We start from the raw sequence: 288,358 nt of genomic DNA, 5'->3' as shown, positions 1-288,358 counted from the left end.
GAGCATGGCGTTTGCAACGCCAGGGTTGTGGGTTTGATTCCCACGAGGGGCCAGTATGAAAAATAAAATAATGTATGCACTAACTGTAAGTTGCTCTGGATAAGAGCGTCTGCTAAATGACTAAAATGTAATGTAATGTAAATGGGTAGCTAGCTATTAACCTGACCTCTCACAGTGAAAGTCCCTGTACTGAAGCTCTACAGTGCTCTTCGCTAACTGCTAAGTGCTAAAGAGCCACATGAGATAACTAATGACCGTGGCGCTAGGCTTATTAGCGTGAAGGCTACAGTGAGTCGATAGGCACACACTAAGGTTAGGCCTCCCTATGGAGAAGGACCTTGCATTGCTAAACTTTGGCTGTGTTTTGTTCCTTCCTTTCTGCTATGGTTCACTCCACATGGCAGATCTGATAGAACTATGGACTGGGTAGGTGAAAGCCAAGGAATATGTCAGAATCTAGGCCTGTTGCTTATACCTACACCTATCAAGTCCTGTATCCCAGAAGAGGAACTAACGGTGGCATCCTGTTGCCTTTAGGCTTAGGCACAGATCTAGGATAAGTTTAACCTCCCCAAATCGTTACTTGAGGTAATACTACACAAAACTGACCTTTGATCAGTGTCTAGGGATAATGTGAGTGTATGCGTCCTAAATGGCATCCTATTCCCTATAAAGGGCCCATAGTGCTCTGCTCAAAAGTAGTGCACAGGGAATATTTGGGTCCCATTTGGGATACACCCTATGAGTGTTAGCATGGCCATGGTCCCGGGTCAAGTTTAAGGCTAACTGGCTTTAGATGGGAAACAGCCATTTTATCCCAATGTGTTTTACACGTACAGAATCTGACTGAAAGCTGTAAGCATCTTACAGAGCAAAGCAGTGGATTAGCTGGCAGACAGGGGCATATGGTGTTGCTGTTTCACCATAATAAAGCTGCATTTACAACTCTCTACTAGCCTGGTCCCAGATCATTGTGTGCTGTTTCTGCCAACTCCTATGACAATGACCAGAGTTGACAAGACAGCACAAACAGATCTGGGACCAGGCTAGCTCTCTATTACCACAACAAGGCTGAAATGTAGCCTACAATAGCACAACGTTTCCCCATCAAAAGATGTTACTTTTATTTAATTATTCAACCAGGTCACTCATAGAGAATAAAAGTAGTCTTGAGTGTGTCAACTGTAGCTTAAACTCTGCAGGTACTTGCAGAGTTGATCAAATGGGCATTGACCCATAAGGGAGATGGCTAGCCTTTCTGTATGTAATGAACAGAACAGGGGAAATAGCTTTTTACTCCCTGCCTAGATTTCATTACATTCCTGGTGGCTTGTTTATAAGTTCACGTTTGGAGGTGTAATTAAATAAAACATTACTGAGTGCCAGGGTCTATAATCTAACTCTACTTCTCCAAATACCTTGGTACATAAACACCCAGTGTGGAGTAAAGTATTGCCTCAAGGCCTTCTTCCTTCTTCTTCCTGCAGCTCCATTCAAACACAGGTTAACAAATAGGCCTCAGTCAACCAGTCAGGACTTGACTTCATTCAAAAATAAACAGTGGAATAAAGAGAGCGATCGACAGAGAAACAATGTGGAGAGGAGATAGACGGAATATCAAGGCATTGACAAGAATTATTGTCTCCTAGCAACAAGCCTCACTGTTTGACTCCAGGGCCTCTGTGCTCTTTAGTTCTATTGGCTTCTTCTGCTGCCTTCCATATTGATTCTGTGTGTGTGTGTGTGTGTGTGTGTGTGTGTGTGTGTGTGTGTGTGTGTGTGTGTGTGTGTGTGTGTGTGTGATCCCTAGAGCTAACGTCACAAAAAAACTAGGCATCATTACCAACACAGACTCAATGATCTTACACATGGAATATTCCATGGAAGGCCCTATAACTGTACCTCATATTTTTGTGGCTTGTATGGTTTCAGTTTATATCTAAATAATAGTGAAAACTGCTTAGAATGATGAAAGTTGATCTAAATCCTAAATGAGCCATTATGAAATCAGAAAAAAATGCATTTAGAAACAAGTTCACTTCCACTGTGATAAATGTCATTTTCAAGACAAGGGTAATCATTAGACTAATACCAGAATGGATGACAGTAGACTTTGGTTTCATAACTGGGCAGAGATGAGGGAAAATACTACAGACATCCTCCGATGTAAATTAGACAAAGACGAGAAAGAGAAAAGGAGAGGGGGAATGAGAAGAAGACAGAAAGAACAAGAGATAGGGAAAATGACCCATTTCTATCAGAAAGGATATATCGATGCTCATTAGTTATTTTCCAAGTCACTGTATCCCTGTAACAGTAACATCTCCCTTTCAGCTCATTTTCAATGAACAGTTCAAATTACACTTTTGTTTTTTTTTTGGGGGGGGGGGGGGGCTGAAATAATGGGTTGGACCAACATTAACAGGCATATTTCAAAGGCTTATGGGGTTACCCTGAGTATCTTTGTAATTCCAAGCCTGTTTTTACTGTCATACTAGAAGAAATCCTTCCTCTTTCTCCAGGTAAGAACTAGATATTGTTAATCACAGTATCCTGTTCAAGTACCAAGTCTCCCCCTCAACGAGTACAGTGTCCTCTCGGAAACAGAGTGTGTGTGTCTTGGGAACATGGGATAAAATAGCAGCACTGGTCCTAAGTTTAATGTGAGAGATGCTGAAAGATGCTAACACACACACACCGTAGAGAGGGCGACGTGGCAACCATTGACATCATGTATGGCGTGTGTACATTGCGAGTGGTGTGATGATTGACAGGGTTGACTTCTTCTCTTTCTCTCTAAATCAGTCATGAGGAATTGCTGGATGTGTCTCTGAAAGACTAAAGTAATTGATTCAAGCACCAACAAATCAGGCTAATCCTCCATTAAGAAAGGTATTTCAAAAGCACACGGTGGAAGGCACTTTCAGTGGAATTGCCATGTTGGACAGAGTTCCGAATGAGAGGAGAGAGCACCTTGACTGACAGGTGAAGAACATTAATGATGACAGACCTGCTCTGTCATTTCCACACCTTACCTGATAATTGCTCAAACTCCACATCTACCTCACATTCCACAGATACTTTCCAAGTTTTTATTTGGAACAGTGCCAATCAAAAACAAAACTGGGCTGCAGCTTAACATATAAGATATCACATTATAATCACTTACAGGGAAGAAATAGTATTTCATATGGGCTGTGTGAATACAATGCACAAACAACAATATACTGAGTAGACTTTGATCGTTTTGAATTGGATTGAATAGTTCATTCATTTTGAGACAGGTAAAGAGAGGTAAACTTATATTCAGATAGATACGCTGGTGTCATAAACCTGAAGCATTAGATGAGAGGCCTGGGCTAATCATTCAAAGAGAGACCTTTGTCCCCTGGCCCTGCCTAACCCTGCAGCCTAACCCTGTGTGTGTGTGTGTGTGTGTGTGTGTGTGTGTGTGTGTGTGTGTGTGTGTGTGTGTGTGTGTGTGTGTGTGTGTGTGTGTGTGTGTGTGTGTGTGTGTGTGTGTGTGTAGCCTAACCCTGTAGCCTAACCTTACCTAGTAACCTTGTTTTATCTAGGGGCTAGCCTGTGAGGTTAGCTTCCCGCTCTGTACCTCCTGTGATAGTGGAGTTAAGAGGCAGGGGGAGGGAGAGGGAGAGGGAGAGGAGGAAATAAAGAGAAATAAAGTTTGGGCTGGTTTCTCCAGTCTCTGCGTGTGTCAGTCCTGGCGTTAGCTAGCCCATGCTCAGGGTCCTGTGGCGCTATAGTGGGGTGATGTGATGCTTCATTCACCCATTCACCACGGTGGGGCTTTGAAGAGCCCCCAACCCCTTTGTCCGCAAAACAATAGTGTCGGACAGATGGGCCGGGCAGACCCAAGCAAGACTCCCCCCGTCCCCCGTCCCCGTAGCTCTGTCTGGGATGATCTAACAGGCTCCTCAATCACAGAAGCCAACGAATGAGGATTAGCTAACAGAACACCGAATCTGTAGACTCTGAATACTAGCATTTCTACATTTCTATTCGAAAACCACACACACACACACACAGCTTTCCGTATAAAAAACTTACACGGTAAACAGGGAGGGTGAAACCGCGGCAGGTAGCCTTGCGGTTAAGAGCCTTGGGCCAGCTACCGAAAGGAAAAATCTGTTGATGTGCCCTTGAGCAAGGGCACTTAACGGCACTTAACCGTAATTGCTCCTGTAAATCTCTCTGGATAAGAGCGTCTGCTAAATGACTAAAATGTAAAATAGCTGCTCTTCAGGTGAGACAGCGAGAAAAGGGGAGGGGCTGATAGAGAAAGAGACTGAAAGATTCCAGGATTTGACAGAGCCGGTGGGATTAAGAGATTGGTCAGATTAAACCAAGAGGCAGGCTCAGGAGGAGAAGCCAATCAGGTTTTTTGTTGTTATTGGCTTTCTTCATATTTCACACCAGACACGTCTGCTCCGTCCGGGGGATTTAAAACCATGGCCTTAGAAAATCTGTAAATTAGCCCCACGGCACTGGGGTTGACCCTAGCAAAACTGTGGTTGGGCCCTAGAAAAACAAGGAGTTGGCCCTAGCAAAACAGGGGTTGACCCTAGCAAAACGGGGGTTGACCCTAGCAAAATGGGGGTTGACCCTAGCAAAACTGGGGTTGACGCTAGCAAAACTGGGGTTGACCCTAGCAAATGGCCACTTCTAGCCTCGTATTTCTGTATTCCTGCCCTGCTATACCTGATTCATGGAGGAATTGGTTATCTCTCTTTCTCACTCTCTCAAAAACACGTCACTGTCTTCCATTAGCCACTAGTGGAATGCTTGGCATCTGATGTGAATCAGAATGACATAAAACAAATCTATAAATAATCCTGTAACAGACAGTCTGTCACATCTAAATGGAGGATTTGACCTTGGTGACTGAATGGTGAGGTTATTCAACTCATTGGCCCTGGTGAGGTTGCTCATCCATCCACATGCTTACATAACAGGCCCTGCTGTCCTGTCTGGCTGCAGTGTTTTGTGGGAAGGCCACTCTGAATCAGCCACACCCTCTGAGGTTAAAAGCCAGCAGCACCCTCTATAGTATGGTCTATACCATTCATACATACGAACTCAAACATACACACATACCTCTCATTCACGCTAGCCCTTACTCTCACCTACTCACTTACCTCCTCTCCCTCCCTCTCTCTCTGTCTCCCTCTCTTGCTCTTTTGTTCTACCGGTCCTCTGGGATCAATCAACCGGCTGATAATCGTTTGTTGCTATAGCGTTCCCACGACTACCACCTCCTGGCCATGAGAGACGAGCCAATCCCAGCCTCCCGCTCCCCTTTGACCCCCTTTTCCTTCCAATGAGGTCACTCTCTCTCTCTCTCTCTCTCCCCATCCCCTGGCCTTGTGGAGAGAGAGAGAGCGAGAGAGAGACAGAGAGAGACAGAGACAGAGACGGAGACAGAGAGAGAGAGAGAGAGAGAGAGAGAGAGAGAGAGAGAGAGAGAGAGAGAGAGAGAGAGAGAGAGAGAGAGAGAGAGAGAGTAAATAGAGTTGGTGAGAAGAAATAGAGAGAGATGGTTGGGAAGAGAGAGGTGGAGAAATTTGGAAGGAGAGAATTGATAGATTGGACAGGAGACCAGGTGAGAGAGAAATAGATTTTGAATGTGGAAAAGAGGTAGAAAAAGAGAGGGATAGGGAAAGAAAGATGAAGAAAACAAAATGTACCCCATGAAATTCTATGCCTCCATATGACTAGCTAGCTAATGAATTCAATCTGAGCAGCCCACATTCTACTGCTAGAGAGCAAACGTGGAAAGTTCCATAGGCGAGCTCTCTAACACACACATCCATGTATTTATTTACTTAACGCTGACTTCATATTTCCTATAGGCCCTCTCCAGTACTGTGGCTGCTCTAATAAAGTTAACTATTTCCTAGCTGCCTCAAACTCTACAGGTGTGTGTTCATGCAACAGAATGCTTGGAGACACTTATCTCCCTCACTAACTTTAAGCATCAGTTGTCAGAGCAGCTTACCGATCACTGCACCTGTACACAGCCCATCTGTAATTAGCCCACCCAACTACCTCATCCCCATATTGTTATTTACATTGTTATTTATTTTGCTCATTTGCACCCCAGTATCTCTATTTGCACATCATCTTCTGCACATCTATCACTCCAGTGTTAATACTAAATTGTAATTATTTTGCACTATGGCCTATTTATTGCCTTACCTCCATAACTTACTACATTTGCACACACTGTATATAGATTTTCTGTTGTGTTATTGACTGTACGTTTTGTTTTTGTTTATTCCATATGTAACTGTTGTTGTTGTTTTTATCGCACTGCTTTGCTTTATCTTGGCCAGATCGCAGTTGTAAATGAGAACTTGTTCTCAACTGGCATACCTGGTTAAATAAAGGTGAAATAAAATAAAATAAATAAAATAAAGAATGTGAGAATATACACTGCTTCCTGTTGTAATGTGACCCTAAGGAGTGCTGTTGAGAAGAGCCCATGTTGTCACAATGTTATTGTTTGGTTTCCTGGGTGTGTCCCTTTCATACAGGGATACCCAGTGAAATCCAACTTCCTCTATTGTCTGTGGAGGAATGTGGTGGATCCTGACAAAGCAGGTTTTTGAACACACACATACAGATCTAAGATCAGGCTAGCACTAAGCCAGTTTCACCAACTTCCTTGTGTTATTACTCTGCTAAGTCTTCTTGTGGCTCTCACAATCAATAAAGCAATGTTTCCTGCCATAGACCAGAATGGTCTTACAATAAAGTTGAAATTGTCCAACCTACCATTAGGAAAACATTGCTATAAATGAGCCATCCTGAAAGTATAGAGCGCGCCTGAGAATTGCGATATTAAAACCAATTGTCAAAATCATATAGTTTCCATCTCGAGAGTCGTGTTTGGATTTAATGGGTTTCAAAATGATAAAAATCAATTTCAATATATTTCTATATGTGATACAGATGGAAATGAGAAGAGATGCGGTTTCCTGAGTTTGACAGCTCTGGAAAAATGCATGACGCGATATTAAAACAATATTGAAGTCATAAAATAAATGATTGTGACTTCTGTCAAGGCTCTGATATGAATCTATTATAAAAGTAATTCAAAACCAAATGTTGTTTAGCTTAGTAAAGGAAGAGTTCCTCTGGAATGGTCTCCAGTGATGCACCCACACAAATGTACGAACACACGCGCACACATGCAGAGACTGTACATACATACACACACACACACACAAGCATGGGCAGATAGAGAGGGAAGTGGGTCAGACCAACTAGTCTACTTTACGAGCTGATCAGGTCCTGTTCTGTCAATAAGACTGTAATTGATGACCACAACTCCAATGAGCCCTTAGCGTTACTGCATCTAATCATGGATCATGGAGAGAGACAGACAGTAGGAGGAGTTTGAGGAAATAGAGACAGGGGGTTCCAGATCCTTTCTGTCATTTGCATGACATTTTCCCAGCCAAGTCGCTTTCTCTGATCCTAGATCAACACTCCTACTCTGAGACTCTTTATGAATACAGATCCTGATGATCTATCACTGTCTCACCCAGCCTGCCTCCCCAGTCACAGTGTCTGGTCTGGGGCTAGAAGATGCCAACTCATGCAAAAAAAAAACAGTAAGCTGCAACCCAAGCCTCCAGCCTCCCTGTTGGCTCTCACTCCATGTCCATCTGTCCAACCCAGACCTTCCATATGCAGACACTGTGGGCTGAGACCAGTGTGTGTGTGTGTGTGTGTGTGTGTGTGTGTGTGTCCAATTACTGGCCAAGGGGAAACCATAGAGTGGCCCTCTACAATCCATTAGTCAATACACACCTTGTTTTCTCCATCTGCACGGTTTAAATAAAATAGGTTACTCTCCCTTCAGACGGTAAACATTCTTACCCTATCTTTCATTGGCTCATACACATCCACAAATGTCTTCCCATGAAGTGTCATTATCACAACAACTGAGACAAGCGCTTTCTCTTCTCTCCCTGGGCTGTAAATCGTTCTAGGCAGGCTGAGCACTAACATGCTAGCAGTACCAATATCACACTCACGCATGCACGCACAGGCCAAGAGGCAGTTCGTTCACATAAACAAGAAGTAGAATCTCGGGAGTAGAACTGAAAGGCTATTCACTGATCCATTCAATGGGACGGGAAATCCAAGCTCCTCCGTCAAGAAATACACAGCCTTCCTCAATGTAAACAAATTACCCCGCTTTGTCTGTGGAATAACAAGCTATAATTGGACCGGACAGCCAAATAACAGCCTTATTATCACACTTCAATTAACAAACTGAAAATAAACTAAATGCAACTACTATTCAGATAATCTTATATAGTAAATATATGTTGACAAATAGACATGTAGAAAAAACTCCCCATCTATGTCGTCTGCCCCCAAAACTGTTATAGCCAGTGTGGCATGAGTCTCCCAATAAAAACCCTGGACATTGTGTCTTTCAATTGTTTACAAAACTCTCCAAGAAAACTCTAGAACCATCTAAGAACTGTATTTCTCCCTCTACAAGTGTTCACAAGGTTGCAATCCACAGCGTGTTGTTAGTGGCTCTGTGTGGCCTGGGTATGGACAGGCCAATTACAGGCTGTTGTAGCAGTCAACCCCAGACCAGCCAGGCTGTGTCTGCGTCCCAAATGGCACCCTATTCCCTTTATATTGCACTACTTTTGACCGGGGCCCATATGACTCTGTTCAAAAGTAGTGCACTATGTAGGGAAGAAAGTGACATTTGGGATGGCCCAGTCTGTATATGTGTGTGAGGGAGTGAAAACATTAGACAGATAAGATTATTGTGTTCTTTATATGGCGAGGTCTGAACAGCAGGGAGTCAGCTAGAACTCTGAGAACCTCAGACTCAGCAAAAAAAAACAAAGTTCTCCTCCACACAACACTGAGGCAAAGCATGGCTACAATAAGACAGGGTTGGTTGACTCCTACTCTTCACTGTGTGTCTCTTCAACTAGAGTTGAGCTTGTGAGTGTCTGCTGGTCTACAGTGTGTTATAATGAAAGAAAGATGATGTTTTTTTCCATCATCTTCTTCACATGCACATAGCAGAAATTATGGATACCTAGGACACACATACTGTACCAGTAGATATAGAACTGTGTACCCACATTGCTACATTCAGGAAAACCAGCTCAAAACATCAGCAGTTCTGATTAATTTATTCCGGAATCAGAATTCTGAAAACAACATCTGCTTTTGGTTTGTTCTGTCGGTTCCAGAACGTTCCATGGATGTTTGGCAGCCGGATTAGCTTTGATCTCCGTCGCAGTTTCATGTTACTGACCCAAAAACGCATGACTAAAGAGGTAGTGACATGGTGTATTATACAACATAGACAGACACAGCAGTGACCTGGGTACAGATGACTCCGCTAGAGCTCATGGGATCTTAAAGGATCCCAACAACCAGGACTGAGCAACATGACCAACAAACACTCTAAGGGCTTAATACTAATTTGAGATCTGTGCTCATACTTTTTGTGTGTAAATAATTCATTGATGTCAATGGGAGATTTGAATGAAAATGTCAGTTACGTGCATGGTTCTTAAATAATGATTCAGCCCGAAGACCCTAACTCCTATACCAGTCAAAAGGCTGAGGATCTAAGCCAAGCTAACAGTTTCCAGATCCTCATCCTCTATAATAGTCATCTAGTTTAATGGCATGTTAGAAAATAGCTTATCTGAGGTCTGGAGATGCTCTTTCTAACCACTCTAAGTGTGCCCTAACCCCTCATAAACAGGGAACAAGTGGTTGGCGGGCTGGGACCTGGACCTCTCTCTACCGCTGCTGGGGAATCCAGGAGATCCCATACATAGGACTGACGGGGCGGCCCTGTCCCGAGGGGCAACCCGACTCTCTCTCTCCCCCTCTCTCTCTCTAGCCATGGGAAGAGGGGGCTGAAACGTTATCTGAAAGTTGAAATAGGACCCAAACCCCAATATGACCCCAAATGGGGTGGCAGATTGAGCACCATCCGTCCGTAGGTTGGCTGGCTGGGAGGTCTGGATGTTCTCATTTCTAGCCGCCTTTTTCTGGAACGTTCTCCTGTTTGAAATGTTCATGCCTTTACAGATGAACAGTGCCTCAGAGCTACTGAGCCGCAGAGCTACAGAGTCAGAGAGCCATAGAGAGTCCATGGCTGCCTGTATCAGCCATAACTATCGTAAAACAATAACAGACACACCTTGGGCCTGAAGTGTGCGCATACACACAAACACACACACACACATCAAAGAGGGCCGCAGCTGTTATAGCATTTTTGACACTAGGGTGGCTGGGTGGATAGTGCGACAGATTTGAAAAGCTTTTAATTTTATTGCTGCATCTGGATGTGTATTGACTTTCCCACTAAGCCTAATCGCTGTGGGCTAAGTGCTAAGGTGGGCTAAGTGAGTCCGGAGAAAAACGTACATTCAAAAATCTATATTTCTGTTCAAAACCAATAATGACATATACAGAAATAAATATGTGTTAGAGCAATCCACACATACTGTATGTATGTTCTGCACACACACACACACACACACACACACACACACACACACACACACACACTATTTAGAGTCTGCCATGTTAATCAGTGTGACCACATTCACCATGTTCTTACAGAGGATCACAATTCAACATCATGATGATTATCATTTGGCTGGACAACAAAATTTGACTTAGGATAAATACTACTACTGTAGGTGAGGCCCATAAATAGACATCCATCCACATGTTTAATATAATTCCAAAGATTGTTTATTCTAAAGGATTAACAGTGCCATGTGGTGCCATCTTTCACAAGAAAACATACAGTAGGATTACAGTATTTACTGTTGATAGTTCAAGCTAGGCCTTGGTCAAATACATTATGTACAAGAAAGGATTTGAAGTGCCATGGATTAAGCCCTCTCCTTCTCCATCCCAGCCAGCCAGAGCGAGACAGTCACCACTCAGGCCTGAGAGGGAGACCACACGTCACATCCAAGCCCCTCTCAGTCAGGCCTTTTATTCCCTCTCTCTCTCTGCCTCTCTCGCTCCCTCTCTCTCTCTGCCTCTCTCGCTCCCTCTCTCTCTCTGCCTCTCTCGCTCCCTCTCTCTCTCTGCCTCTCTCACTCCCTCTCTCTCTCTGCCTCTCTCGCTCCCTCTCTCTCTCTGCCTCTCTCGCTCCCTCTCTATCTCTCTCCAATTCTGCAGCGTCCAGGCTGTGGGAACCAAAGAAAGGATGGGGGAGAAGGGGAGAGGCACTGACTGCAACAGGCAGAGAAAGGGGGTTCAGAGTTTGGACGGAGAGTGAGAACAAGTGCAACAGGAGGAGTGAGGGAAAGTAAAAGAGAAAGAGAGGGGGTGAGAGAGCGGGAGTGAGAGAGCGGGAGTGAGAGCTTGATAGGAAGTGAGAAGAAGTGCAACAGGGGAAGAGAGAAGAGAGAGAGAGAGAGAATAAATGACAGTAACTAAGTGAGTGAGCGAGTGAAAGAAAGAAAGAAAGAGAGACCCATTGATCAAAGTTTGGGGGTGGGGGGTGGTGGAGGAGGAGGAGGCGGGCAGCTGGGAAGCAGGACACAGAAGCTGAACACAACAGAGACGGCTGAACAAAGACCTCCACAGCCCTATACAGCCCCACCCACAGAAATACACACACAGCACCACACACAGCCCCCGAACCTGGCTCTACACTACCTGATTAAACACTGTCATCATCCAGGGAGTGAGCCAAGGCCCAAGACAGGGCAAAACCAAACACACACAGAGCCGTACCACAGAGCACACAGCTTTGCACAGCAAACTATTTAGACTGTCTAATCATCTCAAAGCGGTGTGGAAATGCCTTATAGCATCAATAGAACAAAAAAAGTGAATTAAGTGAAATTCCCATACTGTTGAGGAGGCAACATAAAAAGCAAGACAATGGGAGAAAGAACCCTTTTCAGAGAGAACCATGATCAGTCTCACATGAGAACTACAGTAAGCTTTAAGTCCAGTGATATACTTAAATAAACATAGAAGCTGTGTCCTTGCTGATTGACTAGCACCTTGGTGGTGTACAGTAGGTTGTAAATAATAGGTGGTGAGCCGTAGCAAGCTATCGGCTTTAGTTCTCGAGATGATCGATCTCTGTCGAGGGAGGAGCTGTTTTTTACATATTGTGTATATTTATTTATTCTGAACACATTTCCGTTTGTTGGCAATGTCAATTCTTGCATATTTTTTCAAAATACTTACTTTTATGTTCTCTAGCTGGACATGCAAATGCTGCCGAGTACTATACTGTAAACCAATTAAAACGTGTGTACTACTCATGGTACTATGTCTGCCGATCACGTCTGCCAATCACGTTATCCGTATCTAAGATAGTAGACAGCTGGTGACAGTCTGCTATTAGGTAAAGTATTTTTATTTTATTTATAATCTAACTATTTAGTTATAGAAACATGATACCGTCAATGCAAGCTTTTAAATGACTCCCAACTTAGAACGCAGCAACCTTAGTAATGTAGCTAGCTTACTAGTTAGCTAGCTACTTACAATAAGTTGATCTGTTTCTAGCTAGCAGGAGCAGATAGCTTTATCACTAGCTAGCATTCCGGGACAAGCAGCATTTTAGCTATCAGTTTATTCTAAGTAATAACTTAAGACTTCAAAAATCTATAGTGTAAAGCTAATATTGTCATCAAGGTAGAACCCACTAATTTCATTCATACTGACAAATGCCACATAATCCAGCTCACAAACTACATTCCTTTGCTGTGATGATTTATTTTATTCATTCTTGTCTCTCACTTTTGTCTCACATGATCTATTCAGCTCTCCTGTGTCCTGCTCCCACAGATCAACCTAGTGCTATTCATTAAGCATGGGCTGTTCTATATATTGGAGCTCCGCCCCATACGGGAGCTCTGCTCCTATTGGTTTACCCTGCTGCCTAGGCAGCAAACAGCCTGAGACAAAATTATGCGGGGACGCTTCCCCTCAATCAGCCTCCCATTATCTTCAGCGACTGGACTGAAGAAGCCGATAAGAAGACGAAGACTCAGGACGAAGAAAACGCGGTTGATTTTCCAGATCATCGACGTCGTCCTAAAATGAGCACACCAGGAGATTTTCCACCCCCAAAAGCTCTTTTCAGAGCTCAATGTCGCTGTTCCTCACGACTTATATTTTGTGTGTCTAGGGTCACAGCACGCCAGGGACAGCCTCATAGATCCCCCACTATGCGCCAGCTGCGCCCTCCTTGAATTGAAAGAGAGGAAGCAGCGTTGGGTATTTTTTAGGGAGGATATTCCTCTTGAGGATGTGCTATCAGTGTTAGCCTCAGCTTCTGAAGCATCATCTGAGGGCGCTGACTCAGGAGATGACAGGGATATTGGGGAAGAGATGGATATTCCAGCGGAACAATCCATCCCTCTGACCCATGATTTTAAGACCCCATTTCCATTGGAAAGGGCGAGGTCTTTTTCATCCCTGGGCGATGATGATGCGGGCTCTGAGAATTCAGCAGCCACAGCATACGCCACAGCCTCTCTGCGCTCTGACTTTCCAGGGCTCATCGAGAGGGCTGCTGAGCGCCTGCAGATTAAGCTGCCCCCCATTCCCTCCAACCCGGAAGTGGATATGATGGAGGGCGGTCCTTATTCCAGGCCCAGGAGGGCGGCGGAGCCTCTGGCTAAGGCGTACCTCCCATTCACCAGAGCGGAAGGCAGACAGCAGGGCCTTTTAAGGGGAATCCCCAGGCTCGAGAGCGCCCTTGCTGCGTATCTCGTGCCGGGTTTGAGTCCCTGGCCCTCGTCCAGGAAAGCCGTTCTATCCACACAGAAGGACCGACTCACAGCACAGCTGGTTGAGAAGTCCTTCGTGTTAGGAGCCCAGGCCGTAGCAGCGGCTAATAATATTGCCCTCCTAGCAGCCTCTCTGTCCTGCCTAACAACGGGTAAGTCTGAGCTCACTGGGGAGGAAGTGGAAGAGGCGTCCAGAATTTCTGGCGCTATACTCCACTTAACGCAGGCATCAGCTGTGTGTGGGGGGAGGTCCCTGGCCACTTCGGTGGTGGTGGAATGACACCTTTGGCTGTCTATGACAGCTATGAAAGAGACAGACAGAGCCGCGTTACTGAACGCCCCCATCTCTGACGACGGCCTGTTTGGGGTCGCCGTCAAGGATACGACGGAGCGTTTTATGAGGCTTGACGAGGAGAGGAAGCAGCTGGCCAGACTGTCCACCACCTCAAGTAGACAGGGGTCTACAGCGAGGCGTCGTGCCCGGCGCCATGCAGCGACTTCCGGCAGCAGAGAAGCGGGCCCTGCCCCTCCTGCGGAGCCAGAGGTCCCGACCGTGACGTTGACAAGAGAGGTCGTCAGAGCGTCTTCTTGGAAGCACCCGAGGGGTGGCCAGAAGAGACAGCGCCTATGACATGGCGAGGGGGGCGAGAATGGGAGACGGCGCTGTGGCTGGTCTGACTGTGCCCACTATTCCCCCCCACCCTTCTGTTGAGGGTATGGAGGGAACTGTTTTTTAGTCGATGTGTGTAATAAAGAGTTGGCTCCAATTAACTTTGTCACAAGAGAGCCCCTTTTCCATGATGCATCCGAGAACGTTCAAGCTCCTTCACTCTCTCTCTCTCTCTCTCACACCACTCTGAGTGTAGCTCAGCCCACCAAGGGTGCGTAGTTGAACACACACGAGGCGGGTGTTAAAAAGGTAAAAAGGCGCCGCCTTGCTTTACCTCATAAAGACCTCACATTACAGACTTCTAGGAGTACTGTAGTGAAGGTCTCTCATAGCAGACTGCAGTCACAGCCAGGTAATGGAATGATGACGCAATCGCTATTCGGGGACGGTGCTCTGTCTCAGGCTAACGCCTCAGTCAGTGCAGTTCAGACCCGTGCTGCGTTCAAAGAGGGCCGGGATATCGAAGTTACGAGTTTAACCAACGTATCGGAGCCCCCGTTTCTCTCAGAACGCGCTAATGTTTCCTCTCCCTTTCTTGGGAGGCCCGCCTTGGGCTGTTCCACCACTTCAGTGTTGGGGAACAGCGGCGGCGAGGGCCGTCGAGGAATACAGGTCCTTCCTACTAAGTGTACCACAGCTTCGCGCTCTTCCGCTTTCTCTGCATTGCTGGGAGTGGCGGCGAAGCTATACCGTCTCCCTCTGGCTAGACCGGACGCTGGAGAAGGGTTATACCATCCAATTTCATCGGACCCCTTCCCCATTCAGGGGGGTGGTGGAGACGGTGATGAAAACGCCCGAAAAAGTCGCCGCTCTCGTTGCAGAGATTACGGAACTTTTGGCGAAGGAGGCTGTCACAGTAGTTCCCTGGGAGCAAAGGAACAAAGGGCTATATTCGCCCTATTTCCTTGTGCCGAAAAGGACAGGGGGAATGAGGCTGATATTGGATTTACGCATTCTCAACACGAGCGTAGCCAAACGGCCCTTCCGAATGCTAACGACAAAACGTCTACTGGAATGTGTCTAGAAGGGAGACTTTTGTACGAGCATAGACCTAAAGGACGCGTACTTTCATGTGCCGGTGCAGCCGCGTCACAGGAAGTTTCTGCAGTTCGCCTTTCAAGGGGTAGCGTACAAGTTCACGAGGATGCCATTCGGGTACACCCTGGCACCTCGCACGTTTTCCAAATGTGTGGAGGCGGCATTGGAACCATTGCGTCGTCAGGGAATAAGGCTACTAGCCTACCTAGATGACCTACTGGTTCTCGCCCCGTCAGCAGAGCTGGCGTTCACTCACATGACACAGACAGTGATTCATCTCACGCGTCTGGGGTTCGCTGTGAATTGGAAAAAGAGCGCACCCTGGCCCAGTCATCAGATTGTTTATCTGGGGTTACAGATAGACACTGTGACAATGAGGGCTCGAATTTCGGACCCTCGAAGGGTTGCTATGTTGCTAGCCCTACGACGGTTTCGTCTGAATCACACGGTAACGGTGCTTTCGGTCATATCACTCTTAGGTCTCATTTCGTGGTTCCGCTGGGACTCCTGTGCATTCGCAGGATACAGCGATGGTTCGCCCAACTACGACAAGACCCAGTGCGTCAACGTCGTCGGTTGGTGGTGGTTCCCCTCTTGCTCAGTGCAGATCTGAACAATTGGAGAGACCCGCGTGTTCTCATACACGGAGTCCCAATAGGCAAAGTGTCCTCCTACATTCCAGTGTTTACAGATGCCTCTCTGACTGGATGGGGAGGGACATGTCAGACCCAAGCGAAAGGAGGTGTGTGGCCTCTTTCGAGTCGTCACATCAACCTCTTAGAGTTGGAAACGGTTCTACTGGTTCTGACCCACTTCGCGTCTACCCTTCGGGGTCGCGATGTGCTGGTCTGGTCAGACAACCGAACCACAGTAGCTCACATCAATCGCCAGGGAGGAGTCAGGTCTCCTACACTCCACCGGGCGGCGGAGGAATTGTGGTTGTGGGCTTATGAGCACCTTCGCTCGTTGAGAGCAGCACACATTCCAGGCTACTTGAACGTAGGGGCAGACCTCATGTCTCGAGGGGGTCCTCGGGACGACGAGTGGTGTCTGCACCCAAACATCGTTCTCCAGATTTGGGAACGGTTCGGGAGAGCCGAGGTGGATCTATTCGCAGTTGCCCATAATCGGCCAACCACTGAAGGCTTGGCTCCTGAGAGGGACAGGCTAGAGGTTATCTGATTCCGTGGGTTATCTGATTCTGTAATCAAAACCATACAGGGTTCACCTGCCAGTTCCACTTCCAGGGTTTATGCCAGCAAATGGAACGTGTTTTCACAGTGGTGTGGCACAGAAAATGTGGAGCCTGTGTGCTGTCAGGTTGAGAGTGTTCTTTCGTTCCTACAGTTCTCATTTGATAAGCAACGATCGCCCGCCACCATTAAGGTGTTTGCAGCGGCAATTTCGGCTTGTCATGAGGGGTTTGGCAGAGACACTGTCTTCAGCCACCCTCTGGTGAAATGTTTCCTTTTGGGAACACGGCGGCTTAGGCCAACGCCTAGAGCCACGGTTCCTCAATGGGATTTGGGTCTGGTACTCGAAACGCTCTGTGAGTCGCCGTTCGAACCATTGAATCAAATTCCCCTCAAGATGCTATCTGTGAAGACGGCACTGTTGCTCGCTTTGACTACTGCTAAGCGTGTCAGTGATTTGTGTGCTCTTTCGACGAGACCCGACTGCCTTGCCATTAATGGCGATTTGAGCAGAGCGGTGTTACGTCCTAACCCGGCATTTATGCCGAAGGTTATTAAGAGCTCATATAGATCACAGACCGTGGAGCTGTGGGCTTTTTCTCCCCATGGGGAGAGGAGAGAGGAAAGGCTCCATCGCCAGTGCCCAGTGCGTGCTTTGGCGTGTTACGTTGAGCGCACAGCAGCGATTAGGTCATAGCCTCAGCTGTATGTGTGTCACGGTGCGGCTGCACTAGGTAGACCACTTTCAAAACAGCGTCTGTCTCATTGGCTTTGCGAAGGCATTGAGACAGCTTATGAGGCAGCGGGGCGACAATTGCCTCAGGGTATAAGAGCCCACTCCATTCGTGGAGTAGCGGCATATACTGCCCTTTTCAGAGGAACAGGGGTAGAGGATATCTGTGCAGCGGCGTTGTGGTCATCACCGTCTCCATTTATCCGTTTCTATCTCTTAGATATGTCTTCTAACTCTTTGGCTCGGTCTGTACTCAGCGTGGCTGAGGGGAGGACTTGAGCTAGGAGAAAGGAATACAGGACTAAAAGAGGTAGGTCTCTTTCAGGTCCGCTCCTGTTAGAGGGAGACATATACGACATGACTCCTGACTGACATGTTCAGTACAGTAGAGGGAATGTTATTAATCTGCCCACCAGTGTTACTGGGTTGGGGCGGAATGATGAGGGAAATAGTTTTTGTAACTTTGTTACATTACTATTAGACCCGTCATAAAATATTGACGGAATTGTGACGTCATCTATCTGCTGGTTCAGATTAGTATGACTCATATTCTGGTTATCCGCCCACTAGACATTGGCAATGCCATTGGACTAGGTGGGGCGGATTTGTACCGAGGACACAGTATATTGTGACACAGTGTGTCACAGTACTGTGGGACTTGGTCGCAGCCATTGCTAGGCCCAACCTTTTCATTTAGGTGGGAAGTGTTGGGCTCGGCGGGGAGTACATTTTGGAGCATTGTGCTCCACGATATAGAACGATCGTTACCGGAGTTGTAACTCCAGTTCTATGAGTGGAGCGGAGCCCCCATAGGACTTAAGGCCCTGCCGACCCTCCAGTCTCGCTAAAGATAATTTCTCGGGAGGCTGATTGAGGGGAAGCGTCCCCTCTTATAGGGACACCTGTACTCCTATTGGCTGCAGGTGTGTGCATAATTTTGTCTCAGGCTGTTCGCTGCCTAGGCAGCGGGGTAAACCAATAGGAGCAGAGCTCCCCTATGGGGCTCCGCTCCACTTATAGAACTGGAGTTACAACTCCGGTAACTATCGATTCACTCACCTGTGAGGAGAAGCATCCTACTGCAGTTTGAACTAGCCCTGCCGTCACTATTTAGACATTGAGACCACATATGCATTTGCCTGTTGTCTTTTCTTTGTGGGTTTTGTCTTACACAGTCTAATGCATTTTAGAGTTGAAGAACACCAACTACAGATACACATGCTTGTTTGAGCATGTTGAAGACTAAATTCAATGTAGAATCAGTTTAACAGTTAGCAAAAATATTAATGTACTATTGTAACATGCAGTGGTGAAAATTCTATTGTCCCCGTCAGGAGCCCAGGCTTTTGCAATAGATGGTGAGTTCTCATCTCTGGACCACACAAGCTCTAGATTGCATTCTGCTAAGGCATTTATCTCGCTCTACATCGGTCAGCTACATTGGTGACCAGGTTGGGATCCTTTCGATACGCCTATGGGGCCTGGGCACACAAATGCTCCTAGAGAGAAGGGGGAATACTGAAGCATTCGATGATGACAGTTCTACAGTCTCCATCAGAGGCCCAGGCTTTTGGCATAGATGGTAAAGCACTGATTTCTGGACTGCAACATTGTAAGATTGTGCCCTCCATGGCACTATATTTAGATATTTCAAATACTGCCTGAGACACCTTTGCTATTTGTTTCTATACTCAATAAATGGTGAAACACTATTTGTGATGGTGTTAATCAAATGGCCACCCGGACTATTTAAATTGACCCCCCCCCCACCCCTTTGTTTTTACACTGCTGCTACTACCTGTTTGTTATCTATGCATAGTCACTTTACCCCTACCTACCTCAACTAACCTGTACCCCCGCATATTGACTCAGTACCGGTACCCCCTGTATATAGGCTCGTTATTGTCATTTTATTGTGTTACTTTTATATTGTATTTTTTACTTTAATTTATTTAGTAAATATTTTCAACACTATTTCTTGAACTACATTGTTGGTTAAGGCCTTGTAAGTAAGCATTTCACGGTAAGGTCTACTGTTGTATTCAGCACGTGACAAATACAATTTGATTTGATTTGATTTGTTATTTGTTCACATGTATTTGCATAAAACGTACATTATGGAAAACATGTCTCACACTCACACAGCAAATTGTCCAGTGTTACCTAGTGTTGATTTTTCAGTGTAACAATTCTAATGTTGATTCAGGTGTTAAATTAACTCTGTAAGAGTTAAATTAACATTCATTGGTGTAAAAGAACACCAGTGTTGGTGTTCAACCAAAATCACGCCCATCATTATCATATTTCCCTGCATGCTCTATTTCAGGTAGATTTTTTTTTATTGATTGTTTCAATATCTATGTTTTTGCATGTACATTGATTGATTAATTCATCTTATACTACTGAAGAAAAAAAAAACATTGATTTTTCTAAACTAATTAAATGTGTTACTTATTGCACCCGTTACTGAAATGGTTGTTCCAATTTAGATAGTTTAGGTAGTCTTATGTCTTAGACTTCCCAGCCAGGCAGTCATTCTGAATGCAGGTTGCAGGTGAATAAAAATTCAAAATGCTGGATATCCCCACTCTGGCTGGATTCCAATAGGAATTACACATTACTTTGTAAGCCAGCATAATGTGACTTGCAGGCCTGAAAACCATGTGTTTTAGGCCACTGTATTAGGTAAACCTAGGCCCTCAAAATAAGGCCCTATTAAATAATTAGATTGTGTTGAATAATTAGATTTTAATGATAACATATTTGCTTTGGATCTCACTTGGTGAAGGTCACAGGACAATAAAAAAAAGACTGTCACTAACAAATACAGTCATGAGTGGTGACTCTACAATTCACCAGAAAGGCAAGGCACTCTGGGAAATATGAAAATAAGGCTTTACACTAAGCAGTGTGTTAATTTAACACTGAAAAGTGTGGATCTGTATAGACACTGGACCAGAGTTACATTTTATAAAAATGAATCATTTAAACCACCTAAATATACATACTCACATTCACTGAATATTTAGTATTTGAAACCCAAACATTCATTTCCCAACTGCTTTTTCTATAATCCTACAGGCTCTTTATCATTCTCCATACCTTATATTACAATGCATCCAACATTATGCACACCCACCATAATATTGGGAAGCTGCTATTTGAGAACTCATCTGGTTTAGAAATCTTATTGCAGAGCATATTGTACAACTGTTTTTAAAGAAGATTGTATTGCAAGGAATACTATATGTGTAGACTATGCCATATGTGTCAAGGGGTGCTGAAGGTGGGTGTGGTGCAGGAATCAAGCGCAGGACGCAGAAGCTTAGTCCAAAAGACTTTAGTGAGTTATACACGTAGTACACGAGAACCATAAGCCCGGAGGCGAAATAAAGGCGCACTAACATGTGCGAAAACCTCTCCAAACAACGGAGGGAAGATACGTAGCTCAGAACACCAAACAGAGGAGCAATCACACACAACACCCAACACACACAACGAGAACTAAATAGGACACTAACGAGGACTAACTAGACACAGGTGTACAACATCAAGACAAAACCAAACAAACATGAAACATAGATCGGTGGCAGCTAGTACTCCGGGGACGACGACCGCCGAAACCTGCCCGAACAAGGAGGAGGAGCAGCCTCGGCCGAAACCGTGACAATATGTATTGGCTAATATGCAAATGCAGCTGTCATTTTTAAACCTCCATTCTAGCATACATGACACACATATTTTTATCTACATGCTTTTTTGGGGTGTTCTATGCAAATTATATGATCAAATGTTTCTTTAAGCCTGCAGCTAGTTAATTGAAATGAGACAACCATGCCAAAACATGATTCAAAATTGAATTCATTGACAGAGAGATAGCTAATGAAACACTAGCTTCATGAGCATGCACAATGACGTTTACAGTATTAGCTGGCTGGCTAGGCTAGTCAACTGTAACAGCAATGTACCACATTAATATGGAGTTGGTCCCCTCTTTGCTGCTATAACAGCCTCCAATCTTCTGGGAAGGCTTTCCACTAGATGTTGGAACATTGCTGCTGGGACTTGCTTCCATTCAGCCACAAGAGCATTAGTGAGGTTGGGCACTGATGTTGGGCGATTAGGCCTGGCTCACAGTCGGCGTTCCAATCATCCCAAAGGTGTTCGAAGGGGTTGTGGTCAGGGCTCTGTGCAGGCCAGTCAAGTTCTTCCACACCGATCTCAACAAATTATTTCTGTATGGACCTCGCTTTGTGCACGGGGGCATTGTCATGCTGAAACAGGAAAGGGCCTTCCCCAAACTGTTGACACAAAGTTGGAAACACAGAATAGTCTAGAATGTCATTGTATGCTGTAGCGTTAAGATTTCCCTTCACTGGAACTAAGGGGCCTAGCCCAAACCATGAAAAACACCCCCAGACCATTATTCCTCCTCCACCAAACTTTACAGTTGGCACTTTGCATTGGGGCAGATAGCGTTCTCCTGGCATCTGCGAAACCCAGATTAGTTCATCGGACTGCCAGATGGTGAAGCGTGATTCATCACTCCAGAGAACGCGTTTCCACTGCTCCAGAGTCCAATGGCGGCGAGCTTTACACCATTCCAGCCGACGCTTGGCATTGCGAATGGTGATCTTAGGCTTGTGTGCGGCTGCTCGGCCATGGAAACCATTTCATGAAGCTCCCGACGAACAGTTCTTGTGCTGACATTGCAACCGAGGACACACGATTTTTACGCACTACCCGCTTTAGCACTTGACAGTCCCGTTCTCTGAGCTTGTGTGGCCTACCACTTCGTGGCTGAGCCGTTGTTGCTCCTAGATGTTTCCACTTCACAATAACAGCACTTACAGTTGACTGGGGCAGCTCTAGCATGGCAGAAATTTGTCGAACTGACTTGTTGTGTAACGATCCCGGCAGTCTGAGTCGGGTCCTGTCGGTGTACTAGTTTTTCTGCTCGTGATCTCCAGTTTCCCGAGGGCTCTGGAACGCTCCCTGCCTGGTTGCCGGGCAACGTTGCTAGGCGGGAGCTCTCTTGATTTCCGCACCTGCATCCCATCAGCAATCTGCACACCTGGTCCTGATCATCACCCTTCTTAGGCTCTGGCCTAACATCCATTCCCTGCCGGATCGTTAGCCATGAACATCACTCGTCCGAACCTTCACCCAACCTCTGCCTGATGGTCGGCGACTGCCGAGCCATCATTGGACCAACTACTGCACCCTCAACAACTCATCCACGCCGCCCGCTCTGTTCCCTGGATTATTCAGCAGCACTCGTGGATCAGTTAAATAAACACTCACCTTTGACACCACTTACCTTGTCCTGGTCTGCTTCTGGGTTCTGGCTTAGTAAACCGTGACAGAACGATCCGGCCAGTAATGAACCCAGCGGACCTGGACTCTGTTCGCCATGCCATTACCCATCAGGAGAAGATGTTGGGCCATCATAGCACGGTACTACAGGAGATCGCGTTGTCAGTTCGGAACCTTTCTACCGGTCTGACGGAGGTCCAGAACCAGCGCAAGTTTCCGGTGGAGGATCCACTACCGGTTTCACCCATCTCGCCTGCCGCTTCTGGAGCTGCGTCCTTCCGTGAGCCCAAGGTTCCGACGCCGGATAAATATGAGGGGGAGCTGGGAAGATGCCGTTCCTTCCTTATGCAGTGTGGATTAGTGTTCGATCTACAGCCCTACTCTTATGCCACAGACAAAGCTAGGATAGCCTTTGTGATTGAGTTGCTGCGTGGTCGAGCGCTGGAGTGGGCTTCAGCCGTTTGGGAACGACAGGATCCCTGCATGGCTTCATACCAGGGGTTCACGGCCGAGATGAGGAAGCTCTTCGACCATTCCGTCCGAGGGAGGGACGCAGCTAGGCGCCTGTTTTCGCTTCGCCAAGGAACTCGCAGCGTGGCCGACTTCGTGATCGAGTTCAAGACGTTGGCTGTGGAGAGTGGGTGGAATGAGGAGTCTCTGCAAGCGGCCTTTTACCAGGGTCTGTCGGAGCAGCTCAAGGATGAGTTGATCTCCTATCCGGAGCCTAGTGACCTGGACAGCTTGGTAGCCTTGTCTATTCGGGTGGATAATCGAGTCCGAGAGCGAAGGAGGGAGAAGCAATGGGTCCCGTCCCAACCGATCAGCTTCTCAGGTTCCAGTCGGGTCGGGGATTGGACCAGAATACGTCGATCATCGTCCACCACACAGGATTAGTGGAGAGGTCCTGTCTCCCGATTCTGAACCCATGCAAGTGGGGGCGGCACGGGTTAACCAAGGAGGAGCGCCAACACAGACGTAGGACTAACTGTTGCCTCTACTGTGGTGGTTCGGGACATTACCTCGCCACTGGTTCCCGGCGGTCGTCCAAACTGCGCGGCTCGCTAAAGTTGGGAGGACTTTTAGCGAGCCAGTTTCGACCTCTCAATACCTCTGTCAGACCCCGTTTCCCGGCTACCCTTATGAACAGGAATCAGAGCTTAGCGATTAACGCTTTTATCGATTCAGGTGCCGATGGAAGCTTTCTTGATGCCGAGTTGGTGGAACAGCTGGGGCTTTCCAAGGAGCAATTGCCGGAAGCCATTGAAGCTACCACTCTGGACGGCAGTAGTCTGGCACGTATCACGATGAGGACTGAACCGGTTAAGATGCTGTTGTCGGGGAATCATTCGGAGATGATTTCATTCTTCATTCTGCCGTCTTCCCATGTTCCTCTGGTCCTTGGATACCCCTGGCTGAAGGAACACAATCCCACGTTCGATTGGGTGACGGGCAAGGTAACGAGTTGGAGCCTTGATTGTCATGCTAACTGTCTCAAGACTGCCTGTCCCCATTCGGTTCCCAGTCAGGTGATTGAGGCTAAACCCCCAGATTTGTCCCTGGTTCCCGAGACATATCACGATTTGGGGAAGTGTTCAGTAAGCAGAAGGCTCTGTCACTCCCTCCCCACCGACCATATGATTGTGCCATCAACCTGTTCCCTGGAGCTGTCTACCCCAAGGGAAGGTTATACAGTATCTCCCGACCTGAACGTGAGGCTTTGGAGACCTACATCAAGGAGTCCCTAGCTGCTGGTCTCGTTCGTCCCTCGTCATCACCCCTGGGGGCAGGATTCTTCTTTGTGGGTAAGAAGGATGGCTCTCTTCGACCGTGTATTGATTATCGGGGGGTTGGAATGACATCACGGTCAAGAACAAGTATCCCCTGCCCTTGATGAGTTCTGCCTTCGACTCCTTACAGGGTGCTACGGTGTTCACCAAGCTAGACCTACGCAATGCGTATCACATGGTCCGGATCAGAGAGGGGGACGAGTGGTTGACGGGTTTCAATACACCGATGGGTCACTTCGAGTATCAGGTGATGCCGTTTGGACTGACCAATGCTCCAGCGGTATTCCAGAGTATGGTGAACGACGTCCTGAGAGATATTATCGGTCTCTTTGTGTTTGTTTACCTGGATGACATTCTGATCTTCTCGAAGGAACCTTCCGACCACGTCCAGCATGTCCGGCAGGTTCTGCAGCGATTGTTGGAGAATCGCCTGTTCGTGAAGGCCGAGAAGTGCGAGTTTCACGCCCACACGACATCCTTTCTCGGGTACATCATCTCCAGGGGAGAGATTAGGATGGACCAGGAGAAGGTTAGAGCGGTTCTGGAATGGGCCCAGCCCGGTACGAGATTGCAGCTCCAGAGATTTTTGGGGTTTGCGAATTTCTACCGCAGATTCATCCGGGATTACAGCCGTGTGGCCGCTCCGTTAACTGCCTTGACTTCCAGTATCAGGACCTTCAAGTGGAATCCGGAGGCGGATCGAAGCGTTTCTGGATTTGAAGAGACGATTCACCAACGCACCGATTCTCTCTCAACCGGACACGGCCCGTCAGTTCGCTCGTTGAAGTGGGCCGCGTCTGATGTGGGAGTTGGCGCCATCCTGTCGCAGCGATGCTCCACGGACAGTAAACTCCATCCCTGCGCCTACTACTCTCGTCGCCTTTCGCCTGCGGAGAGGAACTACGATGTGGGCAACCGGGAGCTTCTCGCGGTGAAACTTGCCTTGGAGGAGTGGCGCCACTGGTTGGAGGGGGCGGAGCAACCGTTTATTGTCTGGACTGACCACAAGAATCTTGCTTACGTGCAATCGGCTAGACGTCTCAACTCCCGTCAGGCCAGGTGGGCGTTGTTTTTCGGACGATTCAATTTTTCCCTGACGTTCCGACCTGGATCTAAGAACGGCAAGGCGGACGCCTTGTCCCGGATGTTCTCCAAGACGGAAGAGAGTGGGTCCAAGACCGAGACAATTCTCCCCCGGAACTGCGTCGTGGGAGCAGTTATGTGGAAGATTGAGGAGGAGGTGATGGCGGCCCTTCGGACGCAGCCCGGTCCCGGTAACGGTCCACCCGGTCGGTTGTTTGTGCCTGAGTCGGTTCGTCCTGCTGTCCTCAAATGGTCCCACGCCAGCAAGATGGCTTGTCACCCTGGCGTGGCTCGGACGATGGCGTTTCTTCGCAGACGGTTTTGGTGGCCTGCCATGGCCGAGGATACTCGGGGTTTTGTTGCTGCCTGTCCAGTGTGTGCACAGAATAAGAGTACCAATCGGCCCAGCTCTGGACTACTTCACCCCCTTCCTATTCCCCGGCGACCATGGTCGCATCTGGCCCCTGGACTTTGTCACTGGGTTGCCCGCTTCTGAGGGGAACACGGTCGTTCTGACTATCGTGGACAGATTCAGCAAGTTCGCCCACTTTGTGCCAATTGCCAAGCTTCCCTCTGCCTCGGAGACGTCCGAGATCCTGGTTAGGGGAGGTTTTCAGGGTCCACGGGTTGCCCAGTGATATCGTTTCCGACCGTGGCCCTCAGTTTACCTCTGCTGTCTGGAAGTCCTTCTGTTTGGCCATTGGAGCTACAGTCAGTCTCACATCTGGTTTTCACCCCCAATCTAATGGTCAGGCGGAGAGAGCCAACCAGAAGATGGAATCCACGCTACGCTGCCTGGTCTCTTCCAACCCCACCTCCTGGGTCTCTCAGTTGCCTTGGGTTGAGTATGCCCACAATACTCTCCCTACATCTGCCACTGGGATGTCTCCCTTCCAGTGCCTGTATGGCTACCAACCTCCCTTGTTCCCTTCTCAGGAGAAGGAGCTCTCAGTGCCTTCTGTTCAGGCCCATATTCGTCGTTGCCACCGGACCTGGCATCGGGCCAGAAAGGCACTCCTTAGAGTTCGGACCGGTATCAGCTCCAGGCGAATCGTCGCCGGATCCCCGCTCCCACCTATACCATCGGAGATAGGGTCTGGTTGGCCACACGGGATCTTCCTTTACGGACTGAGTCTAGGAAGTTGTTACCGAAGTTCATTGGTCCGTTTGTGGTGGAGAAGGTGATCAATCCGGTGGCAGTTCGACTCAAACTACCGAGGACGCTCAGAGTCCATCCCACCTTTCATGTCTCCTGCCTCAAGCCTGTTTTCCTCAGTCCTCTGTTGCCTCCTCCGCCTCCTCCTCCTCCTCCTCGGATGATCGGAGGTGGTCCTGCCTACACGGTGCGACGCATCATGGATTCCAGACGGCGGGGCCGGGGTTTCCAGTATCTCGTGGACTGGGAGGGGTATGGTCCTGAAGAGAGGAGTTGGATTCCGCGGCGACAGATCCTAGATGCTGACCTCATTCGTGACTTCTACCGCCTCCATCCTGGCGCTCCGGGGAGTCCGCCCGGTGGCGTTCGTCGGAGGGGGTACTGTAACGATCCCGGCAGTCTGAGTCGGGTCCTGTCGGTGTACTAGTTTTTCTGCTCGTGATCTCCAGTTTCCCGAGGGCTCTGGAACGCTCCCTGCCTGGTTGCCGGGCAACGTTGCTAGGCGGGAGCTCTCTTGATTTCCGCACCTGCATCCCATCAGCAATCTGCACACCTGGTCCTGATCATCACCCTTCTTAGGCTCTGGCCTAACATCCATTCCCTGCCGGATCGTTAGCCATGAACATCACTCGTCCGGAACCTTCACCCAACCTCTGCCTGATGGTCGGCGACTGCCGAGCCATCATTGGACCAACTACTGCACCCTCAACAACTCATCCACGCCGCCCGCTCTGTTCCCTGGATTATTCAGCAGCACTCGTGGATCAGTTAAATAAACACTCACCTTTGACACCACTTACCTTGTCCTGGTCTGCTTCTGGGTTCTGGCTTAGTAAACCGTGACATGTTGGAAAGGTGGCATCCTATGACGGTGCCACGTTGAAAGTCACTGAGATCTTCAGTAAGGCCATTCTACTGCCAATGTTTGTCAATGGAAATTGCATGGCTGTGTGCTCGATTTTATACACCTGTCAGCAAAGGGGTGTCCACATACTTTTGTATATATAGTGTATCTTATTTCAGTCTTTGGGAGCTAACATTAGTTCTTCTTAACACACTGACAGCAGATCAGAGGCTGTTTTTACATGTTAGAAGCAGGCCATTGGCTGCCTTCATCACGAGGAGTATCTACAGGAGTTCTGATTGGTTCCAAGATTAGCAGTTTCCAAATTTGCCTGAGCAGACAGTGTTAAAATATACTTTTCTGAGAAAATGTGCATGAATTAAAGGTGCAACAAATTTTACAGTAAACATAAGAATATTTCATTGTCAAATACAAAAAAATTAACTCCTCCCTCGACCTAGATCGATCAGCTTCACTGTTTTTGGCGTCGGCCCACCACCTATAAGGTGAATTCACACACAGGCACACACACACCAACGGTGTGCAAGATAAGTGGGATGTAGAGTATATCACAGATACAGTGAGACAACTGTAAGAAGGACGGCTGCCACTTTTAAGATGATAATGGTGTATATCATACACACACAGCTGTGAGAAAGCGTCCGCTGCCCTGGCATTTTCCTCTGAGGCAGCACTGGAATTAATCTTGGGAATTTACAGTCAGGACTAATCTCAACAAGTGGGCTCTCTCATCTTACATTTCCCTACGCACACACACACACACACACACACACACACACACACACACACACGCAAATAAGAGAGGCTAAAACTGCAACTGAAACAGCCCTCCCAGTCTAGTAAATAAAAGCAGCAGGTAAAACTGACAGCGACACAATAACACCTCCTTCCCCTCAGCCTGAGCGGCTGATTTAATAGGGCAGAGAGCACAGGGAACCAATAAACAGGCTATAACTTCGATTGACAGCCACAGGCTCTCCCACCAGGACCTCTGCAGCATATATATCAACGCATTGGCGAGGGCACTAGAACAGTCTGCAGCACCCGGCCTCACCCTACTAGAATCTGAAGTCAAATGTCTACTGTTTGCTGATGACCTGGTGCTTCTGTCCCCAACCAAGTAGGGCCTACAGCAGCACCTAGATCTTCTGCACAGATTCTGTCATACCTGGGCCCTGACAGTAAATCTCAGTAAGACAAAAATAATGGTGATCCAAAAAAGGTCCAGTTGCCAGAATCACGAATACAAATTCCATCTAGACACCGTTGCCCTAGAGCACACAAAAAACTATACATACCTCGGCCTAAACATCAGCGCCACAGGTAACTTCCACAAAGCTGTGAACAATCTGAGAGACAAGGCAAGAAGGGCCTTCTATGCCATCAAAAGGAACATAAAATTCGACATACCAATTAGGATCTGGCTAAAAATACTTCAATTAGTTATAGAACCCATTGCCCTTTATGGTAGTGAGGTCTGGGTCCGCTCACCAACCAAGAATGAACTAAATGGGACAAACACCAAATTGAGACTCTGCATGCAGAATTCTGCAAAAATATCCTCTGTGTACAACGTAAAACACTAAATTATGCACGCAGAGCAGAATTAGGCCGATACCCGCTAATTAGCCAAATCCAGAAAAGAGACATTAAATTCTACAACCTCCTAAAAGGAAGCGATTCCCAAACCTTCCATAACAAAGCCATCACCTACAGAGAAATGAACCTGGAGAAGAGCCCCCTAAGCAAGCTGGTCCTGGGGCTCTGTTCACAAACACAAACCGACCGCACAGAGCCCCATGACAGCAACACAATTAGACCCAACCAAATCATGAGAAAACAAAAAGATAATTACTTGACACATTGGAAATCATTTACAAAAAAAACTGTGCAAACTAGAATGCTATTTGGCCCTAAACAGAGAGTACACAGTGGCAGAATACCTGACCCAAAATTAAGGAAATCTTTGACTATGTACAGATTCAGTGAGCATAGCCTTGCTATTGAGAAAGGCAGCCGAAGGCAGACCTGGCGCTCAAGAGAAAACAGGCTATGTGCACACTGCCCACAAAATGAGGTGGAAACTGAGATGCACTTCCTAACTTCCTGCCAAATGTCTGACCATATTAGAGACACATAAAATACCAGTCAAAAGTTTGGACACACCTACTCATTCTGGGGTTTTTCTTTATTTTTACTATTTTCTACATTGTAGAATAATAGTGAAGACATCAAAACTATGAAATAACACATATGGAATCATGTAGAAACCAAACAAGTGTTAAACAAATCAAAACATATTTTATATTTGAGATTCTTCAAATAGCCACCTTTTGCCTTGATGACAGCTTTGCACACTCTTGGTAGGTGTGTCCAAACTTTTGACTGGCACTGTATTTCCCTCAGATTACACAGACCCACAAAGAATTCGAAAACAAATCCAATTTTGATAAACTCCCATATCTATTGTGTGAAATACCACAGTGTGCAATCACAGCAGCAAGATTTGTGACCTATTGCCACAAGAAAAGTACAACCAGTGAAGAACAAACACCATTGTAAATACAAACTATATTTATGTTTATTTATTTCCCCATTTGTACTTTAACTATTTGCACATCATTACAACACTGTATATATACATAATATGACACTTGAAATGTCTTTATTCTTTTGGAACTTTTGTGAGTGTAATGTTTACTGTTAATTTTTGTATTGTTTATTTCACTTTTGTTTATTATCTATTTCACTTGCTTTGGCAATGTAAACATATGTTTCCCTTGCCAATAAAGCCCCTTAAATTGAAATTGAAATTGAATTGAATGCTGGAGGTGAAGCATCAGCCTTGGTGGGGATAGACGGTCAACAGTATATGAGTGAGATGTCCTGACTGACTCCTGACCAGCAGAGAAAGAAAACAATTAGGTTATTACAAGTTATGACATGGTTAATTACCATCTAACCATGTAATAATGCAATAATAACCAGGTAAATAGCTTAGTTTAACATTAAATGTTCATTACTGTCTATACATGTTTGACAGGTAGGATAAGCCAGTGATGAACCATACCAAATAGGTTTGGACTCTGTGACAATGAACCAATCAGAATATAACAGCCAGCCAGGAGCTGAGCAGCTTGTGTCAAAACTAGGCCACGCTATTATTCCCACAACAGTGGCACTACGATCAATACAATTTGTCCATCAAAGTATTCAATAACAAAGGCCCCATGCAGGGCTGTATGCCCACACTAATAATTGCTTTGTCACAGCAACCACCAGCCATTTCACACATTGCATGCGTCCCAAATGGAACCCTATTTCCTATGGGAACAGGTTGCCGTTTGGGACACATTGGGCTCTGGTCAAAAGTAGTGCACTATGTAGGGAATAGGGTGCCATTTGGGACGCAGCCACATTGATTGGCTTTAACCGCATGGACAAAAGAGCCACAAATAAGGGCATACTGTCTCAGTATTGTCTGTACTGTAGCTGTATTGATGTGATGTATTGTCCAGCCAAATGTCCTCACTGTAAGAGTAGCATATGAGTTTATCATCAGGTGAAAAGGGGGGTTTGAGGGAGTAGGAGTATTGGACAGATAGGATAGAGGTAGTTTAGGACGAGGGAGTGGAAGGGGAGCGGATAATGTTAAGTGCATATCTAAGATAAGATAAAGACTTTAGCTGGTTTATAGGAAGGATCTATTAGCAGACTGGGTCATTTCAACTCTTCAACAAAGAGCTAGATTTCTATGAAGTTAAACAGGGCTTGTCTAAAAGTTGAACAGTTTGACTGCTATGAGGCCTGCCTGGGTCCTACTTAAGATGTCAGCATATGGACAGTTTGCAGAGCTCAGTCAGTGGGTTCTGTTTTGATTTGAACAAGGTGACTTACTGAGGCGACTTAGCACCGTGTCGCCCTTGCCCTGCTGGTCGCTGTGAGGAGGGCGTTAGAGTGCATTCCAAATGGCACCCTATTCTCTATCTAGTGCATTACTTTTGATCAGTGCCTTATGGATCCTGGTCAAAAGTAGTGCACTATAAAGGGAATAGGATGCCACTTGGGACGCAAACTTAGTTAAATAATCCTCATTAGGTCTGCCATGCAGCACAGAGTTGAGGTAATTAGAGACGCCATCTGTCCTGGACAAGGAGTGTTACCGTCAACACTTGTACCATCAACACTGTCAACATGACGGCGATAAGTCAGTGACACCATCTGTGACTCCTCTCAGTAACACCATTACGTGACCCCTTAACCACAAAAGTAAATTGACAAAAACAATCAACAAAGTCCATATGGATACACTATGAAGTGTAGCTTCAGTGTAACTACCTGTTTCATTATGAAACTACCTTCTTCAAATATGTATGATATACTGCAGGTATTAGTGTTTCCTGGTACCCTCTCACTACTTAGCTAGCATGCATGTGTTCGAAGTGGGTGTCTCCTGCCTATCTCTCTCTAGCGTGTAGGGCCCTCCAGACTGAAAAAGAGAGACAGCAGTGTGTATCTGGTAACCCACAGAACAAGAGAAGTGCTGTGCTGGCATTTCACACCAAGTGAAACTATGTGTTTAATGGTTTCCCTACAAACCGGAGAGCAAACATCCCCTCGCGCCGTGCAGCGCACACACACACACTCCTGACACACTTCTCTCCATAGAGCTCACACACCGCCTGGGATGCACTGTGTGTGTGTGTGTGTCTTCCTTTGCTTCCTCAATGTAAACATGATGACCGTAGTGTCAGTCTATTCTCAGTCTACTTTCAGCCTTTCTACTGACTCTGAAAAACACCAAAAGAAAGATGCCCAGGGTCCCTGCTCATCTGCGTGAACGTGCCTTAGGCATGCTGCAAGGAGGCATGAGGACTGCAGATGTGGCCAGGGCAATAAATTGCAATGTCCGTACTGTGAGACGCCTAAGACAGCGCTACAGGGAGACAGGATGGACAGCTGATCGTCCTCGCAGTGGCAGACCACGTGTAACAACACCTGCACAGGATCGGTACATCCGAACATCACACCTGCGGGAAAGGTACAGGATGGCAACAACTGCCTGATTTACACCAGGAACGCACAATCCCTTCATCAGTGCTCAGACTGTCCGCAATAGGCTGAGAGAGGCTGGACTGAGGGCTTGTAGGCCTGTTGTAAGGCAGGTCCTCACCAGACATCACAGGCAACAACGTCACCTATGGGCACAAACCCACCATCGCTGGACCAGACAGGACTGGCAAAAAGTGCTCTTCACTGACGAGTCACGGTTTTGTCTGACCAGGGGTGATGGTCGGATTCGCGTTTATCATCGAAGGAATGAGCGTTACACCGAGGCCTGTACTCTGGAGTGGGATCGATTTGGAGGTGGAGGATCCGTCATGGTCTGGGGCACAGCATCATCAGACTGAGCTTGTTGACATTGCAAGCAATCTCAACGCTGTGCGTTACAGGGAAGACATCCTCCTCCCTCATGTGGTACCCTTCCTGCAGGCTCATCCTGACATGACCCTCCAGCATGACAATGCCACCAGCCATACTGCTCGTTCTGTGTGTGATTTCCTGCAAGACAGGAATGTCAGTGTTCTGCCATGGCCAGCGAAGAGCCCGGATCTCAATCCCATTGAGCACATCTGGGACCTGTTGGATCGGAGGGTGAGGGCTAGGGCCATTCCCCACAGAAATGTCCGGGAACTTGCAGGTGCCTTGGTGGAAGAGTGGGGTAACATCTCACAGCAAGAACTGGCAAATCTGGTGCAGTCCATGAGGAGGAGATGCACTGCAGTACTTAATGCAGCTGGTGGCCACACCAGATACTGACTGTTACTTTTGATTTTGACCCCCCCTTTGTTCAGGGACACATTATTCAATTTATGTTAGTCACATGTCTGTGGAACTTGTTCAGTTTATGTCTCAGTTGTTTAATCTTGTTATGTTCATACAAATATTTACACATGTTAAGTTTGCTGAAAATAAACGCAGCTGACAGTGAGAGGACGTTTCTTTTTTTGCTGAGTTTACATATGAGATGAGTAATGCAAGATATGTAAACATTATTAAAGTGACTAGTGTTCCATTTCTTAAAGTGGCCAGTGATTTCAATAGGCAGCAGCAGCCTCTAATGTGCTAGTGATGGCTATTTAACAGTCTGATGGCCTTGAGATAGAAGCTGTTTTTCATTCTCTTGGTCCCAGCTTTGATGCACCTGTACTGACCTCGCCTTCTGGATGATGTCCTTGATGATCTTTCTGGCCTTCCTGTGACATCGGACGCGGCTTACTCACATTAAACTTGTTGTAGGAACAATGCTTTTCCTCCTCCTCTGTGCTCTCTAGGTGGTGCGCTGCTGACTGCGGCTTCGTTGCTGTGAACTTGCCCTGCCCAGTCCTCCCACCCTCTGGCTTGCTCCTAGGACCCCTGCAATCTTTAGCTAAATGAACCTTTTTGTTGCAATTGTGACAGACAGTATCCTTGAACTTAGTTGTTTGCATAATGTGTTCCTCCACATCTGAAACATTCCACTGCTTTTCCCCTTTTTTCTGCCGCCTCTTTTGTCACCTGATGTACTGCACAACTTCCACTGTTGGACTTTTGAATATTTTTTGCTCCAATGCTCTCTTGAAAGTCAGTGTGGCTTCCCCCAGCAAACGGCGCTGTATGCTGTCCTCATTAATGCCACAGACTAATCTGTCATTGGGCATGTCCTCTAACATAGCCCCAAACTCACAATATTCAGAGAGTTCACGTAATTCAGCAACAAAGTTAGCAACAGACTGACCTGTTTTCCGAAAATGGCAGTTAAACTTGAACCTCTGGACAATCACTGAAGGCTTTGGATTGTGGTGTCTGAACGAGAGCAACTAGATCCACAAAATGAATTTCTCCCGGTCTCCGTGGTGTAGCCAAATTCCTCATTAGCTTGTAGGTTTTAGCCCCACACACACTCAAGAGAATAGAGCGCTGGTTAGCCTCCTCTGTAATTCCATTTGCCAAGAAAAAGTGTCCCAACCTTTCACATATTCCATCCTCGTTCTCTTCCACAAACTCAGTGATAGTCCCAAACATTGCCATTATAACGCCAACTTGTCCTTGATCCTCATTAGCAATTTTCACTTTCTGCTGATTGTCTCCGTCGGCGTTCCCTCCAGCGGTGGCTGATCTCCGTCGCTCATTGAGCTAGCTAGCTAACTGACTACCTCCACTGTTTCTTAGCTAGCTAGCACATTGCCCTGTACATGTTGATCAAGTTTTATCCTCGTCGCCAAAAAGATGTAGTAACTTGACAAGGAATGCCCACACTCATTTCAATATTACTTTCCTTTACTTTCAACCTAATAAATAAAAGGTGTACATCCAGGTACAAACGGTACAAATACAGCAAAACGATACAGCCCACTCAACATGTGGTAGAGTCGCCTTGTACAGATCCGACTCTGGGTGATGACATCATCAAAGGGGAAAGGTCAATGCCAATGTCAATGCCAATAATAACCATGCACACATGAATAGTAATCATACTATACTGCAGGTAAGTACAATACATATGCAATGTAATTATGTATATAGTGTCCACACTATAACAGCCTTGATGACAGCTTTGCACACTCTTGCCATTCTCTCAACCAGCTTCACCTGGAATGCTTTTCCAACAGTCTTGTCTTGAAGGAGTTCCCACATATGCTGAGCACTTGTTGGCTGCTTTTCCTTCACTCTGCGGTCCGACTCATCCCAAACCATCTCAATTGGGTTGAGGTCAGGGGATTGTGGAGGCCAGGTCATCTGATGCAGCACTCCATCACTCTCCTTCTTGGTAAAATAGCCCTTACACAGCCTGCAGGTGTGTTGGGTCATTGTCCTGTTGAAATCAAATGATAGTCCCACTAATCCCACACCAGATGGGATGGCGTATCACTGCAGAATGCTGTGGTAGCCATGCTGGTTAAGTGTGCATTGAATTCTAAATAAATCACAGACAGTGTCACCAGCAAAGCATCCCCACACCATAACACCTCCTCCTCCATGCTTTACGGTGGGAAATACACATGCAGATATCATCTGTTCACCCACACCGCGTCTCACAAAGCCACAGCGGTTGGAACCAAAAATCTCCAATTTGGACTCCAGACCAATGGACAAATTTCCACCAGTCTAATATCCATTGCTCAAGTTTCTTGGCCCAAGCAAGTCTCTTCTTATTATTGGTGTCCTTTAATAGTGCTTTCTTTGCAGCAATTCAACCATGAAGGCCTGATTCACACAGTCTCCTCTGAACAGTTGATGTTGAGATGTGTCAGTTACTTGAACTCTGTGAAGTCTATATTTTTGGGGGGTGCAATTCGTATGATATGTTACGAATTCCAATTTATACAATATGTTACGAATTTGTAAGTGCTTAAGATCCCGGAATGCATCTTTAACTTCTGCTAATGAGTAAAATGATATAGGAACCTCAATCGTACAAATTTCATGATCTCTCTCTACTAATCATGACTGCCTTCCATCCAATCCTGTCAAACATATTATTTGAAGTACCTTGGTGGTCAGGGTGTGTGGAAATGGTTGAGGATGGAATTGGAATGGGTGAGGATGGAATTGGAATGGGTGAGGATGGAATTGGAATGGGTGAGGATGGAAATGGAATGGGTGAGGATGGAATTGGAATGGGTGAGGATGGAATTGGAATGGGTGAGGATGGAATTGGAATGGGTGAGGATGGAATTAGAATGGGTGAGGATGGAATTGGAATGGGTGAGGATGGAATTGGAATGGGTGAGGATGGAATTGGAATGGGTGAGGATGGAATTGGAATGGGTGAGGATGGAATTGGAATGGGTGAGGATGGAATTGGAATGGGTGAGGATGGAATTGGAATGGGTGAGGATGGAATTGGAATGGGTGAGGATGGAAATGGAATGGGTGAGGATGGAATTGGAATGGGTGAGGATGGAATTGGAATGGGTGAGGATGGAATTGGAATGGGTGAGGATGGAATTGGAATGGGTGAGGATGGAATTGGAATGGGTGAGGATGGAATTGGAATGGGTGAGGATGGAATTGGAATGGGTGAGGATGGAATTGGAATGGGTGAGGATGGAATTGGAATTACCCACATCCACATACTTTTACATCCCTCTTCCTCCCTTATCTACCACTCATCACTAACAGCACTGTGAAATTCCTCTGGACCCAGTCAGCCCAGTGTTATTACTATGTAACATGGCATGACAGGCAGGCCTAGCTAACTTTCCAAGGATATGTTTATGTATAGCATACTAGCTGACAATGAACAGACAAATAAACATCTTACACATTTTACATTAGGTTCATTTGACATTAGGTTGCACTGTGACAGAGGATACAGTGCAAGATTTGGTTCTTGGTGCCTGCCGAGATTAGATTGAAATGCTGAGCGCAATCAAAGGTGGGGAGGGACATTGTTTTAAAGACTTTTCAGGTTTTGTGGAGATAAATCATTATCTGACTCTCCATGTCTCTGTGTGGACCAATCACAGGCCAGAAGGTCATGGCCTGGGGGTGTCCCGAACTGGCCTGACTCCTTCCTGATAGGACTGTTATTATCATGATGTCACTGGAACACTGACATCAGACAGGTGTGAGTGAAGGGCATCAGTATGACAAGTGGGGTGGTAAAATTATATTCCCTAATCCCTATATAGTGCGCTACAAGGCTCTGGTCAAAAGTAGCCCTAATGTATAGTTTTTGGATAGGGCTTCAATTCACACCTCCAAGTAACTTGTGTTCTTGGCTATAGGCCTATTAAACTCATTCACTTTCTCTACTCACACACCCAGCTAGGGCAGATTCTGAATGGCACATGTCTCATATCTCATATGTGGGCTATAAATTCAACAAATATATCACCCTCAACTATTTATACATGGTAGGCCTATAACAAACTAAAGATGTAGCCTATAAAATGAAGATCCTCACCATCTTCAATAATAAGGAGCACTGCACACATTGGGGATCTTGTGGCACTCTGTAGAGAGAATCACCCACAGATATCCTAGAATTCATAGGACAGTAATTATTCTATGGACTCACCATTCAGTCCATTAGGGATGCGCAGGTGGATGTGTGACGCCAGCGACAGGTCGTCCATAGACCTCCGCAGTGATGCTATTTTCCCCTCGTTCGGCTTGTGTATGTGGTTGTGGTGGTGGTCAGGACTACCGGCGCTGCCGGTGCTGGAGGTACTGCTCCCGTCCCCGACGTCCCTAACGGTTCCCGTGACCCCGTTCAGGTTGGTCAGGCTGGACTGGGAATCTATGGAGCTCCGTGACCCGGCTCCGTTCCTCTCCTCATCCAGCATCAGAATTATCTCCTTCAGTTCCAGGTTCTCCCGCATTACAGAGTCCTGGTTGGCTTCCAGATCCTTCAGCTTCTGATGGTACACCCCGAAATCCTTCCACATCGATCCGGCTGTGTAGCGGCCGAAGCGTTGCCACTCCCGGGACAGCTTCTTGCCCTTCTGTCGGTCGTCGTCTAGGAAACAGCAGAGCTCCCGGAGCTCGTGGTTGTCATCCTGTAGCTTCTGGTTGATCTCTTTGAGGCTGCGGATCTCGTGGAGATGGACCTGTAGTCTCCGGTTCACGTCTTTCATCATGTTCCCGTGCTCCACCATTAAGTTAATTTTCTCGTTATCCGTTTTCCGTAGCCTCCTGATCAGCTCGTCTTTGCCGAACCTGGAGAGCTCCTCGCCGGAGAGCTTGCTCAAGTCATCCCGCAATGGTCCGTCCGGGGCATTTTTGGCCATGTTCCCCTCCTGATCTTGCGCTATATGGGTGGGTTCGATGGTAGTTTACAGTGTCCGAATCTAAAGGATGTCTAACCGAGCCTCAACAGTGACTTTGTAAAAGAAAATCAAATCCATGATAGATGAAATCATTCCAATGCGACATGAAGGGTAAAGATCAATTCAACACTGGCAGGAATGTGGAGCCTAATAAAAGCGCCTTGGAGCTAAGCAGGTGACCCAAATAGGCAGGCAGGCAGGCAGGCAGGCAGCAGAACCGTGGATAATCCCCTTGTAAAAATCAGCAAAATCGCAAAAAGCAGCTTTTCGTTTTTTCCCGGGTAACTCCTCTCTGAGACGCCTTACCCGCTTTTACGCGCCTGACAGACTGGGAGAGAGCGGTCTCCTTGGACACCGGATTCACCAACCACTGAGTGACTAGGAAGGATCTCCCACAAACTCACTGATTCTCAGCCAGTGCTGCGTAAACCAGTGATGTCAGAGCTTGTGTGTGTCCACAGCGCAGGCTTGCTTTCAGCCAGGCAATATTGAAAAGAAAGTCCCAGAAATGTTCCCCATTAAGCAATCCCGTGGACGAGCTAGTATATCAATTCCTCCTTTTCAAGTAAGACAAAAGTGTACTATAGGGTTATAGTATTCTCATTAAATGTTGTCCTCCATCAAGGCAGCCAGGTTGGAATCTGATGGATTGAACTCGCCCGCTCCTCTCCGCATCCTATGGCAGCTTCAAGCTTAACGCCTCGATCACACCGACACTTTTATGCGCAAAATGGTATGCAGCATCATCTGGATATGTGTGCAACAAAAGTTCAACATTCACCTTCTGCTACCATTTCTGTCAAGCCGTTTACGCATACAGGTCGACTCTGCAGCGCAATGCTGTCCGGCAAACCTAGCTTTCCATTGGAAATGAATATACTTCTTGTGTACCAAAATGCAATTACACTGACACTGTTGGTGTGATCTAGGCGTTATGTCTATGGCTTGAACCAACTCCAGAAGATTTGGTGGGCAACCAATCAGGGACTAGTAGAAACATTGCTGAGGAAACTCAACTCAATAAACATCTCAATGGAGTTGAGTTGCTATGTGTTTTGGCTGAGTGTACCTCCGACCAGGGGCGCAACTTTGGTTCTAGAAGTGGGGGGGACATAATTATTTTTTATTTTTTATCCAGTCGGATAAACACTCCAAAAGAGCCTATCCGACCGCTCAGAGGCGTCTGCGTGGTCCTAAAGCATACCGTTGCCTCGTTTTGTATCACATTCCAATGATAAAACTGGAGGAGACAAAAATGCAATTTCAGAATGTGGGGGGAACTTGTCCCCCCGTCCCCGTGAAAGTTGTGCCTCTGCCTCCAACTACATCGAGTTGGTATCAGTCGATAACATTTCCATTCTTTAATGCATACCTTTTACCTATGTTTGTCATATGTAACTGTGTTCTTTTCTTTGGGTGCTGCAATCCATCATTTTTTATAAAAACTTTCATTCTAGGGGAGACCAGGGCTAAAAGTAACACTGGGTCAGTTATAACAGCTAAATAACTCCAATTAGAAACCACTTAGAATAGTTTAGCCTATTCAATGTGCTAGTGCTTGGTTAGTGTCTCTACATACCTCCATTTTCGGAGTAGCCATCAATAAAACAATTTAATTAAAAAAGTATTTTTTTAAATTTGGCCTAACGTGAATATTCTGTCCTCCTCTCTTTTTCAAATTATTGATCTGTGGAACATTCGCCATGTATCTAATCATATATCATTTTTATATCATTTTAAGAAGAGGTCTTTTGATTGGTATAGCCTAGTTGATGACAATAATTATTGTTGTATTTTCTCACAAGACTCTGATTACACTCAAATTAGTGATATAATGATATAACATTTCACTTCTTTACATCAAGTTTCTCAGTACAACTAAGATTATACCTTAGAAAAAGGAAAATTCATACTTTTGAATGTTAATATAAAATATATACATTTTCCAATTACCCAATTTTTACCATTGAAGACAGCGTCACATTTAACCCTTCAGCCTGTTACATTTAACCCCGCCTACGGGTCATGCTAATTTTATCATAAACTACGGATTGCGGCACCTAAAGTAAATAATGCAGTTACACAGGACAAACATAGGTACAAGGTATGCATTAAACAATGGACATTTTTACAAGTAACAACTGATACCGACTTGATGTTGGAGGTACACTCCGCTAAAACTCATCACAACTCAACTCCATTGAGATGTACTGTATATGGAGTTACATTTACTCAGCAAGTAGAAACATAGCCTAGTTGGAGCAGGTAGATAAAAGTAGAGCCTTCCCACTGGGCACACACTGGTTGAATCAACGTTGTTTCCACGTCATTTCAATTACGTTGAACCAACGTGGAATAGACGTTGAATTGATGTCTGTGCCCAGTGGGTTGTGCTTTGGTCCCACTGTTGTGTCTTTTTAAAGGGTCAGCTGGCAGATGCCCCATTTGAAGATTCAGAAAGTAAAGTGATTTGGTCGTAAACAATAAACCTATTTGGAATGCATTAACCAAATGCCAGGCCACAATAGGCTTATTGCCAATAATTTTCTGGATATAAAAAAAACGAATGAAATAAAATGGCCAACTTTTTAGGCTACTGGCTAGTAGACCTAATAATAGATTTATAACAGTAGGCCTAACTTTGATGCTGTGTATGGGAGTATTTTATGGAATGTGACAAATGGGTGTCTAATTAAAAAATAAAACATATTCTAGTATAGCATAATTCATTATTGGCTATGGCTGTAGATACAGATTTTGTGCTTGGTGGAGTCCTCTCATTATTTGCCTGGGAGTTTGATGCATGGTTATTATGCATATAGGCCTATGAACAATATATTTGTTTAAAAAAAAAAAGAGTTGACAGTCAGGCTTTGCAGGGGGTGAGGCCACGGAGAACTATATGATATTGATTCTAAAGCTTAAAAGCTGATTATCAAGATTATGATCAATAATAATATTATGTTAACATTACGTGAAAGTGGTTGATCGTTTACTAAAGTTCAATAAGTTGTGTGGCCATGGGATTGGGACATGATGGGGCGTTGTGCGACAAAACAATATTTCAAGAATATTGTGTGAACAGGTTGCCATCTAGTGGCAAAGGCAACAATGCACCAAAAACTGCAACAATGTTGCAACAAGTTTCAATTCCATCAAGCCACTATGGCTACATTGTTGCAAAACCACTTTGTGCATGCAATGTAGAAACAAAGACATTCCTAAGAATATCTAGACCAAAAACAAATAATTCTAGAACTAAATTGTTCTGTCAAATAATAAAGACTTTTATTTTTTATGTGTGGAATTAGACATATATATTATTTCCATTAATGTGGAACATAATAACACATTACCTCATTTATATATATAAAAAAACAAATTAATAAGAGTGTATTTAATTGACTGACAGATAATAATAGCTAGGGGAAATGACAACAGCCTTTATTAAGTCATATTTAGCTTATCCTCCAGGGACATGCAGACACCAATGAAAGTCCCTCACTAAAGTGTCAAATAAAGTGTTTCTTTGCTTCTTATTGCATTAGGCCTCTTCCCAATGTTATGATGCCTGTCTGAAAACACTGAACTAATGTCTCAGACAGGACTGTTACCATGACTTCCTCTCCTATTATTGTCTGTTTTTGCCGGTTTTAGGGCAGATAGGGGATATGAATAGTGGAGCAAAGATGACTTAGTTAGGTCTGTGGTCAAGCATAACTACAGAACAGATGAAACAGCAAAAGAAGCCATGGTATTTCTCCAGACGGGGATGGGTACACAGGAAATTGGCCAGTGTTACCTAGTGTTGATTTTTCAGTGTAACATTTTTAGTGTTGATTCAGGTGTTAAATTCAATCTGAAAGTGTTAAATTAACACTCATTGGTGTAAAAGAACCCCAGTGTTGGTGATAATATAACCAGTGTTAAACCAAAACCATGCCCATCATTATCATATTTCCCAGCATGCTCTATTGCAGGCTGTTTTTTTTTGTTTGTTTTTTTTTCAATATCTATTTTTTTGCATGTACATTGATTGATTAATTAATCTGATACTACTCAAATATAAATAACATACATTTTTCTAATCCAATCTGTTCCTTGCACTTTGCACCCGTTACTGAAATGGTTGTTCCAGTTAAGATGGTTTAGGTAGTCTCACATATTATTCTTCCCAACACGGCAGTCACTCTGAATGCACAGGTGAATAAAAATTGAATATCCCCACTCTGGCTGGATTCCAACAGGAATTACACATCAATTTGCAAGCCAGCATGCTAAATGTGCAACCAGATGAAAAAAAACTCTAGACCACCTTTACTCCACACACTGAAACGTGTACAAAGCTCTCCCTCGCCCTCCATTTGGCAAATCAGACCATAACTCTATCCTCCTGATTCCTGCTTATAAGCAAAAACTAAAGCAGTAATCACCAGTGACTCGGTTAATAAGGAAGTGGTCAGATGACGCAGATGCTAAGCTACAGGACTGTTTTGCTAGCACAGACTGGAATATGTTCTGGGATTCTTCCGATAGCATTGAGGAGTACACCACATCAGTCACTGGCTTCATCAATAAGTGCATCGATGACGTCGTCCCCACAGTGACCGTACGTACAATCCCCAACCAGAAGCCATTAATTACAGGCAACATCCGCACTGAGCTAAAGGGTAGAGCTGCCACTTTCAAGGAGTGGGACTCTAACCCGGACGCTTGTAAGAAATCCCGCTATGCCCTCCGACAAACCATCAAACATGCAAAGAGTCAATACAGGACTACGATTGAATTCTCATTGACAGGGCTGTAATGGAACAGGTTGAGAGCTTCAAGTTCCTTGGTGTCCACATCACCAACAAACTATCATGGTCCAAACACACCAAGACAGTCGTGAAGAGGGCACAACAAAGCCTATTCCCCCTCAGGAGACTGAAAAGATTTGGCATGGGTCCTCAGATCCTCAAAAAGTTCTACAGCAGCACCATCGAGAGCATCCTGACTGGTTGCATCACCGACTAGTATGGCAACTGCTCGGCCTCTGACTGCAAGGCACTACAGAGGGTAGTGCGTACGGCCCAGTACATCACTGAGGCCAAGCTTCCTGCCATCCAGGACCTCTATACCAGGCGGTGTCAGAGGAAGGCCCTAAAAATTGTCAAAGACTCCTGCCACCCTAGTCATACACTGTTCTCTCTGCTACCGCACGGCAAGCGGTACCGGAGCACCAAGTCTAGGTCCAAAAGGCTTCTTAACAGCTTCTACCCCCAAGCCATAAGACTCCTGAACAGCTAATCATGGCTACCCGGACTATTTGCATCTTTTACGGTGCTGCTACTCTGTTTATTATTTATGCATAGTCACTTTAACTCTACCCACATGTACATATTACCTCAATTACCTCGACTAACCGGTGCCCCCGCACATTGACTCTGTACCCCCTGTATATAGCCTCCCTGCTGTTGTTTTATTTTACTGCTGCTCTTTAATTATTTACTTAACACTTTTTATTTTATTTTATTAAAAACTGCATTGTTGTTTAAGGGCTTGTAAGTAAGCATTTCACTGTAAGGTCTACACCTGTTGTATTCGACGCATGTGGCAAATAACATTTGATTTGATTTGATTTGTAGTGTGACTTTGCAGGCCTGATGTGGCCTGTAAACCATGAGTCTTAGCCCTGTCTAAGCTGGGGGAGGGGTGGTTCTAAGCTAACATATGGAATTGTCTTAAAATGGGTATACCAAGGATAATTTAGCTATTTGATTTCGACCCCTTAAGATATCAAAAAATATATAGAAAAATTATTGGATGAAACATTCAATTTGGCATTACTGCTATTAGCCAATAGAAATGCATTGAATAACAGATTCACTACATGGAACAACAGATAGTCTAGCTCTGCCACCTTTCACAGCAGATGCAGAAGGGCGATATCGGCGAATGCGGTGGATTTAGATGCAGCCCATGCAAAAAACCACATATCTCTAGCTTAAACAGACAGATTTTGATGGGGATTTGTGTACTATGTTAATTAGATTTCCGCAGGGGAGTGACCATTGTAGGCCAATATGAAATACATATTGTATGTGTTAAAGAATTTAATTTAAATGATAACATATTCACTTAGGATCTCACTTGGTGAAGGCCACATGACTGAACATGGATGAATGCAACAACCATATCTCTGTCACTACAAATACAGTCATGGGTGGTAACTCTACACTTCACTCAAAAGGCAAGGCACTCTGGGAAACATGCAAATAAGGCTTTACACTAAGCAGTGTGTTAATTTAACACTGAACAGTGTGGACCCATATTGACACTGGACCAGTGTTAAAAATGTAACACTGTCAGTGTTGATTTAACACTGGATAATTTGCTGTGCAGCATGAGGACAACAAAGTAGCTTTTAAGACAGATACTTTGCTGGTGGAATAACAAATAAAACGGACTGCAACCCATCGAAAGTTGATGATTAAAGCTTTAGAGCAAAGTGCAGTGAACCAACCACACACGAGACAAAGCGTCCACGGGACAGTCGAACCGGAGGAAGTCTCGTTTTTCGCTGGTTTGCATAACTTTCTGATTCATGAAGTTCCAGTGTGGCACCGGGTGACCCGTAACGCCAGAATGTGGTATTATTGTGGTGTCCTCGGCCGTGTCAGGCACTCACCGTTCATTGGGTTATATTTGTTGGGATTTTGGATAGCACCTGTGTCCTTACACCCACAATGCTTGGATTTCAAGCCCCCCTTCAAGCCTCAAGAGGACCTCCAGTTCTGCGCAATGTACAGGAACTTCGGCTGCTGCGACTCCGCGAAGGACCAAGAATTGATGGCAAAATTCTATAAGATCATGGACAATTTCGACTATTATGGATATGCCAACTGTGCTGGGTACGTGCAGGACCTTCTCTGCCAGGTAAGCAAAACGCGGGTAAAGGTCGATACTTGGTTTTGTTTTCAGAATTACATCATCCAGCTGTTCTTGGCGAGCCCCGGCATGTTTGTAGAGACATATAATTGTTATACACTCGCACATTCATCCAAATGAGATAGAATAGTCGATCTGACGTGCATTATTACTGTGCGTAATTGCGTAATAAAATGCGTAATAGCGTAATAACAGATTAACAATATAGCATGTACTGCTGTTTGTCAATCACTGCATGATAAGATGCATGTTGTCATAACAAGCGTATCTCCTCAAATCGAAAGTGTACGTGCTTCACAGAACAAGGCAAATGTCTAACAGGACATGGGGGCTGCACAAATGAAAGAGTTGGGTTGGTCCCTCACTCCTCACATTTCTCTCCTCCTTTTCCACTCCCCTTCTTTCTCCCCTCCTTCAGGAATGCTCTCCATATGCAGCTCACCTCTTTGATGCAGAGGACCCCAGTACCCCCATCAGAACCCTCCCTGGCCTCTGCCCTGACTACTGCTCTCAGTTCTGGCTCAAATGCCGATCCACCATCACCTTGCTCTCTGACGACCCGCAGCTAGCCGAAGCCGAGTCGGACCAGTTCCGCTTCTGCCAGCACCTGGAGCTGGAGGACCCAGACTACTGCTACCCACACCTCCTCAGCAATGAGCAGCTGACGCAGAACTTGGGCCACGTCCGGGCCGACCCCGAGGGCTGCCTGCAGCTCTGCCTGGAGGAAGTAGCCAACGGGCTGCGGAACCCCCTGGCCATGGTCCATGCCAACGACGGCACGCACCGCTTCTTTATAGCCGAACAGGTGTGTGTGTGCTCACTTTCCAGAGTTGTTGTATTGCATTGTGGTATTATAGTTGTTGTATTGCATTGTGGTATTATAGTTGTTGTATTGCATTGTGGTATTATAGTTGTTGTATTGCATTGTGGTATTATAGTGCCGGTTTCCCAGACACAGATTAAGTCTAGTCCTGGACTAAAAAGTCATTTCAATAAAGAATCTCCATTGAGAATGATTTTTAGTCCTGGACTAGTCGTAATCTATGTTTGGTAAAACTGCCCGTAGTCTATTGATTTTGTGTATTTTGTTGTATGTGTATGCTGACCTCACAAAATGTATTTCCATGTAAATGGACAATAAAGTTATTATCATATCGTAGGTGGGCCTGGTGTGGACGTACCTGCCTGACCGCTCCAAGCTGGAGAAGCCCTTCCTGAACATTACCAAGGCTGTTCTGACGTCGCCCTGGGAGGGGGACGAGAGGGGCTTCCTGGGCCTGACCTTTCACCCCGACTATAAGTACAATGGGAAGCTGTACGTGTACTACTCTGTGGAGATCGGCTTCGATGAGAGGATCAGGGTCAGCGAGTTCCGCGTCTCCCCTGGCGACATGAACGTGGTGGACCACGCATCTGAGAGGTACAGTTATCGATGAGTCCCAAATGGCACCCTATTCCCTATATATAGAGCACTACTTTCGACCAAAGGCCGGCTCTGGTCAAAAGTAGTGCACTATATAGGGGAAAAGGTACCATTTGGGGTGCAACCTGTGTTGTGCTCTGGCCCCAAAATGGCTGCTGTGTTGTCCATCACCAAGGTGGTTGGGCTTTGCTGTTGTTATGAAGACTCAAGGGGTGCGGAATGGATTTACAGTACAATAGGTTTTGCATACAGCTGGACATACAAATAGATATATCTACACCAATGTGTAGTAGTAGGCCTAAAATAATTGCTGTTGTGCATAACACATGGTAGATATTACACATTAGTGGTGAATAAGATGAGATCCCCCCACCAACAAAGTGCTTGGATAAGCAGTATTTATTCCATCATTATTGTACCTCAGAGAGATGGGTGCTCCCGCACTGACTTCTCTGTCTCGTATCTGTCTCTGTCTCAAACGCCTTCTCAGGATCATTCTGGAGGTTGATGAGCCTGCTTCCAATCACAACGGAGGAATGGTGATGTTTGCTGATGATGGATACCTGTACATTTTCACTGGAGACGGGGGCATGGCTGGAGACCCCTTTGGGAAATTTGGAAACGCTCAGAACAAGTAAGAGAAGAGAGGAAAACATGTGGAACTCACATTCATGATGTCATTTTATGGCATTGACTCATATCACTTTTTAACAGTTAGTTACAGCTGTTACTATTAACACGGTTGCTAATAATAAGTTACTAGTGTTTACTAAAAAAAACATTGATAAACCGCAAATACAATAATCATACTCACAGAAAGATGTTGAAAAAGTTTATACTCCTCTCTTCTGCAGGTCAGCCCTGTTAGGCAAAGTGCTCCGTATTGATGTTGATGACAATGATAAGGGTCCCCTGTATAGGATCCCTTCTGACAACCCGTTCGTGCATGAGCGCGGGGCGCGCCCTGAGGTCTACGCTTACGGGGTGCGCAACATGTGGAGGTGCCCCTTTTTTCAACATTTCCATTATATGCTTTACTTCATGAAACACTACACTTCCTTACACGTTTATATACCATGACAAAAAAGTGTGGTAAGACTTTACATTACTGCACCGAATAAAGGAGTAATGACTTGGTAATAAAGTGTAATCTAGTTGTAATTACTTAAGTTGTTTTGTTGGTCGACCTGTTCTTGTTTCTCCCATGGAGGTGTTCTGTGGACCGTGGGGACCCTCTGACGAAGGAGGGGAAGGGCCGTATCTTCTGCGGGGACGTGGGCCAGAACAAGTTCGAGGAGATCGACATCATAGAGAAGGGAAGGAACTACGGCTGGAGGGCCAAAGAGGGCTTCTCCTGTTATGACAAGAAGCTGTGCGCCAACAGCTCTCTAGGTGGGAATCCTGTAGCCTGATCCAAGATCAGTTTGTGCGGCATAGCCAACTCCAATGCCCATTGTCATGCCGGCATCCTGTGGGTCACTGGGAGATGAAGGCCTCAGTGTGTTTTGTTCTGTGACTTTCTTCAGTTTAAAATGTTTTCTGTTTTTTATTTTGTACACTGTACTTTATTTATCCTTAGACAGAAATGGAACCAGAGTGGGAAGAGATTGGAAGGGTGGATGTAGGGATTGAACTCCGTTCTCCAGGGTCATAATGTGCTTAGAAGGGAAGTGCTCAGGAGGGAATAAGCAGGGAATCTGTGAATTTAACCAGGAGTTCTGGAAAACCATAGGCTCTGTACAATTTACTTCATTTGAAAAATAAGTCTCATATCTCTTCCTCCTGTTCTCTTCCAGATGATGTACTCCCCATTTATGCCTACCCTCACAAGATGGGCAAGTCTGTGACTGGCGGATATGTGTACAGAGGGTGTGAATACCCCAATCTGAATGGCATGTACATATTTGGAGACTTCATGAGCGGGTAAGGCTCCTTACTGTACGTGTTCATCATTTTAAGTCCAATCCGAATCCTAAAAGTGTTTATGGATGTTTGAGTCCCTATAGCAGGTGTATTTTCTTATGTTTTGAAAGTTGTGTTTTATGTTTTGTATATATAGCCTATAAGGAAAGCATACTGAAAATGAAAGAAATTCTAAATAAAATGAAATGTAGTGTCTCCTCCCTATAGGCGTATGATGAGCCTCCAGGAGAATACGAACACGGGTCAGTGGGACTACCATGAGGTCTGTATGGGCATCGGTTTAACCTGTGCCTTTCCTGGCCTCATCAACAACTACTACCAGTACATTATCTCCTTCGCTGAGGACGAGGCAGGTATGAGGAGTCATATTAAACCTCTTTTTGTTTGCACATGGTCACACAGGCAATGGAAACGTTTTTTTAAGCGTCAGATCTCTAGGCTGCACACATTTAAGGCCAGTTTCCCAAACCAAGATTAAGCTTAGTCCTGGACTAAAAAGCATGCTCAATGGAGAATCGCCAATGAAACTCTGAGTCCAGGAAACCAGCTAGAGTGTCAAATGATGTGAAATGTTCATTTTTCTGTCTGAACAGGAGAACTGTACTTCATGTCGACTGGCGTGCCCAGTGCCACATCTCCCACCGGTGTTGTTTACAAACTGGTGGATCCCTCAAGGTAAGGATTTAAAGCCACAATCTGCTATTTCAACAGCCTAACCCTGTCACTGTGTTTGGTAAGGTGAGGGTTTAACAAAGTGTCGTGGCCTACTGCTCTTCTCTTGAAGATGGCAGAAGCCTAGCATCACCGTCATAGACACACTTTTAAAAAGAGACAAAGACAAAACAAGTCAGTAAAACGTGTTAAGCATCTGTTCATGATTACTGATCTATTTTAAGTCAGAAGAATGTTCCGCATCATAATCGTTCTGCCTGTAGTTCTCAATCTGATTTACATGGTAAATAATTTTTCTCTGTGTGTTCTTTGTTCTTATAGTGTAACTGCTGATTTCTGTTTTGGTGATCGTTGAGGTTTTCTTACCCTCTGTCGGGGTCGGCTCACTCTCCCTTTCTCCATATTTCTGGGTGAAAGAAAAGAAAGAAGGAACAGAAAAGAAAGGGTGTTGGCAGTGGTGTGAAAGCCCTTTCATTTCAATCTCTCTCTCACTGACTTAGGTCCAAACAGTTTTGGCCGCAAGATCGCTTTCCCTTTCTTGCATACCCTCTCTTTTGGCCGCAGCACTATACTGTTGTGTCAAGTTATTTGTTTCTCACTCGCTCATGAAGCTGATTTTAATTACTCTCTACCACAGCAATGTTTGGAAAAAGCCTCATTCTGGGAGGGAGACCACCTGAAAGCTAATCAAATACATCTAAAGAGCCAAAGTCTCAACAGAGGCTGATGAAACTGGGGTGAAACTTTGACTTCTCACCCTCTTATTTAGTTTTCTTCCCTGCTGAGCTGAAGACTTTTGGTATTTTGTCTGTTTTAGACGGGCACCGCCAAGACAATGTCACTATGACCCGCTGCCTGTCAGAGTGAAGAGCAAGCTCATCAAGTTCAGGCCAAAAGAAAGTGAGTTTACTGGCTCTCAACATTATCTCAGTCTGTCTGCTTTTATTTTGTTCATTATATTTAGCCCCCTTTGCTCAATCAAACACGTACAGTATGTCAGTAGATCTCACTGCTAGATCTAGATTGTCACTAGATCTCCCAGATTATGAAGTCATTTGAGAGACATTTTAGGCACAAGGCCTCTGAGATTGCCAGATTCATATTGCACTTTTATTACACTGTGGATAGGCCTACATGCTAATTATAACCTCATCTCCCAGATCTATATATATATTAGGCCAGTCTATGTAGGTATCCTAAATCTGACCTCTTCTTCTATTCCACAGCATTAACAGGAGTTGAACTACCGACAAAGCGTCAAAAGCTCTCCCCGCCAGAAGAACCCATCAGACCCCATCCCACTGAGTCCACAGTAAGCGAGTCCGACAAGGACTGGCTTCAGGAGCTCATGGACATTCTAAAGGAGCAAGAGGCTGCCGCCATCACCACCACACTGCCTCAAACCACAACCACTACCACAACCAAACCGCCCAGGCACACACAACGGAAAAACCGCCGGAAGAAGGGCAAGCACCGGTCGGAGAGCGGGTTGGCGCCGGCAGCCGCGCCTCAGAACGGGGCAGTGAGACTGGCGGGGGACGAGCAGGGGCGGGACGACCGAGGGAGGGTGGAGATCTTTGCCAACAGTGAATGGGGGACGGTGTGTGACGACCTGTGGAATACGAAGAACGCGGCAGTGGTTTGTCGGCAGCTGGGGTTCCGATTCGCCCTGAAGGCATCCAAGCACTCTGAGTTTGGAGAAGGGAAGAGTCTCCGGATTCTTCTGGACGATGTGCAGTGTGAGGGCACAGAGGAGAGCCTGCTGGACTGTCAACACACAGGCATAGGAATGCATAACTGTGCCCATTATGAGGACGCGGGGGTGATATGCGGGAACTCGGACTACGTTGATGCCTAGAAATGAGAGTCGATTGAATTTATTCCTGACTGTGGCCTAAGTGATTGTAACTAAAACCAAGGAATATTGCTGTCTAACTTTTGTCTAATTGTTGTCGATGTTGGCACTTATAGGTCTACCTCTTTTCATGAAGGTAATGTAATGCTGATTTAATTGCTGTGTTAAAGTCTTAAAGGTTTTCTATTTAAATGTAAGACTTTGCTCATGTAAGATGTTGCTTTCTCTAAAGGAAATTCATCTAAAACAGTAATTGAATGAATGTACTGTATAAGGATAAGGAATACCAGGTTATTTAACTCTCTCATGATCACATACTGAAATAAATGCTCCATCCAGACTCACAAGATATGTGCTCATTTGACATGGAAAAAACATACTGAGAGAGAGAGAGAGAGAGAGAGAGAGAGAGAGAGAGAGAGAGAGAGAGAGAGAGAGAGAGAGAGAGAGAGAGAGAGAGAGAGAGAGAGAGAGAGAGAAATGGGATAAAGGGGAAGAGGGAATAGGGTGGAGTGACAGGAGAGGATTAACAGTGAAAGTCACAGGCAAAAGAAAAACTGCCAATTTGTAGCCTGGAATCCAAATGAAATATCACTCCGTTTCTCTATTCAGTGTGGACTGGCTCCACACTCCAGGCTAGCCTATTTGTCCAAGTCACCCTGCTTGGTTCTGGTGTCTGAAACATTGAGGACTGATGTCATGACTAGGCAGGAAATATGTGTCTGAATTAATTAGATGACTGGAATAAAAATATGGTCCTAACAACATTCGTCTAACAACATCATCATAACCTATTGGCAGTGCTTGACTTGGACTGAAATAGGTGCCAGTACTCATTTTGGGTGCAGTAATCTCGGTTACCCAGAAGTAAACGTGAATCTGTCCACAGAAAGTTATGGGTGCAGGGACTGTTTATATTTAGGTGCAAGAACTCCACAATAATTTTGAGCTAATATTCTATAAGAGGTGCAAGAACTCAAGCAGTTGAAAATGTTCGGTGTTCGTACTCAGCTCTGGTGAACTCCTGCCATTGTCAAGCACTGCCTCTTGGCAAAGATAGGGCAGAATCACACTTCATCACACACTTTGCTTTGCAAACCATCAAACCAATTTCTCTTTTTGTTTTCTGGATATTTGGTTTGCCAACTACCATGAGCACTGAGCAGGGTTCATTCAATGACGGGACTCCCTAAAAACACGCCACTTTGATACAGGTTAGGTGAGCATTTCCGTAAAGCCTAACCCTTTATCTAACCTTAACCTAATTCTCCTAACCTACTACGTTAATTCTCCTAACCTGCAACGAAAAAGTTGCAGCTGTATCGAAGTGGTGTGTTTTTAGGGAATCTCTTCAAGGACAGTTTTATCCCCACTTGGAATTCTTTGCAGCCTGAAGAGAGAGTGGGCACGTTCGAGCTGATCACTTTTGTCAAGTCAGTGCCTTTCAAAGTGTGTTGCATTATGGGGATAAAGATTGTCCAACTTGCGCCTACATAAACTTAACTCATAAACATAACTCATGTGATCAAGTTTCTGCAGTTGCTCTTCACCATCTTCATCCTGCAGCCATCGCCTGCATTGTGGGAGGCTCTATTATCAAACAATCATTAAGGTGTTTTTGTTTGACCCATGTGAACATGACCAAAGACATGACTGAAACAGGAACAAACTTTTCTGGGATTCATGTATACAGTGGATATATACAAATCAATGTGATATTTGAGGCTCTCTTTCTCACTCTCTAAATTGATTGTACAATGTACACCAGTCGGTGCCGTTTAAGATGAGGAGGACGATTATTGTTTTTATGACCACGGTCTTATTGCAATTACAGCATATTCCATTCACTCAGCTCAATGTAGGATTGATAGGTTTAGGCTACTACATGATACTAACATTTTGCCTATACCCATTATGAGGTTGCTACAACCTAGCTTATGAATGAAAGTTTACAACGTAGGTGCACAGGTCGAGAGACATTTTAGTAATCAAGGTGACAGACATTGACACATTCAAGACTGCCTTGCACAATCTTGCCTGCATCTAGCTGATCTAGGGTGTAATCATTAGTCCAACAGTTGCAAACAAGAGTTTCTATTGGACAAATTCAGGTATGTTTATCCCCGTTTCGTTCCGTTTGCTTCCGTTTAAGAAACGTTTTTCAACAGAATCGGTGGAATGAATACACCCCTGATCACACCCAAACACAGTTGACTTTCAAAGTAGCCACATACAAACAGCATGAGCCCTTAGATCGTTGGATAATTATTTATTGCATCTACGCGCTCTCCTCCTCTCACATTTTCCCTTCGTTTGTGGACTTCAGTGTACAACACATCAGCTGTCTATGACCTGGCGAAAAAAGCTTTCCAATTCAAATCTTCAAATCATAACCGCTAACCGCTACACACAGCCTACATTGCTGTCACCATATTAGCTGACATCAAGTCAACATAGCTACTAGACCTAACGCGTTGGTAAACCCGCTACAATCATGCAGTACAGTGTACAGTTAGCAAGCAGTTTAGCAGTTACACCGTCAAGCTTACCTTGACTTGGAAGAGATTGGCAGAGTTGGATAGCCTTAGCCAGCTAGGTAACATTGCATCCCTCTCTGTTTGAGCCGGGTGTTTGAGTAGGCTAAACTAGCTATCTGCATTCGCTAGCTAAGTAAGAGAAAGAATATATATATATATATATATATATATATATATATATATATAGCTCTCGCTCTCTCTTGCTTCTCCTTCATTTTTGAAGAATGTTTTATTTTATTTTTTATGTTCAACTTATGTCTTTCTCGCTCTTTGAGTCAATTACTCACCACATTTTATGCACTGCAGAGCTAGCTAGCTGTAGTTTATGTTTCAGTACTAGATTAATTCTCTAATCCTTTGATTGGGTGGACAACATGTGGACAACATGCTGCAAGAGCTCTGATAGGTTGGAGGATGTCCTCCGGAAGTTGTCATAATTACCGTGTAAGTCTATGGAAGGGGGTGAGAACCACGAGCCTCCTAGGTTTTGTATTGAAGTCAATGTACACAGAGGAGGACGGAAACTAGCTGTCCTCCAGCTACCAGCACCATGGTGCTACCCTACAGAGTGCTGTGAGGCTACTGTAGACCTTCATTGCAAAACAGTATGTTTTAATAAATTATTTGGTGAGGTGAATATATTTAGTATAGTTTTATCTAAAAAGGATAACTTTAATGTTTCATTATTTTTATTTTTATGAAATTCACTGAGGATGGTCCTTCCTCCTCTGAGGAGCCTCCACTGATGTACACACACATATGATTTAAGTTTGTGAGTGTGTGATATGGGGGTTGGAGAGATGTTTATTTCGACATTATAAAGAAAAACTTTCGTAAACAATGGCAACACTGCCATGTTGATCTGAGCCTTGCTGTTGAAAAAAAAAAACATTTTAGTGTCTGACTTTCGGCTGTCGCAGCTCCCCTCCGACTTCTCTTCTCATAACAGTCGGTTGCTTTAGCCTTACCACTCAAACACTGCCCTGAAGGTCAACGCGCGGTAAATGTAGGAAAACTAGAGGACTGTCTCTCCAATTACTAATTTGCATAGGATTCTACCACTGAACCATATGGTTGGACACATGGCAAGAAGCTCTAGCTGCTACATGATTTTATAATAAAATATCGAGGGAAATGTTTACAAATTATGTCTTAAAATGAGAGAAGTATTGGACAAGTTTTTTTGTGAAACTTTTGTACTTAATTTTCTAGCTAATACACAACGGTAGTGCCAAAATCGGACTGAACAGCAACATTGGCACGCAGCTTTCGTTTCCACAATTGTATAGCCTTGCTAGCTTAATATGTGCGGTGAAGTTAGAAATAAGAAGTGTTGGTTATTTAAATTGTCACAGCAAAATAAATCGAAATGGCGCTATGACATCACGTGATCAAATGCCAATACATTCTAACATTCTAAGTTCTACAACCGGCTCCATAGCTCAGTGGTAGAGCACTGGTCTTGTAAACCAGGGGTCGCGAGTTCGAACCTCGCTGGGGCCTACTAGGAAATTATAGCTTTTAGGTAAGGGTCAAGAAAGGTTTTCTAGTCAGTGTATCTAGTCATCCACCTGTGTCGCGAAGTTGTTGTTCACACAGTTGCCATATTTTGTCTGCCATTTGCAAGTTTCCAAAATTGCAGTATGGGGAACAGTCCCCTAGATAGCTCAAAGCTGACACCTTGTGGTATGCAGCAGAATAGCACATGGGTGAACGCCAACCTCCGTTTTTACCACTACAACCACACTTTATACAAGTTTTAGGTCTTAGTACTGTAAAATTACACAATAAACACACTTCAATCATAATTTCACCCTCCACAGATTTACAATACTAATACTAAAAATGCTATATACATAGCAAAAGTTGTGGTTATTGTACAGAATTCAATTATGCTAAAGAAAGTGTAAAATAGCCCAAGTGTCCCACTTTTCAAAGTCTTCAGTTGATGACACCCTGCTCATATGAATCAGCCTGTCTTTGTGAGAGGGAGCCTTCATCTGCTTTGACCAGGGTCATTGATATGCCAAGCATTAAATCACATACAGTTGAAGTCGGAAGTATACATACACCTTAGCCAAATACATTTAAATTCAGTTTTTCACAATTCCTGACATTTAATCCTAGTACAAATTCCCTGTCTTAGGTCAGTTAGGATCACCACTTTATTTTAAGAATGTGAAATGTCAGAATAATAGTAGAGAGAATGATTTATTTCAGCTTTTATTTCTTTCATCACATTCCCAGTGGGTCAGAAGTTTACATACACTCAAATTAGTATTTGGTAGCATTGCCTTTAAATTGTTTAACTTGGATCAAACGTTTCAGGTAGCCTTCCACAAGCTTCCCACAATAAGTTGGGTGAATTCTGGCCCATTCCTCCTGACAGAGCTGGTGTAACTGAGTCAGGTTTGTAGGCCTCCTTGCTCGCACACGCATTTTCAGTTCCGCCCACACATTTTCTATAGGATTGAGGACTGGGCTTTGTGATGGCCACTCCAATACCTTGACTGTTGTCCTTAAGCCATTTTGCCACAACTTTGGAAGTATGCTTGGTGTTGGTGAACACATAATAAGGAGAGGGAGTACAAACCATCGACGCTAGACAGAGAGGAATTTGCTTAAGCAAAAGGCAGTTTATTAAACACAGAGATATCTGTTACTGTTAGCTAACATGCATGGGATCCTGCTAATTAACATGCATGGACCTAATCATATAGCACTCTATTAGTGTCAGCTGAGAAGGATGTTTAAACAGAGTTTACAGCATTACTTTATACAATGTAACATAAAGGAAGGGGTCCTTCTTCTAGTCCCTTGATTGGTTCCCGAGGCGTAGGAGGCGGGTCTGCTCTGTCCAGAGCAGATGCCCCATTGGTGCACGGCAGAGTCCTCTGCCCTTGGCACCCGACCAGTAGAAGGGGAGGGGGGTTTGAGAATGAGTGTGCGTCCACAGTGAGATGTCTGTGTGTGTCAAAGGAAACTCGTGAGAAGCAACTGGTGGGGGCCTTGGGCCTGAGGTGTGGGTGTTGTCCAGTTTATCGTACTCCTGTAAGATTAGGCCATCTGGTGTTCTGTTCTTTGTTCGCTACTAAAATGTTATGCACAGACAACTAACACACTGTTAGTATCAGACACATGACACAGAACATTTATTGAAAACAAGCTCCTAACACAATTTGTCTTGCACAACCTCTTGCACAACATATTACTCAGATCAATCTATAACATTTTATATTTACTACGACATTGGGGTCATTGTCCATTTGTATGTGAAATAATCTGTCTGTAAACAATTTTTGGAAAAAATACTTGTGTCATGCACAAAGTAGATGTCCTAACCGACTTGCCAAAACTATAGTTGGTTAACAAGAAATGTGTGGAGTGGTTGAAAAACGAGTTTTAATGACTTCAACCTAAGTGTTTGTAAACTTCCGACTTCAACTGTATTTGCTTGTGTCTGACATACGCTGGTGGCTTTGATTGACGGGTCCTTTTGCGGGGGTGTGTGTGTGAGTTTGCTGATTCTCTCTATATGTCCATTTAGAAAGTTTCCTAAAGTAGCCTGTCTGGACTCTCTCCTTAATAAGAACCAAACGCTCCGGTCATAATTTAATCTTGTAAAAGGCCTATTTTCCTTAAGCCATTTTGTCACAACTTTGGAAGTATGCTTGGGGTCATTGTCCATTTGGAAGACCCATTTGCGACCAAGCTTTAACTTCCTGACTGATGTCTTGAGGTGTTGCTATCCCCACAGCATGATGCTGCCACCTCCGTGCTTCACGGTAGGGATGGTGTTCTTCGGCTTGCAAGCCTTCCCCTTTTTCCTCCAAACATAACGATGGTGATTATGGTCAAACAGTTCTATTTTTGTTTCATCAGACCAGAGGACATTTCTCCAAAAAGTACGATCTTTGTCCCCATGTGCAGTTGCAAACCGTAGTGTGGGTTTTTTATGGCGGTTTTGGAGCAGTGGCTTCTTCCTTGCTGAGCAGCCTTTCAGGTTGTCGATATAGGACTGGTTTTACTGTGGATATGGATACTTTTGTACCCGTTTCCTCCAGCATCTTCACAAGGTCCTTTGCTGTTGTTCTGGGATTGATTTGCACTTTTCACACCAAAGTAGGTAGGTAGGTAGATAGATAGGTAGATAGGTAGATGGATAGAAAAGCGTAATTCAGAGTACACAGACAAGATACTCCAATGCCCCATTGTGACATAGCTACTCGGCTCCACCGTCTGCAGGGGACGCACAGTCCAAATATTAACAAGATAGATTTATTTACAAAGATGCCATTAGTTAGAATCAAAATAAACAATGACAAAATAGCACATTATGGGGGATATTGTAAAGTAACACAACACCCATTTTCTCTGAATGAGACATTTGTCAAACATTTTCAGAACACAATGTTCTTGTCATGTATAAATGACAGATGTCCATTGAAGGATTCTGAAAAGTTTGACTTGGGTTGCATCCCGATTCTCCACCCTTCTCCCAAAGTGTTCACTTACACACTACAATTGTAATCATAGATTTAAAAGCAGTGGATTCATGTAAACATTGGCTGTAGGGAGTTTACCCCCTTGTTAAATCCATGACAGGCAAGTGCACACTTCGGGAAAAGGGTGGAGAATTGGGACTCACGTTGCTCTCAGGTAGTGATGTCATTGATGGAAGTGCTGCTGTTTTGACTCCTCCACTGTAGAACCTGATTGGAGAGTCTTTCCACCTCTGTCACCTGGGCTAGGAGCTGAGCTACGCAATTGTTCTGAGAAAGAGAGAGTACAATGCATAAAATTAACATGAACAATCATAGTACAGTATTAACAATAATATGGGACATTCTGGCTCAGACAATGCTTACTTACTTTACTTACTTATTAACATGAGCTAGTATAAATGTAACAAGGGGTAGGCTTGTAATATGGAGGATAAAAGGGGTCAAGAGGAAGATAAGAGGTTTTCTATTGTAAAAAAATGTAGCTACATGTATTCTACTGAACACAACCCATGGCAGAGTTTAGGACTTGCAATACATCTGGCCTGGGGATTTGATTGAAAGCACTCACCAGATTGCTCATGGAATCATCAATGGTGGGAATAGTACGAACAGTGTTCATCTTTGCCTCCAAGTTCTCAATGAAGTCCACCGCCATCCTCATGACCTCCACCACATATCTATAAAACAGGACCATCATTCCTCAGTTAACTGGGAGAATAACATTTAAAAAAGGTACACTCAGCAATATAACATCATCATACACATCAGGGCGCCATCCTATGTACAGAATTTAAGAATATTGTAAACACACACAGGAAAAATAAAAGGTCCCTCGCCTGTGAAGATCTGCCTCTATGGGCAGGTTAGTCTGACACAGTGGTTTCATCAGTCTTCGGCGCAGGCTTGCCTGTTCTCTCAGCACATCTTGCAGATGGGAGGTGAATTGCTGCAATGATGTAAACCTTTGACCTATAAGAAACAAATGTACTACTTTATTATTTGACTATTTCATATGTCTGGCTGTGTCCCTCCAAATAGTGTATGCATTAAACATGTTTGTATCTGAAAATGTTGCTACATACTACCTTTAGAATCTCAAGACACCACTATGCAAAAGTACAACATCCCCACTTACTCAAGTAAAATTTGTGAGTGACATCTGCGCTTTCTTTTTCCAACTTCAACAACTCCATTTCTAGATTGATCTAAAACAAATAGAACTAAGTTAGGTAAATGCATATCACTGCATCAGACAGGACAGGTGTCTGGCACCAAACCAGGGTTGTAGTCACTAGGCACCAAATGGAAGAAAACGGACTGGAACAGGGAGGGTCTACCTGAACATGTCCAATAAGAAACTTGTTTTCTTGCTAAACGTTTTGCTATCGTGTGCACTAATTAATACAACCCAAGAATACAGTGAGGGAAAAAAGTATTTGATCCCCTGCTGATTTTGTACGTTTGCCCACTGACAAAGAAATGATCAGTCTATAATTTCAATGGTAGGTTTATTTGAACAGTGAGAGACAGAATAACAACAAAAATATCCAGAAAAACGCATGTCAAAAATATTATAAATTGATTTGCATTTTAATGAGGGAAATAAGTATTTGACCCCCTCTCAATCAGAAAGATTTCTGGCTCCCAGGTGTCTTTTATACAGGTAACGAGCTGAGATTAGGAGCACACTCTTAAAGGGAGTGCTCCTAATCTCAGCTTGTTACCTGTATAAAAGACACCTGTCCACAGAAGCAATCAGATTCCAAACTCTCAACCATGGCCAAGATCAAAGAGCTCTCCAAGGATGTCAGGGACAAGATTGTAGACCTACACAAGGCTGGAACGGGCTACAAGACCATCGCCAAGCAGCTTGGTGAGAAGGTGACAACAGTTGGTGCGATTATTCGCAAATGGAAGAAACACAAAATAACTGTCAATCTCCCTCGGCCTGGGGCTCCATGCAAGATCTCACCTCGTGGAGTTGCAATGATCATGAGAACGGTGAGGAATCAGCCCAGAACTACACGGGAGGATCTTGTCAATGATCTCAAAGCAGCTGGGACCATAGTCACCAAGAAAACAATTGGTAACACACTACGTCGTGATGGACTGAAATCCTGCAGCGCACGCAAGGTCCCCCTGCTCAAGAAAGCACCTGTACAGGCCCGTCTGAAGTTTGCCAATGAGCATCTGAATGATTCAGAAGAGAACTGGGTGAAAGTGTTGTGGTCAGATGAGACCAAAATCGAGCTCTTTGGCATCAACTCAACTCGCCGTGTTTGGAGGAGGAGGAATGCTGCCTATGACCCCAAGAACACCATCCCCATCGTCAAACATGGAGGTGGAAACATTATGCTTTGGGGGTGTTTTTCTGCTAAGGGGACAGGACAACTTCACCGCATCAAAGGGATGATGGACAGGGCCATGTACCGTCAAATCTTGGGTGAGAACCTCCTTCCCTCAGCCAGGGCATTGAAAATGGGTCATGGATGGGTATTCCAGCATGACAATGACCCAAAACACACGGCCAAGGCAACAAAGGAGTTGCTCAAGAAGAAGCACATTAAGGTGCTGGAGTGGCCTAGCCAGTCTCCAGACCTTAATCCCATGGAAATTCTGTGGAGGGAGCTGAAGGTTCGAGTTACCAAACGTCAGCCTCGAAACCGAAACCTTAATGAATTGGAGAAGATCTGCAAAGAGGAGTGGGACAAAATCCCTCCTGAGATGTGTGCAAACCTGGTGGCCAACTACAAGAAACGTCTGACCTCTGTGATTGCCAACAAGGGTTTTGCCACCAAGTACTAAGTAATGTTTTCCAGAGGGGTCAAATACTTATTTCCCTCATTAAAATGCAAATCAATTCATAACATTTTTGACATGCGTTTTTCTGGATTTTTTTGTTGTTATTCTGTCTCTCACTGTTCAAATAAACCTACCATTAAAATTATAGACTGATCATGTCTTTGTCAGTGGGCAAACATACAAAATCAGCAGGGGATCAAATACTTTTTTCCCCTCACTGTACCTGTTGATAACTTTACCTTGTCAAGCTCCCGTTCCATAGTGATGTGCTGTTCAGCTTCCAGGAGATTTGGGGAAAATACATGGGGTTCTCTAGGGACAGTATCAACATCCTCCTGTAAGGAAAGAGACTCTGCTTAGTGTGGTGGCCTAGGATATCGGTAGAAAAGTAACTACAGTGCATTCGGAAAGTATTCAGACCCTTTCACCTTTTACAGATTTTGTTACACAATACCCCATAATGACAAAGCATAAACAGGTTTAAGATTTTTATTTACGTAAGTATTCAGACCCTTTACTCAGTATGACGCTACAAGCTTGGCACACCTGTATTTGGGGAGTTTCTCACATTCTTCTCTGCAGATCCTCTCAAGCTCTGTCAGGTTGGATGGGGAATGTCGCTGCACAGCTATTTTCAGGTCTCTCCAGAGATGTTCAATCGAGTTCAAGTCCGGGCTCTGGCTGGGCCACTCAAGGACATTCAGAGACTTGTCCCGAAGCCACTCCTGCGTTGTCTTGGCTGTGTGCTTAGGGTCACTGTCCTGTTGGAAGGTGAACCTTTGCCCCAGTCTGAGGTCCTGAGCGCTCTGGAGCAGGTTTTCATCAAGGATCTCTGTCTGTAATTTGCTACGTTCATCTTTCCCTCGATCCTGACTAATCTCTGTCGCTGCCGCTGAAAAACATCCCCACAACATGATGCTACCACCACCATGCTTCACCTTAGGGATGGTAAAAAAAAAATTGTATGTGGCCAGGTGATGAGCTGTGCCTGGTTTCCTCCAGACGTGACGCTTGGCATTCAGTTGGTAGAGCATAGCGCTCGCAACGCCAGGGTTGTGGTTTCGATTCCCACGGGGGGCCAGTATGAAAATGCATTCACTCACTAACTGTAAGTCGCTCTGGATAAGAGCGTCTGCTACGTGACTAAAATGTAAAGATTTCAATCTTGGTTTCATTAGACCTGAGAATCTTGTTTCTCATGGTCTGAGAGTCCTTTAGGTGCCTTTTGGCAAACTCCAAGCAGGCTGTCATGTGCCTCTTACTGAGGAGTGGCTTCCGTCTGGCAATTCTACCAAAGGCCTTATTGGTGGAGTGCTGCAGAGATGGTTGTCCTTCTAGAAGGTTCTCCCATCTCCACTGAGGAACTCTGGAGCTCTGTCAGAGTGACCATCAGGTTCTTGATCACCTCCATGACTAAAGCCCTTCTCGTCCAATTGCTCAGTTTGGTCGGGCGGCCAACTCTAGGAAGAGTCTTGGTGGTTCCAAACTTCTTCCATTTAAGAATGATGGAGGCCACTGTGTTCTTGGGGACCTTTAATGCTGCAGAAATGTTTTGGTACCCTTCCCCAGATCTGTGCCTCGACAAAATCCTGTCTCGGAGCTCTACGGACAATTAATTCAACCTCATGGCTTGGTTTTTCCTCTGACATGCACTGTCAACTGAAACATCTCAAGGATGATCAATGGAAACAGGATGCACCTGAGCTCAATTTCGAGTCTCATAGCAAAGGGTCTGAATACTTATGTAAATAAGGTACCTGTTCTATAATTTTTTATACATTTGCAGAAAAAATCAAAAAAACTGTTTTCGCTTTGTCATTGTGTGTAGATTGATGAGGAACATTTTAATTTAATCAATTTTAGAATAAGGCTGTAACGTAACAAAATGTAGAAAAAGCGAAGGGGTCTGAATACTTTCGGAATGCACTGTATACACTCTTCTTCAAGGGTACCCAAACAACCCTCCTAGAGATGGCAACCTTCTTGCATACTTTTGCTCCAAAAACACAATCTAATTAAGCAATAAGGATAGAGGAGGTGTTGGTATATGGCCAATATACCACAGCCAAGGGCTGCTCTTATGTACGACACTACGCGGAGTACCTGGATACAGCCCTTAGCCGTGGTATATTGGCAAATATACCACAAAGCCCAGAGTTGACTTATTGCTATTATAAACTGGTTACCAACACAATAAGAACAGTAAACAAGTAATTTTGCATCATACCCGTGGTATATTTAAATGTAAATGACGTAAATGTAATATTTAGGCAATAAGGCCCGAGGAGCTGTGGTATATGGCCAATATACCACGGCTAAGGGCTGTTCTTATGTACAATAACAAGGAATGCCTGGATACAGCCCTTAGCTGTGGTATATTGGCCATATACCACAAACCCCTGAGGTGCCTTATCACTATTATAAACTGGTTACCAACGTAATTAGACCAGTAAATAGTATTTTTTGTCATACACATGGTATATGGTCTGATATACCACGTCTTTCAGCCAATCAGCATTTAGCTCTCGAACCACCTGGTTTATAATCTCTGTTATACCACGGTGTAGGTGTGTTTTGCATCAGGTGAAAGTTGATTGCATTCGTTTTGGAACTGGGCGTGAGCCAAGTGACCTGTTCAAAGACCACAGCGAAGTCAGCTCTAAAACAAAAGTGACGTAGGAGCACGTGGAGTAATGAGTAGGATTCTGTGTTCACATGCAAAAGTGATTGCTTTTGATCAAACGCTTTATCTGCCATCCCAATGAAAACTAGATTTAAATTTGAACATATTTTATGGAAAATAAATGTATGTTTCTGAACGATGCACCGTGGTGCCGCAGCACAGATTACTGTTCGATTTGAGAAGGGCACTCCTCCCTCACCGCCTTTGCCCATTCACGCCATGGGCCATAGACCAGTGTGGCTCAGCATAACCGAATCTGCCCAACGTCTGATATACCACGTCTTTCAGCCAATCAGCATCCAGGACCCTAGCCAATTCTCGAACCATGATGCTCGACAAAGACGTGATTTTGAACGTATGGCTACTCGAGACTAACAGGACCCAAACTACCGGGGTTTATACTCGAAAACATAATTTTACTAGCTAGCTCACCATGACCTTGATTAACTGATTCAGTTGAGTTTCAAAAGGGATGGAGCAAAAAGTATGCATTCTCCAGCTCTCCAGAAATAGGGCTGGCCACTCCTGCTCGGCATGCACTCACCTGGGAAAGAACACCTGAGGCGACACACCTGGTCAAAAGACTTGCAACAGGCGTCACTGAATATGGAGCAATGACCCACGGATTCATTTGTAAGAGTGGTGGGGTCAACCTTGGAAAATGTGTAGCTGTAAAAAAGCAAAGATTCGTAGTCAATATAACAAGCATATCTTAGTTAGCTAATTTTAGCTATATTCTCTAGTGTTGGACGTAGCTTGTTAGCATGTCCAGTCCACACTCGGATTCGTAGAGCCAGGCTAGCTATGTTGTGCTAGCTACTGTACTGTTAGCTAACTGAGAAAGCGACGTTTGTCTACGTTAAGAAAGCAAACCTAATTTTACCACATTCCCACAACTACTAGTTTATTATATAGTTACCCATATACACCAACATATTTTACAGTGCAAGTCAATTTGTCTGACCAATTTTCGACAAATTATTTTTTCAAATTTACCCCGCCGATGTTGTTGTTCCTTTGGTGAAGAAATGACTTCCGGACTTCCGCTCTAAAGTTCCTGTAGTGATGTGCAGTTCGCGAACGATTCGTTCTTTTTGAACGACTCTTTTTACTGACGAGAGTCTTGATTCGTTTTTCTGAGTGACTCGTTCATATTAGTCGTTCGTTTGACCGCGCTCCTCCGGCTCAGTGGATCCAGAGACGTTCTCCGACCACCAACTAATTATCTGTCTGTCATATGCGTGTATGAAAATAGATAATGAGCATAGAGAAGGAAAATACATTATTGATGTATTAATTGATAGGGCATGGTGCAAGAGTGAATGCAATTAATTGATTATTGAACGTTATGATGGACACAGCCTCTGCTCAACAAACTCAAACTCGAGAACAAATCGTTGGAGGCCTGCAGTTCGCGAAAGACATTGCGCTGCTTTTTATTTTACCTTTATTTAACCAGGTAAGCCAGTTGAACAAGTTCTCATTTATCACCCTCACTGCAGTCAAGCAATGCATTCCGCCAAGAGTCGCTCACAATCTAGTCTGGTTGCGGCCACAACTAGACCTCGTTTCAAATGTGTCAAGACAATCTTATTTGTATGCCTAACAATTAACAAATGTACATGATTTACACACGTTTACAAGTCTGTCACAAATGACAGCTCCAATAAGCCACCTATGAAAGACATGTAAACGAGAGGCTTGTAGAATCATGCCTCTTTCGAGTTTTCAGTTCGCCAATAGGGGGTCCTGCGTGCTCTGGGCATAACTGACTCAAATGAACGAAATTAGTCGAAAGATTCGTTCTTTTGACTGAACGAGTCGAAAAGATCCTAACTTCCCATCACATTACTGCCATAACACAGAGCCGGCTCATTTGGCTCTGTTCACGTAAAAGAGCCGGCACATTTGGCTCCCAAAAAGCTATTCGTTCAAAATGCTTATAACAATTAGTGCTGAGCGATTAACCGAAATTTAGTTTTTTGGGGGGGTTATTAAACAACTCATTGACCGACTTCGGTTCAATTACTTGAATTCCATTTAGTTCGTTTTTTGTGTGAGCCCGACGCGACGTTTATCTAGAGAGAAATCAAATCATTCACAAGAGAAATCAAGTAAATAACTATGTGGGACGCTGGGCTGAAGGTAGTTCTAGTTTTCATTAAGCAAATATTAAACTTAGTTTAGCGCAGAAACGTGGTAATTAAGCACTATGACCATAATCCATTGCGCCATTTTTTCCCGGCTCAAGAGACTAAGACGACGCGAAGCGAGAGGTTTCACTTTCGCCAAAATCTATCCAAAATAAACCCCTATGGGTTTATTTTGGACCTGAGCTTGTCGCCTGCCTTCCCACTTTTGGGACAACGACTCCCATTGTTAGGATATAGACATGAGCATCTCGTCATTGTATACAGATCTCTGGACGGATACACTTTCACACCTGCTACATTGGGTTAGATACACACAGACCGCATGAGAGGTGAATTTATCCTACACAACACAACGACAAGACAGTTCGTGAAAGTATACCTTATCTACTTTGAAGAACTAGTCAAATGATTTCGCCCGACAGTTCTACAGGACAATAGGCAGGCAGGCAGGCAGGCTAGCTAAATAGGATGACTAAAGACAGTACTGTATAGGGAACACATACCGTTGGATTGCCTGACTGCTACTGCCTAAAGTGATATGATTACTTTAAGGAATTAAAAAAATAACTAAGTAATATACACAACATATTTTATTATTTCATGTTTACCCAATGTCTACCCAATGTGTACCTGATAGAGAATGGAATATTTTCAATGTTTTGGCAATGAATGTTCACTATTTTGGGTTTAGAAATTTCAATTAAAAAGCTCTAAAATCATTGTAACCTCATTATTATATAAAATACTCAAACCGAAATCCGAAACGGATATTTTTTTTAAATAGTCAAATACAAACCGACGTAAAAAACACTAATCCCTCAGCAATATTAAAATCGACCTAGAAGTTCTAAAACCATGAAAAAAATGCAAATATCCAATGTAAAGGCTAAAGGGTAGGCTACCATTATTTCAGATCGTGAAATTCGCGTTCAATACTTTTTTTACTGACCAGATTATTAGAAGAACAAACAATTACGCGCTACAGAAAAATCAGCGTGGGCCAGATTGCCGCTCTCCCCACGATTTATTTTTTATGCAATGAGGATTCACCCTCTCTAGAGAATTATTTTGTAATTTATCTGCAGAAACACCTTTTTAGTAGCAGTATGCAAATCAGGGAGCCAAATGAACGGCTCTTTCACCGATGCGATTCGGTTCATCAAAAAGATCCGTTCAAAGAGAGCCGTTCGCGAACGACCCATCACTACTACAAACTGCTAGCCTCTCAGCGACATGTTTGTTGTTGTTCGAGAAACAGGATTAGCTACAGTATGTCCTAGGCGAGTAGCTAATTGTTTAGGTTTGACTAGTCCAACAATCCCCATAGTTATATTTTACTAATATGTTAGTTCATGTTACCATTAGCAGACACGTAATGCACGAGGAGGACTTAAAATCAGCTCGCAAGGTAAGTAACGTTGTTATCTAACTAAACAAATCCCAGTTGGTCTAACTCGCTAGCTATGCTAACAGTATCCTCTAAATATTTACCATCATTTGGGATAATTGTATTTGAAAGTACAGATATATATTACCCTTTGCTGCTAATAGACAAAGTACTCCCTAAGTCAATAATATGCATGAATGTCTCAAAGCTTGCCTCAGACAGTAACGTTAAGTAGTAAGATGGCTAGCTACTGCTGCAAGCTAACTTCTTACATCTGACCTCATGATCCTTCTTTCCTTGCTTGTCAGCTAATGCCTAAACGCCTACAGCCGTGACTGATTTTGTGTTCATGATCTCTTTCAGGGGCCACACTGAAAACCAAGTAGCGGGCAGACCCACAGTATCTGGCACCACCATCACAGTAATAGGCTAGCTGATTACAAGTGTGTGACTGATTGTCAAGTTGAAGACCATCACTTAGAAGGACTGCATCAGCGGGTAACTACAACAAAGATGGGGAACAATGCAATCAAAGCCCATCTGGAAAACTCACAGAAGACTGGGATCTTTCAGCTGACAGGGAAAGGTCTTCCCGAGGTAAGTCATACACACACAGTGTCCATCCTATAGTCTGCTTGTTAAAATGTCCGCACTCCACAACAGCCTTTTAACTGGTGCTTTGTTTATTTAGCTGAATTCAATTCAGTTGTGGTTATTGTCTTGGACGGTTTGTATGTATGTATTTTTTGCCACTAATGTATTTCAGTTCCCTGAGGAGCTCCAGAGGTTGACTGGAAACCTACGGACTGTAGATCTGTCCTCCAACAAGATTGAAGTGCTACCTGCTGCCATAGGAAACTTCCTTCAGATGAAGAGTCTGACTTTAAACTGTAATAAACTCAGTAAGTGGTTGTTGCATCCTCAACGTTACCGTCTTCACACTACAGCATCCGTTGACAAATTCTTGAAACTTTGCTTTCACTGAATAATGAATGCCCGTTACGTGCATTGATTATTGATGTGCATTCATCTGCTTCAATCAATCTCTTTAGCTAGGCTATACATTAAGTGTGTGTTTGTTTTTGTGGGTACACAGCAAGTCTCCCAGATGAAATTGGAAAGCTGAAGAAACTAGAGACTCTCTTGCTGAACGGGAACCACCTGACGCAGCTCCCTAGCACTGTAGGACAGTTGAAAGCGTTGCGCACCCTCAGCCTGTCAGGGAACAAATTCCGGGAGTTTCCTGCCGGCCTTGGCTCCCTACGACACCTGGACGTCCTGGACCTGTCTAAGAACCACATCCAGGCTGTGCCTGCTGAGGTGGCGTCCTTGCAGGCCATTGAGATCAATCTCAACCAGAACCAGGTAATCGGGTGTTTATTGGTGCATCTCAAATGGCACCCTATTCCCCATACATTTACATTTTAGTCATTTGCATTCATCTTAAGAAAACCAAATATCTCCGTCATAGTAAGTACATTTTCCCTCAATTAAGTAGCTATCAGCAAAGTCAGTGCTAGTACGGGGGAAAAGAGTCAAGTGCGAGTGTTAGTTCACGAAAGGAGATGAGGGGTGCTGTGAAATTATTTAATACGCTCTTTGAAGAGGTAGGGTTTCATATGTTTTTGGAAGATGGGCAGGGACTCCGCTGTCCTAGCTTCAGGAAGTTGGTTCCACCATTGGGGTGCCAGGACAGAGAAGAGCTTTGGCTGAGCAGGAGCTACCCTCCCGTAGGGGTTGGAGGGCCAAGAGACCTGAGGTGGCAGAACGGAGTGCTCGGGTTGGGGTGTAGGGTTTGAGCATAGCCTGAAGGTAGGGAGGGGCTGTTCCTCTTGCTGCTCCGTAGGCAATTACCATGGTCTTGTAGTGGATGCGAGCTTCGACTGGAAGCCAGTGGAGTGTGCGGAGGAGTGGGGTGACATGGGAGAACTTGGGAAGGTTGAACACCAGGCGGGTTGCGGCGTTCTGGATAAGTTGCAGGGGTTTGATAGGACAAGCGGGGAGCCCAGCCAACAGCGAGTTGCCTTAGTCCAGACGGGAGATGACGAGTGCCTGGATTAGGACCTGCGCCGCTTCCTGTGTGAGGTAGGGTTATACTCTACGGATGTTGTCGAGCATGAACCTGCAGGAGCGAGTTACTGCTTTGATGTTTGCAGAGAACGACAGGGTGTTGTCCAGGGTCACGCCAAGGTTATTTGCACTCTGGGAGGGGTGCAGCGTGGAGTTGTCAACCGTGATGGAGAAGTCTTGGAGCGGGCAGGCCTTCCCCGGGAGGAAGAGCAGCAGCTCCGTCTTGTTGAGCTTGAGGTGGTGGGCCCAACATCGAAGATAAGTTATCTGCCAGGCACGCAGAGATGCGTGTCGCCACCTGGGTGTCAGAAGCGGGAAGGAGAAAAGTAGTTGTGTCATCTGCATAGCAATGATAAGAGGGACCATATGAGGATATGATGGAGCAGAGTGACTTGGTGTATAGAGAGAAGAGGAGAGGGCCTAGAACCGATTCCTGGAGGACACCAGTAGTGAGAGAACGTTGTGCAGACAGATCCTCTCCATGTCACCTGGTAGGTGCGGCCTGCCAGGTAGGATTTAATCCAAGAGTGTGCAGAGCCTGAGACGCCCAGCCCTGAGAGGGTGGAGATGAGGATCTGATGGTTCACAGTATCCGCTTTGGCAGTGCGAAGAGCCTCCGTGACCTGGAGGAGTGCAGTCTCGGTTGAGTTACCCATCTTGAAGCCTGACTGGTTAGGGTCAAGAAGATAGTTCTGAGAGAGATAACGAGAGTGTTTATCAGAGATGGCACGCTCAAGCGTGTTGGAAAAATAAGGAAGAAGTGATACCGGTCTGTAGTTTTTGATGTCAGAGGGGTCAAGGGTTTGTTTCTTGAGGAAGGGAGTGATTCTGAAGTCAGAGGGGACGCACGCAGCCAGTGGTCAGGAATGGGAGAAGGTCTCCAGAGATGGTCTGGAGGAGGGGATGAGGCCAAGTGGGCAGGTTGTCGGGCGGCCGGACCTCACTAGTCGCAGGATTTCATCTGGAGAAAGAGATCAAGGCATAGGGTTCTGTGTGAGTGGGACCAGTGGACTCAATAGGCTGAGTGAAAGAGGAGAGGATGTCGTCTACCTACTTTTCAAAGTGGTTGACAAAGTAGTCCGCAGAGAGGGAGGGGGTGGAGGATTAAGGAGGGAGGAGAAGGTGGAAAAGAGTTTCCTAGGGTTAGAGGCAGAAGCTTGACATTTTGAGTGATGGAAAGGGGCTTTAGCAGCGGATACATATAGTGCACCAATTTTAACCAGGGATCTATTCTAGAATCGAATCTATATAAATCTACACTGAACAAAAATATAAACACAACCATTTCAAAGATTTTACTGAGTTACAGTTCATATAAGGAAATCAGTCAATTGAAACATGACTGTGAATACAAATATGCATCTGTTGGTCACAGATACCTTTAAAAAAAGGTAGGGGCGTGGATCAGAAAACCAGTCAGTATCTGGTGTGACCACCATTTGCCTCATGCAGCAAAAATCCCGCTCGTCTTCAATGGCTGTGCGAAGTTGCTGGATATTAGCGGGAACTGGAACACGCTGACGTACACGTCGATCCAGAGCATCCCATACATGCTCAATGGGTGACATGTCTGGTGAGTATGCAGGCCATGGAAGAACTGGGACATTTTCAGCTTCCAGGAATTGTGTACAGATCCTTGCGACATGGGGCCGTGCATTTTCATGCTGAAACATGAGGTGATGGCGACGGATCAATGGCACGACAATGGGCCTCAGGATCTCATAACAGTATCTCTGTGCATTCAAATTGTTATTGATAAAATGCAATTGTTCGTTGTCCGTAGCTTATGCCTGCCCAAACCATAACCCCATCCCACCATGGGGCACTCTGTTCACAACATTGACATCAGCAAACCGCTCATCCAAACAACGCCACACACGCCGTGAAGAGCACACTTCTTCAGTGTGCCAGTGGCCGTCGAAGATTAACATTTGCCCACGGAAGTCGGTTATGACGTCGGACTGCAGTCAGGTCTAAACCTTGGTGAGGACGACGAGCACACAGATGACTGTTTCTGACAGTTTGTGCAGAAATTCTTCGGTTGTTCAAACCACAGTTTCATCAGCAGTCCGGGTGGCTGGTCTCAGACGATCCCGCAGGTGAAGACGCCGGATGTGGAGGTCCTGGGCTGGCGTGGTTACACGTGGTCTGTGGTTGTGCGGCTGGTTGGACGTACTGCCAAATTCTCTAAAACAATGTTGGAGGCGGCTTATGGTAGAGAAATGAACATTCAATTCTCTGGCAACAGCTCTGGTGGACATTCCTGCAGTCAGCATGCCAATTACACGCTCCCTCAACTTGAAACATCTTTGGCGTTGTGTGACAAAACTGCACATTTTAGTGACCTTTTATTGTCCCCAGCACAAGGTGTACCTGTGTAATGATCATGCTGTTTAATCAGCTTCTTGATATGCCACACCTGTCAGGTGGATGGATTATCTTGGCAAAGGAGAAATGCCCACTAACAGGGATGTAAACACGTGTGCACAAAATGAGAGAAATAAGCTTTTCGTGCGTATGAAACATTTTGGGGATCTTTAATTTCAGCTCATGAAACATGGGACCAACACTTTACATGTTGCGTTTTATATTTTTGTTCAGTGTATATAAATGATTATCCCAGATTTCAGTGGTGTCTGCGGAGGTGTCCACCTGCCAGAGGCTGAAGGTGCTGAGACTGGAGGAGAACTGTCTGGAGCTTGCCTCCATCCCCGTGTCCATCCTCACCAACTCCCAGGTGTCCCTGCTCTCTGTGGAGGGCAACCTGTTTGAGGTGAAGAATATGCGGGACCTGCAAGGGTATGAGAAGGTGAGTCGTGAAACAGAAACAGCTCGTTGCCAAATGAACGGTCAAGGTTAAAGCAAAGAACAGTCAAGATGCTGCACTAGGCTGTCTTAATATCTATTGTAAACAAAACAGCTCATGCATTTCAAACTCATCGGTTTGAAATATCTTTCCTCCCCATTGTTGACGTAATTTTTTTGTGAGCAGCGTAGAAACAAAATACTGTTTCCCAAGAGTGGTGGGCTAGCTCAACAATAATGGGATTTCCTGTTCAACGTAAGGAGGATCAACTAAAGAAAGTTGTGGCTCAGACAGCTCTGGTATTCTTTTTCAGTCATAATCCCTGCACTTGACATAGTCTGTGGTCAAATGTAGCCCCAACCACTAAATATGACCACCTGCCTATTATAATATTCAAAACTTAGACCACCATTCAGTTCTTACTCAAAGGGCTTATCTCATAGTTGTCATTTTATCCGTGGTGTCCCAGCCTCAGATGTGCCTATTGTTGATCTAATTTGTTGTTTACCCCACAGTACATGGAGCGCTTCACTGCAACCAAGAAGAAATTTGCCTGATCAATAGAAAGAGAGCATCCCGATGAGTCCAGCTTGTGAACTACCCTCAAGCACCCTCTCTGAATGGTTGTGGCTTACCACAGTAAATATGGCTTCTGCACTGCTGCGGCAACAGGTAACAACAAAGGAGAAGGACCACCATAGAGAAGGAGGACTGATCGAGAGCATGCTACAGAACTGTGAATGAAAGCAACAGGACACCATTGATGGTTACAGAGAACTACGTGAACGATGGACAGTGCACTCACTTTTATGATATTCATAAATTGCATCTTGAATACTTAGCTACTAATTTCTGACCAAAATGTTGTCTTTAGTTATTAACCAAAGCAGGTTATGCTTAAATAGTACAGTGGGCTAAAATGGTCTATACTGGCTTTTAATTGCCTCTAAACTATTACACACACACTACAATAGCTGCAGAAGGCAAACTCCTCTGCTTAGTATCGAGCAGTGTAGATTGTCCAAGTGTTAACTGTTTTGCCTGTCAGAGATGGTACCTGTGCCGGTGGGCAGCAAGCGAATTAAAGCTGTAGTACAGAGTCACAGAATGTCAAAGCAGTGACAGTTGCTCTACATAGACCCAGAATGAGAGAACTCCTTTATGCACAGAGGCTTGCTTACTCTGTGGATCTGGAATGGGCAGTCATATTTTCTGGTGCTAGGGTCCTGGCCATTTATTTTCAGTTGAAGAAGGCTCCGCATCTGCAAGCCGTGCATAACGCCCTGGACCAGAGCTTATTTTTCTGGTGCTGGGAAAGAATGAAGAAAAGCACAGCGGTAATGTAAACCAACCCATTCGACTCTTAGCATGCATACTCTTTATATTATTATGAAATGCTTGGTAGTCTTATTTGGACTTGATTTGTATTATTTATTATCTTCAGTTGGTCTGTTGAACACTTCCTCACTATTTTAGTATTTTAACTCTGTAAATCAATTGTCTACATTTTTAAAGAAGTGTGATTATATAAGATAAAAACCACAAAATGACCAACTCCACTTTTCTAATTTTTACCCTTAAAGAAGTGTTAATGGATCCTCTTCACATTATTTCGTCTGACAAGGGCCTCTGCACCTCAACCTGTATTACTAGATTGACGACAACCTCAGAGGATCATTCATATCCGTTTCCTAATCAGTGTTGCTGATCAATGGTGCACTTTCTATGAAAGTATGAGTTGCAACAGGCTGTCATTAACAAGAATTGTAACTTGTATGTAAGAGAATTGTAACAGAATACTCTCCCATGAGTTGTCAATGTACTGTACTAACAGATTTATGTAGAATTACCCAACTTTAATGTTTCATTTTACAGCTTTTATTATTTAATGTTCCTATTTAATATTTTAATTGAGTTTTTTTTCCTTAAATCGGATTCCATTTTGTTGCCATCCAAGCTTTATTCAGGAGTGTACAGTTTTCAGACCACTTCACATCAGATTGTCAAATAACCTTATTTTTGTGTACTACATGCAGTAACCTAATATACCCTGCATCTCATCACACATTTTCCCATTAAATATAATAATTACAATTGCCTGTCTCTGTAGGTTCATTAGGTGTTACACGAACAGATTTTGATACTTTGTTTTATATCACGTTACTGAGAATCGTATTTCCCGCGCTCTCTCACTAGGCGGCAGTCATGCACATTGACGTTCCTCAGGAGACTGAGCGCTTCATCCAGGGGCGTATTCATTATGATAATTCTGTTGCAAAACGTTTCTTAAACGGAAGCAAACGGGGCGGAACCTATCTGAATTTGTCCAATGGAAACTCGTTTTCTGGTTGGAGTAAATAATTAGTGTTGCAGAACTGGCATAATGAATACACCCCTGTTGTAGTAAGGGGCTAGAAAAATGTGTAAATCAGCCTAGACAGATACCACGTCAACTTATCTAAAGAACTGTGGCCGGTTACGTAATGAGGGGAAAGAAAACAACATATACCTTGTTTATCGTCCCGGACAGGAATTTACTGGTATTTCGGTCTCGGTGAATTATATCAGCGCCGCTGGGTGAATTGTTCCCGATAAATCTCAAAGTATTTCCTTTCTAGTTCGGAAAAGTACTTTGGAGCCACGGCCCGAAGGGACATGTAGCTCAGGTCATCGACTGTTAAAAACTTGGGAATTCGTATATTTGTGGAAAAGAGGCTCAAACTGTGAACCAGATGTTGAAAAGATGACCATTTATCTTTGGATCATACTCTTCTTGGCACAAAGTAGTAGAGCAATCCATGGTAAGTTTGAGCAATTATCACTAGACTGCACGGCTACGTCTCATGAATTTCTAATTAGGCTATACTGTTGAACTCCGTTTGGCGGAATGCGTTTGTTCAGCGTTTGTTTGTCAACACCGATCGATGTTATTTCAGGGGTTGATAGTCCAAAACAAGGGACCAACACCACCGCTTAGGTGTTCTGCACACAATTGAGTGTTCTCTCTCCAAAAGTTACAGTAGGACTCCCTATCAAGACCTGGGTCAAATACATTCTGACAAATACTTAAGTATTTGAGGTGTTTAATTTATTTTGGGGTTTGCCGTTTTGGGCCTATTCCATTGGCTCCAAGTATTTAAAAGGATACTATTTTTACATAGGCCTACAGCAAGGATCATCAACTAGATTCAGCCGCTGACAGAACATAATTATAAATTATTTGTAGACTCCAAAAAGCCCAAACATATATAATGTTTGACTGAAACATAATAATGTCAAACCTTCCTTACATTTGTATACGATTACGTGTCTATCTATTATGCGTGGGAATACTTGGGAACAGATTAATGAAATTAAAAGGGCTTGGAGTGGATTTCCTGGTGTTTTTACAGACGTAAAAATGTATGCACACACGACTGTAAGTCGCTTTGGATAAAAGTGTCGTATTGTTATTATTGTTATTATTATTACTTTTATGTCCAACAATGAAAAAAAATGTTTTTTGCTCAGAAAACTTGGTGGGCCAAATAAAACCACTTCTCTGCTGATCCTCTCAAGCTCTGTCAGGTTGGATGGGGAGCGTTACTGCACAGGTATTTTCAGGTCTCTCCAGAGATGTTAGATTGGGTTCAAATCCGGGCTCTGGCTGGGCCACTCAAGGACATTCAGGGACTTGTCCCGAAGCCACTCCTGCGTTGTCTTGGCTGTGTGCTTAGGGTCGTTGTCCTGTTGGAAGGTGAACCGTCGCCCCAGTCTGAGGTCCTGAGCACTCTGGAGCAGGTTTTCATCAAGGATCTCTGTCTGTACTTTGCTCCGTTCATCTTTCCCTCGATCCTGACTAGTCTCCCAGTCCCTACTGATGAAAAACATCCCCACAGCATGATGCTGCCACCACCATGCTTCACCGTAGGGATGGTGCCAGGTTTCCTCCAGATGTGACGCTTGGCATTCAGGCCAACGAGTTCAATCTTGGTTTCATCAGACCAGAGAATGTTGTTTCTCATGGTCTGAGAGTCCTTAAGGTGCCTTTTGTCAAATTCCAAGCAGGCTGTCATGTGCCTTTTACTGAGGAGTGGCTTCCGTCTGGCCACTCTACCATAAAGGCCTGATTGGTGGAGTGCTGCAGAGATGGTTGTCCTTCTGGAAGGTTCTCCCATCTCCACAGAGGAACTCTGGAGTGCTGTCAGAGTGACCATTGGGTTCTTGTTCACCTCCCTGACCAAGGCCCTTCTCCCCCGATTGCTCAGTTTGGCTGGGCGGCCAGCTCTAGGAATAGTCTTGGTGGTTCTAAACTTCTTCCATTTAAGAACGTTGGAGGCCACTGTGTTCTTGGGGATCTTCAATGCTGCAGAAATGTTTTGGTACCCTTCCCCAGATCTGTGCCTCCACACAATCCTGTCTCGGCGCTCTACGGACAATTCCTTCAACCTCATTGCTTTGTTTTTGCTCTGACATGCACTTTCAACTGTGGGACCTTTATTTAGACAGGTGTTCCTTTCCAAATCATGTCCAATGAATTGAATTTGCCACAGGTGGACTCTAATCAAGTTGTGGAAACATCTCAAGGATGATCAATGGAAAAACAGGATGCACATGAGCTCAATTTCGAGTCTCATAGCAAAGGGTCTGAATACTTATGTAAATATGGAATTAATTTTTTTCCTTTTTAATACATTACAAAAACCTGTTTTCACTTTGTCATTATGGGGTATTGTGTAGATTGATGAGGATTTTTATTTATTTAATCAATTTTAGAATAAGGCTGTAACGTAACAAAATGTGGAAAAAGGGAAGGGGTCTGAATACTTTCCGAATGCACTGCATATTTAGTATAGGATACATTTTCTGCCATCTGTAAGTTTAAGAAACATTTCCTTTTGCCTTAATTCCTTTAACAAAAACCCACATCTTTAAGATATTTTATAATGAAAGTTCACAGAAGTAACCAGTAAAGGTAGACCTATCACTTAGTTATAGTGCTTTTACTGATATCAATTTTGTTTATGATTTTTGTGTAACAGAATTTCCCAAAAATTGGTAACGAGGAAATGGTCACTGAGGAAATGTTGGGAGTCTACTGTTGATGATACTTATAGGATTTTTCAGAGGTTGCTGTTGACGCAGATTCCACAGTAATTATTGGGGTCAAATTTGTCTTCACTTTTGTGGATTGGGGTGATCAGTCCTTGGTTCCAAATATTGGGGAAGATGCCAGAGCTGGGGATGATGTTAAAGAGTTTCAGTATAGACAATTGGAATTTGTGGTCTGTATGTTTTATCATTTCATTTAGGATACCACCAACACCACAGGCCTTTTTGGGTTGTATTTTGTCCTGTAGTTGGAGAATCCAGTGGGTTCTGGTAATCTTTAATAGCTGTTTCTATGATTTGTAGTTAATCATGTATATGTTTTTGCTGTTTTTCTTTGTTATGGAGACAAAAAGATTTGAGAAGTGGTTTATCCATACATCTCTATTTTGGATAGGTAGCTCTTTGTGTTGTTGTTCAGTGTGTGCCAATTTTCCCAGAAGTGGTTAGATTCTTTAACTACGCTGATTTTTGACGTCTTCTTCCTTCTTTCTTAGTGTATTTCTTTTTTGTTTTAGTGTTTCACCAGGCCCAGGTTTTCTGTGTTTTTGGTTGGATATGTTTCTCAATTTCTTTCTTAGGGTTTTGCATTCTTCATCAAACCATTTGTCATTGTTGTTAATTTTCTTAGGTTGTCTGCTTGACATTTACATTTGATAGGGAAGTTGAAAGGTTAAATATACAGTTTAGGCTTTCTACTGCCAAGTTTACACCTTCACTATTGCAGTAAAATGTTTTGTCCAGGAACTTGTCTATATGGGATTGGATTTGTTGTTGCCCAATTGTTTTTTGTGAGGTCTCTACACTACTTTCCTTCCAGCTATAGTGTTTCTTAATAGGACGTCAATGTTTCACAAGTTTGGACAGCACAGTACAGTACAGAAAAGTTTAGTATAGTACAGTAAAGAAAAGTAGAGTATAGTCCTGTACAGTGGAGTTCAGTAGAGCACACTAGAGTACACTATAATATACTGAACTATACTCTACTTGACTATACTCTACTGCACTGAACTATACTATACTCTACTGAGCTCTACTGTGCTGTACTTTGATGTAACAACTTGTGAAACATAAACATCTATGATTGGTTCAGATTTGGTCCGGACCAACCAATTTTGGTATTGTTTGGTGGCGGAGCTCATTAAAATAATAGCCAGTGTGTAGAATAATACCCAAATATGCAAAATAAGATATTGCATATTTCTACCTTTTTGTGTACCTATTTAGGATACATTACCATGAAGAAAATGACATTCATATCCATAATTATGCATTTATGTGTAGCATAGATCAGGGACCCATGATGCAATTCCGTAAAGGCAATTATTTTACCAGGTGTAAATCCACTTCACTTACTGTTCAATAACCAAAATATATTTTTCTAACTCAGGCTGTCATGTCATAGCTGACACCCCATTATTTCTGCAGACATCTTCAAATCTTAATTCGGAGGAGCTATTTAACAGAGTTTTTGGAAAATGTGGTCACATAAAAAACATTTTGTAGGCTACCTTTTGAGGGGTATCTAGCCAGCTTTCCTGTAATGCTCACTACTGCATGTGTGTTGGAGTCTAACGTAGCCTTAGATCCCATCCATTATCTTTTCTTCCACATCATGTCATTTAGAGTAGTGAAGGACCCCTAGTGAAGAAGAAAGGACCACAATGAACTCTGGTGTCTCCTGACCTTTGACTTCTAGGACTCCTGTTCACCAAGAACCCCACCAACCTCACGGTAACCCAGGGCAACATGGCTCGCCTGGGTTGTTCCATCGAGGGCCTGAGTGAGCCGGAGATCGTGTGGATGAAGGACGGAGAGAAGCTGTACAGCACAGACCAGATGTACATCACCGTGGAGCAACACCACTGGGAGACCTTCCACAGGTCAGCGCTTTGGTTCAGTCTCCTACTGTGAGACCTTTATTGTGAGAACATAATGTGGGACTTTTATTTTGTTATCAGTCACTCCGGCTTTTGGGGGGAAGAGCAAGGGTTGATGAGTAATGCTTCAGTTTAGATTTTCTCCCAGTGTCCATGGTCATTCTTATCACCATCCTTACACTACCATTGTTTAGACGGGTACAGATAAGGTACTCTACTCCATCTGACAGAACTAAGCACAGAGAGCAATTGGATTTCACAATGCTGAATTCAATCTATTTCACCAGAAATCATTGGGAGGCTGTTTTGCAAATCATCATCCTTATCGCAAGCAAACTAACCTTTACTTGAAGTGTTGCAAAGCACTGAGCTCACTCACCATCACCAGATGGAGCTATCCTGGCAGTTAGTTGAAACATCAGAGAAAGTGCTTCTAAGTTTAATCATAAAGCTGGTCAAATAACATTAATTGTAGCTTAAAGCATTGTTTTTTATCCTTCAAAAGTCTTCGCTCTTGTGTGAATTCAATAACGTTGTCAGTCTGCCTTAAATATGCTGTGGATGTTTGGAGGTATTACTACAGGTAATAGCCAACAGCATGTAGGCAGGCATGGCGTGTTATGGTATGAGTTTGTTCTGTGTTATGGAGAAACATGCGGTGTAATATCGTAAATAGAGGTAGTGATGCTGTTCCTGGCTTTGAAGACTTTCTCCCCCTCTGACTCAACATCAGACCTGGGTTTAAATACTATTTGAAATCTTTCAAATACTTTGAGTGTTTTCTTTAGCCTGCCTGGAGTGCCATGTAGGTGGGATTTTCACTTCTGGGACTTTTCTATTGGTTCGAATTGCAATGGGTAAGCTTAATCAAGCAAATTATTTCAAATAGTATTTGAACCCAGGTCTGCTAAATATGGCAGAATAGAACTTACAGGATTTTAGCAGGTTTGGGTGGTGTTGGGGGAGGTTTAATAATCAGCTTGGGGATGCTTTGTTCCTGGCAGAAAGAGAAAGAACCTGTAAATAACATGGCTGGAGTGGAGACGACAGTGGTCTACCCTTACCGTAACCGACACAGCAGGTAAACCAGACCCCAAAGAGGGGCAGGCAGGATTGGAATGCAGTCAGCTGCCTGTGACTGTGAGTAACTTAAAGCTTGAGGCAGACTGCTGGACCTGCTGGTAAAGTGAACTTGCATCGCCAGTGGCAGCCGTTTTCTGTTAATCTCATGCACATGTACTGGGCACTGAAGCTCAAAGGTCTGCAGTTTGAACTTCTCTAAAGTCTGAAACATTTTTCCTGTTTCCTGCTCATCATCACACAACAAGAATGTCCTAGATATCAGGGACATTCACCATATGCTATGTCTAGTCTAAAGAACTAGAATGATGTAATAGATATCATTCTATCATTTCTGTCATATTTCTGTGGTCCAGTGACTAGTCCTTCATTGGTTGTTGGTTGGAGTGGTGAGTTTGGTGACGATTGGTGTCAGAAGTGGGATACCATACCTATGAGTGAATATGACCTGTCAATGCTCACAATGGTTTCCTGAGTGACTACTAACATAAATGCACTGTGTACTCCTGCCCCAAGCTACTTTATTGATCCAATTAGTTAGTGTCCTACTCCATCCCTCAACATATCCTCAAGGGGTTATTTATCTTAGTTTTATTGTCTGTTTTTCTTCTCCTACCCAATTATGTGATGGGCTTTTACCTACATGTTGCCTAATGGGTCTCCCCTCCTCTATCATTTTGAAATGTGCAATATTTAGCATACTCTCATGTAAAGTACCTGGAGAATCAATGAGTGTCTCTGTCTGTCCGGGTGGTTTCAGTGTGAAGTCTGTCCAGCAGCAGGATGCGGGGAAGTACTGGTGTGAGGTAGAGTTCCATGGCTTGACCATCTCCTCTGAGCCCGCCTGGATAACAGTAGAGGGTAAATCAATCAATACATTTAAATCAATACATTTAGCCCTCTGTCTGCATGCCTGCGTCTTGGTAAATCCATATGAATTCAATCACTTTTTGACAGCATCCCTTTTGATTTAAACACAACTTTCCATACATGTTTGCCTATGGAAGAAGTGGTCAGAAAGTGACTTTTTGGACCTGAACGCCGAACAATTCAGGAGATAAAGGTGCTCAAAGTTGACCCATTCTTCATACCATGAGACATCCATGTCTTCATCACTGGAAAACATAAACGGTTGAATTTGATAAATTTAAAAGCTTCAAACAGGGTTGTCAAACTATTTTATAACTTCTTGAATTAAAAAAAAAACTTTTACAGTTATTAGTAAAAACAACATGTACACTTTTTTCATATTCACATATGTTGTAGCTTAGACCCTACTTTACATCATCTGAAGTTTTTGTGTTGTGCCCGCCATTGGTTGAGATACAACATGCTCTTGAATACAGGGTGGGTGACATTTCAATCCTAGAAATATAATTCGTAGAATGGACCTATCCAGCAATTTAGCTGGTACACTATTGACATTTTAATTTCTATTTACTACCACAAAGATGGCCGCTGGTCCACCCACCGCCTGTCAACTTAAATGGTCATGTGTATTCTATATTTCTATGATTTCAATGGGTTCCCTATGGAGGATTGACCGTATAATTTAAAACAACAGATAATCCAACCGTCTTTGTGGTAACATTCTAAAGTATTCCCATTTTAGTACATTTATCAGCCAAAACATGACAACAACCCTGTATTCAACCGGTGGCGGGCACAACACAAAAACCTTAGATTATGTAAAATAGGGTCGGTCTAAGCTACAACATATACAAATATTAAAAAAGTTTATGCGATTTTAGATAATTGACGTAAACTTTAAGCACCTTTTATCTCTTAATGTTTTGGCATTCAGGTCCAAAAAGTCACTTTCTGAGCACTTCTACAATGGGCAAATATGTATGGAAGGTTTCGCTCAAATCAAAAGGGGTGCTGTCAAGAAGTTATTGAATTAAAATTGATTTACCCCTCTCTCTCTCTCTCTCTTTCTCTGTTCCCATCTATCTCCAGGTGTCCCCCACTTTATACTTGAGCCCCAAGATGTAGCCACATTCCCTGGGGTGCCCTTTAACCTGACGTGTGCTGCTGTGGGCCCCCCGGACCCAGTGGAGGTGGTCTGGTGGCTGGGGGGAGTACGGAAGGTTGATGTCACTTCCTCGCCATCTGTACTCCATGTTAACGGTAAGTCTCTACCGGGCTGTTTCTCAATAGTCTTTACTCAGTCTCTTTAGTCTACTTGAATCCGTGCATCCTGTCTACTCGCCTTCTTCTCAAAACACATTGGAGGAGAATATCACACTGGCTGGTTAAATCAATAGTGACATATGAATCATAAGAATATCAGATTTCGTTTTCACATGCTGTTAGTTCAATAAGGTGGACTGCCATCGGTCTGTTGTAAGAGCTTCTCAGACATGAGTCATACATTACAAGGAAGAGATATTGGTTATATGGCATTCAAGCTGCTCCTAGAGATCTGCGCGTGAGTTGGAAATAGAACTGTTTGAATGGTAGAACGAAGCCAAAGGTTATTCTCAGTGGGTGGAACGCTACTGAAGGGCTTTCTTGCTCTTTCCTCTATGAGGGTTTACACTCAGATGTTATCTATGCTATGCTGATGTCTACCAGTAAATACACAGTACTTTTTTCTATGGGCACAGCACTGTATACAGCACAGAATGTATGACATGTATTTTTGTTGGCTATAGATAGGGAAACCTATACCCTCACCTGTAATATAATGTTTCCCCTTATCTGAAAGAACAAATGTTATGACTTGAGAGTGGAAATGCACTGTAATTGGTTGAAAACGCGTACAAGTGTAAATGTTTGTTTGATACTTGTAGTCCACAAGAGTGGATTGACTGGTTTTTCATTAGAAGTCTGCTTCATTCCCTTCTCGTGATATGTAAGCCTTTCGCCTTAGTGGCTCGCCTCCTTCATTTCCTGCTTATGTTTAGCTGGTTCAGTTCCTCTGCCCTATGTAACTGGACCTGCACCTTCCTCTGCTGTTACTCTGGTGGATCTCATTCATCTCAATCAATATTGCTGACCAGAGTATATAGGTATTCCCTATATAGTGCACTACTTGACTTGACTTACAAAGACTTTGCTGCTGAGTTCTAATTCGGAGTCAGGAATGAAGAAACGGATGTTTACCTAGAATGTGAGAGTAGCCAGACGTGTTTCAGTCCAGCTGATGGTTCCCTGTTATGACACTGGCGTGTTTTTCTGTGAATGTCAGTCAGTGGATGACTAACCAGGTAGTGGCCCTCAGTGCCTGGTATTGTGTACTGTACTGTACAGTACACACACACACACACACACACACACACGTTTGTTTTACTATCCTTGTGGGGACCAAACAATTGATTCCCATTCAAAATCCAATTTCCCTAACCCTTAACCTAAACTTAACCCTAATTGTAAACCTAACCCCTAAGCCTAAAATAGCCTTTTTCCTTGTGGGGACCGGCTAAATGTCCCCACTTGTCCGAATTTTCCTTGTTTTCATAATGTTCACAGTGTGAAAATTACTCATTTACATGGGAGAAACAGACTGTTGGTCAGGCATAGTAGCAGGTGACTGGTTTAATTCACTCTTGGCATCGACTCAACGCTTACCTTTAAAGGGCTCTGGCTTGCGTAGATCACTTAACACGTTTCCCTCCTCTGTTCCCTGTCCCTGTAGGTGTGAATAACAGCATCAAGTTCTACTGTGAAGCCAAGAATGCCAGAGGTATCTCAGTATCGCGAACAGGCACTGTGCACATTAAAGGTGAGAAATTAATGAATAATCAATGCTGTCATGAGTGTGACTAAGGCATTTTTCTAATTAGAATATGCTGCCTGATGAAGTTTGGTTAGTCAATGCACATTGCAGTATGCTGCTGTTACTTAGCTATTCTTGTCTGCTCCTCGTCCAGCTTCTGTGCAGAGTTGGATGTTTGTAAATCTAAAACCCTGTCTTTTCATTGACTGTAGTCCTCCCAGCAGCCCCTAAAGGTGTGCAGGTGGTCCATGTGGTGGAGAACAATGTCACGCTGGCCTGGAGCCCTGGCTTCACTGGACACTCTGACCCGTCAGTCTGCACCATCCAGGTAAAAATGTGTATTCAATTCTAATACTCCAGTCCCACAGATAAAAATGAACCAAACCGGCACAACTGAGATGTCCGGCCAGTGCTGTAGATTTGGCTAAATTATATTTAGATGTTCAATAAAGCAGTTATGATATATACAAGCAAACTGACACACTCAGTCAGAAGTTAAATGTATTTACTGATTTTTAAGAGATGTGGTTGTTGTTGTTGAAAGTAGTCTGTCAGTGCAATTTAGGATGGGAGTGACAACCATCAGAATGTATATTAATGCCTTGGATCAATGCTTAGCCAAGACTGAGATAATGAAAATAATTATTTCTTGTTTTTTGGAGCGGCACCTTGAGTATTATTATTTTTCATTCTTTGAATGAAAGAATTTGCCAATGAAAACATGACAATTTCACCTCAATGATAAGATAATGACATATCATGCATTTTTCACATCCTCTCACATTTATCCTAGAACTTAACCCTTATGGAATGTTTTCCTTCCTTCAAACCTCTTGCAGATGTCTAAGAACTCTGGGAGGAAGGTGGAACTTCCGGACCAGCGTGTAAAGGTTCCACCATTCCAACAGATCCTCAGTGGGCTGAACTGCTACTCCAACTACAGCGTTAGAGTGTGCTGTGACAATGAGGTTGGGACCTCCCCATTCTCTGGCTGGCTGGAGTTTCAGACACCAGAAGCAGGTGGGCGTCCAGTCAATAGAATAAATAATGACATATCAGCTCTTTTGTTTATCAACAGTTTTTTGTCATTGGCTGCACCCCAAATGGACTTCCTGACGGGCCGCCCCCAGGTGGTAAGGGTAGGTAACAATACATCCGCCACGCTGATCCTCAAAACGGCGGCCCCTCAGGAGTGCGTGCTCAGTCCCCTCCTGTACTCCCTGTTCACTCATGACTGCATGGTCAGGCACGACTCCAACACCATCATTAAGTTTGCCGATGACACAACAGTGGTAGGCCTGATCACCAACAAAGACGAGACAGCCTATAGGTAGGAGGTCAGAGACCTGGCCGTGTGGTGCCAGGACAACAACCTCTCCCTCAACGTGATCAAGACAAAGGAGATGATTGTGGACTACAGGAAAAAGAAGAGGACCGAGCACGCCCCCCTTCTCATCGACGGGGCTGTAGTGGAGCAGGTTGAGAGCTTCAAGTTCCTTGGTGTCCACATCACCAACAAACTAACATGGTCCAAGCACACCAAGACAGTCGTGAAGAGGGCACGACAAAACCTAACCTAAGGAGACTGAAAAGATTTGGCATGGGTCCTCAGATCCTCAAAAGGTTTTACAGCTGCACCATCGAGAGCATCCTGACTGGTTGCATCACCGCCTGGTATGGCAACTGCTCGGCCTCTGACCTCAAGGCACTACAGAGGGTAGTGCGTACGGCTCAGTACATCACTGGGGCCAAGCTTCCTGCCATCCATGACCTCTATACCAGGCGGTGTCAGAGGAAGGCCCTAACAATTGTCAAAGACTCCAGCCACCCTAGTCATACACTGTTCTCTCTGCTACCGCACGGCAAGCGGTACCAGAGCGCCAAGTCTAGGTCCAAAAGGCTTCTAAACAGCTTCTACCCCCAAGCCATAAGACTCCTGAACATCTAATCAAATGGCTACCCAGACTATTTGCATTGCCATCCCACCCCTCTTTTACGCTGCTGCTACTCTCTGTTTATTATCTATGCATAGTCACTTTAATAACTCTACCTACATGTGCATATTACCCCAATTATCTAGACTAACCGGAGCCCCTGCACACTGTTTTTAAATTATTAGTAACTTTTTTTTTTTTTTTTTTTTTTTTAATTCTTTCTTAAAACTGCATTGTTGGTTAAGCGCTTGTAAGTAAGCATTTCACTGTAAGGTCTACACATTTGTATTCGGCGCATGTGACAAATAACATTTGATTTGATTTGAAAATGGCACCCTATTCCCTATGTAGTGGACTTCTTATGGGCCATGGTCAAAAGTAGTACACTACATAGGGAATAGGGTGCCATTTAGAATACACACATTGTCAACCGACCGACCACATCACCAGCTGGACATCAAAAGCACATGATGATTCATGTAACAAAATGGCAGGTGGCGATCTTATCACAATGGGAAAATAACATCATGCTTTGTGTTTGTTGGCCCTCTGTACCTCACAGCCCCACAGCCGACTTTTCAAAGTTGTTACACTGTCAAAGTACTAGAACTTGAACTAAATCCTTTTATATAGGATACCGTCTAAGTTGATGGGTTTTAAATAAGGTTTGTTGTTGAGATAAGGGGTACATACAGGCAGCAGAGTGGTCATGGGAGGGAGTCTGATGAGGGGAGCAATGCAGTGCAGTGGTGGTTTCTGGGGGCGACCTTGTTTGTATGTTTATAAACTGGCAGTGCTGGACACAGGCCAGTCGATTCCAGGACTGTTGGTACAATGAAGCATTGTACATGCCCTCAATCCATATCAATGTGCTGCAGTGCTGAACTAAGGCCTGTTGCCTCAGTGTCACCACACGCTGGTTAGGGATACCATTACAGGGAGACCATGGCCTCTCATTTGGGGGTGAACTCACTCTTATAGATCAACCAATTTTTTGTGAGTGCTCTTAGGTCAAAGACACTGATTGAGTAGTGATTTCCCTCTCCCTGCAAATCTCTCCTGAGTTTAGAGCAGATGGTGTTTTAAATAATTAACTGACTGATTGCAGTAGCAGAAGTTTATAATTACAGCATTGACATATACCAAAACTACCTTTTTATAATGTTCTTTATGATAAAATGTAAGGTGTTCTAAGGTGTTAAATGTAGGTGTATTCATTAACACTGTGCCCCTGTGTGTTATTCCTCCCCAGTGCCCTCTGCTGCCCCCCGGAACCTGACCTTTGACCTAACAGAGCAGCAGCTGTCCCTGAACTGGGCGACCTTGGAGGACGAGGAGCTGCAGGGGAAACTGATGGCCTACAAAGTCCAGTGGAACCTGGGAAAAGAAGGACAGGTAGGATACAGCCTCATACACCTGTACACAACAGAGAGACAGCCTCATACACCTGTACACACTGGAGAGACCGCCTCATACAACTGTACACACTGGAGAGACCGCCACGTACACCTGTACGCACTGGAGAGACCGCCTCATACACCTGTACAGGGGCGGTGTGTTCATTAGGGCGATATGGGCGACGCACTGCCAAATGGGAAAAGGAAGGGATTTTTTTTCTAATCAATTATATCACGGCAACAGTAGTTATCAGTGTTCTAATCTAGACGTCTGATCTGCCACTAAATGTCCAATCAGGCTAAAGTAGTGCTTCAAATGGCCCCGCCCCTTTTGGGGCGATTTCAGTCAGGTTGAAAATCGCCCAGAAGTCTCTCATAGACTCTCATGTGAAATCTTTTTTTTTCAAATATCAGAGCTTTCAAAACAATCTCTATGGGTTCCGGGAGGGCTTGCACTTACGCGCTTTCGTCATACGTAACATAACCATGAACGTAACTAAGAAAAAGAGCGGGTAGCAGCGTCAATCAATTCACGTACTACTGTCAAGATGGCTAGCGTTCAGTGCAACTTCGATTGTCTCTTTGAAAGAAGTTCCTTTTTGTCGGCGAACAAATCAAGATAAATTGGCAACGAAACAATTAGGACCTCCCAGACCAAATTTAATAATTCAACAGGTTTCTACTAAAGGGGGAAAGTCCTACACCCGAGGATTTTCCAAAAATTGGTACGAACGAAAAACCTGGCTAGCAGGCTGCGATGTAGCTAATGCAGTCTTCTGCTACCCCTGCTTACTCTTTCACCCTGAAGGCGGCACGGCAGACAGCACCGCTTGGACAGCGACTGGTGTAACGGACATGCACCATCTTTCAGAAAAGATTAAGAAACATGAGCTGTCAAAGACCCACATGGATAGCTGTTTGAGATTGTCTGCTTTGGGGAGAGTGAACATTGCCACTCAACTGGATGAGGGATACAGGCTAGCTGTCCGCCGCCATAACGATGAGGTTAGCAAGAACCGCCACATCCTCAGCCGGCTAATCCAGTGTGTGAAGTTTTGCGGAGTGTTTGAGTTAGCTTTGCGAGGCAAAGATGAAACTGAGGGCTCCACCAACCCTGGTATTTTTCTTGGACTTGTCAACTTTGTGGCACAATTAGATGAGGTGTTTTATGGAAATGCATATTGTTTATGCAGTGTTGAGGAATGTGAAAGGAATTTTTACTGTGATAACTTATTTTGCTTTTGTAAGCCAACACATTTGAGATCAGTCAATAAATGCTTCTGGTATTGACTTATATGCTGCCCCTGTCTTCATGTTGTTGCTGGACATATCTTTTTTTAAATGTGTGTAGGTCACCTAAATCATCAGAAAAATTGCCCCCCCTGAGAATTTTTTCAGGAGCCGCCACTGCACCTGTACACTGTAGTGGAAATTCTAATCAATAATGAGGAGAGACAAGGTCCATCACCAATCAGGATATTACTTAATTCAAAACGTATTAATAAGGTAATAACGAGGCTGGTCGGCCCAACACTCTTGATTGTTGGGCTGAGAGCCCCGACACAAAGAATACAAAGATCATTTATAGCAAAGATACACCCTCTTAGTCTACATGACAAATACAGTGGGGGAAAAAAGTATTTAGTCAGCCACCAATTGTGCATGTTCTCCCACTTAAAAAGATGAGAGAGGCCTGTAATTTTCATCATAGGTACACGTCAACTATGACAGACAAAATGAAGAAAATAAATCCAGAAAATCACATTGTAGGATTTTTATGAATTTATTTGCAAATTATGGTGGAAAATAAGTATTTGGTCAATAACAAAAGTTTCTCAATACTTTGTTATATACCCTTTGTTGGCAATGACACAGGTCAAACGTTTTCTGTAAGTCTTCACAAGGTTTTCACACACTGTTGCTGGTATTTTGGCCCATTCCTCCATGCAGATCTCCTCTAGAGCAGTGATGTTTTGGGGCTGTCGCTGGGCAACACGGACTTTCAACTCCCTTCAAAGATTTTCTATGGGGTTGAGATCTGGAGACTGGCTAGGCCACTCCAGGACCTTGAAATGCTTCTTACGAAGCCACTCCTTCGTTGCCCGGGCGGTGTGTTTGGGATCATTGTCATGCTGAAAGACCCAGCCACGTTTCATCTTCAATGCCCTTGCTGATGGAAGGAGGTTTTCACTCAAAATCTCACGATACATGGCCCCATTCATTCTTTCCTTTACACGGATCAGTCGTCCTGGTCCCTTTGCAGAAAAACAGCCCCAAAGCATGATGCTTCCACCCCCATGCTTCACAGTAGGTATGGTGTTCTTTGGATGCAACTCAGCATTCTTTGTCCTCCAAACACGACGAGTTGAGTTTTTACCAAAAAGTTCTATTTTGGTTTCATCTGACCATATGACATTTTCCCAATCCTCTTCTGGATCATCCAAATGCACTCTAGCAAACTTCAGACGGGCCTGGACATGTACTGGCTTAAGCAGGGGGACACGTCTGGCACTGCAGGATTTGAGTCCCTGGCGGCGTAGTGTGTTACTGATGGTAGGCTTTGTTACTTTGGTCCCAGCTCTCTGCAGGTCATTCACTAGGTCCCCCCCGTGTGGTTCTGGGATTTTTGCTCACCGTTCTTGTGATCATTTTTGACCCCACGGGGTGAGATCTTGCGTGGAGCCCCAGATCGAGGGAGATTATCAGTGGTTTTGTATGTCTTCCATTTCCTAATAATTGCTCCCACAGTTGATTTCTTCAAACCAAGCTGCTTACCTATTGCAGATTCAGTCTTCCCAGCCTGGTGCAGGTCTACAATTTTGTTTCTGGTGTCCTTTGACAGCTCTTTGGTCTTGGCCATAGTGGAGTTTGGAGTGTGACTGTTTGAGGTTGTGGACAGGTGTCTTTTATACTGATAACAAGTTCAAACAGGTGCCATTAATACAGGTAACGAGTGGAGGACAGAGGAGCCTCTTAAAGAAGAAGTTACAGGTCTGTGAGAGCCAGAAATATTGCTTGTTTGTAGGTGACCAAATACTTATTTTCCACCATAATTTTCAAATAAATTCATTAAAAATCCTACAATGTGATTTTCTGGATTTTTTTTTCTCAATTTGTCTGTCATAGTTGACGTGTACCTATGATGAAAATTACAGGCCTCTCTCATCTTTTTAAGTGGGAGAACTTGCACAATTGGTGGCTGACTAAATACTTTTTTCCCCCACTGTAACAGATGTATGAATGGGTCACAAGGTGAGACTTGATATATGAGAAAGGAGTATCTCCCATCCAGATAGCATTTGCTATGAAGACTGTTTTTACTGTATGGAAACCAGAGTTTGGCCCCCAAGACAAGGTTCCTCTCATCATTATCCATACCCGAGCCATCTCTCCCTGGTACCTTACATTACACAAACACCAACTCATTCTATGGAATGCATGCTCAGTCAGACCGAGCCATCTTCCTCACATGAATAGAATGTGGCTTGTTTGGTTTATCACCTAATAATAATAATAATAATAATAATAATAATAATAATAATATGCCATTTAGCAGACGCTTTTATCCAAAGCGACTTAGTCATGCGTGCATACATTTTTGTGTATGGGTGGTCCCGGGGATCGAACCCACTACCTTGGCATTACAAGTGCCGTGCTCTACCATCTGAGCTACAGAGGACCACCTAAGGCATCGTAAATCTACTGTCAGTATTAACACAGACACATGAGATTTCTAAGAACCCTATTCTATTGCAGAAAACAACCATTTGATGCAATAACAGTATTACAACATAATCTTGTAATTGTTGCTCTCACATTCCCTCATTTTGAAAATACTCTCAAAATGTAAAAGAAAATTACAAGGTTTAAAGAGATATTAATACACATGTAGAAAGTGCATACATTCTTCATAGAGCAAGAAGCATAAAAGCAATAATTCATTGTGACCGGCTGCTATAGCACGGGCTCAGCCTCCTCCCAAGAAACTTAGCACAGTCTCCCATTTCAACCTCCAACACATATTCTAAGCATTCTACCAATTTGTCTGGGGAGGTCATGATACACAGTCACCTGCACGAACCCATGAAGAAAAACAAAAGATGCATACAGTTTATATGATTCAAGACTATATCTTCATAGACAGTGAAAAGCAAATATTGAATGCATAATGCAGTGCATTCAACAATGGAGTTTAATAAAATAAACTTTAGTTATCTAGCACACTCCAATGGATCAGCATGGTGGAAATAACTATTGCCATCCCCATAACACCATCTGTAGAAACTAAAATGAGCATATCTTGTTGGACAAATCCTGGTAGGGATTCCCGGTTTAAGTAAAATGTCTTCAGTTTGGTGCCTAATGAACATGACCTAGGACAAGCATAGTTCCTGAGTATTAACATTATCATCAAAAATGTCATATGGATATATATATCAAATAGATTAGGATCAGTTTTACTCTCCCTCCATTCACCAGGGCATGCTGAGAATAGTGTCAACATCTTTAGTACACACAACTTCTTTACCCATGTCACAATTAGTATAACAACAATCAATCCATAATACATTAATTGCTTCACTCATATAGTTATTAACATACTAACAACTTACTCAAATCAATCAGTCAGTTTACAAATCCTAATCAAAACCCAATTAACTATCCAAACCAAATTTAGAATGACAATTCTTAGTGATTCACATTGGTCCTGTCACTCAAAAGTTAAAACCCTCAATTTAGCACACATCAACACTGGCAGAATGTAAATTTATATTAACATACAGTATAATTATCCATAATTCTAGCATTAGCTTCCTCATAAGGAGAATAACTACCCATCAGTATCTCAATGCTTTCTTAGTCTAAATTACTATACATTTAGCAGTGTGTAGACCTCCTTAATCAACCTGATACCCCAAATAACAATTTTGGACAAGTCCAAATCAATTACGGGCACAGTTGACCAACCCCTTCCATCCCCGGCACTCAATCTTCTGGCGTCTCCCCATTTTCTTCTTCAGATAGCTTTATAGTTCAAAATGGATGGCCCATGAAAATGTCCCAATTTCAATTTCTCACATGGGCTGCCACCACCTTTACCACCCATTATGTATTGTCCATTTGCCAACCAGCAACATTTAGAGAAGTTTGGAACAGATCTCTCTTCATGCTCACTCCACATGGACTCCTGTCACACTCCTGAGAGAAAAGGCATGAGAGAAAAAGCAGTTGATAGCTTTGATTGGATGCTGTGTACAGGTTGCTGGCTCGGACTCAGGTCTCTCTGTAGAAGTGGTGCAGAACAGGGCCGTATCGAACGCCATTTTCTTCAACCGGTTAGAGGGGGTTTTGACGTTCACACCGTTCTTGGCCGAATTATCCCTTTCATGCATGTAGATACCATGTGTAGTCACGATCACCATAAACTTGAGAGAGGACAGATCAGAACAACAGTTTAGTTCAGTTCATTTCTGATTCAGAAAAGCCAGACAAGCATTGGCTATGACAAATCATTACTTTTACCAAGTATTCTTAATACCAATTTCTAATATACTCCCCTTATCACTCTGTCGGCTTCACCGCAGAGTCACAGGATCAGGAAGTTAGACTAACCCATCGGGAGAAATTCCAACTATCCAGCAGACCCAATCTGGTGAGATTTGTATCGAAAACAAAACAAACAACACAACAACACTCCTTCATATATCACTCGATACACTTCTATATATCACTCAAGGTTTGTAAAACTTCAATCCAAAATCCTTCAGAGGACTGGTAAATCCCCCATTTTGACACATGACTCACAATGTGATTAATGTGTAAAAACAACAACACTACTGGTGAAATAAAAACCAATTTAAAATAACAAATGCATAATAACTCCTTAAAGAAAAAATGGTACCCATACGGTCATAGGAAAATAGACTTAAAACAGCCTACCCTTATTCAAGGGCAGCCCTCTCTGACCCCTGTGGACCAAATCACAAATATGTCTATGAAATATAAACTTCTTCATAATTATCAGTATTACAAATGACCTTCAAATCAGTATTACAAATGACCCTAAATTCATAATCCAATGTCTCTCCGCTTTCCAGTGAGGGCGATCAAACCACACTAGAAAGCCAGGACAGAGGTCAGAGGTCATGCAAACCCTTCAAAAAATGTTTCATTCTATAGTAGACTATTTAAAAACAGTCAAACATTTCATACATTTCGTATCCCAGGTGTACAGTAAGTCTTCAGTACAGTTCTTATAAAAATAAATCACATGTTTAAGATGCAGTCTGTCTAACCCGTGAAAAACCCACTAAACCCAGATGAAATAGTCCATTCAAGAAGTCAAACACGGTATTAAACACTAACAAATATTCATAACAAGTGTGTTGTGTGAGGGTATTTGCAAACCATAGGGCAAAAACAAACAAAAATGGCCAGGCCTTATTTAATTTGGGTGCTCCCTTTATGGCCGAATCCAGATACCTTTATACTTATAAAACTGCCGAATTTCACTAACTGTGCTCCTCAGACCACAGTCATGGGAACATTCCAAAGAGAGAGATAATGACACCCTCTTCTCCTGGACGAGAAAGTGTACATTTCGTTAACATTCACTATAGCACGTCTTAATCAGCAACACAAACATTTTAATTACAAACAAAACATGATGACGATAATTCCACTGTACTCCCTCCAATCAGACATCATATGTTTTAATCTACCCCATCGTTTTATGTGTCCTCTATTGAGCATTTCATTGATAATGCCAGAGAAGCCGGTATTTGGGTATATTGGCACGGGTGTTGTTAGGCCCGAGACGAAGTCGATGGCCGACAAACTGTGCCAATATTTCCAACAAACACTGGCTTTGAGGGCATTATCACTTTTATACAACGGGTTACCAACATATTCAAATAGTGATTGACATATTTTCATTAACAACGTTATTTTGATTAATGTATTCATACTATTTCATCCTTCCACAAGATATAGTCCCGACACAAATCTAGGGTTGCTAGAGACGTGACCCAGTCGTTCTTTCTTTTTGTTCTGTATCTATAGACGCGACCCAGTCGTTCGTTCTAAATGTTCCATCGTCATACTGGCTGGCAACGTTCTTATCCCTTGCTTGCTAGCTAGCCAACTACTGCTAATTTACAGTTACGTCAAAAAGTTCAGCCACAATAACAGCCAGCAAAGTAGCTGCATTTTGCATTTGTTTAAGCTTTTTTCTAGTGACATTTATTTGGATACATCAATAACAATCAGTTTATGATACGCGACTTTGCAGAGAAAATGTGCTCTTTTGTCAGGACGCTGTTTAGACAAAAGAAAGACAATCCATGACATTCATTTGAGCTGATTTTAATAAATGAAACCATACATTCTCTTTGTTATCACAGATGACATAGCTATAGCTACCTATTGTATGTCACATTTATCTGTACATTCTCCTGGATGGTGCATTGGTTGAAATATCTGAGTCTGTGCTACTACTTCTGCTGCCTTGCTTCAGCCTTTTGGGTGTTGATGGGTGCTGCAGTGTTCCCTTTGTTTTCGGCCAGGATGTTGCTCCAGCATTTTCTGTCTGTCAGTGAGGGATGCCAGTAGCTATGGAGCGAACCTTCGCACCGATGCCCACTCACTGACATAATGTCCCTCGCTTCTAAACCAGCATTGGCCAGTTTCTGGACTGTCGTGGTCCTAATGCTGTGATTTGTGTATGTAGTTGTACCCGCTGCCCTGCAGATCTTGGGTAGAAGTGCTGCCAGATAGTTCACGCCCATCGGCTCTGACGTGTACCAGATCGAGTCCCCGATACTCTCCTCTCCTTCGGTGGAGATAAAATGCAAGGGCGTTCTCTGGGCATTTCGATAGATATTTCTCCAGTGATGCCACCGGGTATAGTGGGTTCCCTGGCTGCCCAAACATTAATCCCCTCTAGGACTCCCTGCCCCTCTTCCTTGGGTCCAGATGATTCTTTGTGGCCTCATTATATGCGAGAGTGGCTTATCTGAGAGAGAGAATTCGTTGTTATAATATTGTTTGTAGCCTAATTACAAGTGCAACTTAGAAATAACACAAACAGGCTATGAACAACATACCTTAGACCGTTCTCGTCAGTTTTTACGAGGAATGAGTTGGGCTTTAGTTGTCTGTTCCCCTCTTTTACTTTTCGACCCAGATGTAACTGGAGGTCGAACCACACTTTCTGGACCAGACCCCTTGGTGTACCGGAATTCAGAGCCTGTGAGTTTTGGAGCTGGGCCATGTCCTTATCGTGATGGAGGGGGGCTGTTTGTGATATATTTTCCTTGCCTTCTTAGCTGTTTGATGTTGCCCAGAAATGCATGATTCGAGGTGGTAAATTCAGTGTCCTTCATAAGGCACCAGCTGCGACCGATGGGTTGGTCATTTAGAAACCATTTTAGTTTTCGCAACAAAGTATCGATTTAGCCAGTCAACTGAAAAAAAGGTTTGTATGTTGCCATGACAAGCAGCTCAATTTGCTGTCTGTCTCGTTCAGACACATTCACTTTATATGGGACGGTGGAGATCGCAATTCAATATTGAAAAGGTCGGAGAGACAGACACACTTTTCTCCTTCGAAAAACAACTGATTCAATGGGGGTGTGGCAGATATCAAAACTTCTAATCTTCTCTCATAATGTGAGTTCTTTACAAAAATCTATTCTTAGAAAGGCCACATTCGTATTTTGTTCCTGTGGTGCCAAAGAAAATTATCCAAATAATTTTTTTCTCAGTATTCAGCAGTTCCAAAGCATAATGTGTGTCTTTGTGTGTTGTGTAAAACATTTAAAAAGGCCAGCACTCACTTGCGATGGAAGCTTTGTTTTACGTTTCTTAAACTCAAAGCATGTCTTAATAGACCACACGCTGACATATTTTGGTTGTTGTGTTCCAGGAGGCTCTGTTCTTTAAAGAGAATGTGGCCCACCTGTCTGGTGGAGGTCGTTTCTTCAACGCCACCTTCCAGGTGTCAGCGTGTACAGGTGCTGGTTGTGGGCCCTGGAGCCAGCCTGTACTTGTCATGCCCACCTCAGGTCAGTGAGCCCCTCTGTCACTCTCCATTATTAGCCCGTCTGCCCCTCTAGCCCTGCCACTATCCATCTAGTAGTCTAGTTGTTTTGAAACCTATGCTCCAAATTTGAAGGTGACGGGGCGTTGTGTTGTATGTAAAGCTGTGTGTGTGTGTGTTCCACACAGCAGTGGCAGCCCAGATGCAGAGAGGCCATATGTGGGTGGGTCTTCTGTTGGGCCTGCTGGTGGCCACAATGGTGGGGCTTCTCTTGACAGTCCTAGTGCATCGCAGAGGGAAGGAGACACCGTTTGGGTATGCTGCCATTGCTCTCTTGCTAGACAAGACCAAAGCCTTTCAAATAAACATTATTTTCTGTTTCAATTCATTAGCATGAGCTGAAAGCACCATTTTAATGAATTGACTGACCTACTGTAAACAACAGCTGCTAAAGAGCATGTTTTCCCCCCAAGTACACTGACTTTACATATAGGCCTTCTGTCTGCAGTATTTACCAGAATCAGAGGCATTGTGTGAATATTTTATGACTGCAACCTTCCTTATTTCTTCCCTTCCTTAAAGTTATCACTGAGCTGACATGATTGGATGAGGGAAAGCAAGATTTCCACTACATTCCGTTCACCAATGTCTTTGCCAGATCAGTGGATTACCCCAAGGAAGGAAGGATGCATTTCAGAAGTATTCGAACAGGAGCGACTTTACTGCAAGGTTACAAAACCAAGGCAAAGCAGGAATAACAGCGCAGTCATAAAGTATTCAAACGAGGCCTCTGATTCTGGTAGATATTGCAGACAGTAGACCTGCCGGCGCCAATACAGTATGTGAACGCAGGACTGTGCTTGTCCTTGCAGGTCTGTGTTCAAACCCCCAGGGACTGAGAGCATGGTCTCCTTCACTGCAGCCAGGTCATTCAACAGGACCTGCCCAGAGCTCCCAGAACTCAGCTGTAAGTAAAGTCAGTCGTGTTTGGCTTACGGTCTCCACAAATAAAGTTGCCGCCCTCTATTGACACGTACTGTAGTGCCTGTAGTCAGTGGACCTGGATGGTGAATAATACATTGAATCGGTGTCTCCCACCAGTGGACAGCTTGGGTATCAATGACGATCTAAAGGCCAAACTGCAAGACGTCCTGATCCCAGAAAGACTACTGACCCTCGGACACATGTTGGGAAAAGGTTGGTGAGGGCTTCCTTGTGTACTGTTTCTATACAAAATAGCTCACACCCTTTAAAAGTGCTGACTAAAAGTAGTGTTGACAAAATGTTGTGGATGCTAGCGGCTGCAAAAGAGAGCATTTACAAACGTCTGGCATGGCCTATAATCATGACTGTGTATTGCTAAATAACAAGGCAGACCTAATGTCTGTGTTGTGATGTTTTGGAATATGTTGAATTGTACCAAAGTGTTTATTGTCCCAGGATTAATGTGGCAGTGATTTTTCTGTGTTTGTGTAGGTGAGTTTGGCTCAGTGCGTGAGGCCTTCCTAAAGATGGAGGACAGTACTGTACAGAAGGTTGCAGTGAAGGTGCTCAAAAGTGAGTGAGAGACTATTGACTTTACATTTTAACTGCCTTTTTATATGAATGTGTACAGTCAGTGGATATTACATTGATACAGTTGAAAGTAGATTTAATTTATTCCCGGGATGGGACTTCCTTTGTGTGCACGTGCTTGGGCCTAATCATAGAATTACAGAATCTCTATTAATTTTAAAGGATCGCTGTCGGCCTAGTAGTAAAGATTTGTCGTCTAACTTTTTAAGTGTATTTTCTTTTAATGTGTCATAAACACAACCAGTCATGATGTTTTCATCTGATTGTCAAACAATCACTTCAAACGGCTCCTGTAAGCCTGGCTACCTGCGCATGTTCGTCCACTCTAAAAAATAATTCCAGCATCCATACGGTGCACTGTGTACCCGCCATTTGATGAATGGAAAGAGACAGCTGTTACAAAACACCAAAAAGTGGAATGAATGACATTTGGCGATTTGTCAAAAAGGCCTAAACTTGTGTAACCTGAATTGATGCGTCCACTGCTGTTTGCGTGCGTCTCAGTCTCGGCCACTCATCTCTGCCTTGGCAAAATGTCACTATATTGTCGAACCACATAGCATTTTGGAGCATACTTCCACATGTTTTCAAGTCCATTCTTACATGTTTTATGACATTGACATGCAGTAGGCTAATGATAAATAATAGTGTAATAGCCTACAGTTCTTCTTGGCATCTTTGTTTTAATTATTGTGATAGGCTCATGTTTTACCAGTAGGCCTACGGCGTGCCCCTACTATTTATTTTGCCAGAACTCCATACCGGCTTACTTTCACCCCTGATGTGAACTAATAAGTCCTTGCAAGTTGTGATAATTGTTATGTTTTCTGTCATTTATCCTTCAGCGGATATCAACTCATCATGTGATATTGAACAGTGCCTGAAGGAGGCTTCTCATATGAAGGACTTCGATCATCCTAATGTCATCCAGCTCATTGGTTAGTAGTGAATATATAAACCCATGACTTGGGCCAACGTTTATTTCAATTAAATTCATTACAACTTTATTTACGAAAGGCATTGCCAGATTACAAATAATAATATCTTCCACAAAGGAGTACAACAAGTAGGCTACTTATAGGTTCTGAGAAAGTGTTGTAACTGTGTCATTACAGCAACTCAGTGCAGTGAGTTGTTGATTATATTTTATAATTATATTGAATATATTTTGGTCCTCCAGGAGTGAGTTTGCACAGACGGCCTCAGCAACGGTTGCCCATCCCCATGGTTATCCTGCCATTCATGAAGCACGGGGACCTTCACACATTTCTGCTCTTGTCCCGCCTTGGAGATGAGCCCTTTGTGAGTGCCCCCTATACATTTTATACACACTTGTATGCATACTAAAATAGATACCCAATACTGGAATACATACACTGAGTGTACAAAACATTAGGAACACTTTCCTAATATTGAGTTGCACCGCCTTTTGCCCCCAGAACAGCCTCAATTCATTGGGGCATGGACTCTACAATGTGTCAAAAGCATTCCACAGGGATGCTGGCCCATGTTGACTCCAATGCGTCCCACAGTTGTGTCAAATTGGCACAAAGTGTTGCAGTTCTTGACACACTCAAACCGGTGCGCCTGGCACCTACTACCATACCCCGTTCAAAGGCACTTAATTACAGTGAGGGAAAAAAGTATTTGATCCCCTGCTGATTTTGTACGTTTGCACACTGACAAAGAAATGATCAGTCTATAATTTTAATGGTAGGTTTATTTGAACAGTGAGAGACAGAATAACAACAAAAAAATCCAGAAAAACGCATGTTAAAAATTATATAAATTGATTTGCATTTTAATGAGGGAAATAAGTATTTGACCCCCTCTCAATCAGAAAGATTTCTGTCTCCCAGGTGTCTTTTATACAGGTAACGAGCTGAGATTAGGAGCACACTCTTAAAGGGAGTGCTCCTAATCTCAGCTTGTTACCTGTATAAAAGACACCTGTCCACAGAAGCAATCAATCAATCAGATTCCAAACTCTCCACCATGGCCAAGACCAAAGAGCTCGCCAAGGATGTCAGGGACAAGATTGTAGACCTACACAAGGCTGGAATGGGCTACAAGACCATCGCCAAGCAGCTTGGTGAGAAGGTGACAACAGTTGGTGCGATTATTAGCAAATGGAAGAAACACAAAAGAACTGTCAATCTCCCTCGGCCTGGGGCTCCATGCAAGATCTCACCTCGTGGAGTTGCAATGATCATGAGAACGGTGAGGAATCAGCCCAGAACTACACGGGAGGATCTTGTCAATGATCTCAAGGCAGCTGGGACCATAGTCACCAAGAAAACAATTGGTAACACACTACGCCGTGAAGGACTGAAATCCTGCAGCGCCTTCAAGGTCCCCCTGCTCAAGAAAGCACATATACAGGCCCGTCTGAAGTTTGCCAATGAACATCTGAATGATTCAGAGGAGAACTGGGTGAAAGTGTTGTGGTCAGATGAGACCAAAATCGAGCTCTTTGGCATCAACTCAACTCGCCGTGTTTGGAGGAGGAGGAATGCTGCCTATGACCCCAAGAACACCATCCACACTGTCAAACATGGAGGTGGAAACATTATGCTTTGAGGGTGTTTTTCTGCTAAGGGGACAGGACAACTTCACCGCATCAAAGGGACGATGGACGGGGCCACGTACCGTCAAATCTTGGTTGAGAACCTCCTTCCCTCAGCCAGGGCATTGAAAATGGGTTGTGGATGGGTATTCCAGCATTCCACACACGGCCAAGGCAACAAAGGAGTGGCTCAAGAAGAAGCACACTAAGGTCCTGGAGTGGCCTAGCCAGTCTCCAGACCTTAATCCCATAGAAAATCTGTGGATGGAACTGAAGGTTCGAGTTGCCAAACGTCAGCCTCGAAAACTTAATGACTTGGAGAAGATCTGCAAAGTGTAGTGGGACAAAATCCCTACTGAGATGTGTGCAAACCTGGTGGCCAACTACAAGAAACGTCTGACCTCTGTGATTGCCAACAAGGGTTTTGCCACCAAGTACTAAGTCATGTTTTGCAGAGGGGTCAAATACTTATTTCCCTCATTAAAATGCAAATCAATTTATAACATTTTTGACATGCGTTTTTCTGGATTTTGTTGTTGTTATTCTGTCTCTCACTGTTCAAATAAACCTACCATAAAAATTATAGACTGATCATGTCTTTGTCAGTGGGCAAACGTACAAAATCAGCAGGGGATCAAATACTTTTCCCTCACTGTATTTTGTCTTGCCCATTCACCCTCTGAATGGCACACGTACACAATCCATGTCTCAATTGTCTCAAGGCTTGAAAATCCTTCTTTAACCTGTCTCCTCCCCTTCATCTACACTGATTTGAAGTGGATTTAACAGGTGACATCGTTAAGGGATCATAGCTTTCACCTGGTCAGACTGTCATGGAAAGAGCAGGTGTTCTTAATGTTTTGTACACTAACCCTGTAACACTATAATACACTTCTGCCCAGCATGTGTCCAGAGAACTCAAGGTCTTCCACTGTTACATTTGACTGTTTAGATACAGAATGTTTTAAATCATTCCTTCATTTCCTGTTATCGACTGTAGAGGAAAGACCAGGTTGACCTGTGGGGCCAATTTATTTGTTGTTTTTTTCGATAGTAGACTTTGTAATTGATGTAGAGCTTCAAATCATGTTTTAACAAAGTAATCTTGCTGTCTCCCTCACACAGACAGTGTCACTGCAGATGCTCATACAGTTCATGTTGGACATCGCTCGTGGAATGGAGTACCTGAGCAATAAAAACTTCATACACAGAGATCTGGCTGCGCGCAACTGCATGTGAGAATCTACGAGCAGAGTAGACAGTGGCTTTATCCCAAATGGCACCCTATTCCCTATAGGGCCCTGGTCAAAACTAGTGCACTAAATGGGGAATGTGGCAACATTTGAGACGCAACCTGTCACTTTACTCTTTCCTAACTGGAACTCCCTCTAATATGGTTTAACACTGAATTTACTAGAGCTTTCTTTTGCCTGTGGGTTGGATTGTGACCATCTCCTGTCCTTTGTTCATAGGCTTAGTGAAAACTTGACAGTCTGTGTGGCAGACTTTGGCCTGTCAAAGAAAATCTACAGTGGCGACTACTACAGACAAGGATCTGTCTCAAAGCTGCCTGTCAAGTGGATATCTCTGGAGAGTCTTGCTGACAATGTCTACACTACTCAGAGTGATGTGGTACATACAAACATAGATGCGCCCTCATCTTGGTCACAGTACACACAAACTCATACCTTCATTTTCTAAATGATGGTGACACTGTAGGGTGGTAATATTTGAGTTTGGGATCCCCATCTTGAAATCCTCTTTGTGAAAAGGATTACATTTGTGTTTTGTTATGCAATTCAATGCATCATGGATAGGATGTTTATTTTGTTTCCAGACCAATCAATTTCATTTTTGAATTTTTGAACCATGTAGTGGCCCCAGAAGTTCACTGACTGAGTCCCTGTTTAATAGATAAGATGTTGTTTGTTTTTGGAACTGTCAATTCCTTATTTTTGACTTTAATGGCCCAGAAGTTAACTGACTGACTCTGTTTTCCCACAGTGGGCGTTTGGAGTCACCATGTGGGAGATCATGGCACGGGGGCAGACCCCTTACCCTGGGGTGGAGAACTCAGAAATCTACGAGTACCTCATCAAGGGAGAGAGGCTCAAACAGCCACCTGACTGCCGAGACGACATGTGAGTGGTCCACTGGGTCTGATCGAAAAGGCCTTCATCAGAACTGATGGGATCGGTGCTATACTTTTCAAATGACTTAAACAATCAAATTATCATCATTGGTGCCAGATTAATATTTTTACTGCCTATTTAACCAGGTAACTCATTGAGAACATATTCTCTTTTACAATAATGACCTGACAGTTCGAATCGTCTTCCTCTTTTTTTCCCAGTTACGAGATCATGCATAGCTGCTGGAGCCCTGTTCCCAAGTGCCGCCCCAGTTTCCAGCACCTGATTGACCAGCTGGAGAGGCTGTGGGCCAGCCTATCCCCAGGGCGTAGCTGTATTAAGGAGGCCCTTCTCTACGTTAACCTGGAGAATGACAAGGTGGAGCAGGGCGCAGGGGCACTGGGCACAGGGTCAGCAATGCCCTGGCAGTGTGTGGGGATGGAGGAAGATGAAAAAGACTGGCTCATGGTGTCTTCTGGGGTAGCTCTGGCTATCGGTGGAGACTACCGCTACATCATTGGCCCTACCTGTAATAGCAATGAAGAGGAGGACGGTGGGAGGCAGGTTGACTCGATGGATACCTTGCAGCAAGAAGTTAGGGATGAGAAATATGAAGACACGTTCATTAATGTGTGATTTTATATTTCGACCACCATGCTGCCTCCCCTGCCCTGACCGCAACTGACCTTGTGTACAGATTTCACAGACTGGCAAATTGGTTGTGGTGGGTTGGTCACTCACTACTGCCTTCCAGTGAAGTTTCTGAAAACAAATGGCTGCTCACCAGCATTACTTAATGGAGCAAAATTGGATTGAAGTGCATATCTTACTGAACTTTTCTACCCATTTTATTGCAAGTTATTCTGTGTATTTTTGTACTTTAAACTAAATGACTTCACACCCAGACACACACAATCAGCCTTACTATTACTTTGACAAAAAGCACAGTACATTTAGATCTTGACTGATATACAGTTAGTTAACTTTTCAATGGAAAACTCACTGACAGAGGCATTATTTAGTATGTAGATACGCACCTTTTGATGTTTAGGGACTGAATTTATTAACAAATGCTCCCTATGTCCCTAGTGTGCACTGTACTGTAGGTATTGAACATTGGTATTTGTTGCTTTGCGAACTTACTCCCTTTCATACTGTTGAAAAGAAAATTACTCTTTGCAGTAAGGAATTGAGACCAAAAGCTCAAGAGAAGTTTCAAGTGTTTATTACCAAGGATGCCGTCAGCTGAGTGCATACATTTAGAAAGTTCACAACACATCTTATACTCTTCCCTCCTTTTGGTCACCACCCTCTTTTAGGTGTCACCTACCCAGCTATACATTTTATGACCCCAATGAGTTTCCCTTATCTACCCTGTGGAATGTCCATGGTCCTCTCTTTGGTTAGCTAGATGTCAGAATCACACCCCGTCCATCTTCATTGTCCTTGGCCTGACCCTGCTCCCTGATCCGAGGCAATTTCCTCTTATCTGATTAGGTCAACCTTTCCAAATTAGCATACAGTTTCATGGCCTAAACTTCATTAATACTCACTGTAATCACTCACTAAACAGGATACAAACAAACTACAGTTTAACTTGAAACATGTTATATTTGAACAGAATCTATCAATACCCTAAACTCAATATAAAAAGCAGCTCCAGTCCAAAAGTGTCTATTACACTCATTCTTAATCTGTATTCTTATTTAACCTTAGAATAACATTTAATGGGACCACGACTGTTAGAATCCCTTAAAGCAGTGGTCACCATCCTTTTCTGAGTCCAGATCACATTCTGAGTCCAAATGCAAGCAGAGTTCTACTGCTCAGATTTATATTTTATTTTTTACATTACTTTAAAAAATGTATGCTTATGCAACATTAACCTATTAAAAACAGTACTGTAGCAATGAGGTTTGTGCAGTAGGCTGTAGACCCAATACATTATCACTGCATATTGGATTTGCTTCAATTGCCCTGCCAATGTTGTTCGGACCATTTAAAAATATATACTGAACAAAAATATAAACGCAACATGCAACAGTTGGCATTGTGTGACAACTGCAGCACAAGGTGCACCTGTGTAATGATCATGCTGTTTAATCAGCTTCTTGATATGCCACACCTGTCAGGTGGATGGATTATCTTGGCCTAAGGGGAACTGCTCAATAACAGGGATGTAAACGAATGTGTGCACAAAATTTGAGAGAATTTTTTTTTGTGCATTTGGAAAATTTCTGGGATCTTTTATTTCAGCTCATGAAACATGGGACCAACACTTAGCATGTTGCGATTATATTTTTGTTCAGTATAGATAAAAGGATAAGTAGCATATCATTTTTTTATGTTTTCATTTTTGTTCAGTGTATATTTCAAAATGTATGGTAGGCTATATGATCACACCAGTAATAGATCAGTTGTATTACTTGTAAGGCACAGCTGAGTGAGCATACATTTTAAATAATTATTTTGGGGGGGCTGATGGTGCCTGCATCTGATGGTCAGTCTCAGCGGAGGGAGAGAGCAGCAGACTGAGGGTCCACCTCTCAACGTCCCTCCACTCTCCCTTTCCTTTGCTGACCAAAAAGGGACACGGTCTTCCAGCTGATGGTGAAACTCGAGTCACACCGCATTATTTCTGCCTCATGCACAAATTAATGTTACTGGTATGAACAGAGAAAGTGAAATTCCTTGATATTAAAGACCCAAGCCTCTAATAATAACAACGCAAACGATACACTTTCCTACTCATTACAGATGCAGTGCTGGTTGTAGCCCGTGGAAGTAGGAAGAATGCGCATTTTATGGCTTATAAAAGTGTTGAATAAAAACTGTTGACAGAAGCTCTTTGCTGTATTCCTTGACAGTCTCTCTCGTCATGGTTTTAAACGGTTTGAAATCTCACAGTATCAACTTTGCTGTATGTTATTCTTTTTTTATTGCCTGCTACTTTACTGCAGACACTGTTATCTGAGCCATGTGATTAGCCAGCGGTAGGCCTATATAGCACTTGATTTGCTCTCCGGGCCCGTTTGCACCTTCAGACACATGAAATGGTCCAAAATGGGAACACTTCGCCTTCCCGGCGCGGAGGGCAGCTGAATCGGGTCCACCTACCGTCAACAGTGCGAGACAAATAAAATAGGAACGCAAGGCTTTATCGTTGGGTTTTTTACATACATTTTTGGCGATCGACTAGGAATGCCTTGGAGATCGACCAGTCCATGGCGAGGACCGGTTGGTGACCGCTGCCTTAAAGGGATACTTAGGGATTTTTGCAATGAGGCCTTTTATCTACTTCCCCAGAGTCCTATGAAATCGTTGATACCATTTTTATGTCGGTGCATCCCATTTGAAGGAAGTTTCTCACTAGCGCTAGCACAACTGCTAACTAGCGTTAGCACAATAACTGGAAGTCATAGCAGATACCCATAGACTTCCAGTCATTGCGCTAATGCTAGTTAGCATTGGGTCGCGAAACTACCTCCAACTTCCTTAATACTGGACATGGAGACATAAAAATGGTATCAACAACTTCATCTGACTCTGGGGAAGTAGATAAAGACCTCATTGCCAAAATCCCAAAGTATCTCTTTACATTTTTTGTCAATGAGTTATTTTGAAGAGTACCATTGAGAATTGATGAAACAGGATAATATGCAGAACGTTGTATGTATTCAATAACTAAGTTTACCAGAGTGTGAATATGGATATTATGTGTTAAGACATTAGCCTGATAAAATGGGAGTCTGTCGTTCACTGATGTTCAAAGTGCTTACAGAGACACCCTTGATTTTGCATTCTGGAGCATTCCATGTAGGCTATGGGATATCAAGGGACATTATGTTTTAATATGTATATTTTCAATGTATTTTTTGTATATTGTTATAAAATAATGTCCATAGATACAACCCAGATCATTAAAAACAAAGACTTATGAAGCTGATGCTTTGTGTTGTGATACTCTGACCAGTCCATCCTTACCAGCCAGTGCCTAGTTGTTTGACATAAAGCTACAATGTAATTCACACCTCCAAGTGTAAGTAAATAAAAAGTATTGGTTGTTTCATGATCGTATGGTATATTTGTCTTTATACCTTCTGGGAGAGCATGGAACTCACCCTCAGCCTAACTTCTATGTGCCCCAGCTGATCTGGATAAATGTAGTTAAAGAAAGTAATTTTAATGTAAATTGTTAGATACTAACCACGTTTTCATGCAGTAAAGTCATACTGTATAAAAAAATAAAAAAACATGACCGCTGTTTCTGTACAATTGTATAAATGCCGACAGAATTTGTTCGTTCGACATGGTGGGATCTTTTTGTTATGCGAAAAATGGCGGTGGAAACCCCTTTATGCGCAAATATTGATAATATAACCATCATATTGAAGTAAACTTGGGAGTCACGCGATGATATGGTGTGTGTGATCCTCCCACTACGACTCGGCAAACCATGTAGTGTATTGGGCTACAGATGAAATAAATTATGATTAACTTCACAGGGTAGTGAAAGTCCACGGTGATCTTGATCCTCCTTTTCCAATAAATATTGAGGGTCTTATTCTGGTGACATGATTGATGCTTGACAAAAAAATATTCTGTTTTTTATCCATAATAATCTCATCATTTAGATTTACTAGCCGACGGCCACTGTATCTGCGAGCTGTTGGCTAGAGCGCAGGTGCCAAGACCAGAGAGACTAGAGTTAAATGCGATGGAATTTGAATTGGGTACATGAAAAACGTAATGGTGGACTATGTAATAAGCACTGATTTGGTGGAAACACACCAATGGTGGGAAAATGCGCATATTTACTTCATGTGGATTATTGAATATTTTCGCATATAAATCTGTCGCCAATTGGATGGAAACCAAGTTTCTGAGATTTGTATTTTATCCCAATCCCTCCAGACACACACACACACACACACACACACACACACACACACAGAGAGAGAGAGAGAGAGAGAGAGTGGACAGGACATAGTCAGCCTGGACCAGTTTAGGGATAAAGTGCTCAAAGACACAACTGCAGGAGATCGCATCTAGGATTTGATACCTGGAACCCTCCAATTGCTAGCTCATATCCCACCAGATTTCCCTGACAGACCCGGGATTCGACCTGCCTCTAACTGCTATCCCATATAAACCCTTCGTAAATGCAGAATATATTTGCAAATGACAGGAAAATATGACGATGTGCCCTTGAGCAAGGCACTTAACCCTCTTTTCTCCCATAAATCGCTCTAGATAAAATGTAAATGTATATTTTCTGTCATGTCATGGGGCCCCCATTGATTTTGTTATGTTTGTGTCACTCAGATAGCATAAGAACATGGCAGAATGTGTAGAATCGCAGAAAACATCCTTTAAAACTGTAAAATGTTCTCTCAGCCATTGCAAAATGTGTAGAGATGCAGAAAACAACCTTTAAAACTGTCAAATGTTCTCTCAGCCCCATGCCAAAAATATGTAGCTCCACGCTAACTTTACTACCCCTGCTGAAAAAAAATCATACGGGAAACACTGCATTTCAACTGCCTCAAATTTAGTACAACTGTCTTTTAGCTTTTGCCTCAAACCAAAACCACTACTGCGTTGTTTATGTTGATCTCATGGGCTGTCAGTGTTTGAATCCAAATGAATGGACATCCCCAGCCCTCAGTTTTACAGACTCGGGATTGTGGCTATAATGATTGTAAATGCAATTTGTGCTGCGTTCATAACCAAATGGGAAGGTGGTATTTACCACATACGACTGGGAAAAATCCACTTGTCTCCAACTGGTAGCCTAATTGCTAGTGGGGAAACCCTGTCTAAACCGGATGCAGTTTGATTGACATCTTAAGTGGAGGTCCAATTCACAATCGTTGCCACCTCGGCCCTCGATTTAGCGAGTGAAGAACTTTGATCACTTTTGGGGTTGATATGACCCACAGGTTGCATTCCAAACACTTAAAAGACACACCTGTTAAATGCAAACTATAGTAATGTGTCAAACTCCGGTGGCCGCGAAGTGTCAAATGTAATCAACAGGGGCTGCATTTTCGGCATGTGAGACATAATGAAGCTAGCTTGCTAAAACATATTTAGATGACATTGATTTTATCGTTGGCAAATTGGAATGACCCTCAAATTGGCTGTCTCGTAGTGAAGAGCCTACAACGTAGCTAGCTTCATAAACATGTATTGGAATTCTGAAATGTATTGGAATAACTACTTGAGTAAAAGTATTTGGTTTTAAATATACTTGAGTATCAAAAGTAAATGTAATTAGTAAAATATACTTAAGTATCAAAAGTAAAAGTATAAATCATTTCAAATTCCTTATATTAAGCAAACCAGACGGCACAATGTATGTTTTTTTAAATGTACAGATAGCTAGGGGCACACTCCAACACTCAGACATAATTTACATACGAAGCGTTTGTGTTTAGTGAGTCCGTCAGATCAGAGGCAGTAGAGATGACCAGGGATGTTCTCTTGATAAGTGTGTGAATTGCATTCTAAATGTAATGAGTACTTTTGAATGTCAGGGAAAATGTATGGAGTAAAAAGTACAATATTTTCTTTAAGAATGTAGTGAAGTAAAAGTAAAAGTAAAAGTAGTCAAAAATATAGATAGTAAAATAAAGTACAGATACCCCAAAAAAACGACTTAAGTAGTACTTTCAAGTACCCCCTGTATATAGCCTCGTTATTGTTATTTTATTGTGTTACTTTTTATTATTTTTTACTTCAGTTTATTTGGTAAATATTTTCTTAACTCTTTCTTGAACTGCATTGTTGGTTAAAGGCTTGTAAGTAAGCATTTCATAGTAAGGTAATTGTATTAGTAATACCTGTTGTATTCGGCGCATGTGACAAATAGTTTGATTTGATTTAATATATTTCGTTTTTTAGTTTTAGATTTGTGTATTGTTGTGAATTGTTAGATAGTACTGCACTGTTGGAGCTAGGAACACAAGCATTTCGCTACACCCGCAACAACAATTGCTAAATATGTGTATGTGACCAATAACATTTGATTTGATAACACCGAGTTGAAATTTAATTACAGTGAAATCGCAGGTAAATTCGTGCATTGACCATTTCAATCTGGTTAGAGCTGGTTGGCTAGCACATGTAGCTTCCCCCGAATAAGAATGCCCACGAATTTTGTCTGTCGTTACGTATACAGTCGCCATATAGACGTGTTCAATTTAGATTATATTTATACCCCAACCGTTCTGTCTTTGTTGAAGGGCCCCCTACCATAAAGCGGGGAGTTTCAAACCTCCCCATGGCAGCGTTCCGTACCACCTCAGCATGCATTTTCTCCCTCGGTTTTGAATCATGTGATACAAAAGCGCTGAGTCTGCGCAGTAAGACGTGAACGTGCGTCCGCGGAGCTGTGACGTCGTTCTACAGCACGCATGATTCCTCCAGTTTGGAGATGCGAGGTACAGTATATTATGCTTTCAATTGAGAAAAAGGAAGGGATTATACAAGGAATCGACGACTACCATCGCATATGTTGATCCATTCAAATCTGCAAAAGGTAATCCATGTCCTTAGTAAAACACATGATCCTGTCGAGAAAGACTAAATTGCCATTGCAAGCTCCAAGTCTTCTCTTTCTAGTCTGAGGATGTGGCCACCATGTTGAATTAGGAATCAGGCGCCATTGAATTCGATCGTGTTGTGCACGCGCTGGTGTGTTGTTGGCAAAGCTTTCGTGCTTAGGCCTTTCAGGCCCAAGCCACGTTTTTAGTCGTCGCAGAGCATGGCATCGAGGCCATTGCAGAGAAAGATTTCAATCCATTTATAAGTAAAGGATAGAGGACATACCATTCGTGCCACAACTTGGTGTTGTCAACAAACACCACAATGTATGCGATTACGGTACGCCGGCATCATGTTTGTTTACCTGTGTTGTCTTGTATGGTAATGCAAAATGGCCACCGTGAGGTCTTTGATTTCACGATATTATCGCTGTTTTTCAGAAATGGACAAGCTTGGTGTCGGTAGCATATGTATATGGTAGTCATTCTTAAGAGATGTCCTATCAAACGTTCATTATAACATTAGAAGGTTCAAGTACCCTACAGTTGGCTGCTATTTCATAACTTGACTTAAAAACGAATTATTCAAGTAAGTACACTTAAGTCGACGACATGTTTGTTAGTGTGTCCATTTTCGATCAAAAACATTGTTACGTCAACATCAAATTTCCTGTGAAGAATATGATTTTCTCTTATTTTTCAGGCAACGTGAGGGAGGTTAAATTATGTTCAATAATAGCCTAGGCAGCCATGGAGGGCGCTGGAGCTGCACTATGGTCTAGAATTGCTCGTACATAAAGCATCCTTCATTCATATGTGTACTGTCTTAATAAAACACACATTTCCAACACCATTTTAGGATATTCGGACGTTCAGCCAAGGGTGTGTAACATCCTATGATGTCTGAAAATGGTGGTGGAAAATTGTGTTTTATTAAAGATGTCCTCTGGTACTTTGGCGACAAAGTATTTTTGAAACCTCCCGCTTTGGGCTGGACGTGTCAGTGTGTACATATATGCATAATCTATGAGCAGAATTACTGTTTTACCTCAAAAAGCAACAAAATACATAATTTGAAAGCGGCTGTTTTCTTGAAGTTGTACCATGCCATTTTCCCTAAATTTTCCACATTTGAGTGACAGCTAGCAAGAGGCCTAACCAGTGTTATCCAATGACGTTGCATGGTGGGCCCAACCGCTCAGTGGACACAGCAGAGAGAGCACTCAATGACGTGGTGCACATATCTGCATATATGTGATGTAGTACACAATATTTGGGGACTACTTTTGGCTCGTGAGTGTTACTTTCAGAACTACTGGCTAAAAAGTATTAAAGTACAGGAGAATCTCTTTTAAGACGGTACCACAGAGATGGATAGAGTTTGACTTATAGAGGCCATAAGGCCGTTTTAGCATGGGCAGAGCCATTGAGGGCTTCCACCATTTTAATGTAGTCAACTGGGTGGGACTTCGAACTTCATTGGCTGATCCCTCAGAGTCATGTCCAACCGAGTAATCAGGAGTGATCAGCCAACTGTGAAGAAAAATTACCATTTCAAAATGGAGATCGCCTCAATGGCTCTGCTCGTGCGCTCACATGCCATAATGGGAACTATATAGGGATGCTTTCTCTATCCATCTCTGTGTACAGTACACATTTTCCCATGTTTTTACAGACTGCCCACCATTAAAGCTAGTTAAGGAGGAAAATTATGCCTTTGTACTACTTAGCACCATGAATAGAATATGCTTTATTTATGAGCTGGTCCATGGGGGACACGAGTGTATTACGGGCTGGGCACATCAATCCTAGATGATAGTGCAGATCTAGCGCCCACTATCGGCTGCCTAGGCTACTTCAATAATAGGCCTACATTTACACATGAACAATTTCAATTTCCTTAGCTATCAGGAGTAAACTGGGGGTTTAATCAAATGCATGTTCATGTGTTATTGTTTTGATGATTAAATTACTAGACTGATCTACAGTTCTTTTGTGATGTGTTTCTTTTTTTGTGTTTAACTTTATTGTTCATTATCTATCGATACATTTTGGTTTGTATTTATTCTTAGTTGCATAATGTCCAAATATCTATGATTTATGCATTGTCATACTATGTTGTGTTGTAATTTATCCTAGTAGTCATAATTTGTCATATTTCCAAAGTAAGTAAATGTTTTGAGAAATGCATGTAAAAGTGTCATTTCTCAACGGTTGAATTGTTTATTTTTTAAATGTTTTTAACCGTTCTAATAATTTACCAAAATAGCCTTAGCACAGTTAAGGGGCCGATAGGGCTGGGCGATATATCGAATTAATTGGAATTAATGTTTTTGCGCGATATTCCAAATGTCTGTATCGCAAGAATCAAGGTTTTTGTTATTTTTCGTTTTTATGTGCGTTTATGTCCGCTTGTTCTCATGTATTTTGGGGCTCGTCTCCTCTATATAATGACGAGATGTACGTCTCCGCCCTAACAATGGGGGGAGTCGTCCCAATGCCGGGAAGGCAGGCCCAAAGAAACGCATTGGCCTTCTTTTGGACAGATTTTAGCGAGAGTAAAACCTCTCGCTTTGTCTCTTCATCTATGGTTTACGAAAACACCAAGCCCCTCCCCCTGCTTCTCACACCAACAAAGTTGAGAGATCACGTCTTCCTCTCTGGCAAGCGGTTTCAACTCGCTATTTGCATTTAATAATAATAATAATAATAATAATATGCCATTTAGCAGACGCTTTTATCCAAAGCGACTTACAGTCATGCGTGCATACATTTTTGTGTATGGGTGGTCCCGGGGATCGAACCCACTACCTTGGCGTTACAAGCGCCGTGCTCTACCAGCTGAGCTAGAGAGGACAACATTTGAGTTTTGGTCCAAAATAATCGGTAATATGGACACAAACACATTGAGACATTATTTTACTGTAATAGAGGAGAAGTTAACTTTTCAAACGATACCTTGTTTATGTCTCAACTACTCAAATTGCGTGCAGTGCATACACTACTAAAACGACAGTATCAATGAACATTGATTCTGGAAAATGAATGCAGAGATTGTCGCGCGCGGCATTGGTAACACGTACCGTTAGCAGCATTTTAGTCAGACTGTTACACTAGCTGTCTAGTCTGTGTTTTATAAATGTGCAATAAGCATAAAACACAATTATATAAGGCCACTTGATTTCAACATATGAACAAAGTGGACAGGCTAACATGCTTTTCAAACAGTTGGAGACAGAACACTGTTAGCTAGCAAATAGATCAAATTTAGCTAAACTTGAAATATAACTGTAAGTCGCTCTGGATAAGAGCGTCTGCTAAATGACTAAAATGTAATGTAAAGTTTAGCTGGCTAATCGCTAGCACGTGGGCTTGAGAGGTTGTTGATGAGACCTGTGTTAATTTTCTATAACCTAATGCCTGCTACAAGAACTGAGTCATTTTTAGTGAATGTGCATTATGCATATGTGGTTTTAGTTAAATTTGTAACAAAAAGGGCATTTTCGTAGACAGACTTGAAAGCCAGATCAGTTATTATTGCAAAAAGAAAGCAAGTTTAACTATTTTTATGAAATAATTATATTATTAGTGGGTCATATGGTTGTGGAATGCTTATATTTATCCTAGGTATAACTTCACAAGCCCTGGATTCATTAGATTATTGCTGTCTGTTTTGAAATACAGTGTATTTGGTCTTTAATTGTACAACAATGCTTATTTAGAGAAAACATTTCAAAAATGTAGATATACAGTGCCTTCGGAAAGTATTCAGATCCTTTGACTTTTTCAACCTTTTGTTAGGTTACAGCCTTATTCTAAAATTGATAAAAAATTGTTTTTTTCACCCCATCATCAATCTACACACAATACCCCATAATGTATTGGCTGATCCCTCAGAATTGTTTGCTAATTTATAAAAAATCAAAAACTGAAATATGACATTTACATAAGTATTCAGACCCTTTACTCAGTACTTTGTTGAAGCACCTTTGACAGCGATTACAGCCTTGAGTCTTCTTGGGTATGACGCTACAAGCTTGGCACACCTGTGTTTGGGGAGTTTCTCTCATTTCTCTCTGCAGATCCTCTCAAACCCATAGCACTCACATCTGTAGCCATGAAGTGCTTTGGAAGGCTGGTCATGGCTCACATCAACACCATTATCCCAGAAACCCTAGACCCACTCCAATTTACATACCGCCCCAACAGATCCACAGATGATGCAATCTCTATTGCACTCCACACTGCCCTTTCCCACCTGGACAAGAGGAACACCTACGTGAGAATGCTATTCATTGACTAAAGCTCAGCGTTCAACACCATAGTGCCCTCAGAGCTCATCACTAAGCTGAGGACCCTGGGACTAAACACCTCCCTCTGCAACTGGATCCTGGACTTCCTGACGGGCTGCCCCCAGGTGGTAAGGGTAGGTAACAACACATCTGCCACGCTGATCCTCAACACGGTGGCCCCTCAGGGGTGCGTGCTCAGTCCCCTCCTGTACTCCCTGTTCACCCATGACTGCATGGTCAGGCACGACTCCAACACCATCGTGTAGCTCAGTTGGTAGAGCATGGCGCTTGCAACGCCAGGGTTGTGGGTTCGATTCCCACGGGGGGCCAGTATGAAAAAATTTATGCACTCACTAACTGTAAGTTGCTCTGGATAAGAGCGTCTGCTAAATGACTACAATGTAAAATGTAAATGTAATCATTAAGTTTGCCGACGACACAACAATGGTAGGCCTGATCATCGACAATGATGAGACAGCCTATAGGGAGGAGGTCAGAGACCTGACCGTGTGGTGCCAGGATAACAACCTCTCCCTCAACGTGATCAAGACAAAGGAGATGATTGTGGACTACAGGGGAAAAAAAGAGGACTGAGCACACCCCCATTCTCATCAACGGGGCTGTAGTGGAACAGGTTGAGGGCTTCAAGTTCCTTGGTGTCCACATCACCAACAAACTATCATGGTCCAAACACACCAAGACAGTCGTGAAGTGGGCACGACAAAGCCTAATCCCCTTCAGGAGACTGAAAAGATTTGGCATGGGTCCTCAGATCTTCAAAAAGTTATACAGCTGCACCATCGAAAGCATCCTGACTGGTTGCATCACCGCCTGTTATGTCAACTGCTCGGCCTCCGACCGCAAGACACTACAGAGGGTGGTGCGTGCGGCCCAGTACATCACTGGGGCCAAGCTTCCTGCCATCCAGGACCTCTATACCAGGCGGTGTCAGAGGAAGGCCCTCAAAATTGTCAGACTCCAGCCACCCTAGTCATACACTGTTCTCTCTGCTACCGCTCGGCAATCGGTATCGGAGCGCCAAGTCTAGGTCCAAAAGGCTTCTTAACAGCTTCCACCCCCAAGCCATTAGACTCCTGAACAGCTAATCATGGCTACCCAGACTATTTGCATTGTCCCCCCACCCCACCCCCTCTTTTACGCTGCTGCTACTCTGTTATCTATGCATAGTTACTTTAACTCTACACACGTACATATTACCTCGACTAACCTGTGCCCCCGCACATTGACTCTGTACCGGTACCCCCTGTATATCGCGTTCCTGCTGTTATTTTATTTTACTGCTGCTCTTTAATTATTTTTTAATTTGAACTTATCAATTTGTTACTTAACACTTATTTTTCTTAACTGCATTGTTGGTTAAGGGCTTGTAAGTAAGCATTTCACTGTAAGGTCTACACCTGTTGTATTCGGCGCATGTGGCAAATACAATTTGATTTGATTTGGATGGGTAGCGTTGCTGCACAGCTATTTTCAGGTCTCTTCAGAGATGTTTGATCGGGTTCAAGTCTGGGCTCTGGTTGGGCCACTCAAGGACATTCAGAGACTTGTCCCGAAGCCACTCCTGCGTTCTCTTGGCTGTGTGCTTAGGGTCGTTGTCCTGTTGGAAGGTGAACCTTCGCCCCAGTCTGAAGTCCTGAGCAATCTGGAGCAGGCTTTCATCAAGGATCTCTCTTTACTTTGCTCTGTTCATCTTTGCCTCGAATACTGGCTAGTCTCCCAGTCCCTGCCCCTGAAAAACATCCCCACAGCATGATGCTGCCACCACCATGCTTCACTGTAGGGATGGTGCCAGGTTTCCTCCAGACGTGACGCTTGGCATTCAGGCCAAAGAGTTCAATCTTGGTTTCATCAGACCAGAGAATCTTGTCTCTCATGGTCAGAGTCTTTAGGTGCCTTTTGGCAAACTCCAAGCAAGCTGTCATGTGCCTTTTACTGAGGAGTGGCTTCCATCTGGCCACTCTACCATAAAGGACTGATTGGTGGAGTGCTGCAGAGATGGTTGTCCTTCTGGAAGGTTCTCCCATCTCCACAGAGGAACTCTAGAGCTCTGTCAGAGTAACCATCGGGTTCTTGGTCACCTCCCTGACCAAGGCCCTTCTCCCCCGACTGCTCAGTTTGGCTGGGCGGCCAGCTCTAGGACGAGTCTTGGTGGTTCCAAACTTCTTCCATTTAAGAATAATGGAGGCCACTGTGTTCTTGGGGACCCTGAATGATGCACACATGTTTTGGTACCCTTCCCCAGATCTGTGCCTCGACACAATCCTGTCTCGGAGCTCTACAGACAATTCCTTCGACCTCATGGCTTGGTTTTTGCTCTGACATGCACTATCACTAAAAATCAAGGGGTCTGAGTACTTTCCGGAGGCACTGTATATTGTGAATCGCCCATAAGTAAAAAATAAAATAGCAATATGATTTTTAGGCCATATCGCCCAGCCCTCGGGGCCGAACTTCCTTTCTGCCCTGAAGAATGTTATAGTTCCTCTCAAAGCTTAAATGGATACTTTGGGATTTTGGCAATGAAGCCCTTTTCAGATGGACTCTTGGATACAATTTTTATGTCTCTGCATCCATTATGAAGGAAGTTATAGTTTTGCCAGCCAGCTCTAACTAGCATTAGTGCAATGACTGGATGTCTATGATAACAGCTAGCATGCCAGAATACTCTAGAGATCTGTCAATGTAAGGTAGCAGTATGAAATGATTTGGCTAGCTAGAGAGTTGGTAATAGCTTGCTAACTCAATTAGTTTCCTCTTTTAATTTTAATGTGGATTGGCCTTTTGATGTCAGATATTCATGATCATATCTTTATCATGCTAAATATCGCTTTATTATTGTTTTAGGATGCAGAATGAAGATCTCGACAGACAGATGTAAGAGGGCGTTCTGCCCTCGAAAAAGACCGTGACAAGTTCATGGCCGCCAACAAGAAGAAGAGAATAATGGTGCTTCGTGAGGAGGGGGCAGCTGCGCCCATGGCACTGCACTCGACTGCCTCTCCCCCTGACCTATTTGGTGCCCTAAAAACAGGGCAAGCAAGTGCAGTTGTAGCCAACGAGGAAGCAAATATTGCAGCAACATACACTCCAGGCTCTGTAATGGGTGTTGGTCTTACATTGAACTCCGCTGTCAGGTCTAATAACCAACCAGATAATTTACCACCGGAGAGCACCTGCAGAGGTATCAAGGTGATGTTGGACAACAACAATATGTGGAATGAGTTCTTCAGATGCAAAACCGAGATGATACTAACCAAACAAGGCCGGAGAATGTTCCCTTATTGCCGCTTTCGCATCTCTGGTTTGGATCCCTTCCAGAAGTACAATCTGCTCATGGATATCAACCCAATGGACAACAAACGTTACAAGTGGACTGGGAAAAACTGGCAAATGAGTGGAAAGGCAGAAGCCCATGTGCTGAGACAGATCTTCATCCACCCAGACTCTCCAGCTTCTGGTCACCAATGGACGCAGAACCCAGTTTCATTCTACAAGCTTAAGCTCACTGACAACACCATGGACCAGGAGGGCAATGTCATTTTGCACCCAATGCACCGATACTTACCGCACCTCCATGTGGTCTCAGCTGAAATGGCTACAGAGGATATTCAGCTCAATGGGCCTGACGTAATAACCTTCACCTTTCCCCAGACTGAGTTCTTTGCTGTAACAGCCTACCAGAACTTACGCATGTCTCAGTTTAAAGCGGACTTCAACCCTTTTGCAAGTGGACCCTCTTGGGCTCTAAAGCTGAAAACGAGTCCCTCCAATGATTCGAAGAAGAATGAAACCAGATCTCCCAATGAACTCAAGCCTATGAAAGGCTTGAATGGCCTGAAATCTTTGATGGCGGCAAAACACAGCTGTAAAGACACTTCAGCAGTAGATAAAGGACTCTGCAGCGCTGATGCTCAAAATGTTACACTTACAGACAGTGAAACCAGATCTCCCAATGAGCTCAAGTCTGTGAAAGGCCTCAGTGGCCTGAAGTCTTTGATGGCAAAACGTAACTCTAAAGACACTTCAGCAGTAGATCAAGGACTCCTCAATTCAAATGCTCAAAATGTCACCCTTGCAGATGGTGACAAATCTGAGGTCAACATTGATGGACCCAGCTCCAGGCTGAAATCTAGTCCCTCCAATGAGATGAAGAAAGACCCCAGCCAGTCTCCCAATGAGCTCAAGTCTGCGAAAAGCCTGAATAATCTTAAGTCTTTGATGGCAAAACGCAACTCTAAAGATACTTCTGCAGTAGGTCAAGGACTTCTCACTTCCGATACTCAAAATGTTATGCTTGCAGACAGTAACAAGTCTGGGGTCAAAATAAGTCCCTTAAATGAGTCGAAAAAAGAAGACACCAAATCTAACTATGAACTCAAGCCTGTGAAAAGCCTGAATAACCTGAAGTCTTTGATGGCAAAACGCAACTCTAAAGACATGTCAGCACTAGATAAAGGAGTCCTCAGTGCAGATACTAAAAATGTTACACGTGCTGACAGTGACAAGTCCTGGGTCAACGCTAATGAACCCAGCTCCTGCACTCCAAAGTTGAGATCAAGTCCCTCCAATGAGTTGAAAAAAGTAGAAACCACATCTCAGAAGGAATTCAACCCTCTTAGAAGTAATCTGAGGTTTTTGATGGCAAGACTCAACTCTAAAGACACTTTAGCGGTAGATCAAGGACTCCTCAGCTCTCATGCTCAAAATGTTACACTTGGAGAATCTGACAATTCAAGGGTTAAAGATAATGCACCCAGCTCTCGCAAGAAATCAAGTCCCTCCAAGATGAAGAAAGATGAAACCATATCTCCCAAGGTGCGCAAGCCTGTGAAAAATACCCGAAAGTCTTTGCGCGGAAAACGCAACTTCCTAAAGACTTCAGTAGCAGATCAAGGACTCACCAGCTCCGATGCTCATACTGCTACAGTTGCAGACAGTGAAAAGTCAGTCTGCAACAAAGAGTCGACTGATCAAAGTTCCTGGTAAGTTCTCATGTTCAGTAAGCTACATGTTAGCACTTTACTTTTTACTTTAAAATGCACTGCTAATCTTTTGCATTTCTCTTTTGAGCAGTACAACAGGTCCTCCCCAAAGTAACCTGACTCAGCTGATTCGGGAGTGTCATCTGAAAATAAGAAGGTGCAATGTGGAGATAACCAATACAGCTTGCAATGTTGAGCAAACAGACACTAAGGGCATGGTTGCCAAAGGCAAAGTTGTGGAAGTAGCTGTGAATGACAATCTGTCCCAGATTCCTGAAGCGTTGTCTGGGAAAACTATTAAAAAGGTGGGAACCCAGGACAATGGGAATACAATTGACAGTGAAAAGGACCTCTTCATTTCATCTCAGTCACAGGAACCTGTGAAGACCCATGTGACAATCATTGACCATTCAGCAGATGAAGTTGAAAGCAGTCAAAAGGCTTCCCAGAGCACCTCAGTGAGCTCTGAAGCAAAAAGGACAGGTTCTAATGAACAGCAGCAGGGGAAGGCTAAACTACACAAACGACCTGAACCTGTGCCTTTGCCCCTGCTTGCACTCTACCTTCAACAGTTGAAGTCGAAATCCAGACCTGTTAGGACCAAACCAAAATCTCCTTTGCCTTCTACTTCATCCCCATCTTCTGCTGGCCCAGCCACCGACCCAGCAATGGTCCCCACTGGATATGCTGTTCCTCCAGCCAGTGATCCTGTAGTTCAAGTCACTGATCCTGCTGGTCCAGCACTCGATCCCGTTGTTCCAGCCATTGCCCCCACTGGGCCAACCACATACTATGCTGGTGTACCCACCGATATTTCAGTCCCAAACACTGATTTTTTGGTTCCTGCCACAAACTCATTGTTACCAGAACCTGACCCAGTATTACCTACTACTGATCTGTCATTACTTGTCCCTGAACCTACCTTATCCATTGCACTATCATCCCACACTCCACCCCTCATGTTGCCATTCCCTGACCCATTGTTACCAGCCCCCGACTCATTAATACCAGCCCCTGCCTTGTCATCCCCAGCCCAAGAACTGCCATCTCCTGTAGCCGTCACATTGAACCTAGCGGCTGATCTATCATCACTTACCTCCAACCATCCCTCAAATGCCCCTGCACTGTCATCAACACCTAGTGTTGCCACCTTGAAACCTGAGTGTACCCCATCATTACCATCCCCTGGCCCTTCACTAGGTGGCTTTGAGCCATCATCACCTGCATCATTACCAGATCTTGAACCCCCTTTACCTTCCCCTGTTCAATTGAAACTGGTCAAAGCCCTTTCCTTACCTGTACCTGCCTCGTCATTCCCAGCCCTTGAACAATTACCGGTCCCAAACCTTTTTGTACTCTCTTCTGAACTTTCATCACATGCATCGCTGTTAGCACTACCTGCCCCTGATCCTTTTTTAACAACACCCTTTATCCCATTGTTGCCTTCCGCTCACCTTAACCCATTACCCTTTGAGGCAGCCTCATTTTCATCTACCTCTCACCCTGGCTCACCTCCCTTGGACCCTGCCTCATCATTTCAAGTCAATTATGAACCATTAACACGCCCTTCTACACCGTCTCCACTCCCATTCCAGTTATCTCCTTTTTCATCATTAGGTCCTGACCCATTGTCACCAACCCCTTCACTTGCCGACTTCACTCACTTTTTCACGATCTCTGATGAGCTTGAGATGACTGAAGACTTTCCAAGCAGTGAGGCGGCTCCTGTCCCATGTCCTCATGTCCCAACTTTAATTACCCCTAGTGTACCAGTTAGTTCTACTCTACCAGTTGGTTCTAGTCAGCCAACCCAGAGCATTAAACCCCAGAGATCTAAGAAGAGATCTAGGAAAGGAGTGAAATCTGCCAAGGGTGATCCACTCCGAGTGATTGGTGGACCCACAGATGTCACCATGCAGCCCAACCTCGAGGAAGTTGAGGAGCAGCTGTTCGTCTCTTTCACCTCCAAGGTAACGCATAGATTGTTAAATGTATTTCCATCTGTCAGCATTTTGGTAACACTTTACTTGCATTCACAACACCTTTATGAAACGGTTTACAACACCTTTATGAGTGTTACAGGTAATTCATAACAACCTTCGTACCACAATTGTCAAAGAAAAGTTCATCATTCAATTAGATAATTTCAAGGGCTGTTTACTAAGTGGCATCCTGCCAAATTGAGAGATCACAAGAGAAGATGCACAACGCTCAATGCACACTGTCACTAACTGTTGACCCTTTGCTACTCCCAACCTGTTATGTGAAAGGTGTTATGAATGCATTATGTACACCCCCTTCAAGTAAAGTGTTACCGTTATTTCACGGTGTGTCACCTGTGTTTCCTCGGTTCTTGTTTAAGAGGCAGGTAGATCTTTAACAAGGAAATCCTTCCTTTGGTTATATTTGTTATGAAGTGAATAAAGGAAAGTTTTATTTGTTTTCAACAGTCCACACTTTATCTTTGCAAAATAATGCAGTACAATATAATACAGTATACAATATAATACAGCATATTATAAGCTGTACAATAAGACATAAGGGCTTATACAAGCTTATAACAAGTAACAAAGCACTATATCCATTGGTTTCAAGTAAAGTGTCATATATTTAAGTAAAGTGTTATAAATTACAGGAAGCACTTGAAGTCCACCTAGGAGAGCCTGCATGTGAGACGACAACTGCACAACCTGAGAAAACCCCCGAGGCGAAAGAGAATGGTAAAGAAAACAACAATTTGATCCATCATGTTCCCAAGCTGCTGTTATGTGACATCTGTTAAACTATTTGTCTCTTTCAGTTGGAGGACCGGAAACCACAGAGGAAAGAATAGCTGCTTTTGAGAAGGTTCTTTTGGAAGATCTGAAGGTTATGAAGCATCGGCAGGTCATACATCCTGTGTTGCAAGAAGGTAACCAAAATAAATGGCAGTGAATGACAGAGTATTTACTTTTTATTTTCAACAACTTACTTGCACACTAGCATGGGTCATGTCCCACTTTGCTTTTCATGACAGTGTTCCCGTCATGTTTAATCCTACTCATGACGGTAGATTGCTTTTTTATGATACAGTTGAAGTCGGAAGTTTACATACACTTAGGTTGGAGTCATTAAAACTCGTTTTTCAACAACTCCACACATTCTTTGTTAACAAACTATGGTTTTGGCAAGTCAGTTAGGACATGACACAAGTAATATTTCCAACAATTGTTTACAGACAGATTATTTCACTTATAATTCACTGTATCAAAATTCCAGTGGGTCAGAAGTTTACATACACTAAGTTGACTGTGCCTTTAAACAGCTTGGAAAATTCCAGAAAATGATTTCATGGCTTTAGAAGCTTCTGATAGGCTAATTGACTAACCGTGAAGAACGGGGGTGGCAGCATCATGCTGTGGGGGTGCTTTGCTGCAGGAGGGACTGGTGCACTTCACAAAATAGATGGCATCATGAGGAAGGAACATTATGTGGATATATTGAAGCATCATCTCAAGACATCAGTCAGGAAGTTAAAGCTTGGTCGCAAATGGGTCTTCCAAATGGACAATGACCCCAAGCATACTTCCAAAGTTGTGGAAAAATGTCTTAAGGACAACAAAGTCAAGGCATTGGAGTGGCCATCACAAAGCCCTGACCTCAATCCTATAGAACATTTGTGGGCAGAACTGAAAAAGCGTGTGCGAGCAAGGAGGCCTACAAACCTGACTCAGTTACACCAGCTCTGTCAGGAGGAATGGGCCAGAATTCACCCAACTTATTGTGGGAAGTTTGTGGAAGGCTACCTGACACGTTTGACCCAAGTTAAACAATTTGAAGGCAATGCTACCAAATACTAATTGAGTGCATGTAAACTTCTGACCCACTGGGAATGTGATGAAATAAATAAAAGCTGAAATAAATCATTCTCTCTACTATTATTCTGACATTTTACATTCTTAAAATAAAGTTGTGATCCTAACTGACCTAAGACAGGGAATTTTTACTAGGATTAAATGTCAGGAATTGTGAAAAACTGAGTTTAAATGTATTTGGCTAAGGTGTATGTAAACTTACGACTTCCAACTGTATCTAGTATACGCTTGAAGATCGCTTATCTGTCATCTGTCTTCTTTGAAGTTGGACTGAAGATGAGTTTACTGGATCCCACTCTGGTCATCGACCTGCAATACTTAGGTGTTTGTCTACCTCTACCACCACCCATCCTATGTCCAGGACCAAGCACTGCAGGATTGGCATCTTGTCCAAGTTAGTAGTCGTTTGTTGTTAGAGTTTCTGTTTTGGCCAAATGGTTGAGAGTATTTGTTCAGTAACCCGTTTTAGGGTTTTATGATGATAAGTTAATACATATTGAAAGGAGCCATTGTTCATTGTCATATCTGTTTTTCAGGTGGTACAGTTCCCTTTGTTTCCAGGACGGGCAAGACAACAGACTTCACCCAAATCAAAGGCTGGAGAGATAAGATTGTCCCCTCAGACTCCTCAGCATCGTCCAAGCCTGAAGGTAATATTTACATAGAAATCCTTATTTTCTGATTTGATTTGATTAGCTACTCCTTTGTCGGAAATATTGCATGGTGCTTTAAAGGTGACAAAACAAGAAGAGGGGATAGAGTTGAGACTGTTTATTCTTGACGTTTTAGCTCAGACCAGAGCTTGTGAGCGGAGTTGAGCGGCTCCGCCAGAAACCGCTCCACGCTCACAGGAAAAAAAAGTCCTGCTTCAAATTCGCTCCATTCATTACAATCACAATTTAACCAACAGCCATCTATTGTTGTGACTACCTAGACCTACCAATTGGTTTTTAAGTATTGAAACCAAACCATACGGATTTGAATGAAAAGTATTTGAATAAACATGAAAAGGTGAATGTAAGAAGCGAACATCATTTCAAATAGGCTAGATGTCATATTAAACAGCATATAAACACTCTAAATAGGTCAGGAGCCAGACAGAGAGCCTAAGAAGGAACAAACATGAATTTATTAAGGCTATATTATAAAAATTATTTCAAGGCTATAGCCTACAAAGAAATACATTGTGAAGCGTTTGCGAGGGCGACACAATAGGCTGGTAGGGACATAAAGCATGCAGCATTTAAACATTTCGTTGTATTAAATCTATAAATTGCACATATACAGTTGAAGTCGGAAGTGTTCATTCACTTAGGTTGGAGTCATTAAAAAGTTTAAGCTTGGTCGCAAATGGGTCTTCCAAATGGACAATGACCCCAAGCATACTTCCAAAGTTGTGGCAAAATAGCTTAAGGACAACAAAGTCAAGGTATTGGAGTGGCCATCACAAAGCCCTGACCTCAATCCTATAGAAAATGTGTGTGCAGAACTGAAAAAGCGTGTGCGAGCAAGGAGGCCTACAAACCTGACTCAGTTACACCAGCTCTGTCAGGAGGAATGGGCCAAAATTCACCCAACTTATTGTGGGAAGCTTGTGGAAGGCTACTCGACACGTTTGACCCAAGTTAAACAATTTAAAGGCAACGCTACCAAATACTAATTGAGTTTATGTAAACTTCTGACCCACTGGGAATGTGATGAAAGAAATAAAAGCTGGAATAAAACATTCTCTCTACTATTATCTGACATTTCACGTTCTTAAAATAAAGTGGTGATCCTAACTGACCTAAGACAGGGAACTTTTACTAGGATTAAATGTCAGGAATTGTGAAAAACTGTATTTGGCTAAGGTGTATATAAACGTAGTGCCTTTTGAATTCATTTTTAGAAACGGGAGTTTGGCCAGTTTGTGGCTTCAGGCTCATGCGATGGTGCCTGGAGAGCAGGCCAGCAGCGGAGAATATCATCTCCACACTTGCAGAGCCACTGGGGATGCTAAACACCCTTTTGGCCAGGCTGGGCAGAGATGCAGAGTTATTTTCTATTTTTCTATAGGTAGGCTTAAAGGTTTTTAGGCAAAATAACCCAATCAAAACGGAAAGCTCCTTGAATGTGGGAATATGCCAGGCCTTTTGGGCCAAAATCAATGATTGCCTATTGTCTAGATAATAGAAAGAAAATGAACGAAACGTTTAAGAGATCTGATTTAGTTTATAAGTACTTTGCTACAATGACACACAGTTATCTACCAACCTAGTTCCTTTCTTTTAGCATGTGCACATAGTAAGTACACCATCATACTTTTGGGATAAGTGTCTTTTCAGATTCCACAATAATTATTTAGTTGTGGATGTTTCATGTAGCCAGCGTGTAACAACTTCCATATCCCGTGCGTAGATCAATGGCATCCGGTCTATAACCTAACAGTTTAGCACCATACCAGCAGGTGGCTTCCAAGCCTTACAATTAAGTGGACACTCCCTCTCTTGCTCTTGGTCCTCATCTTTGTAAGTCACCTTGATTTAGCACCTGTGTGTTTTATCAGTTTCTTTATGAAAATATATATTTAGCGAACTCCATGACGGTAGCTAAAGCAAGGGGCTATTAGCAGCACACAAGTAGACTACAAATGTATGCTGGGGCGGGCATGCCCTGAGCTGGTGAAGTGAGCGCTACTGGAGTGAAAATGGAGTGGGTGAGAAGGCCGATGCTCCAGCCTTCGGGAATCTCGGTCCACGCACTAGTGAAATTGAGCACGCTCCGTTCCTCGCTCCGCTCACATACTCTGGCTCTGACGTCTTGAGAAAGGCCTTAAATTAACCAGTGTCTGCAATATCCCTTCTTCTTGTTTTTGCTATAGTATGTAGCCCAATAGGCTTTAAAGATGGCTTAAGTTCAGATGTGGTCCCGAAGAACCTGTCGGCCTTCTGCAGTGACATGCTGGATGAGTATCTGGCTAACGAAGGCAAACTCATCGACGAGCGCGCTGCCAGTTTCACCCAGACCACCGTCGTCACCCCTGTGACCTACCAGCTGCCCACCAAGAGCACCAGCTACGTCCGAACCCTGGACAGTGTGCTGAAGAAACAGGCACCGGCACCTTCTACCACCTTTGTCCCCCCATCCCCCCCCAAAAAACTGCCCCTCGCATCCAAAGGACCTAAAAAATCGGATAAAAGGCAACAAAAACAACGCTCAAAGCAGAGCAGAACTAAACCAACTTCTGCACCAACACCATTGCACATTGCGCCACCACCACCGCCATTGATGGATCACGCAGCCCAGGCCATCACCCACGACGACACAATTAAAACTGTGAAAAGGAGAAAGAGGAAGCCGAGGGTGAAGACTCCTCCACCAGCCCAAGACTCTGTTGTGTCGAGGCCAGAGGTAGAAGAGCCACCTCCCGCTGACCTGGCTCCTGTGGAGGACGTCTCGGAACCAGAGTCTGCTGCTGCTGAGACCAGGGTTGTTGTTCCTGGGTTGACCAAGGCCTTGCTCAGACAGAGGGATCTGGAGGACGGAGTTGTCTGGGAGGGCAAGCATCGGACCTGTATCACAGAGGACAGGGCAACGGTCGCCCTCACCTCGCTCTTCACCTCAACGGTAAGATCAGTTACACCCATACACAATTACATCTGCTCATTGACTCATTTGTTGTGGTCTGACATGAAGGAGCATAGACATTTTGAAGTACATTCATAGCTTCGATCTTGTTTATTAAAATTATTTTGTGAGTGTGTTAAACCAATGGTAGCCCTGAGAAAGTAGCCATACTAGCACTAATTGTCTGCATTTACTTTCCTCTTTTCTCTTCAGGGCTTTGTTTGTGAGAATCCTACAGCTCCCATTAAGATGATAAAACACAGAGCCCCTCCCTGCCTCAATGCGTTCTGCCGGCTGGGCTGTGTGTGTGCCAGCCTAGCACAGGACCGTCGTATTACCCACTGTGGAAAGATGGAGTGTATATTTGGCTGCAGCTGCCTCAGGCAGAAAGTGGTCGTACTCAAAAACTTAAAAGGACCAGATTCCAGTGTGTCAGAAGAGGGCCCGTCCAAGAAGAGGAAGAAGAGGAAGAGGATGAGGATGGCATATAGTGAGTGTCCTCTAGTTTAGAAAACTACAGAATAAAACCTTGTTATGAAGCTCTTTGAATGGTTCAAATAAATAAAGTTTTAAAAGGTTTCCATACGAAAACAACCTTTCTATACTACATTAGATTAAATACTTTGATGCACATGTCACAAAGTGTGTCCATCCTAATGTTGCAATTAAATGACGTATTTCTCCTCATTTACCGGATTATTTTCTAACTTCAGCTCTCAGAGAGGCTGAGACGGTATCAGAACCAGCGCCGCGTGTGAGAACGTTGTGGAAGCAGACCGATGGAGAGACTGACCCCGAGCCCCTCCACGCCCCAACACCAGTCTATTTACCATGGCTTCCACTACAGGAAGAACCTTCAGCAGTGGTGAGTCGTAGAAGGGTGTCTATCTATCCAGAAGTGTTAGATATACCACTGTAAAAGTGGTATGTATATTCTTACCCCCCTGCCTTTTCTAAAGGTGAGAGAGGAAGAAGGGACCATGACATGTGCCAGAGTGCGTGCGTTCCAAAGCAAGAGCACAAACCGACCTGAGGACATTGACGACCACTGCAAACCAATAGACTCCGCACCAGGTAAGTTCAATGAGTCAAAATTGTCATCATTTTCTTAATCCCAAACATCTGTCTGCGATTATATCTATCAGTCAGTAAACCACATCAATAATTAGTTGCTTCCAACAATCATAGCCTGCCCTGAAATGCATTTCTAATTGCTGTTGACTTTCTCTTGATGTAGTGAGCCCTTCCAGGAAGTCAGAGAAGTCGTCCTCCCATGGTCCCCAGTACACGGAGCCCTCCAAGCGTCTGGAGATCATGTCTGAGTGTAAGTGGAGGAGCCTGGCGGACAGGAACTTTGTGCTGAGGATTGTGTGTGAGCACATGGCCCAGGACCACCTCACCAACCCCTTCTGGGTCAAAGGTTACCTCATCAAACCCCTGTCTCAGACCCTGAGGAACGACGGCGAGAGCCGCTCCGTCCACTACAAGGTACATATCTCTCAGGTCTCGCAACTGGACGGAGTGGAGGAGGAGAACGGTGAGGAGGAATGGATGGAAGAAGAAGAAGAAGAAGAAATGGAGGAGGGGGAGATGGAGGAGCAGAGAAGGGAGGATAAGGAGGTGGAGGAAGGACGGAGCGTAGAGGAGAAGCAAAGCGAGCAGGAGAACAAGGCTGTGGGGAAGAGAAAGGGTCTGAAATGGAAGGGCCTGCCTTTTTTAACAGGAATTTCTCCTGCTGGCCTCCTTACTGCCAACCTAAAGCAGCCAGACATCTCAGACCAGGAACTTGTCACGGTAAGCATTTTAAATACCTAGAGTTCCCCCCAAAACATATCTGATGATCAGTTCATTTTCCTACTCTATTGATGTGGAATGGCACCCTATTCCCTATGTAGTGCACTTTCCTATGTAGTGCATAGTGCTCTGGTCAGAAGTAGTGCGCTACAGTGCCTTCAGAAAGTATTCATACCCCTTGACTTATTCCACATTTTGTTGTGTTACAGCCTGAATTCAAAATTGATTAAATATATTTTTTCCCACCCATCTACACACAATCCCCCATAATGCCAAAGTGAAAACATGTTTTTAGAATTTTTTGCACATTTATTGAAAATACAATACAGAAATATCTCATTTACATAGGTATTCACACCCCTGAGTCAATTTGTAGAAGCACCTTTGGCAGCGATTACAGCTGTAAGTCCTTCTGGGTAAGTCTCAAAGAGCTTTCCACTCCTGGATTGTACAATATTTGTCCATTATTCTTTTCAAAATTCTTCAAACTCTGTCAAATGGGTTGTTGATTATTGCTAGACAACAATTTCCAGGTCTTTCGATAGATTTTCAAGTAGATTTAAGTCAAAACTGTAACTCGGCCACTCAGGAACATTCACTGTCTTGGTATGCAACTCCAGTGTAGATTTGGCCTTGTGATTTAGGTTATTGTCCTGCTGAAAGGTGAATTCATCTCCCGGTGTCTGGTGGAAAGCAGACATAACCAGGTTTTCCTCTAGGATTTGGCCTGTGTTTAGCTCCATTCCATTTCTTTTTTTTAATCTTGAAAAACTCACCAAGTCCTTAACGATTCCAAGCATACCCATAACATGATGCAGCCACCACTATGCTTGAAAATAAGGAGAGTGGCACTCAGTAATGTGTTGTATAGGATTTGCCCCAAACATAACACTTTGCATTCAGTACTAAAAGTTAATTGTTCAGCCACATTTTTTGCAGTATTACTTTAGTGCCTTGTTGCTAACAGGATGCATGTTTTGGAATATTTTTTATCTGTATATGCTTCCTTCTTTTCACTCTGTCAATTAGGTTAGTATTGTGGAGTAACTTTTCAGTTTTCTCCTATCACAGCCATTCAACTCTGCAACTGTTTTAATGTCCCCATTGGCCTCATGGTGAAATCCCCGAGTGGTTTCCTTCCTTTCTGGAAACTGGGTTGGGAAGGACGCCTGTATCTTTGTAGTGACTGGGTGTATTGGTACATCATCCAAAGTGTAATGAATATTTTCACTATGCTCAGAGGGATGTCTACTTTTTATTTATTTTTACCCATCTACCAATAGGTGCCCTTCTTTGGGAGGCATTGGAAAACCTCCCTGGTCTTTGTGGTTGAATCTGCGTTTGAAATCCACTGCTTGACTGAGGGACTTTACAGATAATTTTATTTCAGCTTTTCATTATTTATTATACTGAACAAAAATATAAACACAACATACAACAATTTTACTGAGTTACACTTCATAGAAGGAATTCAGTCAATTTAAATAAATAAATGTGGCCCTAATCTATGGATTTCACATGACTGGGCAGAGTTTTTCAAAACAAAAGGGCTTTATTATGTGACAGAAATACTCCTCCGCACCCCCTCCCCCTCAGAAGATCCCGCAGGTGAAGAAGCCGGATGTGGAGGTCCTGGGCTGAAGTGGTTGCACGTGGTCTGCGGATGTGAGGCCGGTTGGATATATTGCCAAATTCTCTAAAATGTCAGAGGCAGTTTATGGTAGGGAAATTTAACATTCAATTCTCTGGCACCAGCTCAATTGCACGCTCCCTCAAAACTTGACACATATGTGGCATTGTGTTGTGTGACAAAACTGCACATTTTATAGTGGCCTTTTTTGTCCCCAGCACGAGGTGCACCTGTGTAATGATCATGCTGTTCAAGCAGCTTCTTGATATGCCACACCTGTCAGGTGGATGGATTCTTTTGGCAAAGGAGAAATGCTCACTAACAGGGATGTAAAGAATTTTGTGCACAAAATTTGAGAGAAGCTTTTTGTGCATGTGGAACATTTCTGGGATCTTTTATTTCAGCTCATGAAACATGGGACTTTACATGTTGCATTTTATATTTTTGTTTAGTATAATTTGTAAAAAAATAAATAAATTAATAATTCCACTTTGACATTATGGAGTATTGTGTGTAGGCCAATGAAAAAAATTCTCAATTGAATCAATTAAAAATTCAGGCTGTAACACAACAAAATGTGTAAAAGGTCAAAGGGTGTGAATACTTTCTGTAGGCACTGTAGGGAATAGGCTGCCATTTGGGACGCAACCTATATCTAGCTCTGAGGAAAATACACATGGTCCATTGCTCCTCACACTTTTCCCTGTGTATCTGTAGGTGAATGGCAGGTCCTACCCCCATGCCAAGATACAACTGGGCATGATGGGAGCCATGCACCCAGCCAACCGACTCGCTGCTTACCTCACGGGCAAGTTACAGAGGCCTACAGGTCCAGAGCCGTCTATGGCGGCCTCTGTCTCATCACAACAGCACCCCTCAGAAACCCCTGAAGATACAAGGTGCTCCACGGGACAGCCGGTCCAATTGGCAGCCACTCCTACCACCAGTCTCACCATGGTTACCACCACCACCAGTGTTCCCTCTGTCGCTTCAGTTGCTGCGGGCCCCAAGTCCATTGGTGAGAACTACTTTTTGTTGTGTACCTGGAATAAAAGTGCTTTTTAAGCAATAAGGTCCGGAGAGGTGTGGTATAATTAAGCAATAAGGCCCGATATACCACCGCTAAGGGCTGTTCTTATGCACGACGCAACGCAGAGTGCCTGGACACAGCCCTTGGCCGTGGTATATTGGCATTATACCTCAAATCCCCTAAGTGTATTATTGCTATTTTAAACAGGTTTCCAATCTAATTGGAGCCGTAAAAATAAATGTTTTGTCATACCAGTGGTATACGGTCTGATATATCACGGCTTTCAGCCAATCAGCATTCTGAATGCTAATTGGCTGACAGCTGTGGTATATCAGACTGTATACCACGGGTAAGACGAAACATTTATTTTTACTGCTCTAATTACGCGCAGGTGTCCACATACTTTTGGTCATGTAGTGTATATTGGCCATATACCAGACCACCTTGGGCCTTATTGCTTATATATATATATGACGGCTAAGGGCTGTTCTTAGGCACGACGCAAAGCAGTGGAATATCGGCCATATACCACAAACCCCAGAGGTGCCTTTTTGCTTTTATAAACCGGTTACCAACAGAACAATAAACAAGTATTTTTTGCAACATAGATTGTCTGATACACACTTCTGGAATGCTGTTTCAGCATCGGCATCTATCCTGTACAGTATATTTAAAAACGGTTTGAAACTACAGTTTTAATAGTTCAATTACAATTTGTTTTTTAGTCTGATGCAGAAAGCTGTTTTGCCCCCAGAGCAATTGAATATCCTTAGTCCATAGCAGTATCAGATTCATAACAGGTTCACACACACTAAATTATGATGGACAAGCGTGGGAGACTGAACCTCTACCTCCATCTCTGCTCCACAGTGACTAACCTGCCCCCAGCGGGAAAGGTCTTCACACGGTTTGTGGTCAACCAAATCAGCTCCTCACAGCAGAGGCTGCTCCTCACTAGTGATCCTCCACAGTCGTTGGGCAGTATTCAGCAGCTTGCCGTGCCCTCTACCTCTCTGGGAGAGGTAGCCTCAGGTAGCTCTTATGCCAGTTCCTCCACTGGTATACCCAGTCCTGCCACCATTTTTAGAAAGCCCCTCCCATCTATTTGTGCTGCTGTCTTGACTCCCCAGCCTCTCACAGGCTAACCGTTGGTCCCATGGCCTGCCACTTTCATATTGTCTATTTGTGGTCGTGACACATACACATAGTGGTAGCATAGCTCTGTGCATAACCTTCATCCTCCTTGCCCATATCCCAAGCCTCTGCTTGATTCCTTCCCATCTCATCCTGGGTTGCTCTGATGTGGTGATTGTTCTGTGTGGTGCGTGGTTGTTTCATGTGCATCTTTTTATCCATGCTGTTTTCGTCATTGTTGAAAAAAACAATGCTTTGTTTTTCAGGTGATGTGTCTCTTCCCAAGACCTCCCCAAGCAGTGGAGTGGTTCCTAGTCCCCCCATGCTGGTGCTCCCTGACCCAGGGACCAGTAACGCTGTCAGGATGGCGTGTCCTCCTACATCCCAGACCCCGACCCCTCTCATCCCCCTGACCCCTCTCACGGCAGGGCAGAGGATGGTTCTACAGCCGGTGCGGAGCACCTCAGGGGCCACCCTGTACCGGAACCCCAACGGACAGCTAATCCAGCTGGTTCCCCTCAGCCAGCTGCAGGCCCTCAACCCCAACCTCGTAATGCGCAACAAGGGTGAGTGTCTGACAGTTGATGCTATTGATGCCAAGGCACTGCTGCTCTGTCACATGCAAGACTGAGTATGTTAACCCCTTAGACTCGTGGGAATTGGCCTGTATGGATAGGGCTAAATTGAAATGTTTCTTGCAGAAGAAATATGGAATGCAAATGCATAACCATGGTAGCAATTAAAAGGGAACAGTTTGGAGATTATGGGAAAATTATTAGACTAAAGGCGAGGACACAACAGTTCACCTGACACAATACTTAATCCAAACATGACACTGTTGATTTTATGTGCATTTTACATTTACTGTACTTTTTGCCGCATATGTTGAAAATACTCTGGATACATTCAGTAACATGATAAGAATATTCTTGGAAAATGTGGGGTAGGTGCAACATAAGACAAAAAGATGACAAGGGTTTGAGTGAGAGGACTAACTGGTGTCTCCAAGTGGCCACACACCTCCAAAGTGTGCATAGTTCCTAAGAAATGTCAATACACTTTTATGACTCAAAGAACTGTCTTCAATTATAAGGTGTTTTTTTGCTAGCGGTAAGGTTGAGGAACTAGAGCAAGCACACTTGTAGTTGTTTTGTTTGGAACATAGCCCTGCAGCCCCGCCTATTATAAAATACGATATCACGGGGCAGTTCAGAGAAACCGATCCTAATTTTGGTGCGCATAGAATAGAGTCGAGTGCATTCTGATGCGTGGTCTGCGGCAAATTTTCTTAGAAATACAACAAACGCAGGCACATTGGGTTCAGGACAACCCAGGGTATAACGTCATTTTGTAACTGTACATCAAACATGGTGATCATAAACCAGGGTTTGTCAACTAGGTTTGGCCTCGGGCCAAATTTTTTCTGAGCTAATAGTCGGCGGGCCATAACATAATTAGTATATAATATTAGCACAATTAATTGGCCTAAACCACAAATTCAACAATATTTTTAACACATCTGATTAGTACATAATAAATTCACTGACAATAACATAATAATTTCGACCTGATTACACTCATAAAATCACCATGTCTATTCAATAATTATTTTGTCTATTTCTCTGTGCGTTGATTGGTGGGGAAAAACAGGTCTACTTAGCCTACTGTAGGTCACACTACTTTTTTTAACGTCAACATTCGTTCAAGAGAAAATGTCGCTCTCAAGAAGTATCAAAAGAAAGGTGGATAATGAAAAAGTTTCAGGGAAGAATGTATAGAGACATATATGCGTTCATCTTACCATCTTTTCCCAATGCCAAGCCAGTGACTTATTTGCAATGAAAATGTCGCTGTTTGCAAATAATTCAATCTCAGACGTCATTATGAATCTAAGCATGGAACTTTCAAAGTGGCCTTCCTGCCCCAGACATAGGCCCGCCCCAGAAACATTGAAGTGTTAACTGGAAGCTACACACAGCTTTTTGGGCTGACACATTCTGTCACTTAAACGGGTTAAATCTCCAGTTACAAGGAAGAGGGAAAACATTTGTAGACATGGTGGAAAATCTTGAGGCCTTTACTAGGAAGCTTGAGTTGTTTGATTTGGACTTGTCATCTGGAAGGCTACTGCACTTCAGCACACTGAAGAAATGGCAGGCATAGGGACCAGGCCGCAGCATTGTCACAGAGGCGATGGAAGATTTCATCAAGCAGCTGAGGGACAACTTCTCCATCAGATTTGAAGACTACAGCACGCCCAAGGATATCATCGCGTTTGTACGTGATCCTCTCACAGTCCGCCCAGGTGGAGAATTCTCCTCCCTTGCTAAGAAAACGATACCCTCGCTGGATGAGGCTGCAATTCATACTGAGCTGATTGAAATCCAGACATTGAGCCATATCAGGGATGCGCTGAGGAGGGCGGAATCCTTGTGTGTGTGCTTTGGGTGGCATGCTCAGAGGAATACAGCACAATAAAGAAACGTGCATTTTATGTGCTAACAATGTTTGGATCGACTTACACCTGCGATTCCTCATTTTCCTCTATGAATGCAAAATGGACTCATGACAGGAACCGGCTTTCACATAAGTCAATAGAGGACTGCCTGCGCATCAAAATCACATCCATCACACGCGACATCCACAAGATCGTGTCCGAGGGGAAATATAACTTTTCCCATTGAGGAAGTAACTTAGTGGGCTATATGACTGTATTCAGTCAATACTAACATTATTGTGAGTGCTTATTTAGGTCTCAAGCTGACCGGAGCAGGCTATTCCTATACACACATTCAGACACAGACATCGCTTATTTTTTCTTTAAATTATTGTTTTATGTAGGATGCTACATTTTTGGCCAGTTGCAATTGTAAGTAGGCTTAATAAATAAAATAGAAATCCCACTTATATTAGGCCATATTTTATTTTATTGTGAAAGATGCTGTTCAGTCTCATAGCCTACCTCAGCCAGTTAAGTTATTTTATATAGGCCTAGGCTCTGAAGAAATATACTACAATTAAGCCCTTGTTGTTTGTAAAGTCACTTTTAAAATGAAGATTATTGTTTTAAATGAATTACTTGACTGGTGTACGTTTTCTCCATCTGTTGCTGTGCAACACTTGCATAACAAGTTAGCTACAGTTGAAGTCGGAAGTTTACATACACCTTAGCCAAATACATTTAAACTCTGTTTTTGTTACGTGAATTTCTATCCCAATGTTTCAAAAATGAACTTATTACTCAGTCTGTATCCCAGAGGTTGTAAATCTCTAATAATCAGACCAAGCAGCCCAGCATACAATCATCAGGCTTTATTCATTGAGAACGTTCTAAAACAAAATGGTCGTACAATATTTTTATATGCACACATCAGAGAAAAGAAATCCCTCCCCTCTGTATGCAGGCTGTAGTTTTCCACCTTATAATTGCTCTCCTGACCATCAGTTCTCTACACACACACACACACACACACACACACACACACACACACACACACACACACACACACAAGCCTAACAGTTTCTCTCCTCCCTAAATTCCTCAGTTATCTTGGTTTCTCAGTTGTCTGTAGACAGTTCTCCTTGTCCATTGTTGTCTGGTCTAACTCTTACTCACATTGCTAAATAGTAGCTCAATGTCATAATCTTTACTGGTCCTACACTCACACATTCTAACACATTTCATTAATCATTAATCATTATTCTATCAGTTTTTCACAATTCCTGACATTTAATCCTAGTAAAAATTCCCTGTTTTAAAATTTACAGCATTTCCCACACTCAGACAACAATTTTTTTTAACGGTTGCCCAATTAGCGGGAGGCATGGGGGCAACTTCTTATCGCTCGCTGTGCTCAAGTTCAGAATGGCTGTCAGTCAAAACACAGAGCTGTAAAGCGGAGACACTGAGCTCTGACGTCACGTATAGCATGTTAATGTACAGCCACTGCGTTCCTATTTGGGCGCTTATCAGTGTAAAGGGTTCATTAATAACCATTTTACGAAACAATGATTTTGAACTTTTAGAGGACAGATCAGGGAGTTCTATAGTAGACTATGTATAATGTGAAGTTGTTACCTCCACTGAATGAGTGCTGTGTGAATACATACACTATCTGGAGCATCAGCAATTGTGGGTTCGATTACAGGCTCAAAATGGCCAGAAACGATTAACTTTTTTCTGAAACTCGTCAGTCTATTCTTGTTCTGAGAAATGAAGGCTATTCCATGCGAGAAATTGCCAAGAAACTGAAGATCTCGTACAACTCTGTGTACTACTCCCTTCACAGAGCAGCACAAACTGTCTCTAACCAGTTTCAGAAGAAAGTTATTTGTTTCTGGCCATTTTGAGCCTGTAATCGAACCCACAATTGCTGATGCTCTAGATCCTCAAACTCAACTCGGACGTCGAAGCCAGTTCCACTGCATTTTTTCATTGCTCCCCTCTTATCAGGGACTGATTTAGACCTGGGACACCAGGTGGATGCAATTAACTATCAGGTAGAACAGAAAACCAGCAGGCTCCGGACCTCGTAGGGTAAGAGTGGAATACCCCTGCTCTAGATACTCAACTAGTCTCAAGAAGGCCAGTTTTATTGCTTCTTTAATCAGCACAACAGTTTTCAGCTGTGCTAACATAATTGCAAAAGGGTTTTCTAATGATCAATTAGCCTTTTAAAATGATAAACTTGGATTAGCAAACACAATGTGCCATTGGAACACAGGACTGATGGTTGCAGATAATGGGCCTCTGTACGCCTATGTAGATAATCCATTAAAAATCAGCCATTTCCAGTACAATAGCCATTTACAACATTAACAATGTCTACACTTTATTTCTGATCAATTTGATGTTATTTTAATGGACAAAAAAATAGCTTTCTTTCGAAAACAAGGACATTTCTAAGTGACCCCAAACTTTTGAACGGAAGTGTAAATTTTTTGTGTATTATAATAATTGAAAAGTTGGTGAACTTTTCTCCTTTTCTTTTCAGGGGGTTTGATCAGCTTAACCACACCTGCGTGCTTGGCCTCGGGGTCGACAGCCACCATTAACAGCTCCCCCTCCTCCACCTCTCTCACCACATGGCAGAACAAGGGCCCTGGTAGCAGGGCTCCCACCATCACCACCGTCCCTTTCACTGTCCCAAAGACTCCAAGCAGCACCACCACCGCCGCCCCTAAAACCACGCCTCATGAAGTCACTTCCTCCATATCAGGCTCCAAGTCTTTCAACATCCGTAACGTTAGTCTCTCACCCACTGAGACAAATAGCGGGACGTACACTTTGAAGATTGTTCCTCAGACGGGTAACAAGGAGCCCATCATCATCACGTGTCCCAAGGTGCCAGCCCAGCCAGCCCAGGGCTCCTCCAAGGTCATGCCTATAGTAGGGGGCTTTACTGTGCTGCAGCCTTCCCTAAAAACCACAGTAATTACTGTCAAATCCCCCACGAAGACTGTTATGGACACAGGTGTCAAAGCTGCCACCACCTCCACAGTGGACTCCAGTGTAGACTCTAAGGTCACGTCTGAGCTGTATAGTTGGATGCTGCCTCGCCAAAAAAACACAAAACCGTCTGTAAGCCACCAGTTTAAATTTATAAAAGCTGACACTATCTCCACAGCGGACTCCAATACAGACCCTAAGATCCAGCATGAGGTGGGAAGAGTGCTGCAGCCTCCCCCCAAAACCCTCAGACCCCCTATAACCCCGGTTACAAAGACAGGTGTCCAAGTTGCAGCGGATTCCAATGTAGACCCCAAGCTCCTTCCTAGGAAGGCTTGTGTCAATCATCCCTACCAGACCTGGACAGGGCGACAGAAGAAGAAGAAGAAGAAGAAGAAGAAGAGGAAGGAGGTGGAGGTTGTGGATCTGGTCGAGGATGAGGACGACTCTGATGACATGGATGAGGAAACGGATGAGAAGACGGAAAACTCATCTGACGAGACGGATTCTGCTAATTCCTGTGTTAATAAAGAGGATCTTACTGACGTCATCAATGTAAGAACTCTTTTAGCTTTATACAATACATGTCTATTTTCAGATTCCGTCACCTAAACCTTCTCTTATTCTCTAATTTTAGACTAAACAGTAGAGTAGTCGGTCTCTTTCTTGGTTTGTCTATTTGTGTGGGTAGGCCCAGCTAATTTAGATGTAAACAGTCTAGTTTTGTATAACTATATAGTTCAATTGTGCCATAGTTTTAATATTCAAGTCTGTAGTTTGTAGTTTGGACTCCATGATCGAGCTTCTTCCTGTTGTGTCCTGTAGAAGCAGCTGAAGCACAACGTGTTGGAGAGGCATCGGCGCTATGAGCTCCAGGGGCGCTTCCAGCAGCTGAGAGAAACACTGGAACTTGACGTAAAAGCTGCTAAAATTAAAATCCTCAAAGATGTAAGCACCAATAAATAAATAAAATCCCTTGAATTAAAGTGTGCAGGAACCATGTTCCCTATATAGTGCACTACTTTTGACTAGTGGGGGGGTTGATACAGTTACATATTGCGATATTATTTTGCACCATATTATACTGAACAAAACTATAAATGCAACATGCAACAATTTCAATGATTTTATGAGTTACAGTTCGTATAAGGAAATCAGTCAGTTTAAATAAATTCATTAGGTCCTAATCTATGGATTTCACATGACTGGGCAGGGGTGCAGCCATGGATGGGCCTAGGCATAGGCCCACCCACTTGGGAGCAAGGCCCACCTACTGGGGAGCCAGGCCCAGCCAATCAGAATGATTTTTTCCCTGCAAAAGGGCTTTATTACAGACAGAAATACTCCTCAGTTTCATCAGCTGTTTGGGTGGCTGGTCTCAGATTATCCCGCAGGTGAAGAAGCCGGATGTGGAGGTGCTGGGCTGGCATGGTTACATGTGGTCTGTGGTTTTGAGGCCGGTTGGACATACTGCCAAATTCTCTAAAACGACGTTGGAGGTGGCTTATGGTAAAGAAATGAACATTAAATTATCTGGCAACAGCTCTGGTAGACATTCCTGCAGTCAGCATGCCAATTACACGCTCCCTCAAAACTTGAGACATCTGTGGCATTGTATTGTGTGACAACCACATTTTAGTGACCTTTTATTGGCCCCAGCACAAGGTGCACCTGTGTAATGATAATGCAGTTTAATCAGCTTCTTGATATGCCACACCTGTCAGGTGGATGGATTATGTTGGTGAAGGGGAAATGCTCACTAACAGGGATGTAAACATATTTGTGCACAACATTTGGAGAGAAATAAGCTTTTTGTGCATATGGAAGAGTTCTGGGATCTTTTATTTCAGCTCATGAAACATGGGACCAACACTTTACATGTTGCGTTTATATTTTTGTTCAGTATATATCGATACTTTGACCCCAAGTATCGATTTGTAGCGTCAGCTGGCGATAGTCGGCTGTACCGTTATTTTTCATCTTATATCTTGTTCTCCATCTTCTTTTTAAGTAGTGAGCCAACATGTTTTCATAAATGTTATTTCCATGGCTCTCTCATGTCTCTGCAGCAGACATATAGTGAGCAATATGTTTGGAACATCAAATCATAATAAAATCCAAGTATCGAATCGCAATACATATAGAATAGTTAGAATCACAATACATATCGTATCGGCACCTAAGTATCGTGTTAATATCATATCGTGAGGTCCCTAGCAATTACCAGCTCTACTTTTGACCAGTATGGAATAGGTTGCGATTTGTGACTCAGAAAAGGTGTTATTTGTATATTTTGTTATTGTGGCCAATCAGAGCGGTGCTCTAGTTTTGTTTTGTTGAAGCAACCACTCTTAATAGATAACAAGTCAACTCTGTAATATAACCAGGCGAAGGAGGAGATCCAGGTCTTGACAAAGAAAAGTACCGACGTGGAGAAGCTGAGGAGTTCACTGACCCTGGAGAGAGCAGTTCATGTCAAGAAGATGTCCCAATTAACTGGTGATAATGGACATTACATTTGACCCTCCTCTCTCTCCATTTACTCTTATGCACTTCCTCTTTCCTCCTGTAACATGTCAACATTCTGTATTCTGTGGGTTTGCGACAACTAATGTAAAAATGGCTTTGTAGATAAATGCATTTGACTGACTGATTGATTGTACATTCAACCAATGTGTTTCCTCCACAGGAGAGTCTGAGGAACAGATACTGACGAACATCCAGTACATCGGTTCCCAACAGAAGATCGAGAAGCTGCACGTCAACTGGAAGAAAGAAGGGAAAGTCTCCTCTGCTGTTTCGTCCTCCTCAGTTGTCTCGTCCTCCTCAGTTGTCTCCACATGCTGTGAGTCTGAGCAGAGACCAAGGCCTTGTCCCCTCTCAAAGAGGACCACGGAGGAGGCTAAGGGGGATAAGAGCATGGGAGGAGTGACGGCAGAAAAGGAGGAGGTGGTGGCCCTTCTGGAGGACACGGAGGACGAGAAAACCGACAACTCCTCGGACGAGACCGAGGATTCTGACGATGACTACAACAACGACATTGCTAAAGGGCACGTCATTCATTTCATCAGTGTAAGAAATGTTATAATTTATTATACAACACAGTTCGGTTTCTGTTGATTAAATCTCTTCTCTTGAGAATTGTGGTTTTTAGCGTTTTTTATTTTTATTACGGCTCATCTGTCTTTCAGGATGTTGAGGAAGAGGCTGTAGACATTGAGAGTGTGGAGGACAATCCAAAGAAGCGCACCACTCCACAATTGAAGGCAAAACACACTAAAGAGGTGGAAGGACCTTTTATTCCTTCCTTCAAATATGGTTAGGCTGTGATTTCAGTGTTCATGGTTGTAATTTGCAGTGTTTTTGGTTCAATGTTACCATTAGCACTGGGACTTGCTCAACCAATATGAGAGACAACGCTGTGCTGAGTTTCGGAAGAGCTTTAAAGCCCTGACAGAGACTTTGGACCTTGGCGACCCGGCACCTACTAATGTTTTCATCCTCGGGCAGGTAAGACTAAGGTTGCATCCCAAATGGCACCCTGTTCCCTATAAAGTGCACTACTTTTGACCAGGGCCCATAGGACCCATAACACCTCAGAGCTTGCCTACGCTCTCCAGAGCTTTTACTGTTGAAAAGCCATATCCCATGTATAAATACAGTAAAGTACAGTCGTGGTCTGTAAGTCGCTCTGGATAAGAGCGTCTGCTAAATGACTAAAAATGTAAAAAAAAAATGTGGTCAAAAGTTTTGAGAATGACACATTAATTTTCACAAAGTCTTCTGCCTCAGTTTTGATGATGGCAATTTGCATATACTCCAGAATGTTATGAAGAGTGATTAGATGAATTGCAATTAATTGCAAAGTCCCTCTTTGCCATGAAAATGAACTTAATCCCCCAAAAACATTTCCACTGCATTTCAGCCCTGCCACAAAAGGACCAGCTGACATCATGTCAGTGATTCTCTCGTTAACACAGGTGAGAGTGTTGACGAGGACAAGGCTGGAGATCACTCTGTCATGCTGATTGAGTTAGAATAACAGACTGGAAGCTTTAAAAGGAGGGTGGTGCTTGAAATCATTGTTCTTCCTCTGTTAACCATGGTTACCTGCAAGGAATCACGTGCCGTCATCATTGCTTTGCACAAAAAGTGCATCTGCACACACAGTGAGGCGAAGATTTTGGAGGATGGTCTGGTGTCAAGAAGGGCAGCGAGGAAGCCACTTCTCTCCAGGAAAAACATCAGGGACAGACTGATATTCTGCAAAAGGTACAGGGATTGGACTGCTGAAGACTGGGGTAAAGTCATTTTCTCTGAATCCCCTTTCCGATTGTTTGGGGCATCCGGAAAAAAGCTTGTCTGGAGAAGACAAGGTGAGCGCTACCATCAGTCCTGTGTCATGCCAACAGTAAAGCATCCTGAGACCATTCATGTGTGGGGTTGCTTCTCAGCCAAGGGAGTGGGCTCACTCACAATTTTGCCTAAGAACACAGCCATGAATAAAGAATGGTACCAACACATCCTCAGAGAGCAACTTCTCCCAACCATCCAAGAACAGTTTGGTGACGAACAATGCCTTTTCCAGCATGATGGAGCACCTTGCCATAAGGAAAAAGTGATAACTAAGTGGCTCGGGGAACAAAACATCTACATTTTGGGTCCATGGCCAGTAAACTCCCCAGACCTTAATCCCATTGAGAACTTGTGGTCAATCCTCAAGAGGCAGGTGGACAAACAAAACCCCACAAATTCTGACAAACTCCAAGCATTGATTATGCAAGAATGGGTTGCCATCAGTCAGGATGTGGCCCAGAAGTTAATTGACAGCATGCCAGGGCGGATTGCAGAGGTCTTGAAAAAGAAGGGTCAACACTGCAAATATTGACTCTTTGCATAAACTTAATGTAATTGTCAATAAAAGCCTTTAACACTTATGGAATGCTTGTAATTATACGTCAGTATACCATAGTAACATCTGACAAAAATATCTCATAACACTGAAGCAGCAAACTTTGTGAAGACCAATACTTGTGTCATTCTCAAAAATTTTGACCACGACTGTAAAGGGTAAAAAAAAGGTTTTGCGCAAAATAGTTTGCAAACTTTAAGGAGTTGGTCTGATGGGGATTCGTGATATAATCGGCCTCTCTCCTTGCTTGAGGAACAATAGAGGAGCAATAGAGAACAAAAGAGGAAAAGCTCACCCTCTCTTCTGCCATGTCATGAGGATACCTGGACCACTATTGAGATACCTTTTAAGTAAATCAGATGATAAATGAGCTGAAAAGGAGACTGGAGTAGGACTTTAATATGGATTATTGGGAGTGTTAAGTAAAATAAGCTATGGCCATTTTAAATCTTTCTTGATGAATTCATTTAGGAATATTCAGTCATATTCAGGGAAGTTAGCAGACTAATTCATTGATACTGCTTTGTGACATACAGTTGAAGTCGGAAGTTTACATACAGTGGGGGAAAAAAGTATTTAGTCAGCCACCAATTATGCAAGTTCTCCCACTTAAAAAGATGAGAGGCCTGTAATTTTCATAATAGGTACACGTCAACTATGACAGACAAATTGAGGAAAAAAAATCCAGAAAATCACATTGTAGGATTTTTTATGAATTTATTTGCAAATTATGGTGGAAAATAAGTATTTGGTCACCTACAAACAAGCAAGATTTCTGGCTCTCACAGACCTGTAACTTCTTCTTTAAGAGGCTCCTCTGTCCTCCACTCGTTACCTGTATTAATGGCACCTGTTTGAACTTGTTATCAGTATAAAAGACACCTGTCCACAACCTCAAACAGTCACACTCCAAACTCCACTATGGCCAAGACCAAAGAGCTGTCAAAGGACACCAGAAACAAAATTGTAGACCTGCACCAGGCTGGGAAGACTGAATCTGCAATAGGTAAGCAGCTTGGTTTGAAGAAATCAACTGTGGGAGCAATTATTAGGAAATGGAAGACATACAAGACCACTGATAATCTCCCTCGATCTGGGGCTCCACGCAAGATCTCACCCCGTGGGGTCAAAATGATCACAAGAACGGTGAGCAAAAATCCCAGAACCACACGGGGCGACCTAGTAAATGACCTGCAGAGAGCTGGGACCAAAGTAACAAAGCCTACCATCAGTAACACACTACGCCGCCAGGGACTCAAATCCTGCAGTGCCAGACGTGTCCCCCTGCTTAAGCCAGTACATGTCCAGGCCCGTCTGAAGTTTGCTAGAGTGCATTTGGATGATCCAGAAGAGGATTGGGAGAATGTCATATGGTCAGATGAAACCAAAATATAACTTTTTGGTAAAAACTCAACTCGTTGTGTTTGGAGGACAAAGAATGCTGAGTTGCATCCAAAGAACACCATACCAACTGTGAAGCATGGGGGTGGAAACATCATGCTTTGGGGCTGTTTTTCATTGAAGATGAAACGTGGCTGGGTCTTTCAGCATGACAATGATCCCAAACACACCGCCCGGGCAACGAAGGAGTGGCTTCGTAAGAAGCATTTCAAGGTCCTGGAGTGGCCTAGCCAGTCTCCAGATCTCAACCTGTGTTGCCCAGCGACAGCCCCAAAACATCACTGCTCTAGAGGAGATCTGCATGGAGGAATGGGCCAAAATACCAGCAACAGTGTGTGAAAACCTTGTGAAGACTTACAGAAAACGTTTGACCTGTGTCATTGCCAACAAAGGGTATATAACAAAGTATTGAGAAACTTTTGTTATTGACCAAATACTTATTTTCCACCATAATTTGCAATTTTCTCATTTTGTCTGACATAGTTGACGTGTACCTATGATGAAAATTACAGGCCTCTCTCATCTTTTTAAGTGGGAGAACTTGCACAATTGGTGGCTGACTAAATACTTTTTCCCCCCACTGTACACCTTAGCCAAATACATTTAAACTCAGTTTTTCACAATTCCTGACATTTAATCCTAGTACAAATTCCCTGTCTTAGGTCAGTTAGGATCACCACTTTATTTTAAGAATGTGAAATGTCAGATAATAGTAGAGAGAATGATTTATTTCAGCTTTTATTTCTTTCTTCACATTCCCAGTGGGTCAGAGGTTTACATACACTCAATTAGTACTTGGTAGCATTGCCTTTAAATTGTTGAACTTGGGTCAAACGTTTCGGGGAGCCTTCCACAAGCTTCCCACAATATGTTGGGTGAATTTTGGGCCATTCCTCCTGACAGAGCTGGTGTAACTGAGACAGGTTTGTAGGCCTGCTTGCTCCCACATGCTTTTTCAGTTCTGCCCACATATTTTTTATAGGATTGAGGTCAGGGCTTTTTGATGGCCACTCTAATACCTTGACTTTGTTGTCCTTAAGCCATTTTGCCACAACTTTGGAAGTATGCTTGGGGTCATTATCCATTTGGAAGACCCATTTGCGACCAAGCTTTAACTTCCTGACTGATGTCTTGAGATGTTGCTTCAATATATCCACATAATTTTCCTTCCTCGTGATGCCATCTATTTTGTGAAGTGCACCAGTCCCTCATGCAGCAAAGCACCCCCACAGCATGATGCTGCCACCCCCGTGCTTCACGGTTGGGATGGTGTTCTTTGGCTTGCAAGGTACCCCCTTTTTCCTCCAAACATAACGATGGTCGTTATGGCCAAACAGTTCTATTTTTGTTTCATCAGACCAGAGGACATTTCTCCAAAAAGTACGATCTTTGTCCCCATGTGCAGTTGCAAACCGTAGTCTGGCTTTTCTATGGTGGTGTTGGAGCAGTGGCTTCTTCCTTGCTGAGAGGCCTTTCAGGTTATGTCGATATAGGACTCGTTTTACTGTGGATATAGATACTTTTGTACCTGTTTCCTCCAGCATCTTCACAAGGTCCTTTGCTGTTGTTCTGGGATTGATTTGCACTTTTCGCACCAAAGTACGTTCATCTCTAGGAGACAGAACGCGTCTCCTTCCTGAGCGGTATAACCGCTGTGTGGTCCCATGGTGTTTATACTTGCGTACTATTGTTTGTACAGATGAACGTGGTACCTTCAGGCGTTTGAAAATTGCTCCCAAGGATGAACCAGACTTGTGGAGGTCAACAATTATTTTTCTGAGCTCTTGGCTGATTTCTTTTGATTTTCCCATGATGTCAAGCAAAGAGGCACTGAGTTTGAAGGTAGGCCTTTAAATACATCCACAGTTACACCTGCAATTGACTCAAGTGATGTCTATCAGAAGCTTCTAAAGCTATGACATAATTTTCCAAGCTGTTTAAAGGCACAGTCAACTTAGTGTATGTAAACTTCCGACCCACTGGAATTGTGGTACAGTGAATTATAAGTGAAATAATCTGTCTGTAAACAATTGTTGGAAAAATTACTTGTCATGCACAAAGTAGATGTCCTAACCGACTTGCCAAAACTATAGTTTGTTAACAAGAAATTTGTGGAGTGGTTGAAAAACAAGTTTTAATGACTCCAACCTAAGTGTATGTAAACTTCCGACTTCAACTGTACAGTACCTCCCAGAATTGCATCAAGTTTTATTTAGTAAAAAACCTCTTCAGTAAATTATACCAAGTATTGTCTCTGTTATTTAACAGGCCCAAAAACAAGTAATTGACCTGAGAGACAAATGTGAACACCTGGAAAAACTGAAGAGTGCGCTGATCGAAGAAAGAGCAGCTTATATCAAGAAAATCTCCCAAAAATCTGGTAATGGGCCTTACATTTGACTCTCCTCTCCTCTCCTCTCCAGTCTCTCCCTCCGGTAACAGTGGCCTGTTGTCTCTCTCTACAGGAAAGAGAGAGGAGCTCATCCTCAGGAAGCTTCAGGACATCTCTACCAAACAGAAGAACATTGACGTGGTGTTCAAAGGGAAGCGGAGAGGGGCGTCCTCAGCCCCCTCGTCATCAGTCTTACCCAATAAAACCATCTCACCAAGCAGCACTCAACAGCCTAAGCCAAAATCCCTGGCTCCCGGTCTCAAGTTAAAGGTGGTACCCACCCCTGTCCCCCGCTCTATCCCCCCACAGCCTGCACTCCAACGACCCAAGACAAGTCCCATCATCTCCCCACCCTCCAGGAAACCCCCCTCAACGTGTCATCTGTCGGGTAACAGGACCAGACCTAACATCCTGTCTCGCAGGAAACCACAACCTCCCCTAGGTGAGTCCCCCCTCGCTCTGACCCTGTTACTGTCTAGCAGCACCAAATGAGCCAGACTGACTGCAATAAGACAGACTGCAGATCTAGAGACTGAACTTCCATGTGAAGAAATAAACCACTGTAAATCATTTGGATCTGTTTTTCTGCCTCCCCAACAGAGTCCCCACCTGTTCACGCTGGGTTTCTCCCTCCTCAAATGCTGTCTATAGTGGGTGGAGTGATACCATCTCAGCAGGGGATCACTATGAGCCCAGTGCAGCCTGCCAGTTCTCTGCTGCCGGTAGGACGCGTCACTGGAATCGAAATGCAACAGTCTCTAATACCAGGTAGGCTTATAGTGACTCAATGTACTCAGTTGCATACATTTTTTTTGTTGATTTGATTCTTCTTAAATGTCTCACTTTTTTTAGGTGTCGCTTCAGTCACCATCAGTATCCCCTCAATGTCACAACCCATTTCTCTCACTCCACCTCGTAATATCCTCAACAGGGGAGGTAACTTCCGACATGTTTTTACCGCTTGAATGTAGAAATCTTTGAATCTGATTTAAGTTAGCTGAATGTTATGCCATTGAGACAAAATGTATTTTGTTTCCTATTTTTCAGTTCCTCATATCGCCAAAGTGATTTCACTAGTGAAAGCCCCTCCAGGTGTGTCAGGGGGAGCTCCGAGGAGGCCATCCCCAGTGAAGGGTAGGGGAAGTGGGCTGGAGGACAGGGAGGTGCTGGGGAAGCAGCTGGACCACTCTGTAGAATGTTTAAAGATCAATGACGCAGACGGGAACTCTGATGAGGAGGACGAAGACAACGAAGAAGGTGATGTTGAAGACGAGAGTCTGACATCTCTCCTCAATGAGATCGTCTTCCTCAACCAGCAGATTACCACAGACGACAACAGCAGCCCCAGAGGTCTTCCAGTGGTCACCCACAAACCACCCACTGAGTCTGGGGAGGTTGGGACGGACCGGTCCTTACCACCACCACCGCAGGCAGAGAAGGAAATCATCAGAAATGGAGATGATGAGCGCTCCCTCAGCCCCTTGTTCCTGAGACTTGACGAGGACCTTCTGGGGCTCAAAGAGGGCCAGGGCCAGGATGAGGCTTCCAAAGGCCCAGGCCTGCCAGTGCCACAGGCAGAGGACCTTAAAGTGGGTTTTGGAACCAACGAGAAACCATCAGAGACAGGTTCTGCTCTTGCTCCGATTGTCAATGGGCACAGCCCACAAGGACCAGCATGCACTGCAAAAGGTCACGGTGCACTTCAAAAGGCGCTGACGCCACCGCCGCTGCTGCAGATGAAAGTTGGCGTGGCCAAGGTGCTGGAGTCCAATGATAAGCCGGGGGATGCCCTGGCCCTGCCCCCGCTACTGCAGATGAGGCCAATGCCGAGGCTAGCCCCACTAGGACTAAAGAACAACCCTCAGACGTAGAACTAAGAACTAACTAACTTAGGGTCAATGTTGTAGCCATCTCTCCTCAAGACCCTCACTCACATGGGTCGTAGTCATTGGTCACCAAACGGACAAAAACAGACTGAAACAGGGTTGGACTACTACCTGAACTTGTCCAATAAGAAATGTTCATTTTCGTTTTCTGTTGCGCGCCACGGTGTGCTATAATAAATTTGACCCTTATGTGGCTCAACCAATCAGGAATAACTACATTTAATGGTCCAATGTAGCCATTTTATCTCTGTCAAATCATTTCTGGGTAACAATTAAGCAGTTTACAGTGATTGTTTTCAATTAAAATGGAAAAATAAACAAAAATAGCTTCTTAGCAAAGAGCAATTTCTTAAGCAAATTTGCGAGGACTATCTGGGAGTGGGGAGGGGAAAACTGAAAACAACCGGTTATTGGTCTATTGACTTATTTACCGCCTGGTGACGTCACCCCATCCCACCAAAACAGGTAGAAATGTATTTTCCAACCGCTCTTACACTAAAAGTGCATTATCAGAATTTTCACAATTTCACAGTATTAGTTCAACCTCATAGTGTGGAAATATATCTAAAACACAGGAAAATCACGTTATTTATGTCTTCTGCACATTTATTTTGTTTTATAAGCGGCACTACCTAACGTGCCTATCGGAAATCCAAAGATGTTTGTTTGTATCTATATATACTTGTATCTATATATTGACTTGAAATGCAAAGACTGACATGACACTGTTCTGACAGTCAGGAGTCATGTTTTTCTCTTCGAATCTTTGTTATCTAGGCTAGTATTCATGAAGTGCAGAATAAGAGTACACAATATATACAAAAGTATGTGGACACCCCTTCAAATTAGTGGATTCGGCTATTTCATCCACACCAGTTGCTGACAGGTGTATAAAATCGAGCACACAGCCATGCAATCTCCATAGACAAATATTGGCAGTAGAATGGCTCAGTGACTTTCAACGTGGCACCGTCATAGGATGCCTCCTCTTCAACAAGTCAGTAAGTCAAATGTCTGCCCTGCTAGAGCTGCCCCAGTCAACTAAGTGCTGTTATTGTGAAGTGGAAACATCTAGGAGCAACAACGGCTCAGCTGTGAAGTGGTAGACCACACAAGCTCACAGAACAGGACCGCTGAAGTGTGTAGCGAGTAAAGATCGTCTGTCCTCAGTTGCAACACTCACTACTGAGTTCCAAACTGCCTCTGAAAGCAATGTCAGCACAATTACTGTTAGTTGGGAGCTTCATAAAATGGGTTTCCATAGCCAAGCAGCCGCGCACAAGCCTAAGATCACCATGTGCAATGCCAAGCGTCGGCAGGAGTGGTGTTAAGCTCGCCGCCATTGGACTCTGGAGCAGTGGAAACGCATTCTCTAGAGCAGGGGTGTCAAAGTCAAATGGACGGAGGGCCAAATAAAAAATTTAGCTACAAGCCGAGGGCCGGACTGTTCGAATGTTCATTGAAAATTTTTTAAATGACGCATATAGTCTAGTGAACCTAATTGAACCTACTGAAAACCTAACAAATATATTCCAATATGATCAGATAAATAAAGCAATATTTTCTTATGGCTCTGTCAGTAATCTTTAATTTTCAACAGACACAAAAGACAAATTTCCTTTATATAAAAATCCCCATAACATGAACATTAAATGAAAGAAACCGGTATTCAAGGCACCATCAGTAGCCTATATTTTCTATTTTAGCAAAAGTGGGCTAAATTTACTTCAAAGAAAAAAACAATAATAGCAATTTTCTATCATCCACTCAACTGAAATATTTTTAAAATATAATTGGATTGAAATACAATAAAATAAAGTGCAAAAATCTATTAATCAAAAACAACACTTTGTTTAAGGAGAAGTAACATGCAGTGAAAACAAATATTAAACTTTAACTTTTAAACTTGAACTGAGTAAAAACTCTAAATATGTGATTGCACAGTAATGTTCACTTGTTTGAGGTTGAGGGTGATACTTGGTGGTGTCCCATCTTTTCCACAAGTTCATCAATGTCTCGGGGTAAGGCTCTGAGCTGAGGAAATCCTCAGAATTGAGTGGAGGTGTTCAGCACTACCTACTCAGTAAATGGCCGGGCTGATTTAGCGATCTCTTCTGCCAAAATAAAACTGGCCTTGACAGCAGCCTGGCCTTGTGATTTGGCTTTTTTGAACAGAGCCTGTCGAGATTTGAGGCCTCGTTTTAATTCCTCTGCCTTTTGTAGCCTTTGTTCCATGTCCATATTCTTGTTTTTGTCCGCGTGTTTCGTTTCATAATGTCGTCTCAGATTATACTCTTTCAGTACCGCCACACTTTCTCCACACAGAAGACACACAGGTTTTCCAGCTACCTCCGTGAACATATACTCCGACTCCCACCTTGTTTGAAACCCCCGGTTCTCAGTGTCCACCTTCCGTTTGCCATTTTTGATGGGTATCTGAAAGTTAATTTTACTGTGATGCTGACGACTGCTGTGCCAATAAATATTGAAATGAAGCAGCCTACTGCTCGGTGCGTCACCGTTGCATTGTGGGAAATGTAGTATTGGTGCGTGTAAAAGATCTGCGGGCTGCCGGCTTGCTGCGGTCTGCGGGCCGGTTCTAATAATAAATCAAGATCATCCCAGGGGCCGTAAAAAACCTTCTCGCGGGCCGGATGTGGCCCGCGGGCCTTGACTCTGACATATGTGCTCTAGAGTGATGAATCACGCTTCACCATCTGGCAGTCCGACGGACTAATCTGGGTTTGGCGGATGCCAGGAGAACGCTACCTGCCCCAATGCATAGGTTGGTGGAGGAGTAATAATGGTCTGCGGTTGTTCTTCATGGTTTGGGCTAGGCCCCTTAGTTCCAGTGAAGGAAAATCTTGTTTTCACCTTTGTGTCAACAGTTTGGGGAAGGCCCTTTCCTGTTTCAGCATGACAATGCGCACGTGCACAAAGCGAGGTCCATACAGAAATAGTTTGTCGATTGGTGTGGAAGAACTTTACTTGCCTGCACAGAGCCCTGACCTCAACCCCATCGAACACCTTTGGGATGAATTGGAACGCCGACTGCGAGACAGGCCTAATCGCCCAACATCAGTGCCCGATCTCACTAATGCTCTTGTGGCTGAATGGAAGCAAGTCCCTGCAGAAATGTTCCAACATTTAGTGGAAAGCCTTCCCAGAAGAGTGGAGGCTGTTATAGCAGCAAAGGGGGGACCAACTCCACATTAATGCCCATTATTTTGGAATTAGATGTTCGATGAGCAGGTGTCCACATACTTTTGGTCACGTAGTGTATCTAGAATCAGTTTAGCCTTTTTAGATCATAAGGAATAAGCTGACAAGGATCTGACACTTAAATACGGGCCCTGATCTGTTGCTTTTCTTCCCCTTATTTTAAGGAGGAGATGCAGTGAATTTCGCATAATATTAAGCTACCAGGAACTCTGTAGATTTTAAGGGTGTCCAGTATGTTCTGGTTTTAGAGTATATTTGTTCCATCAAAGCAAGATGATCTGTAGACAGACAGCTGATGGTGCTGATGCTGTTTGTGTTCATAGTACTATACTGTACTGTTGAAAGTATATGACTGTTTCAGAGGCCCTGTCTCCATATTGGAGTAGAGTAGGCCCTGTCTCATATATCTTTGTGTTTGATGCAAGGAAAGTTCTCGGTCGTAGTGAATTTAAGCCTTAAAGGTTAAGGGACATTTTCATCTGTTTTTGTATGGCACACTGTTTGCTACACTAACCACTGTGTGCACTGCAGACAACAAATCTCAACATAGGAAACTTAATAAGCAATATCCTAATAGGTCCCTGTAGGATGGATAGGTCATTGAATCTGCAGTCCTTGTGACCTTTCTAAGAGCAGCTTTACTTGTTCACTGATGTATGTAATAATCAGACCCTGACATTCACTATATAATAGGGGTAGAAAAGACTGTCCCAAATGGCACACTATTCCCAATATAGTGCACTACTTTTGGTAAACAATAGTGCACTTTATTTGGAATAGGGTGCCATTTGAGGGAAAATGTATTCAATGTTAAATTGGGGGAAATGTCATTGCTGTAATTATTTTTATGCTGCTAAGAGGTAAAGCTTGCAGAATTAAAAGCCAACTCTCTTGTTAAACTGCATCAAGACTTTTTGCTAGAAGCATGAAGTGTAGATTGAATTTCTGTATAAAGTATAAAATACATTTCTAATAATAATAATAATAATAATAGGCCATGTAAATAATTAATTTTTTCCACTTTTAAGACGATGGTTGTTTTTTTCTGATAAGAGTCGTTTTTGTAAAGGTATTTCTGATATTTTTACATGGTGTCAATAACCGTTATGTTTAGGATGTTGGTATAAGAGAAAGGAAGACTCCTTGAAATAAAATCTAACAATGAATGTGGGCTGCCTAGATATACATTTCTGAAGCAGTTACATTATGTTATATGATTTGAGTAGTAATGTTACTTTAAAGATTAAGTGACTTACTATAACTCTACATCTTACTTGGGACATGTATGAAAAGCTATTACAGGATTATTGTGAAAGAACATGCATGGGTAACTGATTGTTAAAATGCTAAGTAATCCTGTCATGTTGGTTTCATTTGCCCTTTTTAAATATGTGGAAGGAGAGAGAGATCTGACATTTTCCCAATCGACCCATGGGATCTAATGGCAAACAAATGACCTTATTCATTACCGGACAATGTCTTTATTTCCCATATGAAATAGAATTCATAGCAATGTCTGTCCCAAATGGCACCCCATTGTCTATATAGTGCACTATTTTTGACCAAAGCCCTATGGGCCCTGGCCAAAAGTAGTGCACTGTAAAGGGAATGGGGTGCCATTTGGGACGTAGCCATGATCTTTTCTTCTGACGTTATATGATGCCATGGTGTGATAAACAGCTGTGAACAAAGTTGCAGAACACTGAAGAGGTTCTCTCAAGTACAGCTGCATTCTTCAAGGGTAAGTGTTGATCAGAACTATCTCCCTGTTACGTCAGTTCTATTATATATATTTCAGTTATATTTCTTCTAAGTTGTCTAGAAGTTTGCTCAAAGTTGTTTATGAATGTTAGAATGAAGACATTTATTTTGCTTGTTATTGTTACAAAAGCATGTGATTTCATATCAGAAATTAGAATATTACTCTAGACTAGAGTATTTTTTTCCTTGTGTATTGACATTTTATTATAAACGTGATTTGACAGATGACTTGAATTTGTAATTGTTTGATCTGACACATTTATTCAATTATCAGTTGATACAGGAACTGTTGAAAGGAACATGTCTGAAAAGTACTCCTTCCCCAGATGGCTATTGCTAAGAAACAGCACATCGTCGATTATTGAAGACCTTTCCCTGCCCTTAGTTCCCTTCGAGGACTGCAGCTCAACCCGCAACTACGCTGCAACCATCATTCCCCCATTCTACCATACCCTCTCACTGCTCGGTATCTTTGGAAACATCTGTAGCCTGGTGATCTGCCTCAAACCATCTCGACCTTGGAGTATCGGCTCCATCGGAGTACTGAACCTAGCTCTGTGTGACCTAGCCTACCTGGCCTCCATACCGCCCAGGGCTATCTATGTAAGTGAGAACTATGACTGGAGCATGGGCAGTTCACTGTGCATCCTGAGTAACGTACTCCACTTTGTAGGTCTGACCTCCAGCACCATGTTTATCTGTGCTGTCAGCACCGACCGCTTCCTGGCTATTGTCTTCCCACTCGAGACCCGGATGCTCCGCACCCCCCGCAACGCTGCCCTGGTCTCCCTGCTCCTATGGGCCATTACATGCCTGCTCATTTACCTCAGCTATCCTAACATCAACTACAGGGTGCAGAAGAGCGGCAACCGCTACTGTGGAACTGTGGTAACCTCAAAGTTCAGGTCCAGTGCAATCACCTATAATCTGTTGTCCTACTACTCTGTGCAGGTATCTGTTCCCTTGCTCCTCATCATCCCTTCCTATGTGAAGATTATAGCCAGGATGAGGCAGTCACGGCAGCAGTGGGCTGCAGGCAACATGCAGGACAAGACCATCTGGCTGATTGCAGTTTTCATAGCCAATTTCTTTGTGTGCTGGGTACCAGGGCAGTTGCTCCATATAATAGCTTGCATCATCTTCTTCACCCTATATGACCACACTAATACGTGCATGGTGGCCAATGTGGTGAACCTTCTAGTGGAGTCCTCCCAGTTACTCTACTGCCTCAATGCTATTCTGGATCCCTTTATTTTCCACATCCAAGAGGGGCTTTGGGAGCTGGTCAGTAAAGCACTAGAGTCTGTTGGTTGTGGAGTCTGTTGGTGGAGGAATTATGCATGTAGTGGAATGAAACATTTTGGAGGACCCCCTTCAGTCAGTGTAGTCCAACTGAGCTGAGATGAAATTTGCTTTTAGATGCATTTCGTCTGCTGTTTGAGAGATTCCGAGAAAATGTAGGCAATGATGCATGCATTTAGCCTGGTTGCCAGTCGCTGTTCAGCTATTACATTCCAGACGGGGCTTTCTTCTAATATGAATATTTGAACATCTGTTTTTTTTCAATCATTTATTTGTTTTGGTAACATTTTTACAAGTATGTGGTACATTTTCACAACTCTTAATACAAAACTCAAACAGGCAGTTTTTAAACATCAAGCACATTTTCATTTTCAAAATCAGTCACTTTTTCATCAAACTTAATCAGTTTCATCAAGAAATACATGTTTCAAATTGCAATACATGTTCATATAAAGTACTTGCCTTTCACAATGCAATGCTCGCATTACTTTTGATATGATTGTCTTTTCATTTGTTAAAATACCTTTCTCTTACTTAATCCAACTGCTCTTAATAGATAATCACTTTGTCTACTATATACAGATTTTGAGAATAATAGAATGGAAATGTAAAGTATGATTTATATATATGACAGCTTTGCACACTCTTGGCATTCTCTCAACCAGCTTCATGAGGTAGTCACCTGGAATGCATTTCAATTCCAGATAGCGCTAACCCTTTGGCACATGACACAGAGTACAAGGAGTAGAACGAAAGTTAGTCCGACTGGTACCAAGACTAGCATGCATTCGTGTCTGGGAAACATTAAATATATTGTCAATGTCACTTCCCACACAAAGCCATGTTTGTTAAATTGAGGTCTAAGTAATGTAAAAAGTTAACTAAAACACTTAAGTTATGTGTTTGTCAGTGTAATGCCTGTAAATGAAAAGGTAAATAAAAGGTTAGAAAATAAAATATTCGAAAATTGTTTTACAATGTGACTAGAATTCTCTGTGTTTACATTTAAATTACTAAAACGCTCCATTCAACAATGTTTTCTTTCAAATGTTGCATTCTAGTGGAGAGGACTAAAACCAATTTACTGTAAAAGGGACAAGCTGCACATGAAATGGAGTGGGACAATTTCAACCACTAGATGGCGACATTGACTTGGTGAGCTGCTGCTGGTGAGATCTGGATCAGATTGCTTGTCCAAAGTAATCAACAGATTACTGTCAAATGTTGACGCTTGCAACTAGGCGAGACTGTGAGGTCTGCCCTGACAGTTCTGCCCCAAACTTCTCAACAACGGGAAAGTAAAAGCTATACGTGTCGCAAGCGGTGGTCATTCAACCCTGCATGGAATAACCAGAAAAAGATTGATAGCAGTGGCAAGGTAGCTAGCAAGCTGGCCTGTCACTGACAGTGTTTGGGGGCTATGCACAACTAGGCTGGACAATAGAACGACGTTAGCAAGCTAGCTAGGTACTGTAGGCTAACGTAAATTACATGTTAGTAGTAGGCAAAAGCACTGGGGATATTCTTCTTGAGCATGTGGTTTAGCTAACGTCAGTATCTTTCTTGCCCATTGTGGGGACGCAAGAGACAGCTGGGACATTGGCTGAAAGCTTGGCTAGCTAGCTAACCAACTGGTATTGTGCCGCAGACCCCAACCCAGATCCAGTTTCACCAATGATTGGCAGTTCTCGTCGCGGAGGGTGCAATGACACAAGACGAGGAGCCGCGGCGTGACTGACAGTCTTCTGGAACCCGACCATCGAAGTAGCTAGCTACTACTGTTGACAATCTGGGAACATGGACAAATGCATCCAGAGAAGTATCCCTCTCCCTGGATCAGAATGTAATGCAAGAAGGACGGATAGTGCGGAAAAGCTTTCTAGGCAGAGCAGGGCATATATGAACGGGAACCGCACACATCATGCCAACAGAGCACGCAACTCATTGAACCAGAAGGAAGCATGACAGCATATTAATGTTTATTTTATCTATGTATTTATTTTGCTGAATAAGACATGGTTTTGTCTGGCTATCACCACTGGTTCCCAGATTTTATGTACTAGTTCTATCAACCGATGTCTGAGAATTTAGATTTCAAGATGACGGTAGAGGGTTCCACAATAAAGAGTCGGATCAAAAATCTTCTCCGCTCGCCATCTATCAAATTAAGAAGGAATAAAGATCGGAACAACAAAGAGAATCTCAGTAACAAGGTATGTATCTGACATGGATAGGAACAGTAGTAGACCATTATAACAAGCTCGTAGGTTTGCTATCAAACACAACCAGCGACCTTCCAGGCAAAATCACGATAATGTTTAAAGGCCTAATTGAAATAGCATTTATCTACCGGTAAAATGAAATGCTCAGTACATTGCTTTCTAGTGGAAATAATTGTCTGGCTCCTCATAGAGTCCAGAAACCTTACATATTTAGGGAAGTGTGTCACTGATCATAAACCAAAAACATGTTATTGGACATTGCAGGCTTGTTCCCCCATGTAGCAGCAACCCCGTGGAGGTTGTTCATAGCATAAATCCTCATCCCTCATAGAAGCCTAGTCCTGCAGTCAACTCCATATCTTCATGAAATGTATCTCACACTCTGTTGAATTTGTTATAACTGTAGTGTATTACTAACCTAATTGCAGTTAGTGATTCCTATGGACAAAGGCTAGGATATTTGCAACTGTAAGTTGATTATATAGGAGAACTGTTTGCTCCCTTGGTGTTGACATGAGAAAATGGCATGTGACACACATGGCATGTGACACCTACCTCTCACAGACAGACAGCTGTGATCCTTCCATTCACATGTAGGCTACAAGCGATCTGTGTTTTATCTCTCACACAGACACACACGTGAGGTGTGCCTGACTGAATCCCCTAAAAAGCAAAGAAGAAAAAAACCATTAGCCAAGTTCAGCTGATAACAATAACGATGATTCTTATAGATAGGCTAATTCTCCATCTGTGACAATAATACTGTACATTGAAGTTTAAGTCCATGAATGTAATCAATATGACAAACTCTCATGTATAGGAATTCCCCCCTCTCTTCCATGAAGCTCACTCACTCACTCACTGTGTCAAATACAATTTTATTTGCCACATACTTTGTAAACAACAGGTGTAGACTAACAGTGAAATGCTTACTTACTGGTCCTTTCCAAATCAAATTGTATTTGTCACATGCACCTAATACAACATGTGTAGACCAATAAATACTGACATGAGGAATAAATCCACAGTGAATAACAAAGAATAAAAAATAACATGACTATATAGGGAGTAACAGTATCGAGTCGATGTGCAAGGATACGAGGTAATTGAGGTAGCTACACTATATATACAAAAGTATGTGGACACCCTTTCAATTTAGTGGATTCGGCTATTTCAGCCACACCCGTGGCCGACAGGTGTATAAAATCGAGCACACAGCCATGCAATCTCCATAAACAAACATTGGCAGTAAAATGGCCTTACTGAAGAGCTCAGTGACTTTCAACGTGGCAGCGTCATAGGATGCCAACTTTCCAACAAGTCAGTTTGTCAAATTTCTGCCCTTCCAGAGCTGCCCCGGTCTACTGTAAGTGCTGTTATTGGGAACTGGAAACGTCTAGGAGCAACAACAGCTCAGCCGCGAAGTGGTAGGCCACACAAGCTCACAGAATGGGACCGCCGAATACTGAAGAGCATGGCGCGTAGAAATCGTCTTTCCTTGGTTGCAACACTCAATACCGAGTTCTAAACTGCCTCTGGAAGCAATGTCAGCACAAGAACTGTTCATAGAGAACTTCATGAAATGGGTTTCCATGGCCAAGCAGCTGCACACAAGCCAAAGATCACCATGCGCAATGATAAGCGTCGGCTGGAATGGTGTAAAGCTCGACGCCATTGGACTCTGGAGCAGTGGAAACGCGTTGTTTCGAGTGACGCGTCACCATCTGTCAGTCCGACAGACTAATCTGGGTTTGGCGGATGCCAGGAGAACTCTACCATAGTGCCAACTGTAAAGTTTGGTGAAGGAGGAATAATGGTCTGGCGCTGTTTTTCATGGTTCGGGCTAGGCCCCTTAGTTCGAGGGAAGAGAAATCTTAACGCTACAGCATACAATGACTTTCTAGACGATTCTGTGCTTCCAACTTTGTGGCAACAGTTTGGGGTAGGCCCTTTCCTGTTACCACATTACAATGCCCCCGTGCACAAAGCGAGGTCCATACAGAAATGATTTGTCGAGATCGGTGTGGAAGGACTTGACTGCCCTGACCTCAACCCCATTGAACACCTTTGGGATGAATTGGAACGCCGACTGCGAGCCAGGCCTAATAGCCCAACATCAGTGCCCGACCTCACTAATGCTCTTGTGGCTGAATTGTAGCAAGTCCCCGCAGCAACATCTAGTGGAAAGCCTTCCCAGAAGAGTGGAGGCTGTTATAGCAGCAAAAGGGGGACCAACTCCATGTTAATGCCTATGATTTTGGAATTAGATGTTCTATGAGCAGATGTCCACATACTTTTGATAATGTGTAGGGCTGTGGCGGTCACGAAATTTCGTCAGCCGGTGATTGTCAAGAAAGTAACTGTCGGTCTCACGGTAATTGACCGGTAATTAACTAACACATTTAGCATCTCCTGGCTTCCACACACAGCCTACAAGCCACTGATGCAGGCCTTTGGAACATCTACGTTTAAAAAAAGTCAAATAAATCCATGTAATATAGCCAACACCTTCACAATAAATCCATTATTTATTTTAGACAGGTTTAAAGAAACATGATATGAAGAAAAGTCTTCAGTAGTAGTCTATTTCAGAAGAACAGAATAGCATACTCTGAGTTGTCCTTATGTTAGGTCCTGATCTGGCTATGCCATATGGCTGTGGGCTATAATAATATATAATATGCCATTTAGCAGATGCTTTTATCCAAAGCGACTTACAGTCGTGCGTGCATACATTTTTGTGTATGGGTGGTCCCGGGGATCGAACCCACTACCTTGGCGTTACAAGCGCCGTGCTCTACCTGCTGAGCTACAGAGGACCACGGCTACACTAGTTCATTTAGCAGACAAGATTTGGTTAGAATTCCGTGGCATTATTTTATATTATTTTACTGTATGATGAATACAATTGAACAAAGCTGAATAAAATAGAAAGGATATTTTCACCAAACAATTTGAGGGAGTTCACACATGCGGCTATTCTGTGTTGAGCAGTTAACAAAGAAATAGGTTCTCATACAGTGGCTTGCGAAAGTATTCACCCCCCTTGGCATTTTTCCTATTTTGTTGCCTTACAACCTGGGATTATAATGGATTTTTGGGGGTTTTGAATCATTTGATTTACACAACATGCCTACCACTTTGAAGATGCAAAATATTTTTTCTTGTGAAACAAACAAGAAATAAGACAACAAGAAAACAGAACTTGAGCGTGCATAACTATTCACCCCCCCAAAGTCAATACTTTGTAGAGCCACCTTTTGCAGCAATTACAGCTGCAAGTCTCTTGGGGTATGTCTCTATAAGCTTGGCACATCTAGCCACTAGGATTTTTGTCCATTCTTCAAGGCAAAACTGCTCCAGCTCCTTCAAGTTGGATGGGTTCCGCCGGTGTACAGCAATCTTTAAGTCATACCACATATTCTCAATTGGATTGAGGTCTGGGCTTTGACTAGGCCATTCCAAGACATTTAAATGTTTCCCCTTAAACCACTCGAGTGTTGCTTTAGCAGTATGCTTAGGGTCATTGTCCTGCTGGAAGGTGACCTCCATCCCAGTCTCAAATCTCTGGAAGACTGAAACAGGTTTCCCTCAAGAATTTCCCTGTATTTAGCGCCATCCATCATTCTTTCAATTCTGACCAGTTTCCCAGTCCCTGCCGATGGAAAAACTTCCCCACAGCATGATGCTGCCACCACCATGCTTCACTGTGGGGATGGTGTTCTCTGGGTGATGAGAGGTGTTGGGTTTGCGCCAGACATAGCGTTTTCCTTGATGGCCAAAAGCTCAATTTTAGTCTCATCTGACCAGAGTACTTTCTTCCATATGTTTGCTTATTTTTTTCTTTAAGCAATGGCTTTTTTTCTGGCCACACTTCCGTAAAGCCCAGCTCTGTGGCGTGTATGACTTAAAGTGGTCCTATGGACAGATACTCCAATCTCCGCTGTGAAGCTTTGCAGCTCCTTCAGGGTTATCTTTGGTCTCTTTTTTGCCTCTGATTAATGCCCTCCTTGCCTGGTCCGTGAGTTTTGGTGGGCGGTCCTCTCTTGTCAGGTTTGTTGTGGTGCCATATTCTTTAAATTTTTAAATAATGGATTTATTGGTGCTCCGTTGGATGTTCAAAGTTTCTGATATTCTTTTATAACCCAACCCTGAACTGTACTTCTCTTTCTCAACTCCACAACTTTGTCCCTGACCTGTTTGGAGAGCTCCTTGGTCTTCATGGTGCCGCTTGCTTGGTGGTGCCCCTTACTTAGCGGTGTTGCAGACTCTGGGGCCTTTCAGAACAGCTGTATATACAGTGGGGGAAAAAAAGTATTTAGTCAGCCACCAATTGTGCAAGTTCTCCCACTTAAAAATATGAGAGAGGCCTTTAATATTCATCATAGTCAACTATGACAGACAAAATTAGATTTTTTTTCTCCAGAAAATCACATTGTAGGATTTTTTATGAATTTATTTGCAAATTATGGTGGAAAATAAGTATTTGGTCACCTACAAACAAGCAAGATTTCTGGCTCTCACAGACCTGTAACTTCTTCTTTAAGAGGCTCCTCTGTCCTCCACTGCTACCTGTATTAATGGCACCTGTTTGAACTTGTTATCCGTATAAAAGACACCTGTCCACAACCTCAAACAGTCACACTCCAAACTCCACTATGGCCAAGACCAAAGAGCTGTCAAAGGACACCAGAAACAAAATTGTAGACCTGCACCAGGCTGGGAAGACTGAATCTGCAATAGGTAAGCAGCTTGGTTTGAAGAAATCAACTGTGGGAGCAATTATTAGGAAATGGAAGACATACAAGACCACTGATAATCTCCCTCGATCTGGGGCTCCACGCAAGATCTCACCCCGTGGGGTCAAAATGATCACAAGAACGGTGAGAAAAAATCCCAGAACCACACGGGACCTAGTGAATGACCTGCAGAGAGCTGGGACCAAAGTAACAAAGCCTACCATCAGTAACACACTACGCCACCAGGGACTCAAATCCTGCAGTGCTAGATGTGTCCCCCTGCTTAAGCCAGTACATGTCCAGGCCCGTCTGAAGTTTGCTAGAGCGCATTTGGATGATCCAGAAGAGGATTGGGAGAATGTCATATGGTCAGATGAAACCAAAATATAACTTTTTGGTAAAAACTCAACTCGTCGTGTTTGGAGGACAAAGAATGCTGAGTTGCATCCAAAGAACACCATACCTACTGTGAAGCATGGGGTGGAAACATCATGCTTTGGGGCTGTTTTTCTGCAAAGGGACCAGGACGACTGATCCGTGTAAAGGAAAGAATGAATGGGGCCATGTATCGTGAGATTTTGAGTGAAAACCTCCTTCCATCAGCAAGGGCATTGAAGATGAAACGTGGCTGGGTCTTTCAGCATGACAATGATCCCAAACAACCCGCCCGGGCAACGAAGGAGTGGCTTCGTAAGAAGCATTTCAAGGTTCTGGAGTGGCCTAGCCAGTCTCCAGATCTCAACCCCATAGAAAATCTTTGGAGGGAGTTGAAAGTCCGTGTTGCCCAGCGACAGCCCCAAAACATCACTGCTTTAGAGGAGATCTGCATGGAGGAATGGGCCAAAATACCAGCAACAGTGTGTGAAAACCTTGTGAAGACTTACAGAAAACGTTTGACCTGTGTCATTGCCAACAAAGGGTATATCACAAAGTACTGAGAAACTTTTGTTATTGACCAAATACTTATTTTCCACCATCATTTGCAAATAAATTCATAAAAAATCCTACAATGTGATTTTCTGGAAAAAAAAATCTCATTTTGTCTGTCATAGTTGACTATGATGAATATTAAACATCCCCACCGTCAAACATGGAGGTGGAAACATTATGCTTTGGGGGTGTTTTTCTGCTAAGGGGACAGGACAACTTCACCGCATCAAAGGGACGATGGACGGGGCCATGTACCATAAAATCTTGGGTGAGAACCTCCTTCCCTCAGCCAGGGCATTGAAAATGGGTCGTGGATGGGTATTCCAGCATGACAATGACCCAAAACACACGGCCAAGGCAACAAAAGAGTGGCTCAAGAAGAAGCACATTAAGGTCCTGGAGTGGCCTAGCCAGTCTCCAGACCTTAATCCCATAGAAAATCTGTGGAGGGAGCTGAAGGTTCGAGTTGCCAAATGTCAGCCTCGAAACCTTAATGACTTGGAGAAGATCTGCAAAGAGGAGTGGAACAAAATCCCTCCTGAGATGTGTGCAAACCTGGTGGCCAACTACAAGAAAAGTCTGACCTCTGTGATTGCCAACAAGGGTTTTGCCACCAAGTACTAAGTCCTGTTTTGCAGAGGGGTCAAATACTTATTTCCCTCATTAAAATGCAAATCAATTTATAACATTTTTGACATGCATTTTTCTGGATTTTTTTGTTGTTATCCTGTCTCTCACTGTTCAAATAAACCTACCATTAAAATGATAGACTGATCATGTCTTTGTCAGTGTGCAAACGTACAAAATCAGCAGGGGATCAAATACTTTTTTTCCTCACTGTATACAGTGGGAAGAACAAGTATTTGATACACTGCCGACTTTGCAGGTTTTCCTACTTACAAAGCATGTAGAGGTCTGTAATTTTTATCATAGGTACACTTCAACTTTGAAAGACGGAATCTAAAACAAAAATCCAGAAAATCACATTGTATGATTTTTAAGTAATTAATTTGCATTTTATTACATGACATAAGTATTTGATCACCTACCAACCAGTAAGAATTCCAGCTCTCACAGACCTGTTATTTTTTGTTTAAGAAGCCCTCCTGTTCTCCACTCATTACCTGTATTAACTGCACCTGTTTGAACTCGTTACCTGTATAAAAGACACCTGTCCACACACTCAATCAAACAGACTCCAACCTCTCCACCATGGCCAAGACCAGAGAGCTGTGTAAGGACATCAGGGATAAAATTGTAGACTTGCACAAGGCTGGGATGGGCTACAGGACAATAGGCAAGCAGCTTGGTGAGAAGGCAACAACTGTTGGCGCAATTATTAGAAAATGGAAGAAGTTCAAGATGACGGTCAATCATCCTCGGTCTGGGGCTCCATGCAAGATCTCACCTCGTGGGGCATCAATGATCATGAGGAAGGTGAGGGATCAGCCCAGAACTACATGGCAGGACCTGGTCAATGACCTGAAGAGAGCTGGGACCACAGTCTCAAAGAAAACCATTAGTAACACACTACGCCGTCATGGATTAAAATCCTGCAGCGCACGCAAGGTCCCCCTGCTCAAGCCAGCGCATGTCCAGGCCCGTCTGAAGTTTGCCAATGACCATCTGGATGATCCAGAGGAGGAATGGGAGAAGGTCATGTGGTCTGATGAGACAAAAATAGAGCATTTTGGTCTAAACTCCACTCGCCGTGTTTGGAGGAAGAAGAAGGATGAGTACAACCCCAAGAACACCATCCCAACCGTGAAGCATGGAGGTGGAAACATCATTCTTTTGGGATGCTTTTCTGCAAAGGGGACAGGACGACTGCACCGTATTGAGGGGAGGATGGATGGGGCCATGTATCGCGAGATCTTGGCCAACAACCTCCGTCCCTCGGTAAGAGCATTGAAGATGGGTTGTGGCTGGATCTTCCAGCATGACAACGACCCGAAACACACAGCCAGGGCAACTAAGGAGTGGCTCCGTAAGAAGCATCTCAAGGTCCTGGAGTGGCCTAGCCAGTCTCCAGACCTGAACCCAATAGAAAATCTTTGGAGGGAGCTGAAAGTCTGTATTGCCCAGCGACAGCCCCGAAACCTGAAGGATCTGGAGAAGGTCTGTATGGAGGAGTGGGCCAAAATCCCTGCTGCAGTGTGTGCAAACCTGGTTAAGACCTACAGGAAACATATGACCTCTGTAATTGCAAACAAAGGTTTCTGTACCAGATATTAAGTTCTGCTTTTCTGATGCGTCAAATACTTATGTCATGCAATAAAATGCAAATTAATTACTTAAAAATCATACAATGTGATTTTCTGGATTTTTGTTTTAGATTCTGTCTCTCACAGTTGAAGTGTACCTATGATAAAAAATTACAGACCTCTACATGTTTTGTAAGTAGGAAAATCTGCAAAATCGGCAGTGTATCAAATACTTGTTCTCCCCACTGTATGTAGATATTTTTTGCTACTGCTCGACTAAAGAAATATTGGTCGACCAACAGCCTATCGACGAAACAATCAACCAGTCGACTCAATGGGGTCAGCCCTAGATTAGCTATTTAACAGCCTTGTTTAGCAGTCTTATGGCTTGGGGGTAGACGCTTTCCAGGGTCCTGTAGGTTCCAGACTTGGTGTACTGGTATCGCTTGCTGTGCGGTAGCAGAGAGATCAGTCTATGGCTTGGGTGGCTGGAGTCATTGACAATTTTTTTCGGCCTTCCTCTGACACTGCCTGGTATAGAGGTCGTGGATGGCAGGGAGCTTGGCCCCAGTGATGTACTGGGCCGTACTCACCACCCTCTTTAGCACCTTTCAGTCGGGTGCCTTGCAGTTGCTGTACCAAGCGGTGATGCAGCCAGTCAAGATGCTCTCAATGGTTCAGCTGTAGAACATTTTGAGGATCTGAGGGTCCATGTCAAATCTTTTCGCCCTTCAGCAAACTTGATTGTGTTTTTGTCGTGCGTGGCCATGCAGTCGTGGGTGAACAGGGAGTTTGTGTCCCGCTCTTTGAAAGCGGCAGCTCTAGCCTTAAGCTCAGTGTGGATGTTGCCTGTAATCCATGGCTTCTGGTTGTGGTATGTACGTACGGTCACTGTAGAGACGACGTCGTCGATGCACTTATTAATGAAGCCGGTGACTGATGTGGTAAACTCCTCAAAGTTATCAGATGAATCCCAGAACATTTTCCAGTCTGTGCTAGCGAAACAGTCCTGTAGCTTAGCATCCGCTTCATCGGACCACTTCCGTATTGAGCGTGTCACTGGTACTTCCTATTTGAGTTTTTGCTTTTAAGGTGATAGGAGTGGAACCCGGTGTGGTCGTCTGCTGCAATAGTCCATTCGTGACAAGGACCGATGAGTTGTGTGTTCCGAGATGCCGTTCTGCACACCACTGTTGTACTGCACTGTTATTTGCCTGTTTGTGGCCCGCCTGTTAGCTTGCATGATTCTTGCCATTCTCCCTCGACCTCTCATCAACAAACTGTTTTCGCCCACAGGACAGCCGCAGTCTTTTTTGGTTTGTCACACCATTCTCGGTAAACCCTAGACACTGTCGTGCGTGAAAAACCCAGGTGGTCGGCCGTTTCTGAGATACTGGAATCGGCGCGCCTGGCACCGACTATTATACCATGCTCAAAGTCACTTAGGTCCCTCGTTTTGCCCATTCTTCTAACATTCAATTCAAACGTAACTGAATGCCTTGATGCCTGTCTGCCTGCTTTATATAGCAAGCCATGTGACTCACTGTCTGTAGGAGCGAACCATTTTCGTGAACGGGATGGTGTACCTAAGAAACTGGCCGCTGAGTGTAAATATCGTTTTTTAAACATAGAAAGTATTACTCTGCAAATTCTGTCATTCTGTTAGTCCCATTGCTTTATTAAGTAGCCCTAGTATCCATGACTGTTGCTCCTAGTGGGTTTTAAGAGGTGTTTCTGTGCACTGAAGAGAAGAGAGCTCCCTGGCACACTTACAGCAGAGACAAACCAGACGTAAACACTAGGTTACTACTGCTGTATTAGCCTGATATTATGTAGCATAGCAGGGGAAAGCTGAGACTATATCTTCACAACATTAGGTTTAGTCTACTATCAGAGATTGTCTTAAGATGTTTTTTAGGCTATATGAAAATGAAGTTATGCTACTTCTTCCTATTGTTTGTATTTAGTTTTGCTTAATGATATATAATAATGTGAGTCATCATTAGTCTTGCTGTGGTTGTTTATTATTGAAGTGAGCTTCATTCATTTGATGTCAATCTGCCTTTGTTTTCTTAGGATGTAGGCTAATAAGAGGTGATTGCAAACTTTTGCAGACATAGCCTAGTAGCCTAGAGTGAAGCACTCTGGAGTAGGGAGTCAGACAAAGGAATAGGCCGCTTTTATTTGAGAATGAGAGAAGTAAGGAGTGGGTATTCTTGTTATCCTGGGGCTGATTTATTTCTAAGGCAGTGAGTGCAGCTCTAGAAGATTATTGTACTCACTGTATGCAGCCTTGAGCCTATAGTAGCATTAGTGGATGGATCCCAAATGACACCCTTTTCCCTCACATAGTGCACTTATTTTGACCAGTTCATAGATCTTTGATCGATAGATCCCCAGTCCTTAACGATTACAAGCATACCCTTAACATAATGCAGCCACCACTGTGCTTGAAAATATGGGTTGTGGTACTCAATAATGTGTTGTATTGGATTTGCCCCAAACATATCACTTTGTATTTAGGACAAAAAATTAATTGCTTTGCCACATTCTTTACAGTATTACTTTAGTGCCTTGTTGCAAACAGTATGTTTTGGAATATTTGTATTCTGTACAGGCAAGTGTTGCACGATATACCGGTACCACGGTAATATTAAGGTACCAAAACATCATGATACTTATGATAACATTTTAGAATACAAAAGTACAGTTTCAGATGATACTACCAAATGTTTCGTCCCTACCGATCTAAAGAACCCTCTGACGCCTGTTTATAAAATTCAGTTAAATTAGTTAAGCAACAGCAGCTAGTCTCTTGTATGCGCTGGTCCAATAATGTCCACTTTACTTTCATGCGCATAGCACGTGTGGCACCAGTAATCAGCCAGCCGCATCCCCTTCCAGACGTCACTCACTTCTATCCGTCCACGCTTCCTGCTCCCCTATTAATCCATCAGTTTTTAAAATATAATTTAGCCGTGATAGCGAGCGGGGATGCAGACCCTGATCAGTCTTCTGTTGTTACATTTGTACTTTTGGTACATTGGAGCAGCGCACAGAGTGAGCAAAGTTGATACATTGACCTGATATAACCAAGAGCACAGGCCAGGCTGAGAAGGCTTTGGAAGTTCGCTGTCACGCAGCAGTGCCAGAGAGAGAGAAAAAACAGCTTCGCGACAGGCATGCGTACTTTATAGCAAAGAAAACGGCTTGTCTCCAGCTCAAATGGTTAAGAAAATATGACCCATACAACCGGAGCGACCTTATTTTGTTCCTGTGCGATTTCATGCGCATTTGATATAATTTCACAAACCATGTCGCGGGCCGTTTTAAACTAATACCGGGCGGCTAATTATTGGTTTGATAACAAACAACGTCGTTCAGTCATGTCACCTAGCTAGCTAACAACCTGGTAACTGGACAGTAGGTCTAGGAAAATTTGATTGGCACTGGAAGAAAGGAAAAGGGTCTGCTACTAATGAGATGTGCTTCAAAGGTAGGATTCATATAGGCCTAATGTAAGCCTAAACTCTATCAAAAAAATATATATTTCAGGTACTCCTAACATACTGTTTGGTGCCTAACGTTTTTAAAGTTGGGAACAGTGTGTGTATGTTTGTGGGATAGAGTGGTACTGTTATGTGTGCTTATGTGAGAGGGGGAGACAGAGAGAGTGTGTGAAGGAGGGTGTGTGTGTTACAACTGAAGAGTAATGAAGGTTTCATGCAGTGTTTTCCCCATACTGCCATGCAAATCATTATGCATGTAACTGAGTGTACAAAACATTAGGAACACCTGCTTTCATTTGGCAACATACCACACATTTGGCCTGTAGTTTATGTGTGTTAATTATTTAACAACATGGTGTAATGTCATGTGTGTGCCCATTTTATTGTAAAAATATAATAAGCTCTGCATTATTTATTTTTTAGGTGACATTGGAGAAGGTGCTGGGGATCACAGCATTTGGGAACCGTGCTTTGGCCTGCGACCCTCGCTCTGGACTAGTGGCCTACCCAGCTGGGTGAGTGACCCGGCGAACACCCGTTACACACCCAACAACTGCACCTAATTTGTGGAGAAATCCACAGAAATATGTGACAATGAATGAGTAGTAGTACAGTAAATAGGTTTACTGTGTATGCCTAGTCCTGCACCTTGTTTAACTTCCCACATCTTGTCATTCTGCTACTTGTTTATTCAACTTCAATGCAATGTTTGCTTGCTTCTCTTTTGATTCATTCCATGTCAGTTCAGCAAGCCATGACACCCACCATATCAGATAGTTTTGAAATTGTTTCTGTAGTTAGAAACATAAGATTGGCATTCCTGAAACATTATTTTCTTAAACTTACATTTTATCTCTGAGAAATTAAGCTAATATTAATTGCATCGATTGCATTTTAATTTATAGGATTCAGATGATATTCAGTAAATATAGTACCCAACATCCGATTTGGACCAAACGTCTTCCTACAAATGAGTAAGAAATTATGAATCGCAAAATAAATTCTGAAGCCACCCCATGCCAACCCCACCCCAACAACCAGTATACAGTATCAGTTCTCTGTTTGACAATTAGTGTGAAGCTGCGGCTTGCAGTATAGCTTCTCCATACTATGTAATGTATTCCCTGTGAATCTGGTGTTTTTTTTTTCCTGTTAAAATAAATTAGTCATTGAAGTCACTTGCATTATTTACCATCAAGTAGTGTGAAAGTACCAGATTTTGACCACTAGATTCCGCTGTTCCTGCTATACCGCCACACTCTTTTATACATTTAGCTGGTTTCTTGTGTTTATTAAATAGATCACAACATTTCCTTTGCAACTTTGTAGAAAACCAGTAGATTTGGCTCATGATGAAAATTAATTTGGGGGGTCATCCTCACAATTCAAGCCAGTCCATGAAAATAAACCAGTTTGTCCTTCTTTATGCTTAATCAGGGTCCAGGAAACGGACCCTTTGTGTGTGGTTTATTCCCTTCAAAGAAAGGTCTGGATTAGTTACTCAGGGTTTTTTTCTGCATATAAAAGTATTGGGCAGGCCGCCTAAGTGTTTTTTTTCAGGCTGTCTATGTCCAAACAGTAAAAAATTAATATACACTGAACAGAAATATAAAAGCAAGATGTAAAGTGTTGGTCCCATGTTTCATGAGCTGAAATAAATGATCCCAGAAATTATCCACGTACACAAAAGCTTATTTATCTCAAATTTGGTGCACATATTTGTTTACGTCCCTGTTAGTGAGCATTTCTCCTTTGCCAAGATAAGACATCCACCTGACAGGTGTGGCATATCAAGAAGTTGATTAATCAGCTTGATCATTAAGCAGGTGCACCTTGTGCTCGGGACAATAAAAGGCCACTCTAAACTGTGCAGTTGTGTTACACAACACAATGCCACAGATGTTGCAAGTTTTGAGGGAGCGTGCAATTGGCATGCTGACTGCAGGAATGTCTACCAGAGCAGTTGCCAGACAATTTAATTTTCATTTCTCTACCATAAACTGCCTCCAACGCCATTTTAAAGAATTTGGCAGTAAGTCCAACCAGCCTCAACCACAGACCACGTGCATGGCGTCATGTGGGCGAGCGGTTTGCTGATGTCAACATTGTGAACAGAGTGCCCCATGGTGGCAGTGGGGTTATGGTATGGGCAGGCATAACCTACGGACAATGAACACAATTGCATTTTATCGATGGCAATTTGAATGCGCAGAGATACCGTGACGAGATCCTGAGGCCCATTGTCGTGCCATTCATCCTCCGCCATCACCTCATGTTTGAGCATGAAAATGTAAACAATTCCTGAAAGCTGAAAATGTCCCAGTTCTTTCATGGCCTGCATACTTACCAGACATGTCACCCATTGAGCATGTTTGGGATGCTCTGGATCAACGTGTACAACAGCGTGTTCCAGTTCCCGGCAATATCCAGCAACTTCGCACAGCCATTGAAGAGGAGTGGGACAACATTCCACAGGCCACAATCGCATAGAGTTGATCAGGCTGTTGAAGGAGATGTGTCGTGCCGCATGAGGCAAATGGTGGTCACACCAAACACTGACTGATTTTCTGATCCACGCCCCTACCTTTTTTTTAAGGGATCTGTGACCAACAGTTGATAATCTGTATTCCCAGTCATGTGAAATCAATAGATTAGGGCCTAATTAATTTATTTCAATTGACTGATTTTCTTACAGAACTGTAACTCAGTAAAGTCTTTGAAATAGTTGCACGTTGCGTTTATATTTCAATTCAGTGTACTGTGTGTGTGTGTATATATATGCATACATACATACATACGTACATACAGTGCCTTGCAAAAGTATTCATCCCCCTTGGTGTTTTTACTATTTTGTTGCATTGCAACCTGTAATTTAAATTGATTTTTATTTGGATTTCATGTAATGGACATACACAAAATAGTCCAAATTGGTGAAGTGTAATGAAAAAAATTCAATAACGGAAAAGTGGTGCGTGCATATTTATTCACCCCCTTTGCTATGAAGCCCCTAAATATGATCTGGTGCAACCAATTACCTTCAGAAGTCACACAATTAGTTAAATAAAGTCCACCTGTGTGCCACATGATCTCAGTGTATATATATATATATACACCTGTTCTGAAAGGCCCCAGAGTCTGCAACACCACTAAGCAAGTGGCACCACCAAGCAAGCGACACCATGAAGACCAAGGAGCTCTCCAAACAGGTCAGGGACAAAGTTGTGGAAAATAAAAAATATCAGAAACTTTGAACATCCCACGGAGAACCATTAAATCCATTATTTAACAAATGGAAAGAATATGGCACCACAACAAACCTGCCAAGAGAGGGCCGCCCACCAAAACTCACGGACCAGGCAAGGAGGGCATTAATCAGAGGCAAAAAAGAGACAGAAGATAACCCTGAAGGACCTAAAAAGCTCCACAGTGGATATTAGAGTATCTGTCCATAGGACCACTAAGTCGTACACTCCACAGAGCTGGGCTTTACAGAAGAGTGGCCAGAAAAAAGCCATTGCTTAAAGAAAAAAATAAGCAAACACGTTTGGTGTTCGTCAAAAGACATGTGGGAGACTCCCCAAACATATGGAAGAAGGTATTCCGGTCAGATGAGACTAAAATTGAGCTTTTTGGCCATCAAGGAAAATGCTATGTCTGGCGCAAACCCAACACCTCTCATCACCGCGAGAACACCATCCCCACAGTGAAGCATGGTGGTGGCAGCATCATGCTGTGGGGAAGTTTTTCATCGTCAGGGACTGGGAAACTGGACATAATTGAAGGAATGATGGATGGCGCTAAATACAGGGAAATTCTTGAGGGAAACCTGTTTCAGTCTTCCAGAGAGACTGGGACGGAGGTTCACCTTCCAGCAGGACAATGACCCTAAGCATACTGCTAAAGCAATACTCGAGTGGTTTAAGGGGAAACATTTAAATGTCTTGGAATTTCCTAGTGAAAGCCCAGACCTCAATCAATTGAGAATATGTGGTATGACTTAAAGATTGCTGTACAACAGCGGAACCCATCCAACTTGAAGGAGCTGGGGCAGTTTTGCCTTGAAGAATGGACAAAAATCCCAGTGGCTAGATGTGCCAAGCTTATAGATACATACCCCAAGAGACTTGCAGCTGTAAATGCTGCAAAAGGTGGCTCTACAAAGTATTTACTTTGGGGGGGGGGTGAATATATATTTTGCATCTTCAAAGTGGTAGGCATGTTGTGTAAATCAAATGATACAAATTCCAGTTTAAAAGGCAACAAAACAGGAAAAATTACAAAGGAATGAATACTTTCGCAAGCCAATGTAAGTACGTACGCACACAGTGCATTCAGAAAATATTCAGACCCCTTGACTTTAAAAAAACCAAAAGTTATGTTACAACCTTATTTTTAAATGGATTAAATAGTTTTTTCCCCCTCATCAGTCTACACACAATAAATCTTACATTTACGTCATTTAGCAGACACTCTTATCCAGAGCGACTTACAGTTAGTGAGTGCATACATTTTTATTTTTTATACTGGAATCGAACCCACAACCCTGGCGTTGCAAATGCCATGCTCTACCAACTGAGCTACATCCCTGCCGGCCATTCCCTCCCCTACCCTGGACGACGCTGGGCCAATTGTGCGCCGCCCCATGGGTCTCCCGGTCGCGGCCGGCTACGACAGAGCCTGGATTCGAACAAGGATCTCTAGTGGCACAGCTAGCGCTGCGATGCAGTGCCTTAGACCACTGCGCCACTCTGGAGTCTTCTTAGGTATGACGCTACAAGCTTGGCACACCAGTATTTGAGGAGTTTCTCCCTTTCTTCTCTGCAGATCATCTCAAGCTCTGTCAGGTTGGATTGGGAGCGTCGCTGCACAGCTATTTTCAGGTCTCTCCAGAGATGTTAGATCGGGTTCAAGTCCGGGCTCTGGCTGGGCCACTCAAGGCACGAGACTTGTCCCAAGGGCTAGCGTGAAGGAACATCCCAGTGTGTCCTCCCGCTTTGAAAACATCCCCACACATGATGGTGTCACCACCATGCTTCACCGTAGCTATGGTGCCAGCTTTCCTCCAGACATGACGCTTGGCATTCAGGCAAAAGAGTTGAATCTTGGTTTCATCAGACCAGATAATCTTGTTTCTCATTGTCTGGGAGTCTTTAGGTGCCTTTTGGCAAACTCCAAGCGGGCTGTCATGTGCCTTTTACTGAGGAGTGGCTTCTGTCTGGCCACTCTACCATAAAGGCCTGATTGGGGGACTGCTGCAGATATGGTTGTCCTTCTGGAAGGTTCTCCCATCACCACAGAGCAACTCTGAAGCTCTGAGTGATTATCTGGTTTTTGGTCACCTCCCTGACCAAGGCTCTTCTCTCCCGACTGCTCAGTTTGGCCGGAAGGCCAGGTCTAGGAAGAGTATTGGTGGTTCCAAACTTCTTCCAATTAAGAATGATGGAGGCCACTGTGTTCTTGGGGACCTTCAATGCTGCAGAAATGTTTAGGTACCCTTCCCCAGATCTGTGCTTCGACACAATCCTGTCTTGGACCTGTACGGACAATTCCTTCGACCTCATGGCTTGGTTTTTGCTCTGACATGCACTGTCAACTGTGGGACCTTATATAGACAGGTGTGTGCCTTTCCAAATCATGTCCAATCAATTGAATTTACCACAGGTGGACTCCAATCAAGTTGTAGAAACATCTTAAGGATGATTAATGGAAACAGGATGCACCTGAGCTCAATTTCGAGTCTCATAGCAAAGGGTCTGAATATTTATGTAACTAAGGTATAAAAAAAAGTATATATTATAAATGTGCAAACATTTCTAAAAACCTGTTTCCGCTTTGTCATTGTGGGATATTGTGTGTAGAGTTATGAAATATTTGGATTTATTTAATCCATTTTAGAATAAAGCTGTAACGTAACAAAATGTGGAAAAAGTCATGGGGTCTGAATACCGACTCCCGAATGCACTGTATGTATGTATGTATACTCATTCAAGGGTTTTTCTTTATTTTTACTATTTTTTACATTGTAGAAATGACACGTAATCATGTAGTAACCAAAAAAGTGTTGAACAAATCAAAATATATGTTTATATTTGAGATTCTTCAAATAGCCACCGTTTGCCTTGATGACAGCTTTGCACACTGTTGGCATTCTCTCAACCAGCTTCATGAGGTAGTCACCTGGAATGCATTTCAATTAACAGGTGTGCCTTGTTAAATTGTGGAATTTCTTTCCTTCTTAATGCATCAGCCCAGAACTACACAGGAGGATCTTGTTAATGATCACAAGGCATCTGGGACCATAGTCACCAAGAAAACAATTGGTAACACACTACGCCGTGAAGGACTGAAATCCTGCAGCGCCAGCAAGGTCCCCCTGCTCAAGAAAGCACATATACAGGGCCGTCTGAAGTTTGCCAATGAACATCTGAATGATTCAGAGGAGAACTGGGTGAAAGTGTTGTGGTCAGATGAGACCAAAATCGAGCTCTTTGGCATCAACTCAACTCGCCGTGCTTGGAGGAGGAGGAGGAATGCTGCCTATGACCCCAAGAACACCATCCCCCCCGTCAAACATGGAGGTGGAAACATTATGCTTTGGGGGTGATTTTCTGCTAAGGGGACAGGACAACTTCACCGCATCAAAGGGGATGATGGACGGGGCCATGTACCGTCAAATCTTGGGTGAGAACCTCCTTCCCTCAGCCAGGGCATTGAAAATGGGTCGTGGATGGGTATTCCAGCGTGACAATGACCCAAAACACATGGCCAAGTCAACAAAGGAGTGGCTCAAGAAGAAGCACATTAAGGTCCTGGAGTGGCCTAGCCAGTCTCCAGACCTTAATCCCATAGAACATTTGTGGAGGGAGCTGAAGGTTAGAGTTGCCTAACATCAGCCTTGAAACCTTAATGACTTGGAGAAGATCTGCGAAGAGGAGTGGGACAAAATCCCTCCTGAGATGTGTGCAAACCTGGTGGCCAACTACAATAAACTTCTGACCTCTGTGATTGCCAACAAGGGTTTTGCCATCAAGTACTAAGTCATGTTTTGCAGAGGGGTCAAAATGCAAATCAATTTATAAAATTTTTGACATGCGTTTTTCTGGATTTTTGTTGTTGTCATTCTGTCTCTCACTGTTCAAATATACCTACCATTAAAATTATAGACTGATCATGTCTTTGTTAGTGGGCAAACATACAAAACCAGCAGGGGATCAAATACTTTTTTTCCCTCACTGTAGCGGTTTGTCAGGACCTTCATGAAATGGGTTTCCATGGCCAAACCTCCGCACACAAGCCTAAGATCTGCACAGACCTGCACAGAGCCCTGACCTCAACCCCATCGAACACCTTTGGGATGAATTGGAACGCCGACTGCGAGCCAGGCCTAATCGCCCAACATCAGTGCCCGACCTCCCTAATGCTCTTGTGGCTGAATGGAAGCAAGTCCCCGCAGCAATTTTCTAATATCTAGTGGAAAGCCTTCCCAGAAGAGTGGAGGCTGTTATAGCAGCAAAGGGGGGACCACCTCCATATTAATGCCCATGATTATGGAATGAGATGTTCGACGGGCAGGTGTCCACGGGGGGCCAGTATGAAAATGTATGCACTCACTAACTGTGTCTCTCTGGATAAGAGCATCTGCTAAATGACTAAAATGAAAAGTGTGTGTGTGTGTGTGTGTGTGTGTGTAAAATAATAATTTTCAGGATGGATAAACTTTTCAGTGTAAACCTAAATAACTGAAACCAGATATAAAATATAATGGCTATATAATTTTTAAATAAGATCATCTTTGAGAACTACAAATCACTAAAATTAAAGCTAGACAGTCATGGCATGGTGCCCCCATTGATTTTGTTATAATGTTTGAGTCACTCAGATGGTGTAAGCCATGGCAAAATGTGTAGAATTGCAGGAAATTAGCTAACAAAAAAAATTCTCTGCCACATGTCAATGTGTAGAATTGCAAGAAATGAGCTTTAAAACAGCTACATTTTGTCACTGGCCGACATGAGGGCTTCTAAACTGTTCAGTTGGTGATTGCATCATTGGCCATGCCCCCGCCACGCCCACCACATAAGCCCCATTTTGAGTTACTGTTAGACCATTCCTGGTGAACAAGCAAACTATTAGGCTACAGCAGTTCTAATGGTTTCAATGTTATGGTCTTCAATGGTAAAAGTCCCAAACACACACTGTATAGTATTTTGCAATTGGTGTTGTTGGGTTTAATGGTACATGTCACTAATCACAATACATATAGAGCTGTTTCCTGATAATGTTATTGAAAAACCATAAGACTGACATGCAATTCATTATTTTATTAGGGTTGTCACAACATTTTAGACCCTAGCCCATTTCTCCATCAAAGTTTTGGGCTTGTAGGATAAGTTTTCATATGAAGATCGCGTAGCAGTAGCCCTCTCGGAGAGTTTGGTTGAAGCATTAGGTTGCTAAGAGAAGTCAAACTGAATTGCTTTCAAGGAGGACTGGCTTGAATTGAGGATGACCACAATTTATTTTCATAATGAGCCAAATCTATTGGTTTAGAACCCAAAGTTGCAAAGGAAATGTGGTGATCTATTTAGTGAACACAAGAGACCAGGAAAATGGATAAGAATGTGGCGTTATAGCAAGAACAGTGGCATCTAGTGGTCAAAACCTGTTACTTTCACAGGACTTTATGGTAAATAATGCAAGCGACTTTAATTACTAATTTCTCAGAACAGTGGGGAAAAACCATCACCAGATTCACAGGGAATACATTACATATGGAGAAGCTATACTTCAAGCCACAGCTTCATACTGCTTTTCAAACAGAGAACTGATACTGTATACTGGTTGTTGGGGTGGGATTGGTGTGGGGGTCCATGGGTGGCTTTTGATTTTTTTGGGGGGGACTCCTTTAACGCAGACGCTGGGAGATGAGAAGCAAGTACAGGGTGAGGGTTTAATAATAAATAAATAGAACAAAACAAGAACCGTTTCTGGACATGAGAAACATAACATCAATGCTGACTGAGGAATGAACCTGAGGGAGTGACAGATATAGGGGAGGTAATCAATGACGTGATGGAGTCCAGGTGAGTCCCATAATTAAGCGCAAGTGCTCATAACGATGGTGGCAGGTGTGTGTAATGATGAGTGAACTGGTGACCTAGAGCAGCGGAGAGGGGGAGCGGGAGTAGACGTGACAATTCCTCATGTCTTACTCATTGGTAGGAAGAAGTTTGGTCCAAATCAGATTTTGGGTACTATATTTCTTGAACATTATCTGAATCTTATAAATGAAAATGGCCAATTTGGGCGCAATCAATTAGCTTAATTTCTCAGAAATAAAATTATATTTAAACAAAATAATGTTTCAGGAATACTAAACGTATCTGTTAATAACTTCAGAAACAATTTCAGAACAATCTGAGAAGGTGGATGTCGAAATCCACTTTTTTGTGCTTTTTCAGGTGGAACGACCATTTTGCCATTGCTTGAATGAAAAGTCCTTGTAGAAAAATGTGAAGCATATGAGTGGAGCCCATGTGGGATCTGTCCAGTACAGAACTGGCTAGATAGACTGAGGCAGAACACCATTGAGCTTGGAATTTAATACAGTTCAGAACTCTAGACGATTTAGTGAGTTAGTGGAGTGCGAAAGGTGGAGAGATGGAGGAAAGTCATTTCTCAGCAGTGATAAGCAACTGTGTGTATTGTATTCATCAGGGGAAAGATATCTTGCGGTATATGAACACAGAAGAGCTGTGTCATGAGGAGCCGTTTTAGTCACAAAGCTCGAGACCTTCTGGGAAAGTACTCGCTACAAGGTTTGAGAGGCAGTATGCCATTCAGGGTACTGCTATACCTGAGATTTTAGCCATGGTTCAAATATTCAGTAGACCGCTTGATGCTTTCCTTCTATTACTATAGTCACACTGTAGTGTATCACTTGAATAACATGTAATGTAATTTTCCTCCAAAGGGGCTAAATCTTCAGGGATGATAGGCCCTAAATTGCGTTAGCTAGACCTTTAACTCAGTTCAGTATCCCCGTCCGAGGTTTCTCTGCAATACTACAGATCTTGTAATTGTCAACTAAATTGCTGAGTAGGCCCATGTGCAGCCAACTGCCAACAACAGCGGCTATTGCTCCATATAGTGCCTCCAGCCTTGAAAGTGCTGTGTAGACTTAAGTAGATTTAGAACATTTGTTTGCCCTCTCAGAACCCTCTCCAAGGGTTCTGGTGTTGTTCATTAGGTGCAAAATCTAATGAAATACAGAAATATTTCTTTTACATAAGTATTCACACCCCTGAATCGATTCATGTTAGAATCACCTTTGGCAGCGATTACAGCCTCAAATCCTTCTGGGTAAGTCTCTAAGGCTATGTGCACCTGGATTGTACAATATTTGCCCATTATTATTTTCAAAATCCTTCACGCGTAGTCAAATTGATTGTTGACCATTGCTAGACAACCCTTTTCAAGTCTAGCTATAGATTTTCAAAAATATTTAAGTCAAAACTGTAACTTTCTACTCAGGAACATTCACTGTCTTCTTGGTAAGCAACTCCAGTGTAGATTTGGCCTTGTGTTTTAGGTTGTTGTCCTGCTGATCTCCCAGACTGGTGGAAAGCAGACAGAACCAAGTTTTCCTCTAGGATTTTGCCTGGGCTTAGCTCCATTTTGTTTGTTTTTTTATCCTGAAAAACTCCTCAGTCCTTAACGATTACAAGCATACCCATAACATGATGCAGCCACCACTATGCTTGAAAATATGGAGAGTAGTACTCAGTAATGTGTTGTATTAGATTTACCTCAAACATAACAGTTTTTATTCAGGACAAAAATGTAATTGCTTTGCCACATTTTTTGCAGTATTACTTTAGTGTCTTGTTGCAAACAGGATGCATGTTTTGGAATATTTGTATTCTGTACAAGCTTCCTTATTTTCACTCTGTCAATTAGGTTAGTATTGTGGAGTAACTACAATGTTGTTGATCCATCTTCAGTTTTCTCCTATTACAGCCGCTAAACTCTGTAACTATTTTAAAGTCACTATTGATCTCATAGTGAAATCCCTGAGCGGTTTCCTTCCTCTCCGGCAACTGAGTTAGGAAGAACGCCTGTCTTTGTAGTGACTGGGTGTATAGATACAGTTGAAGTCGGAAGTTTACATACACTTAGGTTGGAGTCATTTAAAACTTGTTTTTCAACCACTCCACAAATTTCTTGTTAACAAACTATAGTTTTGGCAAGTCGGTTAGGACATTTACTTTGTGCATGACACAAGTAATTTTTCTAACAGTTGTTTACAGACAGATTATTTCACTTATAAGTCACTGTATCACAATTCCAGTGGGTCAGAAGTTTACATACACTAAGTTGACTGTGTCTTTAAACAGCTTGGAAAATTCCAGAAAATGATGTCATGGCTTTAGAAGTGTCTGATAGGCTAATTGACATCATTTGAGTCAATTGGAGGTGTACCTGTGGATGTATTTCAAGGCCTACCTTCAAACTCAGTGCCTCTTTGATTGACATCATGGGAAAATCAAAATAAATCAGGCAAGGCCTCAGAAAAAAAAGTGTATACCTCCACAAGTCTGGTTCATCCTTGGGAGCAATTTCCAAACGCCTGAAGGTACCACGTTCATCTGTACAAACAAAAGTATGCAAGTATATACCCCATGGGACCACGCAGCCGTCATACTGCTCAGGAAGGAGACGCGTTCTGTCTCCTAGAGATGAACATACTTTGGTGCGAAAAGTGCAAATCAATCCCAGAACAACAGCAAAGGACCTTGTGAAGGTGCTGGAGGAAACGGGTACAAAAGTATATACATCCACAGTAAAACGAGTTCTATATCGACATAACCTGAAAGGCAGCTCAGCAAGGAAGAAGCCACTGCTCCAAAACCGCCATAAAAAAGCCAGGCTACAGTTTGCAACTGCACATGGGGACAAAGATTGTACTTTTTGGAGAAATGTCCTCTGGTCTGATGAAACAAAAATAAAAAACTGTTTGGCCATAATGACCATCGTTATGTTTGGAGGAAAAAGGGGGTCGCTTGCAAGCCGACGAACACCATCCCAAACGTGTAGCACGGGGGTGGCAGCATCATGCTGTGGGGGTGCTTTGCTGCAGGAGGGACTGGTGCACAAAATAGATGGCGTCGTGAGGAAGGAAAATTATGTGGATATATTGAAGCAACATCTCAAGACATCAGTCAGGAAGTTAAAGCTTGGTCGCAAATGGGTCTTCCAAATGGACAATGACCCCAAGCATATTTCCAAAGTTGTGCCAAAATGCTTAAGGACAACAAAATCAAGGTATTGGAGTGGCCATCACAAAGCCCTGACCTCAATCCTATAGAAAATGTGTGGGCAGAACTGAAAAAGCGTGTGCGAGCAAGGAGGCCTACAAACCTGACTCAGTTACACCAGCTCTGTCAGGAGGAATGGGCCAAAATTCACCCAACATATTGTGGGAAGCTTGTGGAAGGCTACCCGACACGTTTGACCCAAGTTAAATAATTTAAAGGCAATGCTTTCAAATACTAATTGAGTGTATGTAAACTTCTGACCCACTGGGAATGTGATGAAAGAAATAAAAGCTGAAATAAATCATTCTTTACTATTATTCTGACATTTCACATTCTTAAAATAAAGTGGTGGTCCTAACTAACCTAAGACAGGGAATTTTTACTAGGATTAAATGTCAGGAATTGTGAAAAACTGAGTAAAAATGTATTTGGCTCAGGTGTATGTAAACTTCTGACTTCAACTGTACACCATCCAAAGTGTAATTAATAACTTCACCATGCTCAAAGGGATATTCAATGTCAGATTCTAACAATAGGTGCCCTTCTTTGCGAGGCATTGGAAATGTTAAACACTATTTATTGCACACAGTCCATGCAACTTATTATGTGACCTGGTAAGCACATTTTTACTCCTAAACTTATTTAGGCTTGCCATAACAAAGGGTTTGAATACTTATTGACTCAAGACATTTCAGCTTTTCATTTTTAATTAATCTGTAAAAAAAAAAAAAAAAAATTAAAGATCATTCCACTTTGACATTATGGGATATAATTGTGTGTACAGTCATGATCAACATTTTTTAGAATGACACAAATACTAATTTTCACAAAGTCTGCTGCCTCAGTTTTGATGATGGCAATTTGCATATACTCCAGAATGTCATGAAGAGTGATCAGATGAATTGCAATTAATTGCAAAGTCCCGCTTTGCCATGAAAATGAACTTAATCCCCCAAAAAACATTTCCACTGCATTTCAGCCCTGCCACAAAAGGACCAGCTGCCATCATGTCAGTGATTCTCTCGTTAACACAGGTGAGTGTTGACGAGGACAAGGCTGGAGATCACTCTGTCATGCTGATTGAGTTAGAATAGACAGACTGGAAGCTTTAAAAGGAGGGTGGTGCTTGAAATCATTGTTCTTCCTCTGTTAACCATGGTTACCTGCAAGGAAACACGTGCTGTCATCATTGCTTTGCACAAAAAGGGCTTCACAGGCAAGGATATTGCTGCTAGTTAGATTGCACCTAAATCAACCATTTATCGGATCATCAAGAACTTCAAGGAGAGAGGTTCAATTGTTGTGAAGAAGGCGTCAGGGCGCCCAAGAAAGTCCAGCAAGCGCCAGGACCGTCTCCTAAAGTTGATTCAGCTGCGGGATCGGGGCACCACCAGTGCAGAGCTTGCTCAGGAATGGCAGCAGGCAGGTGTGAGTGCATCTGCATGCACAGTGAGGCGAAAACTTTTGGAGGATGTCCTGGTGTCAAGAAGGGCAGCAAAGAAGCCACTTCTCTCCAGGAAAAACATCAGGGACAGACTGATATTCTGCAAATGGTACAGGGATTGGACTGCTTAGGACTGGGGTAAAGTCATTTTCTCTGATGAATCCCCTTTCTGATTGTTTGGGGCATCCGGAAAGCACCTTGTCCGGAGAAGACAAGGTGAGCGCTACCATCAGTCCTGTGTCATGCCAATAGTAAAGCATCCTGAGACCATTCATGTGTGGGGTTGCTTCTCAGCCAAGGTAGTGGGCTCACTCACAATTTTGTCTAAGAACACAGCCATGAATAAAGAATGGTACCAACACATCCTCCGAGAGCAACTTCTCCCAACCATCCAAGAACAGTTTGGTGACGACCAATGCCTTTTCCAGCATGACGGAGCACCTTGCCATAAGGAAAAAGTGATAACTAAGTGGCTCGGGGAACAAAACATCTACATTTTGGGTCCATGGCCAGGAAACTCCCCAGACCTTAATCCCATTGAGAACTTGTGGTCGATCCTCAAGAGGCAGGTGGACAAAGAAAAACCCACAAATTCTGACAAACTCCAAGCATTGATTATGCAAGAATGGGCTGCCATCAGTCAGGATGTGGCCCAGAAGTTAATTGACAGCATGCCAGGGCGGATTACAGAGGTCTTGAAAAAGAAGGGTCAACACTGCAAATATTGACTCTTTGCATAAACTTAATGTAATTGTCAATAAAAGCCTTTGACACTTATGGAATGCTTGTAATTATACTTCAGTATACCATAGTAACATCTGGAAAAATATCTCATAACACTGAAGCAGCGAACTTTGTGAAGACCAATACTTGTCATTCTCAAAACTTTTGACCACGACTGTAGACCAGTGACAAAAAAATCCCTATTTAATCAATTTAAAATTCTGTCTGTAACACAACAAAATGTGGAAAAAGTCAAGGGGCGTGAATACTTTGTCCATGCTATCACATCGGGACCAAAAATCTTGTTTGTTTTTTCCTAGGATTCGAAGCCCATGTCAGGACTTGCCAGTGACCTCTAAAGTCACTTGTCAGTGTAGCCTGGTGATGGGTTGTTTGCAATCAAACTGCTCTTTTTGAATGGATCTTTTAGGTGAATGTCGAGAACCGAATCGCATCAGTGACAGAGCCGTTCATTTGACTCCCTAATTTGCATACTGGTAGGCTACTACTGCTTTTTGTAGATTATCTGCAGATAGATTATGAAAACATTCAATGGAAGTGTTCAATCTTCACTGCAGGAACAATAGGTAGTGGAAAGAGAGCCTCATTCTAGTACAAAATAAGATAAAAGAAAACAGATTGAAGGTTATTATATGGTATTATTAAATATATTGATAAAGGCCTACTGATTTGATTAATGGAGTAGTCAACTGCTGCCTCTGTGTAGCAAAGCCCATGTTTAACACCTGCTTCATTCTTCAATCATACCTGTAGGTCTATTCATGGACGCCTGACTTTGTGCACCCCCACTTTTATACAATCTGTCAGTCCGGGGGTCCTCCCCCTGAAAATATTTGCGTTTTTCAACCTATATTGTTTCTCAACAGGGAATCCATGTTTACTTTACAGAACACAACTTTTTTTCTTTGGTTTTTGCCACAATAAACTAAATTGAAAGAGTAGAGTAGACTAGTTTTTCTGACAAGATTACTAATCTACCACCTTCCCTCAAAGTCCCACCCACAGTGATTGATTGACAGGTCTGAAACCCTGCCAACTCTGTGACTCACAAACATCCTGCCCCCTCCCCTGACAATCCCACCCGCTGTGATTAACAGGCCAAACTGTTAAAGGGATAGTTCACCCAAATTACAGAATTACATATTGGTTTCCTTACCCTTAGTGTCCGCAGCCACAGAGCCTATAAAATACATAAATTGAAGAACAAACATAATTGTGGCAATTCATATCTTGCAGTAAAACTGTTAATATGACTTTAATGTCAAGACAAGATGGGTTTAATGTTAAAGGTTATCTTACTTAGAAAATAGTCCTGATCATATAGGTCTAGACAATATCCAAAACAACTAACACACCGAATTCATACATTTTCAGTAATTTGAAGTGAAGTCATGTTTTTCTACTGAATAACACAACTAATTTTACCAATCTGGGAAGTTGAGAAAAAATCTGGGAAGTAAAGTCGTTAAAGTGTTCAATAATTTAGCTGTGTATTTCGGATGCAATCAAAGCATTAGAATGTACCAGAGGCCACCAATATATAGCTTTTTTGGTTTGGCTAGCTACTCCATGTACTTAGGGAAAACACTGCCAGTCTATTAAATTCTTGTCTTACAGTTCCAACAATACACAGATCAGTGATTATAAGTAGCCATAGCCTACTTCCTCAAAGTGTGAAGTGCCGGAGTAAGCCTGATTGATAGATTCCTTGGATTGGGGAGGAGGTGGTTAATCACAGGCATCCCAAAAATGGAATCCAGAAATCCATTTCACAATTTAGATTGTATGAGAGGTTCTCTGCTTACTCAGCTGCTTGTACTATGGGCCCTGGTCAAAAGTAGTGCACTGTATAAGAGAGGTGCCATTTGGGAGATGCAGCAGATGTCTTCGTTGGAGGGGGTCAGGCTCAGTCCAAGCCCTAACCTACAGCTGTCACTCATGGCCCGGGTCGTATTCATCACGAACCAAATGGAAGAAAACAGACCAAAACAGGGAGTGACTACCTGAACTTGTCCAATAAGAAAACGCTCATTTATGTTGTGAAACGTTTTGCTACAGTATGCACTAATGAGTACGACCCTGGGCTGGGTCCTGTACCTGACGAGGCCTAGCTATGATACATCTGAAATGGCACCCTACTCTCTATAACATAGGCTAGTGAACTACCTTTTGACCAGACCAGACCCCACAATGGCCCAGGTCCTTCATGGAAAGATGAATTGGTTCCATTTAGCCTACTTCTCTAGAAAATGCCTATGTAATCGTTCTGAACTGAAGTGACACTGGAGCTATGTGCCTGTGCGCAGGTACACAAATTACATCTGGGCCAAAACTATTAGTTAATCAAAGATGAACTGGTCTGGTCCCAATAGATGTAAAACATTAGGCTATGTAGTAATGGCTTACAGTCTCTACCTGCTCATATTCTTCTGAGATGTTTCTATTTCTCCTATACTTGGTCTGATTGACTAGCATCCTGTCCATGGGATGTACTTGTAGCCTACATCAAGCTGCCTTACGCTACAGAAATAGGAGGTTGGCTCGGACAAGGCTTACTCTAGTCTGTCTGAATTGTTGCTGTAGTAGTAAGTAGCCTACAATCATTGTGGGGATTGTTCAATTCTACTGGCACATGATGTTATGAATCCTATGTGGTTGTATAACTGGTAGCCCCCAGGGCCGGCTGGTTTTATTTGCTGTCAGCAAGACAAGCATCAGTACAGCACAGTCATCTATGTGGGTATGGGGAAACGGGAATATCAGGATCCAAATTTGTTGAATGCTGACTGAGTGACGAGGGAGGAGATTTGTTTAATTTACAATGGCTTTCTTGTACCTATGATGACTGAAGGATATCAGCATTGGCTGCAAACGTCTTAAATTACACCTTTACCTACCTCTTTATTGTTAGTACATTTATCAAATTCAATCAAATGTATTTATAAAGCCCTTTTTACATCTGGTAGAGCACGTAAGTCGCTTTGGATAAAAGTGTCTGCTAAATGGCATATTATTATTATTATTATTATTATTATTATTATTATTATTATTATTATTACTGTACAGAAACACAGCCTAAAACCCCAAACAGCAAGCAATGCAGATGTAGAAGCATGGTGGCTAGGAAAAACTCCCTAGAAAGGCAGGAACCTAGGAAGAAACCTAGAGAGGAACCAGGCTCTGAGGGGTGGCCAGTCCTCTTCTGGCTGTGCCGGGTGGAGATTATAAGAGTACATGGCCATTTAAGGCCAGATTTTGTTCTTAGAGATGTTCAAACGTTCATAGATGATCAGCAGGGTCAAATAATACAGTGGGGGAAAAAAGTATTTAGTCAGCCACCAATTGTGCAAGTTCTCCCACTTAAAAAGATGAGAGCGGCCTGTAATTTTCATCATAGGTACACGTCAACTATGACAGACAAAATGAGAATTCTTTTCCAGAAAATCACATTGTAGGATTTTTTATGAATTTATTTGCAAATTATGGTGGAAAATAAGTATTTGGTCAGTAACAAAAGTTTCTCAATACTTTGTTATATACACTTTGTTGGCAATGACACAGGTCAAACATTTTCTGTAAGTCTTCACAAGGTTTTCACACACTGTTGCTGGTATTTTGGCCCATTCCTCCATGCAGATCTCCTCTAGAGCAGTGATGTTTTGGGGCTGTCGCTGGGCAACACGGACTTTCAACTCCCTCCAAAGATTTTCTATGGGGTTGAGATCTGGAGACTGGCTAGGCCACTCCAGGACCTTGAAATGCTTCTTACGAAGCCACTTCCTTCGTTGCCCGGGCGGTGTGTTTGGGATCATTGTCATGCTGAAAGACCCAGCCATGTTTAATCTTCAATGCCCTTGCTGATGGAAGGAGGTTTTCACTCAAAATCTCACGATACATGGCCCCATTCATTCTTTCCTTTACACGGATCAGTCGTCATGGTCCCTTTGCAGAAAAACAGCCCCAAAGCATGATGTTTCCACCCCCATGCTTCACAGTAGGTATGGTGTTCTTTGGATGCAACTCAGCATTCTTTGTCCTCCAAACACGACGAGTTGAGTTTTTACCAAAAAGTTCTATTTTGGTTTCATCTGACCATATGCCATTCTCCCAATCCTCTTCTGGATCATCCAAATGCACTCTAGCAAACTTCAGACGGGCCTGGACATGTACTGGCTTAAGCAGGGGGACACGTCTGGCACTGCAGGATTTGAGTCCCTGGCGGCGTAGTGTGTTACTGATGGTAGGCTTTGTTACTTTGGTCCCAGCTCTCTGCAGGTCATTCACTAGGTCCCCCGTGTGGTTCTGGGATTTTTGCTCACCGTTCTTGTGATCATTTTGACCCCACGGGGTGAGATCTTGCGTGGAGCCCCAGATCGAGGGGAGATTATCAGTGGTCTTGTATGTCTTCCATTTCCTAATAATTGCTCCCACAGTTGATTTCTTCAAACCAAGCTGCTTACCTATTGCAGATTCAGTCTTCCCAGCCTGGTGCAGGTCTACAATTTTGTTTCTGGTGTCCTTTGACAGCTCTTTGGTCTTGGCCATAGTGGAGTTTGGAGTGTGACTGTTTGAGGTTGTGGACAGGTGTCTTTTATACTGATAACAAGTTCAAACAGGTGCCATTAATACAGGTAACGAGTGGAGGACAGAGGAGCCTCTTAAAGAAGAAGTTACAGGTCTGTGAGAGCCAGAAATCTTGCTTGTTTGTATAATATAATATAATATGCCATTTAGCAGACGCTTTTATCCAAAGCGACTTTGTAGGTGACCAAATACTTATTATCCACCATAATTTGCAATAAATTCATTAAAAATCCTACAATGTGATTTTCTGGATTTTTTTCTTTCTCAATTTGTCTGTCATAGTTGATGTGTACCTATGATTACAGGCCTCTCATCTTTTTAAGTGGGAGAACTTGCACAATTGGTGGCAGACTAAATACTTTTTTCCCCCACTGTAATCACAGTGGTTGTAGAGGGTGCAACAGGTCAGTACCTGTTGCACCCTCAGGTACCTCAGGAGTAAATGTCAGTTGGCTTTTCATAGCCGAGCATTCAAAAGTACCTCAGGAGTAAATGTCAGTTGGCTTTTCATAGCCGAGCATTCAGAGGTCGAGACAGAAGGTGCCGTAAAGAGGGAGAGAGAGACTCCAGTGCATTGCCGTTCACCTTCGCACCCCTGGGCCAGACTACACTCAATCATAGGACCTACTGAAGAGATGAGTCTTCTGTAAAGACTTAAAGGTCCAGACTGAGTCTGCGGCTCTCACATGGATAGGCAGATCATTCCATAAAAATGTAGCTCTATAGGAGAAATCCCTGCCTCCAGCTGTTTGCTTGGATATTCTGGGACAATAAGGAGGCCTGCATCTTGTGACCATAGCGTACGTGTAGGTATGTACGGCAGGACCAAATCGGAGAGATAAGTAGGAGCAAGCCCATGTAGTGCTTTGTAGTTTAGCAGTAAAACCTTGAAATCAGCCCTAGCCTTAACAGGAAGCCAGTGTAGAGGCTAGCACTGGAGTAAAATGATCAAATGTTTTGGTTCTAGTCAGGACTCTAGCAGCCGTGTTTAGCTCTAACTGAAGTTTATTTAGTGCTTTATCCGGGTTGCCGGAGAGTAGAGCATTGCAGTAGTCTAATCTAGAAATGACAAAAGCATGGATTAGCTTTCTGCATCATTTTTGGACAAACATTTTCTGATTTTTGCATTGTTACGATAATGCTTTCCTTTAAATATTCTTGATATGTTCTACAAAAGAGAGATCAGGGTCCAGAGTAACGCCGAGGTCCTTCAGTTTTATTTCGGACAACTGTACAACCATCAAGATTAAACGCTCAATACCCTTTGAATATGGCCGGTGTCAGTAAACATCAGCAAAAAAGCGTAGTTAAATTGTTGCCAGCAGCACAGTTACAGTCACCAACGCTCTGGATAACATTGAAAACAGCCTAACTAGCTCTGCTAGGGCGAGTAAAATGGTAATAGTGAGGTGTTCTCTCATTTGTGTCTGGAAGTAGCTAGCAAGCAAGACAACGTTAGGCAGTTAGCTTGGGTGCTTGACTTCTGTTGATCCGAGCATTCTGACCTCACAACCCTACTCCTCGAACAGAGCGTCCAGTGTGCGCTCTGAACGCTCCGAGAGCTGAATGCTCTGAATTTACAAACGGACAATCTGACAACGCTCTGAATTTACGAATGCCCAGAGCGCACTCTGAGCGCCCTCTGGCACTCCAGATTGAATTTACGAACTCCGACGAGAGTGCTCTGAAATCGGAGTAGATAGCCAGAGTGAATTAACGAACGCGCCCGTAAAATGTTTAAGGTTAGCGGAGGGGTTAAGTTTAGCGTAGGAAGTCCCAATGATCCTGGATAGTGCAAAAATGTACGAACACACCCGATCCGATATGTGAGATTATTGAACAGGGTAGTACTGTATGGGGTTTGAATTAATTAATGGCTGGGTCCTCTGAGGCAGCATCTCTAGTTTATTGGTTTATTCTGACCCTTTTGCCGAAGCAGCAGCTAATCTTCCTGGGATCCACACAAAAACATAAATCACGATGAGTAACAAAACACTGATAGAAAAGAACAGTCACATATTTAAAATACAACGATATACAAACAATACAACTAAAGAATGTGTGTCTGTGTTTGTGTGTCATTTCACAGTCCATATTGTGCCATGAGATGTTTTATACATTTTTTTAAAGGTCATTTTGCTGTTTGCTAGGGTAATGGGAGATGGAAGGGAGTTCCATGCGATCATGGCTTTGTATAATACTGTGCATTGCCTTGCCGTGAATTCGTTTTGGACTTGGGGACTGTGAAGAGACCTCTGGCATGTCTAGTGATGTGGAATACATTTCCTCAGTGAGCATTAAATGTCCTGCTGCTGGAGAAATCTAACATGCGTGACTATATGTGTGCCACGGACCCTCGTCCTGACCACACCGCACTGCAGCAAACTGGGTCAGTAGTAGCACTGTGTGTGGGGGGGAGGTGCATGTGCATATGTGTGAGGAGGGAGTGAAGGAGAGAGAGAAAAAAAGGTGTGGGGAGAGAGGGAATACTCCTTCTGCAGCCCCTTGCCATCAGACAGCTCTGCTCCGGAGAAGAGGAGTGGGCTCTGCTCTGCTTCAGTGCTGCATTGCAGCTCTCTGCTGGAGGGTCCTACTACAGCCTTTGTAACTGCAAGCTTGCAAACATCCTGCTGTATTCTCAAAAGGATGCCGTAAAGACTTGAGGCGCTGGAAGGACAAAAAAGAAATGCAGAGGAGAATGCAAAAATGCTGCTCAAATGAATGCACCGACTACTAAGAATAGCCTAAATCCTGAGGCAGTAATTATTTGGCTCCCATGAAAGACTGTTTTGATCACTTACTCTTTATCAAGACTACTGTATGTCAGTATCTTCTGTAGTCTCTCTTATTGGTTTACTTAGAATATAAAATAAAATATAAGCTGCACACTCGCATGGCTCTGATGCAATACATTTAATAGATGCCAACGTATGGACAGCTACAGTATGCTGCCTTCAGGGTTTCATTGTTCCACAGTAGATTTAAGCAGCATAGCTGGAGCTGAGCTCAGGGAAACCCTAGATATTCCCATCATTGTTAGCCACTTACTCTGGCAGTACTGGGCAGACAGGACAGGAGACTTGCAGTAAAGACAGGATCAGCATGGGGGAGGGGTAGGGTCTGAAGTGGAGTGGACTGGCAGATCGGAGGATGGTCGCTGTCTCTCCTCTCTTGGGTTGGAAAGAAACTGATATCCCTTCCTTGTTGACACCACAGACCCTGAGGGGCTTTCTCATCTCAGAGGCTTGACCACCTGTCAGTCTGCTAAACCAACCCACCAGATGGCTGATGGGTGACTAATGATGATGATGGTGTGGCAATACTATTACTCAGCCTACCATGAATTAGCCATAGGGTATAGGCTCTTCTTTTAACTTGTTTTTCAAATGATCATTATGAATAATGGCCTCTCAAATATACCGGTAGGCCCAATGTAGACAGCATATTCTCAAGGTGTCTATGACTTAACCTGTTGGATAAGTAAATATTTGATTTATATTGCTTTGAAGTCAGAATACTTTCACAAGATTGTGCTTGCTGCCATGTTGGACAACAATGGTTTTATTGTTGTGAAAGTATGTGTAAGGAATAATCAACGATGGGCTATGCGTTCTATGGAAAATAATGAACAACGTGGAAGGTGTGTTCCATGATGCGCTAGCGAAGTGGAACTGACCTTCCACTTAGTTGCATTATTTTCCAGAGAACGCATAGAGCCCCGAGTGGATTATCCCTTTTGTACCATGGATATCATTAACACATTTGCTGCTAGAAATTTGTTCATTTTCCGTTAGAAATGTGTTTAACATCCACTGAAGTAGCCAGCAAGTTTACTAGATAGTTACAGTAGTTGCCGTGGTAACCAAACAGACTTGCTAGTTTAGATAACCATCAGTCCTAGCTTGCCATTATGAAAATCGAATTCAGCAATACCAATAATGTTTTCATTTTGACTTTTGCTTTCAAAAGCAGCTCAAACATAGAAAATGTAAGAAATAACTATAGCCATTGAATTCTACCATGCAAATAGAGCATGGCACTTGCAACACCAGGGTTGTGGGTTCGATTCCCCCGGGGGACCAGTACGAGAAAATGTATGCACTCACTACTGTAATTCGCTCTGGATAAGAACGTCTGCTAAATTACACAAAACAAAAAATGAAGGCCTGATTCACACAGTCTCCTCTGAACAGTTGATGTTGAGATGTGTCTGTTACTTGCACTCTGTGAAGCATTTATTTGGGCTGCAATCTGAGTTGTAGTTAACTCTAATGAACTTATTCTCTGCAGCAGAGGTAACTCTGGGTCTTTCTTTCCTGTGGCGGTCCTCCATGAGAGCCAGTTTCATCATAGCGCTTGATGGTTTTTGCGACTGCACTTGAAGAAACTTTCAAAACTTCTTCACATTTTCCGGATTGACTGACCTTCATGTCTTAAAGTAATGATGGACTGTCGTTTCTCTTTGCGTATGAGCTGTTCTTGCCATAATATTGAATTGGTCTTTTACCAAATAGGGCTATCTTCTATAAACCCCGCCTCTCTCCGCCCCTCTCTCACAGTAGGAGACAGTTCACTGAGTGGCAAAGGACTGAGGATCTTTACTCTATTAAGCATCACACATGCTGTGTATCGGGCTGCAGTCACAGTGCCCAGTTTGATTCTTTGGAGACTCTTTAAGAGTAGACTGAGGGTAGGTCACTTTTGGCATGTCTGTAGGACCATGCCTCAGCACAGTGAAGCATGTTTGGAGACTCTTATGAAAGGGAGAATCCACTCAAAAACATATTTCTGTATTTTCATTAGTCCACTGTTGATACGGTCCCAAAATGTTTTGCGTATCAGCAGTCAAATGTTCTAGATATTGGACTTTCAAGAAAGTGTCACCGGTGACATCATCATGATGATGCAAAATGCATCGTGAATGAGGAGTTTTAGCAAGTGGAAAATATTCCCAATCCCTTGAATGATAATCGCCACACAATTCACATTTCATTCAGAAACTTTAGATCTGGCCAGTGTGCAGTCAGAGGAATGTTGTAGGAATATCTGCTTCAGTTGCACAGACCCGCCAGTGTTTTCAAAGCTGCTCTTGATGCATTTTGCATCATCATGATGATGTGGCCAGTGACACTTTGCTTCTTGAAAGTCTAATATCTTGAAAACTTGACTGCTGACATGCAAAACATTTTGGGACAATATCAACAGTGGACTAATAAAAAATAAAAAATACATAGTTTTTGAGTGGATTTTCCCTTTAACTATGCAGTATGACAACATCTGTCCCTCTCCTTTTATGGTGTTTAATTTTTTCCCACACAGTTCCAGTGAAAGTCCTCTGGAAGAAAAACATTTGGCATTTACAATTTTCTTACTTAAAGCTACTTGCAGACCCCCAAATACTGTCTTTGTCAGCTGCTCTGTGGTAGTTAGGGTGCTAGCTTAGCAAATAGTAATATGGTGTGGCTACTGTAGAGTTTCCCATGGTGCACCAGCTTCTTTTGTATACCTTTCTGTCTGCACAATCTCAATGACATCATAGTGCCTTTGATTGTATCCCATGTACACCTGGAGCCCTTCAATTCAAAGGCTTTCTCAGCAGCTCTGATGATCACAACAGTGCTTCGCCCTGACAAATTGTCAGTGACTGACTACACAAGTCCTCTGAGTGTCCTCTCATCTTCCCTGTTGCCATGTGATAGGATAAAAGGCCCTTGTTCTTTTTTTGTCTCATTTTAGGAGTGTTACCCCACTGGGAGATTAAACAACAAATGGAAGCACCTTTAAAAAGGCAACTTGGTTTTTGCTTTGTCATGCTGCTCAGTGCTCACGCATTCACTTACTGTCACACACAGGGACTTTGTGACCGTGTTGTACGCTACTCTGATATTTAACCGAAATTACAGCAAATAATAATAATATGCCATTTAGCAGACGCTTTTATCCAAAGCGACTTACAGTCATGCGTGCAATATCCCCAAATGAGGGATATTAAGTATTTATGTAACTTTATTTTAGTGCAGCTCATGGGTTATTCTTGGCTAGATGCTTGGTAAATGGGAATATCATGTTGTCTGTGTTGTTGTTGTCGTGACTCAGTCCGCACTCTCCGCTGTAGCTTTATTGATGTTCACTGTTTACCTAATTTTTATTTTTAGTTAGCACATTGCAGTATGAATTAGGAGTAAACTGCTGAGCCTTGATTGTTGTTATCATTCCCCTGAGTAGGCCTATGAACTCAGTGGTGAGGGTAGGCAACAACACCTCCGCCATGCTTATCATCAACACGGGGGCCCTCCAGGGGTGTGTGCTCGGCCCCATCCTGTACTCCCTGTTCACACATGACTGTGTGGCTACGCACGACTCCAACTCTATCATCAAGTTTGCTGACAAAACAACAGTGGTAGGCCTGATCAACAACGACGAGACAGCCTACAGGGAGGAGGTTAGTACTCTGGCAGAGTGGTGCCGAGGAAATAACCTCTCCCTCCACGTCAACAAAACAAAGGAGATGATTGTGGATTACAGGAGACAGCAGAGGGAGCACGTCCCATCCACATTGAAGGGGTAGCAGTGGAGTGGGTTAAAAGTGTCAAGTTCCTTGCCGTGCACATCACCAAGGACCTGAAATGGTCCCACCACACTGACACCGTGGTGAAGAAGGCGCAACAGCACCTCTTCAACCTCAGGAGGCTGAAGAAATTCGGCATGGCCCCTAAGAACTTCTTCAACTTCTACTGATGCACCATTGAGAGCATTCAGTCGGGCTGCAACACCGCCTGGTACGGCAACAGCACCGACCACAAATGCATGGCTCTCCAGAGGGTGGTGCGTGCGGTCAGGCCAACGTATCACCGGGGGCACACTGCCTGCCCCCCAGGACATCTACAGCACCCAGTGTCATAGGAAGGCCAAGAAGATCGTCAAGGACCTCAGCCACTCGAGCCACAGCCTGTTCACCCTGCTACCAACTAGCAGACGGAGACAGTACAAGTGTATCAAAGCTGGGACCGAGAGACTGAGAAACAGCTTTTATCTCCAGGGCCCGGTCTTTCAAAGGTTATCTATCTGGATTTCGCCTATCGGATAGGATTACATGCATAGAAATAGAATGAATAGAAAGGACAAATCATTGACTAGTGAATGGGGACACCCGTTCTATTCATTCTATTTCTATGCATTTAAACCTATCCAATAGGCGAAATACGGATAGATCACTTTTGAAAAACTGGGCCCATCAGACTGTTGAACAGCCATCACCAGCCGGCCACCGGCCGGTACTCTCCCCGGCACCTTAGACACTGTCACTAGCCAGCTACCGCCCGGTACTCTGCGCTGCATTCCGGACTGACGTTGCTCATTCCGATATTTCTGATATTCTTTTACTTTTAGAATTGTGTGTGTGTATTGTTATTATATTGCTATATATTACTGCACTGTTGGAGCGAGAATCCTAAGCATTTCGCTGCACCTGCGATAACATCTCCAAATCTGTGTACACAACCAATACACTTTGATTTATATGGTAGTCTAACCTCTATTCTCCTCTCCCCTGCTTCTTCCCTACAGATGTGTGGTGGTGCTGCTGAACCCCAAGAAGAACAAACAGCATCACATCCTCAACAGCTCCAGGTGAGGGTCCGTCGTCGTACTGAATGGCTGCTGCTTGCTGCCTCCTGTTCAGTCAGTCACTCCCAGGCAGGCCAGGCACACTAGGGGAATGGATGGATCCAGACAACTAGTCACTGTCACTTAGGCTTAAGGGTTCGTCCTCATACATAGCATACATACAAAAACAAAACTACAACACTGAGGATTGTAAAAGCCCTCCCATGACGATAGTGTCTTGATTTGGTGCATATATGTGGCTTGGACTTATCATGTAGGTAGATGGCGTGTTAGTAGGCCCTGTAAATACAGCCCATCTGGAGTCAATGTGAGGGAGGGAGCTATCCTGGAGTGACTTGTCAAACACAACATGGCTTATGTAAAGACTGAACACTGAGAGCACTGGACAGACACAGTCAGCCATGACCAAAGGAGCACCATGGCTTCAAAGCCTCTGCAAACCCCTTTCCAGTGTGGGAACAGCAAAAGTAGATGTGGTCACGTCAATGTGACTGACTAGCTGGCTCCATCCATCCATTCTCCATTCTAACCATAATATACCCAGAAAGGTTTGTTACATTATGCTCTTCTGGCTGGAGGCTAATATTTGAACTTTAAACCCTCGCCGTCCTACTTCTACAGCTCATCACTCTACAAACTAATTATTACTGTGCCATGATTAGATTACAGTATAGTAATAATGATATGTGTGCATTTGCTTAGTACAGCATTTGATAAGAGAAAAGCTGCTTGACTAGGCCTCAAACATTGATTACAGTTTAGTTAGGGAATAATTGAGCGTTACAAATTGCACCCTATTCCCTATATAGTGCACATTATTATAATATTTTTCTTGTAGTGCACTACATAGGGAATAGAGTGCCATTTGAGATGCAGACAATATGTCTGTGTACGAGTACTGGACCTGGATAACTGCTTCAACAGTTCAAGAAACACCCTGAGATCGAACCTTTTAACCAGCTAATTGACTCCCAGTCACAGGCCATTGAGCCAACCATTCAGCTAGGTTAACATGTCTTTACCACTACAGAACGTTAGATGTGTAGAAGCCTGGCTCTACTCTAGTGTATGATAATAATAATCAGATTGATGTATTGATTGTGGTGAGTATATGTATGCCATTGTCATAGAGTACAGCCCAAGTGGAAAATCCCCTTGAGACCAGGATGCATTCATACTTCTCTTCAACAGTAATCAAATGTTTCCTTTCCTCCTTCCTGTCTCTCCTCTTCACAGGAAAACCATCACCACTCTGTCATTTTCCCCTGATGGCAAATATGTGGTCACAGGAGAGGTGAGTGTCTTCTCATTGTGTCTTTGCTTGCCGTGATGAAATGTACTGCAGCTTTCTAAAAAAGGAGCTGACTGTTTCCCGCTCCACTGCATGGGAAAGCTATCATATCATTGTACAACCCCACAGTTCATAAATGGAACTCTGTCTGTGTCACATCATCTACAAAGGAGTGTTTCTATAGCTGTGAATACCACAAAACATACCCACAGTTTGTTGTATACTGCACCTGTGTGTGTGCGTGCGTCTAATCCTCGGCCATCTACTAAGAGCTTATTAGTCAGACAAGTGTGTGTGAAAGTGAATGAGTGTGTGCTGCTGCAGGGTTGCCATGGCAGCAGGAGGGGGCAGGGTGCCAGACTGACTCTGTCGGCTGTCTGAAGGAGAGAGGGAGGGAGGGAGGGAGGGAGGGAGGAAGGAAAGAGAAGGAAAGAAAGAGGGGAAGAGACAGAGAGAGGGAGACTTCCAGGCATGTAGCAGATGGCACAGAGCTCGTGCTGGTGCTCACCCTGCCGGTCTGCTGCTCACCCTGCCTGTCTGCTGCTCACCCTGCATGTCTGCTGCTCACCCTGCCTGTCTGTTGCTCACCCTGCCTGTCTGCTGCTCACCCTGCCTGTCTGGCGCTCACCCTGCCTGTCTGGTGCTCACCCTGCCTGTCTGGTGCTCACCCTGCCTGTCTGGTGCTCACCCTGCCTGTCTGGCGCTCACCCTGCCTGTCTGGTGCTCACCCTGCCTGTCTGGCGCTCACCCTGCCTGTCTGGTGCTCACCCTGCCTGTCTGCTGCTCACCCTGCCTGTCTGGTGCTCACCCTGCCTGTCTGCTGCTCACCCTGCCTGTCTGGCGCTCACCCTGCCTGTCTGGCGCTCACCCTGCCTGTCTGGCGCTCACCCTGCCTGTCTGGCGCTCACCCTGCCTGTCTGGTGCTCACCCTGCCTGTCTGGCGCTCACCCTGCCTGTCTGGCGCTCACCCTGCCTGTCTGTTGCTCACCCTGCCTGTCTGTTGCTCACCCTTTCTGTCTGTTGCTCACCCTTTCTGTCTGTTGCTCACCCTGCCTGTCTGGTGCTCACCCTGCCTGTCTGCTGCTCACCCTGCCTGTCTGGTGCTCACCCTGCCTGTCTGGCGCTCACCCTGCCTGTCTGGCGCTCACCCTGCCTGTCTGGCGCTCACCCTGCCTGTTTGGCGTCACTGCCTGTTTGGCGCTCACCCTGCCTGTCTGGCGCTCACCCTGCCTGTCTGGCGCTCACCCTGCCTGTCTGGCGCTCACCCTGCCTGTCTGGCGCTCACCCTGCCTGTCTGTCCTCTGTGTTGTGTAGCTAGCTGACCATGCTGCAAGCGGCTGCTGCTGCCCTATGTATGCACTCAAAGGGAGGTCCCCCTGTCCACACAGTCTGCTTCTGTTCTGTCTTTAAAAGAGCTAGACGTCATCAGCTGTCCTGATTGTGTTATTTTCTAAAGAAGTGCACCAAAAGCAAATTCCATTTGTCCAACATCCCCAACCATGGGTTTACTCTAGCTGCTACTGTAGTCTTTGATATTTATTTACCAACGAACACTACACGTACCTGTATCTGAAATCTATATGCCTTATCATGTTGCTCATACAATAACTATTTCCATACCCAGTATAAGAATGATGCAGGCAAAGACTCTGCCTGCAGAGTGGAAGACAGTACTAAAGATGCATTATCATTAATTTCCTGGCTTAAGCCTCCCTCGCCTGTCCTCTTTAAATTCCCTCCACTTGATCTTCTGTTCTATCCTTGAGTTGCATTAGACAAATCATTACCAGATTGGGACGCAGTTACAGGGTACATTGAAAAGCTTAGTGGAGACTAGAGACTTCTGTCCTCAGACAACATCTGCATGATCCAGGGATTCTGAATTTGGCTACATCACCTTGTGGATACAAACCTGTCAGGTCGTCATTATAAGAATTAGTTCTTAATCGATTTGCCTGGATAAATAAAGGGGAAATAAATGAAGATCAAATGAAAATGTGTGGGTGTGATACATGGTGTAGACTTTCTTTTCACTCACCCCTATTTTTCCCTTTCCTCCTCCCTCTCTCCCCTTCCAGAGCGGGCACATGCCTGCTGTGCGGGTGTGGGATGTTGCAGAGCGGACCCAGGTGGCAGAGCTACAGGAACATAAGTACGGCATCTCCTGCGTGGCCTTCAGCCCCAACAGCAAGTACATCGTCAGCGTGGGATACCAGCACGACATGATCGTCAATGTCTGGGCCTGGAAGGTAGCTAGCTACTCCCTTATTAGGTCCTTCATTGGGTCTTATTAGGTCTTCCATTTGTCTTTATTGGAATTTAATCATTTTGGATGAGTAAAACAATACGTGAATAAACATAATATACACAAATCAAAACAAACGAGTGCTGTTTTTGAACTGCTGTTCAGTGTTTTATACTGAACACTTTTCTTCTTCTCTGAGGAAAATAAAGTATTTATCTAATGTCGATCTACAGTCCTGTTCTGTGCTCTTTTCTTCTCAGAAAAACATTGTGGTGGCAGCCAACAAAGTGTCCAGTAAAGTGACGGCCGTGTCCTTCTCAGACGACAGCTCCTACTTCGTCACGGCAGGGAACAGGCACGTCAAGTTCTGGTACCTGGATCACACCAAATCCTCCAAGGTATTCAGTCAGTCACACCAACAACAACATGACTTAATCCATAACTGACCAATAATAACACTTGAGTTAATGAACGAATGAGATAATAACTAACCGAGCCTCTCTGGAATGTGTCTCTACATGCAATGTTTTCCTGAACTGGTTCTCTTGATCTCCAGCCGTTCCATATATTACTTAGCACACCTAGTTCAACTAGCTAGTCAACCAATCGCCAAGCCCTTGATTAGTTCATTTATAATAATAATAATTAGGTGGGTGCTTATTTGTCCTATTTCACACATGTACAAGTGTCTATTATACGCGTGAGTGAATTGGGAATGTGTTTTTTGCATATCCCAATTCCCCCTGAGACACCCTCGGAGAGTGGGGTCACGGCCAGGGTCTGCCATTTATCAACGACAATTAGGGTTAAATGCCTTGCTTAAGGGCACAGTGGCAGATTTGGGACCTTGTCGGCTCGGGGATTCGAACTAGCAACCGTTTGGTTACTAACCACTAGGCTACCTGCCACCCTAGTTAGGTGTGCTATTGTTGGAATTTAACAAAGACTGTATGTGGAATGGTTGGAGGTCACAAGGACCAGTTTGTGAAGCTCATCTCTTCAGTAAGCTATTAGGATAATGACAGACGTCACATGTCAAATTCAATCGCCATGTTGATGCCCAATCCAAATTTCCTAATTTCCAGGGTTTAGGTTAACATAAACTGATGGACTAGGTCTATCAGACCCCATAGCAATGGCTCTCTAATAATTCATCCCTCCCTCTCTCCCTCCCTGTGTCTGCTAGGTGAACGCCACGGTTCCTCTGCTTGGTCGCTCGGGGCTCCTGGGGGAGTTGAGGAACAACTTCTTCTCTGACGTGGCATGTGGGAAGGGTCGTAAAGCCGGCAGCACCTTCTGCATCACTTCCTCAGGCCTGCTCTGCGAGTTCAATGACAAACGCCTGCTGGACAAATGGGTGGAGCTAAGGGTGAGTTACTTTAAACTCTGGGTCACGTTCAGTAAAGGCACAACGTAACAAAACGTTTTGCAACCGAAAACGGAAATGAGCCTTTTTAAAGGAGTCATTCATAGAATCGAGGATTGGTCTCCTTGACTCAAAAGTATTTGGCTGCAGGGTTCAAAAGGCATATAAAATGGAAAAGGAAACCCTGAATTCAATGACATTTTAGAATTCCAGATGTGTTTCACTGGAACTCTAGCTGCCTGGCTATATCCACAGGCGGAGAGTAACACTATGAATCGTTTAGTCTAAAGCTGTGTGAATGAATGGAGATGTATCACTACAGAACCGATTATGTGTAAACGTTGGCAGAGAAAGAGTTGGTGACTTATCACAGCTTCTAGTGCATAACCATCTTAGAATATAACCCCTTTTCAATCTACTTGTGGCACAGTATCAAACTTTCAAGTCGCTTGACTGGCTACTATATCCTAATTCTAGATGTAATCTGGAGCCACCGACTGTGTTCTACAATACACCGCTTTCAATCCCTTCTTAAAAGTCAATTATAGACAGACAACTCGTGTCGGTGGTGTGGTGCTGTAAGAGTGTTAATCTGACCCGTCGTGCTGCTGTCTAATATTAGTCTTGTTCTGCTTCTGCTTCTTCTCTTACACTGTCCAGAAAAACGACATCATCACAGTAAGTCTGTCCCTTATCTGTGCTGCAGCAGTTGTCACTTCCATGTCACATCAGCTGAAAGTTGTGCCCCGCCCTCCTCTGATACCTCCGAGTATCCCATTGGAGGGTTTCTCAGAGCACTGCATTCTATCATGCCCACCTGTCCATCCTATTGGCTGTGTGTGTGTGTGTGTGTGTTTGACTTGACCCTAGTGGTCGTCGTCATTCTCAATGTCCCCTCTGCTTACACACCAGATGTTGGCCATCCATTATCATCACTCAAAGTTTCCATCACCTTATTTTATTTTTTTCCACCTTTATTTAACCAGGTAAGCCAGTTGAGAACAAGTTCTAATTTACAACTGCGACCTGGCCAAGATAAAGCAAAGCAGTGCGATAAAAACAACAACACGGAGTTACAAATGGAATAAACAAAAACGTACAGTCAATAACACTATAGAAAATCTATATACAGTGTGTGCAAAAGTTATGGAGGTAAGGCAATAAATAGGCTATAGTGCAAAATAATTACAATTTTGTATTAACACTGGAGTGATAGATGTGCAGAAGATGATGTGCAAATAGAGATACTGGGGTGCAAATTAGCAAAATAAATAACAATGTAAATAACAATATGGGGATGAGGTAGTTGGGTGGGCTAATTACAGATGGACTGTGTACAGGTGCAGTGATCGGTAAGCTGCTCTGACAACCAATGTATGTGTAACATGATTATACATACACTCCAGAACAAAGTATAGAGGGTTTATAATAGTGTTGGTGTGAGAACAATATGATATATGAACTTATCCACAGAATTAAATAGAACACACATTCTATCTCTATGAGCTCATTGATTTCCTCCAAGGCCTTAGATAGGTATACCTGTTTACTCACATTTAAAACCTGGGGTAAAGTTGACTTCAGCGTCAACCTTCTACCTTTTCTCACATGAAAACCGGGGGGAGAATATATGTCATCATTAGCATCACTCTTAGATATAGGCTACCCTTTATTCACATTAAAACCTGAGGTAGAGTTGATATCAGCATCACTGGTCACCTCATTTTGGTGTTGGTGTGAGAACAAAACAATGTTTTCACCCCAGGCCTTCGATAGATACTTCTCACATCGCTGCTAGTGCTAACCTCATGTGGTTTCCTGGTTTCATGTCCTGAGGGCCTGAGAAGGTCATGTTGACTTGTGGGATCATACTCTGTTTCGGTTTTGGCAATGTACTGTACATAGAAAAATGAATGGGAATTATCAGGTCAAACAGTCAGCTTGTACAGTATTTTCATCTGGTTGTCTGAATTCATGCAGTACTTTGATGGAGCGGTGTCCCCAAATGGCACCCTATTCTCTATATAGTGCAATACTTTTGACCAGAGCCCTATGGGCCCTGGTCAAAAATAGTAGACTATTAAAGGAATAGGGTGATAGGGTGCCATTTGGGATGCAGACTTTGAGGTCTCAACAACCTTTGCCTGAACTTGTACCACATTATTGGAACCTACTCTACCAGAGAGCGATCCCTACCAGATTGACAATGCTTGGCCTGGCACCTTGGTGCTAACAGGGCTGAAGTGGGTCAGGGCTACAGTAGGGTGGGTGGGTGGGTGGGTGGGTGGGTGGCTGCACAATCATGCTTTTGTAGCCTAGTCCAAAGCACAGAGCAAAGGGGGAGGGGGGGGAGAAAAGCAAGGGAGAGGAAAGAGAAGAGAGAGGAATGGAAATGAAAGCGGGGGAGAGAAAAGAGAATGAGAGAAAAGAGAGAGGGAGGGAGTGAAGAGGACTGGAAAAACAACGCTTGCTCTGTCTGATTCCGAGCTCATCAACTGCTGCGACACCATCACATTCCATCCTGGCACCTCATCTCAACCTCTCCACTCGTGCTGCTCATCAAGAAAACCTCTCTTGTTTCTCTCAACTCAATGTATTAGTTGACGCTCTTAACATTCTCATTGCGAAGCTACTAGTGGGGATTTTTAAAGACTTAAAAACAGGAGGTGCTCTAGCCTGTAACAAGTGACCACAACCACAACATCAAACTGGGACATTTGGCTTTCATCCACTCCCATTAACTGCATATTTTACATGCTGTAGAAGGCATGAAAGAAAGTATCCTCTATCAAAACTAGACTGTCACCATATACTCCTCTTCCCCAGAGGCCACTTAATGCTGTCACTTCGGTATATTTTGGTTTCTCCCCTACTAAGATGGTTGCTTCACTGGCATGCCATGATTGTAGGGAAAGCACAGCATGCTTTGGCAACCCAAGCCCAATGTTGGAATGTGTAAAAGATTTAGTAAATTACTGTTGTTAGACTTGGAGTTAAATATGCATCCAGTCTGGGCTGCATGACTGGCTGAATCACTGTTATACATTATTCTAAGCATCATACTGGTAAATTGGAAAATGATATTGCGTATTGTTGTTTAAGCTGTAGGCCTTGATCTGAATCTGCTGCACGCAAGCATTTGTTGTCTCTGGATACTTTGCATATTTCAACTTCACCACAGTCAAATATATTGCATATCATTCTGTTTCTGTCATACTGTTTCTGCGGTTTACTTTGCACAATATTGCTCTTCTAGTGAAGCCACTTCTTCTGCCGAGATGAAATTACTTGAGAGATGTTTTCATATTGTTTACCCAGGGGCCTAGCGACAGTAAAGCTGGTAATATTGGCAAGTGAAATGAGCAGATATTAGTCATCAGTATTTACACAGAATAACAAGTCTGTGGCGCTGACTGCTAGTCCCTGGTAGTGGGTTCTCTGATGCTTCACTGGCAATTGTCTTCAATATGTTCAATATCATTGACAGACAGCAATCTAGTTCTTTCTGCTGTTCGTGTGTGTTTTTTCCCTGAAGACCTATAAGCCTATATTGTGCAGCAGACCATCACTGAGTATTTTCAAGGTGGTGCTTCAAAGACCCTCAAATCCACACCCAGAGCCTCTTTAAAGTCTCAAAAAATGTTTTTTCAATTGAAACTCTTTTATGCGGAGGGGAAAAGAGCCAGATGTGGTGGCCAGTCCCGTCTACTCTGTACAATAGCAGGGGAAGCAATGTTGTGTATATGTTTGTACAGTATGTGTGTCTTCTCTAAGCCCCCTTCCTCTCCTCTGCTCTCCAGACAACTCAGGCCACGTCTCTGTCTGTGACAGAGGAGCTGATCTTCTGTGGCTGTGCCGACGGCACCGTGAGGGTCTTCAGCCCCGTCAACCTGCACTTCATCTGCACCCTACCACGTCCACACTGCCTGGGCACAGACATTGCCACCGTGGTGGAGGCTAGGTGAGTGTCAGTCAGGGCCGGAGGGGTAAAGGTGAGTGTCTAGGAAAAAGGTCTCAGACCGAAATGTTGATATTATAAACAACGTACCGAGGTTTTCATATCTACAGGTCTGCAGGGGTATATACACTGCTCAACACTTAAACAACACAATGTAACTCCAAGTCAATCATACTTCTGTGAAATCAAACTGTCCACTTAGGAAGCAACACTGATTGACAATACATTTCACATGCTGTTGTGCAAATGGAATAGACAACAGGTGGAAATGATAGGCAATTAGCAAGACACCCCCAATAAAGGAGTGGTTCTGCAGGTGGTGACCACAGACCACTTCTCAGTTCCTATGCTTCCTGGCTGATGTTTTGGTCACTTTTGAATGCTGGCGGTGCTTTCACTCTAGTGGTAGCATGAGACGGAGTCTACAACCCACACAAGTGGCTCAGGTAGTGCAGCTCATCCAGGATGGCACATCAATGCGAGCTGTGGCAAGAAGGTTTGCTGTGTCTGTCAGCGTAGTGTCCAGAGCATGGAGGCGCTACCAGGAGACAGGCCAGTACATCAGGAGACGTGGAGGAGGCCGTAGGAGGGCAACAACCCAGCAGCAGGACCGCTACCTCCGCCTTTGTGCAAGGAGGAGCAGGAGGAGCGCTGCCAGAGCCCTGCAAAATGACCTCCAGCAGGCTACAAATGTGCATGTGTCTGCTCAAACGGTCAGAAACAGACTCCATGAGGAGGGCCCGACGTCCACAGGTGGGGGTTGTGCTTACAGCTCAACACCGTGCAGGACGTTTGGAATTTGCCAGAGAACACCAAGATTGGTAAATTCGCCACTGGCGCCCTGTGCTCTTCACAGATGAAAGCAGGTTCACACTGAGCACATGGGGTGACAGAGTCTGGAGACGCCGTGGAGAACGTTTCTGCTGCCTGCAACATCCTCCAGCATGACCGGTTTGGCGGTGGGTCAGTCATGGTGTGGGGTTGCATTTCTTTGGGGGGCCGCACAGCCCTCCATGTGCTCGCCAGAGGTAGCCTGACTGCCATTAGGTACCGAGATGAGATCCTCAGACCCCTTGTGAGACCATATGCTGGTGCGGTTGGCCCTGGGTTCCTCCTAATGCAAGACAATGCTAGACCTCATGTGGCTGGAGTGTGTCAGCAGTTCCTGCAAGAGGAAGGCATTGATGCTATGGACTGGCCCGCCCGTTCCCCAGACCTGAATCCAATTGAGCACATCTGGGACATCATGTCTCGCTCCATCCACCAACGCCACGTTGCACCACAGACTGTCCAGGAGTTGGCGGATGCTTTAGTCCAGGTCTGGGAGGAGATCCCTCAGGAGACCATCCGCCACCTCATCAGGAGCATGCCCAGGCGTTGTAGGGAGGTCATATAGGCACGTGGAGGCCACACACACTACTGAGCCTCATTTTGACTTGTTTTAAGGACATTACATCAAAGTTGGTTTTCCACTTTAATTTTGAGGGTGACTCCAAATCCAGACCTCATGGGTTGATAAATTTGATTTCCATTGATAATTTTTGTGTGATTTTGTTGTCAGCACATTCAACTATGTAAAGAAGAAAGTATTTAATAAGATTATTTCATTCATTCAGATCTAGGATGTGTTGTTTAAGTGTTCCCTTTATTTTTTTGAGCAGTGTATATATGTGTGTGTGTGTGTGTGTATATATATATATATGTGTGTGTGTGTGTATATATATGTGTGTGTGTGTGTGTGTGTGTGTGTATATATATGTGTGTGTGTATGTATGTGTGTGTGTGTGTGTATATATATATATATATATACATACATACATACATACATACATACATACATACATACATACATACATACATACATACATACATACAGTGAGGGGAAAAAAGTATTTGATCCGCTGCTGATTTTGTACGTTTGCCCACTGACAAAGACATGATCAGTCTATAATTTTAATGGTAGGTTTATTTGAACAGTGAGAGACAGAATAACAACAACACAAATCCAGAAAAACGCATGTAAAAAATGTTATAAATTGATTTGCATTGTAATGAGGGAAATAAGTATTTGACCCCTCTGCAAAACATTACTTAGTACTTGGTGGCAATGTTTGGCAACTCGAACCTTCAGCTCCCTCCACAGATTTTCTATGGGATTAAGGTCTGCACTCCAGGACCTTAATGTGCGTCTTCTTGAGCCACTCCTTTGTTGCTTTGGCCATGTGTTTTGGGTCATTGTCATGGTGGAATACCCATCCACAACCCATTTTCAATGCCCTGGCTGAGAGAAGGAGGTTCTCACCCAAGATTTGACGGTACATGGCCCCGTCCATCGTCCCTTTGATGCAGTGAAGTTGTCCTGTCCCCTTAGCAGAAAAACACCCCCAAAGCATAATGTTTCCAACTCCATGTTTGACAGTGGGGATGGTGTTCTTGGGGTCATAGGCAGCATTCCTCCTCCTCCAAACACGGCGAGTTGAGTTGATGCCAAAGAGCTCGATTTTGGTCTCATCTGACCACAACACTTTCACCCAGTTCTCCTCTGAATCATTCAGATGTTCATTGGCAAACTTCAGACGGCCCTGTATATGTGCTTTCTTGAGCAGAGGGACCTTGCGGGCGCTGCAGGATTTCAGTCCTTCACGGCGTAGTGTGTTACCAATTGTTTTCTTGGTGACTATGGTCCCAGCTGCCTTGATCATTGACAAGATCCTCCCGTGTAGTTCTGGGCTGATTTCCCACCATTCTCATGATCATTGCAACTCCACGAGGTGAGATCTTGCATGGAAGATCCAGGCTAGGGTTTGCAAAAGACCATAACGATTGGACCATAGAGGACTGGAGTAAGGTTATCTTCTCTGATGAGTCCAATTTTCAGCTTTGCCCAATACCTGGTCGTCTAATGGTTAGACAGAGACCTGGAGAGGCCTACAAGCAAGGCTGGAATAGGGCAGATTTGTATTTGTGAAGGACCCATGAGTCAAGCCACGTACAAGGTTGTCCTGGAAGAAAACTTGCTTCCTTTTGCTCTGACATTGTTCCCCAACTCTGAGGATTGGTTTTTCCAGCAGGACAATGCGCCATGCCACACAGCCAGGTCAATGAAGGTGTGGATGGAGGACCACCAGATCATGACCCTGTCATGGCCAGCCCAATCTCCAGACCTGAACCCCATTGAAAACTTCTGGAATGTGATCAAGAGGAAGATGGATGGTCATAAGCCATCAAACAAAGCCGAGCTGCTTGAATTTTTGCGCCAGGAGTGACATAGTCACCCAACATCAATGTGAAAGACTGGTGGAGAGCATGCCAAGACGCATGAAAGCTGTGATTGAAAATCAGGGTTATTCCAACAAATATTGATTTCTGAACTCTTCCTAAGTTAAAACATTAGTATTGTGTTGTTTAAAAATGAACATGAACGTATTTTCTTTGCATTATTCGAGGTCTGATAACACTGCATCTTTTTTGTTATTTTGACCAGTTGTCATTTTCTGCAAATAAATGCTCTAAATGACAATATTTTTATTTGGAATTTGGGAGAAATGTTGTCAGTAGTTTATAGAATAAAACAAAAATTTTAATTTCACCCAAACACATAGCTATAAATAGTAAAACCAGAGAAAGTTATATTTTTGCAGGGTTCTCTTAATTTTTCCAGAGCTTGTGTGTGTGTATGTGTGTGTAGTATATATGTGTGTATATATATGTGTGTATATATATATATGTGTGTATATATATGTGTGTATATATATATATATATATATATATATATATATATATATATAAAGAACACTATTTAAAAAAAGTCTAGGAATTTAAATGTCAATATTATGACTTTTACATAATGCCCTGATCGTGGATAAAGTGACCAGTGGCTGAATAGTTTCTTTGGGAAGTGGGAACAGTCCAGTTGGTTAGCCAGAATGGTGTGGGTTGTGGGGTATCTGCTTCTCATACAGCATCATACTCCACATACCAATGCAAATACCAAACAAACCAACCACACAAAATACCCTTGAATGATTTCCTTTTTGTTATTACTTTTCATCCAGGATGCATGTGGCCCCAGCTGGAGTTAAATATAATATTGTATTCCTATCCTGTATTCCCCTCAAGCTCATTTTAAATATACGTTTTATCGTTGATGCCTTCAGAAAGACAGAGATTCCTCTGAGAGTCAGTTATCTTCTCCTCATAAATATGGACTGAGTGCTGAGTTGCTGACTCTGTAATGCTGCTGGTTAATTTCCCTGTTCGACTGACTCACTGACAATAGGACCCAGATGTTCCTACAGATTAGCTGACTAATCATGCCTGTACAGTAGCATGTTTGTGTGGGACGTGAAAAATCCCACCAGTGGAATGACTAACTGCATGGGTGCGTTCCAAATGACACCTTATTCCCTATTTAGTGCACTACTTTTGAACAGGGCCCATAGATGGCTGTGTAGTTTAGGTCATGTCGAAGCTACTATTAAGTCAAGCCTGCCATCAAGGCCAGCTCACTACTGTTTATAGAAGTTTCTGTGGGACACACCGTAAAGTGGCCAGACATCTCCCAGTATGCACATCATGTTCTGGTCAAAAGCAAAGCTGATAAACTGCCTAAAAACACAACCATTAAATTACCATTAAAGCTAGGCTTTTCCATAACCCTTGTATTGGGTGACTTTTTAGTATCTTGTACTTTAACGGTAAAGTATCTCTGGGTTCTGGAAAAGTGCTTTATAAATTCAGTGTGTACTTTTTTTATTACAGTATAACAGTGTTATTGCATACTAACTCTCCCCTCCCTCCAGCCACCTCTTCAGCCACAAGATGGACGCCCGGTACCCTGACACGGTGGCTGTATCCTATGACCCTGCAAGCCGCTGGCTGTCCTGTGTCTACAACGACCACAGCCTGTACGTGTGGGACGTACGGGACCTCCGCAAAGTGGGCAAGGTCTATTCCGCCCTCTACCACTCGGCCTGCGTGTGGAGCGTTGAGGTAAGGTCAGGGAGGGAGGCATTACAAAGCCTTTATCAGGGCATTCTGAAACCTTGTTGAGTGTACGTGTATTCTATCACTCCTTGCTCCTTGTATAGAGAGGGTCATTTTACATGTAGAAAATCAACAAGATACCTGTTGCACACTGTTGAATGATGCTCTCATTTATGTTGTTGTGTGCAGCAGAGCATTCAACAGTGTCCGGGTATCTTTTTCTGTTCTATGATGCCATTTTTCAACCCTGCAGCTGGAATGTGCGTACACTAGTTTAGAACTGTTTCCATGTCCTCTGTACCTTTTTAGGTCTACCCAAAATGTATATGTGTGAATGTTTACATCATCTATTCTAGACGTCAGGTCTACTAATGTTTCATGTTCTGTGTACCTGTACAGGTGTACCCAGACAGGATAAGTGATGGTGAGCAGCCCTGTCTGCCTCCAGGCTCCTTCCTTAGCTGTTCCTCAGACAACACCATCCGGCTCTGGAACACTGATGTTCACAGCACCACCCTCAGCCGCAACGTCATCAGCAACGTACGTCTGTCTCTCACACACCCTATAATCTGTCTCTCACACACCCTATAACTCCTTCTGTTATCTCACTATCTTCTACCCCTCTAACCGTAACCCCACCCTCCTCAACTGCAACGTATGTCTCACACACACACTCCTGTCTAACTAAATAACTCCTGATCTCAATATGAATGGCTGCTGATTGAGTTCTGATAGAAAGTTCTACTCAAGGAGGACAGGAACCTATGACTCCAGAGTTATACCTTGAGAAGGGGACACTGACTCTGAAGCACACACAACCACCTTATAGAGATCGATTGATGGTGAATCTACAGTGTATGGTTTTCTCAGCTAATAACCCCCCCCCTTCTCTCTCTCTCCAGGACCTCCAGAAGATAATCTACATGGACAACAACACGGCCGGCCTGCTGGACACAGAGTGCCTCAACTCTGGGAACGGAGAGAAGGCCGACCCCCAGACCTCGGAGACCAGGACGGGCATCAGGACGATATGTGTGAGCCCCGACGGGCAGCACCTGGCGTCAGGCGACCGCACCGGCACCTTGAGGTACTGTTGGAGAAAGATAATGGTTTGTTCGCACACCTGCAGTTCCAAGTCTATGGAAGAAACTATAGTAGAATAAGAAACTCTAGCACATTGGTATTCTTGATTACTCTACAAACAATTGAAAGGATCTTGTTTAATCAATCAATGTTTGGGTTAGTAGACCTTCATCTGGGTAAACCCTGAGGTACAGTACCACTCCCATGCCGTCCCAGAGGGAGCCTTGTTTTTAATCTCCACCCCTCAGGCCTCAGCACCACTGTCCTAATTAAATTCCCTTAATTAGACTCCTGGGAGGGTGTTTGTGCGTGAGGTGTGCGTGTGTTCAGAGCTGTGTGTGTTTGTTAAATTGGGGTTAGAGGAGGTTAGAGTCCATTAAAGCAGCAGCCCCTGAATGCATCTTTCCACATAACTGGATGGATGGATGGATGGATGGATGGATGCACCATGGCTAGATCACTGCTGACCCGGATAACACCAAGGCTACTTGTTGTAAATTAGATTGTCACACAAAACTAAATGATGGCAGTCTACTCTGCATTCTACTGCGGCCCAGTGGTGTCTCTGTGTAGAGAGACTCAACTGTGCTGTAAACCATATGTAGTCCTCGCAAAAAAGTAGTATTTGTTGTGTTAAGGGAACACAGCGGGACTAATAAAGTACTATTCTATTCTAATTGCTGTTGCAGGATCCATGAGCTGAAGAGCATGGAGGAGATTCTGAACGTTCAGGCCCACGACTCGGAGATCCTGTGTCTGGAATACTCCAAGCCTGAGACGGGTAAGTCAGACAGTGGCTTCCCCTCTCCTGGGAGGAAATTAAAGAGACACCATGGTTAATGAAACTACTGGAGGTATAAACCACCTTCAGCTGCTTGCCAGATGCTTCACCAACCTCACGTTGACTTGTGAAACAAACCACTTCAGAGCTCAGGCAAGTTATAAGAAGGCTGGGTTGCGCTCAAATCTGTCAATTATTGTATTAGCCAGCTTATTAGCCAGGAATATTAGCCAGGAATTAACTTTCCCAATGAACACAATAAAACCAAAGGCTCTAAATAGCAATTTATGCAATAGAATGGGACTCTCAAAGCACTCTAGAAGTTCGTTATTTTTGTAATGCCATTTTTTTTTTTAGGGGTGGATCAACTTTAATATTACAGATAGATTGTGGCTTCTATCAATGTAATTGTCTGCATCATTTCCAATCCCCCATATGTTATATATATATTTTCCTTTATTATTTTTCCCTAACCCTACCTACCACCCCTCCCGTTATTGGAGTAAACTAATGGACAACAACGCTTAGGCTTCTACTTCCAGCTTATACATACTATATACATTTTACGGACAAAGTATATTTTACATTAGTTATCTTTTGTTTGTTTTTAGTCCCGTCCTTCAGCTACCCTCAACCCCTCCCATCTATCTCTCAACTGTGCTATGATGTTTCACAAAGGTTCTGAACCTAAACTCAGCAAAAAAAGAAACGTCCTCTCACTGTCAACTGCGTTTATGTTCAGCAAACTTAACGTGTAAATATGTGTATGAACATAACAAGATTCAACAACTGAGACATAAACTGAACAAGTTCCACAGACATGTGACTAACAGAAATTGAATAATGTGTCCCTGAACAAAGGGGGGGGTCAAAATCAAAAGTAACAGTCAGTATCTGGTGTGGCCACCAGCTGCATCAAGTACTGCAGTGCAACTCCTCCTCATGGACTGCACCAGATTTGCCAGTTCTTGCTGTGAGATGTTACCCCACTCTTCCACCAAGGCACCTGCAAGTTCCCGGACATTTCTGGGGGGAATGGCCCTAGCCATCACCCTCCGATCCAACAGGTCCCAGACGTGCTCAATGGGATTGAGATCCGAGCTCTTCGCTGGCCATGGCAGAACACTGACATTCCTGTCTTGCAGGAATTCACGCACAGAACGAGCAGTATGGCTGGTGGCATTGTCATGCTGGAGGGTCATGTCAGGATGAGCCTGCAGGAAGGGTACCACATGAGGGAGGAGGATGTCTTCCCTGTAATGCGCAGCGTTGAGATTGCCTGCAATGACAACAAGCTCAGTCCGATGATGCTGTGACACACTGCCCCAGACCATGACGGACCCTCCACCTCCAAATCGATCCCGCTCCAGAGTACAGGCCTCGGTGTAACGCTCATTCCTTCGATGATAAACGCGAATCCGACCATCACCCCTGGTGAGACAAAACCGTGACTCGTCAGTGAAGAGCACTTTTTGCCAGTCCTGTCTGGTCCAGCGATGGTGGGTTTGTGCCCATAGGTGACTTTGTTGCCTGTGATGTCTGGTGAGGACCTGCCTTACAACAGGCCTACAAGCCCTCAGTCCAGCCTCTCTCAGCCTATTGCGGACAGTCTGAGCACTGATGAAGGGATTGTGCATTCCTGGTGTAAATCAGGCAGTTGTTGACATACTGTACCTTTCCCGCAGGTGTGATGTTCGGATGTACCGATCCTGTGCAGGTGTTGTTACACGTGGTCTGCCACTGCGAGGACGATCAGCTCTCCGTCCTGTCTCCCTGTAGCGCTGTCTCTAGACGTCTCACAGTACGGACATTGCAATTTATTCCCCTGGCCACATCTGCAGTCCTCATGCCTCCTTGCAGCATGCCTAAGGCACGTTCACGCAGATGAGCAGGGACCCTGGGCATCTTTCTTTTGGTGTTTTTCAGAGTCAGTAGAAAGGCCTCTTTAGTGTCCTAAGTTTTCATAACTGTGACCTTAATTGCCTACGGTCTGTAAGCTGTTAGTGTCTTAACGACCGTTCCACAGGTGCATGTTCATTAATTGTTTATGGTTCATTGAACAAGCTTGGGAAACAATGTTTAAACCCTTTACAATGAAGATCTGTGAAGTTAATTAGTAAAAATCCAAATATCTTTGACAGGGTCCTGAAAAAGGGACGTTTCTTTTTTTGCTGAGTTTACAGTTTACGTCGGAAGTTTACATACACTTAGGTTGGAGTCATTAAAACTCGTTTTTCAACCACTCCAGAAATGTCTTGTTAACAAACTATAGTTTTGTCAAGTCGGTTAGGACATCTACTTTGTGCATGACATAAGTCATTTTTCCAACAATTGTTTACAGACAGATTATTTCACTTATAATTCACTGTATCACAATTGCAGTTGGTCAGAGGTTTACATACACTAAGTTGACTGTGCCTTTAAACAGCTTGGAAAATTTCAGAAAATGATGTCATGGCTTTAGAAGCTTCTGATAGGCTAATTGACATCATTTGAGTCAATTGGAGGTGTACCTGTGGATGTATTTCAAGGCCTACCTTCAAACTCAGTGCCTCTTTGATTGACATCATGGGAAAATCAAAATAAATAAGCCAAGGCCTCAGAAAAAGAAGTGTAGACCTCCACAAGTCTGGTTCATCCTTGGGAGCAATTTCCAAACGACTGAAGGTACCACTTTCATCTGTACAAACAATAGTACGCAAGTATAAACCCCATGGGACCACGCAGCCGTCATACTGCTCAGGAAGGAGATGCGTTCTGTCTCCTAGAGATGAACATACTTTGGTGCGAAAAGTGCAAATCAATCCCAGAACAACAGCAAAGGACCTTGTGAAGATGCTGGAGGAAACGGGTACAAAGGTATCTATATCCACATTAAAATGAGTCCTATATCGACATAACCTGAAAGGCCACTCAGCAAGGAAGAAGCCACTGCTCCAAAACCGCCATAGAAAAGCCAGACTACGGTTTGCAACTGCACATGGGGACAAAGATCGTACTTTTTGGAGAAATGTCCTCTGGTCTGATGAAACAAAAATAGAACTGTTTGGCCATAATGACCATTGTTATGTTTGGAGGAAAAGGGGGACGCTTGCAAGCCGAAGAACACCATCCAATCCGTGAAGCACGGGGTTGCAGCATCATGCTGTGTGGGTGCTTTGCTGCAGGAGGGTCTGGTGCACTTCACAAAATAGATGGCATCATGAGGAAGGAAAATGATGTGGATATATTGAAGCAACATCTCAAGACATCAGTCGGAAGTTAAAGCTTAGTCGTAAATGGGTCTTCCAAATGGACAATGACCCCAAGCATACATCCAAAGTTGTGGCAAAATGCCTTAAGGACAACAAAGTCAAGGTATTGGAGTGGCCATCACAAAGCCCTGACCTCAATCCTATAGAACATTTGTGGGCAGAACTGAAAAGGCGTGTGCGAGCAAGGAGGCCTACAAACCTGACTCAGTACACCAGCTCTGTCAGGAGGAATGGGCCAAAATTCACCCAACTTATTGTGGGAAGCTTGTGGAAGGCTACTTGAAACGTTTGACCCAAGTTAAACAATTTAAAGGCAATGCTACCAAGTACTAATTGAGTGTATGTAAACTTCTGACCCACTGGGAATGTGATGAAATAAATAAAAAGCTGAAATAAATCATTCTCTCTACTATTATTCTGACATTTCACATTCTTAAAATAAAGTGGTGATCCTAACTGACCTAAGACAGGGAATTTTTACTAGGATTAAATGTCAGGAATTGTGAAAAACTGAGTTTAAATGTATTTGGCTAAGGTGTATGTAAACTTCCGACTTCAACTGCATATACATTTTATGGACACAGTATATTTTAGTTATTTTTTTACCCTTCAGCTCCCCTCAACCCCTCCCATCTATCTCTGAACACCATCCAATTTTGATTAGCAAAATCAGGAAAAATTTGGAAAAATAATATTTTAATCCATTTTAGAATAAGGCTGTAACGTAACAAAATGTGGGAAAGGGAAGGGGTCTGAATACTTTCCGAATGCACTGTAGTGCACTACTTTTGACCAGGGCCCATAAGGTATCGTAGTGCACTATATAAGAAATAGGGTGCCATTTGGGATGCATCTAGTGGCTCACATGTTAATAGGAGTTTTAATGATATTAAGATTCTCTCAGTGGATCATTCCTCTAGGTCAGGGTTCTTCAATTCCGGTCCTGGAGGGCCGAGACACCTCTGTTTTTCATCCTCTCCTTCTAATCAGGGGCTAATTCAGACCTGGGACACCAGGTGAGTGCAATTAACTACCAGGTAGAAATAAAAAACAGAAGTGTTTCGGCCCTCCAGGACCGGAATTGAAGAACCCTGCTCTAGGTCGTTCGTTGGCGGTTGCCACCACGTACACAGAGGGGAAGATAGAGGAGCTAAGAATAAACCCAATACACTGACACGCCCTCTGGCTGCCGCACTGCACTGCACATTAACACTTCCAGGGTGCTAATATTCAGAGCTGTTACTTACCATTATCCTGCAGAACTGCTGTGTTCAGGTAACTTGCCTGCCTACTATCGTAGAAATATAATTAAGGGACAAAGCCTCCCGCATACCACCCATGGGTACACTCGATATGCTCAATACGTTTTAAGTCTATCGCTTGCCCTTGCTGTTGTATCTTGCTGGAATCAAGGTTAACACAGTCACAAAGCTGCCAGATCCAGGATCGATGTTCAATCTCAGCAAGGAGAGGATAAGCAAAGTAGATGGTGCTTTTCATTTACTGAGATTAATCAGGTTGGAAATGAAATCATGTCCCTCTGGAGAGTGCTTTAAATCCATTTTTGATTGACAATTCACATGGATATTGAGTCCAGTTATCTCAATGGCTATTAGGCTAATAGGATTCCATTGGGGCTTTAATCAAGTTTGTTGACCATGTGCAGTCACTCCACATAAGCACAGTAAGATGTTGCGGTGAATATCCTTGCAATTGCAAATAGCTGTAGACTCATCTATAAATAAATTGATAAAATATTTAGAAATCAGTTTAATCTAGTTTTCCACTATGATTTTGATGAGAAATATTGCTCGACCTAGCTGAGGATATTTTCATATACAGTATATCCCTCTATGCAGGCGATCCCTATATGGCTCATGCTTGGTCTACCGTAGTACTGGTCTCATTTCTCAGTGAGCCTCTAAGGAAAAGGAGAGTTTTGCACTGCTGTGTCCTCTCATTAAGAGAGTACTGTTAACAGGGATACAGGTAGTGCAGATGTAGGATCTTAATTTGATCACCCTGTTGCAGGAGTCTCCTCCCTTTTGGTGAACACCAAACGTGTTTGCTTATTTTTTTCTTGAAGCAATGGCTTTTTTCTGGCCACTCTTCCGTAAAGCCCAGCTCTGTGGAGTGTACTGCTTAAAGTGGTCCTATGGAAGATACTCCAATCTCCGCTGTGGAGCTTTCCAGCTCCTTCAAGGTTATCTTTGGTCTCTTTGTTGCCTTTCTTATTAATACCCTCCTTGCCTGGTCAGTGAGTTTTGGTGGGCGGCCCTCTCTTGGCAGGTTTGTTGTGGTGCCATATTCTTTCCATTTTTTAATAATGGATGTAATGGTGCTCCGTGGGATGTTCAAAGTTTCTGATATTTTTTTATAACCCAACCCTGATCTGTACTTCTCCACAACTTTGTCCCTGACCTGTTTGGAGAGCTCCTTGGTGCCGTGGTGCCGCTTGCTTGGTGGTGCCCCTTGCTTAGTGGTGTTACAGACTCTGGGGCCTTTCAGAACAGGTGTATATATATATATACTGAGATCATGTGACAGATCATGTGACACTTAGATTGCACACAGGTGGACTTTATTTAACTAATTATGTGACTTCTGAAGGTAATTGGTTGCACCAGATCTTATTTAGGGGCTTCATAGCAAAGGGGGTGAATAAATATGCACGCACCACTTTTCCGTAATACATTTTTTAGCATTTTTTGAAACAAGTTATTTTTTTCATTTCACCTCACCAATTTCGACTATTTTGTGTGTGTCCATTACATGAAATCCAAATAAAAATCCATTTAAATTACAGGTTGTAATGCAACAAAATAGGAAAAACGCCAACGGGATGAATACTTTTGCAAGGCACTGTATTTGAGGTTTAAAAAGGCTTCTGAAGTTTGTAATTTCCACATTGAAATTTCAGACTTGATTGTCCCTTATGAAAAATGTATCAACCCCTACAAAAATGTCCATTAATTATAATCCACTTAATCCAAATGTCCTGTTGCTACAGTATTGTTTGAGCCTGGCTCAAATAAAGATCCTACATCTGTAGCAACTAGCACACTTTAAGAGGTTACAGTGAGTCCACATGTGGCTTTGCTATATCAGGGAGCAGTCTGTGGAGCACATGTTCACCAGAGTACCACTGTGCTCAACAGGATGCATTATGGCTGTTAAAAACATGAAAGGCCACTCACTGTAATGAAACAGGTTTACCACCACTAAGATGGAGAACAGGTGTTGGCTGTTGGAAAGTTGCTGATGTCCTGCTGTGTGTGTGTTATATCTGGCAGGGCTGAAGCTGCTAGCCACAGCGAGTCGAGACCGTCTGATCCATGTGCTGGATGCAGAGCAGGAGTACAGCCTGCTGCAGACGCTGGATGAACACTCCTCCTCCATCACCGCTGTCCGATTCGCTGGTGAGACTCGCAGACGACCTTTGACCCTTTACAACATCCCACCAACTACTCCCCTTTACCTCAAACTCTCAAGTCTCACTCCCTTGACAGTTATATTAGTTATGTAACTTAGACCTTTGGCGTCCAAAGGTGTCAAGTATGGCACTAGCGCGCTGTTTAAAGTTAACATGGTTATTATTCCCATAGTAACAGTGCTTCTTCTCTTTCAGCCAATGACGGCAAGGTGAGGATGATCAGCTGTGGCGCTGATAAGAGCATCTACTTCCGCACAGCGCAGAAGGTAAAGGCCGCTATACGCACACGCGCACACACACACACACACACACACACACACACACACAATGACGCTGCTCCAGAACAGCTGGTGCTGCGGCTTAACTAGGTTTGGAGGGCTAATGCTTTTGTAGCACGTTTTGGCAATATTTCATGATCTTCTTCTCTCAGCATATTTCGGCAATGGACCACATTCTTAACTATGGCTTAGCCAACCCATCTATGGAGATATTTCATTTGAAGAACCTTGTTGCTTACAGCTAATTAATTAAACTCCAAGTGGCCTATTTAATAATGACACTTTTCCTCAGAGGCTTTCTGTGTCATCCTATCTGTTATATGCCCAAAGTCCCCCACCAACTTGCTGCTTAAAAAATACATAAAAAATGCTCTCACCCTCCCGTGTACCTCGCCTATTGCTTATGAGGGTCACAGTGACATTTTCACAAGGCTGCTCTACAAACAAAGTCAAATTCCTGACCCAGGGGGCTCAGAGGGCCCTCAAGACTAGGCTACTATAAAGGCATCAGCATGATTCAGTTGTGCTGGCACCTAGCAGAATTCGGCTAACCGAAACCAACGAGTGTGCTCCCATACTCCCTTAAAAGACCTTAGCTTGAAAAACGAGAAAACAGCGGCAATAGTACTGTTTGTCCATTTTGAGACGCCGTAGCCAGTATACACTTCTTCAAAATAGTCTGAATTAATTATTTTAGAAGTTGTTGCCGAAGAGATCTTAGTCGCGCAATTTTACATCTAACTAAGATGTTCGGTGCAGTATTTGTGTGTGAATTTTTTAAATAACAACAAAGACTATTGAAGAATCCCTACTTTTGACCAATCACCGACGAAGGGGCGTAGACTTCAGCTCCGAACTTCGGCCTGCCTCCAGAAAAAAGTGTCCCCTCGAACAGCAGAAAAAACCCTCACCGAAGTCCAAAACGAACAAAAACGTCACAAAGTTGTCATAATATACAGAGTTTGCACTGGGATGCATACAATGACCCATTCTAACTATGTCTGCCAAAACTCTCATTACTAACTGGAGCATTTACAGTAGTGTTAATGATCTAGCATGGCAGTGAGTGACTGACCTGTTTTAACCTCTTGTTATTTTACATTTACATTTTAGTCATTTAGCAGACGCTCTTATCCAGAGCGACTTACAGTTAGTGAGTGCGTACATTTCCATACTGGCCCCCCGTGTTATCTTAACCTTTCATACTGGCCCCCCGTGTTATCTTAACTTCTTGTTTTGTTTACAGTCAGATGAAGGAACAGTGTTTACTCGCACCCACCACATCGTACGCAAGACGACGCTGTATGACATGGATATCGACCCCACCAGGAAGTACGCCGCTATTGGTTGTCAAGACCGCAGCATTAGGTGGGGGCCTAGTCTTACCTGTCCTTGCTTGTCTGTCTCTGTTGTTCTCACTGACTTTGTATGGATTTGTGTTTGTACGTCAGTGTTGGTGTGTGCGTGCTTCTGTGTATGCATGTGTGCGTGTATATATTAGTCTCTCTGTGCACGTGTGTGTGACCTCTGTCCCTCAGTAATCTGTCAGACTGTGCAGTCATCCCTCCCTAGCAGGTGGATTATCTCTTAACTCAGGTGTTGTAGACACAGGACGGATGAGATTATGGGCCCTGCCCCTGGCTGGTTCAGTCTTTAGCTATCTGCTGCTACAGACATGCTGCTGCCCATGTGCCTGACCTGAGTTTATCCTACTCATGCCTTGGTCTGCCTGAACAAGTGTTTCCATCTTTCACTCACATACTCCACCTTGTGTCAACGACAATAACAACACGCTATGAAAGTCAGTTATAATGGAAAATTCAAACATAACGGAGAAAATTCAAAAGATCACCTTCAAGTGATGTTAACAACCACCCTCGAGTTATAGCGTACTGCTTTATTTATCTGTGGGTGTAAATAGGAGGAATGTGGCAGAGTAGTACAATTGTCCAAAAAGGGCTTTCCCTCAGCCGGAGATAATTTAAGTCAACTGTAAACACACCTCATGCTGCTATGAAAACTAGGACGTCTCACTGCACTTTTAATGATAAATGTAGCTAGAAGAGTTAAAGGGCTTTTGTTTAACAGGCTCTGATTTGTTCCTTATGTAACTAAGCAACCAATGGTTGACTGGCTTCCCTCAGCCCACACTCTGCCAACTCCTCCCAAGGTTGGCTGGGCCCTGGCAGGGCCTTGTGGGTGGTTGTCTGCCAGCTGGTGGCTGCTGGTCTCTCCTTCCTGCACTTAGTGGAAATACACCAGTTAGGCTGTTAGTGACCCCATGTGGTCAGCTGGGGAGAGCCATGCTTACCAGCTGAGCTGCTGTGCTGTTAGCACACAATGTGGCACAGAGTTCGCTGACTCATGAGCACAGTCACGTGTTTCCTTGAACTTCCTAGGTCAGATGACTCAGTCCCTTGATCTGAAAGTCTCTGGGTCTTAACTTTAACTGCTGAGGCAGGATGTGTCTGACTTTGAGTTATCGACTTTGAGGTATCGACTTATCGTCCTCCATTGTCCTTGTGTAGAGACTCGCTGACAGTGGATAAAACAGAAGATTGATAAACCCACTGGTGCTTAAACAGCAGAACTGTCTTTGTGATTTACTCCTGAAGTATTGAGCTGTTGGTGTGTTTCATATCAAATCAAATTGTATTTGTCACATACACGTGTTTAGCAGATGTTATTGCAGGTGTAGCGAAATGCTTGTGCTTCTAGCTCCGACAGTGCAGTAATATCTAACAAGTAATATCTAACCATTTCACAACATATACCCAATACACACAAATCTAGTAAGGAATGGAATTAAAGAATATATACATATATGGACAAGCAATGACAGAGCGGCATGGACTAAGATACAGTAGAATATTATAGAATAGAATACAGTATATACATATGAGATGAGTAATGCAAGACTAGTGTTCCATTTCTTAAAGTGGCCAGTGATTTCAATAGGCAGCAGCAGCCTCTAATGTGCTAGTGATGGCTATTTAACAGTCTGATGGCCTTGAGATAGAAGCTGTTTTTCATTCTCTCGGTCCCAGCTTTGATGTACCTGTACTGACCTCGCCTTCTGGATGATAGCGGGGTAAACAGGCAGTGGCTCGGGTGGTTGATGTCCTTGATGATCTTTTTGGCCTTCCTGTGACATCGGGTGCTGTAGGTGTCTTGGAGGGCGGGTAGTTTGCCCCCGGTAATGCGTTTGGCAGACCGCACCACCCTCTGGAGAGCCCTGCGGTTGCGGGCGGTGCAGTTGCCGTACCAGACGGAGATACAGCCCGACAGGATGCTCTCAATTGTGCATCTGTAAAAGTTTGTGAGGGTTTTAGGTGCCAAGACAAATTTCTTCAGCCTCCTGAGGTTGAAGAGGCTCTGTTGCGCCTTCTTCACCACACTGTCTGCGTAGGTGGACCATTTCAGTTTCTCAGTGTACGCCAAGGAACTTGAAGCTTTCCACCTTCTCCACTGCAGTCCCGTCAATGTGGATAGGGAGGTGCACCCTCTGCTGTTTCCTGAAGTCCACGATCATCTCCTTTGTTTTGTTGATGTTGAGTGAGAGGTTATTTTCCTGGCACCACACTCCCAGAGCCCTCACCTTCTCCCTGTAGGCGGTCTCGTCATTGTTCGTAATCAAGCCTGCTACTGTTGTCGTCTGCAAACTTGATAATTGAGTTGGAGGCGTGCATGGCCACGTGACGTGGCTGGTTTTCCTTTTGTAGTCTGTGATTGTCTGTAGACCCTGCCACATACGTCTCATATTTTGCCAGTTTAATTGCCTTGCGGAGTGAGTAGCTACAATGTTTGTATTCTGCCATATTTTCAGTCACCTTGCCATGGTTAAATGCGGTGGTTCGCGCTTTCAGTTTTGCGTGAATGCTGCCATCTATCCACGGTTTCTGGTTGGGGTAGGTTTTAATAGTCACAGTTGGCACAACATCACCTGTTGAGATCTAAACAGGCACACCTGCACTTCTGTGTATGGAGGTCTCAAGTTTCTAGGCCTGTCTAACTCTTAGTTCCCCTCTCACAGAATCTTCAACATCAGTAATGGCAAACAGAAGAAACTGTACAAGGGCTCCCAAGGAGAGGATGGCACTGTTATCAAGGTGGGTGGGTTTGCATGTTTTCATGTATTGTAGTGTTGCTGTGAAGACTCATTTAACACAGATAGCTGGTTTATAATAATGTGCACTCTCCAAGTGGTGTTTAAATCCTTTTTGTATTTTCCTCGCCTCAGGTTCAAACCGACCCCTCAGGGCTGTATGTGGCCACCAGCTGCTCAGACAAGAACATCAGTATCTTTGACTTCTACTCTGGAGAGTGTGTGGCCACCATGTTTGGACACTCTGGTAAAAAAAATAATTGCCCATTTAGTTAGAAAAAAGACAGCAAAATGGCTGAATGACAACCTGTAGTGTGTTCAGAAGGAGAAACCAGCTGGAACTCCTCTTCATCGTTCTGTCTCATACTGTGAATTCCACAGATCAATTCTCCGTCAAAATGTCCATAATTGAAAGTGCCCAGATTTTTAAAACTCCTTTTCATTTGTTTGTCTCTTCTCTTTTTCACAGAGGTTGTGACTGGAATGAAGTTCACCAATGACTGCAAGCACATGATAACTGTGTCTGGTGACAGCTGTATCTTTGTGTGGCGTCTGGCCCCAGAGCTCACCATCAGTATGAGACAGCGTCTCTCGGACCTCAAACAGAACAGCAAGCCAGTTCAGAAGACACCACCTCACAAACCTTGCAATCTCAGGTAGCGACCGTATTGGAACACATCATTGTAGAACAAGTACCTTGATTTACATGACTGATTCCTGTTTTGTTGTTGCTGTTCTTCTTATTCCTGTTAGCTCCAAGTGAAGCAAAGGGCCTCCTTGGAGTACCTAGTTAATTGGATAACATGTTTTGTGCTAGCTAATACCCTTAGAAAGAAAACATGGTGTTTACATAACGTGATCACTTGAGGAGAGACACATTCTGAATGACAGTTAAGAGTGAAAAACAACTGTTAAACCTGTGTTCTGTATTATTCATAAGACAGGCTTGTGCTATGAACGTTGCCCCTTTCATAGCATGTTGCATTATCAGAGCCATGCAGCCCCATTTGACTATTGTCTCCTAAGATTACGAGTGCTCTGTTCTCTGTCTGTTCTGTGCAGCACCAGGAGAGAGGTGCACAGCACCCCTCCCATAGTCACCATGTCCTCTGACAGCGACAAAGAGGTGGAGGAGGAATGGATAGAAGAGGAGGATGAGGAAGAGATGATCTCTCCTTACATGGTGTCAGGCTGCAGTGCAGGGGAAGAGACAGGTTGGTATCTCAGAAATACAATTGTACACAAACAATACACTGGGTATAAAAAATAGTATTTTTTTATTTAACTTGGCAAGTCAATTAAGAACAAGTTCTGACATAGGTGAAAGCTATGATCCCTTATTGATGTCACTTGTTAAATCCACTTCAATTAGTGTAGGGGAGGAGACAGGTTAAATAAGGATTTTTAAGCCTTGAGACAATTGAGACATGGATTGTGTATGTGTGCCATTCAGAGGGTGAATGGGCAAGACAAAAGATTTAAGTGCCTTTGAATGGGGTATGGTAGTAGGTGCCAGGTGCACCGGTTTGTGTCAAGAACTGCAACACTGCTGTGTTTTTCACGCTCAACAGTTTCCTGTGTGTATCAAGAATGGGCCACCACCTAAAAAAAAAACATCCAGCCAACTTGATACAACTGTGGGAAGCATTGGAGTCAACATGGGCCAGCGTCCATGCCCCGTCGAATTAAGGCTGTTCTGAGGGGGGGGCGCAACTCAATATTAGGAAGGTGTTCCTAATGTTTGGTATACTGAGTGTATATCTACAGTATTAAGAATGTGGTTCTTCGTGGCAATGTTGATGGCAGCACACATCCTGAAATATCGGTTGGTTTTGTGTTTGTTTTCCAGACACCTCAGATGAAAAGCACAACTCTCTCAACTCTCACGGCAGAGAACTGAAAAGGGTTAGTATTTCTTGTAACAGTCAGTGAATATTCTCCTTATTTTCCCAGTAACACAGTCAGTGAATATTCTCCTGATAACTATTAACTGAACCCTTGTCTGTCTGTGTCTCTATAGGAGAGCTCTTTTGGCAGGCGTTCCTCCCAGGGCAGTCATCACTCTGAGGAAAGGGTTCCCCGTCCGCGGCGCCGGTGGTCCAGAGGCATGGGCAGCATGGAGCTGATGGTCAAGTCCATGTTGGACCTCAGACAGCTGGATTCCTTCGCCATGCCCCCCTCCTCCCCCACCAAGACCAAGAACCAACCTGATGCTGACTCTTTCAGAGACCCATTCAGGGAAGACGAGCTGGGCAGTACCATCAGCCTGCAACCCCTTACTGCATGGGTGAGTGGATCACAGAGGAGAGAGAGGGAAATATTCAACCACTTGTGGAAGTGAAGTGGGACTTCAAAAAGGCTTCTTTGTCCCAAATGGTACCCTAATCCCCATATAGTGCACTACTTTTGACCAGGGCCCATAGGAACCCTTATAGGTAGAATAAAGTATACTTTATTATTCAAACCGTCAGAACTCATACTAATATGCCTCTTGTCTGTTTGCGTCTCTGTTTGCTCCTTGCAGGGGGATGAGTCTGAGCAGAGGTCCCAGCAGCGACCCCACTACATCATGCTCTCTCCACAGACCCCAGAGACTGAGACAGGCTCAGTGCTCTACCCCGAGGGCTGTGAGGACAGGGTCAGCTTAGCTGGCAGGTAAACTCTCGCCATTAGTGTGTCTCATTTTCTCCTCACTGTATATGGCCCAAAATACACTATGTAGTTTGGGCCTTTAGTTTTCCCTGACCAAGTGCCTCTGACCTGAAAACACTCCTGGGGTTGTATTAATAAAGCATCCCAAAGTATACTGAACAAAAATATGAACGCAACATGTAAAGTGTTGGTCCCATGTTTCATGAGCTGAAATAAAAGATTTCTCTAAAATTTTGTTCACAAATTTGTTTACATGCCTGTTTGTGAGCATTTCTCCTTTGCCAAGATAATCCATTCATCTAACAGGTGTGGCATATCAAGAAGCTGATTAAACAGCATGATCATTACACAGGTGCACCTTGTGCTGGGGACAATAAAAGACCACTCTAAAATGTGCAGTTTTGTCACACAACACAATGCCACAGATGTCTCAAGTTTTGAGGGAGTGTGCAATTGGCATGCTGACTGCAGGAATGTCCACCAGAGCTGTTGCCAGATAATTAAATGTTCATTTCTCTACCATAAGCCACCTTCAACGTCGTTTAAGAGAATTTGGCAGTTTGTCCAACCGGCCTCACAACCGCAGACCAATGTATAACCATGCCAGCCCGGGATCTCCACATCCGGCTTCTTCACCTGCGGGATCGTCTGAGGCCAGCTTTCCGGACAGCAGATGAAACTGAGGCGTATTTCTGTCTGTAATAAAGCCTTTTTGTGGGGAAAAACTAATTCTGATTGGCTGGGCCTGGCTCCCAGTCATGTGAAATCCATAGATTAGGGCCTAATTTATTTATTTCAATTAACTGATTTCCTTATAAAATTGTTGCATGTTGCGTTTTATATTTTTGTTCAGTATAGTTCTGATCTAGGGTCAGTTTTGCCTTTTGGGTTATAACGCAAAGACCAGGGAGACCTTATCCTAGATCAGCACACCTAATCTGAGACACTTTATGAATACCAGCCCTGGCCCCTACATATCAGATACCGTAGTCCATATATACAGTATATATACCATCTAGTCTGGCTGGGCTCCCGAGTGGCGCAACGGTCTAAGGCACTGCATCTCAGTGCTTGAGGCGTCACTACAGACCCCCTGGTACGATTCCAGGCTGTATCACAACTGGCCGTGATTGGGAGTCCCATAGGGCGGTGCACAATTGGCCCAGCGTCGTCCGGGTTTGGCCGGTGTAGGCCGTCATTGTAAATAAGAATTTGTTCTTAACTGACTTGCGTAGTTAAATAAAGGTTAAATACAATTTTTTTAAATAGTCCCAATCCATATATCCACTATCTGTGTGTTTCTTCTGTAGTGAGTACCTAGTGAAAGAGCTACTGCCCGGGTCTGGGGCCAACAGGAGTGTGAAGGGGTACCAGAACCACAACCAGTGGAGCCAGGGCCACCATGACAAACACAGCCCAGACAGCGCCTGTTCTGTGGACTACTCCAGCAGCAGACGGTCCAGCCCAGACAGTCAGCAGCAGCCGCCTGGAGAGGGTGAGACACACGCAAACACAGAGGTGTAGGATATCAACTTGACCTATATTGTCACTGCAAAATATTCCTGCAGCAACAGGATTTGATGTTTAGTCCACAATGTTGCTTGATCGGTGGTTAGGCTATTAGCTGGCCAAAAGTAGGCCACATGAAAAGTGCAATACTGTAATATAAGTGTTAGTGTGGGTTTTCAGTGAATTTATGTAAATCACAAAGTCATCTGCATTTCCTGGATAAGTACAACAAACCATTTTTTTCACCAATCAAGATTCAAACAGATGTCTTTTTTTTTTAACAACTCCGGATATCTGTGTGTTTTCTGTGTTGTGTGAGTACAGGTTAAGTTCTACCAGAAAAAAGAAAGTTCTTCAAATCTATTTTCTCTGTGTCAGACTCTGAGCCCACAGAGCCTCTCAGTGTGGATGGGAACTCCTCTGAATTGGACATGGAGGAACTGGAGGAGGAAGAGGAGGGGGGCGTAGGGAGGGGAGAGGCCAAGGGGACAACAGTAGTACCTCAGACCCCTGATCAGGAGGCCTTCCTCAAACAGCACTTTGGCAACCTGGCTGAGCTTAAAAACCCAGGTAAGAACAGCATATATGTCCCAGTTATCTCTCCTTGACTGGTATAAGACATTTGGTGGAAACTCCCACTAGCCCATTCCTCCACCAATTCAATGCTTTTAGATTTGTGGGAGGTAGTGCACGAGTGCACACTGCAGGAGAATATCGATATTATTGGGATGCACCCACAGAGATCCAAGAAAGCTTCCATTTCAACTGGCACATGGAATATTCAATTCAAACTTTATTTACCGCACAGGGAAATTCATTGTGCAGCCAGGAGTGCATTAGACACAATACTATACACATAAAGACACACACAAGGTAATAGTAAAAATATTTCAGATGTATTCATTGTATTTCTCCTCTTTGATTGTCAGTGAGCCCGACCAGAGTTGTCACCCCTGACAGTGTCAGCATCTCCTCCAAGTTCCTGTCCCAATGCTCTGCTGGAAGGTATGCCATACCTACACTACAAAGTATGTGGACACCTGCTCGTCGAACATCTCATTCCAAAATCATGGGCATTAATATGGAGTTGGTCCCACCTTTGCTGCTATAACAGCCTCCACTCTTCTGCGAAGGCTTTCCACTAGATGTTGGAACGTTGCTGCAGGGACCTGTTTCCATTCAGCCACGAGAATTAGTGAGGTCGGGCACTGATGTTGGGCGATTAAGCCTGGCTCGCAGTCTGCGTTCCAATTCATCCCAAAGGTGTTCGATGTGGTTGAGGTCAGGGCTCTGGGCAGGCCAGTCAAGTTCTTCCACACCGATCTCAACAAACCATTTCTATATGGACCTCGCTTTGTGCACGGGGGCATTGTCATGCTGAAATAGGAAGGGGCCATCCCCAAACTGTTGCCACAAAGTTGGAAGCACAGAGTCGTCTAGAATGTCATTGTATGCTGTAGCGTTAAGATTTCCCTTCACTGGAACTAAGGGGCCTAGCCAGAACCATGACAAACAGCCCCAGACCATTACTCCTCCACCAAACTTTACAGTTGGTGCTATGCATTGGGGCAGGTAGCGTTCTCCTGGCATCCGCCAAACCCAGATTCATCCGTCGGACTGCCAGATGGTGAAGTGTGATTATCACTCCAGAGAACGCGTTTCCACTGCTCCAGAGTCCAATGGCGGCGAGCTTTACACCACTCCAGCTGACACTTGGCATTGTGCATGGTGATCTTAGGCTTGTGTGTGGCTGCTCGGCCATGGAAACCCATTTTCATGAAGCTCCCAACAAACAGTTATTGTGCTTCCAGAGGCAGTTTGGAACTCAGTAGTGAGTGTTGCTGAGGACAGACGATTTGTACGCGCTACACACTTCAGCACTCGGCAGTCCCATTCTGTGAGCTTGTGTGTCTTATCACTTCGCGGCTGAGCCATTGTTGCTCCAAGACGTTTCCACTTCACAATAACAGCACTTACAGTTGACCGGGACGGGACAGCTCTAGCAGGGCAGAAATTTGACGAACTGACTTGTTGGAAAGGTGGCATCCTATGACAGTGCCACGTTGAAAGTCACTGAGCTCTTCAGTACGGGCCATTCAACTGCCAATGTTTGTATATGGAGATTGCATGGCTGTGTGCTCGATTTTATACACATGGTGTGGCTGAAATAGCCAAATCCACTAATTGGAAGGGGTGTCCACATACATTTAGTGTATCAGTTAGTTGACCAAAGAAAATTCTGTTAACCCATACTCATCTATCTCAAAAGTGAGCTATCCTTTTAAATCTACTGAATATGTTGACCAACAGTCCTAACTGAATGCTCACAGTTTTTCCTTTCTAGCAGGACTGCCTTTCCATTCCCATCGAAGAGCGGTGGTGAGGGGAAGGTAGCCAGCGGTGTGGTGAGGCCCCTGGTCTCTGAGGTGAGGCCCCTCATGGAGCAGAGCCAAGGCCAGAGCCACAACCAGGGCCAGAGCCACAGCCACAACCAGGGCCAGAGCCACAGCCACAACCAGGGCCAGAGCCAAGGCCACAGCCAGGGCCAGAGCCACAGCCAGGGCCAGAGCCAAGGCCAGGGCCACAGCCAGGACCAGAGCCACAGCCAGAGCCACAACCAGGGCCAGAGCCACAACCTGGGCCAGAGCCACAACCAGGGCCAGAGCCACAGCCAGGACCAGAGCCACAGCCAGAGCCACAACCTGGGCCAGAGCCACAACCAGGGCCAGAGCCACAACCTGGGCCAGAGCCACAACCTGGGCCAGAGCCACAACCAGGGCCAGAGCCACAGCCAGGACCAGAGCCACAGCCAGAGCCACAGCCAGGACCAGAGCCACAGCCAGGACCAGAGCCACAGCCACAGCCAGAGCCACAGCCAGGACCAGAGCCACAGCCAGAGCCACAGCCAGGACCAGAGCCACAGCCAGGGCCACAGCCAAGGCCAGAGCCACGACCAGGGCCAGAGCCACGACCAGGGCCAGAGCCACAGCCAGGATCAGAGCCACAGCCAGGGCCACAGCCAAGGCCAGAGCCACGACCAGGGCCAGAGCCACAGCCAGGACCAGAGCCACAGCCAGGACCAGGGCCAGAGCCACAACCAGGGCCAGAGCCACAGCCAGAGCCAGAGGAAGGGCTCAGAAGACTCTCAGAAGGGCACTACCGGGAGATTAGAAGTAGTGGACACTACCACTACGGAGAAGGGTCTGAATCTGCGTGCCTCTCCTCTGAGGAAGAAGCTGTTTAACCCTGCAGTGGACTCCCGTAGGATGGTCAGCCCCGTGGCCAAGGCTGCAGCCTCACACCTCACCTCTACAGGCATGAGGAAGTCCCAGTCAGTCCAGAACCTGCACACTGAGGGTGAGTGATCGGAAGTGATTGTGATAATGTCTAGCTAGTGTATTGATGTTATGATAATGTATTACAGGAACATTTTATGATGATGTATTGCAGAAAAATATTATGATTTAAAAAGGTCCTCATCTTATATTCTATGCATGGTGTAAAAGGTCAAGCTCTTCCTTGAATGTCTGATAAGAGACAGAAATGTTGTTAACACTGCCCTGGCCTGCATAGCCTAATTATTTACCTTCCTTCTCTGTCTGTCCCTCTCTTGTTACCAGTAGAAATGCCTCTGACCCTGTCTCGGCCCTCCAAGGAGGTGGCCCCCCAGCCCCATCACGCCCAGTCTCATCAATCCCAGGCCAATGAGCGTCCAGTGACCCTCCCCACCACCCCCCGCCGCACCCTGCCCAGTGTGCCTCCCCTCTGCAGCCCCACCTCCGCACAACCCCGGGACAGCACCAGTACCAGTCACAGCACTGCCACCACACCCAGGAGCCTCAAGTCCCGCTGCTCCTACATGAGCCCCACCACCAGCTCCATGGCCAAGATGTCCCGCTCCGTGTCCATGGGAGACAGCCTAAACGTGGCCGAGGAAGAGTCTGGGTCTGGGTCTACAGAGTCACGCAGGGGGTCCAGCTTTGACACCTCAAACGCTCCCACCAAGAGTCGGAGCTGCTCCTCCCAGAGTCCTAGTACTAAATCGTCTACCCCCATGGCCATGTTCTCTTCCACCTTAGCCGCCTCCTCCCCTTTGGCGTTGGGTTTAGCCATGCCCCATGCTGCAGTTATCCCCACCCTCATCAATAGCTCTCCTAGCAACTCCAACCCCAGCCCAACCACCAAGAGCCTGCAGGCTAAGCTGACGTGCAGCACCCGGCCCCAGCTCAACCTGGACATCTCCAAGCCCCTCCCAGACAAGTCCTCCCTGGCAGTCTTCACTTCCAACAGTACTTCCAAGACCGCCACCTCCTCCAAGACTGTCAAAGAGGACAACAACCTCTCCTCCAGATCCCCAGTCAGCTTGTTACCTCACCAGGGCCAGACTCATCCAGTGCTCTCCAACAAAGTCCAGCTAGTCTCTGCACTGTCCCTCTACCCTGCCGATCCTGTGGGGACTAGCCCAGCTCAGAGTCCTGAGGCCACCTTGATAGACAACAGACTAGAACAGCCAAAGACGGAGGAGAGCCAGGGCCTGACTCAGGAGGAGAGCCCCGTGATGGAGGTGTCTCTACAGGGCAGTCCCGTCTACCTGCTGTCATCTGAAGGACCCGGCCAGGACCGCACAGGTTTGCTCCAACGTTCTCCCTCCTTCCTCCTGTCATCTCTGCGTCTGGGCCTGCCCCTGGCCAGCACCAAGCACTTCTTTACTACTGGTGCCATGTGGCCTGCTATCTCAGTCTCCACCCCTATGTACTCTACACCTTCACCTTCACCATGTCCGTGTCCTCCGTCACTTAACCGTTTTCTCCTGAAGGGTGAGGCATGCTCTCTCTCTCTCTCTCATGTCCCTCTTTCTTTTTCTCTTTCTCTCCATCTCTCTCACTTCCCCATTTCCATTAAGACTGTTCCCTCTGTGGTCCTCTTGTCTGTCCTTTCCTTCCTTGTGTAATAGCTAGAACATAGCCTTGTATTAACATACCAACTATGGGTTGGCCAATGAAATAACCTAGCTATTGTCTGTCTTGCTGTTTTAGTTTTTGACTTGACTAGTTTATTGTGCTCTAGACTGACACATATGATGAGACTTGCAGTATGATGGTTTTAGCAGCGTCAGCCTGACCATGTATAACTCCCTTTTTATTAGACGGTTCTCTCAGTATGGAGTCGTGCAGGGTGGTGGCCAGCGAGCTACAGAACACCTTTAGGAAGGCCTCCCAGCTCTACAGGATGGTGAGTCACTCACTCCCCCAATAAGTAGCCTATTCACTAAAAGTATTTGTTTACATTGGCTACTATTTTATTGACCACTATCTGTCTGTTTTATTGAAGAGTGGTTTTATGTCAAGTTTACATGAATGTTTTAGAACATTTCCATACACTAATTTGTTGTGGTAATGTTGGTCATGTCTGTGTCTTGCAGGTGAACAGTGTGCCTGTAGACTCCAGGCTGGAGCACCATGAGATGGCCCAGGTCCTGTCTGAGGCCTTTGAGGTGGTGAGGGCCGAGCTGAGCTCCCTGCCCCAGAGCTCACCCCCATCCTCCTCTGGAGAACCTGCAGCAGGAGGCTCCCTGTGTACAGTGGGCTGCCGGCCTGTAGGACCAGGGACGGGGAGATCAGCCTCAGGGGAGGAGAGGACTCTGGCTCTGCTGGAGCAGTACTCTGAGCTCCTCCTCAAAGCTGTGGAGAAGAGGCTGGACAACAAGCAGCTCTCCTAGACACTCCTCAAGGGAGACACATCTTCTTTCACCCCCTTCCTTTAAGACTGAACCAACCAATCCCCTTGCAAAAGAAGGATCTGAAGCCAATGTGCAAGGATATCTGCAGACTACAGTACTTTTTTTTTATCGACATGTTTTGAAAATGAACAGATTAAAATATTCCTGAAGGATGCCTGTACATAATTTTTAGAAGTTTTTTTTTTTTTTTTTGGACTTTTCTCTCTGCTGGACTCTCTGGTTGGGTGGTCCCCTCTCTCCCTGTCAGATCTCTGTAGGCCCGGAGGGGTTGTGAGGGTTGCACTCAGCACAATGGCCCACTGTTGTAGGCCAACATGTAACCCTCATAACCAACAGCACAGATACTGATACTGTAGGGAGGCTCCTCAGGATGATCGATGCCTCAGCATTCATTCCCAGTGTGGCTGAGCTGCACTACAGACTGTCATTCATCACCCTTCCTCCCTCTAATATATTGTGTGCTACCTACAGTACCTACCAGACACCTGAACTCTCACAAGCACTCATTTTATTTACCCCTGTTGCCAAATATTGTGCGCTGCTACTTTGTTTGAATTAAGTTGTTGTTATGGAAATGCCAGATGCCCTAGAGTTGCGTTGGAGCCAGTGGCATAGCGTAGTTTCGCGGGCCCCCACTGCAAGATCCCCCCCACACAAGAGAGAATAATGTGCAGGTTTGTTGCTAATCTCATGCTATTTTACACATTTTGCCATGAGGATGAGAGAAAATGTTGATGTTTTAGAGCTCAAGGATTCTTGAAAGAAGGGACAATGGGACAATCAACTTTTTTTCCACAAATATTTGTCTTAATATTAACAACAGTTTAAATATATATTCTGGTAGACCAAAGTATCAGCTATCACACCATGTACAGGAACAACCTCCTAACTTCTCCAAACTTATTTTTGTTTTGTTTTATAGCATTATTAAATGCTCCAGGACTAATTTCTTTAGCATTTTGACATGTTTTCTAGATTTAGAACATAAAACATTTATAAAGCAAACATTATCCTTTAGGTCTAACACGGCAAATACTTCAATTGTTTAAGCATATGTTGCAGAACAGTGATGAAAATATTCAGAATATAAAAAATATAAAAAATATATAAACGATCATAAGGGAGTGGGCCATCAGTGACGGAGTGGACAAACCACTGACAGAGTTGACAACCGATGCTCAAAACAGACATATTTTTGCCACTAAAAATAAATGTTCAATACAAACATTTGTAAAATATGGAACATTATTCATTTGAAAATCCCCAATAAAAACACAACTTTACAGACCATGACTGGTCTTGTTGCACTACATGTAATGAGGACATGAATAAGGGGTCCTTATGATATAGATGTTCCTGCTCATTCCTGATTCATTTAGGATTTTAGACAAATCTGACGGAGTTTACAATCTCCGGACACATCTTTTAGGAATCAGTTTTGAGATAAATATTATTTAAAGTCACAGAGGGCTATTGCAAGAAACTACATAAGATCATTTTTCAGTTAATATCCATAATTGCCTGTTTTATAGAATTTAAAATGGGGTTCCTATGCTCCGGACAAGGGCATTTCCAGGCATACAGCCGACATGGAAATTAATAATATTGAAAGTATTTTGAAAATTCCCAAAACAAAACAAGTAAATTTTAAGCTCAAATAATGCAACAAAATCATTTTTTTTTTTACTATAAAATTAAAGTTTCCCTGCCGGACAAGGATTGTCTCGACTTTCAAGAATCCCTGAGCAAATGTCCTGCTATTCTACACATTTTGCCATGAGGCTGAAAGAAAATGTTGCAGTTTTAAAGCTAATTTCCTGTCATTCCCAAAAACTAAATCATGGCTTATGACGTGTTCGTATGCTATATGGGGGACCTGACCTCCGGGCGGGTGGGCCATCTGCCTTGCAGGGGCGTGTGCTATGCCAGTGGTTGGAGCTTGATGGTGGCTGTCATTTTGGGTAGAAGAAGCAGCACTTTTTGGACAATCGGAGGGCATTGCTGTTCAATGCCATTCCTGACCCAAGTGCTCTAAAACAATACAAACAATTATGATCGCTACAATGTGAAATGTCTGTGTTGGTGTACCCGTCCCTACCAGGGCTTTTACCCACCGACACCAGGCCATAGCCGCCACCACACTACTTGAGGAATACAGGACCCTTCCAAGTCTTAAAAGCCAGATTATCAGACATAAACATGTTTTAGTGTGTGATTTGATTTGATACATTGTTTTGAGAGGCCCTGTCTGTGTGTGATGTGTGGTTGTATTTATCATGTTGGAAAATGTCCATGTTACAAAGGGAGCTGTCAGGCCCTTGTGAGTTGTACGGTTTGTTTTGTTACCGCTGACAGTATGTTTTGTACCAGAGCTAAGTCACCAGTAGGGGACCAACATTGCAAAAACAGAAGACTTGAAGATCTACAGTATCAACGGAGTCTCCTCGTTCATTAACTATGCTGGATGGTTTTATAAAACGTGAATTGTAGTCCCAGTACATTTTTTGTATTCCAAATTGATGTTCAAGATGTGCAAACAATAATACAAATGTCTCAAGGAAATGGGTGCCTTAATTCAAAACCAGCATTTTTCATGGTTTCAAATTTGTTGGGTTGTACCAAAATAATATTGAATTGTAATCAAAAGGCAACTACTGAAATTGAGCTACTGCTGTGGGAATCGAATGACACTGAGGAGAAGCATTTTCTGATGACACTGAAGAGAGACATCACATCTTAGGGTTGGGTTACCTGAGGTAAAGAGAGACATCACATCTTAGGGTTGGGTTACCTGAGGTAAAGACCCCAGAACATATTTAACTCACAGCTCTTGCATCAGATACAAATAATTATTTCCACACCTCTTAAGAATTCCTCAACATTCATTGGCTCTTGGCTGGCTGTGGTGTTTTCATCCTGGTCCCTGGCACTTTTCCATCCCAATAACAATGCACTTTCATTCCTATAAAAACTGTCATAGGTCAGATGAATGTCTTTGTAATAGCTTAGGCTACTAAACTAAACCTGGGTCTCTGTGTAAAGGTGTAACTGTTGTGTCAAAGGCTCACAGACTTATTTTTGTTTTCTGCTGCTATGACTGTCTGCAGACTAGCACATCACTGCCCTCTGCTGTTGAACCTCCATCACTGCCCAGCTGCTACTAAGACAGAAAGTCCTATCACTCCCCTCCCACCACTCATCTCTGGTCAAGAGCCTGATATTCTGTGCTGTTTTAATACACTAGTGCTCTCAAACAATATTTTAAATCACCTGTGCATACAGTACTGGGGATTTGCTCAGTTGTTGATGGACTTAGTTATAAACTTACACTTATTGGTAGAAACAGCCTGATCAGGTTACCCAAAGGTTCTTACAGCCTCTCAAAATGCCATGCCTAGAACTCTTATATTTTCTCTAGTTTTGATTAAAGCATTATGTACACAACTAGATGAATGTGCATGGACAGACCGCAAAGATTTAAAATAGCTGTCAAACCCTGAAATGACATGAGCAATGGTATAGAAAAAGAATGAATTATATTCTGCTGTTTATTAGTTATTCAGTATTTCCCCCATCTGACTGACATTCAGAACCGTGACCTTAACTAGACTGGAGGTTTCATTAAGACATAGGATTGTGTTGCCAGTATGCATCAGTATGTATGCATGAAGGGTGTGGAGGTTGACTGACTGGCTCGTTCCCAAGTAGGATTGCATGGTTTCACTGTATGAGTCCATCCCGCTCTTTTTCACTCACTGGTATAATCTGTAGCTGACCCTCGTTCTAAATAACCTCACCTTTTGGATGATGATTACGGACCAGAATTTCTCTTTTAGGAATGATCACTTCTCCGACATTTTGAGCTTTTGTTTTCTGTTTTGCACCAACCTCAGTTCAGTGTTCTTAGTGTTTTTACTGTATACCCTCCCTGTACTTCTCTTTCTGCTGGAGAATAAAAACATATTTATTACACTCAACTTGTTTTTTCAGACTGAGCGCTTTATTTACATAGGATACATCCCAAATGGCACCCTATTCCCTATATACAGAACTAATTTTAACTAGAGCCCTATGGGCCTTGGTCAAAAGTAGTGCACTATAAAGGGATTAGGGTGCAATTTGAGAGACCACATAACGACATTTGCTGGTATATCAGATTAATTTAATGTGATGTCAAAGCGGCCCCACAGCTCCAGCCAGCGACTCCACCAGCTGGAAGTAGTTGTATTTGATGTCATACTCCATGTCATACCAGAAATTCACTGGGGAAGGAAACAAAAACATGTTTAAAGATACATACATGATCCTTGTAAACAGAGCCTCAATAGTAAGGCTGGGATTTGCCAGGAACCTCACGATACTTCGGTGCAGATACGATATGTATTGCGATTTATATATTTTTTACAAATTGATACTTGGGAGTCACAGTATTGATATATAAAATCGGCAAGGACTAGTTGTAATACCTGCAATGCAACCGTGAGACTGGCGGACATGGTGGAACCAGAGAGAGGGCAGGTAGAGCATCTCCCCGGCCTTGACAGTAACATGGAGTGGGCGTGCCAGGCGGTAGTCAGGGTAACGCTCCAGGTCTGGCTTTAACGGGTCCAATGGTATCCAAGGAACCTGGGAAGAGAAAGGGAATTGCTGCTTCACTGCGCAGATCATCAGATATCACAATGCCTGGAAAAGGTTTTGACATCATGATTGTAGAATGCCAGTGGATTACTATCCAAAATAAACGAATAGGCTCACTTCACTCAAACCCACCTTGTCTGAATCTGCCACATCAACCACGTCGAAGTCCCCGTCTTCTCTCTGTCTGTACACTGCAGGCTGGTAGTGCTCTGAGAAAAATAACAGGATGCACAACATGACATGGACTCAATTTAGTGTGTCTAATATTGTACAATTATATATATATACACAGTACCAGTCAACAGTTTGAACACCTACTCATTCAAGGCTTTTTCTTTATTTTTACTATTTTCTACATTGTAGAATAATAGTGAAGATATCAAAACTATGAAATAACACATATGGAATCATGTAATAACCAAATAAATACCATGGAAAGGAAAATACCTGTCAATTTGTGGAAAAATCACCCTGATTAACTCTTTAGTATTATCCCAGTTTACCTATTTGCTTATGGTCTTGCCTACGCCTAGCAAACAGTTTTTTAAATTATATGAGAAAAAAATATTCAATTTTATTTGGAACGGCAAGCCAGACAAAATTAAAAGAGCATATTTATATAATGAATATGAATTCGGAGGACAGAAATTATTAAATATTAAAGCATTAGACCTATCACTAAAATCTTCAGTCATCCAAAAGTTATACTTAAATCCGAACTGGTTCTCAAGCAAATTAGTAAGATTGTCTCACCCACTGTTCAAGAAAGGCCTTTTTCCCTTTATTCAGATTACAACCTCTCACTTTCAGTTATTTGAAAAGGAAATAATCTCCCAAATGTCACTATTTCTAAAACAAGCCATAGAAAGTTGGTTGCAATTTCAATTTAATCCTCCAGAAACGACAGAACAAATAATGCAACAAATATTGTGGTTAAATTCAAATATACTAATTGACAAAAAACCTTTATTTTTGACAGAATGTTTAAAAAAGGTATAATCTTCGTAAATGATATCATCGGTAGGACTGGTGGAGTTATGTCGCACATGCAGCTAACAAAAACATATGGAAATGTCTGCTCTACCCAAAATTACAACCAAATAATTGCAGCCTTACCGCAAAAGTGGAAGAGGAAAGTTGAAGGGGGAGAAAGTAAGGAACTTGTCTGTCGGCCTTGCATTAAAGAACATAATTGGTTAAGGAAAACTGTGATAAATAAAAAAAGTATATCAGTTTCACTTAAGGACCAAAGGATTGACAGCCGTCCCATATAGATTGCAAAATAGTTGGGAAGAGATCTTTGACGTACCGATCCCATGGCATAGTGTTTATGAACTGACACGCAAAACGACACCGGATTCAAAAATTAGAATCTTTCAATTTAAATTATTATATAAAATTCTTGCTACCAATAGAATGTTATTTATATGGGGATACAATCTTCCCAGCTCTGCAGATTTTGCTGTGAAGAGATAGAATCATTAGATCATTTGTTTTGGTTCTGTCCATTTGTAGCTTGTTTTTGGACACAGGTCCAGGAATGGCTAAAGGATTGCAATATTTACCTGGAACTAACCTTGCAGATAGCATTACTGGGTGATCTGAAAAGTCATAGTCAATCAATCAATAATATAATAATACTTTTAGCAAAAATGTTTATTTTTAATTCACAATCTGTAGAAGCAATGAGAATAGAAAGGTTCAGAACTTTTGTAAAACATCACAGTACGGTTGAAATATATATGGCAAATAGAAATCCTATATGGATGGTGTTAAGAGATAGATGGGAGGTATTGAATAGAGTTGAAGGATGGGACTAATAACAAATAACAACAAATAATAACAAAGATAGCTAATAATGTAAGCATACTGTGTCCATAATAAGTATATAGGTTGTATGTTGGGAGCTTTTGGGAAAGAGCACAGTTAGAAAGATATGGCATATAGAAGCAAACCGGATGGACATCAGGAAATGATCGGAGAGGTTGAGAGTAGAAGAAGTTCAGGAGCAAAAAAAAAAAAAATATATATATATATATATAGATATAGAATTATTGTAAAATTAACTCTGTCCATAAGGTGTAGATAGTAAGTATAGACCGGAAGTAGAGGCCTGGGCGTTGTTGTTCACTAATTTACTCCAAGTAGGGAAAGGATGGTGGGGTTGAAAAGTAATAAAGGGGAATATATATATAAAAAATAAAAATAAACATGGGGGATTGGAAGTGATGCAGACAATTACATTGATAGAAGATACAATCTATCTGCAAAATTAAGCTGATCCATCCCCCTAAAAAAAAAAAAAAAAAAAAAAAATGTTAAACAAATCAAAATATATTTTATATTTGAGATTCTTCAAATAGCCACCCTTTGGCTTGATGACAGCTTTCCACACTCTTGGCATTCTCTCAACCAGCTTCACCTGGAATGCTTTTCCAACAGTCTTGAAGGAGTTCCCACATATGCTGAGCACTTGTTGGCTGCTTTTCCTTCACCCTGCCGTCCGACTCATCCCAAACCATCTCAATTGGGTTGAGATCGGGGGATTGTGGAGGCCAGGTCATCTGATGCAGCACTCCATCACCCTCCTTCTTGGTAAAATAGCCCTTACACAGCCTGGAGGGTCATTGTCCTGTTGAAAAACAAATGATAGTCCCACTAAGCCCAAACCAGATGGGATGGCGTATCACTGCTGAATGCTGTGGTAGCCATGCTGGTTAAGTGTGCCTTGAATTCTAAATAAATCACAGACAGTGTCACCAGCAAAGCACCCCCACACCATAACACCTCCTCCTCCATGCTTTACGGTGGGAACTACGCATGTGGAGATCATCCGTTCACCCACACCGCATCTCACAAAGAAATAAATTATCTCACTCCAATACATTTTTATAGAAAGTTAGCAAAAATAGATAAGATCTTGCTACCAGGGAAAGGTAAATACCTATCTATTTGTGGAAAAATCACCCTGATGAACTCTTTAGTATTATCCCAGTTTACCTATTTGCTTATGGTCTTGCCTACACCTACCGAACAGTTTTTTAAATTCTATGAGAAAACAATATTCCATTTTATTTGGTACGGCAAGCCAGACAAAATTAAACAGGCCTATTTATATAATGAATATGAATTCAGAGAACAGAAATTATTAAATATTAAAGCATTAGACCTATCAATAAAAGCTTATACAAAAGTTATACTTAAATCCGAACTGGTTCTCTAGCAAATTAGTCAGATTGTCTCACCCCATGTTCAAGAATGGCCTTTTTCCCTTTATTCAGATTACAATCTTTCACTTTCAGTTATTTGAAAAGGAAATCATCTCCCAAATATCACTATTTCTAAAACAAGCCATAGAAAGTTGGTTGCAATTTCAATTTAATCCTCCAGAAACGACAGAACAAATAATGCAACAAATATTGTGGTTAAACTCAAATATACTAATTCATAGAAAACCATTATTTTTTGAAAAAATGTTTTAAAAAGGTATAATCTTCGTAAATGATATCATAGGTAGGACTTGTGGAGTAATGTTGCACATGCAGCTAACAAAAACATATGGAAATGTCTGCTCTACCCAAAATTACAACCAAATAATTGCAGCATTACCGCAAAAATGGAAGAGGAAAGTGGAAGGGGGAAAAAGTAAGGAACTTGTCTGTCGGCCCTGCATTAAAGAACATAATTGCTTAAAGAAAATTGTGATAAATAAAAAAGTATACCCGTTTCATTTAAGGACCAAAGGATTGACAGCCGTCCCATTTACAGTTGAAGTCAGAAGTTTACATACACTTAGGTTGGAGTCATTAAAACTTGTTTTTCAACCACTCCACAAATTTCTTGTTAACAAACTATAGTTTAGGCAAGTCGTTTAGGACATCTACTTTGTTCAAGACACAAGTAATTTTTCCCACAATTGTTTACAGACAGATTATTTCACTTATAATTCACTGTATCACAATTCCAGTGGGTCAGAAGTTTACATACACTAAGTTGACTGTGCCTTTAAACAGCTTGGAAAATTCCAGAAAATGATGTCATGGCTTTAGAAGCTTCTGATAGGCTAATTGACATCATTTGAGTCAATTGGAGGTGTACCTGTGGATGTATTTAAAGGCCTACCTTCAAACTCAGTGCCTCTTTGATTGACATCATGGGAAAATCAAAAGAAATCCTTTTTTTTCAGCAATTTCCAAATGCCTGAAGGTACCACGTTCAACTGTACAAACAATAGTACGCAAGTATAAACACCATGGGACCACGCAGCCATCATACCGCTCAGGAAGGAGACGCATTCTGTCTCCTAGAGATGAACGTACTTTGGTGTGAAAAGTGCAAATCAATCCCAGAACAACAGCAAAGGACCTTGTGAAGATGCTGGAGGAAACAGGTACAAAAGTATCAATATCCATAGTAAAACGAGTCCTATATCGACATAACCTGAAAGGCCGCTCAGCAAGCAAGAAGCCACTGCTCCAAAACCGCCATAAACAAGCCAGACTACGGTTTGCAACTGCACATGGGGACAAAGATCGTACTTTTTGGAGAAATGTCCTCTGGTCTGATGAAACAAAAATATAACTGTTTGGCCATAATGACCATCGTTATGTTTGGAGGAAAAAGGGGGCTGCTTGCAAGTGTTGGCGGTGGTCCTCGCTCTGGAGGAATGGAGACACTGGCTGGAGGGTGCAGTCCATCCATTCTGGATTCTTACTGACCAACGGAATTTGGAGCACATACGGGCAGCGAAATGGATGAACTCTCGTCAAGCCAGGTGGGCCCAATTTCTCACACGCTTCCAATTCATTCTGTCCTACCGCCCAGGATCCCAGAATGTGAAGGCCGACGCACTCTCCAGGATGCACCATACCGGAGAAAGGAAGGATTTGGGGGGTCCTATCCTGCCCTCGTCTCTCATCGTGGCACCTGTCGTTTGGGATGTGGACGTCAGGAGGACCCAGCGCCTGCCAACGCCCCTCCGGGGCACGTGTATGTACCCACCAGTGTCCGTGACTGCCTGCTGATCTGGGCGCACACTACCCTTACGGCAGGGCACTCTGGTATTACGTGCACCCTGCATTCTCTAGCCCAAAAATACTGGTGGCCCACCTTGGCTTCTGATGTCTCCCGCTATGTCAACTCCTGTTCCGTATGTGCCCAAACGAAGACACTTCGGAAAGCCCCGGCAGGCAAACTAGTTCCTCTCCCAGTGCCTCAGCGACCTTGGTCAAACCTGTCATAGACTTTGTCACCGACCTTCCACGTTCTGGCGGCTTCACCACAGTCATGGTGGTCGTAGATCGGTTCTCCAAATCATGGGGGGGTGGGTACTGTCACATCTCCTCCCATTACTCCCCTCCGGCACTCTGATTCGCCAGTCTACTAAGCCACCGGTCTGAGCGCACACCTCGGCAACACCGGAATGGAAACCCAACGCACCCTAATCACCTCCAGCGCACCTGCACCACATCACCACCCCTATTTAGCCCTGGACTGTTCTGGATGATGTTGTGTGTGATTGTTAAGCTTCGTGTCGTTTACTCTATGTTTATTATTTCTCGTTCTCATTGTTAAGTAAACCTTGACCTTGTTAATTCCTGCGTCTGTGTCCTGCCTCTTCGTATACTCAGTACTTGTCACAATTGCTTGTGTTTCTTGGCCCAAGCAAGTCTCTTCTTCTTATTGGCGTCCTTTAGTAGTGGTTTCTTTGCAGCAATTCAACCATGAAGGCCTGATTCACACAGTCTCCTCTGAACAGTTGATGTTGAGATGTGTCTGTGACTTGAACTCTGAAGCATTTATTTGGGCTGCAATTTCTGAGGCTGGTAACTCTAATGAACTTATCCTTTGCAGCAGAGGTAATTATTGGTCTTCCATTCCTGTGGCGGTCCTCATGAGAGCCAGTTTCATAATAGCGCTTGATGGTTTTTGAGACTGCACTTGAAGAAACTTTAAAAGTTCTTGTAATTTTCCGTATTGACTGACCTTCATGTCTTAAAGTAATGATGGACTGTCGTTTCTCTTTGCTTATTTGAGCTGTTCTTGCCGTAATATGGACTTGGTCTTTTACAAAATAGAGCTATCTTCTGTATACCACCCCTACCTTGTCACAATACAAGTGATTGGCTCAAACGCATTAAGAAGGAAAGAAATTCCACAAATTAACTTTTAACAAGGCACACCTGTTAATTGAAATGAATTCCAGGTGACTACCTCATGAAGCTGGTTGAGAGAACGCCAAGAGTGTGCAAAGCTGTCATCAAGGCAAAGGGTGGCTATTTGAAGAATCTCAAATATAAAATATATTTTCATTTGTTTAACACTTTTTTGGTTACTACATGATTCCATATGTGTTATTTCATAGTTTTGATGTCTTCACTATTATTCTACAATGTAGAAAATAGTAACAATAAAGAAAAACCCTTGAATGAGTAGGTGTTCTAAAACTTTTGACTGGTACTGTACATTTACTGTATATAGAAATATATAGTTGAGACTGTTGAATGTCTTACCATACGGGATAAAGGGCCGGTCAGACGGAGGGAGAAGGATGAAGTGTTTCTCTCCAGTGATGACACAGTACAGGTTCTCATAGTGGTCCTTATGCACTGGGAAACAAATACACTGATTTCAAGTTCAGAAAATCCAAAAAGGTAGTTAGGCCTACATTCAATCAGATCAAATGTTAACCGGCGAGAGCAGACACCCGCATAGCGTATGTTTTGGCGGTGTCGGAGGCCGAACTGCGTTGGAGCCGTTAGATTGGTGAGCAGCTGCTTTTGCATCACTGGCACAAAGCCACACCCGCCCCACACGTTAGAAGTTCAGAACAAGAAAGTGTAGGCTATATAGACATAATTACGCTCAGATTGAAAAATCATTAACGAAATGAGGATTTCAATCATCCTAATCGAGGTGTAGATTACATCTCACATTCCAGTGTTTGAACTTGTAAACAAGGCTGCATGGGAATTCTGTTAATGCGACTGTGCAGCCAATGGCAATTTCCACTTTAGGTATAATGCCTGGAGGCACTTGTGGATTTGACACCTCTAATGCAGTTCCACCTCATACACCGCCAAAACAACCGCTATGCGGATGTTGGTTAAAGTGGATCTGATTGAATCGAGCCCTTAGTTCTGTAACTTTACAGTAATCCTATGCATCAAAGACATGCAAATAGCCATCAACGTGTTGCCATCTCAATGTGGGTGTTACTAGACCACTACTTACTCGACGTGACTGCACTGGCTTCTCCTAACCAGAAATTCACTGCATCTGGTAACTTCCCTGGGGAAAAGAAAAAAGCAAACACTGAAGCCTGGAATTATAAGGACTGCATGCAGTGTCCTGAGATGGCAGAGGAGCCAAAGAGACTTTTCCTAACCACTGGCGCTGTGTGGTGGCTTTTCTGGCGCTATTCAGCAGCTGAAGCATCACCCAGTTGGGTGCTACACTGTTGTCAATGGAGGACTAGGACCACTAGGAAAATATGAACGTCGGAGATGGCAGAGACCCGAAGAAGAGCTCTGTCTGTCTGATTGACTTTCTCCCAGACCCTGACTAACAATGGATGCCCCTTTCTCCACTCAAGCCATACCAGAGACTGCCTTTCCAAACTGCCTCTACTTCTATCTGATGTTGACTAGAGACACCATTCACTTTCTATGTTTGATAATCTTTTGTGTTCGTTTATTTTCTGTCTCTGACTTTGTAATATCCCAGTCACGTTTTTAAAAATGTATGTACTGTGTGTACAGTTGAAGTCGGAAGTTTACATACACTTAGGTTGGAGTCATTAAAACTTGTTTTTCAACCACTCCACACATTTCTTGTTAACAAACTATAGTTTTGACATGTCGGTTAGGACATCTACTTTGTGCATGACACAACTAATTTTTCCAACAATTCTTTACAGACAGATTATTTCACTTATACTTCACTGTATCACAATTCCAGTGGGTCAGAAGTTTACATACACTAAGTTGACTGTGCCTTTAAACAGCTTGGGAAATTCCAGAAAAGGATGTCATGGCTTTAGAAGCTTCTGATAGGCTAATTGACATCATTTGAGTCAATTGGAGGTTTACCTGTGGATGTATTTCAAGGCCTACCTTCAAACTCAATGCCTCTTTGCTTGACATCATAGGAAAATCAAAAGAAATCAGCCAAGACCTCAGAAAAACAATTGTAGACCTCCACAAGTCTGGTTCATCCTTGGGAGCAATTTCCAAACGCCTGAAGGTACCACATTCATCTGTACAAACAATAGTACGCAAGTATAAACACCATGGGACCACGCAGCCATCATACCGCTCAGGAAGGAGACGCATTCTGTCTCCTAGAGATGAACGTACTTTGGTGTGAAAAGTGCAAATCAATCCCAGAACAGCAAAGGACCTTGTGAAGATGCTGGAGGAAACAGGTACAAAAGTATCTATATCCACAGTAAAACGAGTCCTATATCGACATAACCTGAAAGGCCGCTCAGCAAGGAAGAAGCCACTGCTCCAAAACCGCCATAAAAAAGCCAGACTATGGTTTGCAACTGCACATGGGGACAAAGATTGTACTTTTTGGAGAACTGTCCTCTGGTCTGATAAAAAATTACCATCGTTATGTTTGGAAGAAAAAGGGGTAGGCTTGCAAGCCGAAGAACACCATCCCAACCGTGAAGCACGGGGGTGGCAGCATCATGCTGTGGGGGTGCTTTGCTGCAGTAGGGTCTGGTGCACTTCACAAAATAGATGGCATCATGAGGAAGGAAAATTATGTGGATATATTGAAGCAACATCTCAAGACATCAGTCAGGAAGTTAAAGCTTGGTCGCAAATGGGTCTTCCAAATGGACAATGACCCCAAGCATACATCCAAAGTTGTGGCAAAATGGCTTAAGGACAACAAAGTCAAGGTATTGGAGTGGCCATCACAAAGCCCTGACCTCAATCATATAGAAAATGTGTGGGCAGAACTGAAAAAGCATGTGCGAGCAAGGAGGCCTACAAACCTGACTCAGTTACACCAGCTCTGTCAGGAGGAATGGGCCCTTTAGGCCTTTAGTGCGCTACCTATGGTCAGAGCCTTATTTCGGACACAGAGGCTGCATCCCAAATGGCACCCTATTTCCTATGTAGTGCAATACTTTTTAAAGTGATTAACTATATAGGGAATAGGGTGCCATGTGAGACAAAACCTTATTCTAGATTATGTATATTTCTGGTATGGAACCCACCGAGGGCTTCACTCATCCAGGGTATGTGAGCCTCCACGTCTCCAGTCAGCTCTGGTAGCTCCTCGGTCAGGTTAGAACACTGTTTCTGGACGTAGAACACTCCTCTGCTCTCCACCTTCCCCTCCACAACATCCAGCAGAGAGGAGAATGTCATCAGTCGCTCCTCAGGCATTACAAAGCGGTCCCGGTTCACTGCGTCTGCATAGCCATTTGGGGTCACGGCCACACTGATGACCTTGGAACCCACCACTTCCCTGAAGTAAAAAGTGGAGATGAAAGTACTCTACTAATTTCTGTACATTCAGTGCGCACACACACCCACACACATACCGGAGATGGGAGGGATTCCATTTGGACAAGGCTGGCCAATGACTGAAAGCATTCCGGACGACGCAGGGTTTATTTGGACCAATCCATTCCCGGTAGAACTCAAGCGGGGATAAGGGCTGCTCTAGACATGGCACTGTTTTATTGAGATATAGCTCTGAAAAGAATAAAGATCATTACCAAGCAAGTAATAGCTATTGCTTGTGGGGGTGGGTTACAAACGTACAGTATTTCAAACTTCACCTTTTTTTTGTTTTAGAGGAGAACGCTGTTAACTTACCACGTGCCTCCAGAGGGAAGTCTCTCAAACACTTTTTCACTGCATCTAACGTTATATTTTCTGCCATTACATTGCACGTTGCAACAATTCAGTTTTAGAATTCATATATTTGGGGGCTGACAACCGGCAAAGACTCGTTCTACAAGTCCCGATGAAGATTATTCATAGAAAAAATATGTAATATCAATATTTGTCAAAAGTAAATTGGACAGTAAAAACGTGCACATACGTCTCCATATTTGTTTACCTTCTGTGCGCGCATGCGTCGTCTACTTCTTCTACAAAACGATTGCTACAGTTCGACTCAAATTGTCTCCCTCTTCTGGTGGAAGACACTATGAAAATCAGGTGAGCGAAAATCCCTATGGTGGTCCATTATAATATTATAATTTAAATACTTTTAGCGCACAATGTACTTTATCCTAGTTACCAGAAACCGGATACTCCTGGAGAAGGGTGTAATTTCAAACCACGATTAGGGGCATTTTCTGATATCTCAGCGTTTCTTGATGTCATACTTGCCATTGGTCCCTGGCAGTTTCTTTCATGTCGGGGACAACAGTTGTCGACAACTGTAGTATTGTAGCTAAGCCTAACCCTTTTCCTAACCTTAACCTAATTATCCTAACCTGCCACATTAATTAACCTAACCTGCTATGTAAACAAATCATCTGTGTGGAGAAACCATCAGTCTCGTAATACCGGAACTGACCAATGGCAGGTATCAATGGACTAACCAATGGCAGGCACCAATGGTTGTTTCCTGATATCAAGGAATGCCCACATCAAGAAACGCCCCGAATTGCGGTCTGCAATTACACCATATTGTATTCCTGCAGGGCATGGGCATTTTCTCCAAAGCGTTCACACCTGTAGTTAATTTAGTTGTCTGTCAATCAATGAACGACACTAAGGCTCCCAGTGGTGTCTAAAAGTGAATCCTGTTTGTGTTTCTACATGGTCAATCATGGAGGAAGATTCAGCATTGGTGAGTTATTTTTGATGACCCAATTGGAAATGTACCAGTAAGTACCCTACATGCCAGTGTGGTCCTCTGTAGCTCAGCTGGTAGAGCACGGCGCTTGTAACGCCAAGGTAGTGGGTTCGATCCCCGGGACCACCCATACACAAAAAATGTATGCACGCATGACTGTAAGTCGCTTTGGATAAAAGCGTCTGCTAAATGGCATATTATTATTTATTATTATAAGGGGATTATGATAGAAGTCAATGGAGTGTTTTTGAGGGGGGCGAAACAAACAGTGTATTATTCATTCAAATTAACCCAACATTTGAAATAACTTCAACCAGCAGGTGTTTAATACTCATAAGCCTATAGTTTAAAAAAAATCTATGTAATTCCACACTCTTCATTGGTTTTTCTTGTGTCTGGTGTGATTTTTAGGATGCCTCTGGCTACCTGTTTGAAGGGGACCTGGGCATGCAGGCCTCCACTCAGCTTCAGGACCCATCCTTCCTCTCCTCCTTTAGCCAACCGGAAAAGAACGTCAGGGAGGATCTGGATCTCCGCTTCCTGCCTGATGATCTGCCGGAAGAGACCAGTGGAAACGCTGCTTCTAATGCTAACGTGACACAAAACAGTGGCGTCTTCAATGGCTATAGACAAGAGGAGTCTGCTGAGACTGACCCTAAAAAGGTGGCCATGCTGGGAGCCTCTACCTTCTGTCCCATGACTCCAGTGGCTGAGAGTTCTGGAATCATCCCCATGTTACAGTGCGTAATGTTACAATTACCTGGGTTGTATTCATAATGCACATCTTAGCAAAACGTTTTGCAACATAAACTGTTTACGCCAAACTTAGCCCAATATTGGACTAAAGGAGCCTAACATTACTCCTTAGCCCAAGGATCTTACATGTTCTGTTTAAAGGGCAAATTGGCTATGGAAGCAAAAACAGCTAAATACTCAATCTAAAGGTGAATCGATTCTCAATTGCAGTAAGGTTCTTGAATCATAAATCCCTCTACTTTCATATTAAATCAAAATAATTTCACAAATGCAAAATACACACTTACTGTTAACAGTTGCAGCCAACTGTATTTTTCAGTGACAACAACATGTTTGTGGCATCTGTCTTCCTTTTACACACAGGTGTTTGGAGACGCAGATAACTATTATAACTAATTAGTGCATATAGTCCACTCTGTTTTCCATAAACAAGCACTGTAACATGGAAATATGGCAGTGTGGGAACCCTAACCCTATAAAGGGGTGTACCAATAAAAAAAATTTTGCCGATATGAAAGAAAGATCCTTATGCTTCCAAAAGCGTCCCGCAAGCGATGCGTTTTAATGATCAAACCGAGCATCAGGACTCTTAACAAAACTCCCCCCTACAGAAGAATCCTTCGTCCAATGACTCGTGTAATGTAATGGAACTGAGAGTCATGGTCAAGGGCTACTCCAAACTATCTAAATGGTTTCTGTTGTGAATGGTTTTGCTAATACTAGGGTTTGCACTAATGAATACGACCCTGGGAAATGAAGTAGTGCACTATACAGGGAGGGAATAGGGTTTGCTCTGGCCAAAAGCGGTGCACTAAATAGGGAATAGTGTACCATGTCGGAATGGCCCCTACTCGTCTTGCTTGTATTGATGAGCTAATATTGATCAGTGCTTGCATGTGAGCCCGTTTATTGTTTATGCCCAGGAATATTGTATCCACAGTGAATCTGGCCTGCCCACTGGACCTGAAATCCATCGCTCTACAAGCCAGAAATGCTGAGTACAACCCCAAGGTATTCAAGTATATCCAGTCCATACTTAGTTTTATATACAGTATGGTGTAACTTGTTCCAAATGATGTTTTCTTGAATGATTGTAATTGGTTACGATCAGATATTTAGTTTTCCATTGTTATGCCATGATGTGGGCATTGTACTCATGTTTCAGCGTTTTGCTGCCATCATTATGAGAATACTGGAGCCTAGGACCACAGCGCTCATCTTCAGCTCTGGAAAGATGGTCTGCACAGGAGCCAAGAGGTGAGACGTAAGGACAGTATGTCACAGACAGACACCATGAACCATGGTTGTGTTCAGTAGAAAGAAAATGTTTAGAAACTGAGTGAAATTGAGATTACCTGAACTTTTCCAATAAAAGCACATTTTTGTTTTTATGTTGCAAGATGTTTTGTTAGTGTGCCCTACTGAACACTGGTATCACACTCATTTCCAGGGCCTTTTATTTTTTTTTTTTACATCTAAACCTCTCATTGCTTGAGCCATGCCACTATGCTGTTTTTTCTCTCTATTCTGACAGTGAGGAGCAGTCTCGCCTAGCTGCCCGCAAGTATGCTCGAGTGGTGCAGAAGCTGGGCTTTCCAGCAAAATTCCTAGACTTCAAGATACAGAACATGGTGGGGAGCTGTGATGTCTGCTTCCCCATCCGGCTGGAGGGTCTGGTGCTGACTCATCAGCAGTTCAGCAGGTACATTTAGTGGCTGCGTTAGGATTTTCTAACCTTCTCCAGAAGTGTTCACTCCCTTTCATGTGTTTAAAAGCATTGCATTGGTGCAAGCATGGCAGGAGAGTTTCCACCACCATATTCCACACCCCAGTAGTCCATTCCTTTTAAATCCATGTGGGGGAGTGTAGAAAACCGGAATATAGACAACAATTAGCTGACATCCTTTAGTCAGAGATATTCTGTCCATTTTGTTGATTGAATACTATAGTGTATTTTATTCACTCCTTTTTCACAGAATATTCAAATACAGTGGGGAGAACAAGTATTTGATACACTGCCGATTTTGCAGGTTTTCCTACTTACAAAGCATGTAGAGGTCTGTAACTTTTATCATAGGTACACCTCAACTGTGAGAGACGAAATCTAAAACAAAAATCCAGAAGTATGATTTTTAAGTAATTAATTAGCATTTTATTGCATGACATAAGTATTTGATACCTCAGAAAAGCAGAACTTAATATTTGGTACAGAAACCTTTGTTTGCAATTACAGAGATCATACGTTTCCTGTAGGTCTTGACCAGGTTTGCACACACTGCAGCAGGGATTTTGGCCCACTCCTCCATACAGACCTTCTCCAGATCCTTCAGGTTTTGGGGCTGTCGCTGGGCAATACGGACTTTCAGCTCCCTCCAAAGACTTTCTATTGGGTTCAGGTCTGGAGACTGGCTAGGGCACTCCAGGACCTTGAGATGCTTCTTACGGAGCCACTCCTTAGTTGCCCTGGCTGTGTGTTTTGGGTCGTTGTCATGCTGGAAGACCCAGCCACGACCCATCTTCAATGATCTTACTGAGGGAAGGAGGTTGTTGGCCAAGATCTCGCGATACATGGCCCCATCCATCCTCCCCTCAATACGATGCAGTCGTCCTGTCCCTTTTGCAGAAAAGCATCCCCAAAGAATGATGTTTCCACCTCCATGCTTCACGGTTTTGATGGTGTTCTTGGGGTTGTACTCATCCTTCTTCTTCCTCCAAACAAGGCGAGTGGAGTTTAGACCAAAAAGCTCTATTTTTGTCTCATCAGACCACATGACATTCTCCCATTCCTCCTCTGGATCATCCAGATGGTCATTGGCAAACTTCAGACGGGCCTGGACATGCGCTGGCTTGAGCAGGGGGACCTTGCGTGCGCTGCAGGATTTTGATCCATGACGGCGTAGTGTGTTACTAATGGTTTTCTTTGAGACTGTGGTCCCAGCTCTCTTCAGGTCATTGACCAGGTCCTGCCGTGTAGTTCTGGGCTGATCCCTCACCTTCCTCATGATCATTGATGCCCCACGAGGAGAGATCTTGCATGGAGCCCCAGACCGAGGGTGATTTACCGTCATCTTGAACTTCTTCCATTTTCTAATAATTGCGCCAACAGTTGTTGCCTTCTCACCAAGCTGCTTGCCTATTGTCCTGTAGCCCATCCCAGCCTTGTGCAGGTCTACAATTGTATCCCTGATGTCCTTACACAGCTCTCTGGTCTTGGCCATTGTGGAGAGGTTGGAGTCTGTTTGATTGAGTGTGTGGACAGGTGTCTTTTATACAGGTAACGAGTTCAAACAGGTGCAGGTAATACAGGTAATGAGAGGAGAACAGGAGGGCTTCTTAAAGAAAAACTAACAGGTCTGTGAGAGCCGGAATTCTTACTGGTAGGTAGGTGATCAAATACTTATGTCATGCAATAAAATGCAAATTAATTACTTAATCATACAATGTGATGTTTGTTTTAGATTCCGTCTCTCACAGTTGAAGTGTACCTATGATAACAATTACAGACCTCTACATGCTTTGTAAGTAGGAAGACCTGCAAAATCGGCAGTGTATCAAATACTTGTTCTCCCAACTGTATACTCCAGACCTGAACAACCTATTCTCTATTCTCCTGTAGCTAACTGTGTGATACCTTTTGGCCCTCTAGTTATGAGCCAGAACTGTTTCCTGGTTTGATCTACCGCATGGTGAAACCACGTATTGTGCTACTGATCTTTGTGTCTGGAAAAGTGGTTCTGACAGGTACGTATGTTGACAACTGGGGCGGGTTCAGCAGGACACTGTTGAAGAACATTCCGATAGAAATATGCTATGTAAAACAAATGCCTCTCTGGCATATAGAATCATGTCGGCTCTATTCATGGTATTTTTATCTGCAACGTTCAACAATGTTTGGCTACTGAACGTGACCCTGGGGCGTATCCATTATGCCTATTCTTGTAAGGTTTTATGGCAGACTACACCCATTGGTGTATTGCTACCACCGACTGTAGGGGGTATTGAAACAAAACATAATCCTTTGCGGGAAGGGTGGAATAAATAACACTGCATGGGTTTGGGAACTAAGGCTCTCACAGGGTATCTCATACAACCCAAATACTGGTGAGAAGGGAGAGACTCTTCATCAAAAAACAATAGAATGAATGGAGTGGGTTTCCTAGCTCCATCCACCATGTGGATCAGTCGGTGTGTACCAACCACTTGATCCAATTATTCACATACTGTATATCCTTTGCTTTTACTTCTAGTGCCACCCCAGAGATAACACCCTTGATAGGTGCCCTGCTTCGAAGATCCACACACGACACATTCCAATTCGTTATCTTCTTGAGGCATAAAGCACACTCCTTCTGTTCCATAGATACACAAAAAAATAAGCCCACTTCTCATTACACTCATCAACGCCACCTCATCCAACCCATCCACAAGTTTTATAGACTTCAATCGGATCTCCCAGGTAACATCGATGCAAAACCCTTACTCTGACCAAAGACTAACTAGGCCTGGATTTACTAGATTCCACTTTACTTCTCTTACTTCCTTTTGCATTCGCCACTGTAATCCAATTATTTTCATGTTCACTCCAGACGCCATCTGATTTAAACATAACATCTGCTTCTGCCACGTTCTCACGGGGTTGCTTTTACGGCTATTCTTCTTCTTTAAAGTTGTATGGCAGACTACACATATTGGTGTATTGCCGCCACCTACTGTACGGGGTATTGACTGTTACGCCTAACAGGGAGGGACCTACCTGAATGTGTCTAATAGAAACAGTACTATGATGACGTGCTTGCTTTTCACATTTGAAAATAAATGTTGATTTAAATCTTCACGTAAAAAAATGTAGCCAGAAATACTCTCCATTTTCTTTCAGGAGCTAAAGAACGTGGAGAAATCTATGAAGCCTTTGAGAACATCTACCCCATTCTGAAGGGATTCAGAAAGCAATGAAGAAGTGCATTCGCTGATTTGTGTGAAGTCAATGAAAGCAGTTGATGCACTTAATCTTAATTTCTGTTAAAACATAACTGCGTCCTAAATTGTTACATTTTGTGTGTTGCACTTGTGGGAAGTGTGTAGATGGTCAAATTGCAATGTACTTTTATAATTTTGTAATGAATTAATCTGTCATAGAATACTGTACCTTCTCAAAAAAAGAGAATAAAATATAAGTCTGCATGTTATACATCATGCAGTACATTTTCGGTTGTAAATCACCTGTGTGTAAATCTACAGCAAATATTATATTAACATGCCCACGTGACCATGCGTACATAAACAAACCATCTCACGCAAAATACAGGGACACCGTTTGCTGCTGGCTAGATAACAGCAGCCATATATTCCATGACTGAACATAGCCACATTTCCGAAAATGAAGACGGCATTGCGGTGATAAATATATCCGTAACATTTACAATAAGTAGTGGAAACTATCAGACTGGATACCAGTAGCCAGAATAGCTATAATTTAGCTAGCTGGGTTAGCTAACGTTAGCGCTTGAACGGTAGTTCCATGGCATCCTCACTGCGAAGCGAAGTCTGCTCTGGCGAAGGGACTTTGGGAGCGCTGCCCGGGGCTCGGCCACAGCTTCGCTCGCACCACTTACACACCACAACCACTACAGGTTCCCCTGGATCTCTAATGGTGGAGTCTGTGGACGATGCGGAGGGTTTGTATGTCGCGGTGGAGCGATGTCCCCTCTGCAACACCGCCAGGCGCAAGCTGACTTGTGCCCGATGCATCCATGCAGGCGATTTCGTATACTTCGACGGTAGAAACCCTGAACGGTGCGTGTTTACATTCAGCTAACTTCATAACACAGCTCTAAATAAAGGCTTTAGTAGTGAAATGTTGGCTATGCATCATCAGCTAACATTGCATTTAATAGCTACCAACAATCAAACAAACTAACTGCCTGGCTAGCTACTGGTAGTGTAGCTATGTTGTTTAGCTACTGTACAACCATTATTACCCGTAGCAAAACGTCAGCTAAGCTAGCTAGCAAGCTTGTTTACAAGTGTAACATAAAAAAGTTATACCTAGTAAGGCTGTATGTGGAACGTTCTTGACCTAGATTGCATAACACTTAGCTATGTTATTTTGAATCATGTAATTTGAGCACCAACTTTCTCGCCCTCAACAGAGTACTTACAGTAACTAACTTTCTAGTGTCTTGAAACGGAAAATAACTCTGTCATCGTGACGTCATGGCTCTTTGTAGTCGTGAAGGTCGATTAATACTTTACTTACACTGTGACTGACATACTTTGGGGATTTCAGAATCAAATAGACTACATTTTTGTTTAGTTTCACAAAAGTACAGTACATCTCAACTTGTTTGTGTGAAGTAGGGAGGGAGCTAGGCCACACTCTCTTGCCCAACACCTGCTTGGAGTGGGCAATGGGCACTTTGGCCGCATTCAATTCAATGCAAATAGTCATGGTAGCCATGATAAGCTTGGGGGTAGAAGCTGTTAAGAAGCCTTTTGGACCTAGACTTGGCGCTCTGGTACCGCTTGCTGTGCGGTAGCAGAGAGAACAGTCTATGACCAGGGTGGCTCCATTGTTTTTTAATGTAGGTTTTCTAATGGTAACTATTTTTTTCCAGATACACTGAAAAATTGGAAAGACTTCAAATGCTGAAGAAGGACAAAGAACTTCTCCAACAGACGTACAGTAGAATATTTGCAGCTATCATGAATATGCTAAATATTACTTTGCAGTTTTCAAGCATTTCTATTTCTACCTTCCATTTATTTTGTAACCATATCGATATTACACTCTACTCTTTCTTCCAGGGTCATTGCAGCCATGGACAAGAAAGTCCAGGCAGATCAGCTGGTAAGTTGAGTTATGAGTAGAGGACCTCCCATATTTATATACATTCTCGTAAATTTATGTTTTTCAAATGCGTCAATATCCTGCCTGTTCTCTTCAACTCCCATCTACCCTTAGCATTTGTATTCTGTTTTATTCAGAAATGGAAGATCATGTCATGCAAGATGAAACTAGAGCAGCTGAAGGAGGCTATTGGTTGTGGGAATGAAGAGGTGAAAAGTGGTGAGTTACATGGCTTTGACACCCATTCAAATCAGACATTCAAATCAGTGATACTCACCTCCATGTGTATTTATACACGCACCCCTGTTTCTAAACCATAAAACAGATATGTATGAAAATACCCTCCAATAAAAGGTGACATTCTGTACTTTCGCCTCATATAAAACATTTTCTCAAATTTAAAATGTTAGCTTCACTGTCCAAATACATATGGAGGTGAGTGTGAATGACAATGCACTATTTGACTGTTCTATTCTATTTTACATTATTAAAATAATAATCTTGATTTATTGTCTTCCTCATACCCATGTCTTTATGAAACCTGTCTTTAAGAAAACAGGCAAACCTGAAAAGGTGTAAGACATTGGCTTGCATCCCAAATCGCACCCTATTCCCTATTTCGTGCAGACCCTATGGGCCCTGGTCAAAAGTAGTGCAGTGTGTAGGGAATAGGCTGCCACTTGACCCATATTAGTCAATCAACTCATCTCTCCCTCTCCTCCCAGGTAAGGACCTGCTGCTTCGCTCCCAAGAGGAGAGCCAGAGGCTGCAGCGGCGGGCCAGCCGCCATCAGGAGAAGAGGGACAAGATAGAGAGACACAACCGGCGGCTGGGAGAGCTGCTGGAGAAGAGGGGCAAGGAGCTGCAGGGTCGTCTGGAGCACCTGGCTGAGGTCCGCAGAGGACACATCCTGGAGCTCACCGCTCACATCTTCCCCACACAGGAGGAGAAACAGGGCAGCAGGTAAGCATTGCCATTGTTTAAAGTGCATTTTACACTAGCTCACCCAATTCACCTAATCAAGGGCTTGATGATAAGTTAACAAGTTGAATCACGTGTGCTGGCTCTCAAATACATGAAACAGCTGGGGGTCCTTGAGGAGAGCTTTGGTAACCACTGTCATACCACATTGGCCAGAGCCAAGTATTAAATATTACTCCATCCATGACATCCATCCATGACTGGCCAGCATTACGGCAATGGGCTTTAGTTTAAGGACAGCACCAATACCAAGGCTCTCTGGCCATTTGAGACATTGGTTGTTGTTTTAGGATTTGGGTCAGTCTCGGTCAGCTGATTCTTGATTCTAATTTTAAAGTGCATGCTGAGGGACCTCTCATCTGCTGTTTGATTGAAAGAGTTACAGTATAGAGATACTCATCCTGTAATGACAGTCTCTCCCTCTCTTTGCTCCTTTCTCTCAGGGACCCAGCAGACGTGTTGTCGGAGTGCGACTTGGCCCTGACCTCCAGCACAGTTAGTGAGCTGGCTGAGGCCCGCCGCACCACCTACCTGTCAGGGCGCTGGATCTGGGACGACCAGAATGGAGAGACCTCCATTAGCATCACTGGACCCAGGGTCACGCTGCCCAGCAATGGGGACTGCTCCCCCTATTACAGCTGGGTGGAGGAGAAGAGCACCAACGAGGGGCCCGGTAGGACGTTTATAGCAAAATATGTTGCATGTAATAATTATATATGCCATTTAGTACAGTGAGTGCATACATTTTACTATATGTTTTAGTATACCTTTCTAGCTCTACACACTTACCAAAACATCATAATCAAATGATCTGTCTTTTGAGATGTAACAAGGAAAAACGACTAGCAGATTGAGAGGAACATCTAGTCCTTAGAGATGACCAATCGGCAATATTGACTTGTACTGTGCCAAGGCTACTTGTTCTCATAAAGAGCTTCCATTTCCAGAGCTGGACCACATCAACCCAGCCCACACCATCAGTGCAGCCCTCTGTTTTGCTACCCAGCTCATCAACATCCTCTCTCACATCCTGGATGTCAATCTGCCCAAGAAGTTGTGTAACAGTGAGTTCTGTGGTGACAGCCTGAGCCGGTACAGGTTCACCCGGGCTGTCACCAAGCTCAACACCAACATCCTTCACCTCTGCTTCTCACAGGTACTACAGAGCATGGTTTGTCTAGAAGTTTTCCTTCTGGGAGTATATTTTCCTTGCCACTGTGCTGCTGCTTGCTCTTCTGGGTTCTAGGCCGTGTTACTGTTAATCACTTTGTTACATGATTGATCTAGCTTGTATGTATCAGCCCACACCGGAGATGCACGTCACTAACCAGTTGTGTGTATTCCTGTGCAGCATGTTGAGAGTGAGCTGCTGCACCCTCACCACACCCTGAGGAACATCATGTTCCTCGTCTCTCCTGACAACAAAAACCTGGGCAGGTAAGAAGATCCCTGGTCAAAAGTAGTGCACTATATATGGAATAGGTTGCTATTTGGGACGCAGCCTGACTATCTCATCTCTCTGTGCAGGACGGGTCCATACGAGGTGACTGCAGACCTGGAGGACTCCATGGAGTTTGTTGAGCCGGAGGCGGCCGGCCCGGCAGAGGAGAGCGGGGATGAGATGGTGACGGACGAGGAGACAGACCTGGGGACAGACTGGGAAACGGTCCCCAGCCCGCGCTTCTGTGACATCCCCTCCCAGCCCATGGACCTGTCCCAGAGCACAACCATGCAGGTGTCCCAGCCCGTGGGCCAGGCCGGGGGCATGATCTCCTCAGCAGCAGCCTCCGTCACCTCCTGGTTTCGGGCCTACACCGGCCAGCGCTGAGGGAGGCTGGAGGCTCACTGGCCAGGGTCGTATATATTAGGGCACACTAGAAAAAAGTTTTGCAACGTAGAATGAAAACAAGGGTTTTTTATTGAACAAGTTCAGGTAGTGTTTCAGTCCGTTTGGTGTCTAATGAATACACCCCAGGACTGGCTGGAGCTATGCAGCACTACCACCGACCACCACACCGAGACTGTTCTGTTCTGCCCTCTGCCTGTAGTCAGCCTGCAGTCCTGGTCCACTACCACCAAGAAGGGATATTTGTTTTTACTAAATTGCATGACTGAATCCCTGTGGGAGGAAGGGAAATGTATTGCTCACTTTCTAAAGAAGGAGAATGTTGTCATTGACAGCAGTGATTCTTCTGGTAAAAATGGTTATAGTGAGAAAGACTGGCGCTTGAGGAGGGTGTTATTCAAAGAGTAGTCTCTCTCGCAACCCTCGGCCATCCGCACGCTCCATCCCAGCAGTTGTGAGAAGACTATTCAAAGAGAGACTGGACCTTCTGTTGCTTTCCCGTGTACCCATCCATATTGTCGGTTCTTAATGTTTCTTTGCTACATCCCAAATGTTACCCTATGCCTTTATATAGTGCACAACTTTTGACCAGAGCCCTATGGGCCTTGGTCAAAAGAAGTGCACTACATAGGGAATAGGGTGCCATTTGTGACAGATCCTTCCTTCATGCTGCATTACATCAAAATGGTTCATGTAAGGATTGTGTTTGAAGACTGACGAATGCCAAACAATGGGCATGACCTTAGTTCTTCTCACTAAATGATGACATTGCACTTTCTGCTGTTTACTTACCGGTCAGGCCTGTGTGGGTGGGGGATGGGACAGATAACTTTACTGCAGCAGTTCAACGTTGGGGGGGAGATTAACTAGTGGCATTTGTTTTCCTCCAAAGGGTAGATTTATACTATTTATAGTAACGTGGGTGCCTAAAACCTCATTGGTGTGTTGTGTGGGTCTTTATACTACAGGTGATTCGAATAGGTGGCTTAAATGATAGGATAGGACACAATACATTTTGGCTTACTTCAATTGTTGGACCCGATAGCTGTATTCTACTACCCATTGTTCAGTATGGATGGAGACAATATTTCTGTACTTTAGAGTGACGATCACCATTCATGTCCATAAAAACACGTCTTAAGATGTTGGTTTATTTTTCTTGTTTAGGGCTTGTAGAACTTAATTTGGAAATTACTGGTAATGCAGATTAAGCATTTACACTGTCACAATAAGCAATATTTCACATGACAAAAAATGAAGACCTCTGTAATGACCTTTATAACTTATACCTACTAGTGACAAAGTGGGTTGTGTAAAAAAAAAAGGATTCATGCAATTTGTTGCCATAAAAGTCTGATTTGAACCATTAAGAAAGTGTCACTGTCAAGTGTATTATACAACCATGTTCAGATGGAATCTAATGGGCAGAAGTGTTGGCTGCACTGCAAACCCCTAACTCAGGGGTGTCAAACGTCCGGCCCGCGGGCCGGATCAGGCCCGCAAACGGGTTTAATCCGGCCCGCGAGATGATTTTGTAAAGTATAAAAATGAGCTGCAATTTTTCAATAAAATAAACTGCTGTTCCAATTGTGTCCACTGGATGGCGCAATAGCAATTGTGTTAAGCAAACAAACTGTTTATACCGGGGCAGAGCAAATAGGTCAAGCAAGTGCAGCCAGTCCGGATGAGCTACTTTGTTTTGCCCGCGATATTTATTACGGCTTCTACTTTTAACATTATGTGCTTTGGCACCCTCATTGCCCCAATATGTCTCTGTCAAAAAAGAGAAAAGTGGACGCAGAGTGTTCCAAGAAAAATTGTCATCCTTCTATTTATTCACGGAATTGAATGGGAAAGCTGTATGTTGCAGTGCTGAAAGAATATAACCTTCGTCGCCACTATGTGAGTCTTCATGCCGACAAATATGACAACTCAAGGACAGCGGAGAAGAGAGAAGGTGAATGAACTGTTGGTGGGTCTGAAGAAACAGCAGTCTGTGTTTACTCACAGCCGAGACATCAGTGACGCTGCAGTGAAAGCTAGCTACCTCATTGCTAATGAAATCGCAGTGGCTTCAACTATTTAGTGAGGGTGAATTTGTAAAAACATGCATGATGAAGGCAGCAGAGATTGTGTGCCCTGAAAAGCACCAGGCTTTTGCAAATATCAGCCTGACAAGAAACACAGTTGCAGACAGGATTTCCGATCTTTCAGTGGATTTGGACAGCCAGTTGAAGCAAAAAGTAAAGTCATTTATTGCGTTTTCGGTTGCAATTGATGAAAGCACGGACATTACAGATGTTGCACAACTGGCCATTTTCATCCGCGGAGTTGATGACACATTGACCGTCACCGAGGAGTTCGTGGAGTTGGTGCCGATGACAGATACAACGACAGCAGCTGATATTTTCACTGCACTCGTCGGCGCGCTGGACAGGGTCGGAGTGGACTGGTCCCGCGCTGTCAGCCTGGCTACAGATGGTGCGCCCTCAATTATCGGGGAAAAAAAGCAGGCGTTGTGACAAAGTTCAGAGAGAAAGTGCAATCTGCAAATGGAGGACGTGATTTTTGGACTTTTCACTGTATTTTGCACCAGGGAGGCTTTGTGTTGCAAGTCATTAAAGATGGATAACATCATGAAGGTGGTCATCCAAACTGTTAATTTCATCCGATCCAGAAGCCTGAATCACCGTCAGTTTGACAGCCTTCTCAGAGAGAAAGACCACATCTATGGCCTGCCATACCACACTGAGGTAAGATGGTTAAGCCGAGGTGCTGTGCTGAGGCGTTTCTTTGATTTACGAGGAAGAAATTGAACAGTTCATGGAAGAAAAGGGCAAACCAGTGTTAGAATTTAATTCCGCAGAATGGATGCAGGACCTTGCATTTATGGTGGATGTTACAGAGCACCTGAATAACTTGAACAAACAGCTGCAAGGGCGCAACAAAGTTGCCACGCAGTATTATGACAGCATACGTTCTTTCAAGTTGAAGCTGTCATTGTGGGAGACGCAACTCGCCGGTGGTGATGCAGCTCACTTCCCCTGTCTGAAAAATGTGTGCGCGACCCAACATGTGGCAGACATGAAGCGGTTAAAAGATAAAATAACGGGACTGTTAAGGGAGTTTGAGCAACGCTTTCAGATTTTTGGTGAACTGGAGAAAGACTTCAAAGTTTTTTGTTCGCCATTCACCGTGAATCCCTCGGATTTGAAGGGCAAATTTGCCGCAGCTGGCTTGGACACATTTTATCAGAATCTCTTGCCAGGTTACCCCAACTTGACAGCCCTCACTGCAAAACTGTTGTGCATGTTTGGAACCACATATCTTTGTGAGCAAGTTCTCTGTAATGAGCATAAATAAAACAAAGCTGCGCTCAAGGCTCACGCACAAGCACTTGAATCACATCCTGAAGTTGGCTGCCACTCAGGATGTGACGCCTGATATTGATGCGCTGGTGAAAGCTAAAAGTTGCCAGGTATCAGGAGTCAAATAAACTATGCAACCCCACTTAAAGTGCTGCATGAGACACCCTGATATAGTTCTGTGATCTGTGATATACTTCTGTGAATCACTGAGGCATTGTGTGTTTGTGTGTTGTTTGTCCTCAGAATTTCAAATAACTTGAGGTGTTTTATGATTAATAGTGATGTTGTGCTTTTGGACACACTGTCCTCAGGCTCAAGCTTTATGTTTATATGTTGATGTGCCATTGTTTTTAATTGATTTTATTTTATTTGTATATTTAGCCTATTCATGACTCTGTGGTTCTTGCACTTGTTTGGGGAACAGGATTTCATTATTTGTATCTACATTTCTGCCTGAGAAATGACACCCTGATATAGTTCTGTGATCTGTGAAACAGTTATGTGAATCACTGAGGCATTGTGTGTTTGTGTGTTCTTTTTCTTTAGAATTTTCAAATAAACTTGTGTTTTATGATTAATAGTGATGTTGTGCTTGTACTATTTTGGACACACTGTCCTCAGGCTCCAGCTTTATGTTTTATGTTGATAGTATTAAAACAAAGAAAACAATCTGAAGTTGTTGTTTTTAAGTTATATATACCATGATTTTACCGGTCCGGCCCACTTGGGAATAGATTTTCCTCCATGTGCCCTAACTATTTACTGGTATATTCTAATGAACTGCTTCACAGAAAAACAGGTTCCACAGTTGACTCAAAGGCTGCATTTACACAGGCAGCCCAATTCTGATATTTTTTTTCACAATCAGTGTAGCTCTGAAAAAGATTGATTGGTCAAAAGCCCAAGACTTCTGTGTTGTACCATTGGATTAGTCTATTTATTCTGCATCTGTAGATGCCAACAATTAGTCTGTGATTAATGGGGACTGAGCAAGAGCAGTGTTTATGAGACAAGGGCGAATCCCGAAAGGGCCCGGGGCTGGGTCTTTTATACAAAAACATCTGTAGCAGTGGTTATCAACCGGTCGATTACCAAACATTTCTGTAAAAAAACAACGATAAAGTCTTGCGTTCCTATTTTTTTGTTTTTGTTTCGTGCTGTTGGCCATAAGTGCACTTGATTCAGCAGCCCTAGCGCCGGGAAGGCAGTGTTCCCATTTTGAACCATTTCATGTTAATGAAGGTAGAATTCCACCTACCCGGCAGACCCAGAGAACAAATCAAGTGCACCAATAGGCCTACCGCTGACCAATCAGATAGCTCAGATCACTGTCTGCACAGTTTCGTCGAGCCATAGACTGTAAAAAGAAACCTCGAACGCACAGAAAATTTGATAGAGATTTCTAAACTTTAAAACCATGACTAGAGACTCAAGGAATACAGCAAAGAGCTGCTGTTTTAATGAGTAAGTTCATGTATGTTGTTATTCAGAACTGTCAACACTTTTATAAGCCATAAAATGCACGTTCTCCCTACTTCCACTCACGCTACAACCAGCACTGCAGCTGCAATGAATGAGTATAGCAAAGTGTTCCGATAAGCTTGCGTTATTAGCAACTTTTTTTTTATATTGAGGAATATTTCACTTTCTCTGATCATAGGAGTAAGAACATGAATTGGTGCATGATGCAGAAATAATGCAGTGGGACTTGAGTTTCGCCATCAGCTGGAAGACTGTGTCCCCTTTCCTCAGTGGAGGGACGGTGAGTCAGGTGAGAGGCAGCCTCACCGCTGCTCGCTCCCTCCCCTCAGGCCATTAGTCCAGTAATAAAAAAAGAAATTATGCTCACTCAGCTGTGCCTCACAAGTAATACAACAAATTATCTATTGCCAGTGTGATCATATACCTACATATTTTCAAATATAATTGGCAGGGCAATTCAAGCATAGCCAATAGAGTACCACAGTATGAGTCATAATACCCATAAAACCTAGCGGTCAAACAAGGAAATGGTTCCAATTGTTCTTCCACCATTCATATTTCCCATAGGGGATTTTAGAAACACTTAAAACAAAGGCTGTGTTTTGTGTAGGCTAACCCTGGCATTACGTTTTCATAACTGTGTAAATCTCTAGGACAAGGTGATTTTTATCAATATAGTCACCTGTAATTACCCCCCAAAAATGAAACGCTAATTAGCCGCTAATGTTGCTTCATAAAGAACTACAAATGCCATGATCTGGATGAGACTGCCGAATCAAGGCAAAGGTAAGAATCTCTGGATTAACTATCTAATGTTAGCTACATTTAGTAATTAATAAATTGGCTACATTTCTTTAAATTGACAATTCTGTGAAATGTTGTGCATGTTTTAAATTGACACAATACCTGTTAGCAAAGGTGTCAGCTAGAGATGACGTGCTGGAGCTTGCAGGGATTTGTAGTCTTGCATGATGTCTACGTTGATGCTAATTAGTATTTTCGAATCAGAGTAAATAGAGCCGACTATATTGATAAGTCACCTTGTCCGAGAGAGATTTACATGGTTATCAAAACGTCACGCCAGGGTAAGCCTACACAAAACACAGCCCTTTTTAAAAGTGCTTCTAAAATTCTCTATGTGAAACATGAATGGTGGAAAAACGATTGGAACCATTTCTCTGTTTGACCGCTAGGTTTTATGGATATTATAACACCTCCGTTGTGGGGCTCTATATGCAGTGATAATATATTGGGCCTATAACCTACTGCACAAACCTCATTGCTACAGAACTGTTTTTAATTGGTTAATATTGTATAGGCTTGCATTTTGACTCAGAAAAGGTTGGTGACCACTGGTCTGTATAGTCCAAATGGTTTGAGCTACAAAAGCTATGAAAATCTGACTCTCACAACCACACACGTTTGCTCTATGACGTTCAGAAGCCACACAAGTCATGTACATTTGATATTTCAGTTTTTATTTTTAATACATTTGCAAACATTTCTAAAACCTGATTTTTCTTTGTCATTATGGGGTATTGTGTGTACACTGAGTAAATACAAATTATTTAATCAATTTTAGAATAAGGCTGTAACGTAACAAAATGTGGAAAAAGGCAAGGGGTCTGAATACTTTCCAAATGCACTGTATGTCCTGGGATTTCCTATGACCTAATAAGTATTCAGACTTTAGTACTTTGTTGAAGCAACTTTGGCAGCGATTACAGCCTAGAGTCTTCTTGGGTATGACGCTACAAGCTTGGCACAACTGTATTTGGGGAGTTTCTCCCATTCTTCTCTGCAGATCCTCTCAAGCTCTGTCAGGTTGGATGGGGAGTGTCGCTGCACAGCTATTTTCATGCCTCTCCAGAGATATTCGATCAGGTTCAAGTCCGGACTCTGGCTGGGCCACTCAAGGACATTCAGAGACTTGTCCCAAAGCCACTCCTGCATTGTCTTGGCTGTGTGCTCAGGGTTGTTGTCCTGTTGGAAGGTGAACCTTCACCCCAGTCTGAGGTCCTGAGACCTCTGGAGCAGGTTCATCAAGGATCTCTCTGTACTTTGCGCCGTTCATCTTTCCCTCGATCCTGACTAGTCTCCCAGTCCCTGCCGCTGAAAAACATCCCCACAGCATGATGTTGCCACCACCATGCTTCACCGCAGGGATGGTGCCAGGTTTCCTCCAGACGTGACGCTTGTCAGGCCAAAGAGTTCAATCTTGGTTTCATCAGACCAGAGAATCTTGTTTCTCATGGTCTGAGAGTCCTTTAGGTGCATTTTGACAAACTCCAAGCGGGCTGTCATGTGCCTTTTACTGAGGAGTGGCTTCCGTCTGGCCACTCTACCATAAAGTCGTGATTGGTGGTGTGCTGCTGAGATGGTTGTCCTTCTGGAAGGTTCTTCCATCTCCACAGAGGAACTCTGGAGCTCTGTCAGAGCTTATAAACTCAGCAAAACAAGAAACGTCCTCTCACTGTCAACTGCGTTTATTTTCAGCAAACTTAACATGTGTAAATATTTGTATGAACACAAGATTCAACAACAGACAAACTGAACAAGTTCCACAGACATGTGACTAACATAAATTGAATAATGTGTCCCTGAACAAAGGGGGGGTTCAAAAGTAACAATCAGTATCTGTTGTGGCCACCAGCTGCATTAGGTACTGCAGTGCATCTCCTCCTCATGGACTGCACCAGATTTGCCAGTTCTTGCTGTGAGATGTTACCCCACTCTTCCACCAAGGCACCTGCAAGTTCCCAGATTGAGATCCGAGCTCTTCGCTGGCCATGGCAGAACACTGACATTCCTGTCTTGCAGGAATTCACGCACAGAACGAGCAGTATGGCTGGTGGCATTGTCATGCTGGAGGGTCATGTCAGGATGAGCCTGCAGGAAGGGTACCACATGAGGGAGGAGGATGTCTTCCCTGTAACGCACAGTGTTGAGATTGCCCGCAATGACAACAAGCTCAGTCCGATGATGCTGTGACACACAGCCCCAGACCATGACGGACCCTCCACCTCCAAATTGATCCCGCTCCAGAGTACAGGCCTCGGTGTAACGCTCATTCCTTCGACGATAAACGCAAATCCGACCATCACCCCTGGTGAGACAAAACTGTGACTCGTCAGTGAAGAGCACTTTTTGCCAGTCCTGTCTGGTCCAGCGACGGTGGGTTTGTGCCCACAGGCGACATTGTTGCCGGTGATGTCTGGTGAGGACCTGCCTTACAACAGGCCTACAAGCCCTCAGTCCAGCCTCTCTCAGCCTATTGCGGAGTCTGAGCACTGATGGAGGGATTGTGCGTTCCTGGTGTAACTCTGGCAGTTGTTGTTGCCATCCTGTACCTGTCCCACAGGTGTGATGTTCGGTTGTACCGATCCTGTGCAGGTGTTGTTACACGTGGTCTGCCACTGCGAGGACGATCAGCTGTCCGTCCTGTCTCCCTGTAGCGCTGTCTTAGGCGTCTCACAGTATGGACGTTGCAATTTATTGCCCTGGCCACATCTGCAGTCCTCATGCCTCCTTGCAGCATGCCTAAGGCACATTCACACAGATGAGCAGGGACCCTGGGCATCTTTCTTTTGGTGTTTTTCAGAGTCAGTAGAAAGGCCTCTTCAGTTTCCATAACTGTGACCTTAATTGCCTACCGTCTGTAAGCTGTTAGTGTCTTAACGACCGTTCCACAGGTGCATGTTCATTAATTGTTTATGGTTCATTGAACAAGCATGGGAAACAGTGTTTAAACCCTTTACAATGAAGATCTGTGAAGTTATTTGGATTTTTACGAAAAGACAGGGTCCTGAAAAAGGGATGTTTCTCTTTTTGCTGAGTGGGGAAAAAAAGTATTTAGTCAGCCACCAATTGTGCAAGTTCTCCCACTTAAAAAGATGAGAGAGGCCTGTAATTTTCATCATAGGTACATGTCAACTATGACAGACAAAATGAGAAAATATAATCCAGAAAATCACATTGTAGGATTTTTAATGAATTTATTTGCAAATTATGGTGGAAAATAAGTATTTGGTCAATAACAAAAGTTTCTCAATACTTTGTTATATACCCTTTGTTGGCAATGACATAGGTCAAATGTTTTCTGTAAGTCTTCACAAGGTTTTCACACACTGTTGCTGGTATTTTGGCCCATTCCTCCATGCAGATCTCCTCTAGAGCAGTGATGTTTTGGGGCTGTCGCTGGGCAACACGGACTTTCAACTCCCTCCAAAGATTTTCTATGGGGTTGAGATCTGGAGACTGGCTAGGCCACTCCAGGACCTTGAAATACTTCTTACGAAGCCACTCCTTCGTTGCCCGGGCGGTGTGTTTGGGATCATTGTCATGCTGAAAGACCCAGCCACGTTTCATCTTCAATGCCCTTGCTGATGGAGGTTTTCACTCAAAATCTCACGATACATGGCCCCATTCATTATTTCCTTTACACAGATCAGTCGTCCTGGTCCCTTTGCAGAAAAACAGCCCCAAAGCATGATGTTTCCACCCCCATTCTTCACAGTAGGTATGGTGTTCTTTGGATGCAACTCAGCATTCTTTGTCCTCCAAACACGACGAGTTGAGTTTTTACCAAAAAGTTATATTTTGGTTTCATCTGACCATATGACATTCTCCCAATCCTCTTCTGGATCATCCAAATGCACTCTAGCAAACTTCAGACGGGCCTGGACATGTACTGGCTTAAGCAGGGGACACGTCTTGCACTGCAGGATTTGAGTCCCTGGCGGCGTAGTGTGTTACTGATGGTAGGCTTTGTTACTTTGGTCCCAGCTCTCTGCAGGTCATTCACTAGGTCCCCCGTGTGGTTCTGGGATTTTTGCTCACCGTTCTTGTGATCATTTTGACCCACGGGGTGAGATCTTGCGTGGAGCCCCAGATCGAGGGAGATTATCAGTGGTCTTGTATGTCTTCCATTTCCTAATAATTGCTCCCACAGTTGATTTCTTCAAACCAAGCTGCTTACCTATTGCAGATTCAGTCTTCCCAGCCTGGTGCAGGTCTACAATTTTGTTTCTGGTGTCCTTTGACAGCTCTTTGGTCTTGGCCATAGTGGAGTTTGGAGTGTGACTGTTTGAGGTTGTGGACAGGTGTCTTTTATACTGATAACAAGTTCAAACAGGTGGCATTAATACAGGTAACGAGTGGAGGACAGAAGAGCCTCTTAAAGAAGAAGTTACAGGTCTGTGAGAGCCAGAAATCTTGCTTGTTTGTAGGTGACCAAATACTTATTTTCCACCATAATTTGCAAATAAATTCATTAAAAATCCTACAATGTGATTTTCTGGATTTTTTTTCTCAATTTGTCTGTCATAGTTGACGTGTACCTATGATGAAAATTACAGGCCTCTGTCATCTTTTTAAGTGGGAGAACTTGCACAATTGGTGGCTGACTAAATACTTTTTTTCCCCACTGTATACACAGGTGTGTGCCTTTCCAAATCATGTCCAATCAATTGAATTTACCACAGGTGGACTCCAATCAAGTTGTAGAAACATCTCAAGGATGATCAATGGAAACAGGACGCACCTGATTTCAATTTCGAGTCTCATAGCAAAGGGTCTGAATACTTATGTAAATAAGGTATCCGTTTTTTATTAATACATTAGCAAAAATGTCTAAAAACCTGTTTTCGCTTTGTCATTATGGGGTATTGTGTGTAAATTGATGAGGGGAAAACAAATATTTTATCCATTTTAGAATAAAGCTGTAATTTGCTTACCACTTTTTTGGTTACTACATGATTCCATATGTGTTATTGCATAGTTTTGATGTCTTCACTATTATTCTACAATGTAGAAAATAGTAAAAATAAAGAAAAACCCTTGCATGTGTAGGTGTTCTAAAACTTTTGACCGGTAGTGTATGTTTACATTTTATTTAATGACAGAAAGATGTGATAAATAATAGAAAGGGGTGACATTTGTTTAAGGCTGGAGTCCCTAAATATACATGAAGTCTATATTCCAGAATATTCAGTAAAGAACAATATATTCCATTTTATGTTGTAACCTGTACACTTCCTTTCAGTTTAAAGACACCATGAGAAGGAAAGGTGGGTTATGAAAGTTAACCTCAGAATGAATGCACTTTATTGAAGTAAAATGCCTTTGCAGACAGAATACAGCAGGAATATTATACAACAAACTGTTTAAAAATATATCTAGGGGCAAACTCTGCTTTTAGAGACCATTATTTTCCCCCTTTGTAATCAACCCTGTTTTCCTTTTTCTTTTCTAGATCATGTCCAGTTAATCATTGTAAAGGACACACACAGGTGAACTTTTCCATAAATGTTTCCCTTCAAGAAATATCAGCATCATAAAAGAGGGATGAACACTTGTCCCAAATGGCACTCTATTCCCTATATAGTGCACTACTTGTAACCAGGGCCTTATTGCTCTGATCAAAAGTAGTGCACTATATAGGGAATAGAGTGCCATTTCAGACACATAAAAAATGGTAGAGAATAAAGCACTGCGAGTGGCCAATAAGCATAAGGGTTATACATCTGGGACCCACTGTAAAACACCCAATAATAATCATTCATAAATATATACATGACAGGGTCAAAATAAGATTTTTTTTATTTTTACCAAACTGAAGATAAATGCATTAAAGTCATAGATACTCGTGCTGTTTGTCAATCTTCTTCACTCTGTTTTTGATATAGGACTCTGTAGCACTATGTACAATGTAAACACAACCAGACTCAGAACAAACCTTTTCCAATCAAACCAGATACAGACAGACAACAAACCCTCTCCCTCTCTGACCCAGAGACTGATACAGTGGAGTTGGGATACAGATTCCACCTCCCAAACGGCACCCTATGGGCCCTGGACACAAGTAGTGCACTACATAGGGAATAGGGTGCCATTTGGGAAAGAGCCAGGATATGGATGGGATATAGGATGGGGTTGATTCACATTTTTCATAAACCGGGGACTTGCAGCAATGTATGTATCTACTTAGACAACAACATTAACACACTGAGTAAATCACACTTGTGGGTGGGGTATACAGCATAACGTTGATAGGCTTACCTTGACTAAAATAGCTATCCCAATGTATTGGTTAATGCATAAGGAAGGAGACAATATGGCTGTGGCAAGGAGAGACACATTAAGCATCAACACTGAAGAGAAAGCTGAAACAAAGCTTTTCTCTTCAATACACTCTGGTCAGAATCAGCTGTGTTAACCCAAAACGTTGAAGCAAGTAAAAAGTATACCCTGACAGAATCCTTTGAGGATTGAGAATTATGACCAGGGTTAAAGTGCTGACAATCTCAGAGGACCTGAGGAGGGGTTAGAGGTCAGGGGTTAAGGGTCAGGAGAAGGGGAAGTGGTAAAGGAAGCGATCCAGTGATTCCTCATCAGTACCAGCAACCTGGTTGCGCTCAGAAACTCCCCACAAATTAATGCACATGCACAGACACACGCACACAAAGCCCTCATTGGCAAAATAAAGCACACTGAAGTCAAGTCACTTCTTCTCCCATTGTCTATACCACTACTCCTCAGTGACCTCCCTGGGTTTCTTATAGATTGGCATGTTGATACTATGGAAGGCGGGCACCCAGCGGTTGTCGTGGAGACCGACGTTGCAGCCAGGCGTGTCTTTGTGGGAGCCGTGGCAACACATCCAGTACCCGGGGCCGTAGGGCAGCGCCTGGCAGTAGGGCTTGTGGTGCCATCGGCAGAGGGACACGTCCCCGCGCCCATACCGCTTTTTACACTGCTTGCAGGGATCGTCTTTGTAGCGTGGGTCGCACACCCAGCGGGAGTCCGCGGGTCGAATGCCGTAGCTCTCGATGAGGAACTTGAAGTAGAGGCAGGTGCACTTAAGCGCTGCAAGGCTCTCTGTGGGCAGCATGCAGAACATCTTAACGATGATGTGGTGGGGCAGGAAGGCCATGTACTGCTGGGGTTCCAGGAGCAACTGGATCTTAAAGCGCATCTCCAGGAACTCGTGAGACACAAGGCGGCGCAGGGGGAAAGGCACGGTCTCGCACCGGCTAAAAGCACTCCCCTCTCCCTCACTCACCGCCTTCTCCTCCCTCTCATCCTCCTCTTTGGCCCAGTTCTCACTGTGCGATATGGTTTCAAGGAGGAGGGAGGTGATAGCAGGGTCACAGGGCTGAGTCTTGGAGGGTTCCACTAAGTCTCTGGTGAGTTTGGGGCTGGACTCAGTGTCCAGGGTTGTGTGAGTGTGTGTGTGAGTATTGTCTGGGTGTGGGAGTGTGTGTTGTTGTTCTAGCGCCGGCTGTGAGGGCAGAGGGTGTGAGAAGAACAGCATGCCTGGGAGGGGCTCCTCACTCTGTAGACTGCTGCTGCTAGCCCTGGCCTGCTCTGACTGGAGCTGGAAGTGCAGATCCTGCCCAGCATCAACGACCATGCTCCCCTCCTGCTGCCCCTGGGCCTCACAGATCTCCTCTGGCTCGCTGACAACGTGGATGGAGGCTCCACACCCAGAGTCCACACTGTGAGACGGAGAGGCTGGGTCAGAGGAACAGGAAGCCCAGTGGGCAGCTTCATGGCAGCTGCTGGGAGCTAGTTTGTCCGTGTAGATGGTGCTGACAGAGGGACGGCCCTCAGAGGGACTAGCGTGGAGGTGCTGCACCCCTGTGGTCTCCTCTAGTCCATGGTGGGGCCCGGTGGGAGACGTAGGTGGCTGGGCTGAGATGGAGCAGGCGTCTGCTCCTGCCAGAAGCACCCGGCCCACCCTCCTCCGCAGGCTGTTGTTGCGCGACAGCTCTCCCCCAGATCCGGACCCTTCCCTTGTAACACTCTGGCGCTTCAGGCACTCCGACTCCAGCTTGGCCACCATGTCCGACACCTTTACACACTCTGCCTCCTCTTCTGTCGCCTGGGGGCTCTGGTCTGGGGCTCTGGGCTGCTGGAGCTCTAGGGTCAGTGACAGCCCCCTGGATAAGGTAATGCTAGTGGAGCTCCGCAGAGACACAGGCTTAGAGTCCCCCTGCTTGTCGCTGGCTCTCTGCTCCAAGAAGGCCACCAACTCCACCACAGAGAGAGCCTTGCCTGTCCCAGTATCACTCCCCTCCTCGCCCTCTACCCTACACACTTGCTCCCCACCCTCCCCTACAACCACCTCCCCACATTCAGGCACTCTGGGGCTCTCGCTGAGGCTCATCTCTACAGGGCTGTTCTCAGTGGGACTCAGTGGGCTCTGTGTCTCCAGGGCTCTGGGTGACTGTTTGTCTCTGTCCTGGTGGTGGCCCCGATGCCCTGACCTCCTCTTGCGCTTGGCCACAGAGCCACCCTCGTCCTCCCAGCAGCTTTTAATCTTCACAGACACAGTCCTCACTGAGCTTCTGCTCACCAAGTCTCCCTCACGCGCCTCCCTGACCGACTCTCCTCCACCGCCACCGTTCACGAGGCCGCTGTGGCACTGTGGCGAGGCGAAGATCGCGATTTTCTCCTTGGTGTTGCCAGGCTTGATGACTGCCCAGATGTCCAGTGGTCCCTCGCCGTCCTCCCCCTGGTAGGAGATGCTGAGGGAGGCCTCCTGGTTCTCAGATCCCACCGAGCCTGTAGAGGAGGTGCAGGAGGAGGTGGAGAGGAGCAGCAGGGACGAGGTGGTGGTGAAGGAGGTCTCAGAGGTTTTCCTCCGGGCCCAGGTTGTACTACTGTGGAATACATCTCCCCCAGACCCACTCAGCCTTGAGGTCTGCAGCCCACTACCTCTGTTGCCATGGGTACTGTTGTTGTGGTGGTTGGAGCCGCCGTTGTTGTTGTTACTGCAGCACAGGGTGTTGGTGGATATGACGCTGAGGGGGGAGCGGGCCGTGCACGGGCCGAGCCCGCTGCTAGGCGAGCCCACCAGGGCCACCGCCGGACGGACCCCCCACTCTGTCCTCAGAGACAGGGCCCCCTGCTGGCTCACATGGTGAAGGCCTCTCTGGCTGTCTTGGCTGGACTCCAGGTGGAGCTCTTTCTTCTGCAGTTTGGGGTACGGCTTGAGGTGCATGGCTGCAACACTGGAACAGAAGAAAGGAATCAAAGCGTTATTGTGGTGCATGTGGTAAGACAGCCTAAACAGCGGCCTGTTCAGGAGGGTGCAAGGTTAGAGAATATTCATAGAAGGCAGAATAGCAAATTAAGTCAGCTCTAGTTATTATATTTCTATCTGACACGTCCTGAACATTTTGCCAACGCAGCAAATGTATTATCAACAAATGCAGTTGGAAGTGGGACAGCCCAAACTATACCCCTCTATCTATGCTCTGACTACTGGGCCTCAGGTCAGCTGCAGAAGAAAACAACAGAAGTGCATTCCAAATGGCACAATATGTAGGGTATAGGGTACTATTTGCAACACAGATAGAGCAGGGGTTCCCAAACGTTTTGGAGCCTGGGAGGGGCTAATGATGCTTGGTCAGATGTCTGTTCACCCACACCCACCTGCAATTGCTAACAACCCGTCCACAACCACCCGACTATATGTGATATAGTGAAAATCTGAGGCCCGCCCCAACCCTAACCAGCAAATATAGAAAGTGCACTGTCGAGTTCACTTTTTTTTTATCTTGAACATTTATTGAATTATGTTTTTCTTAAACATTTATTCATTGGATATTTAGGCCTATTGAACAGCTCTCTACTGCTCGCTCGTCATGTCGAACCACCGTTCTCCAATCCCCATACGCGCCAAGTTGCCTTCAAACATTTCCACTTAATTAAACTGCATTAGGCCTACTGCAAATGCATTAAACTAATGAGTGCACCATTCGTTGGTGCTATTAGTGATAACACAAACATTTGTTTATAAAAATGGCTTGCCTCTTGGCATCGGAGAGAACATTTTGTAGTTTAGGAATACAAGTGTGTTGAACATTTTATAATTGGTGTAGAACTGTGGATACCAATATCCCTGTGAGCCTTCCAGGCCCATGTAACCAATGGTTAAGAACGTACATTGTAGATGAATAATATTACATAGTATTGTATTATCCCTCAACTTATTCCACTAATCCCTTTGCCAAAATTGAAATAATCTGTTGTTAGCCATATTCATAAACTCAAATGTCGCAGGGAACCCTTGAATAAAAACTGAAGAACAGGTTTCTGCACTTGGCATGGAGAGGAATATTTGCCCTGCCTGAGCCCGCCAACATACACTGGGTGTACAAAACATTAGGAACACCTTCCTAATGTTGAATTGCACCCCTTTTTGCCCTCAGAACAGCCTCAATTCATTGGGGGCATGGACTACAAGGTGTCGAAAGCGTTCCACGGGGATGCTGGCTCACGTTGACTCCAATGCTTCCCATAGTTGTGTCAGGTTGGCTGGATGTCCTTTGGGTGGTGGACCATTCTTGATACACATGGGAAACTGTTGAGCGTGAAAAACCCAGCTGCGTTGCAGTTCGTGACAACACTCAAACCGGTGCGCCTGGCACCTACTACCATACCCTGTTCAAAGGCACTTAAACATTTTGTCTTGCCCATTCACCCTCTGAATAGCACACAATGTTTTGTACACTCAGTATATATTCCTCTGGCAAAACCTTCCTTAGGAAAACACTAACACATTGGAAAATTGCTGAGCTTGCCTTGAAGAATACATAGCTTACTTTACACTGGAGTAGAGTTTTGTGTCGACTGTGCACTGGGTACTTATCTATGAGATCGCGTTCATCCTAATGATCAGACAGGCAGGCAGGGAGAGGCAGCAGAGCTCCATGCCTTGGATCGAGTGGCTCAAACCCAGGTGACCCTATTTGTTCACACTGCATACACGGTCTGCTTCCCAAATGGCACCATATTCCCTACATAGTGAACTACCAGAGCCCTAGGTCTTGGTCAAAAGTACTGCACTAAATATGGAATAGGGTGCAATTTGGGACACGTGTGTCTCGGATATGGAAAGCTGTGTCACACTAAACCTGATGACGGCAAAGACAAGGGTTTCTGTTCCCCCAGCCCAGCCTGCCTGCCTCCCTCAGTCCATCAGCCCTCCCTCCATTGTTCCCCCGTCCCAGCCTCCCTCCCGCTGCTGTTCCCCCAGTCTCCCTCCCTCTGCTCTGACATAATGGGAACAGAGCCTATGAAGTCCAGACACAGCTGGGCCCTTACACAAGCCCTGTCAGCTGACCCAGCCCCTGACACACACACACACACAATATATCAACGACACACAGGACTTCAAGCAGCCGAAGTGGGACAGGACAGACAGCAGTACATATAAGGCATTCTTCACTGCAGGGCATACAAGGCATTTTTCTCTGCAGCCCTGGAGCTCTGATAACGTGAACAGAAGGGAGGAGGCAGGGAGCACCTCAGGTGACCAAATCAGGGATGTAATGCAGGGGAGGGGGTGGTGGATGGGTTAGAGGGCAACAAGGGGACTGCAAAGGCACTGGCTGCATCTCAAATGGCTTTTCTATATACAGTTGAAGTCGGAAGTTTACATACACTTAGGTTGGAGTCATTAAAACTAGTTTTTCATACCACTCCACAAATTTCTTGTTAACAAAAACTATAGTTTTGGCAAGTCGGTTAGGACATCTACTTTGTGCATGACACAAGTGATTTTTCCAACAATTGTTTACAGAGATTATTTCACTTATAATTCACTGTATCACATTTCCAGTGGGTCAGAAGTTTACATACACTAAGTTGACTGTGCCTTTAAACAGCTTGGAAAATTCCAGAAAATGATGTCATGGCTTTAGAAGCTTCTGATAGGCTAATTGACATCATTTGAGTCAATTGGAGGTGTACCTGTGGATGTATTTCAAGGCCTACCTTCAAACTCAGTGCCTCTTTGCTTGACATCATGGGAAAATCAAAAGAAATCAGCCAAGACCTCAGAAAAAAAATTGTAGACCTCCACAAGTCTGGTTCATCCTTGGGAGCAATTTCCAAACGCATGAAGGTACCACGTTCATCTGTACAAACAACAGTACACAAGTATAAACACCATGGGACCACGCAGCCGTCATACCGCTCAGGAAGGAGACGTGTTCTGTCTCCTAAAGATGACTGTACTTTTGTGCGAAAAGTGCAAATCAATCCAAGAACAACAGCAAAGGACCTTGTGAAGATGCTGGAGGAAACAGGTACAAAAGTATCCTATAAAAAAATGAGTCCCAAACCGACATAACCTGAAAGGCCGCTCAGCAAGGAAGAAGCCACTGCTCCAAAACTGCCATAAAAAAGCCAGACTACGGTTTGCAGCTGCACATGGGGACAAAAATAGTACTTTTTGGAGAACTGTCCTCTGGTCTGATGAAACAAAAATAGAACTGAATGACCATTGTTATGTTTGGAGGAAAAAGGGGGTACCTTGCAAGCTGAAGAACACCATCCCAACTGTGAAGCACGGGGGTGGCAGCATCATGATGTTGGGGTGCTTTGCTGCAGGAGGGACTGATGCACTTCACAAAATAGATGGCATCATGAGGAAGGAAAATTATGTGGATATATTGAAGCAACATCTCAAGACATCAGTCAGGAAGTTAAAGCTTGGTCGCAAATGGGTCTTCCAAATGGACAATGACCCCAAGCATACTTCCAAAGTTGTGGCAAAATGGCTTAAGGACAACAAAGTCAAGGTATTGGAGTGGCCATCACAAAGCCCTGACCTCAATCCTATAGAACATTTGTGGGCAGAACTGAAAAGGCATGTGCGAGCAAGGAGGCCTACAAAGCTGACTCAGTTACACCAGCTCTGTCAGGAGGAATGGGCCAAAATTCACCCAACTTATTGTGGGAAGCTTGTGGAAGGCTACCCGAAACGTTTGAACCAATTTAAAGGCAATGCTACCAAATACTAATTGAGTGTATGTAAACTTCTGACCCACTGGGAATGTGATGAAGGAAATAAAAGCTGAAATAAATCACTCTCTCTACTATTATTCTGATATTTCACATTCTTAAAATAAAGTGGTGATCCTAACTGACCTAAGACAGGGAATTTTTACTAGGATTAAATGTCAGGGATTGTGAAAAACTGAGTTTTAATGTATTTGGCTAAGGTGTATGTATTTAAACTTCCGATTTCAACTGTATGTGTGTATATATATTTACATTTACATCATTTAGCAGACGCTCTTATCCAGAGCGACTTACAAATTGGTGCATACAATGGGGAAAAAAGTATTTAGTCAGCCACCAATTGTGCTAGTTCTCCCACTTAAAAAGATGAGAGAGGCCTGTAATTTTCATCATAGGTACACGTCAACTATGACAGACAAAATGAGATTTTTTTTCTCCAGAAAATCACATTGTAGGATTTTTTATGAATTTATTTGCAAATTATGGTGGAAAATAAGTATTTGGTCAACAACAAAAGTTTCTCAATACTTTGTTATATACCCTTTGTTGGCAATGACACAGGTCAAACGTTTTCTGTAAGTCTTCACAAGGTTTTCACACACTGTTGCTGGTATTTTGGCCCATTCCTCCATGCAGATCTCCTCTAGAGCAGTGATGTTTTGGGGCTGTCACTGGGCAACACGGACTTTCAACTCCCTCCAAAGATTTTCTATGGGGTTGAGATCTGGAGACTGGCTAGGCCACTCCAGGACCTTGAAATGCTTCTTACGAAGCCACTCCTTCGTTGCCCGGGCGGTGTGTTTGGGATCATTGTCATGCTGAAAGACCCAGCCACGTTTCATCTTCAATGCCCTTGCTGATGGAAGGAGGTTTTCACTCAAAATCTCACGATACATGGCCCCATTTATTTTCTTTCCTTTACACGGATCAGTCGTCTTGGTCCCTTTGCAGAAAAACAGCCCCAAAGCATGATATTTCCACCCCCATGCTTCACAGTAGGTATGGTGTTCTTTGGATGCAACTCAGCATTCTTTGTCCTCCAAACACGACGAGTTGAGTTTTTACCAAAAAGATCAATTTTGGTTTCATCTGACCATATGACATTCTCCCAATCCTCTTCTGGATCATCCAAATACACTCTAGCAAACTTCAGACAGGCCTGGACATGTACTGGCTTAAGCAGGGGGACACGTCTGGCACTGCAGGATTTGAGTCCCTGGCGGCGTAGTGTGTTACTGATGGTAGGCTTTGTTACTTAGGTCCCAGCTCTCTGCAGGTCATTCACTAGGTCCCCCCGTGTGGTTCTGGGATTTTTGCTCACCGTTCTTGTGATCATTTTGACCCCACGGGGTGAGATCTTGCGTAGAGCCCCAGATCGAGGGAGATTATCAGTGGTCTTGTATGTCTTCCATTTCCTAATAATTGCTCCCACAGTTGATTTCTTCAAACCAAGCTGCTTACCTATTGCAGATTCAGTCTTCCCAGCCTGGTGCAGGTCTACAATTTTGTTTCTGGTGTCCTTTGACAGCTCTTTGGTCTTGGCCATAGTGGAGTTTGGAGTGTGACTGTTTGAGGTTGTGGACAGGTGTCTTTTATACTGATAACAAGTTCAAACAGGTGCCATTAATACAGGTAACGAGTGGAGGACAGAGGAGCCTCTTAAAGAAGAAGTTACAGGTCTGTGAGAGCCAGAAATCTTGCTTGTTTGTAGGTGACCAAATACTTATTTTACACCATAATTTGCAAATAAATTCATAAAAAATCCTACAATGTGATTTTCTCAATTTGTCTGTCATAGTTGACGTGTACCTATGATGAAAATTACAGGCCTCTCTCATCTTTTTAAGTGGGAGAACTTGCACAATTGGTGGCTGACTAAATACTTTTTCCCCCCACTGTAGGTAGGGGGGCCAGCAGGCCAAAGGTGGATGAACGCAATGCCCTCGTTTGGGTGTAGGGACTGATCAGAGCCTGAAGGTACGGAGGTGCCGTTCCCCTCACAGCTCCGTAGGCAAGCACCATGGTCTTGTAGCAGATGCGAGCTTCAACTGGAAGCCAGTGGAGTGTGCAGAGGAGCGGGGTGACGTGAGAGAACTTGGGAAGGTTGAACACCAGACGGGCTGCGGCGTTCTGGAAGAGTTGTAGGGGTTTAATGGCACAGGCAGGGAGCCCAGCCAACAGCGAGTTGCAGTAATCCAGACGGGAGATGACAAGTGCCTGGATTAGGACCTGTGCCGCTTCCTGTGTAAGGCAGGGTCGTACTCTGCGAATGTTGTAGAGCATGAACCTACAGGATCGGGTCACCGCCTTGATGTTAGCGGAGAACGACAGGGTGTTGTCCAGGGTCACGCCAAGGCTCTTTGCACTCTGGGAGGAGGACACAACAGAGTTGTCAACCGTGATGGCGAGATCATGGAACGGGCAGTACTTCCCCGGGAGGAAGAGCAGCTCCGTCTTGCCGAGGTTCAGCTTGAGGTGGTGATCCGTCATCCACACTGATATGTCTGCCAGACATGCAGAGATGCGATTCGCCACCTGGTTATCAGAAGGGGGAAAGGAGAAGATTAATTGTGTGTCGTCTGCGTAGCAATGATAGGAGAGGCCATGTGAGGATATGACAGAGCCAAGTGACTTGGTGTATAGCGAGAATAGGAGAGGGCCTAGAACTGAGCCCTGGGGGACACCAGGATGAGAGCATGTGGTGCGGAGACAGATTCTCGCCACGTCACCTGGTAGGAGCGACCTGTCAGGTAGGACGCAATCCAAGAGTGAGCCGGGGGGACACATACACATACATATACACATATATACATACATACCACACACACATACACACGACCAAAAGTATGTGATCATAGGCATTAATATGGAGTTGATCCCCTCTTTGCTGCTATAACAGCCTCCAATCTTCTGGGAAGGCTTTCCACTAGATGTTGGAACATTGCTGCAGGGACTTGCTTCCATTTAGCCACAAGAGCATTAGTGAGGTCGGGCACTGATGTTGGGCGATTAGGCGTGGCGAGAATCTGTCTCTGCACCACATGCTCTCATCCTGGTGTTGCAGTCTACGTTCCAATTAATCTCAAAAAGGTGTTCGATGGGGTTGAGGTCAGGGCTCTGTGCAGGCCAGTCACACCGATCTCAACAAACCATTTCTGTATGGAGCTCGCTTTGTGCACGGGAGCATTGTCATGCTGAAACAGGAAAGGGCCTTCCCCAAAGTTGTCATCAAGGCAAAGGGTGGCTACTTTGAAGAATCAAAAATATAAACTATGTTGATTTGTTTAACACTTTTTTGGTTACTATATGATTCCATATGTGTTATTTCACATACCAGTCAAAAGTTTGGACACACCTACTCATTCAAGGGTTTTTCTTTATTTTTTACCATGTTCTACATTGTATAATAATAATGAAGACATCAAAACTATGAAATAACACATATGGATGAACGGCACAAAGTAGAGAGATCCTTGATGAAAACCTGCTCCAGAACACTCAGGACCTCAGACTGGGGCGAAGGTTCACTTTCCAACAGGACAACAACCCTAAGCACACAGCCAAGACAACGTAGGAGTGGCTTCGGGACAAGTCTCTGAATGTCCTTGAGTGGCCCAGCCAGAGCCCGGACTTGAACCCGATCCAACATCTCTGGAGAGACCTGAAAATAGCTGTGCAGCAACGCTCCCCATCCAACATGACAGAGCTTGAGAGGATCTGCAGAGAAGAATTGGAAAAACTCCCCAAATACAGGTGTGCCATGCTTGTAGCATTATACCCAAGAAGACTCGAGGCTGTAATCGCTGCAAAAGGTGCTTCAACAAAGTACTGAGTAAAGGGTCTGAATACTTATGTATGTCTTTTTATTTTAAATAATTTAACAAACATTTCTAAAAACCTGTTTTTGCTTTGTCATTATGGGTTAGTGTGTGTAGATTGATGAGGGGGAAAAACAATTTAATCAACTTTAGAATAAGGCTGTAACCTAACAACATGTAGAAAAAGTCAAGGGGCTGAATACTTTCCGAAGGCACTGTATATATAGTGCACTACTTTTGACCAGGACCCACAGGGTATATAACAGGGTGCCATTTGGGACACGCACACTGCTTTCTAGGGGTGGGGTTGGGGTGGCTTCATATACTAATTGGCTAGCTGGAGAGCATGTAAAGTGGTGTGCCAAGGGAGGGAGAATTACAGCACGCTGCTGTGTGTCCTTGAAAGGCCTGCAGTAGCCCCAGTCACTCTCCTCTCCCCCACCAGAGCCAGTGTTTTCACTGCTCTAGTGTGTGTCGTGTTGACTGAAGAGGGGCAATCACAGTTACAAGTGTGGCACCAACATCAACAACTGTGAGTGGGCTCATATGATATAGCCATGGCAACAACTACACTTTTTGTAATAATAATTTATCTAACCTTTATACCGCTTTTCATTACAATCTCAAAGCACTTTAAGCAACAACAAAGACATGCAATTTTGAAAAACAAATAATTAATAGACGATCATGGTATGCATGGTTCTTGCACTCTTACTGATTGATATCAGTTAGCCATTAACGGATGTTACCAAAAAGTCCTTGAAGCTCAGACAGTGATTTGCTACACTACAGCGGAACAGCGCCGGAACAGCGCCGGAGAAGATGGCTGCCGTTTTACAGCCCTCTAACCAATTGTACTATTATGTGTGTTTTTCCGCGTTATTTGTAATTTATTTTGTACATAATGTTTCTGCCATCGTCTCTTATAACCAAAAAGAGCTTCTGGATATCAGGACAGCGATTACTCACCTCGTATTGGACGAAGATTTTTTCTTCAACGAGGCGGCCGCGAAGGATATCATACAGACACCCGACAAGGCCCAAATCCCGTCATTCGCATGAGGAAGAGACGGAGATATCGTGGGACGTAGGTCGGGGTGCCTTGTAAGGATCCGACGGCGAGCGAGTAAACTGCCGCTCCCATCAATCCTATTAGCCAATCTTCAATCATTGGAGAACAAATTGGATGACCTAAGATTACAGTTATCCTACCAACGGGACATTAAAAACTGTAATATCTTATGTTTCACCGAGTCGTGGCTGAACGACGACATGGATAACATACAGCTAGCGGGCTATACGCTACATCGGCAGGATAGAACGGCTGACTCCGGTAAGACAAGGGGTGGCGGTCTGTGTATATTTGTAAACAACAGCTGGTGCACAAAATCAAATACTAAGGAAATCTCGAGGTTTTGCTCGCCTGAGGTAGAGTATCTTATGATAAGCTGTAGACCACACTATTTACCAAGAGAGTTTTCATCTATATTTTTCATAGCTGTCTATTTATCACCACAAACCAATGCTGGCATTAAGATTGCACTGAATGAGCTATATAAGGCCATAAATCAACAGGAAAACGCTCATCCAGATGCAGCGCTCCTAGTGTCCGGGGACTTTAATGCAGGGAAACTTAAATCCGTTCTACCTAATTTCTACCAGCATGTTAAATGTGCAACCAGAGGGAAAAAAACTCTAGACCACCTTTACTCCACACACAGAGACGCATACAAAGCTCTCCCTCGCCCTCCATTTGGCAAATCTGACCATAACTATCGTCCTGATTCCTGCTTATAAGCAAAAACTAAAGCAGGAAGCACCAGTGACTCGGTTAATAAAAAAGTGGTCAGATGACGCAGATGCAGGACTGTTTTGCTAGCACAGACTGGAACATGTTCCGGGATACTTCAGATAGCATTGAGGAGTACACCACATCAGTCACTGGCTTCATCAATAAGTGCATCGATGATGTCGTCCCCACAGTGACCGTACGTACATACCCCAACCAGAAGCCATGGATTACAGGAAACATCCACACTGAGCTAAAAGGTAGCGCTGCCGCTTTCAAGGAGCGGGACTCTAACCCGGACGCTTATAAGAAATCCCGCTATGCCCTCCGACGAACCATCAAACAGGCAAAGAGTCAATCGTACTACACTGGCTCTGACGCTCGTCGGATGTGGCAGGGCTTGAAAACTATTACAGACTACAAAGGGAAGCACAGCCGCGAGCTGCCCAGTGACACAAGCCTACCAGACGAGCTAAACCACTTCTATGCTCGCCTGAGGCAAGCAACACTGAAGCATGCATGAGAGCACCAGCTGTTCCGGATGACTATGTGATCACGCTCTCCGTAGCCGATGTGAGTAAGACTTTTAAGTAGGTCAACATTCACAAGGCCGCAGGGCCAGACGGATTACCAGGACGTGTACTCCGAGCATGTGCTGACCAACTGGCAAGTGTCTTCACTGACATTTTCAACATGTCCCTGACTGAGTCTGTAATACCAACATGTTTCAAGCAGACCACCATAGTCCCCGTGCCCAAGGACTCTAAGATAACCTGCCTAAATGACTACCGACCCGTAGCACTGACGTCTGTAGCCATGAAGTGCTTTGAAAGGCTGGTCATGGCTCACATCAACAGCATTATCCCAGAAACCCTAGCCCCACTCCAATTTGCATACCGCCCCAACAGATCCACAGATGATGCAATCTCTATTGCACTCCACACTGCCCTTTGCCACCTGGACAAGAGGAACACCTACGTGAGAATGCTATTCATTGACTACAGCTCAGCATTCAACACCATAGTGCCCTCAAAGCTCATCTCTAAGCTAAAGATCCTGGGACTAAACACCTCCCTCTGCAACTGGATCCTGGACTTCCTGACGGGCCGCCCCCAGGTGGTAAGGGTAGGTAACAACACATCCGCCACACTGATCCTCAACACGGGGGCCCCTCAGGGGTGCGTGCTCAGTCCCCTCCTGTACTCCCTGTTCACCCATGACTGCATGGCCAGGCACGACTCCAACTCCATCATTAAGTTTGCCGACGACACAACAGTGGTAGGCCTGATCACCGACAACGATGAGACAGCCTATAGGGAGGAGGTCAGAGACCTGGCCGTGTGGTGCCAGGACAACAACCTCTCCCTCAACGTGACCAAGACAAAGGAGATGATTGTGGACTACAGGAAAAAAAAAAGAGGACTGAGCACGCCCCCATTCTCATCGACTGGGCTGTAGTGGAACAGGTTGAGAGCTTCAAGTTCCTTGGTGTCCACATCACCAACGAACTATCATGGTCCAAACACACCAAGACAGTCGTGAAGAGGGCACGACAAAGCCTATTCCCCCTCAGGAGACTGAAAAGATTTGGCATGGGTCCTCAGATCCTCAAAAAATTCTACAGCTGCACCATCGAGAGCATCCTGACTGGTTGCATCACCGCCTGGTATGGCAACTGCTTGGCCTCCGACCGCAAGGCACTACAGAGGGTAGTGCATACGGCCCAGTACATCACTGGGGCCAAGCTTCCTGCCATCCAGGACCTCTATACCAGGCGGTGTCAGAGGAAGGCCCTCAAAATTGTCAAAGACTCCAGCCACCCTAGTCATAGACTGTTCTCTCTGCTACCGCACGGCAAGCGGTACCGGAGTGCCAAGTCTAGGTCCAAAAGACTTCAACAGCTTCTACCCATAGCCTGAACAGCTAATCATGGCTACCCGGACTATTAGCACTGCCCCCCCACCCCATCTTGTGGTCCTCTGTAGCTCAGCTGGTAGAGCACGGCGCTTGTAACGCCAAGGTAGTGGGTTCGATCCCCGGGACCACCCATACACAAAAATGTATGCACGCATGACTGTAAGTCGCTTTGGATAAAAGCGTCTGCTAAATGGCATATTATTATTTATTATTATCTTTTTACGCTGCTGCTACTCTGTTAATTATTTATGCATAGTCACTTTAACTCTACCCACATGTACATATTACTTCAACTACCTCAACTAGCCGGTGCCCCGCACATTGACTCTGCACGGTACCCCCCTGTATATAGCCTCCCCTACTGTTATTTTATTTTACTTCTGCTCTTTTTTTTCTCAACACTTTTTTTGTTGTTGTTTTATTTTTACTTTTTTGTTAAAAATAAATGCACTGTTGGTTAAGGGCTGTAAGTAAGCATTTCACTGTAATGTCTGCACCTGTTGTATTCGGCGCGTGTGGCCAATACAATTTGATTTGATTTAATGTCACCAGCATCAGCCATTTTGTTCAGAGATCCACACTCCACAGAGTACCACACAATGGGGTTGTATTATAATCAGAGGTGAAACTTTAAGAAATGTTGCAGATAAAAATGTAAATTAATATAGATGCTGTAACTACTCTATTCTACATTGTTGTTCTATAAAATACATTTCTGTGTGAATGTTCTGTAATGTTGTGGTCGCACCCTCCTAAACAGCCCCCTGGTCTGGCTCGCCAAGTTTGACTGTTACGCATTATTACACAACCTGGCCAACAGAGACTCTTTCCCCTTCCCAGCAGTGCTCAGACCCCACACTGAGATTGCGTCTCAAATGGCACCCTATTCCCTATACAGGGCTCTGGTCAAAATAAGTGCACTAAATAGGGGATAGAGTGCCATTTGGGACGAGCCCATTACACAAACTCTACCCTCCTGCAAGTCAGACTTTCCTCAATGCCTGGTGCCTGTTCCAAAACACATCAGCGCTAATGGCAATTTCAGGGAAAAGTACAATTTAGCGTTATGTAAAAAGAAAACAAACAGTCTGAAGTGAAAAGCACAACAGAGCTGGCCCTAGGTGGACTGGAGGGGCAGCCATGGGCTCTGAGGTGAGCTCATGCCTGAACTCAGCTAGAGAGAGCAGCTTCAATTTAACGACCTCGTTCTCTTTTCTCCCTCCCTCCTTCAAGAGTCCATGACTTCTTCTCCATAGGGGGTTGCCAGGGAACTGATCCAACTTCAAAAGTCAAGGAATGAAGTCACACGAGGGCTGTGTCCTAAATGGCACCCTATTCCTTTTGTAGTGCCAAAGCACTATATAGGGAATAGGGTGTCATTTGGGAAACACAAGAGCAATCATAGAGTCTGAGGCTCTGCCTGCATGCTGCAATTATGTGCAACATCACATCGTGTTCTTCCTGAGGCGAGGCAGGGGGCTACTGGAGCGCAGACCTGGGTTCAAATGCTATTTGAAATCGATCAAATACTTTAGAGTTTTTGCTCTAGCCTGCTTGGAGTACCAAAAAAGGGGCGGGTTTGCAGTTTTGGGACTATTCTATTTGTCCATTAAGCCAGGCAAGCTCAATCAAGCACAGATACATTATGAATTATTATAAAAGTATTATAAAAAAATATTTAAACCCAGGTCTGGTTGGTGGGGCATCTGGGGCTGAGGCAGCCTGAAACACGGCACGGGCCTCCACATGTCTGTAGTTTGGCATAAACAAATGGGCCGTCATTTACAGACATGAGGTAAGCAAGGAGGGAAGGGGGGGGGATAATATACTCATGAATGTGTTTTGCAACATGGTTATGGGAAAGTCCAGAAGAACTAGTCATACTAGATAATCCCACTACTTAAACAATAATTTACCTGGCTGGCAGGCACTGTCCCACAGAGCAGCACAACAGGTGTTATTCAGTCAGGTAAAACATTCACAACGTTGGCTGCAAATAGAAATGTAATGAGTAGAGCTGACACGACATTCAGTCAAACATAGGTCTTTCATAGGTATTTCTATCTGAACCAACACCGTAACCTTGCACCCTCCTGAACAGGAATTCTAGCTCAATATGGGTGGCTCTAATAATAATGCCATGTAGAAGAGGTAAGCCTAGTTCAATGCTAATGTTAGCAGTAGTGGCTAGGTAAACAAACAAAGCATGGATTCTAGTCTTGTCCATAAGCTTCTTTTAACATAGGAACTGAGTCATTTTATAATTTCAGTGAGCTGTCCCTTTAACTCACCTATGCGGTATACAGTGCCTTGCAAAAGTATTCATCCCCCTTGGTGTTTTTCCTATTTTGTTGCATTACAACCTGTAATTTAAATAGATTTTTATTTGAATTTCATGTAATGAACATAAACAAAATAGTCCAAATTGGTGAAGTGAAATGAAAAAAATAACTTGTTTAAAAAAATTCTAATAAATAACAAAAAAATGGTGCATGCATATGTATTCACCCCCTTTGCTATGAAGCCCCTAAATAAGATCTGGTGCAACCAATTACCTTCAGAAGTCACATAATTAGTTCAATAAAGCCCACCTGTGTGCAATCTAAGTGTCACATGATCTGTCACATGATCTCAGTATATATACACACCTGTTCTGAAAGGCCCCAGAGTCTGCAACACCACTAAGCAAGGGGCACCACCAAGCAAGCGGCACCATGAAGACCAAGGACCTCTCCAAACAGGTCATGGACAAAGTTGTGGAGAAGTACAGATCAGGGTTGGGTTATAAAAAAAAATCAGAAACTTTGAACATCCCACAGAGCACCATTAAATCCATTGTTAAAACATGGAAATAATTTGGCAGCACAACATACCTTCCAAGAGAGGGCCACCCACCAAAACTCACGGACCAGGCAAGGAGGGCAGTAATCAGAGAGGCAACAAAGAGACCAAAGATAACCCTGAAGGAGCTGCAAAGCTCCACAGCGGAGATTGGAGTATCTGTCCATAGGACCACTTTAAGCCGCACACTCCACAGAGCTTGGCTTTACGGAAGAGTGGCCAGAAAAAAAGCCATTGCTTAAAGAAAATAAAAAGCAAACACGTTTGGTGTTCGCCAAAAGGCATGTGGGAGACTCCCCAAACATATGGAAGAAGGTACTCTGGTCAGATGAGACTACAATTTAGCTTTTTGGCCATCAAGGAAAACGCTATGTCTGGTGCAAACCCAACACCTCGCATCACCCCGAGAACACCATCCCCACAGTGAAGCATGGTGGTGGCAGCATCATGCTGTGGGGATGTTTTTCCATCAGCAGGGACTGGGAAACTGGTCAGAATTGAAGGAATGATGGATGGTGCAAAAATACAGGGAAATTCTTGAGGGAAACCTGTTTCAGTCTTCCAGAGATTTGAGACTGGGACGGAGGTTCACCTTCCAGCAGGACAATGACCCTAAGCATACTGCTAAAGCAACATTTGAGTGGTTTAAGGGGAATCATTTAAATGTCTTGGAATGGCCTAGTCAAAGCCCAGACCTCAATCCAATTGAGAATCTGTGGTATGACTTCAAGATTGCTGTACACCAGCGGAACCCATCCAACTTGAAGGAGCTGGAGCAGTTTTGCCTTGAACAATGGGCAAAAATCCCAGTGGCTAAATGTGCCAAGCTTATAGAGACATACCCCAAGAGACTTGCAGCTGTAATTTCTGCAAAAGGTGGTTCTACAAGGTATTGACTTTGGGGGGGGGGTGAATAGTTATGCACGCTCAAGTTCTGTTTTTTGTCTTATTTCTTATTTGATTCACAATAAACAATATTTTGCTTCTTCAAAGTGGTAGGCATGTTGTGTAAATCAAATGATACAAACCCCCAAAAAATATATTTTAATTCCAGGTTGTAAGGCAACAAAATAGGAAAAAGGGGGGTGAATACTTTCGCAAGCCACTGTACAAGTAGGTAGGTAGAGTGGTGATTTGTGAGTGAGGGGGGACTCGGCGAGATAAGAGAAGCTTACTTCCAGTGTGCGTTTGTATCTTGTCTCTTACCTCCAGGCTGACAGCAGCAGGTTGGGTGGCGGTTGTTTCCTAGGTTCCCTGTGAGAGGCTCGGCGGTAGCTTTGCAGTAACTCGTAGATTCACATCTCTCAGGCATTCAGCTCCTCCCTCCAGTCCAGTGTGGCGACGGACGTCTCTCCCGTCTTCTCCCACAACCCCCTGCAGGCCACGATCTGATGACCTCACAACTCAGGGTCCCATCCACCACACTGTAGGGAAATACAGGCATAGGATGTAAAGTTTATTACACAGTTCAGTTCCAGACCACCTCGCACATAGAAAAAAAGCACTTAAATGGAACATGGCTGTGAGTGCATGTTGCCCGTAACTGTTGCACTTATAACTGCCATTTCCTGCAATCTAGAGCAAAATATT

At 43.8% G+C, this 288,358-nt stretch overlaps 12 protein-coding genes and 1 non-coding gene across 23 annotated transcripts in view; 9 read left to right on the top strand and 4 right to left on the bottom strand.

Moving 5' to 3' along the window:
- ccdc85ca (coiled-coil domain containing 85C, a) overlaps window positions 1–39,370 on the bottom strand; it is a 72,952-nt gene extending 33,582 nt beyond the window's left edge. For 2 of the 3 annotated variants that reach the window (XM_041848119.2, XM_041848120.2), the window contains exon 1: window positions 37,710–39,370. In XM_041848119.2, coding sequence (XP_041704053.1) covers window positions 37,710–38,421 — 712 coding nt within the window. In that variant the 5' untranslated portion in view covers window positions 38,422–39,370. The remainder of the gene's footprint in view (window positions 1–37,709) is intronic. The other variant, XM_041848118.2, reaches the window with a different exon arrangement.
- A 5,567-nt stretch (window positions 39,371–44,937) lies between these two features.
- Window positions 44,938–51,603, top strand: LOC121539544 (HHIP-like protein 1). Its single transcript, XM_041848116.1, has 11 exons — window positions 44,938–45,378; window positions 45,809–46,195; window positions 46,551–46,810; window positions 47,304–47,447; window positions 47,668–47,814; window positions 48,024–48,205; window positions 48,610–48,736; window positions 48,944–49,089; window positions 49,330–49,411; window positions 50,226–50,308; window positions 50,635–51,603. The coding sequence occupies exons 1-11, from the start codon at window positions 45,088–45,090 to the stop codon at window positions 51,264–51,266; spliced, it is 2,481 nt and encodes an 826-aa protein (XP_041704050.1). The 5' UTR covers window positions 44,938–45,087; the 3' UTR covers window positions 51,267–51,603.
- A 3,628-nt stretch (window positions 51,604–55,231) lies between these two features.
- On the top strand, window positions 55,232–55,303 carry trnat-ugu. Its single transcript has one exon. It is a non-coding gene; the product is annotated as a tRNA-Thr (tRNA).
- Window positions 55,304–58,062: 2,759 nt separating this feature from the next.
- LOC121539543 (HAUS augmin-like complex subunit 2) lies at window positions 58,063–74,892 on the bottom strand. 4 transcript variants are annotated; one of them, XM_041848115.2, is made up of 8 exons: window positions 74,716–74,892; window positions 73,388–73,515; window positions 64,335–64,459; window positions 61,347–61,442; window positions 59,441–59,510; window positions 59,142–59,274; window positions 58,874–58,982; window positions 58,063–58,572 (listed from the first exon to the last, which is right to left on the bottom strand). In XM_041848115.2, the coding sequence occupies exons 3-8, from the start codon at window positions 64,419–64,421 to the stop codon at window positions 58,456–58,458; spliced, it is 612 nt and encodes a 203-aa protein (XP_041704049.1). In that variant the 5' UTR covers window positions 64,422–64,459; window positions 73,388–73,515; window positions 74,716–74,892; the 3' UTR covers window positions 58,063–58,455. The 4 variants fall into 4 exon arrangements, with proteins under 4 accessions (XP_041704049.1, XP_041704048.1, XP_041704047.1 ...); XM_041848114.1 differs by lacking the exon at window positions 74,716–74,892 and having other exon boundaries at window positions 73,388–74,294; XM_041848113.1 differs by lacking the exons at window positions 73,388–73,515; window positions 74,716–74,892 and adding an exon at window positions 64,787–64,883.
- LOC121539542 (leucine-rich repeat-containing protein 57) lies at window positions 65,163–72,875 on the top strand. 2 transcript variants are annotated; one of them, XM_041848111.2, is made up of 6 exons: window positions 65,163–65,249; window positions 67,694–67,927; window positions 68,097–68,232; window positions 68,427–68,695; window positions 72,024–72,209; window positions 72,722–72,875. In XM_041848111.2, the coding sequence occupies exons 2-6, from the start codon at window positions 67,844–67,846 to the stop codon at window positions 72,761–72,763; spliced, it is 717 nt and encodes a 238-aa protein (XP_041704045.1). In that variant the 5' UTR covers window positions 65,163–65,249; window positions 67,694–67,843; the 3' UTR covers window positions 72,764–72,875. The 2 variants fall into 2 exon arrangements, with proteins under 2 accessions (XP_041704045.1, XP_041704044.1); XM_041848110.2 differs by lacking the exon at window positions 65,163–65,249 and adding an exon at window positions 66,423–67,351.
- Window positions 74,893–74,926: 34 nt separating the features above from the next.
- tyro3 (TYRO3 protein tyrosine kinase) lies at window positions 74,927–103,525 on the top strand. The gene is made up of 19 exons (XM_041848109.1): window positions 74,927–75,007; window positions 78,994–79,177; window positions 81,015–81,115; window positions 82,214–82,384; window positions 83,895–83,981; window positions 84,188–84,303; window positions 84,815–84,995; window positions 87,162–87,304; window positions 96,233–96,371; window positions 96,535–96,661; window positions 97,219–97,313; window positions 97,448–97,543; window positions 97,823–97,903; window positions 98,767–98,859; window positions 99,102–99,223; window positions 101,613–101,722; window positions 101,960–102,119; window positions 102,492–102,628; window positions 102,841–103,525. Exons 1-19 carry the CDS (start codon window positions 74,950–74,952, stop codon window positions 103,253–103,255), a joined length of 2,616 nt encoding a protein of 871 aa, XP_041704043.1. The 5' UTR covers window positions 74,927–74,949; the 3' UTR covers window positions 103,256–103,525.
- A 6,510-nt stretch (window positions 103,526–110,035) lies between these two features.
- On the top strand, window positions 110,036–149,429 carry mgaa (MAX dimerization protein MGA a). 5 transcript variants are annotated; one of them, XM_045207552.1, is made up of 26 exons: window positions 110,036–110,162; window positions 117,324–119,461; window positions 119,553–121,431; window positions 122,097–122,181; window positions 122,262–122,372; window positions 123,581–123,709; window positions 123,852–123,965; window positions 126,176–126,921; window positions 127,135–127,411; window positions 127,635–127,786; window positions 127,881–127,995; window positions 128,159–128,715; window positions 131,063–131,363; window positions 132,246–132,407; window positions 132,776–133,075; window positions 137,504–138,513; window positions 138,784–138,906; window positions 140,346–140,457; window positions 140,648–141,030; window positions 141,150–141,224; window positions 141,343–141,468; window positions 146,540–146,651; window positions 146,737–147,105; window positions 147,264–147,431; window positions 147,516–147,599; window positions 147,711–149,429. In XM_045207552.1, exons 2-26 carry the CDS (start codon window positions 117,396–117,398, stop codon window positions 148,532–148,534), a joined length of 10,380 nt encoding a protein of 3,459 aa, XP_045063487.1. In that variant the 5' UTR covers window positions 110,036–110,162; window positions 117,324–117,395; the 3' UTR covers window positions 148,535–149,429. The 5 variants fall into 5 exon arrangements, 4 of the variants coding, with proteins under 4 accessions (XP_045063487.1, XP_041704041.2, XP_045063489.1 ...); XM_041848107.2 differs by having other exon boundaries at window positions 141,150–141,242; XM_045207554.1 differs by lacking the exon at window positions 132,246–132,407 and having other exon boundaries at window positions 141,150–141,242.
- A 2,351-nt stretch (window positions 149,430–151,780) lies between these two features.
- LOC121539539 (type-1 angiotensin II receptor) lies at window positions 151,781–155,776 on the top strand. The gene is made up of 2 exons (XM_041848106.2): window positions 151,781–153,512; window positions 153,807–155,776. The coding sequence occupies exon 2, from the start codon at window positions 153,833–153,835 to the stop codon at window positions 154,931–154,933; it is 1,101 nt and encodes a 366-aa protein (XP_041704040.1). The 5' UTR covers window positions 151,781–153,512; window positions 153,807–153,832; the 3' UTR covers window positions 154,934–155,776.
- A 452-nt stretch (window positions 155,777–156,228) lies between these two features.
- Window positions 156,229–231,987, top strand: LOC121538925 (mitogen-activated protein kinase-binding protein 1). The gene is made up of 30 exons (XM_041847086.2): window positions 156,229–157,047; window positions 168,862–168,953; window positions 195,094–195,156; window positions 196,390–196,447; window positions 198,523–198,693; window positions 198,950–199,087; window positions 199,876–200,058; window positions 200,716–200,733; window positions 203,856–204,016; window positions 208,816–209,005; window positions 209,399–209,539; window positions 209,902–210,086; window positions 210,772–210,863; window positions 217,411–217,536; window positions 217,746–217,816; window positions 219,075–219,196; window positions 221,862–221,937; window positions 222,069–222,180; window positions 222,403–222,589; window positions 222,996–223,147; window positions 223,783–223,838; window positions 223,954–224,220; window positions 224,458–224,588; window positions 225,896–226,080; window positions 226,473–226,664; window positions 227,024–227,099; window positions 228,439–229,451; window positions 229,715–230,911; window positions 231,241–231,326; window positions 231,517–231,987. Exons 1-30 carry the CDS (start codon window positions 156,934–156,936, stop codon window positions 231,811–231,813), a joined length of 5,952 nt encoding a protein of 1,983 aa, XP_041703020.2. The 5' UTR covers window positions 156,229–156,933; the 3' UTR covers window positions 231,814–231,987.
- A 3,825-nt stretch (window positions 231,988–235,812) lies between these two features.
- On the bottom strand, window positions 235,813–246,576 carry jmjd7 (jumonji domain containing 7). Its single transcript, XM_041848104.1, has 8 exons — window positions 246,312–246,576; window positions 246,035–246,188; window positions 245,705–245,958; window positions 243,706–243,762; window positions 242,985–243,080; window positions 236,605–236,681; window positions 236,301–236,460; window positions 235,813–236,096 (listed from the first exon to the last, which is right to left on the bottom strand). Exons 1-8 carry the CDS (start codon window positions 246,376–246,378, stop codon window positions 236,008–236,010), a joined length of 954 nt encoding a protein of 317 aa, XP_041704038.1. The 5' UTR covers window positions 246,379–246,576; the 3' UTR covers window positions 235,813–236,007.
- A 651-nt stretch (window positions 246,577–247,227) lies between these two features.
- Window positions 247,228–253,143, top strand: tbpl2 (TATA box binding protein like 2). Its single transcript, XM_041848105.1, has 7 exons — window positions 247,228–247,299; window positions 247,717–248,045; window positions 248,985–249,072; window positions 249,227–249,318; window positions 249,596–249,763; window positions 251,708–251,802; window positions 252,938–253,143. Exons 1-7 carry the CDS (start codon window positions 247,279–247,281, stop codon window positions 253,012–253,014), a joined length of 870 nt encoding a protein of 289 aa, XP_041704039.1. The 5' UTR covers window positions 247,228–247,278; the 3' UTR covers window positions 253,015–253,143.
- A 219-nt stretch (window positions 253,144–253,362) lies between these two features.
- Window positions 253,363–259,105, top strand: atg14 (autophagy related 14). Its single transcript, XM_041848103.2, has 9 exons — window positions 253,363–253,854; window positions 254,676–254,738; window positions 254,866–254,908; window positions 255,046–255,127; window positions 255,634–255,871; window positions 256,333–256,562; window positions 256,837–257,045; window positions 257,241–257,326; window positions 257,417–259,105. Exons 1-9 carry the CDS (start codon window positions 253,580–253,582, stop codon window positions 257,715–257,717), a joined length of 1,527 nt encoding a protein of 508 aa, XP_041704037.1. The 5' UTR covers window positions 253,363–253,579; the 3' UTR covers window positions 257,718–259,105.
- Window positions 259,106–269,167: 10,062 nt separating this feature from the next.
- Window positions 269,168–288,057, bottom strand: fbxo34 (F-box protein 34). Its single transcript, XM_041848102.2, has 2 exons — window positions 287,975–288,057; window positions 269,168–272,601 (listed from the first exon to the last, which is right to left on the bottom strand). The coding sequence occupies exon 2, from the start codon at window positions 272,589–272,591 to the stop codon at window positions 270,114–270,116; it is 2,478 nt and encodes an 825-aa protein (XP_041704036.2). The 5' UTR covers window positions 272,592–272,601; window positions 287,975–288,057; the 3' UTR covers window positions 269,168–270,113.
- Window positions 288,058–288,358: the final 301 nt, after the last annotated feature.

The sequence above is a fragment of the Coregonus clupeaformis genome, chromosome 25 (assembly GCF_020615455.1).
Source record: "Coregonus clupeaformis isolate EN_2021a chromosome 25, ASM2061545v1, whole genome shotgun sequence".
In the NCBI taxonomy this organism is placed as follows: domain Eukaryota; kingdom Metazoa; phylum Chordata; class Actinopteri; order Salmoniformes; family Salmonidae; genus Coregonus; species Coregonus clupeaformis.
The sequence above is the reverse complement of the archived record's forward strand: the minus strand, read 5'-3'. Positions and strand labels throughout refer to the sequence as shown.

Coding starts and splice junctions, on each gene's coding strand:
- LOC121539543 (XM_041848112.2), bottom strand. Junction 61,443..64,334: donor CCTCAGGTGTTCTTTCCCAG/GTGAGTGCATGC, acceptor CTTTCCTTACAG/GAGGATGTTGATACTGTCCC. Junction 59,511..61,346: donor TGGAACGGGAGCTTGACAAG/GTAAAGTTATCA, acceptor TATTTGTTTTAG/ATCAATCTAGAAATGGAGTT.
- jmjd7 (XM_041848104.1), bottom strand. CDS start 246,378: ATGGCAGAAAATATAACGTTAGATGCAGTGAAAAAGTGTTTGAGAGAC. Junction 245,959..246,034: donor TGGAATCCCTCCCATCTCCG/GTATGTGTGTGG, acceptor TTTTTACTTCAG/GGAAGTGGTGGGTTCCAAGG. Junction 243,081..243,705: donor AGCCAGTGCAGTCACGTCGA/GTAAGTAGTGGT, acceptor TTTGTTTCCCAG/TGCATAAGGACCACTATGAG.
- LOC121539544 (XM_041848116.1), top strand. CDS start 45,088: ATGTGGTATTATTGTGGTGTCCTCGGCCGTGTCAGGCACTCACCGTTC. Junction 46,811..47,303: donor GTGGACCACGCATCTGAGAG/GTACAGTTATCG, acceptor ACGCCTTCTCAG/GATCATTCTGGAGGTTGATG. Junction 48,737..48,943: donor TTTGGAGACTTCATGAGCGG/GTAAGGCTCCTT, acceptor TCCTCCCTATAG/GCGTATGATGAGCCTCCAGG.
- fbxo34 (XM_041848102.2), bottom strand. CDS start 272,591: ATGCACCTCAAGCCGTACCCCAAACTGCAGAAGAAAGAGCTCCACCTG.
- LOC121539542 (XM_041848111.2), top strand. CDS start 67,844: ATGGGGAACAATGCAATCAAAGCCCATCTGGAAAACTCACAGAAGACT. Junction 68,696..72,023: donor TCAATCTCAACCAGAACCAG/GTAATCGGGTGT, acceptor TGATTATCCCAG/ATTTCAGTGGTGTCTGCGGA. Junction 72,210..72,721: donor ACCTGCAAGGGTATGAGAAG/GTGAGTCGTGAA, acceptor TTTACCCCACAG/TACATGGAGCGCTTCACTGC.
- LOC121539539 (XM_041848106.2), top strand. CDS start 153,833: ATGTCTGAAAAGTACTCCTTCCCCAGATGGCTATTGCTAAGAAACAGC.
- tyro3 (XM_041848109.1), top strand. CDS start 74,950: ATGACCATTTATCTTTGGATCATACTCTTCTTGGCACAAAGTAGTAGA. Junction 79,178..81,014: donor CACTGGGAGACCTTCCACAG/GTCAGCGCTTTG, acceptor GGGTGGTTTCAG/TGTGAAGTCTGTCCAGCAGC. Junction 84,996..87,161: donor GTTTCAGACACCAGAAGCAG/GTGGGCGTCCAG, acceptor ATTCCTCCCCAG/TGCCCTCTGCTGCCCCCCGG.
- LOC121538925 (XM_041847086.2), top strand. CDS start 156,934: ATGACGGTAGAGGGTTCCACAATAAAGAGTCGGATCAAAAATCTTCTC. Junction 168,954..195,093: donor CTAGTGGCCTACCCAGCTGG/GTGAGTGACCCG, acceptor TCTTCCCTACAG/ATGTGTGGTGGTGCTGCTGA. Junction 227,100..228,438: donor TCCCAATGCTCTGCTGGAAG/GTATGCCATACC, acceptor TTTCCTTTCTAG/CAGGACTGCCTTTCCATTCC.
- atg14 (XM_041848103.2), top strand. CDS start 253,580: ATGGCATCCTCACTGCGAAGCGAAGTCTGCTCTGGCGAAGGGACTTTG. Junction 253,855..254,675: donor GACGGTAGAAACCCTGAACG/GTGCGTGTTTAC, acceptor ATTTTTTTCCAG/ATACACTGAAAAATTGGAAA. Junction 257,327..257,416: donor GACAACAAAAACCTGGGCAG/GTAAGAAGATCC, acceptor CTCTCTGTGCAG/GACGGGTCCATACGAGGTGA.
- mgaa (XM_041848107.2), top strand. CDS start 117,396: ATGGCCGCCAACAAGAAGAAGAGAATAATGGTGCTTCGTGAGGAGGGG. Junction 128,716..131,062: donor CAGACCAGGAACTTGTCACG/GTAAGCATTTTA, acceptor GTGTATCTGTAG/GTGAATGGCAGGTCCTACCC. Junction 133,076..137,503: donor CCTCGTAATGCGCAACAAGG/GTGAGTGTCTGA, acceptor TTTTCTTTTCAG/GGGGTTTGATCAGCTTAACC.
- tbpl2 (XM_041848105.1), top strand. CDS start 247,279: ATGGAGGAAGATTCAGCATTG. Junction 247,300..247,716: donor TGGAGGAAGATTCAGCATTG/GTGAGTTATTTT, acceptor TGTGATTTTTAG/GATGCCTCTGGCTACCTGTT. Junction 249,073..249,226: donor ATGCTGAGTACAACCCCAAG/GTATTCAAGTAT, acceptor CTCATGTTTCAG/CGTTTTGCTGCCATCATTAT.